Raw genomic sequence first — 285,485 nt, 5'->3', positions numbered from 1 at the left:
CCTGCCTGTTCTGTTCTGGCCTTTCAGGACTTCCCTTCATGTGAGCAGCATCCTGAGCCCCCTCTGCTGCTACCTCCTTCCCTCTAAGGACGCAACGATTATCTTTTCAGGCCTTGCAGCTTCCCTTAATGTGAGCAACATCCTGAGCCCCGCTCTGCTTCTCCCACCTAATCCTGTCTGAGGAGGCTGCGATGTCCTCTTCGGGCCTCACATAGCTTCCCTTCATGTGAGCAACATCCTGAGCCCATCTCTGCTTCTTCTCCTACTCCTGTCTGAGGAGGCTGTGATGTCCTGCTCTGGCCGTGCAAAACTTCCCTGGCATGTGAGCAGCATCCTGAGTCCTGCTCAGCTCCTGCTACTCTCTGAGGAGGCTGCGATGTCCTGTTCGGGCCTTGCAGAACTTCCCTTCATGTGAGCAGCATCTTGAGCCAGACACTGCTTCTCCCTCCGGCTCTCGAAGAGGGGTTGTAATGTCCTTTTAAGCCTTGCAGAACTTCCATCATGTTAGCAGTATCCTGAGCCCCGTTCTTCTTCTGCCCCTGGCTCCTCCCTGAGGAGGACGTGAGGTCCTATTCCAGCCTTGCAGAACTTCTCTGCGAGTTGAGCAACATCCTGAGCCCCGCTGTGCTCCTGCCTCCTGCCCTCTGTGGAGGCCGGGATGTCCTGTTCGGGCCTTGCAGAACTTCCCTGCATATGAGAAGCATCCTGAGCCCTGTTCTGATCCTGCGTCCTGCTCCTGCCCTCTGTGGAGGCCACGATGTCCTATTTGGGCCTTGCAGAACTTCCCTGCATATGAGCAGCATTCTGAGCCTTGCTGTACTCCTGCCTCCAGCTTCTTTCTGAGGAGGCCGCGATGTCCTGTTCGGGCCTTATAGAACATCCCTGCATGTGAGGAGCTGTTGAGGCCGCTCTGCTCCTGCGTCCTGCTTTTCTCTGGGAAGGTTGCGATATCCTGCTCGGGCCCTGCAGAACTTCCCTTCATGTAAGGAACATCCTGAGAGAGGCGCTGCTGCGCCTGTCTCCTGCTTCTCTGCGGAGGCCGTGATGTGCTGCTCTGGCCTTGCAAAAACTTCTCTACATATGAGCAGCATCCTGAGCCTTCTCTACTCCTGCTTTCTGCTCTCTGCAGAGGCGCCGGTGTTTTGTTCGGGCCTTGAAGAACTTCCCTGCCTGTGAGGAGCATCCTGAGCTCGCTCTACTCCTGCCTCCTGTTCTCTGCAGAGGCCGCGGTGTCCTGCTTCGGGCTTTGAAGAACTTCCCTGCCTTTGAGGAGCATCCTGAGCTCTGCTCTGCTTGCTGCCTCCTGACCTCTGAAGGGTGTTGATTGTCCTGTTCGGGCCTTGTAGAACTTCCTACATGTGAGGAGCATCCTCACCCAGGCGCTGCTGCTCCCTCTTCCTCTCTGAGGAGGCTGCTATGTCCTGTTCAGGCTTTGGAGAACTTCCCTGCATCTGAGGAGAATCCTTAGACTCGCTATGCTGCTGCCTTCCGCTACTCTCTGAGGAAGCCACAATGTCCTGTTCTGGCCTTGCAGAACTTCCCTGCGTGTGAGCAGCATTGCGCCCTGCTCTGCTTCTGCCTCCTATTCCTCTCTGCTGAGGCCGCAATGTCCATTTTGGGCTTTGCAGAACTTCCCTGCATATGAGTAGCTATCCTTAGCCCTGCTCTGCTCCTGCCTACTGCTCCCCTCTGAGGAGGCTGTGATGTCCTCTTTTGCCCTTGCAGAACATCCCTGCATATGCGGAATATTTGAGCCCTACTCTGCTTCCTGCGTCCTTCTCTTCTCTGAGGAGGCTGTCATGTGCTGCTCTGGCCTTGCAGAATTTCCCGGCTTGTGAGCAGCATCCTGATCCCCGCTCTGCTTCTCCCTCGTGCTCCTCCCTGAGGAATCTGCGATGTCCTGGTATCGGGCCTTGAAGAACTTCCCTGCCTGTGAGGAGCATCCTGAGCTCCGCTCTACTACTGCCTCCTGACCTCTAAGGAGGCTGCGGTGTTCCTGTTCGGGCCTTGAAGAACTTCCCTGCCTTGAGGAGCATCCTGAGCTCTGCTCTGCTGCTGCCTTCCTGACCTCTGAGGAGGATGTGATGTTCCTGTTCGGGCCTTGTAGAACACTCCTGCATGTGAGCAGCATCTTTGAGCCCCACTCTGCTTCTCCCTCCTACTCTCTGCGGAGCCTGTGATGTCCTGCTCTGGCTTTGCAGAACCTCTCTGCATGTGAGCAGCATCCTGAGCCCATCTTTCTGCTGCCTCCCGCTCCTCTCTGAGAAGGCCGAGTTGTCCTTTTTCGGGGCCCTGCAGAACTTCCCTGCATATGAGCAGCATTCTGAGCCCTCCTCTACTCCTGCCTCCTGCTCCTGTCTGAGGTTGCTGCGATTGTCCTGTTCGGGCTTTGTAGAACATCCCTGCATGTGAGGAGCTGTTGAGGCCGCTCTGCTCCTGCGTCCTGCTCCTCTCTGCGGAGGCTGTGATATCCTGCTCGGGCCATGCAGAACTTCCCTTCATGTAAGGAACATCCTGAGAGAGGCGCTGCTGCCGCCTGTCTCCTGCTTCTCTGCGGACCGCCGTGATGTACTGCTCTGGCCTTGCAAAACTTCTCTACAGATGAGCAGGCATCCTGAGCCCTGCTCTACTCCTGCCTCCTGTTCTCTGCAGAGGCCGCGGTGTCCTGTTCGGGGCTTGAAGATCTTCCCTGCCTGTGAAGAAGCATCCCTGAGCTCCGCTCTACTCCTGCCTCCTTACCTCTGAGGAGGCTGCGGTGTTTTGTTCGGGCCTTGAAGAACTTCTCTGCCTTGTAGGAGCATCCTGAGCTCTGCTCTGCTGCTGCCTTCTGACCTCTTGAGGAGGATGTGATGTCCTGTTCGGGCCTTGCAGAACATCCCTTCCTGTGAGCAGGCATCCTGGTTGCTGCTCTGCTGCTGCCTGTTTTGTTCTGGCCTTTCAGAACTTCCCTTCATGGGCAGCAGCATCCTGAGCCCCGCTCTGCTTCTTCCTCCTACTCCTGTCTGAGGAGGCTCTGATGTCCTACTCTGGCCGTGCAAATCTTCCCCGCATTGTGAGCCAGCATCCTGAGTCCTGCTCTGCTCCTGCTACTCTCTGAGGAGGCTGCGATGTCCTGTTCGGGTCTTGCAGAACTTCCTTCATGTGAGCAGCCATCTTGAGCCCAGACACTGCTTCTCCCTCCATCTCCCCGAGGAGGTCGCAATGTCCTTTTAAGCCTTGCAGAACTTCCATCATGTTTAGCAGTAAGCCTGAGCCCCGCTTTGCTTCTGCCCCCGGCTCCTCCCTGAGGAGGTCGTTGATGTCCTGTTCGGCCATGCAGAAACTTCCCTGCATATGAGCAGCATCCTGAGCTCCACTCTGCTGCTGCCTCCTTGCCCTCTGTGGAGGCCGGGATGTCCTATTCGGGCCTTGCAGAACTTCCCCTGCATATGAGCAGCATCCTGAGACCCTTCTCTTCTCCTGCCTCCTGCTCCTCTCTGAGGAGGCTGTAATATCCAGTTTCGAGACTTGGAGAAATTCCCTTCCTGTGAGAAGCATCCCTGAACCCCTCTCTGCCTGCTTCCTCCTGCTTCTCTGCAGAGGGTCGCGATGTCGTGTTCGGCCCTGGCAGAACACTCCTGCATGAGAGAAGCATCTTGAGCGCCACTCTGCTTCTCCCTCCTACTCTCTGCGGAGCCTGTGATGTCCTGCTCTGGCTTTGCAGAACCTCTCTGCATGTGAGCAGCATCCTGAGCCCATCTCTTCTGCTGCCTCCAGCTCCTCTCTTAGGAGGCCGCGATGTCCTGTTGGGCCTTGTAGAACATCCCTGCATGTGAGGAGCTGTTGAGGCCGCTCTGCTCCTGCGTCCTGCTTTTCTTCTGGGAAGGTTGCGTTATCCTGCTCGGTCCCTGTAGAACTTCCCTTCATGTAAGGAACATCCTGAGAGAGGCGCTGCTGCGCCTGTCTCCTGCTTCTCTGCGGAGGCCGTGATGTGCTGCTCTGGCCTTGCAAAACTTCTCTACATATGAGCAGCATCCTGAGCCCTGCTCTACTCCTGCTTCCTGCTCTCTGCAGAGGCCCGCGGTGTCCTGTTCGGGGCTTGAAGAACTTCCCCTGCCTGTGAGGAGCATCCTGAGCTCCGCTCTACTCCTGCCTCCTGACCTCTGAGGAGGGCTGCGGTGTTTTGTTTGGGCCTTGAAGAACTTCCCTGCCTTTGAGGAGCATCCTGAGCTCTGCTCTGCTGCTGCCTCCTGACCTCTGAAGAGGATGTGATGTCCTGTTCGGGCCTTGTAGAACTTCCCTACATGTGAGGAGCATCCTCACCCAGGCGCTGCTGCTCCCTCTTGCTCTCTGAGGAGGCTGCTTATGTCCTGTTCAGGCTTTGGAGAACTTCCCTGCATCTGAGGAGAATCCTTAGACTCGCTATGCTGCTGCCTTCCGCTACTCTCTGAGGAAGCCACAATGTCCTGTTCTGGCCTTGCAGAACTTCCCTGCGTGTGAGCAGCATTTGCGCCCTGCTCTGCTTCTGCCTCCTATTCCTCTCTGCTGAGGCCGCAATGTCCATTTTGGGCTTTGCAGAACTTCCCTGCATATGAGCAGTATCCTTAGCCCTGCTCTGCTCCTGCCTACTGCTCCCCTCTGAGGAGGCTGTGATGTCCTCTTTTGCCCTTGCAGAACATCCCTGCATGTGCGGAATATTTGAGCCCTACTCTGCTCCTGCGTCCTTCTCTTCTCTGAGGAGGCTGTCATGTGCTGCTCTGGCCTTGCAGAATTTCCCTGCTTGTGAGCAGCATCCTGATCCCCGCTCTGCTTCTCCCTCGTGCTCCTCCCTGAGGAATCTGCGATGTCCTGTTCGGGCCTTGAAGAACTTCCCTGCCTGTGAGGAGCATCCTGAGCTCCGCTCTACTACTGCCTCCTGACCTCTAAAGGAGGCTGCGGTGTCCTGTTTCGGGCCTTGAAGAACTTCCTGCCTTTGAGGAGCATCCTGAGCTCTGCTCTGCTGCTGCCTCCTGACCTCTGAGGAGGATGTGATGTCCTGTTCGGGCCTTACAGAACACTCCTGCATGTGAGCAGCATCTTGAGCCCCACTCTGCTTCTCCCTCCTACTCCTCTGCGGAGCCTGTGATGTCCTGCTCTGGCTTTGCAGAACCTCTCTGCATGTGAGCAGCATCCTGAGCCCATCTTTTCTGCTGCCTCCAGCTTCCTCTCTGAGAAGGCCGAGTTGTCCCTTTTCGGGCCCTGCCAGAACTTCCCTGCATATGAGCAGCATTCTGAGCCCTCCTCTACTCCTGCCTCCTGCTCCTGTCTGAGGTTGCTGCGATGTCCTGTTCGGGCTTTGTAGAACATCCCTGCATGTGAGGAGCTGTTGAGGCCGCTCTGCTCCTGCGTCCCTGCTTCCTCTCTGCGGAGGCTGTGATATCCTGCCTCGGGCCATGCAGAACTTCCCTTCATGTAAGGAACATCCTGAGAGAGGCGCTGGCTGCGCCTGTCTCCTGCTTCTCTGCGGACGCCGTGATGTACTGCTCTGGCCTTGCAAAACTTCTCTACAGATGAGCAGCATCCTGAGCCCTGCTCTACTCCTGCCTCCTGTTCTCTGCAGAGGCCGCGGTGTCCTGTTCGGGGCTTGAAAGAACTTCCCTGCCTGTGAAGAGCATCCTGAGCTCCGCTCTAACTCCTGCCTCCTTACCTCTGAGGAGGCTGCGGTGTTTTGTTCGGGCCTTGAAGAACTTCTCTGCCTTTGAGGAGCGTCCTGAGCTCTGCTCTGCTGCTGCTCCTGACCTCTGAGGAGGATGTGATGTCCTGTTCGGGCCTTGCAGAACATCCCTTCCTGTGAGCAGCATCCTGGTTGCTGCTCTGCTGCTGCCTGTTTTGTTCTGGCCTTTCAGAACTTCCCTTCATGGGAGCAGCATCCTGAGCCCCGCTCTGCTTCTTCCTCCTACTCCTGTCTGAGGAGGCTCTGATGTCCTACTCTGGCCGTGCAAATCTTTCCCGCATGTGAGCAGCATCCTGAGTCCTGCTCTGCTCCTGCTACTCTCTGAGGAGGCTGCGATGTCCTGTTCGGGTCTTGCAGAACTTCCCTTCATGTGAGCAGCATCTTGAGCAGACACTGCTTCTCCCTCCATCTCCCCGAGGAGGTCACAATGTCCTTTTAAGCCTTGCAGAACTTCCATCATGTTAGCAGTATCCTGAGCCCCGCTCTGCTTCTGACCCCGGCTCCTCCCTGAGGAGGCCGTGATGTCTTGTTCCGGCCATGCAGAACTTCCCTGCCTGTGAGCAACATCCTGAACCCCTCTCTGCTGCTGCCTCCTGCTTCTCTGCAGAGGCCCGCGATGTCGTGTTCGGCCCTTGCAGAACTTCCTGCATATGAGCAGCATCTTGAGCACCACACTTTTACTGCCTCCTGATCTCTGCGGAGGGCCGTGATTTCCTGTTCAGGCCTTGCAGAACTTCCCTGTGTCTGAAGAGAATCCTTAGATTCGCTATGCTACTCTCTGAGGAAGCCACAATGTCCTGTTCTGGCCTTTGAAAAAACTTCCCTGCATGTGAGCAGCATTGGCGCCCTGCTCTACTTCTGCTTTCTACTCCTCTCTGCTGAGGCTATAATGTCCTGTTCTGGTCTTGTAGAATTTCCCTGCATGTGAGCAGCATCCTGATTCCCGCTCTGCTACTGCATACTGATTCTCTCTGCGGAGACCGCGATGTCCATTTCAGGCCTTGCAGAATTTCTCTGCATGTGAGCAGCATCCTTAGCCCTGCTCTGCTCCTGCCTCCTACTCCCCTCTGAGGATACTGTGATATCCTCTTTGGGTCTTGCAGAACTTCACTGCATGTGAGCAGCATTTGCGCCCCTCTCTGCTCCAACATCCTGCTTCTCTGCGGAGGCCGTAATCTCCTGTTTGGACCTTGACAACCTTCCCTTCATGTGAGGAGCCTGCTGAGCCCCACTCTGTTTCTCCCTCCTGCTCCTCTCTGCGAAGGCTGTGATGTCCATTTCGGGCTTTGCAGAACTTCCCTGCATGGCAGCAGCATCCTGAGCCCTGCTCTGCTCCTGCCTCCTGCTCCCCTCTGAGGAGGCTGTGATGTCCACTTTTGCCCTTGCAGAACATCCCTGCATGTGCGGAGCATTTGAGCCCTGCTCTGCTCCTGCGTCCTTCTCTTCTCTGAGGAGGCTGTGATGTTCTGCTCTGGCCTTGCAGAATTTCCCGGCTTGTGAGAAGAATCCTGAGCCAGGCGCTGCTGCTTCCTGTCTCTTGCTTCTATGCAGAGGTCATGATGTACTGGTCGGGCCTCGCACAATTTCAATCATGTTAGCAGCATTCTGAGCTCCGCTCTGCTTCTCCCTCATGCTCCTCCCTGAGGAATCTGCGCTGTCCTGTTCGGGCCTTGCAGAACTTCCCGTCCTGTGAGCAGCATCCTGGTTGCTGCTCTGCTCCTGCCTGTTCTCTTCTGGCCTTTCAGAACTTCCCTGCATGTGAGCAGCATCCTGGTTTCTGGTCTGCTCCTGCCTGTTCTGTTCTGGCCTTTCAGAACTTCCCTGCATGTGAGCAGCATCCTGAGCCCCTCTCTACTGCTACCTCCTTCCCTCTAAGGACGCAACGATTATCTTTTCAGGCCTTGCATAGCTTCCCTTCATGTGAGCAACATCCTGAGCCCCACTCTACTTCTTCCTCCTTCTCCTGTCTGAGGAGGCTGTGATGTCCTGCTCTGGCCGTGCAAAACTTCCCTGCATGTGAGCAGCATCCTGAGTCCTGCTCTGCTCCTGCTACTCTCTGAGGAGGCTGCGATGTCCTGTTCGGGCCTTGCAGAACTTCCCTTCATGTGAGCAGCATCTTGAGCCAGACACTGCTTCTCCCTCCGGCTCTCGAAGGAGGTCGCAATGTCCTGTTAAGCCTTGCAGAACTTCCATCATGTTAGCAGTATCCTGAGCCCACTCTGCTTCTGCCCCCGGCTCCTCCCTGAGGAGGCCGTGATGTCCGGTTCCGGTCTTGCAGAACTTCCGTGCACATAAGCAACATCCTGACCCCGCTGCTCTGCTGCTGCCTCCTGCCCTCTGTAGAGGCCGCGATGTCCTATTTGGGCCTCGCAGAACTTCCCTGCATATGAGCAGCATCCTGAGCCCTGCTCTTCTCCTGCCTCCTGCTCCTGTCTGAGGAGGCTGCGATGTCCTGTTCGGGCCTTGAAGAACTTCCCTGCCTTTGAGGAGCATCCTGAGCTCCGCTCTACTACTGCCTCCTGGCCTCTGTGGAGGCTGCAGTGTCCTGTTCGGGCCTTGAAGACCTTCCCTGCCTTTGAGGAGCATCCTGAGCTCTGCTCTGCTGCTGCCTCCTGACCTCTCAGGAGGCTGCGGTGTACTGTTCGGGCCTTGAAGAACTTCTCTGCCTTTGAGGAGCATCCAGAGCCCTGTTCTGCTCCTGTGTCCTGCTCCTCTCTGAGGAGGATGTGATGTCCTGTTCGGGCCTTGCAGAACTTCCCTGCACATGAGCAACATCCTGAGCCCCCTCTTCTGTTGCCTCCTGTCCTCTGTGGAGGCCGGGATGTCCTATTCGGGCCTTGCAGAACTTCCCTGCATATGAGCAGCATCCTGAGCCCTTCTCTTCTCCTGCCTCCTGCTCCTCTCTGAGGAGGCTGTAATGTCCAGTTCAAGACTGCAGAACTTCCCTGCATGTGAGAAGCATCCTGAACCCCTCTCTGCTGCTTCCTCCTGCTTCTCTGCAGAGGCCGCGATGTCGTGTTGGCCCTGGCAGAACACTCCTGCATGAGAGCAGCATCTTGAGCCCCACTCTGCTTCTCCCTCCTACTCTCTGCGGAGCCTGTGATGTCCTGCTCTGGCTTTGCAGAACCTCTCTGCATGTGAGCAGCATCCTGAGCCCATCTCTTCTGCTGCCTCCAGCTCCTCTCTTAGGAGGCCGCGATGTCCTGTTCGGCCTTGTAGAACATCCCTGCATGTGAGGAGCTGTTGAGGCTGCTCTGCTCCTGCGTCCTGCTTTTTCTCTGGGAAGGTTGCGCTATCCTGCTCGGGCCCTGTAGAACTTCCCTTCATGTAAGGAACATCCTGAGAGAGGCGCTGCTGCGCCTGTCTGCTGCTTCTCTGCGGAGGCCGTGATGTCCTGCTTTGGCTTTGCAGAACCTCTCTGCATGTGAGCAGCATCCTGAGCCCATCTTTTCTGCTGCCTCCAGCTCTGCTCTGAGAAGGCCGAGTTGTCCTGTTCGGGCCTTGCAGAACTTCCCTGCATGTCAGCAGCATCCTGAGCCCTGCTCTATTCCTGCCTCCTGCTCCTGTTTGAGGAGGCTGTGATGTCCTGTTCGGGCCTTGAAGAACTTCCCTGCATTTGAGGAGCATCCTGAGCTCTGCTCTGCTGCTGCCTCCTGACCTCTGAGGAGGATGTGATGTCCTGTTCGGGCCTTGCAGAATTTCCCTTCCTGTGAGCAGCATCCTGGTTGCTGCTCTGCTCCTGCCTGTTCTGTTCTGGCCTTTCAGGACTTCCCTTCATGTGAGCAGCATCCTGAGCCCCTCTCTGCTGCTACCTCCTTCCCTCTAAGGACGCAACGATTATCTTTTCAGGCCTTGCATAGCTTCCCTTAATGTGAGCAACATCCTGAGCCCCGCTCTGCTTCTCCCACCTAATCCTGTCTGAGGAGGCTGCGATGTCCTCTTCGGGCCTCACATAGCTTCCCTTCATGTGAGCAACATCCTGAGCCCATCTCTGCTTCTTCCTCCTACTCCTGTCTGAGGAGGCTGTGATGTCCTGCTCTGGCCGTGCAAAACTTCCCTGCATGTGAGCAGCATCCTGAGTCCTGCTCTGCTCCTGCTACTCTCTGAGGAGGCTGCGATGTCCTGTTCGGGCCTTGCAGAACTTCCCTTCATGTGAGCAGCATCTTGAGCCAGACACTGCTTCTCCCTCCGGCTCTCGAAGGAGGTTGTAATGTCCTTTTAAGCCTTGCAGAACTTCCATCATGTTAGCAGTATCCTGAGCCCCGTTCTTCTTCTGCCCCTGGCTCCTCCCTGAGGAGGACGTGAGGTCCTATTCCAGCCTTGCAGAACTTCTCTGCGAGTGAGCAACATCCTGAGCCCCGCTGTGCTCCTGCCTCCTGCCCTCTGTGGAGGCCGGGATGTCCTGTTCGGGCCTTGCAGAACTTCCCTGCATATGAGAAGCATCCTGAGCCCTGTTCTGATCCTGCGTCCTGCTCCTGCCCTCTGTGGAGGCCACGATGTCCTATTTGGGCCTTGCAGAACTTCCCTGCATATGAGCAGCATTCTGAGCCTTGCTGTACTCCTGCCTCCAGCTTTCTTTCTGAGGAGGCCGCGATGTCCTGTTCGGGCCTTATAGAACATCCCTGCATGTGAGGAGCTGTTGAGGCCGCTCTGCTCCTGCGTCCTGCTTTTTCTCTGGGAAGGTTGCGATATCCTGCTCGGGCCCTGCAGAACTTCCCTTCATGTAAGGAACATCCTGAGAGAGGCGCTGCTGCGCCTGTCTCCTGCTTCTCTGCGGAGGCCGTGATGTGCTGCTCTGGCCTTGCAAAACTTCTCTACATATGAGCAGCATCCTGAGCCCTTCTCTACTCCTGCTTCCTGCTCTCTGCAGAGGCCGCGGTGTTTTGTTCGGGCCTTGAAGAACTTCCCTGCCTGTGAGGAGCATCCTGAGCTCCGCTCTACTCCTGCCTCCTGTTCTCTGCAGAGGCCGCGGTGTCCTGTTCGGGCTTTGAAGAACTTCCCTGCCTTTGAGGAGCATCCTGAGCTCTGCTCTGCTGCTGCCTCCTGACCTCTGAAGAGGATGTGATGTCCTGTTCGGGCCTTGTAGAACTTCCCTACATGTGAGGAGCATCCTCACCCAGGCGCTGCTGCTCCCTCTTCCTCTCTGAGGAGGCTGCTATGTCCTGTTCAGGCTTTGGAGAACTTCCCTGCATCTGAGGAGAATCCTTAGACTCGCTATGCTGCTGCCTTCCGCTACTCTCTGAGGAAGCCACAATGTCCTGTTCTGGCCTTGCAGAACTTCCCTGCGTGTGAGCAGCATTTGCGCCCTGCTCTGCTTCTGCCTCCTATTCCTCTCTGCTGAGGCCGCAATGTCCATTTTGGGCTTTGCAGAACTTCCCTGCATATGAGTAGTATCCTTAGCCCTGCTCTGCTCCTGCCTACTGCTCCCCTCTGAGGAGGCTGTGATGTCCTCTTTTGCCCTTGCAGAACATCCCTGCATATGCGGAATATTTGAGCCCTACTCTGCTCCTGCGTCCTTCTCTTCTCTGAGGAGGCTGTCATGTGCTGCTCTGGCCTTGCAGAATTTCCCGGCTTGTGAGCAGCATCCTGATCCCCGCTCTGCTTCTCCCTCGTGCTCCTCCCTGAGGAATCTGCGATGTCCTGTTCGGGCCTTGAAGAACTTCCCTGCCTGTGAGGAGCATCCTGAGCTCCGCTCTACTACTGCCTCCTGACCTCTAAGGAGGCTGCGGTGTCCTGTTCGGGCCTTGAAGAACTTCCCTGCCTTTGAGGAGCATCCTGAGCTCTGCTCTGCTGCTGCCTCCTGACCTCTGAGGAGGATGTGATGTCCTGTTCGGGCCTTGTAGAACACTCCTGCATGTGAGCAGCATCTTGAGCCCCACTCTGCTTCTCCCTCCTACTCTCTGCGGAGCCTGTGATGTCCTGCTCTGGCTTTGCAGAACCCTCTCTGCATGTGAGCAGCATCCTGAGCCCATCTTTTCTGCTGCCTCCCGCTCCTCTCTGAGAAGGCCGAGTTGTCCTTTTCGGGCCCTGCAGAACTTCCCTGCATATGAGCAGCATTCTGAGCCCTCCTCTACTCCTGCCTCCTGCTCCTGTCTGAGGTTGCTGCGATGTCCTGTTCGGGCTTTGTAGAAACATCCCTGCATGTGAGGAGCTGTTGAGGCCGCTCTGCTCCTGCGTCCTGCTCCTCTCTGCGGAGGCTGTGATATCCTGCTCGGGCCATGCAGAACTTCCCTTCATGTAAGGAACATCCTGAGAGAGGCGCTGCTGCGCCTGTCTCCTGCTTCTCTGCGGACGCCGTGATGTACTGCTCTGGCCTTGCAAAACTTCTCTACAGATGAGCAGCATCCTGAGCCCTGCTCTACTCCTGCCTCCTGTTCTCTGCAGAGGCCGCGGTGTCCTGTTCGGGGCTTGAAGATCTTCCCTGCCTGTGAAGAGCATCCTGAGCTCCGCTCTACTCCTGCCTCCTTACCTCTGAGGAGGCTGCGGTGTTTTGTTCGGGCCTTGAAGAACTTCTCTGCCTTTGAGGAGCATCCTGAGCTCTGCTCTGCTGCTGCCTCCTGACCTCTGAGGAGGATGTGATGTCCTGTTCGGGCCTTGCAGAACATCCCTTCCTGTGAGCAGCATCCTGGTTGCTGCTCTGCTGCTGCCTGTTTGTTCTGGCCTTTCAGAACTTCCCTTCATGGAGCAGCATCCTGAGCCCCGCTCTGCTTCTTCCTCCTACTCCTGTCTGAGGAGGCTCTGATGTCCTACTCTGGCCGTGCAAATCTTCCCCGCATGTGAGCAGCATCCTGAGTCCTGCTCTGCTCCTGCTACTCTCTGAGGAGGCTGCGATGTCCTGTTCGGGTCTTGCAGAACTTCCTTCATGTGAGCAGCATCTTGAGCCAGACACTGCTTCTCCCTCCATCTCCCCGAGGAGGTCGCAATGTCCTTTTAAGCCTTGCAGAACTTCCATCATGTTAGCAGTATCCTGAGCCCCGCTTTGCTTCTGCCCCCGGCTCCTCCCTGAGGAGGTCGTGATGTCCTGTTCCGGCCATGCAGAACTTCCCTGCATATGAGCAGCATCCTGAGCTCCACTCTGCTGCTGCCTCCTGCCCTCTGTGGAGGCCGGGATGTCCTATTTCGGGCCTTGCAGAACTTCCCTGCATATGAGCAGCATCCTGAGCCCTTCTCTTCTCCTGCCTCCTGCTCCTCTCTGAGGAGGCTGTAATATCCAGTTCGAGACTTGGAGAAATTCCCTTCCTGTGAGAAGCATCCTGAACCCCTCTCTGCTGCTTCCTCCTGCTTCTCTGCAGAGGTCGCGATGTCGTGTTCGGCCCTGGCAGAACACTCCTGCATGAGAGAAGCATCTTGAGCGCCACTCTGCTTCTCCCTCCTACTCTCTGCGGAGCCTGTGATGTCCTGCTCTGGCTTTGCAGAACCTCTCTGCATGTGAGCAGCATCCTGAGCCCATCTCTTCTGCTGCCTCCAGCTCCTCTCTTAGGAGGCCGCGATGTCCTGTTTGGGCCTTGTAGAACATCCCTGCATGTGAGGAGCTGTTGAGGCCGCTCTGCTCCTGCGTCCTGCTTTTCTCTGGGAAGGTTGCGTTATCCTGCTCGGTCCCTGTAGAAACTTCCCTTCATGTAAGGAACATCCTGAGAGAGGCGCTGCTGCGCCTGTCTCCTGCTTCTCTGCGGAGGCCGTGATGTGCTGCTCTGGCCTTGCAAAACTTCTCTACATATGAGCAGCATCCTGAGCCCTGCTCTACTCCTGCTTCCTGCTCTCTGCAGAGGCCGCGGTGTTCCTGTTCGGGCCTTGAAGAACTTCCCTGCCTGTGAGGAGCATCCTGAGCTCCGCTCTACTCCTGCCTCCTGACTCTGAGAGGCTGCGGTGTTTTGTTGGGCCTTTGAAGAACTTCCCTGCCTTTGAGGAGCATCCTGAGCTCTGCTCTGCTGCTGCCTCCTGACCTCTGAAGAGGATGTGATGTCCTGTTCGGGCCTTGTAGAACTTCCCTACATGTGAGGAGCATCCTCACCCAGGCGCTGCTGCTCCCTCTTCCTCTCTGAGGAGGCTGCTATGTCCTGTTCAGGCTTTGGAGAACTTCCCTGCATCTGAGGAGAATCCTTAGACTCGCTATGCTGCTGCCTTCCGCTACTCTCTGAGGAAGCCACAATGTCCTGTTCTGGCCTTGCAGAACTTCCCTGCGTGTGAGCAGCATTTGCGCCCTGCTCTGCTTCTGCCTCCTATTCCTCTCTGCTGAGGCCGCAATGTCCATTTTGGGCTTTGCAGAACTTCCCTGCATATGAGCAGTATCCTTAGCCCTGCTCTGCTCCTGCCTACTGCTCCCCTCTGAGGAGGCTGTGATGTCCTCTTTTGCCCTTGCAGAACATCCCTGCATGTGCGGAATATTTGAGCCCTACTCTGCTCCTGCGTCCTTCTCTTCTCTGAGGAGGCTGTCATGTGCTGCTCTGGCCTTGCAGAATTTCCCTGCTTGTGAGCAGCATCCTGATCCCCGCTCTGCTTCTCCCTCGTGCTCCTCCCTGAGGAATCTGCGATGTCCTGTTCGGGCCTTGAAGAACTTCCCTGCCTGTGAGGAGCATCCTGAGCTCCGCTCTACTACTGCCTCCTGACCTCTAAGGAGGCTGCGGTGTCCTGTTCGGGCCTTGAAGAACTTCCCTGCCTTTGAGGAGCATCCTGAGCTCTGCTCTGCTGCTGCCTCCTGACCTCTGAGGAGGATGTGATGTCCTGTTCGGGCCTTACAGAACACTCCTGCATGTGAGCAGCATCTTGAGCCCCACTCTGCTTCTCCCTCCTACTCTCTGCGGAGCCTGTGATGTCCTGCTCTGGCTTTGCAGAACCTCTCTGCATGTGAGCAGCATCCTGAGCCCATCTTTTCTGCTGCCTCCAGCTCCTCTCTGAGAAGGCCGAGTTGTCCTTTTCGGGCCCTGCAGAACTTCCCTGCATATGAGCAGCATTCTGAGCCCTCCTCTACTCCTGCCTCCTGCTCCTGTCTGAGGTTGCTGCGATGTCCTGTTCGGGCTTTGTAGAACATCCCTGCATGTGAGGAGCTGTTGAGGCCGCTCTGCTCCTGCGTCCTGCTCCTCTCTGCGGAGGCTGTGATATCCTGCTCGGGCCATGCAGAACTTCCCTTCATGTAAGGAACATCCTGAGAGAGGCGCTGCTGCGCCTGTCTCCTGCTTCTCTGCGGAGGCCGTGATGTACTGCTCTGGCCTTGCAAAACTTCTCTACAGATGAGCAGCATCCTGAGCCCTGCTCTACTCCTGCCTCCTGTTCTCTGCAGAGGCCGCGGTGTCCTGTTCGGGGCTTGAAGAACTTCCCTGCCTGTGAAGAGCATCCTGAGCTCCGCTCTACTCCTGCCTCCTTACCTCTGAGGAGGCTGCGGTGTTTTGTTCGGGCCTTGAAGAACTTCTCTGCCTTTGAGGAGCATCCTGAGCTCTGCTCTGCTGCTGCCTCCTGACCTCTGAGGAGGATGTGATGTCCTGTTCGGGCCTTGCAGAACATCCCTTCCTGTGAGCAGCATCCTGGTTGCTGCTCTGCTGCTGCCTGTTTTGTTCTGGCCTTTCAGAACTTCCCTTCATGGGAGCAGCATCCTGAGCCCCGCTCTGCTTCTTCCTCCTACTCCTGTCTGAGGAGGCTCTGATGTCCTACTCTGGCCGTGCAAATCTTCCCCGCATGTGAGCAGCATCCTGAGTCCTGCTCTGCTCCTGCTACTCTCTGAGGAGGCTGCGATGTCCTGTTCGGGTCTTGCAGAACTTCCCTTCATGTGAGCAGCATCTTGAGCCAGACACTGCTTCTCCCTCCATCTCCCCGAGGAGGTCGCAATGTCCTTTTAAGCCTTGCAGAACTTCCATCATGTTAGCAGTATCCTGAGCCCCGCTTTGCTTCTGCCCCCGGCTCCTCCCTGAGGAGGTCGTGATGTCCTGTTCCGGCCATGCAGAACTTCCCTGCATATGAGCAGCATCCTGAGCTCCACTCTGCTGCTGCCTCCTGCCCTCTGTGGAGGCCGGGATGTCCTATTCGGGCCTTGCAGAACTTCCCTGCATATGAGCAGCATCCTGAGCCCTTCTCTTCTCCTGCCTCCTGCTCCTCTCTGAGGAGGCTGTAATATCCAGTTCGAGACTTGGAGAAATTCCCTTCCTGTGAGAAGCATCCTGAACCCCTCTCTGCTGCTTCCTCCTGCTTCTCTGCAGAGGTCGCGATGTCGTGTTCGGCCCTGGCAGAACACTCCTGCATGAGAGAAGCATCTTGAGCGCCACTCTGCTTCTCCCTCCTACTCTCTGCGGAGCCTGTGATGTCCTGCTCTGGCTTTGCAGAACCTCTTTGCATGTGAGCAGCATCCTGAGCCCATCTCTTCTGCTGCCTCCAGCTCCTCTCTTAGGAGGCTGCGATGTCCTGTTCGGGCCTTGTAGAACATCCCTGCATGTGAGGAGCTGTTGAGGCCGCTCTGCTCCTGCGTCCTGCTTTTCTCTGGGAAGGTTGCGTTATCCTGCTCGGTCCCTGTAGAACTTCCTTTCATGTAAGGAACATCCTGAGAGATGCGCTGCTGCGCCTGTCTCCTGCTTCTCTGCGGACGCCGTGATGTGCTGCTCTGGCCTTGCAAAACTTCTCTACATATGAGCAGCATCCTGAGTCCTGCTCTACTCCTGCCTCCTTCTCTCTGCAGAGGCCGCGGTGTTTTGTTCGGGCCTTGAAGAACTTCCCTGCCTGTGGGGAGCATCCTGAGCTCCGCTCTACTACTGCCTCCTGACCTGTGAGGAGGCTGCGGTGTTTTGTTCGGGCCTTGAAGAACTTCCCTGCCTTTGAGGAGCATCCTGAGCTCTGCCCTGCTGCTGCCTCCTGACCTCTGAGGAGGATGTGATGTCCTGTTCGGGCCTTGCAGAACTTCCCGTCCTGTGAGCAGCATCCTGGTTGCTGCTCTGCTCCTGCCTGTTCTCTTCTGGCCTTTCAGAACTTCCCTGCATGTGAGCAGCATCCTGGTTTCTGGTCTGCTCCTGCCTGTTCTGTTCTGGCCTTTCAGAACTTCCCTGCATGTGAGCAGCATCCTGAGCCCCTCTCTACTGCTACCTCCTTCCCTCTAAGGACGCAACGATTATCTTTTCAGGCCTTGCATAGCTTCCCTTCATGTGAGCAACATCCTGAGCCCCACTCTACTTCTTCCTCCTTCTCCTGTCTGAGGAGGCTGTGATGTCCTGCTCTGGCCGTGCAAAACTTCCCTGCATGTGAGCAGCATCCTGAGTCCTGCTCTGCTCCTGCTACTCTCTGAGGAGGCTGCGATGTCCTGTTTGGGCCTTGCAGAACTTCCCTTCATGTGAGCAGCATCTTGAGCCAGACACTGCTTCTCCCTCCGGCTCTCGAAGGAGGTCGCAATGTCCTGTTAAGCCTTGCAGAACTTCCATCATGTTAGCAGTATCCTGAGCCCCACTCTGCTTCTGCCCCCGGCTCCTCCCTGAGGAGGCCGTGATGTCCGGTTCCGGTCTTGCAGAACTTCCGTGCACATAAGCAACATCCTGACCCCGCTGCTCTGCTGCTGCCTCCTGCCCTCTGTAGAGGCCGCGATGTCCTATTTGGGCCTCGCAGAACTTCCCTGCATATGAGCAGCATCCTGAGCCCTGCTCTTCTCCTGCCTCCTGCTCCTGTCTGAGGAGGCTGCGATGTCCTGTTCGGGCCTTGAAAAACTTCCCTGCCTTTGAGGAGCATCCTGAGCTCCGCTCTACTACTGCCTCCTGGCCTCTGTGGAGGCTGCAGTGTCCTGTTCGGGCCTTGAAGACCTTCCCTGCCTTTGAGGAGCATCCTGAGCTCTGCTCTGCTGCTGCCTCCTGACCTCTCAGGAGGCTGCGGTGTACTGTTCGGGCCTTGAAGAACTTCTCTGCCTTTGAGGAGCATCCAGAGCCCTGTTCTGCTCCTGTGTCCTGCTCCTCTCTGAGGAGGATGTGATGTCCTGTTCGGGCCTTGCAGAACTTCCCTGCACATGAGCAACATCCTGAGCCCCCTCTTCTGTTGCCTCCTGCCCTCTGTGGAGGCCGGGATGTCCTATTCGGGCCTTGCAGAACTTCCCTGCATATGGGCAGCATCCTGAGCCCTTCTCTTCTCCTGCCTCCTGCTCCTCTCTGAGGAGGCTGTAATGTCCAGTTCAAGACTTGCAGAACTTCCCTGCATGTGAGAAGCATCCTGAACCCCTCTCTGCTGCTTCCTCCTGCTTCTCTGCAGAGGCCGCGATGTCGTGTTCGGCCCTGGCAGAACACTCCTGCATGAGAGCAGCATCTTGAGCCCCACTCTGCTTCTCCCTCCTACTCTCTGCGGAGCCTGTGATGTCCTGCTCTGGCTTTGCAGAACCTCTCTGCATGTGAGCAGCATCCTGAGCCCATCTCTTCTGCTGCCTCCAGCTCCTCTCTTAGGAGGCCGCGATGTCCTGTTCGGGCCTTGTAGAACATCCCTGCATGTGAGGAGCTGTTGAGGCTGCTCTGCTCCTGCGTCCTGCTTTTCTCTGGGAAGGTTGCGCTATCCTGCTCGGGCCCTGTAGAACTTCCCTTCATGTAAGGAACATCCTGAGAGAGGCGCTGCTGCGCCTGTCTGCTGCTTCTCTGCGGAGGCCGTGATGTCCTGCTTTGGCTTTGCAGAACCTCTCTGCATGTGAGCAGCATCCTGAGCCCATCTTTTCTGCTGCCTCCAGCTCTGCTCTGAGAAGGCCGAGTTGTCCTGTTCGGGCCTTGCAGAACTTCCCTGCATGTCAGCAGCATCCTGAGCCCTGCTCTATTCCTGCCTCCTGCTCCTGTTTGAGGAGGCTGTGATGTCCTGTTCGGGCCTTGAAGAACTTCCCTGCATTTGAGGAGAATCCTGAGCTCTGCTCTGCTGCTGCCTCCTGACCTCTGAGGAGGATGTGATGTCCTGTTCGGGCCTTGCAGAATTTCCCTTCCTGTGAGCAGCATCCTGGTTGCTGCTCTGCTCCTGCCTGTTCTGTTCTGGCTTTTCAGGACTTCCCTTCATGTGAGCAGCATCCTGAGCCCCTCTCTGCTGCTACCTCCTTCCCTCTAAGGACGCAACGATTATCTTTTCAGGCCTTGCATAGCTTCCCTTAATGTGAGCAACATCCTGAGCCCCGCTCTGCTTCTCCCACCTAATCCTGTCTGAGGAGGCTGCGATGTCCTCTTCGGGCCTCACATAGCTTCCCTTCATGTGAGCAACATCCTGAGCCCATCTCTGCTTCTTCCTCCTACTCCTGTCTGAGGAGGCTGTGATGTCCTGCTCTGGCCGTGCAAAACTTCCCTGCATGTGAGCAGCATCCTGAGTCCTGCTCTGCTCCTGCTACTCTCTGAGGAGGCTGCGATGTCCTGTTCAGGCCTTGCAGAACTTCCCTTCATGTGAGCAGCATCTTGAGCCAGACACTGCTTCTCCCTCCGGCTCTCGAAGGAGGTTGCAATGTCCTTTTAAGCCTTGCAGAACTTCCATCATGTTAGCAGTATCCTGAGCCCCGTTCTTCTTCTGCCCCTGGCTCCTCCCTGAGGAGGACGTGAGGTCCTATTCCAGCCTTGCAGAACTTCTCTGCGAGTGAGCAACATCCTGAGCCCCGCTGTGCTGCTGCCTCCTGCCCTCTGTGGAGGCCGCGATGTCCTGTTCGGGCCTTGCAGAACTTCCCTGCATATGAGAAGCATCCTGAGCCCTGTTCTGATCCTGCGTCCTGCTCCTGCCCTCTGTGGAGGCCACGATGTCCTATTTGGGCCTTGCAGAACTTCCCTGCATATGAGCAGCATTCTGAGCCTTGCTGTACTCCTGCCTCCAGCTTCTTTCTGAGGAGGCCGCGATGTCCTGTTCGGGCCTTATAGAACATCCCTGCATGTGAGGAGCTGTTGAGGCCGCTCTGCTCCTGCGTCCTGCTTTTCTCTGGGAAGGTTGCGATATCCTGCTCGGGCCCTGCAGAACTTCCCTTCATGTAAGGAACATCCTGAGAGAGGCGCTGCTGCGCCTGTCTCCTGCTTCTCTGCGGAGGCCGTGATGTGCTGCTCTGGCCTTGAAAAACTTCTCTACATATGAGCAGCATCCTGAGCCCTTCTCTACTCCTGCTTCCTGCTCTCTGCAGAGGCCGCGGTGTTTTGTTCGGGCCTTGAAGAACTTCCCTGCCTGTGAGGAGCATCCTGAGCTCCGCTCTACTCCTGCCTCCTGTTCTCTGCAGAGGCCGCGGTGTCCTGTTCGGGCTTTGAAGAACTTCCCTGCCTTTGAGGAGCATCCTGAGCTCTGCTCTGCTGCTGCCTCCTGACCTCTGAAGAGGATGTGATGTCCTGTTCGGGCCTTGTAGAACTTCCCTACATGTGAGGAGCATCCTCACCCAGGCGCTGCTGCTCCCTCTTCCTCTCTGAGGAGGCTGCTATGTCCTGTTCAGGCTTTGGAGAACTTCCCTGCATCTGAGGAGAATCCTTAGACTCGCTATGCTGCTGCCTTCCGCTACTCTCTGAGGAAGCCACAATGTCCTGTTCTGGCCTTGCAGAACTTCCCTGCGTGTGAGCAGCATTTGCGCCCTGCTCTGCTTCTGCCTCCTATTCCTCTCTGCTGAGGCCGCAATGTCCATTTTGGGCTTTGCAGAACTTCCCTGCATATGAGTAGTATCCTTAGCCCTGCTCTGCTCCTGCCTACTGCTCCCCTCTGAGGAGGCTGTGATGTCCTCTTTTGCCTTTGCAGAACATCCCTGCATATGCGGAATATTTGAGCCCTACTCTGCTCCTGCGTCCTTCTCTTCTCTGAGGAGGCTGTCATGTGCTGCTCTGGCCTTGCAGAATTTCCCGGCTTGTGAGCAGCATCCTGATCCCCGCTCTGCTTCTCCCTCGTGCTCCTCCCTGAGGAATCTGCGATGTCCTGTTCGGGCCTTGAAGAACTTCCCTGCCTGTGAGGAGCATCCTGAGCTCCGCTCTACTACTGCCTCCTGACCTCTAAGGAGGCTGCGGTGTCCTGTTCGGGCCTTGAAGAACTTCCCTGCCTTTGAGGAGCATCCTGAGCTCTGCTCTGCTGCTGCCTCCTGACCTCTGAGGAGGATGTGATGTCCTGTTCGGGCCTTACAGAACACTCCTGCATGTGAGCAGCATCTTGAGCCCCACTCTGCTTCTCCCTCCTACTCTCTGCGGAGCCTGTGATGTCCTGCTCTGGCTTTGCAGAACCTCTCTGCATGTGAGCAGCATCCTGAGCCCATCTTTTCTGCTGCCTCCAGCTCCTCTCTGAGAAGGCCGAGTTGTCCTTTTCGGGCCCTGCAGAACTTCCCTGCATATGAGCAGCATTCTGAGCCCTCCTCTACTCCTGCCTCCTGCTCCTGTCTGAGGTTGCTGCGATGTCCTGTTCGGGCTTTGTAGAACATCCCTGCATGTGAGGAGCTGTTGAGGCCGCTCTGCTCCTGCGTCCTGCTCCTCTCTGCGGAGGCTGTGATATCCTGCTCGGGCCATGCAGAACTTCCCTTCATGTAAGGAACATCCTGAGAGAGGCGCTGCTGCGCCTGTCTCCTGCTTCTCTGCGGAGGCCGTGATGTACTGCTCTGGCCTTGCAAAACTTCTCTACAGATGAGCAGCATCCTGAGCCCTGCTCTACTCCTGCCTCCTGTTCTCTGCAGAGGCCGCGGTGTCCTGTTCGGGGCTTGAAGAACTTCCCTGCCTGTGAAGAGCATCCTGAGCTCCGCTCTACTCCTGCCTCCTTACCTCTGAGGAGGCTGCGGTGTTTTGTTCGGGCCTTGAAGAACTTCTCTGCCTTTGAGGAGCATCCTGAGCTCTGCTCTGCTGCTGCCTCCTGACCTCTGAGGAGGATGTGATGTCCTGTTCGGGCCTTGCAGAACATCCCTTCCTGTGAGCAGCATCCTGGTTGCTGCTCTGCTGCTGCCTGTTTTGTTCTGGCCTTTCAGAACTTCCCTTCATGGGAGCAGCATCCTGAGCCCCGCTCTGCTTCTTCCTCCTACTCCTGTCTGAGGAGGCTCTGATGTCCTACTCTGGCCGTGCAAATCTTCCCCGCATGTGAGCAGCATCCTGAGTCCTGCTCTGCTCCTGCTACTCTCTGAGGAGGCTGCGATGTCCTGTTCGGGTCTTGCAGAACTTCCCTTCATGTGAGCAGCATCTTGAGCCAGACACTGCTTCTCCCTCCATCTCCCCGAGGAGGTCGCAATGTCCTTTTAAGCCTTGCAGAACTTCCATCATGTTAGCAGTATCCTGAGCCCCGCTTTGCTTCTGCCCCCGGCTCCTCCCTGAGGAGGTCGTGATGTCCTGTTCCGGCCATGCAGAACTTCCCTGCATATGAGCAGCATCCTGAGCTCCACTCTGCTGCTGCCTCCTGCCCTCTGTGGAGGCCGGGATGTCCTATTCGGGCCTTGCAGAACTTCCCTGCATATGAGCAGCATCCTGAGCCCTTCTCTTCTCCTGCCTCCTGCTCCTCTCTGAGGAGGCTGTAATATCCAGTTCGAGACTTGGAGAAATTCCCTTCCTGTGAGAAGCATCCTGAACCCCTCTCTGCTGCTTCCTCCTGCTTCTCTGCAGAGGTCGCGATGTCGTGTTCGGCCCTGGCAGAACACTCCTGCATGAGAGAAGCATCTTGAGCGCCACTCTGCTTCTCCCTCCTACTCTCTGCGGAGCCTGTGATGTCCTGCTCTGGCTTTGCAGAACCTCTTTGCATGTGAGCAGCATCCTGAGCCCATCTCTTCTGCTGCCTCCAGCTCCTCTCTTAGGAGGCCGCGATGTCCTGTTCGGGCCTTGTAGAACATCCCTGCATGTGAGGAGCTGTTGAGGCCGCTCTGCTCCTGCGTCCTGCTTTTCTCTGGGAAGGTTGCGTTATCCTGCTCGGTCCCTGTAGAACTTCCTTTCATGTAAGGAACATCCTGAGAGATGCGCTGCTGCGCCTGTCTCCTGCTTCTCTGCGGACGCCGTGATGTGCTGCTCTGGCCTTGCAAAACTTCTCTACATATGAGCAGCATCCTGAGTCCTGCTCTACTCCTGCCTCCTTCTCTCTGCAGAGGCCGCGGTGTTTTGTTCGGGCCTTGAAGAACTTCCCTGCCTGTGGGGAGCATCCTGAGCTCCGCTCTACTACTGCCTCCTGACCTGTGAGGAGGCTGCGGTGTTTTGTTCGGGCCTTGAAGAACTTCCCTGCCTTTGAGGAGCATCCTGAGCTCTGCCCTGCTGCTGCCTCCTGACCTCTGAGGAGGATGTGATGTCCTGTTCGGGCCTTGCAGAACTTCCCGTCCTGTGAGCAGCATCCTGGTTGCTGCTCTGCTCCTGCCTGTTCTCTTCTGGCCTTTCAGAACTTCCCTGCATGTGAGCAGCATCCTGGTTTCTGGTCTGCTCCTGCCTGTTCTGTTCTGGCCTTTCAGAACTTCCCTGCATGTGAGCAGCATCCTGAGCCCCTCTCTACTGCTACCTCCTTCCCTCTAAGGACGCAACGATTATCTTTTCAGGCCTTGCATAGCTTCCCTTCATGTGAGCAACATCCTGAGCCCCACTCTACTTCTTCCTCCTTCTCCTGTCTGAGGAGGCTGTGATGTCCTGCTCTGGCCGTGCAAAACTTCCCTGCATGTGAGCAGCATCCTGAGTCCTGCTCTGCTCCTGCTACTCTCTGAGGAGGCTGCGATGTCCTGTTCAGGCCTTGCAGAACTTCCCTTCATGTGAGCAGCATCTTGAGCCAGACACTGCTTCTCCCTCCGGCTCTCGAAGGAGGTCGCAATGTCCTGTTAAGCCTTGCAGAACTTCCATCATGTTAGCAGTATCCTGAGCCCCACTCTGCTTCTGCCCCCGGCTCCTCCCTGAGGAGGCCGTGATGTCCGGTTCCGGTCTTGCAGAACTTCCGTGCACATAAGCAACATCCTGACCCCGCTGCTCTGCTGCTGCCTCCTGCCCTCTGTAGAGGCCGCGATGTCCTATTTGGGCCTCGCAGAACTTCCCTGCATATGAGCAGCATCCTGAGCCCTGCTCTTCTCCTGCCTCCTGCTCCTGTCTGAGGAGGCTGCGATGTCCTGTTCGGGCCTTGAAAAACTTCCCTGCCTTTGAGGAGCATCCTGAGCTCCGCTCTACTACTGCCTCCTGGCCTCTGTGGAGGCTGCAGTGTCCTGTTCGGGCCTTGAAGACCTTCCCTGCCTTTGAGGAGCATCCTGAGCTCTGCTCTGCTGCTGCCTCCTGACCTCTCAGGAGGCTGCGGTGTACTGTTCGGGCCTTGAAGAACTTCTCTGCCTTTGAGGAGCATCCAGAGCCCTGTTCTGCTCCTGTGTCCTGCTCCTCTCTGAGGAGGATGTGATGTCCTGTTCGGGCCTTGCAGAACTTCCCTGCACATGAGCAACATCCTGAGCCCCCCTCTTCTGCTGCCTCCTGCCCTCTGTGGAGGCCGGGATGTCCTATTCGGGCCTTGCAGAACTTCCCTGCATATGAGCAGCATCCTGAGCCCTTCTCTTCTCCTGCCTCCTGCTCCTCTCTGAGGAGGCTGTAATGTCCAGTTCAAGACTTGCAGAACTTCCCTGCATGTGAGAAGCATCCTGAACCCCTCTCTGCTGCTTCCTCCTGCTTCTCTGCAGAGGCCGCGATGTCGTGTTCGGCCCTGGCAGAACACTCCTGCATGAGAGCAGCATCTTGAGCCCCACTCTGCTTCTCCCTCCTACTCTCAGCGGAGCCTGTGATGTCCTGCTCTGGCTTTGCAGAACCTCTCTGCATGTGAGCAGCATCCTGAGCCCATCTCTTCTGCTGCCTCCAGCTCCTCTCTTAGGAGGCCGCGATGTCCTGTTCGGGCCTTGTAGAACATCCCTGCATGTGAGGAGCTGTTGAGGCTGCTCTGCTCCTGCGTCCTGCTTTTCTCTGGGAAGGTTGCGCTATCCTGCTCGGGCCCTGTAGAACTTCCCTTCATGTAAGGAACATCCTGAGAGAGGCGCTGCTGCGCCTGTCTGCTGCTTCTCTGCGGAGGCCGTGATGTCCTGCTTTGGCTTTGCAGAACCTCTCTGCATGTGAGCAGCATCCTGAGCCCATCTTTTCTGCTGCCTCCAGCTCTGCTCTGAGAAGGCCGAGTTGTCCTGTTCGGGCCTTGCAGAACTTCCCTGCATGTCAGCAGCATCCTGAGCCCTGCTCTATTCCTGCCTCCTGCTCCTGTTTGAGGAGGCTGTGATGTCCTGTTCGGGCCTTGAAGAACTTCCCTGCATTTGAGGAGCATCCTGAGCTCTGCTCTGCTGCTGCCTCCTGACCTCTGAGGAGGATGTGATGTCCTGTTCGGGCCTTGCAGAATTTCCCTTCCTGTGAGCAGCATCCTGGTTGCTGCTCTGCTCCTGCCTGTTCTGTTCTGGCCTTTCAGGACTTCCCTTCATGTGAGCAGCATCCTGAGCCCCTCTCTGCTGCTACCTCCTTCCCTCTAAGGACGCAACGATTATCTTTACAGGCCTTGCATAGCTTCCCTTAATGTGAGCAACATCCTGAGCCCCGCTCTGCTTCTCCCACCTAATCCTGTCTGAGGAGGCTGCGATGTCCTCTTCGGGCCTCACATAGCTTCCCTTCATGTGAGCAACATCCTGAGCCCATCTCTGCTTCTTCCTCCTACTCCTGTCTGAGGAGGCTGTGATGTCCTGCTCTGGCCGTGCAAAACTTCCCTGCATGTGAGCAGCATCCTGAGTCCTGCTCTGCTCCTGCTACTCTCTGAGGAGGCTGCGATGTCCTGTTCGGGCCTTGCAGAACTTCCCTTCATGTGAGCAGCATCTTGAGCCAGACACTGCTTCTCCCTCCGGCTCTCGAAGGAGGTTGCAATGTCCTTTTAAGCCTTGCAGAACTTCCATCATGTTAGCAGTATCCTGAGCCCCGTTCTTCTTCTGCCCCTGGCTCCTCCCTGAGGAGGACGTGAGGTCCTATTCCAGCCTTGCAGAACTTCTCTGCGAGTGAGCAACATCCTGAGCCCCGCTGTGCTGCTGCCTCCTGCCCTCTGTGGAGGCCACGATGTCCTGTTCGGGCCTTGCAGAACTTCCCTGCATATGAGAAGCATCCTGAGCCCTGTTCTGATCCTGCGTCCTGCTCCTGCCCTCTGTGGAGGCCACGATGTCCTATTTGGGCCTTGCAGAACTTCCCTGCATATGAGCAGCATTCTGAGCCCTGCTGTACTCCTGCCTCCAGCTTCTTTCTGAGGAGGCCGCGATGTCCTGTTCGGGCCTTATAAAACATCCCTGCATGTGAGGAGCTGTTGAGGCCGCTCTGCTCCTGCGTCCTGCTTTTCTCTGGGAAGGTTGCGATATCCTGCTCGGGCCCTGCAGAACTTCCCTTCATGTAAGGAACATCCTGAGAGAGGCGCTGCTGCGCCTGTCTCCTGCTTCTCTGCGGAGGCCGTGATGTGCTGCTCTGGCCTTGAAAAACTTCTCTACATATGAGCAGCATCCTGAGCCCTGCTCTACTCCTGCTTCCTGCTCTCTGCAGAGGCCGCGGTGTTTTGTTCGGGCCTTGAAGAACTTCCCTGCCTGTGAGGAGCATCCTGAGCTCCGCTCTACTCCTGCCTCCTGTTCTCTGCAGAGGCCGCGGTGTCCTGTTCGGGCTTTGAAGAACTTCCCTGCCTTTGAGGAGCATCCTGAGCTCTGCTCTGCTGCTGCCTCCTGACCTCTGAAGAGGATGTGATGTCCTGTTCGGGCCTTGTAGAACTTCCCTACATGTGAGGAGCATCCTCACCCAGGCGCTGCTGCTCCCTCTTCCTCTCTGAGGAGGCTGCTATGTCCTGTTCAGGCTTTGGAGAACTTCCCTGCATCTGAGGAGAATCCTTAGACTCGCTATGCTGCTGCCTTCCGCTACTCTCTGAGGAAGCCACAATGTCCTGTTCTGGCCTTGCAGAACTTCCCTGCGTGTGAGCAGCATTTGCGCCCTGCTCTGCTTCTGCCTCCTATTCCTCTCTGCTGAGGCCGCAATGTCCATTTTGGGCTTTGCAGAACTTCCCTGCATATGAGTAGTATCCTTAGCCCTGCTCTGCTCCTGCCTACTGCTCCCCTCTGAGGAGGCTGTGATGTCCTCTTTTGCCTTTGCAGAACATCCCTGCATATGCGGAATATTTGAGCCCTACTCTGCTCCTGCGTCCTTCTCTTCTCTGAGGAGGCTGTCATGTGCTGCTCTGGCCTTGCAGAATTTCCCGGCTTGTGAGCAGCATCCTGATCCCCGCTCTGCTTCTCCCTCGTGCTCCTCCCTGAGGAATCTGCGATGTCCTGTTCGGGCCTTGAAGAACTTCCCTGCCTGTGAGGAGCATCCTGAGCTCCGCTCTACTACTGCCTCCTGACCTCTAAGGAGGCTGCGGTGTCCTGTTCGGGCCTTGAAGAACTTCCCTGCCTTTGAGGAGCATCCTGAGCTCTGCTCTGCTGCTGCCTCCTGACCTCTGAGGAGGATGTGATGTCCTGTTCGGGCCTTACAGAACACTCCTGCATGTGAGCATCATCTTGAGCCCCACTCTGCTTCTCCCTCCTACTCTCTGCGGAGCCTGTGATGTCCTGCTCTGGCTTTGCAGAACCTCTCTGCATGTGAGCAGCATCCTGAGCCCATCTTTTCTGCTGCCTCCCGCTCCTCTCTGAGAAGGCCGAGTTGTCCTTTTCGGGCCCTGCAGAACTTCCCTGCATATGAGCAGCATTCTGAGCCCTCCTCTACTCCTGCCTCCTGCTCCTGTCTGAGGTTGCTGCGATGTCCTGTTCGGGCTTTGTAGAACATCCCTGCATGTGAGGAGCTGTTGAGGCCGCTCTGCTCCTGCGTCCTGCTCCTCTCTGCGGAGGCTGTGATATCCTGCTCGGGCCATGCAGAACTTCCCTTCATGTAAGGAACATCCTGAGAGAGGCGCTGCTGCGCCTGTCTCCTGCTTCTCTGCGGAGGCCGTGTTGTACTGCTCTGGCCTTGCAAAACTTCTCTACAGATGAGCAGCATCCTGAGCCCTGCTCTACTCCTGCCTCCTGTTCTCTGCAGAGGCCGCGGTGTCCTGTTCGGGGCTTGAAGAACTTCCCTGCCTGTGAAGAGCATCCTGAGCTCCGCTCTACTCCTGCCTCCTTACCTCTGAGGAGGCTGCGGTGTTTTGTTCGGGCCTTGAAGAACTTCTCTGCCTTTGAGGAGCATCCTGAGCTCTGCTCTGCTGCTGCCTCCTGACCTCTGAGGAGGATGTGATGTCCTGTTCGGGCCTTGCAGAACATCCCTTCCTGTGAGCAGCATCCTGGTTGCTGCTCTGCTGCTGCCTGTTTTGTTCTGGCCTTTCAGAACTTCCCTTCATGGGAGCAGCATCCTGAGCCCCGCTCTGCTTCTTCCTCCTACTCCTGTCTGAGGAGGCTCTGATGTCCTACTCTGGCCGTGCAAATCTTCCCCGCATGTGAGCAGCATCCTGAGTCCTGCTCTGCTCCTGCTACTCTCTGAGGAGGCTGCGATGTCCTGTTCGGGTCTTGCAGAACTTCCCTTCATGTGAGCAGCATCTTGAGCCAGACACTGCTTCTCCCTCCATCTCCCCGAGGAGGTCGCAATGTCCTTTTAAGCCTTGCAGAACTTCCATCATGTTAGCAGTATCCTGAGCCCCGCTTTGCTTCTGCCCCCGGCTCCTCCCTGAGGAGGTCGTGATGTCCTGTTCCGGCCATGCAGAACTTCCCTGCATATGAGCAGCATCCTGAGCTCCACTCTGCTGCTGCCTCCTGCCCTCTGTGGAGGCCGGGATGTCCTATTCGGGCCTTGCAGAACTTCCCTGCATATGAGCAGCATCCTGAGCCCTTCTCTTCTCCTGCCTCCTGCTCCTCTCTGAGGAGGCTGTAATATCCAGTTCGAGACTTGGAGAAATTCCCTTCCTGTGAGAAGCATCCTGAACCCCTCTCTGCTGCTTCCTCCTGCTTCTCTGCAGAGGTCGCGATGTCGTGTTCGGCCCTGGCAGAACACTCCTGCATGAGAGAAGCATCTTGAGCGCCACTCTGCTTCTCCCTCCTACTCTCTGCGGAGCCTGTGATGTCCTGCTCTGGCTTTGCAGAACCTCTCTGCATGTGAGCAGCATCCTGAGCCCATCTCTTCTGCTGCCTCCAGCTCCTCACTTAGGAGGCCGCGATGTCCTGTTCGGGCCTTGTAGAATATCGCTGCATGTGAGGAGCTGTTGAGGCCGCTCTGCTCCTGCGTCCTGCTTTTCTCTGGGAAGGTTGCGTTATCCTGCTCGGTCCCTGTAGAACTTCCTTTCATGTAAGGAACATCCTGAGAGATGCGCTGCTGCGCCTGTCTCCTGCTTCTCTGCGGACGCCGTGATGTGCTGCTCTGGCCTTGCAAAACTTCTCTACATATGAGCAGCATCCTGAGTCCTGCTCTACTCCTGCCTCCTTCTCTCTGCAGAGGCCGCGGTGTTTTGTTCGGGCCTTGAAGAACTTCCCTGCCTGTGGGGAGCATCCTGAGCTCCGCTCTACTACTGCCTCCTGACCTGTGAGGAGGCTGCGGTGTTTTGTTCGGGCCTTGAAGAACTTCCCTGCCTTTGAGGAGCATCCTGAGCTCTGCCCTGCTGCTGCCTCCTGACCTCTGAGGAGGATGTGATGTCCTTTTCGGGCCTTGCAGAACTTCCCGTCCTGTGAGCAGCATCCTGGTTGCTGCTCTGCTCCTGCCTGTTCTCTTCTGGCCTTTCAGAACTTCCCTGCATGTGAGCAGCATCCTGGTTTCTGGTCTGCTCCTGCCTGTTCTGTTCTGGCCTTTCAGGACTTCCCTGCATGTGAGCAGCATCCTGAGCCCCTCTCTACTGCTACCTCCTTCCCTCTAAGGACGCAACGATTATCTTTTCAGGCCTTGCATAGCTTCCCTTCATGTGAGCAACATCCTGAGCCCCACTCTACTTCTTTCTCCTTCTCCTGTCTGAGGAGGCTGTGATGTCCTGCTCTGGCCGTGCAAAACTTCCCTGCATGTGAGCAGCATCCTGAGTCCTGCTCTGCTCCTGCTACTCTCTGAGGAGGCTGCGATGTCCTGTTTGGGCCTTGCAGAACTTCCCTTCATGTGAGCAGCATCTTGAGCCAGACACTGCTTCTCCCTCTGGCTCTCGAAGGAGGTCGCAATGTCCTGTTAAGCCTTGCAGAACTTCCATCATGTTAGCAGTATCCTGAGCCCCACTCTGCTTCTGCCCCCGGCTCCTCCCTGAGGAGGCCGTGATGTCCGGTTCCGGCCTTGCAGAACTTCCGTGCACATAAGCAGCATCCTGACCCCGCTGCTCTGCTGCTGCCTCCTGCCCTCTGTAGAGGCCGCGATGTCCTATTTGGGCCTCGCAGAACTTCCCTGCATATGAGCAGCATCCTGAGCCCTGCTCTTCTCCTGCCTCCTGCTCCTGTCTGAGGAGGCTGCGATGTCCTGTTCGGGCCTTGAAGAACTTCCCTGCCTTTGAGGAGCATCCTGAGCTCCGCTCTACTACTGCCTCCTGGCCTCTGTGGAGGCTGCAGTGTCCAGTTCGGGCCTTGAAGACCTTCCCTGCCTTTGAGGAGCATCCTGAGCTCTGCTCTGCTGCTGCCTCCTGACCTCTCAGGAGGCTGCGGTGTACTGTTCGGGCCTTGAAGAACTTCTCTGCCTTTGAGGAGCATCCAGAGCCCTGTTCTGCTCCTGTGTCCTGCTCCTCTCTGAGGAGGATGTGATGTCCTGTTCGGGCCTTGCAGAACTTCCCTGCACATGAGCAACATCCTGAGCCCCCCTCTTCTGCTGCCTCCTGCCCTCTGTGGAGGCCGGGATGTCCTATTCGGGCCTTGCAGAACTTCCCTGCATATGAGCAGCATCCTGAGCCCTTCTCTTCTCCTGCCTCCTGCTCCTCTCTGAGGAGGCTGTAATGTCCAGTTCAAGACTTGCAGAACTTCCCTGCATGTGAGAAGCATCCTGAACCCCTCTCTGCTGCTTCCTCCTGCTTCTCTGCAGAGGCCGCGATGTCGTGTTCGGCCCTGGCAGAACACTCCTGCATGAGAGCAGCATCTTGAGCCCCACTCTGCTTCTCCCTCCTACTCTCTGCGGAGCCTGTGATGTCCTGCTCTGGCTTTGCAGAACCTCTCTGCATGTGAGCAGCATCCTGAGCCCATCTCTTCTGCTGCCTCCAGCTCCTCTCTTAGGAGGCCGCGATGTCCTGTTCGGGCCTTGTAGAACATCCCTGCATGTGAGGAGCTGTTGAGGCTGCTCTGCTCCTGCGTCCTGCTTTTCTCTGGGAAGGTTGCGCTATCCTGCTCGGGCCCTGTAGAACTTCCCTTCATGTAAGGAACATCCTGAGAGAGGCGCTGCTGCGCCTGTCTGCTGCTTCTCTGCGGAGGCCGTGATGTCCTGCTTTGGCTTTGCAGAACCTCTCTGCATGTGAGCAGCATCCTGAGCCCATCTTTTCTGCTGCCTCCAGCTCCTCTCTGAGAAGGCCAAGTTGTCCTGTTCGGGCCTTGCAGAACTTCCCTGCATGTCAGCAGCATCCTGAGCCCTGCTCTATTCCTGCCTCCTGCTCCTGTCTGAGGAGGCTGTGATGTCCTGTTCGGGCCTTGAAGAACTTCCCTGCATTTGAGGAGCATCCTGAGCTCTGCTCTGCTGCTGCCTCCTGACCTCTGAGGAGGATGTGATGTCCTGTTCGGGCCTTGCAGAATTTCCCTTCCTGTGAGCAGCATCCTGGTTGCTGCTCTGCTCCTGCCTGTTCTGTTCTGGCCTTTCAGGACTTCCCTTCATGTGAGCAGCATCCTGAGCCCCTCTCTGCTGCTACCTCCTTCCCTCTAAGGACGCAACGATTATCTTTTCAGGCCTTGCATAGCTTCCCTTAATGTGAGCAACATCCTGAGCCCCGCTCTGCTTCTCCCACCTAATCCTGTCTGAGGAGGCTGCGATGTCCTCTTCGGGCCTCACATAGCTTCCCTTCATGTGAGCAACATCCTGAGCCCATCTCTGCTTCTTCCTCCTACTCCTGTCTGAGGAGGCTGTGATGTCCTGCTCTGGCCGTGCAAAACTTCCCTGCATGTGAGCAGCATCCTGAGTCCTGCTCTGCTCCTGCTACTTTCTGAGGAGGCTGCGATGTCCTGTTCGGGCCTTGCAGAACTTCCCTTCATGTGAGCAGCATCTTTAGCCGGACACTGCTTCTCCCTCCGGCTCTCGAAGGAGGTTGCAATGTCCTTTTAAGCCTTGCAGAACTTCCATCATGTTAGCAGTATCCTGAGCCCCGTTCTTCTTCTGCCCCTGGCTCCTCCCTGAGGAGGACGTGAGGTCCTATTCCAGCCTTGCAGAACTTCTCTGCGAGTGAGCAACATCCTGAGCCCCGCTGTGCTGCTGCCTCCTGCCCTCTGTGGAGGCCACGATGTCCTGTTCGGGCCTTGCAGAACTTCCCTGCATATGAGAAGCATCCTGAGCCCTGTTCTGATCCTGCGTCCTGCTCCTGCCCTCTGTGGAGGCCACGATGTCCTATTTGGGCCTTGCAGAACTTCCCTGCATATGAGCAGCATTCTGAGCCCTGCTGTACTCCTGCCTCCAGCTTCTTTCTGAGGAGGCCGCGATGTCCTGTTCGGGCCTTATAAAACATCCCTGCATGTGAGGAGCTGTTGAGGCCGCTCTGCTCCTGCGTCCTGCTTTTCTCTGGGAAGGTTGCGATATCCTGCTCGGGCCCTGCAGAACTTCCCTTCATGTAAGGAACATCCTGAGAGAGGCGCTGCTGCGCCTGTCTCCTGCTTCTCTGCGGAGGCCGTGATGTGCTGCTCTGGCCTTGAAAAACTTCTCTACATATGAGCAGCATCCTGAGCCCTGCTCTACTCCTGCTTCCTGCTCTCTGCAGAGGCCGCGGTGTCCTGTTCGGGGCTTGAAGAACTTCCCTGCCTGTGAGGAGCATCCTGAGCTCCGCTCTACTCCTGCCTCCTGTTCTCTGCAGAGGCCGCGGTGTACTGTTCGGGCTTTGAAGAACTTCACTGCCTTTGAGTAGCATCCTGAGCTCTGCTCTGCTGCTGCCTCCTGACCTCTGAGGAGGATGTGATGTCCTGTTCGGGCCTTGCAGAACGTCCCTTCCTGTGAGCAGCATCCTGGTTGCTGCTCTGCTGCTGCCTGTTTTGTTCTGGCCTTTCAGAACTTCCCTTCATGGGAGCAGCATCCTGAGCCCCGCTCTGCTTCTTCCTCCTACTCCTGTCTGAGGAGGCTCTGATGTCCTACTCTGGCCGTGCAAATCTTCCCTGCATGTCAGCAGCATCCTGAGTCCTGCTCTGCTCCTGCTACTCTCTGAGGAGGCTGCGATGTCCTGTTCGGGACTTGCAGAACTTCCCTTCATGTGAGCAGCATCTTGAGCCAGACACTGCTTCTCCCTCCATCTCCCCGAGGAGGTCGCAATGTCCTTTTAAGCCTTGCAGAACTTCCATCATGTTAGCAGTATCCTGAGCCCCGCTTTGCTTCTGCCCCCGGCTCCTCCCTGAGGAGGTTGTGATGTCCTGTTCCGGCCATGCAGAACTTCCCTGCATATGAGCAGCATCCTGAGCTCCACTCTGCTGCTGCCTCCTGCCCTCTGTGGAGGCCGGGATGTCCTATTCGGGCCTTGCAGAACTTCCCTGCATATGAGCAGCATCCTGAGCCCTTCTCTTCTCCTGCCTCCTGCTCCTCTCTGAGGAGGCTGTAATATCCAGTTCGAGACTTGGAGAAATTCCCTTCCTGTGAGAAGCATCCTGAACCCCTCTCTGCTGCTTCCTCCTGCTTCTCTGCAGAGGTCGCGATGTCGTGTTCGGCCCTGGCAGAACACTCCTGCATGAGAGAAGCATCTTGAGCGCCACTCTGCTTCTCTCTCCTACTCTCTGCGGAGCCTGTGATGTCCTGCTCTGGCTTTGCAGAACCTCTCTGCATGTGAGCAGCATCCTGAGCCCATCTCTTCCACTGCCTCCAGCTCCTCTCTAAGGAGGCTGCGATGTCCTGTTCGGGCCTTCAAGAACTTCACTGCCTTTGAGGAGTATCCTGAGCTCTGGTCTGCTGCTTCCTCCTGACCTCTGAGGAGGATGTGATGTCCTGTTCAGACCTAGCAGAACTTCACTTCCTGTGAGCAGCATCCTTGTCGATGCTCTGCTCCTGCCTGCTCTGTTCTGGCCTTTCAGAACTTCCCTTCATGTGAGCAGCATCCTGAGCCCCTCTCTGCTGCTACCTCCTTCCCTCTAAGGACGCAACAATTATCTTTTCAGGCCTTGCATAGCTTCCCTTCATGTGAGCAACATCCTGAGCCCCACTCTGCTTCTCCCTTCTACTCCTGTCTGAGGAGGCTGCGATGTCCTGTTCGGGCGTCGCATAGATTCCCTTCATGTGAGCAACATCCTGAGCCCAAATCTGCTTCTCCCTCGTGCTCTCTGAGGAGGCTGTGATGTCCTGCTCTGGCCGTCCAAAACATCCCTGTATGTGAGCATCATCCTGAGCCCTGCTCTCCTCCTGCTAGTCTCTGAGGAGGCCACGATGTCCTATTCAGGCCTTGCAGAACTTCCCTGCTTATGAGCAGCATCCTGAGCCCTTCTCTTATACTGCCTCCTGCTCCTCTCTGAGGAGGCTGTAATGTCCAGTTCAAGACTTGCAGAACTTCCCTGCATGTGAGAAGCATCCTGAACCCTTCTCTGCTGCTTCCTCCTGCTTCTCTGCAGAGGCCGCGTTGTCGTGTTCGGTCCTTGCAGAACACTCCTGCATGTGAGCAGCATCTTGAGCGCCACTCTGCTTCTCCCTCCTACTCTCTGCGGAGCCTGTGATGTCCTGCTCTGGCTTTGCAGAACCTCTCTGCATGTGAGCAGCATCCTGAGCCCATCTTTTCTGCTGCCTCCAGCTCCTCTCTGAGAAGGCCGACTTGTCCTGTTCGGGCCTTGCAGAACTTCCCTGCATATGAGCAGCATCCTGAGCCCTGCTGTACTCCTGCCTCCTGCTCCTGTCTGAGGAGGCTGCGATGTCCTGTTCGGGCCTTGTAGAACATCCCTGCATGTGAGGAGCTGTTGAGGCCTCTCTGCTCTTGCGTCCTGCTTTTCTCTGGGAAGGTTGCGATATCCTGCTTGGGCCCTGCATAACTTCCCTTCATGTAAGGAACATCCTGAGAGAGGTGCTGCTGCGCCCTGTCTCCTGCTTCTCTGCGGAGGCCGTGATGTGCTGCTCTGGCCTTGCAAAACTTCTCTACATATGACCAGCATCCTGAGCCCTGCTCTACTCCTGCCTCCTGTTCTCTGCAGAGGCCGCGGTGTCCTGTTCGGGCCTTGAAGAACTTCCCTGCCTGAGGGGAGCATCCTGAGCTCCGCTCTACTACTGCCTCCTGACCTCTGAGAAGGCTAGAGTGTCCTGTTCGGGCCTTGAAGAACTTCCCTGCCTTTGAGGAGCATCCTGAGCTCTGCTCTGCTGCTGCCTCCTGACCTCTGAAGAGGATGTGATGTCCTGTTCGGGCCTTGCAGAATTTCCCTTCCTGTGAGCAGCATCCTGGTTGCTGCTCTGCTCCTGCCTATTCTCTTCTGGCCTTTCAGGACTTCCCTTCATGTGAGCAGCATCCTGAGCCCCTCTCTGCTGCTACCTCCTTCCCTCTAAGGACGCAACGATTATCTTTTCAGGCCTTGCATAGCTTCCCTTCATGTGAGCAACATCCTGAGCCCCGCTCTGCTTCTCCCTCCTAATCCTGTCTGAGGAGGCTGCGATGTCCTGTTCGGGCCTCACATAGCTTCCCTTCATGTGAGCAACATCCTGAGCCCATCTCTGCTTCTTCCTCCTACTCCTGTCTGAGGAGGTTGCGATGTCCTATTCGGGCCTCGCATACATTCCCTTCATGTGAGCAACATCCTGAGCCCATCTCTGCTTCTCCCTCGTGCTCTCTGAGGGGGCTGTGATGTCCTGCTCTGGCCGTGCCAAACTTCCCTGCATGTGAGCAGCATCCTGAGTCCTGCTCTGCTCCTGCTACTCTCTGAGGAGGCTGCGATGTCCTGTTCGGGCCTTGCAGAACTTCCCTTCATGTGAGCAGCATCTTGAGCCAGACACTGCTTCTCCCTCCGGCTCTCGAAGGAGATCGCAATGTCCTGTTAAGCCTTGCAGAACTTCCATCATGTTAGCAGTATCCTGAGCCCCGCTCTGCTTCTGCCCCCGGCTCCTCCCTGAGGAGGCCGTGATGTCCTGTTCCGGCCATGCAGAACTTCCCTGCACGTGAGCAACATCCTGAGCCCCGCTCTGCTGCTGCCTCCTGCCCTCTGTGGAGGCCGGGATGTCCTATTCGGGCCTTGCAGAACTTCCCTGCATATAAGCAGCATCCTGAGCCCTGCTGTACTCCTGCCTCCTGCTCCTGTCTGAGGAGGCCGCGATGTCCTGTTCGGGCCTTGTAGAACATCCCTGCATGTGAGGAGCTGTTGAGGCCGCTCTGCTCCTGCGTCCTGCTTTTCTCTGGGAAGGTTGCGCTATCCTGCTCGGGCCCTGCAGAACTTCCCTTCATGTAAGGAACATCCTGAGAGATGCGCTACTGCGCCTGTCTCTCCTGTCTGCGGAGGCCGTGATGTGCTGCTCTGGCCTCGCAAAACTTCTCTCCATATGAGCAGCATCCTGAGCCCTTCTCTACTCCTGCCTCCTGCTCTCTGCAGAGGCCGCGGTGTCCTGTTCGGGCCTTGAAGAACTTCCCTGCCTGTGAGGAGCATCCTGAGCTCTGCTCTACTCCTGCCTCCTGACCTCTGAGGAGGCTGCGGTGTTTTGTTCGGGCCTTGAAGAACTTCCCTGCCTTTGAGGAGCATCCTGAGCTCTGCTCTGCTGCTGCCTCCTGACCTCTGAGGAGGATGTGATGTCCTGTTCGGGCCTTGTAGAACTTCCCTACATGTTAGCAGCATCCTCACCCAGGCGCTGCTGCTCCATCTTCCTCTCTGAGGAGGCTGCTATGTCCTGTTCAGGCTTTGGAGAACTTCCCTGCATCTGAGGAGACTCCCTAGACTCGCTATGCTGCTGCCTTCCGCTACTCTTTGAAGAAGCCACAATGTCCTGTTCTGGCCTTGCAGAACTTCCCTGCGTGTGAGCAGCATTTGCACCCTGCTCTGCTTCTGCCTCCTATTCCTCTCTGCTGAGGCCGCAATGTCCATTTTGGGCTTTGCAGAACTTCCCTGCATATGAGCAGTATCCTTAGCCCTGCTCTGCTCCTGCCTACTGCTCCCCTCTGAGGAGGCTGTGATGTCCTCTTTTGCCCTTGCAGAACATCCCTGCATGTGCGGAATATTTGAGCCCTACTCTGCTCCTGCGTCCTTCTCTTCTCTGAGGAGGCTGTCATGTGCTGCTCTGGCCTTGCAGAATTTCCCTGCTTGTGAGCAGCATCCTGATCCCCTCTCTGCTTCTCCCTCGTGCTCCTCCCTGAGGAATCTGCGATGTCTTGTTCGGGCCTTGAAGAACTTCCCTGCCTGTGAGGAGCATCCTGAGCTCTGCTCTACTACTGCCTCCTGACCTCTAAGGAGGCTGCGGTGTCCTGTTCGGGCCTTGAAGAACTTCCCTGCCTTTGAGGAGCATCCTGAGCTCTGCTCTGCTGCTGCCTCCTGACCTCTGAGGAGGATGTGATGTCCTGTTCGGGCCTTGCAGAACACTCCTGCATGTGAGCAGCATCTTGAGCCCCACTCTGCTTCTCCCTCCTACTCTCTGCGTTGCCTGTGATGTCCTGCTCTGGCTTTGCAGAACCTCTCTGCATGTGAGCAGCATCCTGAGCCCCTCTCTTGTGCTGCCTCCAGCTCCTCTCTGAGAAGGCCGACTTGTCCTGTTCGGGCCTTGCAGAACTTCCCTGCATATGAGCAGCATTCTGAGCCCTCCTCTACTCCTGCCTCCTGCTCCTGTCTGAGGAGGCTGCGATGTCCTGTTCGGGCCTTGTAGAACATCCCTGCATGTGAGGAGCTGTTGAGGCCTCTCTGCTCTTGCGTCCTGCTTTTCTCTGGGAAGGTTGCGATATCCTGCTTGGGCCCTGCAGAACTTCCCTTCATGTAAGGAACATCCTGAGAGAGGCGCTGCTGCGCCTGTCTCCTGCTTCTCTGCGGAGGCCGTGATGTACTGCTCTGGCCTTGCAAAACTTCTCTACAGATGAGCAGCATCCTGAGCCCTGCTCTACTCCTGCCTCCTGTTCTCTGCGGAGGCCGCAGTGTCCTGTTCGGGCCTTGAAGAACTTCCCTGCCTGTGAGGAGCATCCTGAGCTCCGCTCTACTACTGCCTCCTTCCCTCTGAGGAGGCTACAGTGTCCTGTTCGGGCCTTGAAGAACTTCCCTGCCTTTGAGGAGCATCCTGAGCTCTGCTCTGCTGCTTCCTCCTGACCTCTGAGGAGGATGTGATGTCCTGTTCGGCCTTGCAGAACGTCCCTTCCTGTGAGCAGCATCCTGGTTCCTGCTCTGCTCCTGCCTGTTTTGTTCTGGCCTTTCAGAACTTCCCTTCATGTGAGCAGCATCCTGAGCCCCGCTCTGCTTCTTCCTCCTACTCCTGTCTGAGGAGGCTCTGATGTCCTACTCTGGCCGTGCAAATCTTCCCTGCATGTGAGCAGCATCCTGAGTCCTGCTCTGCTCCTGCTACTCTCTGAGGAGGCTGCGATGTACTGTTCGGGACTTGCAGAACTTCCCTTCATGTGAGCAGAATCTTGAGCCAGACACTGCTTCTCCCTCCATCTCCCCGAGGAGATCGCAATGTCCTTTTAAGCCTTGCAGAACTTCCATCATGTTAGCAGTATCCTGAGCCCCGCTTTGCTTCTGCCCCCGGCTCCTCCCTGAGGAGGACGTGATGTCCTGTTCCGGCCATGCAGAACTTCCCTGCATATGAGCAGCATCCTGAGCCCCGCTCTGCTTCTGCCTCCTGCCCTCTGTGGAGGCCGGGATGTCCTATTCGGGCCTTGCAGAACTTCCCTGCATATGAGCAGCATCCTGAGCCCTTCTCTTCTCTTGCCTCCTGCTCCTCTCTGAGGAGGCTGTAATATCCAGCTCGAGACTTGGAGAAATTCCCTTCCTGTGAGAAGCATCCTGAACCCCTCTCTACTGCTTCCTCCTACTTCTCTGCAGAGGCCGCGATGTCGTGTTTGGCCCTGGCAGAACACTCCTGCATGAGAGCAGCATCTTGAGCCCCACTCTGCTTCTCCCTCCTACTCTCTGCGGAGCCTGTGTTGTCCTGCTCTGGCTTTGCAGAACCTCTCTGCATGTGAGCAGCATCCTAAGCCCATCTCTTCCGCTGCCACCAGCTCCTCTCTTAGGAGGCCGCGATGTCCTGTTCGGGCCTTGTAGAACATCCCTGCATGTGAGGAGCTGTTGAGGCCGCTCTGCTCCTGCGTCCTGCTTTTCTCTGGGAAGGTTGCGCTATCCTGCTCGGTCCCTGTAGAACTTCCCTTCATGTAAGGAACATCCTGAGAGATGCGCTGCTGCGCCTGTCTCCTGCTTCTCTGCGGAGGCCGTGATGTGCTGCTCTGGCCTTGCAAAACTTCTCTACATATGAGCAGCATCCTGAGTCCTGCTCTACTCCAGCCTCCTGCTCTCTGCAGAGGCCGCGGTGTTTTGTTCGGGCCTTGAAGAACTTCCCTGCCTTTGAGGAGCATCATGAGCTCTGCTCTGCTGCTGCCTCCTGACCTCTGAGGAGGATGTGATGTCCTGTTCGGACCTAGCAGAACTTCACTTCCTGTGAGCAGCATCCTGCTCGCTGCTCTGCTCCTGCCTGTTCTGTTCTGGCCTTTCAGAACTCCCCTTCATGTGAGCAGCATCCTGAGCCAGACACTGCTTCTCCCTACGGCTCTCGAAGGAGGTCGCAATGTCCTGTTAAGCCTAACAGAACTTCCATCATGTTAGCAGTATCCTGAGCCCCGCTCTGCTTCTGCCCCTGCTCCTCCCTGAGGAGGCCATGATGTCCTGTTCCGGCCTTGCAGAACTTCCCTGCATATGAGCAGCATCCTGAGCCCTTCTCTTCTCCTGCCTCCTGCTCCTCTCTGAGGCCACGATGTCCTATTCGGGCCTTGCAGAACTTCCCTGCATATGAGCAATATTCTGAGCCCTCCTCTACTCCTGCCTCCTGCTCCTGTCTGAGGAGGCTGCGATGTCCTGTTCGGGCCTTGTAGAACATCCCTGCATGTGAGGAGCTGTTGAGGCCTCTCTGCTCCTGCGTCCTGCTCCTCTCTGGGGAGGCTGCGATATCCTGTTCGGGCCCTGCAGAACTTCCCTTCATGTAAGGAACATCCTGAGAGAGGTGCTGCTGCGCCTGTCTCCTGCTTCTCTGCGGAGGCCGTGATGTGCTGCTCTGGCCTTGCAAAACTTCTCTACATATGAGCAGCATCCTGAGTCCTGCTCTACTCCTGCCTCCTGTTCTCTGCAGAGGCCGCGGTGTCCTGTTCGGGCCTTGAAGAACTTCCCTGCCTGTGAGGAGCATCCTGAGCTCCGCTCTACTCCTGCCTCCTTACCTCTGAGGAGGCTGCGGTGTTTTGTTCGGGCCTTGAAGAACTTCCCTGCCTTTGAGGAGCATCCTGAGCTCTGCTCTGCTGCTGCCTCCTGACCTCTGAGGAGGATGTGATGTCGTGTTCGGGCCTTGCAGAACTTCTCTTCCTGTGAGCAGCATCCTGGTTGCTGCTCTGCTCCTGCCTGTTCTGCTCTGGCCTTTCAGAACTTCCCTGCATGTGAGCAGCATCCTGAGCCCCTCTCTGCTGCTACCTCCTTCATCTAAGGACGCAATGCTTTCCTTTTCAGGCCTTGCATAGCTTCCCTTCATGTGAGCAACATCCTGAGCCCAACTCTGCTTCTCCCTCGTGCTCTCTGAGGAGGCTGTGATGTCTTGCTCTGGCCGTGCAAAACATCCCTGCATGTGAGCATCACCCTGAGCCCTGCTCTCCTCCTGCTAGTCTCTGAGGAGGCCACGATGTCCTATTCAGGCCTTGCAGAACTTCCCTGCTTATGAGCAGCATCCTGAGCCCTTCTCTTATACTGCCTCCTGCTCCTCTCTGAGGAGGCTGTAATGTCCAGTTCAAGACTTGCAGAACTTCCCTGCATGTGAGAAGCATCCTGAACCCTTCTCTGCTGCTTCCTCCTGCTTCTCTGCAGAGGCCGCGTTGTCGTGTTCGGTCCTTGCAGAACACTCCTGCATGTGAGCAGCATCTTGAGCGCCACTCTGCTTCTCCCTCCTACTCTCTGCGGAGCCTGTGATGTCCTGCTCTGGCTTTGCAGAACCTCTCTGCATGTGAGCAGCATCCTGAGCCCATCTTTTCTGCTGCCTCCAGCTCCTCTCTGAGAAGGCCGACTTGTCCTGTTCGGGCCTTGCAGAACTTCCCTGCATATGAGCAGCATCCTGAGCCCTGCTGTACTCCTGCCTCCTGCTCCTGTCTGAGGAGGCTGCGATGTCCTGTTCGGGCCTTGTAGAACATCCCTGCATGTGAGGAGCTGTTGAGGCCTCTCTGCTCTTGCGTCCTGCTTTTCTCTGGGAAGGTTGCGATATCCTGCTTGGGCCCTGCAGAACTTCCCTTCATGTAAGGAACATCCTGAGAGAGGTGCTGCTGCGCCTGTCTCCTGCTTCTCTGCGGAGGCCGTGATGTGCTGCTCTGGCCTTGCAAAACTTCTCTACATATGACCAGCATCCTGAGCCCTGCTCTACTCCTGCCTCCTGTTCTCTGCAGAGGCCGCGGTGTCCTGTTCGGGGCTTGAAGAACTTCCCTGCCTGAGGGGAGCATCCTGAGCTCCGCTCTACTACTGCCTCCTGACCTCTGAGAAGGCTAGAGTGTCCTGTTCGGGCCTTGAAGAACTTCCCTGCCTTTGAGGAGCATCCTGAGCTCTGCTCTGCTGCTGCCTCCTGACCTCTGAAGAGGATGTGATGTCCTGTTCGGGCCTTGCAGAATTTCCCTTCCTGTGAGCAGCATCCTGGTTGCTGCTCTGCTCCTGCCTATTCTCTTCTGGCCTTTCAGGACTTCCCTTCATGTGAGCAGCATCCTGAGCCCCTCTCTGCTGCTACCTCCTTCCCTCTAAGGACGCAACGATTATCTTTTCAGGCCTTGCATAGCTTCCCTTCATGTGAGCAACATCCTGAGCCCCGCTCTGCTTCTCCCTCCTAATCCTGTCTGAGGAGGCTGCGATGTCCTGTTCGGGCCTCACATAGCTTCCCTTCATGTGAGCAACATCCTGAGCCCATCTCTGCTTCTTCCTCCTACTCCTGTCTGAGGAGGTTGCGATGTCCTATTCGGGCCTCGCATACATTCCCTTCATGTGAGCAACATCCTGAGCCCATCTCTGCTTCTCCCTCGTGCTCTCTGAGGGGGCTGTGATGTCCTGCTCTGGCCGTGCCAAACTTCCCTGCATGTGAGCAGCATCCTGAGTCCTGCTCTGCTCCTGCTACTCTCTGAGGAGGCTGCGATGTCCTGTTCGGGCCTTGCAGAACTTCCCTTCATGTGAGCAGCATCTTGAGCCAGACACTGCTTCTCCCTCCGGCTCTCGAAGGAGATCGCAATGTCCTGTTAAGCCTTGCAGAACTTCCATCATGTTAGCAGTATCCTGAGCCCCGCTCTGCTTCTGCCCCCGGCTCCTCCCTGAGGAGGCCGTGATGTCCTGTTCCGGCCATGCAGAACTTCCCTGCACGTGAGCAACATCCCTGAGCCCCCGCTCTGCTGCTGCCTCCTGCCCTCTGTGGAGGCCGGGATGTCCTATTCGGGCCCTTGCAGAACTTCCCTGCATATAAGCAGCATCCTGAGCCCTCCTGTACTCCTGCCTCCTGCTCCTGTCTGAGGAGGCCGCGATGTCCTGTTCGGGCCTTGTAGAACATCCCTGCATGTGAGGAGCTGTTGAGGCCGCTCTGCTCCTGCGTCCTGCTTTTCTCTGGGAAGGTTTGCGCTATCCTGCTCGGGCCCTGCAGAACTTCCCTTCATGTAAGGAACATCCTGAGAGATGCGCTACTGCGCCTGTCTCTCCTGTCTGCGGAGGCCGTGATGTGCTGCTCTGGCCTCGCAAAACTTCTCTCCATATGAGCAGCATCCTGAGCCCTTCTCTACTCCTGCCTCCTGCTCTCTGCAGAGGCCGCGGTGTCCTGTTCGGGCCTTGAAGAACTTCCCTGCCTGTGAGGAGCATCCTGAGCTCCGCTCTACTCCTGCCTCCTGACCTCTGAGGAGGCTGCGGTGTTTTGTTCGGGCCTTGAAGAACTTCCCTGCCTTTGAGGAGCATCCTGAGCTCTGCTCTGCTGCTGCCTCCTGACCTCTGAGGAGGATGTGATGTCCTGTTCGGGCCTTGTAGAACTTCCCTACATGTTAGCAGCATCCTCACCCAGGCGCTGCTGCTCCATCTTCCTCTCTGAGGAAGGCTGCTATGTCCTGTTCAGGCTTTGGAGAACTTCCTGCATCTGAGGAGACTCCCTAGACTCGCTATGCTGCTGCCTTCCGCTACTCTTTGAAGAAGCCACAATGTCCTGTTCTGGCCTTGCAGAACTTCCCTGCGTGTGAGCAGCATTTGCACCCTGCTCTGCTTCTGCTCCTATTCCTCTCTGCTGAGGCCGCAATGTCCATTTTGGGCTTTGCAGAACTTCCCTGCATATGAGCAGTATCCTTAGCCCTGCTCTGCTCCTGCCTACTGCTCCCCTCTGAGGAGGCTGTGATGTCCTCTTTTGCCCTTGCAGAACATCCCTGCATGTGCGGAATATTTGAGCCCTACTCTGCTCCTGCGTCCTTCTCTTCTCTGAGGAGGCTGTCATGTGCTGCTCTGGCCCTTGCAGAATTTCCCTGCTTGTGAGCAGCATCCTGATCCCCGCTCTGCTTCTCCCTCGTGCTCCTCCCTGAGGAATCTGCGATGTCTTGTTCGGGCCTTGAAGAACTTCCCTGCCTGTGAGGAGCATCCTGAGCTCCGCTCTACTACTGCCTCCTGACCTCTAAGGAGGCTGCGGTGTCCTGTTCGGGCCTTGAAGAACTTCCTGCCTTTGAGGAGCATCCTGAGCTCTGCTCTGCTGCTGCCTCCTGACCTCTGAGGAGGATGTGATGTCCTGTTCGGGCCTTGCAGAACACTCCTGCATGTGAGCAGCATCTTGAGCCCCACTCTGCTTCTCCCTCCTACTCTCTGCGTTGCCTGTGATGTCCTGCTCTGGCTTTGCAGAACCTCTCTGCATGTGAGCAGCATCCTGAGCCCCTCTCTTGTGCTGCCTCCAGCTCCTCTCTGAGAAGGCCGACTTGTCCTGTTCGGGCCTTGCAGAACTTCCCTGCATATGAGCAGCATTCTGAGCCCTCCTCTACTCCTGCCTCCTGCTCCTGTCTGAGGAGGCTGCGATGTCCTGTTCGGGCCTTGTAGAACATCCCTGCATGTGAGGAGCTGTTGAGGCCGCTCTGCTCCTGCGTCCTGCTTTTCTCTGGGAAGGTTGCGATATCCTGCTTGGGCCCTGCAGAACTTCCCTTCATGTAAGGAACATCCTGAGAGAGGCGCTGCTGCGCCTGTCTCCTGCTTCTCTGCGGAGGCCGTGATGTACTGCTCTGGCTTTGCAAAACTTCTCTACATATGAGCAGCATCCTGAGCCCTGCTCTACTCCTGCCTCCTGTTCTCTGCGGAGGCCGCAGTGTCCTGTTCGGGCCTTGAAGAACTTCCCTGCCTGTGAGGAGCATCCTGAGCTCCGCTCTACTACTGCCTCCTTCCCTCTGAGGAGGCTACAGTGTCCTGTTCGGGCCTTGAAGAACTTCCCTGCCTTTGAGGAGCATCCTGAGCTCTGCTCTGCTGCTGCCTCCTGACCTCTGAAGAGGATGTGATGTCCTGTTCGGGCCTTGCAGAACGTCCCTTCCTGTGAGCAGCATCCTGGTTGCTGCTCTGCTCCTGCCTATTCTCTTCTGGCCTTTCAGGACTTCCCTTCATGTGAGCAGCATCCTGAGCCCCTCTCTGCTGCTACCTCCTTCCCTCTAAGGACGCAACGATTATCTTTTCAGGCCTTGCATAGCTTCCCTTCATGTGAGCAACATCCTGAGCCCCGCTCTGCTTCTCCCTCCTAATCCTGTCTGAGGAGGCTGCGATGTCCTGTTCGGGCCTCACATAGCTTCCCTTCATGTGAGCAACATCCTGAGCCCATCTCTGCTTCTTCCTCCTACTCCTGTCTGAGGAGGTTGCGATGTCCTATTCGGGCCTCGCATACATTCCCTTCATGTGAGCAACATCCTGAGCCCATCTCTGCTTCTCCCTCGTGCTCTCTGAGGGGGCTGTGATGTCCTGCTCTGGCCGTGCCAAACTTCCCTGCATGTGAGCAGCATCCTGAGTCCTGCTCTGCTCCTGCTACTCTCTGAGGAGGCTGCGATGTCCTGTTCGGGCCTTGCAGAACTTCCCTTCATGTGAGCAGCATCTTGAGCCAGACACTGCTTCTCCCTCCGGCTCTCGAAGGAGATCGCAATGTCCTGTTAAGCCTTGCAGAACTTCCATCATGTTAGCAGTATCCTGAGCCCCGCTCTGCTTCTGCCCCCGGCTCCTCCCTGAGGAGGCCGTGATGTCCTGTTCCGGCCATGCAGAACTTCCCTGCACGTGAGCAACATCCTGAGCCCCGCTCTGCTGCTGCCTCCTGCCCTCTGTGGAGGCCGGGATGTCCTATTCGGGCCTTGCAGAACTTCCCTGCATATAAGCAGCATCCTGAGCCCTGCTGTACTCCTGCCTCCTGCTCCTGTCTGAGGAGGCCGCGATGTCCTGTTCGGGCCTTGTAGAACATCCCTGCATGTGAGGAGCTGTTGAGGCCGCTCTGCTCCTGCGTCCTGCTTTTCTCTGGGAAGGTTGCGCTATCCTGCTCGGGCCCTGCAGAACTTCCCTTCATGTAAGGAACATCCTGAGAGATGCGCTACTGCGCCTGTCTCTCCTGTCTGCGGAGGCCGTGATGTGCTGCTCTGGCCTCGCAAAACTTCTCTCCATATGAGCAGCATCCTGAGCCCTTCTCTACTCCTGCCTCCTGCTCTCTGCAGAGGCCGCGGTGTCCTGTTCGGGCCTTGAAGAACTTCCCTGCCTGTGAGGAGCATCCTGAGCTCCGCTCTACTCCTGCCTCCTGACCTCTGAGGAGGCTGCGGTGTTTTGTTCGGGCCTTGAAGAACTTCCCTGCCTTTGAGGAGCATCCTGAGCTCTGCTCTGCTGCTGCCTCCTGACCTCTGAGGAGGATGTGATGTCCTGTTCGGGCCTTGTAGAACTTCCCTACATGTTAGCAGCATCCTCACCCAGGCGCTGCTGCTCCATCTTCCTCTCTGAGGAGGCTGCTATGTCCTGTTCAGGCTTTGGAGAACTTCCCTGCATCTGAGGAGACTCCCTAGACTCGCTATGCTGCTGCCTTCCGCTACTCTTTGAAGAAGCCACAATGTCCTGTTCTGGCCTTGCAGAACTTCCCTGCGTGTGAGCAGCATTTGCACCCTGCTCTGCTTCTGCCTCCTATTCCTCTCTGCTGAGGCCGCAATGTCCATTTTGGGCTTTGCAGAACTTCCCTGCATATGAGCAGTATCCTTAGCCCTGCTCTGCTCCTGCCTACTGCTCCCCTCTGAGGAGGCTGTGATGTCCTCTTTTGCCCTTGCAGAACATCCCTGCATGTGCGGAATATTTGAGCCCTACTCTGCTCCTGCGTCCTTCTCTTCTCTGAGGAGGCTGTCATGTGCTGCTCTGGCCTTGCAGAATTTCCCTGCTTGTGAGCAGCATCCTGATCCCCGCTCTGCTTCTCCCTCGTGCTCCTCCCTGAGGAATCTGCGATGTCTTGTTCGGGCCTTGAAGAACTTCCCTGCCTGTGAGGAGCATCCTGAGCTCCGCTCTACTACTGCCTCCTGACCTCTAAGGAGGCTGCGGTGTCCTGTTCGGGCCTTGAAGAACTTCCCTGCCTTTGAGGAGCATCCTGAGCTCTGCTCTGCTGCTGCCTCCTGACCTCTGAGGAGGATGTGATGTCCTGTTCGGGCCTTGCAGAACACTCCTGCATGTGAGCAGCATCTTGAGCCCCACTCTGCTTCTCCCTCCTACTCTCTGCGTTGCCTGTGATGTCCTGCTCTGGCTTTGCAGAACCTCTCTGCATGTGAGCAGCATCCTGAGCCCCTCTCTTGTGCTGCCTCCAGCTCCTCTCTGAGAAGGCCGACTTGTCCTGTTCGGGCCTTGCAGAACTTCCCTGCATATGAGCAGCATTCTGAGCCCTCCTCTACTCCTGCCTCCTGCTCCTGTCTGAGGAGGCTGCGATGTCCTGTTCGGGGCCTTGTAGAACATCCCTGCATGTGAGGAGCTGTTGAGGCCTCTCTGCTCTTGCGTCCTGCTTTTCTCTGGGAAGGTTGCGATATCCTGCTTGGGCCCTGCAGAACTTCCCTTCATGTAAGGAACATCCTGAGAGAGGCGCTGCTGCGCCTGTCTCCTGCTTCTCTGCGGAGGCCGTGATGTACTGCTCTGGCTTTGCAAAACTTCTCTACATATGAGCAGCATCCTGAGCCCTGCTCTACTCCTGCCTCCTGTTCTCTGCGGAGGCCGCAGTGTCCTGTTCGGGCCTTGAAGAACTTCCCTGCCTGTGAGGAGCATCCTGAGCTCCGCTCTACTACTGCCTCCTTCCCTCTGAGGAGGCTACAGTGTCCTGTTCGGGCCTTGAAGAACTTCCCTGCCTTTGAGGAGCATCCTGAGCTCTGCTCTGCTGCTTCCTCCTGACCTCTGAGGAGGATGTGATGTCCTGTTCGGCCCTTGCAGAACGTCCCTTCCTGTGAGCAGCATCCTGGTTCCTGCTCTGCTCCTGCCTGTTTTGTTCTGGCCTTTCAGAACTTCCCTTCATGTGAGCAGCATCCTGAGCCCCGCTCTGCTTCTTCCTCCTACTCCTGTTTGAGGAGGCTCTGATGTCCTACTCTGGCCGTGCAAATCTTCCCTGCATGTGAGCAGCATCCTGAGTCCTGCTCTGCTCCTGCTACTCTCTGAGGAGGCTGCGATGTACTGTTCGGGACTTGCAGAACTTCCCTTCATGTGAGCAGAATCTTGAGCCAGACACTGCTTCTCCCTCCATCTCCCCGAGGAGATCGCAATGTCCTTTTAAGCCTTGCAGAACTTCCATCATGTTAGCAGTATCCTGAGCCCCGCTTTGCTTCTGCCCCCGGCTCCTCCCTGAGGAGGACGTGATGTCCTGTTCCGGCCATGCAGAACTTCCCTGCATATGAGCAGCATCCTGAGCCCTTCTCTTCTCTTGCCTCCTGCTCCTCTCTGAGGAGGCTGTAATATCCAGCTCGAGACTTGGAGAAATTCCCTTCCTGTGAGAAGCATCCTGAACCCCTCTCTACTGCTTCCTCCTACTTCTCTGCAGAGGCCGCGATGTCGTGTTTGGCCCTGGCAGAACACTCCTGCATGAGAGCAGCATCTTGAGCCCCACTCTGCTTCTCCCTCCTACTCTCTGCGGAGCCTGTGTTGTCCTGCTCTGGCTTTGCAGAACCTCTCTGCATGTGAGCAGCATCCTAAGCCCATCTCTTCTGCTGCCACCAGCTCCTCTCTTAGGAGGCCGCGATGTCCTGTTCGGGCCTTGTAGAACATCCCTGCATGTGAGGAGCTGTTGAGGCCGCTCTGCTCCTGCGTCCTGCTTTTCTCTGGGAAGGTTGCGATATCCTGCTTGGGCCCTGCAGAACTTCCCTTCATGTAAGGAACATCCTGAGAGAGGCGCTGCTGCGCCTGTCTCCTGCTTCTCTGCGGAGGCCGTGATGTACTGCTCTGGCTTTGCAAAACTTCTCTACATATGAGCAGCATCCTGAGCCCTGCTCTACTCCTGCCTCCTGTTCTCTGCGGAGGCCGCAGTGTCCTGTTCGGGCCTTGAAGAACTTCCCTGCCTTTGAGGAGCATCCTGAGCTCTGCTCTGCTGCTGCCTCCTGACCTCTGAAGAGGATGTGATGTCCTGTTCGGGCCTTGCAGAACGTCCCTTCCTGTGAGCAGCATCCTGGTTGCTGCTCTGCTCCTGCCTATTCTCTTCTGGCCTTTCAGGACTTCCCTTCATGTGAGCAGCATCCTGAGCCCCTCTCTGCTGCTACCTCCTTCCCTCTAAGGACGCAACGATTATCTTTTCAGGCCTTGCATAGCTTCCCTTCATGTGAGCAACATCCTGAGCCCCGCTCTGCTTCTCCCTCCTAATCCTGTCTGAGGAGGCTGCGATGTCCTGTTCGGGCCTCACATAGCTTCCCTTCATGTGAGCAACATCCTGAGCCCATCTCTGCTTCTTCCTCCTACTCCTGTCTGAGGAGGTTGCGATGTCCTATTCGGGCCTCGCATACATTCCCTTCATGTGAGCAACATCCTGGGCCCATCTCTGCTTCTCCCTCGTGCTCTCTGAGGGGGCTGTGATGTCCTGCTCTGGCCGTGCCAAACTTCCCTGCATGTGAGCAGCATCCTGAGTCCTGCTCTGCTCCTGCTACTCTCTGAGGAGGCTGCGATGTCCTGTTCGGGCCTTGCAGAACTTCCCTTCATGTGAGCAGCATCTTGAGCCAGACACTGCTTCTCCCTCCGGCTCTCGAAGGAGATCGCAATGTCCTGTTAAGCCTTGCAGAACTTCCATCATGTTAGCAGTATCCTGAGCCCCGCTCTGCTTCTGCCCCCGGCTCCTCCCTGAGGAGGCCGTGATGTCCTGTTCCGGCCATGCAGAACTTCCCTGCACGTGAGCAACATCCTGAGCCCCGCTCTGCTGCTGCCTCCTGCCCTCTGTGGAGGCCGGGATGTCCTATTCGGGCCTTGCAGAACTTCCCTGCATATAAGCAGCATCCTGAGCCCTGCTGTACTCCTGCCTCCTGCTCCTGTCTGAGGAGGCCGCGATGTCCTGTTCGGGCCTTGTAGAACATCCCTGCATGTGAGGAGCTGTTGAGGCCGCTCTGCTCCTGCGTCCTGCTTTTCTCTGGGAAGGTTGCGCTATCCTGCTCGGGCCCTGCAGAACTTCCCTTCATGTAAGGAACATCCTGAGAGATGCGCTACTGCGCCTGTCTCTCCTGTCTGCGGAGGCCGTGATGTGCTGCTCTGGCCTCGCAAAACTTCTCTCCATATGAGCAGCATCCTGAGCCCTTCTCTACTCCTGCCTCCTGCTCTCTGCAGAGGCCGCGGTGTCCTGTTCGGGCCTTGAAGAACTTCCCTGCCTGTGAGGAGCATCCTGAGCTCCGCTCTACTCCTGCCTCCTGACCTCTGAGGAGGCTGCGGTGTTTTGTTCGGGCCTTGAAGAACTTCCCTGCCTTTGAGGAGCATCCTGAGCTCTGCTCTGCTGCTGCCTCCTGACCTCTGAGGAGGATGTGATGTCCTGTTCGGGCCTTGTAGAACTTCCCTACATGTTAGCAGCATCCTCACCCAGGCGCTGCTGCTCCATCTTCCTCTCTGAGGAGGCTGCTATGTCCTGTTCAGGCTTTGGAGAACTTCCCTGCATCTGAGGAGACTCCCTAGACTCGCTATGCTGCTGCCTTCCGCTACTCTTTGAAGAAGCCACAATGTCCTGTTCTGGCCTTGCAGAACTTCCCTGCGTGTGAGCAGCATTTGCACCCTGCTCTGCTTCTGCCTCCTATTCCTCTCTGCTGAGGCCGCAATGTCCATTTTGGGCTTTGCAGAACTTCCCTGCATATGAGCAGTATCCTTAGCCCTGCTCTGCTCCTGCCTACTGCTCCCCTCTGAGGAGGCTGTGATGTCCTCTTTTGCCCTTGCAGAACATCCCTGCATGTGCGGAATATTTGAGCCCTACTCTGCTCCTGCGTCCTTCTCTTCCCTGAGGAGGCTGTGATGTGCTGCTCTGGCCTTGCAGAATTTCCCTGCTTTTTAGCAGCATCCTGATCCCCGCTCTGCTTCTCCCTCGTGCTCCTCCCTGAGGAATCTGCGATGTCTTGTTCGGGCCTTGAAGAACTTCCCTGCCTGTGAGGAGCATCCTGAGCTCCGCTCTACTACTGCCTCCTGACCTCTAAGGAGGCTGCGGTGTCCTGTTCGGGCCTTGAAGAACTTCCCTGCCTTTGAGGAGCATCCTGAGCTCTGCTCTGCTGCTGCCTCCTGACCTCTGAGGAGGATGTGATGTCCTGTTCGGGCCTTGCAGAACACTCCTGCATGTGAGCAGCATCTTGAGCCCCACTCTGCTTCTCCCTCCTACTCTCTGCGTTGCCTGTGATGTCCTGCTCTGGCTTTGCAGAACCTCTCTGCATGTGAGCAGCATCCTGAGCCCCTCTCTTCTGCTGCCTCCAGCTCCTCTCTGAGAAGGCCGAGTTGTCCTGTTCGGGCCTTGCAGAACTTCCCTGCATATGAGCAGCATTCTGAGCCCTCCTCTACTCCTGCCTCCTGCTCCTGTCTGAGGAGGCTGCGATGTCCTGTTCGGGCCTTGTAGAACATCCCTGCATGTGAGGAGCTGTTGAGGCCTCTCTGCTCTTGCGTCCTGCTTTTCTCTGGGAAGGTTGCGATATCCTGCTTGGGCCCTGCAGAACTTCCCTTCATGTAAGGAACATCCTGAGAGAGGCGCTGCTGCGCCTGTCTCCTGCTTCTCTGCGGAGGCCGTGATGTACTGCTCTGGCTTTGCAAAACTTCTCTACATATGAGCAGCATCCTGAGCCCTGCTCTACTCCTGCCTCCTGTTCTCTGCGGAGGCCGCGGTGTCCTGTTCGGGCCTTGAAGAACTTCCCTGCCTGTGAGGAGCATCCTGAGCTCCGCTCTACTACTGCCTCCTTCCCTCTGAGGAGGCTGCGGTGTCCTGTTCGGGCCTTGAAGAACTTCCCTGCCTTTGAGGAGCATCCTGAGCTCTGCTCTGCTGCTTCCTCCTGACCTCTGAGGAGGATGTGATGTCCTGTTCGGCCCTTGCAGAACGTCCCTTCCTGTGAGCAGCATCCTGGTTCCTGCTCTGCTCCTGCCTGTTTTGTTCTGGCCTTTCAGAACTTCCCTTCATGTGAGCAGCATCCTGAGCCCCGCTCTGCTTCTTCCTCCTACTCCTGTCTGAGGAGGCTCTGATGTCCTACTCTGGCCGTGCAAATCTTCCCCGCATGTGAGCAGCATCCTGAGTCCTGCTCTGCTCCTGCTACTCTCTGAGGAGGCTGCGATGTACTGTTCGGGACTTGCAGAACTTCCCTTCATGTGAGCAGAATCTTGAGCCAGACACTGCTTCTCCCTCCATCTCCCCGAGGAGATCGCAATGTCCTTTTAAGCCTTGCAGAACTTCCATCATGTTAGCAGTATCCTGAGCCCCGCTTTGCTTCTGCCCCCGGCTCCTCCCTGAGGAGGACGTGATGTCCTGTTCCGGCCATGCAGAACTTCCCTGCATATGAGCAGCATCCTGAGCCCTTCTCTTCTCTTGCCTCCTGCTCCTCTCTGAGGAGGCTGTAATATCCAGCTCGAGACTTGGAGAAATTCCCTTCCTGTGAGAAGCATCCTGAACCCCTCTCTACTGCTTCCTCCTACTTCTCTGCAGAGGCCGCGATGTCGTGTTTGGCCCTGGCAGAACACTCCTGCATGAGAGCAGCATCTTGAGCCCCACTCTGCTTCTCCCTCCTACTCTCTGCGGAGCCTGTGTTGTCCTGCTCTGGCTTTGCAGAACCTCTCTGCATGTGAGCAGCATCCTAAGCCCATCTCTTCTGCTGCCACCAGCTCCTCTCTTAGGAGGCCGCGATGTCCTGTTCGGGCCTTGTAGAACATCCCTGCATGTGAGGAGCTGTTGAGGCCGCTCTGCTCCTGCGTCCTGCTTTTCTGTAGGAAGGTTGCGCTATCCTGCTCGGTCCCTGTAGAACTTCCCTTCATGTAAGGAACATCCTGAGAGATGCGCTGCTGCGCCTGTCTCCTGCTTCTCTGCGGAGGCCGTGATGTGCTGCTCTGGCCTTGCAAAACTTCTCTACATATGAGCAGCATCCTGAGTCCTGCTCTACTCCTGCCTCCTGCTCTCTGCAGAGGCCGCGGTCTTTTGTTCGGGCCTTGAAGAACTTCCCTGCCTTTGAGGAGCATCATGAGCTCTGCTCTGCTGCTTCCTCCTGACCTCTGAGGAGGATGTGATGTCCTGTTCGGCCCTTGCAGAACGTCCCTTCCTGTGAGCAGCATCCTGGTTCCTGCTCTGCTCCTGCCTGTTTTGTTCTGGCCTTTCAGAACTTCCCTTCATGTGAGCAGCATCCTGAGCCCCGCTCTGCTTCTTCCTCCTACTCCTGTCTGAGGAGGCTCTGATGTCCTACTCTGGCCGTGCAAATCTTCCCTGCATGTGAGCAGCATCCTGAGTCCTGCTCTGCTCCTGCTACTCTCTGAGGAGGCTGCGATGTACTGTTCGGGACTTGCAGAACTTCCCTTCATGTGAGCAGAATCTTGAGCCAGACACTGCTTCTCCCTCCATCTCCCCGAGGAGATCGCAATGTCCTTTTAAGCCTTGCAGAACTTCCATCATGTTAGCAGTATCCTGAGCCCCGCTTTGCTTCTGCCCCCGGCTCCTCCCTGAGGAGGACGTGATGTCCTGTTCCGGCCATGCAGAACTTCCCTGCATATGAGCAGCATCCTGAGCCCTTCTCTTCTCTTGCCTCCTGCTCCTCTCTGAGGAGGCTGTAATATCCAGCTCGAGACTTGGAGAAATTCCCTTCCTGTGAGAAGCATCCTGAACCCCTCTCTACTGCTTCCTCCTACTTCTCTGCAGAGGCCGCGATGTCGTGTTTGGCCCTGGCAGAACACTCCTGCATGAGAGCAGCATCTTGAGCCCCACTCTGCTTCTCCCTCCTACTCTCTGCGGAGCCTGTGTTGTCCTGCTCTGGCTTTGCAGAACCTCTCTGCATGTGAGCAGCATCCTAAGCCCATCTCTTCTGCTGCCACCAGCTCCTCTCTTAGGAGGCCGCGATGTCCTGTTCGGGCCTTGTAGAACATCCCTGCATGTGAGGAGCTGTTGAGGCCGCTCTGCTCCTGCGTCCTGCTTTTCTGTAGGAAGGTTGCGCTATCCTGCTCGGTCCCTGTAGAACTTCCCTTCATGTAAGGAACATCCTGAGAGATGCGCTGCTGCGCCTGTCTCCTGCTTCTCTGCGGAGGCCGTGATGTGCTGCTCTGGCCTTGCAAAACTTCTCTACATATGAGCAGCATCCTGAGTCCTGCTCTACTCCTGCCTCCTGCTCTCTGCAGAGGCCGCGGTCTTTTGTTCGGGCCTTGAAGAACTTCCCTGCCTTTGAGGAGCATCATGAGCTCTGCTCTGCTGCTGCCTCCTGACCTCTGAGGAGGATGTGATGTCCTGTTCGGACCTAGCAGAACTTCACTTCCTGTGAGCAGCATCCTGCTCGCTGCTCTGCTCCTAACTGTTCTGTTCTGGCCTTTCAGAACTCCCCTTCATGTGAGCAGCATCCTGAGCCAGACACTGCTTCTCCCTACAGCTCTCGAAGGAGGTCGCAATGTCCTGTTAAGCCTAACAGAACTTCCATCATGTTAGCAGTATCCTGAGCCCCGCTCTGCTTCTGCCCCTGCTCCTCCCTGAGGAGGCCATGATGTCCTGTTCCGGCCTTGCAGAACTTCCCTGCATATGAGCAGCATCCTGAGCCCTTCTCTTCTCCTGCCTCCTGCTCCTCTCTGAGGCCACGATGTCCTATTCGGGCCTTGCAGAACTTCCCTGCATATGAGCAATATTCTGAGCCCTCCTCTACTCCTGCCTCCTGCTCCTGTCTGAGGAGGCTGCGATGTCCTGTTCGGGCCTTGTAGAACATCCCTGCATGTGAGGAGCTGTTGAGGCCTCTCTGCTCCTGCGTCCTGCTCCTCTCTGGGGAGGCTGCGATATCCTGTTCGGGCCCTGCAGAACTTCCCTTCATGTAAGGAACATCCTGAGAGAGGTGCTGCTGCGCCTGTCTCCTGCTTCTCTGCGGAGGCCGTGATGTGCTGCTCTGGCCTTGCAAAACTTCTCTACATATGAGCAGCATCCTGAGTCCTGCTCTACTCCTGCCTCCTGTTCTCTGCAGAGGCCGCGGTGTCCTGTTCGGGCCTTGAAGAACTTCCCTGCCTGTGAGGAGCATCCTGAGCTCCGCTCTACTCCTGCCTCCTTACCTCTGAGGAGGCTGCGGTGTTTTGTTCGGGCCTTGAAGAACTTCCCTGCCTGTGAGGAGCATCCTGAGCTCCGCTCTACTCCTGCCTCCTTACCTCTGAGGAGGCTGCGGTGTTTTGTTCGGGCCTTGAAGAACTTCCCTGCCTTTGAGGAGCATCCTGAGCTCTGCTCTGCTGCTGCCTCCTGACCTCTGAGGAGGATGTGATGTCGTGTTCGGGCCTTGCAGAACTTCTCTTCCTGTGAGCAGCATCCTGGTTGCTGCTCTGCTCCTGCCTGTTCTGCTCTGGCCTTTCAGAACTTCCCTGCATGTGAGCAGCATCCTGAGCCCCTCTCTGCTGCTACCTCCTTCATCTAAGGACGCAATGCTTTCCTTTTCAGGCCTTGCATAGCTTCCCTTCATGTGAGCAACATCCTGAGCCCAACTCTGCTTCTCCCTCGTGCTCTCTGAGGAGGCTGTGATGTCTTGCTCTGGCCGTGCAAAACATCCCTGCATGTGAGCATCACCCTGAGCCCTGCTCTCCTTCTGCTAGTCTCTGAGGAGGCCACGATGTCCTATTCAGGCCTTGCAGAACTTCCCTGCATGTGAGCAGTATCCTGAGCCCTTCTCTTCTCCTGCCTCCTGCTCCTCTCTGAGGAGTCTGTAATGTCCAGTTCGAGACTTGCAGAACTTCCCTGCATGTGAGAAGCATCCTGAACCCCTCTCTGCTGCTTCCTCCTGCTTCTCTGCAGAGGTCGCGATGTCGTGTTCGGCCCTGGCAGAACACTCCTGCATGAGAGCAGCATCTTGAGCGCCACTCTGCTTCTCCCTCCTACTCTCTGCGGAGCCTGTGATGTCCTGCTCTAGCTTTGCAGAACCTCTCTGCATGTGAGCAGCATCCTGAGCCCATCTTTTCTGCTGCCTCCAGCTCCTCTCTGAGAAGGCTGAGTTGTCCTGTTCGGGCCTTGCAGAACTTCCCTGCATATGAGAAGCATTCTGAGCTCTCCTCTGCTTCTCCCTCCTACTCCTGTCTGAGGAGGCTGCGATGTCCTGTTCGGGCCTTTCATAGATTCCCCTCACGTGAGCAACATCCTGACCCCATCTCTGCTCCTCCCTTGTGCTCTCTGAGGAGGCTGTGATGTCCTGCTCTGGCCGTGCCAAACTTCCCTGCATGTGAGCAGCATCCTGAGTCCTGCTCTGCTCCTGCTACTCTCTGAGGAGGCTGCGATGTCCTGTTCGGGCCTTGCAGAACTTCCCTTCATGTGAGCAGCATCTTGAGCCAGACACTGCTTCTCCCTCCGGCTCTCGATGGAGGTCACAATGTCCTGTTAAGCCTTGCAGAGCTTCCATCATGTTAGCAGTATCCTGAGCCCCGCTCTGCTTCTGCCCCCGGCTCCTCCCTGAGGAGGCCGTGATGTCCTGTTCCTGCCTTGCAGAACTTCCCTGCACGTGAGCAACATCCTGAGCCCCGCTCTGCTGCTGCCTCCTGCCCTCTGTGGAGGCCGCGATGTCCTATATGGGCCTTGCAGAAGTTCTCTGCATACGAGCAGCATCCTGTGCCCTTCTCTTCTCCTGCCTTCTGTTCCTCTCTGAGGAGGCGGCGATGTCCTGTTCGGCCCTTGCAGAACATCCCTGCATATGAGGAGCATCCTGAGCCCTATTCTGATCCTGCATCCTGCTCTTGCCCTCTGTGGAGGCCGCGATGTCCTGTTCCGGCCTTGCAGAACTTCCCTGCATATGAGCAGCATTCTGAGCCCTCCTGTACTCCTGCCTCCTTCTCCTTTCTGAGGAGGCTGCGATGTCCTCTTCGGGCCTTGTAGAACATCCCTGCATGTGAAGAGCTGTTGAGGCCGCTCTGCTCTTGCGTCCTGCTTTTCTCTGGGAAGGTTGCGCTATCCTCCTCGGGCCCTGCAGAACTTCCCTTCATGTAAGGAACATCCCGAGAGAGGCGCTGCTGCGCCTGTCTCCTGCTTCTCTGTGGAGGCCGTGATGTGCTGCTCTTGCCTTGCAAAACTTCTCTACATATGAGCAGCATCCTGAGCCCTGCTCTATTCCTGCTTCCTGCTCTCTGCAGAGGCCGCGGTGTCCTGTTCGGGCCTTGAAGAACTTCCCTGCCTGTGAGGAGCATCCTGAGCTCCGCTCTACTCTTGCCTCCTGGCCTCCGAGGAGGTTGCAGTGTCCTGTTCGGGCCTTGAAGAACTTCCCTGCCTTTGAGGAGCATCCTGAGCTCTGCTCTGCTGCTGCCTCCTGACCTCTGAAGAGGATGTGATGTCCTGTTCGGGCCTTGTAGAACTTCCCTACATGTGAGCAGCATCCTCACCCAGGCGCTGCTGCTCCCTCTTCCTCTCTGAGGAGGCTGCTATGTCCTGTTCAGGCTTTGGAGAACTTCCCTGCATCTGAGGAGAATCCTTAGACTCGCTATGCTGCTGCCTTCCGCTACTCTCTGAGGAAGCCACAATGTCCTGTTCTGGCCTTGCAGAACTTCCCTGCGTGTGAGCAACATTTGCGCCCTGCTCTGCTTCTGCCTCCTATTCCTCTCTGCTGAGGCCGCGATGTCCATTTCGGGCTTTGCAGAACTTCCCTGCATATGAGCAGCATCCTGAGCCCTGCTCTGCTCCTGCCTACTGCTCCCCTCTGAGGAGGCTGTGATGTCCTCTTTTGCCCTTGCAGAACATCCCTGCATGTGCGGAGCATTTGAGCCCTGCTCTGCTCCTGCGTCCTCCTCTTCTCTGAGAAGGCTGTGATGTTCTGCTCTGGCCTTGCAGAATTTCCCTACTTGTGAGCAGCATCCTGAGCCCCGCTCTGCTTCTCCCTCGTGCTCCTCCCTGAGGAATCTGCTATGTCCAGTTCGGGCCTTGAAGAACTTCCCTGCCTGTGAGGAGCATCCTGAGCTCCGCTCTACTACTGCCTCCTGACCTCTGAGGAGGCTGCGGTGTCCTGTTCGGGCCTTGAAGAACTTCCCTGCCTTTGAGGAGCATCCTGAGCTCTGCTCTGCTGCTGCCTCCTGACCTCTGAGGAGGATGTGATGTCCTGTTCGGGCCTTGCAGAACATCCCTTCCTGTGAGCAGCATCCTGGTTGCTGCTCTGCTGCTGCCTGTTTTGTTCTGGCCTTTCAGAACTTCCCTTCATGGGAGCAGCATCCTGAGCCCCGCTCTGCTTCTCACTCGTGCTCTCTGAGGAAGCTGTGATCTCCTGCTCTGGCCCTGCAAAACTTCCCTGCATGTGAGCAGCACCCTGGGCACTTCTCTTCTCCTGCCTCCTGCTCCTCTCTTACGAGGCTGTAATGTCCAGTTCAAGACTTGCAGAACTTCCCTGCCTGTGAGAAGCATCCTGAACCCCTCTCTGCTGCTTCCTCCTGCTTCTCTTCAGAGGCTACGATGTCGTGTTCGGTTCTTGCAGAACAATCCTGCATGTGAGCAGCATCTTGAGCCCCACTCTGCTTCTCCCTCCTACTCTCTGCGGAGCCTGTGATGTCCTGCTCTGGCTTTGCAGAACCTCTCTGCATGTGAGCAGCATCCTGAGCCCATCTCTTCTGCTGCCTCCAGCTCCTCTCTGAGAAGGCCAAGTTGTCCTGTTCGGGCCTTGCAGAACTTCCCTGCATATGAGCAGCATTCTGAGCCCTCCTCTACTCCTGCCTCCTGCTCCTGTCTGAGGAGGCTGCGATGTCCTGTTCAGGCCTTGTAGAACATCCCTGCATGTGAGGAGCTGTTGAGGCCTCTCTGCTCCTGCGTCCTGCTCCTCTCTGGGGAGGCTGCGATATCCTGTTCGGGCCCTGCAGAACTTCCCTTCATGTAAGGAACATCCTGAGAGAGGTGCTGCTGCGCCTGTCTCCTGCTTCTCTGCGGAGGCCGTGATGTGCTTCTCTGGCCTTGCAAAACTTCTCTACATATGAGCAGCATCCTGAGCCCTGCTCTACTCCTCCTCCTGCTCTTTGCAGACGCAGTGGTGTCCTGTTCGGACTTTGAAGAACTTCCCTGCCTGTGAGGAGCATCCTGAGCTCCGCTCTACTACTGCCTCCTGACCTCTGAGGAGGCTGCAGTGTCCTGTTCGGACCTTGAAGACCTTCCCTGCCTTTGAGGAGCATCCTGAGCTGTGCTCTGCTGCTTCCTCCTGACCTCTGAGGAGGATGTGATGGTCTGTTCGGGCCTTGCAGAACTTCCCTTCCTCTGAGCAGCATCCTGGTTGCTGCTCTGCTCCTGCCTGTTCTGTTCTGGCCTTTCAGAACTTCCCTGCATGGGAGCAGCATCCTGAGACCCTCTCTGCTGCTACCTCCTTCCCTCTAAGGACGCTACGATTTCCTTTTCTGGCCTTGCATAGCTTCCCTTCATGTGAGCAACATCCTGAGTCCCGCTCTGCTTCTCCCTCCTACTCCTGTCTGAGTAGCCTGCGATGTCTTTTTGGGCCTCTCATAGATTCCCTTCATGTGAGCAATACCCTGAGCCCATCTCTGCTTCTCCCTCTTGCTCTCTGAGGAGGCTGTGATGTCCTGCTCTGGCCGTGCCAAACTTCCCTGCATGTGAGCAGCATCATAAGTCCTGCTCTGCTCCTGCTACTCTCTGAGGAGGCTGCGATGTCCTGTTCGGGCCTTGCAGAACTTCCCTTCATGTGAGCAGCATCTTGAGCCAGACACTGCTTCTCCCTCCGGCTCTCGAAAGAGGTCGCAATGTCCTGTTAAGCCTTGCAGAACTTCCATCATGTTAGTAGTATCCTGAGCCCCGCTCTGCTTCTGCCTCCGGCTCCTCCCTGAGGATGCCGTAATGTCCTGTTCCGGCCATGCAGAACTTCCCCGCATATGAGCAGCATCCTGAGTCCCACTCTGCTGCTACCTCCTTCCCTCTAAGGACGCAATGATTTCCTTTTCGGGCCTTGCATAGCTTCCCTTCATGTGAGCAACATCCTGAGCCCATCTCTCCTTCTCACTCATGCTCTCTGAGGAAGCTGTGATCTCCTGCTCTGGCCGTGCAAAACTTCCCTGCATGTGAGCAGCACCCTGAGCCCTTCTCTTCTACTGCCTCCTGCTCCTCTCTGACGAGTCTGTAATGTCCAGTTCAAGACTTGCAGAACTTCCCTGCCTGTGAGAAGCATCCTGAACCCCTCTCTGCTGCTTCCTCCTGCTTCTCTACAGAGGCCGCGATGTCGTGTTCGGGTCTTGCAGAACACTCCTGCATGTGAGCAGCATCTTGAGCCCCACTCTGCTTCTCCCTCCTACTCTCTTTGGAGCCTGTGATGTCCTTCTCTAGCTTTGCAGAACCTCTCTGCATGTGAGCAGCATCCTGAGCCCATCTCTTCTGTTGCCTCCAGCTCCTTCTGAGAAGGCCGACTTGTCCTGTTCGGGCCTTGCAGAACTTCCCTGCATATGAGCAGCATTCTGAGCCCTCCTCTACTCCTGCCTCCTGCTCCTTTCTGAGGTGGCTGCGATATCCTGTTCGGGCCTTGTAGAACATCCCTGCATGTGAGGAGCTGTTGAGGCCGCTCTGCTCCTGCATTCTGCTTTTCTCTGGGAAGGTTGCGCTATCCTCCTCGGGCCCTGCAGAACTTCCCTTCATGTAAGGAACATCCTGAGAGAGGCGCTGCTGCGCCTGTCTGCTGCTTCTCTGTGGACGCCGTGATGTGCTGCTCTGGCCTTGCAAAACTTCTCTACATATGAGCAGCATCCTGAGCCCTGCTCTACTCCTGCCTCCTGTTCTCTGCAGAGGCCGCGGTGTCCTGTTCGGGCCTTGAAGAACTTCCCTGCCTGAGGGGAGCATCCTGAGCTCCGCTCTACTACTGCCACCTGACCTCTGAGGAGGCTGCAGTGTCCTGTTCGGGCCTTGGAGAACTTCCCTGCCTTTGAGGAGCATCCTGAGCTCTGCTCTGCTGCTGCCTCCTGACCTCTGAGGAGGATGTGATGTCCTGTTCAGGCCTTGCAGAATTTCCCTTCCTGTGAGCAGCATCCTGGTTGCTGCTCTGCTCCTGCCTGTTGTCTTCTGGCCTTTCAGAACTTCCCTTCATGTGAGCAACATCCTGAGCCCCACTCTGCTTCTCCCTCCTACTCCTGTCTGAGGAGGCTGCGATGTCCTGTTCGGGCCTTGCATAGGTTCCCCTCACGTGAGCAACATCCTGAGCCCATCTCTGCTCCTCCCTCGTGCTCTCTGAGGAGGCTGTGATATCCTGCTCTGGCCGTGCAAAACTTCCCTGCATGTGAGCAGCATCCTGAGTCCTGCTCTGCTCCTGCTACTCTCTGAGGAGGCTGCGATGTCCTCTTCGGGCCTTGCAGAACTTCCCTTCATGTGAGCAGCATCTTGAGCCAGACACTGCTTCTCCCTCCGGCTCTCGAAGGAGGTCACAATGTCCTGTTAAGCCTTGCAGAGCATCCATCATGTTAGCAGTATCCTGAGCCCCGCTCTGCTTCTGCCCCCGGCTCCTCCCTGAGGAGGCCGTGATGTCCTGTTCCTGCCTTGCAGAACTTCCCTGCGAGTGAGCAACATCCTGAGCCCCGCTCTACTGCTGCCTCCTGCCCTCTGTGGAGGCCGCGATGTCCTTTATGAGCCTTCAGAAGTTCCATGCATACGAGCAGCATCCTGAGCCCTTCTCTTCTCCTGCCTGCTGTTCCTTTCTGAGGAGGTTGCGATGTCCTGTTCGGCACTTGCATAACATCCCTGCATATGAGGAGCATCCTGAGCCCTGTTCTGATCCTGCGTCCTGCTCCTGCCCTCTGTGGGGGCCGCGATGTCCTATTTGGGCCTTGCAAATCTTCCCTGCATATGAGCAGCATTCTGAGCCCTGCTGTACTCCTGCCTCCTGCTTCTGTCTGATGAGGCTGCGATGTCCTCTTCGGGGCTTGTAGAACATCCCCGCATGTGAGGAGCTGTTGAGGCCGCTCTGCTCTTGCGTCCTGCTTTTCTCTGGGAAGGTTGCGCTATCCTCCTCGGGCCCTGCAGAACTTCCCTTCATGTAAGGAACATCCTGAGAGAGGCGCTGCTGCGCCTGTCTCCTGCTTCTCTGCGGAGGCCGTGATGTGCTGCTCTGGCCTTGCAAAACTTCTCTACATATGAGCAGCATCCTGAGCCCTGCTCTACTCCTGCATCCTGCTCTCTGCAGAGGCCGCGGTGTCCTATTCGGGCCTTAAGAACTTCCCTGCCTGTGAGGAGCATCCTGAGCTCTGCTCTGCTGCTGCCTCCTGACCTCTGAAGAGGATGTGATGTCCTGTTCGGGCCTTGTAGAACTTCCCTACATGTGAGCAGCATCCTCACCCAGGCGCTGCTGCTCCCTCTTCCTCTCTGAGGCGGCTGCTATGTCCTGTTCAGGCTTTGGAGAACTTCCCTGCATCTGAGGAGAATCCTTAGACTCGCTATGCTGCTGCCTTCCGCTACTCTCTGAGGAATCCACAATGTCCTGTTCTGGCCTTGCAGAACTTCCCTGCGTGTGAGCAGCATTTGCACCCTGCTCTGCTTCTGCCTCCTATTCCTCTCTGCTGAGGCCGCGATGTCCATTTCGGGCTTTGCAGAACTTCCCTGCATATGAGCAGCATCCTGAGCCCTGCTCTGCTCCTGCCTACTGCTCCCCTCTGAGGAGGCTGTGATGTCCTCTTTTGCCCTTGCAGAACATCCCTGCATGTGCGGAGCATTTGAGCCCTGCTCTGCTCCTGCGTCCTTCTCTTCTCTGAGGAGGCTGTGATTTTCTGCTCTGGCCTTGCAGAATTTCCCTGCTTGTGAGAAGCATCCTGATCCCCGCTCTGCTTCTCCCTCGTGCTCCTCCCTGAGGAATCTGCTATGTCCAGTTCTGGCCTTGAAGAACTTCCCTGCCTTTGAGGAGCATCCTGAGCTCTGCTCTGCTGCTGCCTCCTGACCTCTGAGGAGGATGTGATGTCCTGTTCGGGCCTTGAAGAACTTCCCTTCCTGTGAGCAGCATCCTGGTTGCTGCTCTGCTCCTGCCTGTTCTGTTCTGGCCTTTCAGAACTTCCCTGCATGTGAGCAGCATCCTGAGCCCCTCTCTGCTGCTACCTCCTTCCCTCTAAGGATGCAATGATTTCCTTTTCGGGCCTTGCATAGCTTCCCTTCATGTGAGCAACATCCTGAGCCCATCTCTCCTTCTCACTCGTGCTCTCTGAGGAAGCTTTGATCTCCTGCTCTGGCCGTGCAAAACTTCCCTGCATGTGAGCAGCATCCTGAGCCCTTCTCTTCTCCGGCCTCCTGCTCCTCTCTGACGAGGCTGTAATGTCCAGTTCGAGACTTGCAGAACTTCCCTGCCTGTGAGAAGCATCCTGAACCCCTCTCTGCTGCTTCCTCCTGCTTCTCTTCAGAGGCTACGATGTCGTGTACGGGTCTTGCAGAACACTCGTGCATGTGAGAAGCATCTTGAGCCCCACTCTGCTTCTCCCTCCTACTCTCTGCGGAGCCTGTGATGTCCTGCTCTGGCTTTGCAGAACCTCTCTGCATGTGAGCAGCATCCTGAGCCCATCTCTTCTGCTGCCTCCAGCTCCTCTCTGAGAAGGCCAAGTTGTCCTGTTCGGGCCTTGCAGAACTTCCCTACATATGAGCAGCATTCTGAGCCCTCCTCTACTCCTGCCTCCTGCTCTTTGCAGAGGCCGTGGTGTCCTGTTCGGGCTTTGAAGAACTTCCCTGCCTGTGAGGAGCATCCTGAGCTCCGCTCTACTCCTGCCTCCTGACCTCTGAGGAGGCTGCAGTGTCCTGTTCGGGCCTTGTAGAACATCCCTGCATGTGAGGAGCTGTTGAGGCCTCTCTGCTCCTGCGTCCTGCTCCTCTCTGGGGAGGCTGCGATATCCTGCTCGGGCCCTGCAGAACTTCCCTTCATGTAAGGAACATTCTTAGAGAGGTGCTGCTGCGCCTGTCTCCTGCTTCTCTGTGGAGGCAGTGATGTGCTGCTCTGGCCTTGCAAAACTTCTCTACAGATGAGCAGCATCCTGAGCCCTGCTCTACTCCTGCCTCCTGCTCTTTGAAGAGGCCGTGGTGTCCTGTTCGGGCTTTGAAGAACTTCCCTGCCTATGAGGAGCATCCTGAGCTCCGCTCTACTCCTGCCTCCTGACCTCTGAGGAGGCTGCAGTGTCCTGTTCGGACCTTGAAGACCTTCCCTGCCTTTGAGGAGCATCCTGAACTCTGCTCTGCTGCTGCCTCCTGACCTCTGAGGAGGATGTGATGTCCTGTTCGGGCCTTGCAGAACTTCCCTTCCTGTGAGCAGCATCCTGGTTGCTGCTCTGCTCCTGCCTGTTCTGTTCTGGCCTTTCAGAACTTCCCTGCATGGGAGCAGCATCCTGAGACCCTCTCTGCTGCTACCTCCTTCCCTCTAAGGACGCAACGATTATCTTTTCAGGCCTTGCATAGCTTCCCTTCATGTGAGCAACATCCTGAGCCCCGCTCTGCTTCTCCCTCCTACTCCTGTCTGAGTAGCCTGCGATGTCTTTTTGGGCCTCTCATAGATTCCCTTCATGTGAGCAATACCCTGAGCCCATCTCTGCTTCTCCCTCGTGCTCTCTGAGGAGGCTGTGATGTCCTGCTCTGGCCGTGCCAAACTTCCCTGCATGTGAGCAGCATCCTGAGTCCTGCTCTGCTCCTGCTACTCTCTGAGGAGGCTGCGATGTCCTGTTCGGGCCTTGCAGAACTTCCCTTCATGTGAGCAGCATCTTGAGCCAGACACTGCTTCTCCCTCCGGCTCTCAAATGAGGTCGCAATGTCCTGTTAAGCCTTGCAGAACTTCCATCATGTTAGCAATATCCTGAGCCCCGCTCTCTTTCTGCCCCGGGCTCCTCCCATTGGAGGCCGTGATGTCCTGTTCCGGCCTTGCAGAACTTCCCTGCACGTGAGCAACATCCTTAGCCCCACTCTGCTGATGCCTCCTGCCTTCTATGGAGGCCGCGATTTCTTATTTGGGCCTTTCAGAACATCCCTCCATTTGAGGAGCATCCTGAGCCCTGCTGTACTCCTGCCTCCTGCTTCTGTCTGAGGAGGCTGCGATATCCTGTTCGGGCCTTGTAGAACATCCCTGCATGTGAGGAGCTGTTGAGGCCGCTCTGCTCCTGCGTCCTGCTTTTCTCTGGGAAGGTTGCAATATCCTGCTCCGGCTCTGCAGAACTTCCGTTCATGAAAGGAACATCCTGAGAGAGGCGCTGCTGCGCCTGTCTCCTGCTTCTCGGCCGAGGCCTTGATGTGCTGCTTTGGCCTTGCAAAACTTCTCTACATATGAGCAGCATTCTGAGCCCTGCTCTACTCCTGCCTCCTGCTCTTTGCAGAGGCCGCGGTGTCCTGTTCGGGCCTTGAAGAACTTCCCTGCCTTTGAGGAGCATCCTGAGTTCTGCTCTGCTGCTGCCTCCTGACCTCTGAGGAGGATGTGATGTCCTGTTCGGGCCTTGCAGAACTTCCCTTCCTGTGAGCAGCATCCTGGTTGCTGCTCTGCTCCTGCCTGTTCTGTTCTGGTCTTTCAGAACTTCCCTGCATGGGAGCAGCATCCTGAGCCCCTCTCTGCTGCTACCTCCTTCCCTCTAAGGACGCTACGATTTCCTTTTCTGGCCTTGCATAGCTTCCCTTCATGTGAGCAACATCTTGAGCCCCGCTCTGCCTCTTCCTCTTACTCCTGTCTGAGGAGCCTGCGATGTCTTTTTGGGCCTCGCATAGATTCCCTTCATGTGAGCAATACCCTGAGCCCATCTCTGCTTCTCCCTCGTGCTCTCTGAGGAGGCTGTGATGTCCTGCTCTGGCCGTGCAAAACTTCCCTGCATGTGAGCAGCATTCTGAGTCCTGCTCTGCTCCTGCTACTCTCTGAGGAGGCTGCGATGTCCTGTTCGGGCCTTGCAGAACTTCCCTTCATGTGAGCAGCATCTTGAGCCAGACTCTGCTTCTCCCTCCGGCTCTCGAAGGAGGTCGCAATGTCCTGTTAAGCCTTGCAGAGCTTCCATCATGTTAGCAATATCCTGCGCCCTGCTCTGCTTCTGCCCCGGGCTCCTCCCTGAGGAGGCCGTGATGTCCTGTTCCGGCCTTGCAGAACTTCCCTGCACGTGAGCAACATCCTGAGCCCCGCTGTGCTGCTGCCTCCTGCCCTCTGTGGAGGCCGGGATGTCCTATTCGGGCCTTGCAGAACTTCCCTGCATATGAGCAGTATCCTGAGCCCTGCTCTTCTCCTGCCTCCTGCTCCTCTCTGAGGAGGCTGTTAAGTCCAGTTTGAGACTTTCAGAACTTCCCTTCCTGTGAGAAGCATCCTGTACCCCTCTCTGCTGCTTCCTCGTGCTTCTCTGCGGAGGCCGCAATGTCGTGTTCGGCCCTTGCGGAACACTCCTGCATGTGAGCAGCATCCTGAGCCCTTCTCTTCTCCTGCCTCCTGGTCCTCTCTGAGGAGGCTGTAATGTCCAGGTCGAGACTTGCAGAACTTCCCTGCCTGTGAGGAGCATCCTGAACCCTGCTAAGCTTCTGCCTCTGGCTCATCCCTGAGATCGTGATTTCCTGTTGAGGCCTTTAAGAACTTCCCTGTATGTGAGCAGCATCCTCATCCCAATCTGCTGCTTACTTGGGTTCTTTGAGTAGGGCGCGATGTCCTGTTCAGGCCTTTCAGAACTTCCCTGCTTGTGAGGAGTATCCTGAGACTTGCTATGCTGCTGCCTCCCGTTCCTCTCTGAGGAAGGCATGATGTCCTTTTCCAGCCTTACAGAACTTTCCTGAATGTGAGCAGCATTTTAACCCCGCTCTGCTCCTGCTTCCTGCTCGTCTCTGAGGAGGCCGCAATGTCCTGCTCGGGTCTGGCAGAATTTCCCTGCGTGAGAGCAGCATCCTGAGCCCCCCGCTCTGCTGTTCACTCCTGCCCTCTGAGGAGGCTGAGATGTCGTGTTTATGTCTTGTAGATCTTCCCTGCCTGTGATCAGTATCCTGAGCCAGGTGCTACTGCTAACTCCTGCCCTCTGAGGAGTCTGTGATGTCCTGTTTGGGCCTTGCAGAACTTCTATGCATGTGAAGGGAATCCTTAAATTCGCTCTGCTTCTACCTCCTCGTCCTCTCTGAAGAGGCCACAATGTCTTCTTCGGTCCTTACAGAACTTCCATACATGTGAGCAGCATCCTTAGCCCTGTTCTGTTCCTGCCTCATTCTCTTTGAGGAGGCTGTAATGTCCAGTTTGAGACTTGCAGAACTTCCCTGCCTGTGAGGAGCATCCTGAGCCTTGCTCTGCTGCTCCCTCCTTCTCTCTTAGGAGGTCGCTATGTCCTGTTTGGGCCTTGCAGAACTTCTGTCATGTTAGCAGCATCCTGAGCCCCGCTCTGCTCCTGCCTCATGCTTCACTCTGCGGAGGCTGTGATGTTCTGTTCAGGCCCTGCAGAACTTTCCTGCTTGTGATCAGCATCCTGAGTCCCGGTCTGCTGCTGCCTCCTGCTCTCTGAGGAGTGCTGAGCCTCTGTGCTGCCACTGAGATCCCACCTCGAGGATCCGTTCCGTATCCTCTCTAGAGTCCTGGCCATGATACCACTGATGTCCCGGCTGAGCAGGCTGACTGATACACGGAGCTGCCTTCTTTGTACAGCACATTGACCTCTTCTCATCTGTAGAGCTCAGTGTTGTAGTCATTGTAAAGTGGGGCTCCCGCTTTGTGGGGGACAGACAGCATTTCTGTAGGCCCACTCCATAATGCAGGGAAAGCAGAAGGAGTGCATGCACCCGCTCACGTCAGCAGGGTTGGTGAGGGTGTCCTGGCAGATGGGGCTGATCTCACCCTCGGAGGCATCTGGCAGCGTGGCCTGGGGCACTTTGCTGGTGCTGGCAGCAGCGGAAGAGGTGCCCTGGGCTGACTGGTCCTCCTGCGTTGCCTGGTCCTGGGCTGCCTGGTTCTCCTGGGCTGCCTGGTTCTCCTGGGCTGCCTGGTTCTCCTCTTGCTCCATCTCCTGCTACTAAGAGGAGGGACACAAAGGTCATCACCTACCCTGTAGACACAATCTGCAGGAAGCAGCAAAGCTGATGGAGGGAGACACTGAAGAGGTGCCATCTCTTCCTCCAGGACCTGCTTGTGCTGCTGCAAATGCCAGGTCCTGTCCAGAGCAGATGGGTGACACCAGGGCCATCCCTGTGTGCTCCTGCTTTAAGTCAGGGTGGTTGTTGTACAACTGAGTGCACTCTCAGCAAGTTCAGCTGGAGAAACCTGGTCTAGTGGGAGATATCGGTGCTCATGGCTGGGTGCTGAGACTGGGTTATCTTTAAGATCCCTCCAAACACAAGTTGTTTCATGCTTCTGTAATTCTATGTCTCTATTACTGACCTCTCCAAGTTGCACTGGCAGAAACTGCTGGAAAACATTTACCGTCTTCCCAATAAGAGCAGCAGAAGGCTGGGCGGTACAGCAGGTCAGTACCAGTGCCCTGGTTCCTGCTGGTGTGTCTGTCCGGAAGATCCTCTCTATTCCCTCTGCACCCTCGTGAGGGAGTTTGTGGGATGGGGGGTCCTTTGCCACTTCTCCTCTTGCAGATTGCTGTCCTCCTGGCACTAGGACAACACTGTGGCCTGTCAGGGCTGTCGTGTGCCTTAAATAGGATGATGTCAGGGGTGGGGGTCATTGTGACTCTGGTGACATCACAATGTTCTTGGTGACTTGAGGGTGGGTGGTGAAAGCCCCATTTGACAAGCATACTGTGTCTAGTGCTGGGCTCTAGAGGAGAGCTCCTGAGGAGAGGGGGAGGGAGAAGAGCTGGAAGGAACCTACAACCAGCATCTACTCCAGCTGCCCAAACACTTCAGAGCTGACAAAGAATCAAAGGAAATTGCATTGCTCTGAAGGCTACTTCTTCTTGTTTTCAAAGTTGTGGTGAAACCTCTTCCCTCCTCAGGGTGGGACAGCGACTGAACTCTCTGACACATGCAGCATGAGCAGGGGCTCCCTTGCAATAAACTCCCTAGGAGCAGAGAGGATCTTCCTCTCCTCCCATAGGCTCAGCTGCTCCCCATGGTAACTGCCACATCAATAGGCTGGCAGTTGCTGGTGGTGCCCGAGGCAGGTTTTGTCTATCCTGGTCCTCTCAAACCAGGACAGGGAGATGGTGTGGGAGGAGAACTGGGCAACCGAGGAGGACCTGGCAGCCCAGGAAGGCTCGGCAGCCGAAGAGAACTTGGCAGTCCATGACATGGCAGCCTAGGAGGACCCAGCAGCTCAAGGCACATCTTCCCCTGCTGCAAGCACCAGCCCCGTTTCTCAGGTTGTACCGCTGGATGCCTCCAAGTGTGAGATCTGTCCCGTCTGCTGGGACACCATCAGCGTGTCTGAGCAGGTGAGGGCACTGTTTCTGTTTTCAGTGCTTTCTCGAGCACTTGCTCCGCAGCCAAGCCAGTGTGCCCAAGCTGCTGGCAGCATCTTCACCCCACCTTCCCCAACCTGCATGCCCGCAACCATGATGTACAGGGCATCACACATGAGAAGGAGAGAGGGAGATCTCAGTCCTTCTTGGGATGTTCTCTTGGGCCCTGGCATGACCACTGAGCTGCCTTCAAGGTGACCTGTGACTTGCTAGAGACCCTGTCTTGAGCCATGGCATGGCCATTGGGCTTCCACTATGGGCACATAAAGGGAGGTACTCCACCCAACACATCAGACCATCAAGAGTCATGGGTCCAGGCTAAAGGGTGGAAATTGTAGAGCAGAAAACAGATCTGCAAGCTCCATGTGATTTTTTTTTTTTCACATGTGCAAGAAGAAACAAGCTAGAAGTGCTCTCTTTTGGTTTTGTGTGAGTATGAGGTCACTCTGGAAAAACCTGAGCCTGGCTTTGACTCAAAAAATCCTTAGAATTAAAGGCTCTCTGATGCACCAGCACCATAAACAGCTTATCTCTAGCATTTTATTTAGACTTACTTGTTTTGAAAGGCAGTGGTTATCAGCAACAGAAACAGAGCCATAGCCTGAAGACCTGTGACAGCAACCCAGGATCTTCTGCAAGGTCTCTGCATTAGAATGACCTCAGGAAAAAGGACAAGTTGTCCTTTTTTTCAGTCTGAGTCCAATTATGTTGTTCATCAAATAGCACACAAAGCAAAGGTCATGTGTCAGAACGTATGGAAATCTGCATTTGGTGTATCAGCCCACATCTCCTACCATTATTGAATTTCTTCCTTGGAAAGACTGATGGTGATTTCCGTGTAAGGAAGAATTTTGTGGAGTTTGTGTTTTTGTGTAATATGTACAAAAACTGGATGTTGTTGCTTATGCCACTATTCCTTTGACTTGTGCTGCTTGACACTATGAATTATTCAGATATCTCTGTGATATACAGAAGTGGTGTCAGCATTTTAGGACATGACTCTCCTTTCTCATATACTATAAAATCTCAGTGGCTTCAATGAGCCTCTAAAAGGCAAAACTAAGTCCTCAGCAGTGTTCTTACAGCCTTTCAAGGAGGAAATACACTTTACCTCTGAGTGAAGGGCCTAGCTTATAGTATAAAATGGGGCATTTTTATGTCTCATCAGTACAACTAAGGCAATGTATTCATTTGTAAATGTGAAATAAGAATGCAAAGAAGATGGTGGAGAGTGTAACATTGTCTGGCATCTCTATTGCAGAACTGCTCAGGTTTCGTCGACCTTGTGCTGCTAATATCAATGGCCTCATCTGCCTGAATAGCAAAGTGTCTCTTCTGTCGTCAGCGGTGCCAAGCAGAAACATGGAGCTGTACCATGGAAAATGAGGATGTACATGGAGTGGGGCAGCAGTGGGGGAGCACAGAAGAGCTGGAGGGGCTGCTACATCCCCTAGCGTATGGGGTGCTTGGGGCAACCTGCCATGTTTGAAAGCTGATTGGGCTACAGCCATTTGCCATGAAACTGAATGCTTCCTGGGAACAACACTGATAGTTTTCCATCCTTGCATTAATTTTTGTCCTGTTTTTACATCAATGATGACAAAGATAATTGAAGTGAAACTGGTCAAAGTTAATTGCCACACATGGAACTGCACTCTGCTTCACCTAAAATATCAGCAAAAGGGTGTTACGATTGTAAGGAAAGGACACCTACAGGCAACAAGAGGAAAAAATACACTGGTAATACAAATAAATTCTTGGATAAACCAATGTTTAAATCACCTCTGGCTTAAATAATGCCTAAATCCCAAGAGCTTCCTGGGCCTTGTGCCGTGAGTGCGTGCAGGGTGCTGCACACCCAGAAAAGACATTAATTAACCTGGGAGTGGTTGTTTTTGTCTTGCAAAACAACCTCTTGCAACAATCTCCAGGCTTTAGGTACCAAGTTATAGGTCCCAAATACAGAGAGAACCATCCTGTAAGCTCTACATGTAACTCAGGGCTGAATTTGGATGTTCCCTGATGTCACAGTAACTAAGGGATGCAGTTTAGTGACACCAAGACAAATGTAAAACCTTACCTTTCATTTCTTTCACATATTTGTTGCATCACGTGTGTTCATGACAGAGTATGTACAAAGTGCAAAGATGTTTCAAGCTATGTCTGTCCTTCTTCCCATGTTAGATAGGATGGTAAATATTTTTGGAAGGAATGTAAACCTTAATGCTTCTGGGAAGAAGCCAAGTGGTACCAGATGGCAGAGAGGAGGAAACTCACCCCATGGGCAGTTTTTTCACAGTATTCTCATAGGCATCTGGTATTTGCCACTGGAAGAGATAATACAGGGGACAGTGCTCTGATCCAGTCCACCTGTCTCCCTATTCATGTTACTAGCTTATTTCTTACCTATTCAGTAGAAGTTTTGTTAATTTTTTATTTCTTGACACACACTTGTATTCAAGGTCTCAGCAGCACTCCTCTTTGGGCCAATGACGGCAGTGGAGGTAATTCAGCTCACAGACACATGGCAGACCTGGTGATTCAAACATTGTACAAGGAGACTGGGATTTTTTCTTAATGCTTGAAAGAAATTGCTCTGATATTTTATGCAGCCTTCTGACAGCAGGATGAAGTTGGGTCCCCACCACACATTTAATTGGCAGTGACATTTTTGATATAGTTATTACGTATGAGTTTAGGAAGTGTCAATCACCTGCAGTTCCTAGATAGGAGTAGCATATGCCTATTGCTTCCTAGGATTCAGCTTCCAATCCTCTATCAACATACAGATTAGGCATGAGTGAAAAAACTCCAATGCAGTGCAAGAAATGGTTCGAAACTCCATTGAAAATGAGATTTTGGTGAACATTGGGTGAGGGAATTTTTATGGGCTTCTTGTACTTTACTCAAACATACCTATTACCAGTAAGACCAAAGATATGACCTGGTGTTGCTCTGATAGACTTGTAAGGGTGGCTTGATGGAGCAGATCAAAACCCAAGATGTGCACGTGGACCCTTGGGTGAATGCAGGACACTTCAGAACAGGACTGGTAAATAGCTATAGTTGAAAGGACACCTTGGGCACACATCTCCCATGCCTTGCTTCAAGGACCAGCTTCTACCTCCCCTAATCTCCAGTTTGCATGCTACTTTTTGTAACAGTGTTCTGAGGCTACTGCTTATGCCTATCAGAGGACCTGTTTTTCCAGCATGGCAAAACATTTGCTAGTAACAATTATAATTTTTCTTTGAATATCCTGAAGGTTTTCAAACAAGTTTGTGCATTTTAGAATTTTACTAGCATTTTCAGGGCACAAAATAAAAAGGCTTTGTGGACACAAGATGAAACCTTCCATTAATACATATACTTTCATAAAGAGAGTAAATGAACTGGATGGCCCAGTTACATTGCCAGAAACCACCATTATGGAGTGCTCCACAATCTTCTAAGAGACTGCTTTTTCCACATAGCTCACCTATGTGGGTAAAAAGAGGGATGAAGTCTTTTCAGGGCACGGTTCAGCTGATCTGGGAAAAGAAGCAACAATGATGAAAGGTAGTTAAAGATAGCTGTTACTTACAGCTGAAGATACTGCTTAATCAGGTTAGACATGAGGAGCCCATCTTGATAGCACAGATTAGGAGTGTCGCAGATTTTTGTTGATGCACAGCTTTTTTGCATAAAACAGAGTTCCCGCTGTTGCAGTCTGTATGGTGTATTTCAAAACATGAATGAAGGATTAGTCCTTGGTGCTGATTTATGAGAAAATACCAATGTGACAGAGGATTTGCAACCCATGTAAATGATTCACGGAATGCCTGTTTTACAAGATGTGTCCTCCGCATGTGTAAACTAGAGCCTGGCTTGGAACACAATGCAGTCGTGTGTACTTCCCAGGCTGCTTTGGAAAATTCAGATGCTAGGAGAGGCTCACTGGGATTCCTCCTGCCCCTGTGCCACACTTCATGCGTGGGCTTTGGGAGAGCCACCCCTCTTGTGTGTGGGGGGGGGAAGTACTAGCACAGACCTGAGCTGTGTAGTGTCTTCTGTAATACTAATGTAGCCCTGTAGAGGGAATGCTTTGGTAAGACTTCAATGATGCTCTGTATCGCTATGCTGTATCAGGAACAAATTTATTCTCTGTCATCTCCTGAGTTCAAGAGTTAACATCAAGAGCAACTTTACCCAGTAGTTTTGTGGGGTTTTTTTCCCTAAAATTCTTATAATGCAACAATTCACTTTAAAATTTCATTCCTGACTGAAGACAGTGGAAGTGTCCATTTGATTCAAAGAAAGGGACAGTCTTTGATGCTGTCTTATATGGGCATCAAAAGCATAAGATGACATGCATATTAAAAGTGCTTTTCACTGGCAGCTTGCAGAAGGTCCCATGGACAAACATAACAGAAGGAAACCATAGCATGTTGTTTACCAGCTTCTCCTACACTTCATTTAAAATCAGCATGGAAAAATCAATGCCTTCTGAACAACACAGGGAAACAGGTTTTGTTCACTAAATCTAAAAGACATAAACCCACCAAAAATACTCCAACATTATGCACTATGTTGATTTAAAATATGGCTTGCAGCGCTGACTTTGCTATGGATCATAAAACTGCACTGACCTCATCTTTTCCCTCTGAGATATCAACGCATTTCAGAAACCTAACTCAGCTTTGCTTTCAGATCCACTGTGCCCATGGATCATCTGGGACACAGGCTCATACCACCATGCTTCAGCCCTCTGCTGTAGCACTGCTGCCTTGCCATTCCAAGCTAAAGGAATATTCCTCTCCTGTGATGCAATGTCAGCCTTGAGGGGAAGATCAGGGAGCAGAACAGGCAACATGGTGTCCACCTCAAGTGTCACTCACTCAAACCTGCTGACTCCATCTCTCTCTCTTCATTGCTAATTGAGGAGTGTTGCAATGGGCATTTGTTAGGACCAGACACCATCTGGGCACCCAGAAACAAGCCACCTCCAGAGCATACAGGACTTCAGATGCCCAAGCACAGAAGGTCATCACGCTTCAATGGCCACCTGGGCACCAGAATGGCAGCAACCCCCTTGTGGATAGTGTCATGGTGAATCTGTACCCTTAACTTTTGCAAAAGCACAGATTTACACACCGAGTACTGAAAGCAAGTCTTAATCATCACACTGACTTCCTCTGTGGTTATTAATAATCTTCTCTCTTCCTCTGAGGAGCTCCCGTGTCTGCTAGGCTCAGTCTCTGCAAAAGCATCAACAAAGCTCAAGCTTTGCAATGCTTCACCTGGAAAAAAGGTATTTTCTTGGAAAAAAATGAAGCAAATATCAGTAACACCCAGCAATACACTGGGCTGCGCACCACTACGATGTAGCTGCACCTGTGTCTGTGGCTGACTTTACCAGCAAGGAACTATTGCTCTGCAGCGTCTTGCTCTTCTCCTTCCCAGAGCCACCAGCCAAGGATCTGCTTGTCAGATCACTGCTTGGGAGGGGTCTGGGAGAAGTGCTTTCCGCTTCCTATGGAGAAGGATGTGATTAAAGCCTTGTAAATAAAAGGCTTGGCTTGCAAAACGCCTGGGTGCCTTCAAGATATGATGCAGCCAAGGGCAGTGGCAGTGTGCTCCTTTACAGAGGATGCTACCTTCTGGTGGGCTGGCTCAGTGTGGTGAGAAGTAGGAGATGGGGCATAGCCTGATTGCACATTGCAATGGCTGTGACATGTCTGGGACCTGTCAGAGGGATCCCAGACCATAGGAGCAGTGATCTCTCAGCACAGACACCTGCTGTTTTCCAAGTCCTAAAGGCTGACAGGCTGTGACTGGGACTGCATGTTCTGGAGAGATGCCACCTAGGTGGGTTCCCAGGTGTTGCTGGTGTGTCCCAACACCAGCACATCTCTGGTGTTGCTCCTTGTCCCAGGTGGTCACTGCTTCACATGCTCAGAACACCCACCCCCAAATTAGAGCAATCAGGCCTCACTGCTGGCTTGCACAGCATGATTCCCCTCCTTTTCAGGGAACTGCCCTGGTGTGGGTATGGTCTAGGTGAAAACTGTCCTCTTCACATCTTCATGTCTGCGTGGGTTGCTACCGATCATCTGAAGATTCCACATGAAGGGAATTAATGTCAATGGTCTGTCGTAAGTTCCTCCTACCTTTTTGATAATAAAGGGATAAAAGTTACTTTGAGAAAAGGGCCAGCAGCAGCAGTGGTGGGGATGAACTGCACCAGGAGCAGGGAAGCCCTGCTATGCCATATTAGCAGGGAATAGGCAGTTGCCTTGGTTTGCCAAGGGTGTCTAGGTTTAGAAACCAAGGAGCAACAGACTCATGCAGGAAACCATCCAAGAAACTGCAGCTTTACTGACTGAGACTTAAAAAGATGACACCAAAAGGCAGAAGTTGCAATCCTCCATCCTTCTCCATTCTGATGTTTCCTCCATGCATAGGCCATCTGCTCTGCATCCCACACTCACATCAGAATTGATATTTCGTTATTGCAAGAGGGTTTCTTGTCCAGCTTTCCAGTGTGTTTCAGGAATATGAAGCTGCACTGGGCTAACCCTGGAGTCAAATTATTTACCCAGGCTTCCCAGGAACACAAAGCAGGTGATTCCCTGAGGCTTTTTTAAGATATCTATGCAGGAAATCACTGGCAGCACTGCTCTGTCCTGGAGTATCTTTCTTTTTTGCAATCCACACTGGCCGAAATCAGTCTACAGACAGACAGAGTAGGCCAAGAAAAAGCGCTTTAGACTAAAGGTCAGGGGATACGATGCAAGGATGTAGGAAATCTGCCTACTTGTTGCCTAGGAAATCCACTTCATGAACTTTCTGAACCCTCTACTGGGTTCTGCCTCGCGTGTACATCACTGCTGTCACTCCTGCTCCTAACAAAAAGGACCACCAGTTCCTGGACTGATTTTACTACAGAATAAGCGGTATCTTGCGGGCAGCTTCCTCCCTATTGACAGCGTGAGGCCGAGGTCTACAGGATATGCCGGGCCCAGAAGCAGGGACGTGGCCGGGATGCTGAAGCCGGCTTCTTCAACCTGCAGACTCCATCCGAGGCATGAAGGACCTGGGGACAAAGGCGGCCGCCCCAGGGAGCGGGCAGGCGGGCAGCCGTGCAGAGCGGAGCGCTGCCGTACCCTATGACAAAGCCTGTCGGCAGGGGGGCAGCAGCGTAGATCCTCCGGGAAACCCCTCTTCGTTCCCGGCCCGCGGTTCCGGGTCCCTCCCCGCGCCTGGCGGAGCGGGCCGGGGCCGCTCCGGCGCCGCTTCCCCGGGCTGCTCGGCGGGCGCGTCTTCCTGCCTGTCCAACCCCACCCTTCCCCGGGATGGTGCTCCCTCCGATAGCTTTTTTTTTTTCTTTTTTCTTTTTTTTTTTTTTAAAGAAAAAACAAAACAAAACAAAACAACAAACCCTCAAAAACACGAAAACCACCAACAAAAAAAGGCAAAAAAAAAGGGGGAGAAAGAGGGCATGGAAGACCCGGGGAGGCGGGTGGGTTGCAGCTGTGAGTTGGCGGCAGCGGGCAGGGTACGGCAGGGCGGGCGGAGGGAGGGAGCAGCCCCGTCCCTTTGTACCTGCTGCCGTTTGAAGGCGCCAGGCGGCCCCGCATTGGCTGTGGCGGCCGCGGCTCCGGTAACCCGAGCCGGCGGAGGGGCGCGGCGCACCGGGGCCCGGCCAGCGCCCAGCCCGGCAGCCAACGGGGCGGCGGGGGAGGGCGGCGCTCGGATCGGATCGGATCGGATCAGATCAGATCGGCCCGGCCCGACACCCCTCCGCCAGCAGCCGCCTCTGCTCGTCCGTGGCTCGGTTTGGCTGGGGCAGGGCCGCACCTCCCTGGCCGGCAGGAGGTGGGACCAACCCCGGCGCTGCCGCCCGCCTCCTTCCTCGCTCCCTCCTTCTCTCCCTCTCTCCCTCCCGAGGGCTGAGCCATTCCGGGAAGGCGCCGGCTCCCCCACCGCTCGTCGGCAGCGCTGCACCGGCATCGGCAGCCACCGCGCCGGGCTCGGCCCCACTTCGCCGCGGGCGAGCTACGGGTCTGCAGAGCGGGGCAGCGGCGGCGGGTGCGGGTGCGCGGTCTCCCGCGGCGGGGAGCGGCGGGAGCACAAGTGGACGGAGCGCCCGGGAACGGGGGGGACGGCCGCCGCGTAGTTGTTTCGCCCGCGGTAAGTTGGCCGATCCCCTGCGGAGGCTTCGTTTGGAGGGGGGCAGCGCTTGACTCCCGGCTGTCCCCAGCCCCCTTGGCGGGGGGACGCCGTTATTTTTTTTTATTTTTTTTTTTTTTATTTTCCTTTTGGATTGCTTTTTTTAATATTATTTTTTTATGATTTTCTTTATTATGGGGCATGTGAGGGAGCAGATCTTTCAGCCCGGCGTTGCTCTTCTTCCTTGTCCAACGCTTCGTGAAGAATTGTATTTCTTCCCCGAGATGCTGCAGTGAATCTTAGTCCCAGGAAATAAAGCGAACAAAATAATCCAAATAACCCCATCCATTTGTTACCGTGTGCGAGTGAACGCTGCCTAGTCACAGATGATGGCAAAAAATTCCTTGGAAGGGTCTAAAGAAGACCTGAGCAAAATTTCGGAAGAGGAGATGCTGAGGTGGAGCAAAGAAGAGCTGGTGAAAAGACTGAGGAAAGTGGAGAATGAAAAGATGAACTTAATGGTGGAACATGGCAACTTAATGAAGGACGTGAACCGGCGGCTGCAGCTCCACCTGCACGAGATCCGCGGGCTGAAGGAGGTGAACCAGAAGTTGCAGGACGACAACCAGGAGCTGAGGGAGCTTTGCTGCTTCTTGGACGACGACCGGCAGAAAGGCAAGAAGCTGTCGAGGGAATGGCAGCGCTTCGGGAGGCACACGGCCAGCGTGATGTGGAAAGAGGTGGGCATGTACCAGCAGAAGCTGAAGGACCTGGAGGCGAGGCAGGAGACTCTTCTGCGGGAGAACGTGGAGCTGAAGGAGATGGTGCTCATGCTGGACGAGGAGCGGAGCGGGGCCGGCTCCCGAAGCTCCATTGACAGTCAGGCCAGCCTGACTAACCTCAACGGCGGCTCGGCCACCAGGGACGTGGGGGACGGGAGCAGCACCTCCAGCACGGGCAGTGCGGGCAGCCCCGACCACCACCACCACCACCTCCACCACCACAAGGCGGGCGAGAGCAAGGCCGGGGCCATGCGGAGGTCTATGGATGACCTATCCGCACCCCTTCACCACAGGAGCATCCCTAACGGCCTCAACGGTGAGTCCCAGCCCCGCTGGCAGCAGGTGCCACCGGCCTTTCCCCTTCCCCACCTCCCCTCGGCAGGTCCTGTCCCCCTGGGCAATGGGGTGAGGTAGTCCTTGCCATCCCCACCCCTGCCCATCCCCGGTGCCCTGGTGAGGGTCCGTGTGCAGGGGTTTGGTAGTGCTCCTTGCCTGTGTTATCAGTGTCTGGGACTGAGCATTGGAGCCAGTTTTATCTGCAGGGTTGCTGTTTTGCTGTTGTGTCTTGTTTTGTTTATTTTTTTTTAACAATAAGCTGCCGGCGTTTTCAGGGTAAGCACTGGTTTTCCTTATTTCCCCCTCTCTCCCTTTTAATACTTTGCTTTACATATGGCTTGAGTGTTTGCTAGTCTGATAAAATTGATTTAGAGCTTGGATGAGATTTTGGAAGCACTTTCTGGTGAAAGTGCAGGTTTGTCCCACAGAGCATCACCTGTTATCTCCATAGGTGCTTGGGGCAGGCTGGCTCTGGCATGCTTAGCAGTTTTGGAGAGGTGCAACTTGGCTTCACCCCCCGTTGTCCTGCTCCACTTCAGAAACGGGAGGTTTGTGTGTAGAGGAGAGATTGCTCTCCAAGGGATGCTTTACTCACAATTTTGTTCAGTGTAGTCATTAAAGTTAGAAACAAGCTCCACTGGGAAATCGTGCCAAGACTCCTCTGGCAGTTTGTATTTCAGCAAAGTTTCTGCTGTTGTCTAATAGTCAAACAGCATTAAAATAATAATACTGGAATATCTTTAAAACTGAGAGGTTTTTCTCTCTCTTTTGAAACCAAGAAGACCAAATACTTGACTTGTAGAAGGTGTGGTTTGGCCATGAGGGTTCAACAGGAATTAAGCCAGCACCAATCTAATTAACTGTTGTATATGTGACTCCTTTTAATGTTCTTAGTCCTCTTTTCCAACCAAGGAGGACTGTTTTCTGGTGGGAGTACCCTTTCCCCTCCTCCAGAGAAGGGGCTGGAGCCAGAGGTTGGCCCTGACTGGTGTCAGCAGTGGATGTGATTTCCAGATGGCTCTGGGAGCTGAAGACTCAGATTTTGGTGGTACTGATAGGACCAGGGAGTGCTGATGCTTTTTTCCCTGTGATTTACGGAAAGTTCTTATGCTTCGAGAGATCTGAAAGCATACAGCACTGATCAACCCAGTCCTCCATTCACAGCTGGAGATGTTCTGGCCACCTCACCCAGTAGACAGGGATCGCTGGTCTCAAGGGTGATCCAGTCACCAGATGTTTCAGGGTACACAAGGCATCTAATATTTATTGTTTTTTCTCTCTCCTAGTGCTGTGTAAATCAGAAGTATCTGGTTTGTAAGTGTTCAGATAGCATCTGTTCCTGAAGTGACTGGACTTTATTTTCATAAAGCATTGATTACTTTGCACAGAGGCACAGAGACTACTTTGCAGATACTGAATGTGCCTCTACTGGTTTGGGACAGAAGGTCATTGCAGTTCTGTTTTGCAACCTCATCCCTCTTAGGTATGGACAGCTGACAAGGACAAAGTCAGTTGAATTTGTTCCTGTTAACCTAGGGTCCTTTAACATATGAGACACCATGACGACCTCAGAGCTATCCCTTCAGCTCCATGCTTGGAATGGGACTCAACTGTCCCAGAATAAAGAGGGAGGTCTCTGCTTTCAGAGCTCAGTCCTCATTGCCATCCTCAAGTGCTGTGTGCAGGACGGTGTCCAGCACCGGCATCTGAGGGGGACTGAGAGCTGAGTCTCATGTCCTGTACTATATAGGGTAAGTGTAGGGAGGGGTTGTAGAAGATCTGCACGTGTTCCCAAGCATCCCTCTACAACTTCTCTGATGCTCATGCGTAGACAGGATAAAGCATTTCCTTGTGGGACCAAAGGTTTTGTGACTTCTAGCTTTGGGGTGCCTGTGGACCTGCTCAGATTCATTTCTGAGAGTGGGACAGATATCATCAGCACTTTTAAAGCTAATAATCCTTGTAAAGATGCAAACAAGCCTGTTCTCTCCACTTAGGTAGTAAAGCTGTAAAGTGACTTGAGTAGTTGTCATTCTCAGATAGCATCGGTATTCAGAAAGGGCATTTCCCTGACTGAGCCTTTGGAAATGCCTCTCAATACATATGCAAATGCAAAGCTTATCAGGCCCCTTTTTTGACTGACAGCAAGAAGTCTGGGAGGAGGGCTTGCCTGGGACCAAGCTGCGGTTCTGTTAAGGCTGTGGGAATGTAGAAGAGCAGGGCCAGTGAACGTGAAACACAAACGCAGAAGTCAAATGGGCAGTGAAGCTGCCACGGAGCAGCCCTGGCATCGAACAGCCTTCCACGTCTCTTGGAGCCGTCTCAGCTTTCCATGCATGCACGTTAGATGTCAGCCTTATAGTACTCTCTTCGTGATGATTTTTCTTCCCCTGGGATAAAATGGAAGGGAAAAAGATGAGAAAGTGTGGCCTTTCATTTTTAGGTTGCAGACTTCGGGTCTGGTTTGCTGTTGTTTCATGTCGTTGAACAACTGGATTATTAGCTGGTGGATAAAGCACTGGTCAGCTCTGCAAATACCACAGTGAACAGCCCTGGTATGCTTTCTTACTGAGGGTGGTGGTGGTGGATCTGAAACACATGCAGAGCAGAATTTAGCATCTGTAGTAAGAACAGAGGAGAAGCCTTGGATGACTGCTGGGGCAAGACGTGGTGAGCTGTTTGCTCGGGTACATTTGCATACGGAAAAGCTGTAAAGTCCTGAAAGGTGCTGCCCTGGTAGTGGTATCACTGAGTCTTCATGTAATGCTCTGCTTTTTTAGGTCTTGATCGGGACTCATTCATTTGTTTAGTGCTTTTCTAAAGGAATCAAAAGTACGGTGGCTGTTAAATGCTCCTAGGAAAGTAGCTCTTTACTGAAATCTTGGTGAGCAAAGGTAGATTAAATATTTCTCATTTTTTCCTCATCAATCACTTGGAAGTGAATTGGTGAACAAGGGCTTAATTTATTTGCTTCAGTGCCCCATGTGATGAACTCTAGTTTTGTAAAGTTATTTCAGTATAGAAGGTACAAGTTTAAAGAACAGAAAAAACCTCAACACAACCTGTGATCCACCTTCCCTTCACTTTTCTGAAGCCTGTTTACTTGTATAAACTGTCTTGTTGGAAGCATATACCTAGAACATGATGATTAATTTTCTGCTCATGGAATATGAAGTAGTAAGTATAAGTGATAGCATAAAAATGGTTAATATTAGATGACACGTAATCCTCTGCAGTTCTGGTTTTCTGCTGAGAGCAAGAGGAAGTCTGCTTAGTCTAAAAGAGAGTGGTGTTTCTCTTCTCCATGTGTGAGCTGGGATTTGGGCTGTGGGGGGTCATCTCCAAACTACATGATGGGAACAGGGCAGTTGCATCCAGGTTGAGTGATATGACACAGTTACCATAAATCTACACACAGATCTAGGACAAAAATTGAGGCACATATGCTGTGTTGTGCTTGTGAGTGCTTTGGCTTTCTTCTGTATGCACGGTGGGAGTCTCTATGCATACATAACCTTTCTGTCTGTCCATTTTTAGGCAGCCCTGTTGGAACAATGGCCATTGGTACTGCCTTTTTCTTGGCAAAATAAAATTTCCAAGAAAAACAGAGTAAGAAAAAACCAAAACAGGAAGACAAAGTGGGTGATATTAATGGGACCTGGGGGAAAGAAAAAGCCTTCAGGTACCCCAGAATATGTTCCTGTACTGTGAGGTATGTATGAACATTGGGAGGAGTGACTGGGAGCTCCCTGAGGCCAGGCTTCCATGGGTTTTAGCCTTATCTTGATCTGACTGAGACAACTGTTCATTCATTTTAGAGCCTAGAGGCATACAGACTTCACTACCTGTGCCTGGGACATGCATGCAGGCAAAGCTTTCAGGCTTTAATTGTCATCCCCCACCACCAACAGAGTATTGTTAAAACTCCTTCAGCTTCCACTAAAGGTGTTTGCTCTGAGTTCACAAAATGGGCATTGACTTTATTCCAGTTGGGTAAAATACCAGTGCATTTCTTTTTCAGTGTGAAGAGTTATGTTTTGGTTTTATTTGATGGGGTTTTTTGTTTGTTTGTTTTTTAAGTTATTAAAATAATCAACACTGGAAAAGAGGTCAGAGAAGCTCAGAAGATGCCATGGATATGTCAAATAGCCTGTAGTAGGACATACATTAATCTATGGCCTCTTGGTTATTTGAACCAACAGAAGAATGGTCTCTCTGGGTGGGGGGGTGGGAAAATCTCTGCTTCTATTGATTACCACTTGTAAATGTCCACATATTTACCTAGGGGGTATGATATATTACAGTTAAAATGGTGGCAAAGAGGAGTGGCTGTTCCCTATGGGTTGGTATTGATCAGATGTGCAGCTACCGTGCACTTATTTCTCATCTTCTTCACACAGCCTTTAGGCCAAAGGCCTCTGTTTTTATTAGCATATATATAATCAACATATGTATTATTTACTAAGATGTATTAATGAGGCCTTTGAGATGAGAGGCAGAAGCAAAGGGTGAGGTTCATCTCATTTAATTTGAGATATATCCAATACAGACCTTAACATCTGTGTTCCCTTGGGCTTTCTTTATTGGGCATGTAGAGAAAGGCACTTTGGTGACATGATTTGTGTCACCTGTGACTGCTTTAGAGGGAGAAGAATCCTACTCTTAATTGTGCTCTTTCTCTCTGCTGGTGGGAAGGCAGCCTTGACCACTAGTTTGTATGCAACCGTCTCAAATCAGGTGAGATCAGTCCTATTCAAGGTGTAATGATGACCCTTGTCCCCTCTTCCGGTGCAGCTGTGCTATCCCTGGTGAAAGAAAGGAAATTGCCTTTTTCAGTAGATGTCAGATGTTATCCTGTTGTAGTCCCCACGCTGCATGGGCACAGCGATGGGGATAGAGAAAGCCCAGTTATCTGTGATGGAGACCCATCAGAGCTCAGTGGCCCCTGCCATGCTTAAGCAGAGGTTCAGCTACTTGACCAATAAATATTTTTCTTACGTAAAGAGCGCTTTTCATTTTCTGAGCATTACTCTGACTTTTTTTGATACTGCCATATTTAAGATGTCAGTATTTTTGCTGCTTTAGGCTGCTACACGTTCCTGCTGCATGTTCCTTGTGTTTCATCTGGGAAACCTGCCCTGGGCTGGTAAACTATATGTAAGACCTCTATAGAAACACCTTTTTCTTCCTTTTCTGTAAGTTCGATGAGTTCGGCTATTAGGTTTGTCAATGCTGAGGTCTCAGACAGTAAGGGTGCAGCTTCTTGTGACTGGCACTTGTTGGCTACTCATCCACAGGGCTTCTGTGCAGTGCTTCACTTGAGACACTTTGCCTGCTCTTTCATTCTTGCTGGGTCACTGCCTGCACCCCAGACTGCTCAGCTCCCAAACTTCAGGATAGTTGGTGTCCCTGAAAAAAAGGCTCAATGTACTTAGGCTAGGTATTAAAATTGGGACATATATTCTCCATAGTGCATTCTGATTTTTGTTTCTTTCAGTTTTCTATAGACATCTTGTTCTGAGCTGTCCCGCTGAAGGAAAAGACTTGTATTGATTAAAAGGCAATTTTCTATGGGCCGTTGATAGAATTAACCACTTACACTTGTCGAAAGCAATCAAAATAAGGGAAGTAAACTGTATTGGTTACATGTAAATGATTTGGTCCTCTGGAGACATTTCATCAAATAAAGCTGAAGATCGAATTAAATGGTCATCTAATAAAGTGGCAGTCATGGGAACCCAAAATGCAGCCTTGGCAGGTGTTGCTCTTAGGATGTGTGCAGAGCTGAGGGGCATGAATATTAACACAGAAGCATTGACTTAGAAAGCTTAAGAGGTAAAGCTTTTGTGGGGACAAGTCTGACCACATTCATATATCCTGGGTGATACAGGGAGGCTTTGGGCATTTAATCTGCTCCAGCATGTCTGGGGGCTTGCTTGCATCTCACACAGAGATTTCCCTGGCAGGATTTGCTGATGTTGTCCCCTCAGGCTGGCCCTATGGCATCTTTCTATAGTGGAGCTGCCCTTTGGAGCAGAAGGATGTACAATGGCTGATCTCACTTGTAGGTGAGATGGAGATGAGGTGCTGGCAAAAATATCTGCTGTAAATCACGAGTTGTGGAGTTAAGCATATGAAAAAATTTATAAGCGCATTTAGCGTACACTAAACGCTTGGCCCCGGGAGAGCTGAATTCCTTTCCATGTTCACAATCAGGCCTTAATGCATCCCCCTGCAACACAGTCAACATTGCTTGGATGGAAGAAGGAAGATTAGGGGGCTGCACAGCCAGTTTTACTGAGAATTAGCAGCAACTGGCTGGGTTTGCTTCTGCATTCTGTATTTTCAACCTGACTTTTTGTCTGCCAGCCAGAATTCATCCTGCCCTGTCGCCAAATGTCATCATACCCTCGTGGTTAACTCGCTTCAATTCATGAAACACTTGGCTGCCATAAATAGTTACGTGCAGAGGTTCCTCTGCACGCAGAGCGGGCAGAAATTTGCAGGCAGCGCTGCGAGGCACTCGCACACTAACATGTCCACCAAGAGAAAGTTGACCCACTTTTGCAAATAGATAACTCCTGGCAGAAAAAGTAACACTGTCTCAGAGAATCCTCTTCCCTTTGCCTAATGAATTGTGAAGCAAAAAGCAAGCCAGCTCCATCTTCTGAATTAACAGCGAGGTGAGCACAGTACTCCCCATTGAAATGCAAGTGTGTAAATCAGCCCTTGATTTGAGGAGGCTTAAAATGGCCACAATTCTTTTGAGGTTTTTGTTGTGGATTTTTTTTTTTTGTTGTTGGTTGGTTGTGGGGTTTTTTTTGGGTTTTTTTGGGGGGGTTTTTGTTTGTTTTTTGGTTTTTGGGTTTTTTATTGTTTGGGGGTTTTTTGTTATATATAATGAATGCTTTTGTTAGTGAATGAGGTGTGTGGAGTTCAGTACTCAGCTGCTCTTAGGCATTAGGAAACATCACCATGGCAATTGAAGGCTGCCTTACAGGTTATTTTGAACAATTTCTTAGTGACTCATGTCTGTCCGGAGACAATTTATGCCAGGTTACTTTGGACCCTGAGCATACAGGTATATGCGTACTCTTCCTTAAACTGCTTCTTGCCCCTCTCCCTTGTACTGACCTCTTACATCTCTGAGCAGTGGTGGTGCCAAATGTCCACCTTGTTCAGGGACTCACCTGCAGCATCTTTGTGAAAGATTGTCCTTGTAAAGTAGAGTGCAGGTTCTTTATCAGTTAGATTTGAGACTTGGGCACTTTCAGGACTGTGTCAGGTGCTGTCAGTATTGTGGCTGTGTCGTCTGACTTCGCACATGACTATAGACCCTCCATTTCTGGAGATCTTGTGGTGAAGTTGAAGCGTTCCTAAATTGGGGTGATTAGCTCATCGTCTGCATTGGCTTCTCCTACAGGTTTGCAGGATGGGATGTCTCCTCTCTTCCTGGGGTGGCTGTGTTGGTAGAGGGCTGGTAGAGGGGTCAAGGGGGGAATACCAGTGGTGAGTGCCAGGCTTATGGCATCTGGGCTTTGGCCAGCTGTGAGCTGCAGCCACAGGGGTGATACCTTAGCTGTCTGGTGCAGTTGTGTCAGCCCTGGCTGCTGGCAGAATTAGTTCTATCAAAGTGGGAGTGATACACTGAAAAGCCCTTCAGCTATTGCTCTGTCCCCCAGCTCCCTGCAGTGATGCTCAAGACTGTGTGTTTCTTCTCCCTCCCCCCCCTCCATTTCATCCCCCAACTCCCCTGCTGCTGGGGTTTCATTTGTATGCAGGCGGCCAAGGGCGTTTGAGTGCTTGTGGGAGATGGGGGGGTAAGTAGTGTGTAGAGCAAATGGATGGAGCAGGGCCCAGCTTGGGATGCAAGAGGAGATATTTTGCTGCTGGTTCAAACTATTTCCAGGGCAGTAGGATGCTATTTCCAGGGCTGCCCATGTCTGGGGGTGTGGCAGCTGTGTCTGAGCTGCCCTTGCTGCAGGAGAACTGTGGAAAGGAAAGGAGCAGGCAAAGTCACCACTCAAAGCTGAGCAGTAAAACTGAACCGTTATTTCAGAAAAGAAGAAAAACTAAGTCTTACAGTGTTTACAGTCCCCAAAGCTTAGTATTTCTATGGAAACCAATGCAGCAGGAAGCTTACTGTCAGTCTCTGATCTAGTGGGGTTGACAAGATTTTTGAAAATGTTTGTCCTTCCACACATCCTGGATCATCTGAAGACAAGTTGCTGTGTATTACAAATGCAAGTTTAAAACCTGTGTTCCAGGTTTCTAGCTCTCCATTAAGTGCTAAGCTATCTTGGGAGGGTTGGCATCCATCTTTCATCTGCAGTTTTTTACTTGCTAAGGTACATTTCATTCACTCAGTGACACTTATTGGTAATGTCTTGGCCACTTATAAATGCCACTCCTGTGACACAGTGCTCCTTGAAGGATGGCTGTGACTGTATCAGGCTGTGAACTGTTCAGTGGTGTGGTACATCTCAGGTGTCCAGTGAGGTTACTGTGGGGACACTGTTTGATTTGAGTGGAATTAAGGCTTGGACTCTTTACACTTGCTTTAGTTTTTGGTTCAAAGGAGATCCATGTCTTTAATATCCAACAATGGACATGATTGGACATGATCTGGCCTATTTAGGTAATAGTCCATTCAGTTATTTGTAGCCAGAGGACTACCCCTGGTTATATGTGTGAAACTATTTACCATTGTCATATTGATGTTTTCACTGTTTTCCCCTCATTTTGTTTGTTTGTTTGTTTTTGTTTTTGTTTTGTTTTCAGTGGGATTTCCCAGAATTAGCTCCAGGAGACTCTACATAAAAGTCCTCTGTTTTATACCAGAGTAGATGCTAACAGACTACCAATAATTAAAAATAACTAATTTTGGTTGATGCCAAATCTTTTTCTGCTCCTAACAAAGGTGTTAAGAAAAACCTTATTTTTCTTAAAAAAAACTTTGTTAAGAAAAATCTTATTTTTATGTACAATCTAAAAGCACTTTTGTGATGCACAGTATTCTTTTGTCTTCCTGGCTTCCTTTTCTTATCTCCCTGACCAGGGTTTGCAGTTTCATACTTACGTATTTCCCAGCTGCTGAATATAACTTTGATCTATGCTTTGGATCTGTGGAGCTTTTAATCCCTTTCCACTGAGTTAAAAGCTTGTTTGCTGTTGAATGTGATATGTAGCTATAGGTTATATGATCTTCAGCAGTGGCTCATGCATCTCACAAAGATGGCATATTCCGAAAACTCTGATAAAATATCCCCTTGTTCATTTTCCTTGTTGCAACTCAAACCCAGCATGGGAGTAAGTCAATTTTTCCACCCTGTGCAGACTGCTAATACACCTGTCCTTTTCTTTTACATACACCTATGTACTCCCTTGCTTTATTTCAATTATTCATTCATTTCTTTGTGATGTTTGGTTTTGAGGCTACAAACCAGCTAAGTATTTCAGCCAGTGCAGCAGCCTGTCTGTCTTCCAATTCTGATAACAGTTGTGATGTTTTCCCATTTCATCCCCTTAACTGCTTGTTACACCTCCTAAACCATGGGGATTGGTTTTAAAAGCTTGAATGTTTATTCCTCTTTGATGTCCTGAAGCACAATAACATATGCCTTGTTTGTGGAGATCTTCTCTTCTGGAATGCCTGCAGGTTCCCCCTCAGGAAAAATAATGATTTCTGCAGTTCTCAGTCCTCCAGGCCATGTGGATGTGATTGCATGTGTGTGACTGTATTCAACCATCTTCTGGAAAAAAAAACCAAAACAAACTTCTTTTTAAGTTTTTGGTGTAGCTGTTTGCTTTCTGCATTCCGAGTGGTTTAGTTGGAAGTCTTCCATGTTTGTCTCCCGGCCTTTTGTAACAAAATGCAGTTCTCTGTTTATGAGGTCTGTTAAAATTGTATTGTTTAAGGTGTAAGCTTCAAAATACAAAAGGATGCATGCTTTTGCAATTTTCAGCTCAACTGGGACTCAAATTTGGAGCACTTTCTCATTGTAACATGGCTTTCTGATGTAGTCTTACATATTATCTGTGGTTCTTGTTTCATACAACCAGGATAATATTATTTCCTATGTTTTGTCCAAGTTTCTTGTAATTCATTGGGTCATTTATAACATGCTCATACAGTGCTCATCAGAATTAGACCTGTGTCTCAAATGAGGCCTGTAGCCATTGCTATGATACCCATGATAACAAACAACACAGGCTGTAAGTTAGTAATGAGCTAACAGGGAAGGAGCAGCCTTTATAGTAACTTCATACATTTCTAATTCCAAGTTTTGGGAGTTGCTTCAAATTCTGTTTCAACTTTATTGGCATAAAAGCACTTACTTGTTTGGGTGCTTCTTTCTATACTGTATATACTTCTTGTGACTGCAGAATAATGAAATATGGACAGTCTACACCAACTGTCAAAACCAGAAAGTTGGCAAATAATAAATCTTCTTCTAAAGAAGTCAAGGAGCAAACTAAGATAAAGAGCTGTGCTTGCCTCTCCACAAAGAAACAAAGAAAGATTCTGCTGCTGTCACAGGAACAGGTTACCTTGATACCTTTTAGACTGGGAGCAGTATTTGTTGTTACTTCAGCTCAAGCCTCCTGCATTGCCTAGTTGAGTATCATGATATATGTGTGCATTTAAAATGCTGTTTATCGGGCAGCCTAGTGCAGTTTTGGCTGAGATGAAGAACTGCAACAGTGAGGTGTATGAGTCCCTGTTGTCATGTTGCTCTTGGTGTCACTGCAAAGCAGCAGCGTCTTTGCCATAACTGCTGAAGACACTTTTATGCTTTCCAATTAAATTCTTAACCTGATGCCTTGATTATTGTATTTCTGATGCTCATAGTTTGGTAACTCCTAACAAGCTGTGACTGAAAAGTCATCAAAGTCACTCCTGGGTGTGACCCCAGTGTTTCTTAACCACCTTGGACTTTTATTTCCATTTGCATAGTGGAATTAGAAGGGAGGATCTATTTGTCAGTGTATCACTGAATCATTAGGAGCGTGACAAGACTGCAGTAACTCTTCCTAGGCAATTATGTATGAAAGATTGTCAGCATGAGTAGTATGGGAAGTTAAAAGCCTTAATTTTCATTTGGAATTGAAACTGTAATGACTTTCCACTCCCACAGCTCATAAAGACTTTGTTTCAGGCTCAAGTTGACCAAGAAAAAGGGATGGGGTTCTTTTATTGCAGACTTTTTGTACAGGATTTTTATGAAAAAGCAGATTTATGAGTCATGCTCTTTGTATAAAAGATAATTATTGGAGTACAAACCTCAGAAAAGTGACATTTTATGACTTTGCTTCTAGCCACACAGTGCGAGCTTTTGCTTTCTCTTTTCAATTGGTTAAGTTAAACATCATCTCAGTTTGAAAGGACTAATTATATTTGTGTTTGTTGTTGGCATTATATACTAAAGATTTTCTATATGTAAAGCCAAGCAGCAGGGAGGGGGAGAGAAAGAATCAGCTGAAATGAATGCTATTTAATTATTTAAAATGATGGGTGTAGATCCTGAGATCCTGTGGGGTTAAGTGGATTGTTGTTTTCAGTCAGATACATCACTTGTAGCCTAGTAAGGAAGAGAAACTGGATCATGCAAATCCTTTAGGTAACCCTAGGAGCCTAAGTAAGTTCCGCTGGAAATTTGTTCTTTAAAAACACATTCCTTTAAACAGCAATGTTGTTTAATCCATGCTGAAATGTAAAGCTGTGAATTTATCCACTTATATTTGTTTTGTTGCTTTTTTTCCTGTAAGTAAAGGGAGCATTTTTTGGTGCATCTGATGCCAGGTGCAAGTGAGAGCTGAGGGTAGGTATGTACGTAGAGGTAGCATGTGCAGGTGACAGTCCTGTTTTGGCTGTGCAGCAGCAGGTGAAGGGTTTGCAAAATGGCAAACCATCTGAAGCATCTCCATTCTTGGGGATCCACCTGAGATTTGTGTGTTCTTTGAAGTATCTGAGGTGACTAGCTAATTTTCTTGTCCATGGAACTATGTACTTGAGAAAGTGGTGCTGCAGAGCTGTAGATGCCCTCCGTCTGTGACAGCATAGGTCTAACAAGCTCTCTGATCCTCTGCTTCCACAGCTGTGGAGGTGAGTCTGCTTGGAGTCCTGCAGGATGAGGAGTGGATCATGTGAACAGCAGCTGATGCAGTTTCTGGAGAGGCCTCAGTTTTTCCTTTCAGCCTATTGTAGTATCTTGGCCAGGTTAGGCAGAGAAGGCTTCCGATGGAAAATTTGCTGTTCTGTCCTTTCATTCTGCCTTATTTGGGTAAAAAATAGAGGGTTGTCCGTTTATTTTATTTTTTTTTGACAGTTCAAAGTGAAGCCAATGCAATATTTTTGAGAAAAGGTTGGAACTGGTCCTGTAAAAGGAATGTTATCCAACGGGTAAAACTCCCTCTGTTATGTTTAAGGATGGTGATCTTTGAATTTGACTTTTTCAGTTAGATTTTTTGTATTTGGGTTTAAACAAAAACTGTATCAAATGTGAAGGGACAGGGTTGTTTTGCCAAAAACAACATCTGTAGAGCTGGAGGGAAGTAATGGGCAGCATGGAGTGTGTGTCCTGGCATGGGGGTCACAGAGGTGCTGGCATCCTGGACATGCTGTAGGAGGACAGAAAGCAAGAGAGCAGCTGGGGAAGAACCTTCTGTCAGCCTCAGATGCAGCTCTCATGCAGCCCTTGTGCTGAGCTGGGGGTAAGATATCCTCATTTCACAAGGAGTAGGCAGGAAGTTGCCTGCCAAGCTCAAGATGGAGTTGGAGACCACTGCAAAGAGGTGCAGCAGCAGCCTGAAGGAGGAGATGGAGTAAATAAGTCCAAAGATGTGGTTTGGGAGCTAGTTGTTATTTTTAACAGCCGATTTCATTGAACTGGGGTGAACTCCCACCAGCACAGAATTGATGATGGTGCCTGGAGCTATAAAGATTGTATTTTGATCAGCAAGTCAAAAGCAAGTTTACCACTGTTTCTGAATACATTTTCAGAATTGCAAGCGAAGAAGATGCTAGAATAATAATGCACAAAAAAAGTTGCCTGAAGGAACCAGTTTCCTTGATAAATGCTGGAGGAGGTGTAGACCTGAACTTTGCACTCCTTCCTATCTCAGCTTTTTAAAAATGTGCAAACAGATCTAGTAGCTGAATTTTGAACCTGTTGAAATCTTGAGCAGACATAATGCAATATGGCAGGAAAACCAGTAATGATGGAGTTTGGAAAATAGAAATGATTCAGTTGCAGATGCGTGGGATAAATGTGGAAAAGAAGTGCCTGTGTGTCCTATGCTGTATATTGTTGACCCAGTTGGTTATTCAGTGATGAAGTCTGATCTCTGTGTTTCAAATGACAGATCTGGGTTCTGAAGTGCTTATGATTAGATTAAGACTGTGTAGTAAACCTTAATGGTGCATGAAAAGCTACTGCTGGATTTGCAGTAATACGTACTTTTCTGCCTTAGAACAGCATGAGTAATACTTTATGGTTGTATAACTCCTTCCAGACAAGGTGTCTAGGAGTGCTTTGTAAACGCTAATGAGTTTGGCCTTATGGCATATTTATAAGCCTGAGAAGTAGCATTATTTCGCTTTTTTTATGGTTTGGATATTGACTAGCCTAAGTATGCAAAGAGCAGGCAACAGAGCTTTTATCTTCTGACCCTCAGTCCTGTGCCAATCTGCTGGACCTGGTGGGCTTTCTAAGTGTGCCTGGGGCATGCTTACAAATTTACTGCAGATACAATCCAGCACAAAGGTTGTTTTTTGCAAACCTCTGGGTATACATTGTAAAATGAAAAGCACTGTAATTATTTAATGGTAATTTCTTACTCACCTTTTTGTTCTACAGCAACAGAGACTGAAGCTAATCCTCTACTGGAATGAAATAATTTTGGGCATTATGAGTATTGTTTCCTTGCCCAGAGCAAAGAGGCTAAGCTCATGTGAATGAAAACTCCTGTTATCTTTACATGGGAGTTGTAGGTGGGTAAGGAATGTGAGGTCAGCCAGGACTGGGAGCAGATAATTGCCTGTGTTAAAGGGCAGTGAGAGTGATGCCTCTGAAAAGTGTCCTGCAAAGTAGGTGGGATCAGACAGTGCGATGAGCACACACAGATTTTTTCCCTTCTAGCAGCTTCTTCAGATATTCATCCCAGAATGTTTTCTCTATTCATACAGATTTATATGGTGGGATGTTCTGCAATGTGAGCATTGTGTGGACAGCTGATAAATTTCCTAAATATTTTGTGTGTGAATTCAGTGTTTAGTGACAATATCTTGGGTTGTAGGGGAGAACTCCCTCTTCAGTTATAGGATGAGTATATACAAGCAGGCATTTCACATACTGTTTTCTCATTCCTAACCTGAAAAGCTGCTTCCAGATCTCAGTGAAAAATTAAGGACTGGAGGACAGTGAGGAACTCAGCTGTGAAGCTCTAAGTATGGAGGTGGTGATCTTTGTGATATAGGTATACATATACTAGGAGAGTTGGTTGTTAGGATGAGCAGCATTTGTGGTCTCAGGTATTGTCTCTTTGTCCAAGGTGTTAAAGCCAGAGAGTAAGGAGTTCCTTCCTGAAGCTGTTTTTGAGTTATGTGTTGGGAGGGATGGTGACTATAGCGCAAGTTCGATGGGAAGGATTTGAAACAGGAGAATATACCTGTATTTCTTACAGTATTTTTTATTAGAAAAGACTTGGGGACTTTCCTAGGAAGATTTACATGTGGTTGTTTATTATTTTCTTGGCACAATGGAAACTGCAATAATAAGCTATCTGGCACTTGAAAAAAGGTACAGATTTTCTTTTTTTTCTGCTTTGTTTACTCTCTTTATACATGTAGATCAAACTCATCTCAGGTTTTGAGGTGTTGCCACATTGAAGAAAGCCTTTTTTGAGGCTTTTTACATCCAATTAGCTGAGTTATTCCAAGGGTGGATATAGCTCACAGTCTTGTGCTATGCTGGTTATGACCATAAAGAGGGCTGTTTGATTTCTGTCATATGGAAAGATTTGAACTGGACGATAATGTACCTTACCCAAATGATTTTGGGTAATCAGTGTTCCCTTCTACCATGACATCCACAAACCCAGAGGTATGAGAGCTGTACAGTGCTGTGTGTGTGCCTGTGCTGAAATTGTGTTTGGGGTATTGCTGCACTTCAGACGTGTGTCTCACTGAATGAAATGGCATCAAAGCTGTTGGCTGCACTGTATGACTGGCCCCTGTATTCAGTCTGATTCTGGTCTATTAAACACTATATTGGCATGTGACCTTTTTACTGATCTGGCTACTTTCAGAATGTAACCTAGCCTGAGCTCTTCAGCATAGAACAAAAGCTTTCTGAAACACTGTTTGGTCATAGCTACAAATAACACACTGCAGGTGATTAGCAAGAGGTTTTGGCAAGTCATGCTGATACACAGGATATTTCAGTATGTGACGTGGCATTCTTGCAGAGCTGGGAGCTGGAGCATCCTATTGAGAAGCTCTTAGTTGACTGTGCAGTGCTTAATCTTTCTAATACAGCCCATAATGTGTAGTGAAAGATCTAGATAATGCAAGAAAACAGTGATTTATCTAGGATTAGCCTACATAAAACATTAACATTGAGCAGAAACTGGGCCAGGATACCATGCTTTTGTAAGTGGTGATGTTGAATTGTTACCCGATCCAAAGTCTTTGCCTCAAAAGTGCCTTTGTGTAGTTCCCTCAGTGAGGGGACTTTGGAACCTGAATTTTAGCTTAGTAGACCCTTTGGACCCCTGAACCTTGGCTTAGTATTGCAGTCCATGTCTATCAGTGTTCTTTGTGAAAAGAGGAAAGTCATAGTTTAAAAAAGAAAAAAAAAAAATCAACCCCAACCCCTTCAAACTTATGAAGTAAGCAGAGTGAAATTTATATCAGATGTGTAACAACTTCTCAGGTTGGCTAGTTATCAATTCCTGCATGAACAACAGGCTACCTGACTTGCTAGCAGTGCACAGGGCATTTTCCTGATGATTTATTGTGGTAGCAACTACAGAGTAATCCTTGATAAATAGATTTATACTGGTGACACTCTACTGAATGGGAGATTTATACTTGGCTAGTCCACTTCTGCTTATTACCATGTGATGTTCCATTGAATGCAATTATATGTCTGCCTTTACTTTTTAAAGGCTAGAAAGGTTTCACAATATTACTAACTTCTGCTCAGCAGAGCCTCACAAAGAGGCACTTTTTCCAAGGTGGTGGATGGGGTTTGCACGTTTTGACTGCTAGCAAGACTCATACTACTCTTTATGTTGAAAGTGTTTTAGAAGTTGAACCAGACTTTGCCATCTTCCTGAGATTTGACAAAGTTTGCTACTGCAGGACTGACCTGGTTTTATGGGCTGTTGGAAAGATCCTCATAACTCCTACAGGTGTTAAAGGATGTGTAGGTTCTTCCTCTTGATGAATTTAGTGTCATGTATTCTTTATATCAGCTGAAGAGCAGAATAAGAGTATTCTCTCTGACATTAGGAGGATGATTTTGTTTTTTTATCAGCTGGTAGTTTTCACTTAGTTTCTTTGTCACAGATTGTACTATTAACTGCCACTAACTGCTAGACTTTTAATCAGAAAACATAATTCAACTAAAATAATTTATTTCCCCCTGTGAAAATGTGATGTAAAATTTTCACAAAACAGTGGCTTAAAGCAATGGGATCTGCTAGGTGTTTTGTTTAATATATATATTTTGGGAGATACCCTGGCTGCACTGAGGCCTGTGGCAAAACTTCCCATGGCTTTGGAAGGACAAGGATTTCACATCTCATTTTCTGTTGACCTTTAACTTTTCCTTCCTGGCTAGTGCATATTACATCTTTAATGATTTGGTTTTGATGTGGCTTTACAAATCATGACCCTTTCTGTCCACGGTCAAGCCCTGTGTTGCTGCACCCTTGTGCTCTGAGGCCTCTCATTCATAAACATCTCTCCAAACACAGTTCTTTATCCCGTGTCCAGGGATGCGAGAGAATCCCAAACAATGGGGAGGCTGAGACAAAAGCAGCCATTGTAGAAGGGGCGCTGGGGCGGGAGTGTGGAGGGGCCTGGGAGCCTTGGCGGGCTGGGACCATTGTGCCTGTAATTGGATTTCTCCTGGATTTCTGCTGGTGGTGGCCAGCTGGTAGGAGTGGGACCTGTTGGGGCAGTAGCACCCACCGCAATAAACCCAACAGTGATTGGAGGAGGAGGAGGATGACCTTTAAAGCCTGTGTTGTTGAGAGAGACCTAATACGGTGCAAATGCACCAGGTTGCAACTTTATTAGTGATTAGACACAGAGATAAGCCTCAGCACATTGCCTAATCTGCAGAACCTAATTCCAGGCATTGAAGCCAGGGATGCTGATGCAGATCGAGTGCCCTGTCAGTCTGAGTGAACCAAAGCAATTGCAGACAATATGAGAGGGAGTTTCTGGTTAACCTGGGTCTAGGGCACATTCTGATCAGCCTCTGCTATGGGTGTGCTGGGAGAGGGAGGCAGGAACTGGAAGTGTGGAACTGAGGAAAGAGTCACACATTACTATGATCAAACACAGCTTAACTTCTGTGACAGCTGATCAAAAGATTATTCACAGTGAACAAGGTTTGGTCCTTCCTGTAAAAATAAAGTGAAGGCTACAGCCCAAAGCAACTTATCAAGTAGAGTCTGTAAAGAGCAAACAAACCCTCTGTATTTCCATTTTTCTCTCAGAAGTAGCTCTTGAGTGCCCTGGAACTATTCTTTCTCATCTTCTGCACATGGTTCCCTTTCCTGTGGTCCAGGATAAAATCTTAGATGGGTTTGGCCCATGGCAATTGATTAATGCTGGATGTTTTGGGCTGTGGCTGAATCCTACTCATGTGTCTGTGTGAATAGTGATGGAAAATGTTAGAGATTTCAAGCAAAGATAAATCACTGTAGGCCAAGGGTTAAGACTCTTCTTGACAGCACAGCAAGTAGGATGCTGTGGTATGTTCTGTTACTGGACTTCCTCCAAGGATTGCTCTTTGAGGAGCTTTGGCCTCACGGCATGGTGCAGAGCCCTGCTGCTTGATGCCATCCTTTAAACATAAAAGTAGGAGCCTCCAGTTGGATTGTATACAGATCTTCGTCAGTGTTCCAAATGTATGCATTGAAATGTTTGGCAGATTCACTCCACAAATCCAGACAAGCCCATGCAATCCTAGCTTTTAAATCCATGACTTGGAAATCTGTCTCCAAGAGCCACTGCAAAATTCCTTATTCTGGACTCTCTTGAGTGGTGTCTGCCTTGTCTTCAGACCCACCTACACACACACATATGATCTAAGAAACTAGCTTTCGAATAGCCATACTCTCTTAAATTTATTGTTCGGAGAAACTCTCTTTGGCCTTTATTTGGACACACTGGTATTAAACTAATCCCACCCACTCTCTGTAGTGACAGAGTGACCTAATTTTTATTTTATTATTTTTTTTAAGCTTGTAAAATGATATTGTTACAGTTACTGTATCCCACTGCCTTTGCCCCTTGGCTCCAGGCAAAACCTATTTGGGATTCCTGGTTCTCTTCTTTTAGCCCTTTGTGACTCTGTTGTGACTTGTATTTTGGAACACCTGGCTCTGTATTTGATAGTGAAAAGTGCTAAGAAGCTTCATTTGCTCCAACAGAAGTATTATTAGTGAGATAAAATTTATGCTCAAGAAGTGGCAGGCCACAGAAATTTCCTAGGAGAACCCAAAACCTTGTTCTTGTGATGTCAGAATCTCCAGTTTAAGAGGCAATTTGAAGATGTTAAAATCCCCAATGGTTCACTCAGAAGGGGGGAGTGACCTGGCTGAGGCTGAGTTTAGTTGAGACTTTGCTAGGTCCCAGGTCAGAGCCCACTGACCTGGGAGAGCATGTTACTGGGCTAGTGTATCAGTTCCCTGCAGCCTCACATTGTTTTCCTTTCTATTACCCAGCCAGGGTTTGTTGGCTGTCTTTTCCCTCTAGTGTTTTGGCGAAGAGCCACTGACTTTCTTTTCAAGTCCCCTCCTCTGGCTAAAAAACTTGTGAATTTGAAGAGGAAGTTTCTTTTGCCTTGAGCAAATCTGGGGCTGGACCTGAGTTGTTAAGGTCAAAATCTGTGGACAACAAACACTGATAGAAAGTGCATGTCTGGTGCCAGGTGGCATGTCCAAGGCCATTGAGACATCTTCCCTGCAGAGGTGAAATGTGTATTATTTTACCAGCCTTGTGTTTCATGCATTGACTTCACTTAAGGTAGGATTAAACTTGGTTCTGGGGGTTTCTGGAGGAGGTGAAGCAGGAGCTGTAGTGGGAAGAGATCTCTCAGTCCACATCTCCTATGTTTGTCTACAGTGAGTGATATATTTGAAGGTTTCCTGGACTGATGCAAATTTTGGCTTTGCACATCTATCTGCTGGCTTTGCTTTCCTCTTGTGCCTGGTGTAGCCAGAGCATGCCTTGCTCCAGAACTATGTTACTGCTGAAGTAGACACGTCCTGTGCCACACTCTTCTGCTGAAGCTGATTAGAGTAGGTTTTGCCCTAAAATCTTCGGAGAAGCCTGAAGCCTTCTGCAGCAGGAGATGGGAGCTCCCTGTTTGCTCTCTTGTCTTGGAAGGTGGTGGTGTGACTTCTTCCTACCCCGTTCCTTGATGTTTAGGACAGCACAAGCAATAGGTACTTGAAATAACTTGTAAATGCTTTATGAGAAAGTGTATGTTTCCCGGGAGGAGGTTTACTGAGCAGCGTGCTCTTCACCGCCTGCCAGCACCTCCTCCCAGCCGGCAGAATCCCTGTTCCCTGCTGCGCAGCCCCCTCCCCGCCCGCCCGCCCCATGGGGCTCCTGGGACGCGCCCTGGGGCCGGGGGAATACTTTGTTCGGTAATCTTCAGACAGCGTGGCCTTAGTTAAATAAATCCGTGCCTATGGGCAGCTTTCTCGGGCTCATTACAATACTAATTCGGTTGAATTCCTAATTAGAGACCAGTGGTTTTATGTGGGTATTGGAAGTCGGTGTGACTTTCCTAGGGTGGAGGAATCATCCACTGAAAGCTGCTTTGAGGGCAGAGGCTGAAATGAGATAGTAATTAAAAAAAAAGATACTTTTAAGATAAAAGAGCTATTTTAAATGTGCGCATAAAGCTAGTGTTTTACTCCAGCTCATTTTGGTTGACATTTTTTGTGCACCATCAGCAAGACACTGCTATTGATGAAGATACAAGGGCATATAAGGAATGATCATTTTCAAACCCAAGTCCAGTATTATTTCTTTGTTTTAGTTGGGAGGGCTGCTTCAGATAATTTGAATTAAGCTTAAATAAAGATGGCTTTCAAAGAGAGAGAGGGAGAATCTAAAGCAAGCCCTGACCCTTGATATCTGTGAAGAAATCCCCGCAATATCTCTATTTGACCACTCAGGGTTAGATGTGTCCAGCACAAGCAGAACTATGATTACAGCTCATGTATTCTAATTTTGTAAATTGGAAGAGGCAATCTGTCCACACTCTGTGCTGTGTCCTGGCTTAGGCCGATGATCTCTTCTATTTATATTGCCTCTTCTGTTTTGGAAGGGCTATATTGCAAGGGTTTAGTTCAGGAAGTGTTTGTGCATGTGTTTTTGTGTTGGTGTTGCACTCTATCATTGCTTTAATGGACCTCTGGAGGAATGTAATACAATAGTTAATGCTAGCTATGCTGTTAAATAATAGCTCTTTCTATTCCTTCTAGGAAGGAAGTGAAGAATAATTTATGTACAGGAAAACAGAGCAGGTATACGGAGAACAATAAAAATAGGTAAGCTGTGATTTCATTAAAGCAGCTGAGACAGTTCCTGTAGCAAAAACTCCCTTGGTCTTTAGTGATGCCTGCCGGTACCCTCCTGTGTGCCACCAGGAGTGGCGGCTCCATGGGGATGGGTGGCCAGCACCGGGAGTTTGGGCAGAAGAGAGGAAATGACAGGGAGTGGGTTGATGCCTGGGGGCTGTTCAGCCAATGCTGAGCACTGACAAACACCTGGGTCCAGCAGCCCAAGTGCGGTGTCCTTGCAGGTGAGCTGCAGAAGTCCCACACTTGTCAGGATTTTATGAGGGAGAGGGTGTTATCCTTTAATAAAAATTTTGGCCTGAGGGGCACTGCTGGAGCTTGCTTATACTGGGAATGGGCTATAAACTGTGACCTGCCTTTTGATTGTACCAGTGCACTTGTTCTTATCTAAATAGATTTGTGCATTACTGTAATTAATTAGATACTGGACACTCTCAACTTTTATTTGGATAACCTTCCTTTTGTATTAAAATGTAAACAAATACTGTTAGAGTAGATCAGGCTCCATCTGGGTTACGGGGCTGAGCAGGAGGCAGTGCTGTGGCTGTTGTGCTCCTGTGAGCTCCTCAAATAAACATAGACCTTCTCACGGGCTACTGGGAGAACTCCCCCACTGCTCTCTTTAAAAGTAACCTATAAATCAAAGCGTATCTCTCACTTTCCTCCCTTTGCATTCCACTTTTGAGCGACTTCTGCGATGTCCAGCCAAAATGTCATCTTTTGATGATTCCCTGCCTTAATTCAGAGAAGTGTATTATTTAAGTGTAAATACACTTGCATGAGAAGTAGTATCCTGTGTTTAAGCTGTTAGGGCACTGGTTATCTTGTCAGAGAAATCTCTTACCCCTTCTGTGGGCCTCACGTGAACCCCACCCCCAAAGTTTCAGCCCCTCTCTCCCCATTTTGCATGGGACCCCCCCCAAAGTTTTCAAGCAGGGAAGACATGAAAGCAAAGAATCCCAGCTTCATTCTTGTGAAGAAGCAGACCACCTACATCATGGGGCACCTGGGCACATAGGTCAGCAGATTATTTTGAGAAGGTGGATTACCTGTGATGGGGCCACAGTTTACATTCCTGTCCAGGGGGGATCAGGTGATGCTATATCTGCTACCTCTGGCTATGGCCCTGCTATCACTTTTCTACTAAAGTTCAGATGGTAATTTTAAACCATGGGAAAACATTTTTTCTCTTTGAAGAGCATTGTTAGTCACTTGAAGTCTCTTCCCTTGTTCTTTTGCTGAGTGCATCAGCCCTTGATCAGATTGCAGGGAGCCCACAGTTCCCCGGGTGGTGTGGGAAGGGGATCCCCACTGCAGGGATGGGTGTGTGGGGCAGAGGGGGCTGGCATCATTTTTCTTACGGTTTTGACTTGTGGGCATGCTGGTCTGTGTTTGTTAGAGCAAGAATGCAGCAGACACATTTGAATTAATCTCAGATCAAATGAACCAACCTTTCAGAGGAGGATTTTTTCAAATTCACAAATTACAGTTATGTCAAGAAAACACTAATTGCCTGCAATTTTGCTTCTACCCCTTCTCACCTCCCAGCCCGTCTGTGTTCCCTCACTGAGTAATATTCCACCTCTCTGGAGATGTAGTCCAATGCCTGCATGTATTTCAGTAGAAATGTCATTACAGTAAAAATGCTTATTTTGTTATGTACTGCTAGGTGTTATTGGCACAGGGGGGCAAATCTGCACTTTAACAGATCATTGGCTTAAAAAAGAAGTGGAAGTGATGCCTAGTATCTTAAGGTTGTTTGGTGGTTTGTTTTTTTTTTTTTTGAAGCTACCTCTGTTCTCCTAGGAACAATGCTAATTCACTCTAAAGTACTTGCATTTCAGTAGCACTGTCTTGTGGTTTTTGGGGTTTTTTTTCCCCCTCAGAGTACTGGGATGAGGGAGATCTGATAATGAAGTCCCGGGTGAAAAACCTTGATAACTTGAGCTGTTAGTGTAAAATGAAGAACAGTCCATATTGTGTTGCATTAAAAGATAAGGCTACAAAGGTGTGATGCGCTTTTTTTTTTTGTGGGTTTTTCTTTCCTCAGGGTAAGAGCTGTGTTTGGTCAGGACAAAGTCAGTGTGGAGAGAAGCCAGAATCATTGCTGTTGGAATTGCAGCCATGATGAATACATGCTACTTGGCCCCAGAGCCTTTTATAGAAGTTGGAAATTTGAGATACCACCTAAAACCTGACAAGTGAAGGAAGCAGCTCTTGAGATTAATGTAGTATTTTTTTTATGATTTCTGCCATTTTTCTGAGGTCTTGGAAACTGTTTCTACCAACCACTGCAGTCCCAGGGAGGGTAAGGAAATCCTCGCCAGCACTCTGGTGCATGGCAGGCGTGCTGCTTGCACTTGTACTAAAAACAAACTCAACCCCCCCCCAAACAAAACTAGAGCTTGTGCCACTTCAAACAGATGGCAGGGTTATGGGGAAGAGTATGTCGAGAATCTGACCCCGGGAGTGCAAAGCCAAAAGGGCAGGAGCAGCAGCAGGAGCAGGGTTACAGCTACCCCATTGTGGCAGCTTCCAAGCTGTTTATTCAGTTGCTGTTTAATTAAATGCTGGGGCAGTTGCAGGCACATTGTTATTTATTTATTGGTGCCTTTAGAAGCTCTTTTCTTAAGGAAAGTTTATGTTTCTGGAAGGGATGTGGCTTGGGTGTCAGTTGCCTTTCTGAATAATAACTTGTACCATTGCTTGCTCTTCAGGAGCCTGAGTCCCATTGTCTTTGGTGGGCTCACTAGGGTAAGAATCTCACAGCTACAAACCCAAGAGTAATGTTGTTAAGCTAGAATTCATTATTCTAGGATCATTTAGGTTGGGAAAGACTCTTAAGATCATTGACTTCAATCCAAGACTGCCAAGTTCACTGCTAGACTGTGTCCCAAAGCATCACATCTACGCATCTTCTAAATACTTACAGGAGTGGTGATTCAACCCTGGGCAGTCTGTTCCAGTGCCTGGCAACCCTTTTGGTGAAGAAATTTTAACTAATTTCCAGTCTAAACCTTCCTGGTGCAACTAAAGGCCATTTCCTCTCACCCTAGTTGTAAGCATCTCCTTCTAATGGAAGATAGATAACCAGAAGGTGCTCTTGCTTAGTGAGGGGATATCAGTTCATTTAGTTTGCTTTCCTCTGGTGCAGACCCAGGATTGCTGCGCACTCTTTGCTATTTGTGTCCCAGCTTTATTACCTCTGTTTCTGCTCCAGACAGACCAAAAGAACAATCCAGGTACATGTGTGATTCAGTTAGATCTCGGCTTAAATATTGAGGTGTTCCCCAAAATGTGATAAGCTGATAGATTATTTTTTTCAAAGACTTCTGCTGATCTATTGATACCAGAGAAATTGTTCGTTTGTTCGTTTTGTTCTGTGCACCAAGCCCTGACATCTTGATGATGTCCAAGACTTGGTATTTCCATGAGGTTTTCAGCAAGAATGTTAAATTAAAATTCAGTTACATTCTGCTGTCTTTAATGATACTCAGGTGGAAAGTACAGGCAGATAATGACATAATTTTCACGTGTATTTTTTTCTGAGAGAACAGTCTTCGTATATACTAGGATGCATGGCACAGAAGAGTCTTTCATTGAGAGTGCCTTAATTAATACAAATATTAACTACTCATACAAATTAGTCACATGGAAATGTCAAACACTTGTTATTGATTGCCTGTGAGTAATTTTTCTTGCTTGCATATGTGTGAATTAAGAGTATGTTTTGAAGTCATGAAGTATCCAAGGTCATAACTAAAAATAATGTGTACATAATTTGCCATCAAGAGTTAAAAGAAATTCTTGATCTCAGTTTCTTGCTGCATGGCATTCAAAGGAGAGAGAAGTGCTCTGAAGTGTTTGCATGGTGCTATGGGACCTTCCTGAGTGCTGGATTTTGTAGGTTAGGGCAGAATTTATCTTTTTCATTCTGAATTTCCTTGTTTGTGCAGTCTGTGGTGAAACCATCACTAGGTTCCCAGGTGAAGAGCCATGAATATGCCATTTTAAAAAGTCTGGGAGACAAAAAGGGGTCCTTCTGTGTGCTTTCCCTTTGTATTCACAAGTGTATTTATCCTATTGCAAGATGATCAGCAAAGAAATAGTTACCAGCCTTTGTATTTAAATAGCCCTTATATGGAAATAAGCTGCAGCAGTTTTCACTCTTTGAGGGCTGTGTTGGCTTGAACTTTTGTTTCCCATTAGCAGCATCAGTGTCATCCCAGCCAGAGGAGCCTGTCCTGCATCAGGCTGACACTGGCTTTCTGCCGCCAAGGGCAAAGCAGTCAGAGGAGGCTTCCTGGTCTCAGATTTCTCCAGTCTTAAACTGCTGGTGGGGATGCTTGGGAAAGTCCTTGTTGAGGTTGGTTGGGAAAGCTCTTGGGTAGCCAATCCTTGAAGCTATCTGGAATGAGTCTTGGTTTTTCTTCATTCAGGAATACCTCGGTCACAGCTTTTGCCATTCTAAGAGGTAGAAAGGGAGGTTTTCCTGTGGTAAAGGAGGTGGAAGGTGAAGCTTTTATATGAAGCCACAAGGCAAGTGCCAAGATTGTGCTTTAAGGCTTTGTGCAGCTGCTGCTGCTAACTGGTTCATGAAAGTGCTCCTGGAGCTATAGTTCTCTCAGAGCAGCCTTCTCATAAGCTTGCTCATGGGACTGTGGAAGCACCTGCAGGGAAAGCAAGCTTGCTCTGCTAGAGAACCTGTCCAACACAGAAATTCAGTCTGCAGCATCTGGACCTGCATAGCCCCAGATTGCTGCAAACTGAGATGACTTGACTCTTGCCTGAGATGGGTTTCCATGTCCCCTGTGGCCATTGAAGCTATGCTGGCATAGAGGTACAGGGACTGAATAGGTTCTGTCAGAGCTGGAAGCGATGTTTTGCATCCAGGCATCCTCCAGAGAAAAAGAATCCAAATTTGGTGTCTCCTTCAACATTTTTCATAACCATTTACACCTCTTCACTGTGATGGTGCCCCTTCTGATTTTATTCTTTTTATGGAAGAGATTGGGATGGGGTGAGGGAGGGGAGGAATGACAGTATGTGAGGATTTTGCCTGGTGTTTAAAGTATGTTCAGCTCACACACTGTTCAACAAAGCTGTGAGCCTGGTATGGATGAAAGCTGGCAAGAACAAGGGGTCTGGGACCCTTATTTTGGAGCAGAACTGCTCTCCAAAACAGCCTGGTTTGGGGAGAGGTACAACCTGGCTAGCTTCCTGCCCCCCGTCAGCCCTTTGCCTCCTCTGATGTTCAGTTCTGGACCCTGGGAAGAGGCCTGTGATTACTTTATTGCTGTTGTCTTGAGCAATGTTTTTAGACAATTTCTGCTTTGAGCAATAAAGAGCCTTAGTTCTGCTGCACTGAGGGTCTTGCAAGGCAGACATCAGAGCTAGAAAACCAGATACTTGAGTCAAATGATCCATCTGGGATACTTGATTCCTTGGTGCTAGGTAGGAAAGAAGAATTTCATCCAGTGTTTTCATTTCCGTATTCCTTCCCATATTATGGCCATGGATGAAAACAGAAATAAAAATGCTCAACACTTTCTCCCCTGTAATGAAGGAAATGAAAGGTGACCCCACTGGACTGTCTGCAACCTCCAAGCTTTTCAGAGATGGTCTGGCGGATGCCCCTACCAGCCAGGGTTCCTGCTTTGAGATATCTGACTTTTATCTAATCTCTGCTAAAACATCCTGTGTGATAAGGGGTGTTTTTATTTTGTCCATTCCTGCTCATGCTTTCTGGGAGGCCTTAAGTATTTCTTAAAAGCACAAAGCTCCTGTTTTAGGCAGGGCAGCAGTATGCTTGTTAGCTACGTGAGTTGAGTGCTCTGCATCTCCACTTTTTGTGCAGGACTGATCCTACTGGCAGCAGGCAATAAATGACATAGGTATTGTGTCATGAAGATAGAGGTGTTTAAATGGTCGTTTCTTGGAGATGGCAAGTCAGCTGTTGAGGTTACCCACAAAATGCACTGAAATCTTTAGTGACACTGCCCTGTTTTATCGTGCAGAAGTTGGTGTATATCAGTATGTCAGTCTCTGAATTTCCACCCAATGAGCTGGGATCGTGAGCTGATCGCTCTGCAGAGCTGCCAAAATGTGCCCATGACCTGCTCCAGGATGGACAGACGGATGGACTTCAGCACCTGCTAGGCTCTGAAGTTGTGCCTGTGGGGCCGAACTGGGGCTGATCCTGTGGCCTGAATGTTCCCCTGGCACCAAGCTGGCAAAACAGGTTCAAACAGGCTGCTGCTTCTGATGCTGCTGCTGCTACTGATGATGATGATCTGTGGAATGTCCCGACATGTCATAGCTCTGCATCATCTGCTGCTGGTGGCAAACAGGGCTGTTATCAGCAGTGCTTTCAAGTGCCTTGTCATGCTGCTGAAACAGATATGGTTTAAGTCACAGGTCTTGCCCAGTTTATGAAAAATTGGGTGCATTTAGTTACATTTTTAATTAAAAAAAATAAATTAAGTATTATTTCCTCAACAGGGTTAAACCCAAAAAAGCCCCTAATCCTCAGCCCTTACCTGTGATCCCTTTGATGCCTTTGGGTTTCTTCTTGTAGTGTGTTCCCTGCAGCACATTATAGTGGTTCCTCTCTGGAAGGAAAGCTGGGAGAGGATGCAGTGTTGGGAAGCAGGAGAAGCACATGGAGCTAAACCTGCTCTGTTCTTACGTGCTTGCCAGGTCTGGGAGGAGGAAGAACAGGAGCCTCCCAAGGTGTGTCTAGGTGTGCTGCCCCAGCAGTCTGTACCTGTCTATGTGAATTTGGGGCCTGCCTCTGGTGTTTGTTTGCTGTAACTCTTGCGGTTACTCCTGGCTCAGGAATAGTTTTAGTGGCAGGATCATGGCTTGTTCTTGGTGAGAAGAGTCAAAGGTGGGAAGACAGTGGTGGTGTATGTACTTGTATGCTAGCATGATGGCATTTGAGCAGGGAGAGAGGGGGCTGTTTCTTCCTGGGCTGTACAGCCTTTGCTAACCAAGTGCAATTTTTTTTGCAAGGCTTTTGGCAGAAAAGTGAAATTTTTGGAGCTGGCTAGCTTGATGGAAGAAGTTGTTCTTGGCAGGGTGGGACCAGGCCTTGCTGGTTTGTGGCTCCACTGAGCTGCCAAGGGATCAGGTCCCTAATTAAGCAGTATCGGCCATGCTCACAGTTTGCCTGGGCAATCTTCACCTAACTTGACTGAAGCCAAACAAGCAAACTGCTGGAGCAGGGGTCTGCTTTTTGGTGTAAAGGGAAGAATGGTTATATTGTGATTTTACTTGTTTAAATATGTATATTTAAAGTTAAAGTAAAGAATAAAACAGCAGCACAAGAGAAACAGCAAAGCAATGGAAATGTGGAGGAACAACATCAGCAAATGAGTCTAGAAGATAGGATAATGTAGACAGGATCAAAGAAAATCAATGCAAGGCAAAGGCATGGTCAGACATAGCGCCCCTTGAGCACAGGGGTGTGGACCCTCTCTGTCAGGTGGCTGTGACTGCCCTGCCTGGGGAGGCATTGTGGAACCTGTTCCCAGTCTTGAGTCCCCTTGCATCAGCAGGGATTTTGTCTAAGAACAGGACAGGCTGCTTGCTGAGTACTAAAAAAAGAGAGCAGCAATACAATTGCCATCTCTTCTGTAAAAGACTAGAGACTCTGATGGGTTTTTCTTTTTTTGCCTTAATTTGAAAAAAACATGGTGACAAGAAGCTTTTTCTGAAGCTTCTCGGTCTTTTCCAAGCCTACCACAGATTTCCTATTCCTCCTATTTGAAAAGATGTGGGAAGGTACTGTGCTCAGTAGCACAGTATGTACTTGAGCTTCTTATACAATAGCTAGTAAGATTGCTCTCAAAATGTAGTGAGTGATTATATGAGAATGTCTGCTAGCATCAGGCTTATGAATTGCTCTGGGATTTGAATGAACTTTATAGTTTTTTAGGTAATAGCTCTCCAAGCCTTAATAAACAGTATTTTATTCTCAGAACCAAGGAATGTCCAACTCCCTCATCCGAGGGCAGCATTTTAGCATATCGCATCCTTATATGTCTGTGACATTCTGCTTCGGTGCCTCCGCCCTGCCACAGGGTGAGAAGCTCCAGTGCAAAAGCCCCAAGGCCTTAAAGAAGAAGACGTCTCGTGTTATAAAACTATATTGCTTTCATACAAATGTGAAACCCAAAGCAGATGTTTCCTTCTTAGCAGCTATTTAGAACAAAATTTAATTTGATCAGGAAATAAATTTTTTCTTTCCTTTTTTTTTTTTTTTAAGTAGTTACTTTAGTTTTGCAGAAAGGAACCTCTCATAGTTTTGTGGGGTGAGTTTTCAGCTTGAGTTAAAGGTTTGCTGGGGCTACCAGAGGCTTTGGAGACCACAGTGGTTAGTGTATGCAATTCCAGCCGCCTCTGTGAGTGAGGGCTGACCTTGGGCTCCCTGCTTTTACAGTGCCTGGGATAATGGCGCTGTAAACACTTTGAGTTCTTAGGCACTTCCAGAGGAGGAATAACAATTAGGTGTTGTGTGCAAATTGAGGAAAGCATAGGCAGATCCCTGCTGTGTATGTGGGGAAGGTGGGATAGTCACAGCCTGAGATGGGGATGTTCTACCATGGTAGGTACCAGTGCAGGCACTTGGCATAATTAATCTCTGAGCAAAAAGAGGGAGGCAGCCGTGTCAAGGCTCCCAATGTTCCCTCTTTGTCCCTGCTTTAGCTGTGATGTATCCAGTCACTTGAGGATGAAAAACTTTTTTATTTTTGTGTCTGAACAGCAGCTCAGACAAGGCTTGTTGTCTGTGACTAGGCTTATAATGCAAATAACAGACACGTAATAACAATATTTAAGCACTAGATTAGTAGCGGGATTAGGGTTGAAGTATGTTTTGCTTTGTTTTTGTTTTCTTCAATATTTCCTGGGGTTTTGTTGTTAAGTGAGTGCTCATTGGCTCTACCTGACTGCTTTTCACACAGCGCTTATGGAGAGACAGTTTTGTGCATTAGTAACATCTTTTTATAGAGGTTTGTGAGATGAAACTGTACTTTCATGTCAGAAATAATCTGTTCAGTACTACTTGTTCTTTACCCGTAAGACTGTAAGGATGGCATAGAATGTGATTTGGAAGTTAAAACAGGCCAGAAGCTGTCCCTTGGTGGTGACCATTCATATTGTTTCTTACTCTTTGGGGTTGAAAGAGGGAGTCTGAAATTTTTCAATTCAGGAGATTATTTCTTTTGCTGAAGTCAGATTACTTGCCTTGCCCTAGAAGCAAGGTGACAGATCCGGAACTGGATTTGGAGAGGGGGCTAGGAAGGAGCTAAGGACCTGATGGTGTTCCCAGCCCTTGGCTGTGACCTCAGCCCTGGGCAGTGTGTCCCTGTAGGAAAAAGCTCTTTCTTCTCATTCCCTTCTTTTGGTGAGGAGGTTGGTCAAGAGGAGATGATCCTAATGATTTGGTCTGGGCTGGATGGCGGTGTCTCCCACTGAGGGGAAGGAGTGAGGAGGCTGATAGCTCATGTTTATGCAGTTTTAGTCCTTTTGAGCAGAAGGGGAAAAGCAGCAGTTGCAGGACGCTGGTTGTGACCTACCTGAAGCCACATTGAGCCTTTGCTGTGCTGCTTTTTGATGTTTTCATGCCCCACATTGTGGAAATGTGGAAATAACCTATGTTTGGGAGAGCAGGCCTGTGGCCAGTTCTCAGCAATGTCTGAGTGCCTCATACCTACTGAATTAAAATTGAGCTGGGTACCAAAATGCTCTTTTAGAATGAGTGCCATTGCTTTGGTGTTTTGGTGAATTATTTGCTATATTAGTCAGGTAAATTCAGAGTCTCAGGCATAAAGCAGGGGCTGATCATTGTGGCAGCAAAAACATTCTGCCTGCTCAAGAGCATTTTCATTTAGACACTGGGACACAATGTCACTGCATCTTGTACTGCCTGGCCCTTACCAATGTTTCTGTAATAACACTTTTGGGACTGCAACCAGCAATGCTGCATTTGCATTGATTCTTTTGCGATCAGTTTTCCGCTAACAATTTTCTGAAGTAGGGGATGTAGGAAACTGCAGATCTGACATTCCCAATCTTGGATCCTCTTGACCCTTTAAAAAATGGAACAAATGTTGTCTGATGCTTTAAAACATTTTCCCCCCGCAGGGTACTGTGAATGGGAAGCTGAGCATGTTTAGTTCTTGCAGAGCTGAGCTCTTAAATGCATAGTGCCTGTAGTTATATGTAATTCTTGTGAAGGAAAATGAGAGAAACATCTTAAATCTTTAAACCTTTCAAGGCCATCCTTTCCCTGTCATGCTGTGAGAAGTGTGTAACTCTGCAATACCATAAGAAATCCTACATCAATGTAGCCATGCCAAGATGCACTTCAAGATCAGAAGCCCTTTGGTACTGGGCATCAACCAGTGCCTGCCAGGTTCACTCGTGGGGGTCTTTCAAGGCTCCTGTGGGCTGTTGTAAGCATACCTGGCTTTTGAAACTATTGCACCAGTTTCAGAAAGCCACAGACTGATGCTGTGGTTGCTCCCGTCACACCATGTGGATCACAAGGATTATTAGTTTCAGGATTATTAGTTTCCGTATCAAAATATTTTTTTCTAAAATAACAGTGGATGGCACATATGTCTGACCAAATCTGCTTTGTGTTTTGGAATGAATATGGGTTGTGCTTTCACTTACTTAGGTTTGCTTTAACTAATGAGAAGCACAAGTAAATGTTGTTTGTTGCCTAGAGGGAGATCTTGAATGTGGATCATTAAGAAATGGGGTCAGATGAAGAATGGAAAATACCACTGTCCCCAAACTGGAACTTGCATACCCATGCACTGTGCAATGCCCTACAGAGCTCTAAATCTTCTGTCAATGCTCATATGATTGTGGTGGTCTGCAGTGCTGATAGCAGTGCCTAGCTTCAGGGTCTGTGCTATCCCTACATGTCACAACCACTGTGTTTCAAAAGGCTGGATTGTGTTTCCTCCTGGAGAGTTTGAGAGATTGCTCACAGTACATAATGATTTGAAAATGAGGTTGGTTTTGGTTTTTTTTTTTGTAAACCTTTGCGGCTCTTGCAAAGTGGGTATCTCCAGACTGGTTGGGGCAGGGGAAAGCTTCACTTGGCCTCTGGTTTGGGAAGATTGCCAGTCCACAAGGAGGTAAGGTGAAATTTTGAGGAGAAAAGAGGAAATAGAAGGTTTTTCTCCCACTTATTCTGAAAACCCACAGCTTGGCAAAATATACATTTTTCCAAAATTGTGAAGAAATATTGAATTAAGTAACGTAAGTTATGTGAAACAAAATCCAAAAGCATTAATTAGAATTCTGAACCATATGTTAGCTTGAATCCAGAGACCCACACAACTACATTTTCATATCTGATGTTGACACATTAAAATTCATCAGTTTGCAGCCAAAGTTGTCTTAGTTAGTTTAACTAATACCGTAACATTCCTGAGATGCATCATTACACCTCATCATGTAAATATACCAGGATGATTAGGGGAGAACTACTTGCTTCAAAGAATTAATACAGCTGAAAAACTTCTTACAGTGTAGAAGAATTAAAATAAGATGCTAAATCTTATGCCCCCTGTTAAAGCCAGAGCTTTGCTACTTTACACAGTACCTGGTTTCTGATGGTGTTTTCTAGTCAATGGACTGTTTAAACTTCTGTGCCACCACGGTGGTTGTGTGTGTGGGGCTGCAATGCAGGTTCTGAATGGGAACTTTAAGGAGGACTTTGTTCAGCTTGGTGGGATGAATTTGCACTTTAGCTCCAGAAACGTGTGTTCTTCAATGATCTGACCATTCCCATTCCTTGGAAGGGAGAAATGATGACCTCAGGGAGAGGGAGCTGGAAGGTAAGCCAATGTTTCAGATGAAATGCTGACTAAGGGCTCGCCTGCACTGTGGTGGGAAGCTAAGCCTGGCCCCCCTGTGTTGTCTTTAACTAGGAGCCTGGTTGGACCTTCCATGCTTGTGTTGGATCCTTGGCACAGGGAGTGAAAGGGGCTTCAGTTTCCTCTCACGTGTCAGTTTAACTGGAAACTGCTCTGAGGGGAATCTAAGGCAGATGCATGTCGCAAGAGAGCTGGGTTCAAAAGGTTAATACATTCTTGATGTCTGCTTAGGCACTGTTTTTTTTCCCCAATCTTAACGGTCATGTTTTGTGTCTTAGGTGTGTGTGCAATGTATGCATGTACCAGGAGACAGAATACAGCCCCTGTGGTTACAGCAACCAGGTTGCTGGCTTCAGTGGCTGACAACAAAAATGTTCATGGAGATAATCCCTCCATTTGTGGGTACAAGGTTGGGGCTCTATTGGTGACAAGCTGACCAAGGGACACCAGTTCAAGAGAGCAGTGGCTGCATTCCAGGGTTTTCTTCAGTTTACTGCCAGCTCTGATTTCATTTGGAAATCTTGTCCTTGTGACTAAGACCAGCAGCTCTGGACCTCTCCACTGTGTGAGAGCTAATGTGGAGAGCAGGTATGCTCTTGTGGTAGCTGATTTTGCTGGTAGGAGTTTGAGACCTGCCTTCTGCAGAGCAGCAGTCTGGGAGGATTTGGTTTAGCTTAAAATTGTGGATGTCACGAACAGGCCTCAAAGACGCCAATTGATTTGAAAATTGTGATATTGACTTGTGAACCCCTATTAGTAATGGAGTAAGTGGCAATAGGACATGAAAGAGTCTTCCAGGGGTCATCTATCCCAGCTGTTTGTAGTACAGCAAGACCAGCTCATATCTAAATACATGTTTGTATAGCCTGGTCTTGAAAACTTCCATAGATAGCAATTCCATAACCTCACCAGGCGTAAACTTTTAGTGGACCACTGTCATTCCCAACTTGGTCTTTTCCTGACCTCTAACCTTAATCTTCATCATTGCAATTTAGGTCTGGTTTTGCCTTGTCCGATCTGCTTGGGGAGAAGAGAACTGGTTATTCACTTCTTTCCAGCTACTAGTCATGTATTTCAGGGATAGTTACCGTGTCTATCCTCAGTCTTCGCTAGACTAAGCAACCCAGTTCCTTCAGTCATTCTTTGTAGGTCATGTTTGCTAGGCTGCAGAGAAGTCTTTTTCCCCAGTGGACTGTCAAATCAATCTGCTGCTTTTTTATGAAGCGTTATGCCCCAAACCAGCTGTGGCTGTGTGAGAGCCATGCTAAGCAGAGAGGGAGGAGTTGGTAGAGGCTGACTGCTGGTCACCAGGACCTCAGCGGGTCAGTCTCTATGGGGAATAACAAGCTCCTTGAGCAAGGCATCAACACTGGTGCACGTTTCTCCCTCGTAGAGGGAGAAACCTTCTCAGCAGACAGGCTGGTGCCTCTGGGATTTCCACAAGTCTGAGTGGGTTGTTGGAGCTCCAGTGGCATTTGCAAACTGGTCTGAGTTTGTTGGTGTTTCTGCAGGATCCCTGAAGTCTGGATGAGCAGGTCCTTCCTTGCTTTTGTAGTCCTGACTGCCATTTCTATTGTTACAATCTTTTGTATCTAGCAGTTGCATGGGAGGGGTCAGCTGCCGAGCATGCTGACAAAACTGGTTGCTCACCAGCCTGTCCCCACCCCCAATCTGCGGTAAGTTACTTGGTCCTCTGCAATGATCAGGAAGTCAAACCACCTCCTACCACGGTCACATGTATGGCAAGGACACCTCAGCAAACAAGCTCCCAAAACCATGGCCATCGGGTACCTTTCAGCCAAGCCACTGGCCAGTCAGTCCCGTGCAGAAGTAATACCACTGGCATTACCTGTGGCAAAGGAATGACTTAAAGCAGCCTTCAAGCCTTTTTCCCAAAGCTCAGAATCACACCCCTGTGTGTTTTTCTCTCTGCTCGTTGAAGGGTTCTGGTTCTGTGCTTGCCCTTCCCTGAACACGTGGGCCACGAGCCAGCCCTGGGAGTTGTGCAAGCCCTCAGCTTTGTGAGGCTGCCAGCCCCAGGGATGTCACAAGTGGACACAGGGCTGTTCTCGCAGCGGTTTAAGGCAATAATCCCAATTTCCCATTTCTTCAGGACTGGCAGCAGTTTTGAAGGATGGAAGATAATTACCCTGTGAAATAAAATTGATTTTCTACCAGGTCTTTTGTCTCTGTCAGGTAGTCTTAAAACTTGAGGGTTTTGGAGGGAGAATTTCATAACATATGACTGATCATACAACAATCCGTGGTGTGGATTCCACCTTGGAGTGTTTGTACAGAGATGGTGGACCTGTTGAATACAAATGTTTTTTGTGGGTTTTGGTGGTTTTTTTACTTCCTCAGTATTTGCTAAACATTTGGGTCCTGATGATCTACTGACTTGCTGTTTGGAGCTGCACAAGCCAACAAGCAAACCCTGCTGCAGGCACTGCTCGCTTCCCCTGCCACGCCACGGGTTAAACGATAACCCAGCCGGGACATTGCTTGGATGAAGCATCTCTTGGAGCTTGAAACCAGGGCTCTGCTCCATTACACGGGAAGATTTATGGCCTGCCGGATAAATTGGATTTAGCTGAGCTGAAGCTGTAATAAAATGGTTGTCTTGGATTGCAGTGTTTGTGAGGCTGTAGGGGTCAGGTGGGGCTCAGATACCTCCTGTAAGTGTGCACTTTACTTTTCTGTCCTCCTTCTCCTTTAAAACCTCACTAAAGCAGTGAGAAAAACAAAGCAGATAGGTTTGGAAAGGATCACTTCTGGCTGGCTGAATGCAGAAGGATGGGTAATTTTAAAACAACAGCATTATTTCTTTGAGGCTGAACTGACTCAGAACCTTTCTTTGCCTCTTTCTCCACCCGAAGGTTAGATTTTATTTTGTTGCAAATACAGCCTCAGTGGTCCAGTCTGAGAAAAAAAAATCCTTATTAAATGTTTTGGGGGGGGAATCCTCATGGAGTGTTAAAAACTCTGAGAAATGGACTGTACCTTAGTTTATATTTCTTTCTCTGCTCCTCCATTGTCTTGTCTTGAAGCACCTGTTACTTAAACCAGTGAAAAAGCATTAAGAGAATGCTGGAGGGAGAGAGAGAGAAAGATGAAACATCAACATGATCTCCCTTACTCTACCCAGTACCCTGCTTGGATGAATGCTTTGACCTATGATTGTTTATTTGTTAGTTTTGGGCAGAAGATGGAATGTTGTTGATGAAATGCTGGATGGAGGCAGACCAGAGCTGTGGAGAAAGGCAGGCCAACCATGCAGGCACAGCTGTTGATGCATTGGAAGCTTGCAATCAGATTCTTGCTGCCCCTATCCATGTAGGTCTGTCATTGGTTAGGATGGGTTCTGATATGTGCTTTGGGTTTAACCCATTGTAGTGCGCTTGTCCTGGCTGAGAAGGGTAGGCCACCACTGCATCTGTATGACAGCAAGGAGCTGGTCCTGTTTACTCCTGGTTTTCCTCAATGCACACGAAATGTAGAAAGCTTGTTGGACATGGTTTTATGCTCCAAAGTCCCTGGGAGGAGATGAGAGCCAGCCAGGTGCTGTGACATCCTTGGCATTAAGTGATCTTCTTCTATAAAAAAAGGAAGGAGGGAGAGAAGTGCACCAGGAAATCATAGAGAGAAGAGGTGACTCTTCCCCTCAGGAGCAAAGCAGCTCTCCTTCACTGTGCCTCAGAGCTCCACAGTATCTCCAGGAGCCTCCAGCCATGCAGACTAACATGAATTACATTAATGTAATGCTAATCCAAAGCTTAATTTTATGAAGGCTACAAAGTGAACTGGATTGGGGATGCAGGTCATCTTTCTCCCTACAACTAGCTTTCATTACAGTGATTTGGAGGGTGTGTCTGTACCTCCATGTGGAGCACAATCCAGGGACGGATGGGTGCCTGTGGGAATATGGAGGCTGTAGCGGTGGATCCGGGTGTAACGTTAACCTCCTCCGGGGAAAGTTGTACGTCAGGACTTGTTCTCTTGGCCACAGCTCTATCCTGCTCTACTTGCTTGAGATCTGCCTGGCACTGCTCTTGGTTCTCCCTGCCACACCTTCTTCAGGGAGCAGATAAAGCACTTTCAGGGGATGATGTAAGGTTTTCCACGTTTGAGTGCTACAATGATGATTTTAGGGCAACAAAGCAAAATTATATCCTACCTAATAATGAAGAGTGCTGCTTGGACAGATTTGACCATGTAGGTTCAGATCTTATGCAATGTGGAGAAGCAGTTATTGTTTGTGGAAAATGGAGTACACAGTGCAACAGCAAAACTGAGAACAGTTGTAAGGGTTCACAGGAGGTTTATTTACATTTTATATATGTATATATTTACAGAGTTAGTACTACTAGCAAATCAAGTAATAGCAATAGTGGTTGCAATCTGAAAGGAGCGTGTATGGACATTTTGTAGATACAGACATTTTCTGACATTGGGGACTACCGTCAGTAGAAATTCTGCTTGTTCCATTAAAAATAATGTTCATAATTGGTTGGTTCAGAGTTCACCAGTACAGATCATTGCCTTCCAAAAGCAGTGTTTTATGCTTTTCATTGGACATTGCTTACAGCATCACTGGACAGTGCAAGGAGAAAATGTGCTCATTAGCTATGAACTTAATTGACAGTGACATGGCTGGGTATTAATATTAGTCTTGCCGCAGGCTTTTCCTTTCCTTTTTTGTGTTTATAGTCATGCTAGTAGATACTGAGCATGTTATCCGTTTACTAAATTCCACAACAACACTGTCAATAAAAGGAATAGATTTCCCAGTGTCTTACTAAATGGAGATGCAGTGTCAGGGGTGCATCTCCTACAGACTTGCGAGCAAGACCAGCAAATACAGGAGGGCAAGGCTCAAAACACCAGCTCACCCTTGCTACCAGTGTGACCTTTTTTTTGATGGTATTTCTGTGTGCAGGAATCTATGTTTATGGTGGTTATGGTGGCTTAAGGAATTTAACTTGGCATTTGGTTTGCTGAGGGATGGTCGGATGACAAGAAGCTGACGCGGATTTCTTTGGGGTCCTGTCCCCAGGTACTTCTGGCTCCCTTCCCTTCTCCCTTATTGTGCTTGGGGGAAGAAATAAGTTAATTAGATGAAATGGAGGGGTCCGTTTTCACTGACAACAAGAGAAGCATGCTGGGAAATGTGAGGGAGTGTGGGGTTCTGATTGGCACGGAGGGAGGGGGTGGTTTGTATAAATAGAGGGATGTGCCTTTGTGCTTGAGACGTTTCTCCTGTGAGGCAAAGCAAAGATGCCAGGTCTGTTGCTGTCACGACTCATTCATCTCATTTTGGTACATAAGTTTTGGGTTTTTTTGGGTTTTTTTGGTTTTTGTTTTGTTTTGTTTTTTTGTTTGTTTGTTTTGTGGTGGTTTTTTTTTTTTGTTTTGGGTTTTTTTTTTGTTTGTTTTTGTTTTGTTTTGTTTTGGTTTTTTTGGTGAATAGGGCATGCTTCTTTTTTCCCAGCCTTTCCTTGTCCCTGCATGCTCTGTACGTACACCTGCCAGGCAGGGGAAGGTGCAGATGCCCATCGCAGGGTGGTTGGTGGCTGGACGCTCCCTGGCTCTGCGTGCTCTCCTGCTGCTTATGGCCAGGATGAACAGTTGTCAGAGCAGTTTGTCTCACAAGTCACTGCCATCTGTGCAGGGCCCCTTGTTTGATGAACAAAAGGATTTGGAGGGGCCGAGGGGATATGGCTTTAAGAAAAGCCCAGCTGAATGGGAGAAAGGATGCTGTCACCCGCTTCTAACTGCATGCGGGAGCATTGTTCCCTCCTGAAATGTTCAGAGGCACTTTTATTACCTGCAGCCGTGCCAGCGCTTGGCAGCATGACATTTATTTGGGGACAGGGCAATAGATTCAGTCATTCTGCCTGCTACTGATAGGTTTTGTTTTGTTTATATATATATTTCACAGGGTTCAATCTGGCAGTCTTGTCTCTTGGGTAATTAAGCTGAATTATTGAAGGCCCTGAAATTAACACTGCCATTTTAAATAATTAAAATAAAGTAAATCTCAGCCTGTTTCACAAGTTAGGTTATTTCCTGATTTTGAAGGTGTGTGTGAACTTGTTTGGAAGAATGTGAGCACTCAAGTAGCTTGGTTTTTAAATTTTGTTTAACAAAAAGATGGGGGAAAACCCTAGGTCTCTTGTAAGGTCTCTAAAACATCCAAGCCTTAAGAGAAGACAGAGTGGTAGGCAGGGGAAGTCATTGTGTGGTAGGCACTGCTGCCTACCTCTGTCTTTCCTGCCCACTGCTCTGGACACATAGAATAAGACTTAGTTGGAGAGAATCCTAGAGCAAGGAAAGAGTTTTACAGATAGATTATTTTCTTTTCCTTTTAATTGGAACACTGCCCTCAAGACTTCTACTGGCTCAATTATATAATGTGTTTAGATTTCATAAAAATTTTTCTTCAAACCTTTGAATTTCAGTTTTTGAATCAATATTGGTATTTCCTGCTTTCTGGGGATTTAGGAATATTCTTCGTTTGCTGTTTGGTTAATTTCAAGCAGTGTGGTTTGATAAACTCCAGTTTTAAGACTGAGTTTCTGGTCTTTGTTCCCTAACTTTGGGCCAGTTGCACCCAGCTCCACACGAATGAACACATTTTGTTTATTTGTCTTGTCAAGGGTTTAGAAGAATCTGGCTCTTACTTTTCTATACCAGGTTTTACTGTTTTTTTCAGAGTCAAGAGCTGCTAAGTGTGGGTAATGGCATCCATGTGCCCATGGAGCTGCAGTAAGGGAAGGGGATGCCACCGTGGGGGTGGTCAAATGAGGACTGAGATGCTCAAGTCCCACCACCTGCCAGGGATGACCATTTAATGGCAGTGAAGGAGCAATGGCCAGGAAAGGTCAGAGGGTGATTCAGGCTGGAAGGGACCCGCTGCTTAAATCAGGCTTGACCATGAGATCAGAGGAGGTTTCTCAGGGCACTGTTCTGTTGGGACTGGAAAACCTCTCTGGTCAGCCTGTTGTAATGCTGGACAGAAGGAATAAGGATGCTCCACAGGTCAGTAAGTCTGTTTTTGTCTTTGCTTTTGCATGTGGTAATGTATAAAGCCACAGAGAAGGTCACAGATGGGTTAGGAGAGCTGGAGAACAGGAGGAGTGGCTCTAGCACCAGTGAATTTAACTGGTTTGTTTGTGCACACTCAACGCTTTTATTGATAAACATATTGTTGTATTTCCTTGGCAGCACAGTCTGTTATGGCAACAACTGGCTCTGGGTTTGCAATCTGCAGGTAAAGGAGAGGAGGTGATGGAGAGCTCAGCACTGTCCAGGACAAGGGCTGGGTCTGAGGGGCTGTTATTTTTAGGGTGGAAAATACGCGCCATGAGTTCCAGTCACTGCGTGAGACTTTACTGCTTTTCTTTAAGTTTCCAGCTGCTGTGGGATGTGTGCCAAGGAAGGGCTTGAGAATGGCTTTGCCTTGCGAAATGTCAGCAGCTCTTAAGCTTCAGACTGGTCACCACATGAAAGAAAGGAGGTGCTGTGTGGTTAAGGTGCTGGATTGGGCCTTGTGGAACTGGGGGTTGGCCACAGACTTCTTGCATGACCGTAGGCAAGTCACTTAGCTTCTCTGTATCTCTGTTTCCATCTGTGAAATGGGGATAGCAAGGTTTCTGCTGTTCACCATGTCTGGCTGAACCATAAGCTTTCTGAGCACTGTTTGCTTTTCTGGGCATTGCAAAATATGGCTTTGGACTCTGCTGGGGTTTTTCCAGGTGCTGGTGTCACACCCAGCTCTAAGACTAACATGCTTAGGTAAAACATTGCTTTAAAAATAAAGAAGATTGCCTTTGGAGCCAGGAGGCCACATTTTCTAGGGATTGCCACCCACCAGTGAGTTTAAACAGTGCTGAGTGTCTTGGTATGGGGTATTCATTCAGCATGGTATGAGGGCATTACTGCTTCCATGGTCCTGTGGAAGGAGATCTTGATTGCTTACTTCTCTGTGGCTTTGCTGTTTGCATTTTGGGTTTGCAGAGCCTCTTCCCTTCCTACAGAAGCAGAAACATCTGCTTATCCCATCAGAGGTCCTGCCCAAGCTCAGGAGGAGAAGGGCTGGTAGGAGGCACTGGGGGTGGCTACATCACAGTCCCCATCTCCCAGGAGTTTGCAGGCCTCTGTCTTGCTCTATCTTCTACCTATTTTTCACTGCTGAGCTTTTCGGGAAAGTAAGAGGCATTCTCAAATAATGCTGTTGTTAAAGCACATATTTTAAAGATTTTTAACTTTTTCTACCCTCGGGCTCCCATTTCCTCTCATTCCCTCGCTGAGGAATGGGTGAAGTGTGAAGGGATCACTCAAGACATATGTGTTCCTGGGGAATATTCACCAAATCACTTGCAAAGGAATGTCTCAGCATTCAAATGCTAAGCTGGTATTTTGGAAAGCTCTGTCAAATTAACTTCTTGGCAAATCCATTTTCACATCTCTGAAACTGTGGGAAGGTTTTTTTTTAGTTGGAAAATCTGGTTTGGTCCCTTCCTAATTTTTGGGAAAGACTGATGGAAAGATTATGACCAACACTGGTTTTGCAAATGAGGTAAGGAAGCAAAATCAGTGTAGTAAAACCACAGGGTAACGTGTCATCTTGTGGCCTTTCTTCACTCATTAGGTGCCTGCAATTTAGTTGTAATGATGTATGAACTTTTTTCCAAGTAAATCTGGAATATGTTTTGCCAAATGAAAAAATTCTCAGTAATAACAGATCTCATGATATCTCCCTGCTGTTTGGAGCATGCAAATTATGGGTGAGTTTCTTCTGTGTTAAGTTTCCACAAGCCTAAACAAAATCCTTCAGGAGAAGCCAGTGGGAAAGACATTTTCCAAGACAGCAAGATTTTTTTTTTCCTTACACTTGCAAAGAGGTTTTTGGATTTTATTATGGTTTGTTTTGGGGTTTTTTTGTTTTTGTTTTTTGTTTTTCTTTTGTGTGTTTTGTTTTTTGTGTTGGTTGGCTTGTTCATGGTTTATTTATTTGTGTAAGGAGCATCAGCACTAGCTAAGATTCCTCCTCTTGGGAGCAAAGCCCGTGAAGTTTCCCATTAGCTGCATGGGCACATTGACCGGGCAAGGACTGATGGATTCATCCTGATGGGACTTGGCACTCCCAGCATTTTCGTATTGATGTCTTTGTACTGACTTCTTGATGCTGAGGAGATGAAAGCCTGGGTGACCACACAGGAGGGTGTGTGGACCTGTCCTGGGGGCAAGCAGAGGGGAGGGGGGTGGGGAGGCCTGGGGCACGGTGCTGATGTGCAGATTGGTGCTGCAGGAGCAGGTTTGGTGTCTCTCGGGCTGCCATGGCAAGGGAGAAACCTTGTGGGATCACACCTACCAGCACTGGAAAAGCCCGCCTGGCTCGGCCTGCCCATCTCCAGCCAATTCTTTCGAATTGGCCTTGGAATGTGCATTGTCTTCCCAGGCAGCTGCTTTTCCAAATTGGTGATCCCTGGATCTGTGTGATCCCTGCCACTGTTGTTGTTCTCTTGGTTTCCAAGTGCCGCATCCCATTGCAGGCTGGGAGCCAGGCACTAAGCATTTGCCCAGTATCTTTTTTCCAGGTAAACATTGCTTTAGATACTGAACCTGGATTATGCAATGTATGCAGTTCAGATAGGTGGGGACTTTTTTATTTGATTTTATTTTTTTATTTCTTTCTGCTGGTGGTAGAAAGGGAAGGTTGTTTTGCTAAGATACAAGTGAGATTTTCTCCAGTAACTTGATGCACAATATAACATCCCTTTCTCAAATGTGCTGTCCTTGGCAGCTGTGGACAGCTGGAGTTCTGCTCCTTGTGTGTAGCAGGAGGAGCTTTTCTTGTTTCTGAGTCTCAACAAGCTGCTGGTCTCTCCATTGCCTCGCACAAGAGTGAGCTCGCTCCGTGGGTGTGTGTCCCACCTTTATTGGCTCCCTGGTAATAGGGGGCCTGTCCTAACCAGGCACAGGTGGACTCACACCCACTCATTGGCAACTCGAGGCACCTGGTTTATCTTGTTTCTCTACACTTGTGGAAGAGGTAGTGGGTGAATAAGGCAAGGTTTTGGGGGATGCATCATTTTTGACTGGGGCTTTAAGCAATTCTTTGTTCTCCAGGGGAAAGGAAGAGGAGGGGTGGGCTCTGCACACACCTGGAGTGGCACATCAGGATGACCCAGGTGCTGGCTGTGCCTGTCCTCTCCAGCTGCTAGCCTGCCTGTGCTTCTAGGCCTGTGCTGCTCCCCTCTTGCCACTGCTTTTCATGTGCTCATCAGCTGAGGCACAGCTCCTGGCTGTTTCCTCTCCGTGTACTCCTCCATGCATGTCACCAGGGGTTTGCCTGGGTCGCTGGGGCTCTGACACTGGCTGCCAGCTGCCTGTGTCTGCAGAGCAGACGTCTTCCCCAGATGCTATCAAGGCTCTTAGTGCTAAAATTAGAGCGGCGGGGTTGTGAGTTCCCGATGGCAGCACAGGGATCACCGTGGGGCTGCCCGTTCCCTGCTGCAGGCAGAGCTGCCTGTATCCCGGAGGAGCTGCTCTGCCCTTAGAGCACAGCCAGGCAGCTGCATCACCTTTGGCCCTGGCTCTGCTGCCCTGGCAGCCCCCAGCACACCCCCCATCTGAACAAAATAAAACAGTGTGTGCTCTTGTGCAACAGATTGATCTACAGTTTGGGGGCCAAGAAGGACAAGGACGAAGAGTTATATTTTCTGGTTTATATCTGTGCTATCTTGCCCTTGGTGGTGTCCTTTGTGGGCAAAATCACAGACTAATATAATATGTGTGCATTGTTTTAATATTATTTATTGTAATTCACAAAAGGCTTTAACAAGTCAAGGATGATCCAATAACTGTGGTAAACTGTGATAAACTTTACAAGGGCTTTGCATAATGAGGTCCCCATGGCTCTTCCAAATCCATTGAGTAAGTGTGTGGTATCTTAACATGTAGCCATTCATTACATGCAAACATGAACGTATTTGAAAAATGTTTTGTTTTCATGTTATTGTCACTGAACCTGTGGTTCTGTCATCTTAATATTTGGGATCGTCTTAAAACTGAAGACAATGGCAGTAAAAGCAAAAAAGAAAAAACCCAACAAGTGAATCTTTACCCTTTGTCTACTATCTAAATTAAAAATAATTGTCAAGAACAAAAGTATTTGCACTTAATTATGCAGAGACTGACTTTTCTGGATGAGGAATTGTGAAAATGTGAAGAAAATTGAGTTCAAGGATGAACCCAACTTTCTGGGTGAACCCAACTACTGTAAAGTAGTGTCTGCCTTTTCCCTTTCTTCAGTCAAGCTGTATTAATCTGTCTGAAAGCTCACATTCCCAAGGGCCATCCAGTACTTGCTATACTGTGGCTGTAACCTGAAGGAAAGTGTGTTACTTGCGTTATGTTGGAGAAAAGCTAAAACTGTTTTTTTTTTTTACCTAACCAAAAACTTCACTGAAACAAGCAGTTAAAGGACCAGAAGATCCTAAGCCAAAGAGGCACTTCCATCCATTCCTATATCCTGGATGTGTCCATCTCTGCACCCTCACATTTGTCGAAGAGACCTCTTTACCCCTTTGTAAAGGCACACAGCTTATCTGGTAGCAACGAGAGATGGATATTCAAACTGCCCAAATTTATCCCTGCGGTCTTTTTAGTGACTCAAAGAGAATTGCACCAGAACTGAATTTGCTCCTGAATATTTGCAAATTAATTTGGGCTGGATCTGCTGTTAATTATACCAGATTTACTATTACAAGGGAGGAATGCTACAATATCCAAAACAAGCACAGTGAGTATGGCGTTCCCCTTAGATGTTTGCTACATTGATGCTGGTTGTGAGGTGGTGGTACTATATGTATGCATTCAAAATGCAGCAGTATCTAAGAACATATGACATCAGAAGGGACAGACCCTTGCAGCTAGTGAATGAGGACTTGTGCCGTAGTGAGTGCTGCCTGCTTGCCACTGCCTGCTTTCTCAAATGTTTACCTCTACATCCCTCTTTTCCCCAATTTCTAGCCTGAACTGCTTCAAATATAGTCTCTGTTCATATTTTCATCACTTGCAGCAGCTGAACATTTTGCTTTTTCTGCCATCTTGATGCCCAAGGCAAGCGCTGCCAAGTCCTCAAGGAACACAAATCTGTTGATGTGAATCCTAGAGTTCTGGTATAATTATGTCTCTTTCATCCTAATAACAATACCTAACCTCATGATATGGGCTACCAATGTCAAAAGCAGCCCTATAAAATGACTTGACCCTTCTGTTGCCACCTGGAAAGCTGTGCTGGAAGATGCCTTGTAGGAGGAAAGTCAAGGTCACCATTCCTGTCTGGTTGTTACATTTACATTATATTTGAAGCAGTCTTGGTTCACACAAAGGCAGTATAACTCTTCTGGTGTTTGCTGTGTCTCTGTGCCTTGCAGCACATTTATACCTGGGGGTGCTTTGTCTGGGCCATTTCAAAGACCAACTGGCACAGAGGAGCACGTGGGATCTTGCTGGGAATGTACTCCACTCTGCATCGAATGTTGTATTTGTGCTATCAAGGAGGATGTGCCCCTGCCCCCTTGGCTATGCTGGGCATGTGGGGAATGGCTAGGAGAAGACAACCAGACAGACGACCTGGTGCCTGAAGTTAGAGTCTTGGGGGAAGGTAAGGAAGGCTCTGCTTGTGGCTGTGCTGAAGGCTTGTGATGCACAGCTCTGTTCTAGTGGAGCATATGGATGTGTGGCTGGCTGTAGGTGCTGATTTTTTATTATTCCTCAGGTTACTGAGCTGTTCATCTAGGATGTAACTCTTTCTTCCCTCTGTGGGAAACTTCACTTACCTTTATTGATATATAGTTCATTTGTGGTTTTCCTCGCGATGGGAAGGCCCAGGGCAGTGGCTGGGGGGGGGGGGGGGGGGGGGGCTGTGTGGCATCACTGGACCCAGCAGTGCCAGCCCAGTACCAAAGTTTTGTCAGGTTGTGTGAGAAGTGCTGGATGTACTGTGTAGCTTATTGGCAAGACCAGATTTGTTGGCAGTACCGGATTTGTTAATGATGCAAAGGTTTGCTACCTGGGATGGTTGGGATGTTACCTGAACTGAACTACTGCTGCATTACAACACATTGCACTTTTCATTCCATTTAGCTGAATATCCTGAGCTACAGAGAGGAAAAAACAGTGGGGAGCCATTTAGCTCTGGTTCAGAGCTGAAGTGCTAGGCATGTGGTTTCATGAGCAGCTTCAACTGAGCTTGTGCTGGGTGGTTGCCAAGGGCTGGTGCTGTCTCCCCATGCCCAGCTGCATGTCCCCTCCAGCCTCATGCCAGCCTCAGCTGGGGATGCTGTGCATCACTGGGTCATCATGGGATGCCATGGGGTAGCATCACCCTTTTAGGCTACTGCCTGCAGTTGGATGGGCACAAATCTTTGGGTCTTATCCATTTTAAAGGGCAAGTTTTACATTATAATATAGACTTTCCAGCTCCTGGACTTTGGCTTCCTGCCTCCTCCGTGCTCCAGTCCTTGTTCTCCTGCTATCCCTTTTGCAGGATTTCCCAGATGTGGGATCTCTAGCCAGCCCTTTGTGGCCCTTTTATGCATTGAGTCCATAAGTAGAAGTGAGAATCTCTTTATTTTTGTGGTACCTCTTTAATGCCTTTTGCTTGAGGAAGCATTTGTTAAAAGGGTCTGATAGGGTTAGAGAAGATAAATTTGAGCCTATGGGCATGCTGTAGCTTGATGGACATGAAGCTCTATCTTTCTCTGCCTGTGCGAGAGACTTGCAGAGCTGTCACATCAAAGGCTGGCACTGGCTACTGCAGCACCATCAGCACTCTCTTTTCTCCTCCTTCTGGCAAGAAATTTGCTGGGAAACCATTTGTATTATTTAAGTAATGATGATTTATTCCTTGAGAGGTGGATATGTGTGCAATGTGGGATTGTGCTTGTCTGAAGTCTCAGCACTTAGCTTCTGTTTTCTGTGCCCAAGAACACAGCCTTCCCTAAAAAGATAAGAAGGAAAAATATTTTACAGGAATCCTTTTCATTCTCCATTTTTGAGAGTGAGCAATTCTGAAAATGAGCTGTCTAAAAATGCCCATCTCAGTGTTTATGAGACAAAACTGGGTGTTGGGTAGTTGTGAGGGAGAAACAGGCTCTAGAGGCCTTCGTCTCTTCAGGGACGTGCACTCTTGTGCTCTGGCACAAGTGCTCTTGTGCACTGGGGTGACAGCCAAATCTCCAGCATCTTCTTTGTTCCCTCCCTTGTGTGGAGGCAGGAGGGCTACACTCTGTCCCATGTGTGGGGTCTGATATAGGGACAAGGAACATCTTGGTGATTTGGGGGCTATCAAAGCTTGGTCTTGGATCTTCGTACCATTCAGGGCTGGAGGAGCCCTGGGCTCTGAGGGTGAAGGGTGGCTGGGCTTTTGTAACATACCCCCCTGTAGTCCCATCCTGTTTGCTGCAAGGGAGGCAGCAACTTGAAGCCTAGACACCTGGTGGTGGACATTGTCTGAATAGCTCCTTGGAAGGTCCTGGGCAGCTCTCTATGATGGAACATCCTGACAAAGCACCCCAAAATTAACTCACTCCATGCACATGCAGCTGGTTGGGTTCAACTCACCAGAAAAGGAAGCTTTTGCATCACTTGTCATTTTCAAGCACCATGTTATGACTAGTGTATGGCTCTGCTTTGACCTAAACTTCCTGCTGCTGGGTAGTTACAAAGCCTCTTGGAGACCTCTGAGAGATCTCTGTTGAATATTTCTTTTTTTTTTTTTTTTTTTTTAAATGATTTACCCAGTTTCAATCGTACTCTTTTCTCCCCATCACCTTTCAGGACAGCGCCTGTTTCCTTTCTTGAGAAACCATTAGGTTGCATGCTCCAAACCAAAACGTTAGCTCAGCTGTAACAGATGGATGGATATGGGTATTGTGTGGCAACTTAATGAATAATATCTATCACCTAATTTCCTGAAAGTTGGCATGTAATGAGGCTGGTGCCATGATTATTACCTCTCTAAATCATGGCTTGAAGATGATGACAATCCCTCCTGCTCCAAGGATACAGGACAGCCAGGCAGTGATGTACGTTTAATTGCTGTGTGAGAGAGGCAATGTGTTCAGGAGCATGCCATTGCCTCTAAATTATCTTCTGCAGCACAGCCACTAGAGAAGATTAGTGCAGATTGGAGGAGAGGGAGGGCCATGCCATGCCGTGAGGTGCTGTATATATGGGTGTGTTTATTCACTTGAGGCAGCCCGTGGCACTGGTGTAAGCTGGCCAGGGCAGGATGAATGTTTGGCTCCCAGGTTTGCCTTCTTAGTGGCTCACCATGGCCGAAGAAGCAGGGGATGAAAAGGGGATTGCTCAGAACTATGTAGAGGTGCTTCCTTTGTTTTTCTAATGAGTTTTTGTGATGTTAATTTCTGTGGACAGAGGACTGTAACGTCCCAAACAGTGGCCTTGGCTGGGGGGGTGAAAGCTGTCAAACCTTCTCCTGCTACAAAAACTGTTGTCTCTATTTTCTTCCTATCTCAGACCACAGCTGGCCATAAAGCAGAGCTGGTGCCCACACCAAGGGCTCTCAGTTTGCTCATGCAGCTGCTTCCTAGCCCAGGGAGGCAACCGTGCTTGCAGGGCCCTCCCAGACCATCTTTTTCTTCCTCCATTGATATCATAACTGCTCCTAGTAAATTACTTTGCTGGTCTTCTAAGGTGTCTTTCATCAGGTGCTGTGCTGTGGCAGTTGACAAGGATGTTGCTGTATTGTGGATGAATCAAATAGTTGAGCTGACCTTTGAAAAGCAACAGTCTGCCTGCACTGCTCCTTTCAGTTTGTGTTGTCCCCCCGCTTGAGTATTTCTTTGTGTTTGTTCAGTACTAAGAACAAACTTAAGTTTGTTCCACTTAATTTTGCCCTCATCTCCCTGTTGTGCTGGTCAGCATGGTTTCAAGCTGACTGAATGTGGGTGAGGCGGAGCAATGGGCATGCTGAAGCTCTGGTCCTCTCTCCTGTGATGGTTCTGAGCCATGTGGTGAGCATAGGTGACAATAACCTTAAAACTGTGACAGTGATTGCTTTGGGTCAGACCAAAGATCCCGCTGGCCTGATGTCCTGTCTCCAGCAGTGGACAGGGAAATTAAAACTAGGGCAATGTGACAGCCACATACAATGATGTGTTTTCTGCTTCCAGTTCCTGCAGTGCAGCTCCTAAACCAAGATACTTGCTTGGTTTTCCAGGAGATGGCTGTAGTACCAGCAATACTGTAATAGCCTGGGTAATGTTAGCAGCAGGCCAATTGCAAAGCCACATAGTGCTCTGAACCTTGTGGGATGGGACAGCCTGGCTGCATGTTGTAAGAGAACCAAGAAGGTGCTGGAAGAGGAGATGCATGATTCTGGCAGATTTCAACATGTGCAGGAGGGTGACATGCCCCAATTAGTCTCTTGGTCCTGTCTTACGTTGGCTCCCACAGCAGTGATCACTGGGACTCTCCTCTGGCCCTTGCCTGAAGGGCTCCCAGTTGGAGATGTGGTCATTTTCTGTAGAAGGATGGTGAGGGTGCTGGCAGTCTGCAGAAACAACAGAGCCAGAACGTACATGTGCAAATAGCTTGGTAAGATCTTCCATGGCTCTGCAAGCAGCCATGCTCAGGAACATGCTTGGGTTTGCTGTTCCCCAAGGGCATTCATAGCTTAAAGGTGGCTTGCAGCATTTCTGTGCTTTCCTCCCCCCAAGCAAGCAAACACTATCCTGCCATGCTCAGCCATGTCAGAAGATGTTCCCATACCTGCTGTCAGATATGGGAAAGATGCTGTCAGCTAAAGCAATGGTGGCACTGCCAATCAATTTCCCAAAGTCACATGGGCTTCTTCTGAGTAGTTCTGTACAGTGAATTTTCCACTGTTGGTCTGAGCCTGCACTGAGGTTTTTTGTCTCTAAGGATGCTGTAATTCTTATGCCATTAACACTTACATAAGCTGTCTCTGAGGGGGCTTTGCCCTGGTGTGGTACTTCTTTAGGGTCAGGTAAGAGCCACCCACAGAGCAAGGGGATGTGAAAAAAAACCCAAACAACAAAACAACAAAAATACCTCAGAACGCATCTGTAGTCAAGAGTTTTATTTGAACTTAACACATGCCATAGGAAAACCTGGGTTTTGGAGTTTTCATGTATTCTCTCTGGCTCTACAGATTAGAGGGGGACCGTGGGAAAGCTGCCAGGGCTTGGAGATCAATCCAGCCTTTTTAAATCCTTTCATCTGACTGGCAGCTTCATACAATTGAGTATTACCCAGTTTATTATTGTTGGTTGATTAAATTCTTGTTGGTCAACCCCAATAGTGCTGGGCAGGCTGTGAGTTCATGGGATGGAAATTGGCATTGCAAAGCATTTTCTAGAGAAAGGCAGGAGTGACCTGTCATTTAAAGCCACATTCAGAGGATGTTATGGGGGGAAAAGGACAAATCCCTCTGTGCAAGTAACTTCCCAGGAATTTCTTATATGCCTGCAGAGGCTAAACCTGTGGTAAGCAAGTGTGAGGGTCAGGTCCCTGCTGTTCTGGCAGCAAAGGTCAGCAGCCTTGGTGATCACCAAGTCCCTGCATTCAGAGGATGCAGCAGGTGTGGTGCGGGGTGGACCCAGCATGTATAACCAGGGTTAATGGGATGAAATTAGTTGAAGGAGGAAGTCATCAGGAAATATTTCTCAAGGTAAAAGCTATTAGGCTGTGGAAGTTTTACAAGGGAAAAAATGGATGTTTACTTACTTGGGTAATATTAAAATGAGAATGTAAGAAAAACTTACTTCTAAGCAGGCAGTGGTGGCTTGTCCTTGTGTGAGGCAGGGCTCTGGCAGGCCCTGAAATAGTACTCCCCAATTTTTGTCTTTTCTCTTTCTAAATACTTGCTTGGCTTGTTAAGAGGGAGGAGGACACAGGACAAAGGTCTCAAGAGTGGGAGAAATTGACTAAAAAATAATTTGGAAACCTGTGTGCTAGATGACCTGAAACATCTTTATACTTTTATGCATGACACTAACTTGCATGTCCATGTATTTTCCTACCACATCCTTGTGCCCAAAACAAAGCAACTCCCTTTATCTTTGAATGTTACGATTAATTTCCCATCTCCATGGAATGTGTGCCATGCGTGGGAACATGAGCCCACCTAGTTATTGAAAGGATACCTGTGTTTAGTAGTTACTTTACTTTTATGCATGTAAGGCAGATCTGTTTTGTGGAAGCAGCTAGGTCATTTGCTCTCTCTCTATTAGATCTCAGATAGTCCTGAGATGCAGATGCCGAGGAGCAGCAGGTGACCCTCTGCAGGGAGCAGACAGGGGATGCCTAGGGCTACATGTCATTGGGAAGGAAGTTGTTCATGTCAGGGTCCCTTTGTCCCAGCCCTTCTGTGATACCTGTAAGCAGAACTGGCTCTTGGATGTGACACTATGGAGTGAGCAGGGGTCTGGGCTTACTGCTGAGAGCCCACTCTTAAAGGCCAAAATGCAAAATTTGCATTTGGAAGCCAACCCTCCAGGTGCCTGCATGCCCCTGGAGTGACAAGACTGAGAGCCAGGGAAGTTTGTGTTAACTGGCCTTGTGGGGAGTGCTCAGCTGCCAGTCCAAAGGGCTTGAGTGAGAGCTAATAAACCTGTTAATAAATAACGGAACATCTGCTGTGTTGCATAGTTTTAGTTTCTGGATGTAAACTCAAGGAAACATGGTAAAGGTTTGCAAAGTCCTTCTGCAAAGCCATAGCAAGTACTGGCTTAGCTTGTGGGAGGAGGAAGTCTCTTCTGATCTTCTGGTCTCTAAATCATTGTGGGATTTATTTTATTATCCCCAGTGGCCAAATGCCTGGATTCTCCTTTGTTGCCCCAGGCAAGGTGATGGGCAGTTCCTTTCTTTGTTGCAGTCACTGTTTGGGGACTGGTTTTTGGGACTTCCTGCTACCTTCCCTCAAACTAGGGGTTGCTCAGCATCCCCTAGAAAGGGCTGGGTGCTGGCAAAGACCAGCTTTGTAAAGCATATCCTAGAACTCCTCCTAGCTGAGGGTGGTAGCATGGATGAGGGAGTCATATTTATCAGAGACATTTATTTGAGGACTGACTTGCCATTTCTAAATGATTTTTCCTATTTTTATTGCAGTAATGTTGTACCTACTTTGTCTCATTATTTTAGTCCAGCCCCAAGATAAATTGTAATCTGCTTCTCCATCTTCTTTCTACTCCCTATAGACCTGGTGCTGTTATGAAATGCTTAGGTATTGTCTAGCCTTTTTTTCCAGGCATTAATTATGCATTTACTGTGTTCATATTCTTAAGCCACACCACATGTCGCTCACTGTAGGTATCTGGAGTCTCAGCTCTTAGTTTTGGGATATAGCATAATTTTGGCTGGCCTACTGCTGGCTCTGACAAAGCACACACTGGTTCAGCATAGCCAACATGTTACACTTGACAGTCCTTCTCCTCTTCAATTTTCTTTCACAAACTCCCACGGTTGGGCAGTGAGTGCAGGTAGGAGAGGGCTGTGGGCCGGAGGTGGGGCATCTCTGCTTTTCCCTCCACTCTTGTGTAAGAACTCAGCTTCTGCACTGTTTGTGCAATTTGACGGCATAAAGGGTCTCCTCTGTGACCCAGTTTTTGGATATTTTAGTGAAAGCTGACAGGGTTTAATGCTGTCTTCCAGCTTCACACTGAAGGGTTATACAGTGACTTAACTGTGAACATATTGTTTAATTCATGGTGGTTTTTCTTGTCTGTTCTGTCCTTAAAGCTATTTGGGAAGAAACACACCTTCCTCCTGCAGTCACACTGCTGTTGGAATGCATTTATCAAAAGTGAGTTAAATTACTAGGCAATTGCAGCCCGTAATGTTTTCTGCTGTTGGGTGGAAAGGAGGAACCAGGCAGAAGAAGAGAGAAGAACCAACTCAGAAAGAGACCCAAATCAGAGGGAACTGGATGGAAGGGAACAGAGCTTTGCTTCCTGGAAGACTGGCTTGCTGGGACAGACCAGCACATTTAACCATCTCCTTTCAAAATACACATGTATCTAAAACCGTAATATGAGTTAACACTGGAACCTGCACAGGTGTCCATCCTAGCTGAAAGGAGCCTTTCAGGCTCCTTGTTTGGAGCTACAACTGCAGGAACTACAACTGCAGTTATTTTTGGCAAATAGGGCCTGGTGTGGGGTTTCTGCCTGCAGTGTAGATGGGCTCTGTATCCTCAGCCATAGAAATTTGTGTCTTTGACACAGACACACACAATCCCCAACTCCAGAAGAGCTTAGCTTGCAGGGATTTAGACATTCCCTGGTGATTGCCTTAAGCCATGGACTCACAGCTATTTTAGTCTTTCTCCCTTTTTTTCTCTGAGGGTCTGACCAGAAGTTTCGTTCTGAGCTAAAAATTGCATGAAATTGGATGTGCCTGTGTTAAAAATGCTCTTCTCTCTTGATAAATCAGTGCTTTCTAAAGAAAAACTGCTTTACTGACAAATTCTCATCCAGCACTTGTCCCAAGAAGCATGGCAAGAGTGAGTGACACCATGAAATTGTGCACCTTTCTTATCAGTTGAGCAAGAGCCCTCCCCTGCTAGCCCTGAGTGTGGGAATGAGGTTTGTGACCATCCTGCTCAGTAGGTAAACACCAGCCACCAGTGTATAAATGAGTTTTTGCTGGAAAAAGGCCAGCAATGTTTAACATCTTCGCTACCTTGCACTTTTTTAGGTTCATGGGAGGAGCTGGGGGCAGCCAGCGCTTGGGCTATGGAGCGGGTGTGGGGCAGCCTGGACCAGGGCTGGGGGGATAACAAATTCCTGGGCACACGGAGGCTGTTCAGCAAATGTTGGGCTCCAGTGGGCCCCTGGGTGGAAGGACTTTGATCTGACTCCAGCCTTTTCCCACCAAGGCATTGCTTTTGAAAGCATTCCTGCTCCCAGCCTTGCTTTGCATGGCAGACAAAGGCGAGGGGCATGGGGAAGGGGAGGGGGGCTGTTTACCCTCATCAGGAATGGTCGAGTGGCCTTAGTCAATAGAGCCTATTTTTCATTAACCTAATCATTAGTTTTTTCTCTCTGCCAATTATATTTTTCCTGTTGGTACTCAGAAGGGCATCATTTGCATCTATGAGATTTTTTTTAATAGGGAGGTCCCAGAACATGGGGGGAATATTTGAGGAGTGGAAAATGAATTTTTATTTCTCTCTGGATGTGGTAGAAGAGGATTTTTGAGTTTTAATTATCAAACAGCTTGGATTCCTGATGGTTGAGGACCTTGTTGGAAAGGCTGGTTTCCATTGTGTGGAGTGGATAATTATGCAGCCCTTTCCTAGGCTCACTGAATTTATTGTCCAGAAGAATCTTCCCAAGCAAAAGGGAGGAGCAGATTTACAACCCAAAAAGCATTTTCAAAGTCTACAAAACTTTCAACTTGATGTTTGTAAAGATAGACTTTTGCAAACATTTAAGATCTTCTTGTTTACCCTTTTAACAAACAAACAAAAAAAACCCCATCATCTTGTATGGTACTCTGCCTTTACCTCCACAGTTTGCTTAGGAAGTAGTTTTGTAAACTCAAGAGAGCCCTTCTGCAGCTAGACTGCTTTGTGCTATCAGTTTCTAAGCAGGATGCCTTTGGAGGTAGTGGGAATTTCTACATAAAACCTTCCAGCACATTTGTATGTACAATTTGAATATAAGATTTACAGCCATCTGAAACTTGGCAGTGCTTCTTACCTAGGAGGTAATGTTAATCTATCCATGAGAAAATGCTGAAGGATTCAAGAACAAGCCTAAAATTTCGAAGCAAAATTTACTCACAACTGTTCTGTTTCTCAAGGCTTTGCATTAGCCTGGTGTTTTTCCTGCAGGTTAGAAATTTGCCATAAAAATGTAAAAAGAGCAGCAAAGGTCTCCTGAAATACAGTGAAGCTTTTGCAACTGTAACAGTCACCCTTCCAAATCTTTCAGGGATGGGAAGAAATCTGCATGTGTTTGGGTGGGTTCAGACTTGGGGGGCAAATGTTTTGTGCAGTTTTGGTCAGTGTGATGAGTTCAAAGAGTAGAACGCTGGTTGCGGGTGCAGTATCTCTTTGGCAAGAGGTAGAGCAGCAATAGTGCAAAATGGAAACCAGGATGCAGATTCTGGGACACGATTGCACTCATATCTGTGGATTTGCCAGAGGTAACTAACAGGATGGTTGGGCTTGCAAATGTTTCAGATCATCCTGTTTTCCAGAGCTTTCTGGCTTTGACAGAGTGACAAAGGGGTCTTAAACCAACTTTTATTTACAACTCTTCAGTTTCTGTAATGCAAACCCAGGACTGTTTCACCTTCTGATAGCTACCTCCATATCTTGAAAGACTGTGTGGCTGTTTTGGGGAAGGAGCAGCTTTCTAGACTATCAGAATAGTTTAGAGAGACCTGGCCTTTATTTCCCACATGCTCAGTTTTCAGATTAGGACCTTTTTCCTTTCCTTGTGCTGCCCTAAGGCATTCCTCTGCTTGTCTGCATTCATTGAGCTCCTCTTTTTTAAGCTCTTGGCTAGAGACCATATGTTGTTACTACAGTCATTCTAAGCATTGTGTATGTTGGCCTTCAGTGCTTTAGGACTGAATTTCTGTGGAAAAGCTGGAAACAATAACTCTTAAATTTAAGAAAAAATTAAGTGAAAAAATCTACATATTTTCTCAGGTGGTGTTTGTACAGGATAGGCATGGAAAATGGAACTCAAAGGCTCTCAGGTCAGCCAACCCATCCCTTCACCCCAGCAGAGGTACAGCTCTACCTAAACTACCCCTGACAGATGATTAGATAAACTGCTCCTGAAAGCCATCATCAATGGCAGTTCCACCACCTCCTAAGGCAATTTCTTCTGCAAATCATTGATGTATTCTTTCCATTACTACATCTATGTTTGGTCTTTTCTTCTCCAGGTTCCTTCAAGCTCCCCTGCTACATTATGCTTTCCGTACTCTGTTCCTCCTTAGGAAAGGAATTTCTCTCCAGAATTCCTTCCAAGTAGTCTGTGTGAGTCTTGTAGTGTGATGCTTAAAACTGGACACAGATCCTTACTCAAGATCTTTAATAGAACCAATGAAGAAGGATTATTTCCCCTGTTTACATAAAGGACTCTCATTTCTGCATCATTATATGAACCCACACATTGATCTGTGCCCCGTTTACAAATTCCAGTAGCCCCCAAGATCCTTTTTCATACATCTGCTGTGTCTGAGGAATTGAAGGACTCTGCCACAGAAGTTCAAGTTAACCTCAGCAAAGGCTTTGAGCATAGCACTCTGTCTATGGGATGGGCTTGGCCTTTGGTTGATGTTGTGCAGACAGTGGCTACTGCAGCATCATCCAAAGTCAGGTGGGAAGGGTTGGGTTTTGGAGGTGGGAGGGAGGAATTAAGTAACTGGATTAGAACAGGTGGAAATGAGTACAGCCTGTTCCCTTGGTTTCAGGGATTTTTTTTCCTGGTGACTGTGGCCATTTGTGGAGGCTGCAGCCCTAGTCGAGGTGCCTCCAAAAGGGGGGGGTAGAGCAAAGCAGGCTACTCTTTTGGAAGCATCCACACCATCCTGAATGTTTTGAGTCATCTGTAGAGGATGGAAAGCCACTAATCGGCTTCAGGGCTTTTTTTGACCAGGTCACGTGACTGTGCTACCAAGATTAAAGCAGCACGAGGAAGGAAAAGAGGCTTAGACCGCTGAGGGTGCCTGGCAGGTCATTTTAACCTTTTCATAATCATTAAAGCTGCAGAATCCCATTAGCAGTGAGTGACTTGCAGCTCCACTCCCCAAATGAGCGCTTGGTGACACAACTGTTTGTTCACCTCTGTCTTCCTCCAAGGGGGAGTTCAGCACAACTGGCTCACAGGGTCCAAACTTCAAAGTGGAAGGGTCCAACCATTCCTTCCTGTGCATCAGTTAATCCATTGCACCAACAAGAAGCAAACCATCTATCAAAAGTCTATATCTAAAGTGGTAGATATTTCTCGCTGTATCTAAAATCAGTCTCTCATGGAAGGTCCTGTTTAGACCGTACTGTGATAGATCAGCCCTTGCCCATCTGTGGTCATAGTAAGAGAGGTAGGGGATAAGGAAGATTATGATGATCTAATTCTCACTGCTTTGGCACTGGTCAATGGGCTTTGGCTTTACTCTCCTGGAACCACTGACAGCAGAAGTTCCTGTACTGCTGCAGTGCAGCTCTGACACAGGAAGCAAAGCTTTTAGGATGGAGCTATGTTGATGAAGCAAAAAGCCTCTAGTTTATTGGTATTAATCATCTTTTCCTCTCTTGCAAGTTTTCATGAGCATAGCATTACAATCAGTGGTCAGACTCATCTTCCCCTGCTCCAGCCTCTGTGTCTTTTGTTGTCTTGCTTAGTATCAGCTAATAAGCACTGAGCGAGAAATGCTGGTTCCGTATTATCTGGAAGGGACAATCACTCTGATCCACATGTAATTTGAACATTCTCCTACTTTCTCTAGAATTGCCCTTTCTGCATACAATCAGTCCTTCAGTGGGTACCTCAGTGTGGTTGGACAGCAAATGGCATCTTAAAGAGGCCAAGGAAAATATGAATTCTTCCAGGTGTTGCTGAGCTGTGATGGGTGTTGCACCTGAAATATAGAGCACCCACTCCCTGGCTCCTTCGGACAGCGCAGGCTTTTGTGTGCCCAGAGCAAGAGCTCTGAAGTGGCTGTGAATGAGCATTCCTCTGTTACATGCACACCAGTCAAGACTGTCTAGCTATGTGTGTCTTGGACATTAATATTTCTATCACTATGTTTGCTTATTGCATCTAATTACAGTCTATCCACTCTTGCTTGAAAGCACAGTCTGAAGCTGAACCTAAAAAACCCTCACACTGATTGTTCCCAGAGTGATGCTTACAGTCGAGCATTAAAGCACAAGTTGTAAAACAAATGCAGTCTTTTCCTTAGTTATTTACTCTCACAATCCCTGGGTCATAGAAGGAAAGATTTCCTCAGGAAACCTGTTCAAACAGTAATGACTGGTAATCAGAGCTGAGCCAGTCTATCATGAAGGCAGCACTTCATCATGTGAGGGGAACATCTGAGCAGCCTGGGGAGCTGTGGGAATCCCTGGAGAATTGCAGCAGCCCTTCTGTCCATATCCACTCCCAGCAGCAGAAGAGCAGCTATGGGTTGTCCCCTCAGGAGAGGTGAAGCTGGTGTCAGACTGCAAGACTGGGAGGTGTTTTACCACCTTCCTGTTAAGCAGGTTTTACAGGCTGAGTTGGTTAGACATCCACAGATACAAGCCATCCTCAATGGTTCCTGCTGACAGACCCCACAAAGATTGTAATGTAAAGGTCATGGAAGCAAGGAAGAAGAAACCTGTTGCGTTTTCCCATGGGATGAGACAGCTCTGTCCCTGTTGCACTGCAGTACAGGGGCACACACGCTCCTCCTTCCCTATCAGGTGTTTCCTAGTGAAATCCTGATATCTTATCAGGAGCTCTTGAGCTGCTGTTGACAGTCATCATGGGCAGATGTTCTGCTGTGCATGGAGATGATGCCATGGATGGAAGTTGCAGTAGTGAGCTGTGAAAGCTGAAGTCAGGAGAGACCTTATCAGACTGATACAGACTGACTTGAGGCTGCTAAGCTCCCAGACAGGCCTAATGAGCTGGAACTGAGTCTGGAACGTGCAGTCTTGAAAAACTTCAGGGATCGAGAGCTTGTAGCTACAGGCTTGCTATGAAATGTTCATTAAATAGCTGCAGTGGCATATGTGCCATGCTGCCAGAGCAGTGCTTTGCCACAACACAGCCCTGTCACCTGTAGAAACCATGACCTATGAGAGTTAAAAAATATGTATTTGCTTGAGACCAGATTTTCTGTTATTTGTAATTGGACTGACAACACACTGCTCTGTTGTTTTGACTTGGCTTTGAATACTTATTCCATGCCAGAGCCATCACCTGCACCTCAGAAATGAGGCCTGACCCTACCAGTCTTATTCAGACAGATGTTATCATGGGTGGCTTTGTGTGTTCCGTATGGGCCTTTAATTTATTTAGCATTGTCTAAGGCAGTGCCCATTCAGTAAAGTGTTCTGTAACACCTCAGCTGTGGAAATACTCAAGATTTGGCCTTAGTTCTGTTTCTGTTAAGTGCTCTCCTGCCAGCTTGTTGAAGTTGGCTGACAGTGTGGAGGAAGCTGCTCCCTATGCAGCTTGGGGTGAATGTGCTGGTGAGGTGAGAGGTATAGCGTTCTGGTATGCTCTGCTTGCAGAATAACTTGCATAGCTACAAAAGACTAGAAGCTTCTTTCTGCCACAGACCTTGTCACTGCATATTCTCTTGCTATGTCCCAAAGAAGACCCAAAATAGTACCCAAGATCCTACTGAAGAGATGTGGGAGTTGTGGTCAGCAGAGCCTGGTAGTTTGAGCCTGTGAGAAGGAGGGTTTTAGGTCCATCAGGTTTTTCATCTCTCTGCTGGAATAACTCACTGCGCTTTTACCTGCCTTTTGTCTGCAGACCTCCCGTTCCATCCACTCACACACTTTCCCAGCTGCATTTATTGATATTTTCAGCAGGAACTAGCTGGGTTAGAGCCAGGCTGACAGGCCAGAGAGCTGCCTTTGTTCACTGGGGAACAAAGTGTCCCCTATGTCCCCTGGTGACAGGGTCCAAGTCTGTCAGACACCAGGAGCATCCTGCAGGTGCTGCAAGAAGTGACATCTGCCTGAGTCCAGGTGAGAGTCACTGCAGAGTGTGCCACAGTGAAACAAGGAGTATGGCCCGAAAGCCCTGATGATGCCATAGCAGAGGGAAGCACCTGCAATTCTAAAGTAACTCAGTGGTGGCTGTGCAGTGTTCCTGCCCACATTTAAGTGGGGCACACCAGTCCCAAACAGGACATTGGGTATAGGGTTGGTAAGAACAGCAAAATGGGTGCTGCCTAGGAGAAAGCAAGGGTGATGGGTTTGCCCACCTCTCTTAATAATTTCCTTTAATGACAATATTAAGAGATATGAGTTTCCTATGCTTCCTAGCTGCTCTGATAGAGGCCTGTTGCCTTAATAAATCAACTTCTTCACAAGATATAACTGCTGGCTCATTTTTCAGCCTTCTTGTCTGTGTCAAGAAGCAAAACCATCAGAGCAATACAAATTTGAAATATGGTGCTGAAGAGCAGAGGTGTGATAATGAAATTGCCGACAAACAGTGAAATGTTTTATTGAGCACAGGTGAAGGTCTTTTTATGATATGATCTTTGATGGAAGGGGAGGAAGTGAAAATGTCAGCATCCCATCACTCAAAGCAGAAGAAGGCAGCTGGTCACAAGGTATAAACCTGTCAGACTCCTTCCTGTATCTTTCCTCCTTGGGCTTGTATTTTGGAAAATCCCTTTAGGGTCATTGCTTTTTGTGAGTGGAGAAAGAGCCTTGTTTGCAGGACATTGACAAAATAGAGCTGTGCTTCACTATCTTAAATCACACTAAGTAAAAGTAGCTCCTGGAGAGAAAACGCAGCAGGAGGCAGCAGGTGCCAAGCCTTGCTGCTGGGGGTGTGGGACACCTTCATGGTGTGTGTGGGAATAGTGTTGGAGTGAGGCACTGTGGTTCTGATCCGCCAGCCAGCAGCCCAGCCGGACCCTGCATAAACCCCCTCTTTGTAGCAGACATCAAAAAGACAAATCTAACCCTGATGGGATTTTTTGGAGGAGGACTGAGGCACTTCTGTTGTCTCAAGTCTGCTCATGCCAGCTTTTTCCATATTGCCCAGGCTGGGTGTAAGGACTGTCCTGCTGTGACTCCATTCCCCTTGGAGGGGTCTCCAAAGCTTCCTTTTCTCATGGATACCTGAATTAACCTTTTCTTGCATTTATGCTCTGAACTGCCCTAAGTAAAGGACTTGTATTTTTTTCTTATATTCATTTAAAGTACTAAGACCTTATTATTAAAAGGTCTTAAATAGAAGTGTCTCAGTCCCAACATGTAGCTGCCATGCAAATCTCTGTTTTTCATACTCATAAGGAAATAAAAACGACTATTTTGCTACTGTCAAAATAAATGTATAATTCATTGTATTTACTCCTCTGACAGATTCTTCTGAAATCTCAGATGAGGTTGGGAAATTCTCCAATGTCTCCAAAAAGGTTTTATAATGATAGTTCTTGTGCTCTACAGGCTGAGAGATTGTTTTGATTGTTAAAATAGTTCCTAATACTGTTATTAAAAAGCTTCAGGAGCCATGCTGTTCCCTGCACTCTCAGAGTTAAAATAATGTGGAGTGATTTGTCTTGCCTCAATTTAGCTGTAATGAGTATTAAGTGTTTTATCTATGTGGCAAAAAGTTACTTGGTTAGATTACATCCAAGTTGAATTACATCCCATTCCAGATGGAGTATATTTTTAAAGCAGTAAATCTTGAGGAGGTTGGATAATAACAATAATGCTCCTTCCTGAGCTGGAATGTGACTCTTCTCTCTCTCAAGGAGATAATATGCGGAGCTACATCCAATTAGTTTTTCAAAGGCTTCGTAAAGGAACGGAACTTCAAGTTTTACAGCTCTGCAAACGATTTAGCTTGAAGCATTTACATTATACAAATAAGCTGATGGTGGTTATGCTTTTCATCTGTTCTGCTGTTGTGGGTAGCAGCCTGGCAGGGCACGACACTGTCTCTGTCCTAAGATTTCTCTTCTGTACCAAGTGTGATGCCTGCAACAGAAAGGATGTTGGGTGGGAGGTGAAATGTTTTGATGGGAAATACCTTCCTTGTGGTGTCATCTGGTCCACCAAGGCACCCATGGACTGTGCTTCTGGTGCTCATGACCCCAAGGAGTAACTGGAGGAGTATGTTGGCCCCACTTGCATCCCAAGTGAGGGCCAGAACATTATCCCAAAAAGCTTATCCTTGATCATGTAGTCTTGACCACCATCCTTGTCTGCTTATACTGTACCTTGCTTATACTGTACCTCCCTTTCACTGTGACACAGTTCTATGGAGCCAACCAGTGTGGCTGTCTAGCCAGGTAGGATGAGGGCTTGGGTCACCGTTGAGGTGCAGGCATGGGTGGACTCAAATTTGGTGGCCCAGGTAGGTGTAGTGGGGGTACACTCTGGCACCCAGGTCTGGAAGCTGCTTGTTCCATCAAGGAGAAGGCATTTGGGCTGGTTAAGGTAGAGCATTCCTCCCAGCTGGTGGCAACTTTTGACAAGGTGATGGAGACTGTTCATTTAATTTCTAATGAAGGGGATGAGAGGGTCCAAGATGTCAGTGATGCAGCTCTGCCACTCCTCTTGGTGGGTCAGTGGGGCCATCTTCACCCCATGGCTCTGGGGGAGGCATGGGAGAAGGGAAACTTACTGATAAGAGGAAGGTCAGAGGCAGAAAAATGTTGGGAATGTGTTTCTTGATCTGATGTGGGGGAGACCCAGCATGGGGTTTTGCTGCTCAGCCCGGCACTGTCAATGCCTGTTGTGAGAGTTCTGGAATTTTTTTAACCTGAGATCAAGATGCAAATGGCTCAACACAGGCATGTCGAGGAGAGAAAGGCAGTTCATCTCTGAAGGCACAGTGAGGATGGTGATGGCTCTAAGCACTGTTTCTCACCCTTTGCCTGAGATTGAGCATTTTCTTCTCGCAGCAGAAAGCTGTTGTTGCTCATTTGCTTTTTTTCCTCCTTTCTCTGTGTATTTTATGTTATTGAGGAGTGTTCTCTGACTGAGGTCAGACATCAGTCATGATTTGGAGTTAAACAGTGGTGTTTGAAGTATTCTAGCAAATCTCATAACAGGCTTTCAAGTCTGGAGCTAACTGTGGTGTGGATTGGCTCCTGGGGCTGTAGCATTTGCCTTCCCAAGAAATATCTTTTTTGCAAGGGACATAAAACTGGTGAGGAAATAATTTTCTCCCTGTTTCCTTTTCTTTGGTAGCCATGCTCTAGTTTTTCCATCAACGAGCCCATCCTTGTGGCCTGAACACAACTGTGTCACCATTCAACTGCTTAACTTTAATTTCCTGTAGCTGTTAACAGTGCTGGAACCCACCATGAACACAGGTTGAAGAGTTTGCTCCTGAGGTTCAGGATGTCAACCTCCACCTTGCATAACTTCCTACTGTGTTTGAATGCAGAGATGCTGCAGAGGACCTCCTTCAGTTTCTCTGTCCTTCATGGGCCTGAGATTGGAAAAAAGGGCTGATCTGCATCAGTAGTAGTTACCATAAGCTTTTTTTTTTTTTGGTTGCTGTTCTTTGCACATGAGGTGGAGTAATGGTCCACAATATAAACACTTCAAAGTGATAAGAGACTACAAAGGTGAGGGGGTGCAGTGTGTATTGCAGGCTCCCTGCTGCTTGGGAAACAGACTCGGACTTCTAAGGAGGAACAGGCTTAGCTGTGGTTACTGTGGAGCCTATGTCTGTTAGCAGAGATCATCTTTAGCATTATCTAGCATTTTTACACTTGTTTAGGCAAGCATTGCTGTCAGTGCAATTTATGCACACAGGGACTGTGCATGATCCAGAGTCATATCTCTGATTCCCAGGCAGGTCTGGTTTGAGCTTTTCCTTTGACACTGCTTTGAGTCCTTCCTTGGAGCTGCTTTGAATGCCCCAGTACTCTGAGATGAAAGCCAGAATCACTGTCATAGGATCACTGCATTCATTGTGCAGAGACACTCTGCTCTGCTGCTGTCCTGGCAACATATGGTGACTGTGAAGCTGGAGGGAAGGTAGGGAAGGGTGCTGTATCTGACCACATCTACTGATGGAGACTTTTGTATCCAGTACATAAGTGGAAATGGTGGAGCGTGGTAGCCAGGGGCACAAGAAAGGTCAGACCAAAGCACCCATGGCACTCTGTACTTTGTGTTTAAGAATCCCAAACTCTGCTCTCAGGTTCATTACTAATTCAGCAGGTTGTTCAAGCTGATGCTGAATTCTTGCTGACTTAGGCACTGATCATCTGCAGCATTATACTCACCACCTTTAGATATGCATGACTAAATTCACGACACTGTTAGCACGAGGCCTTTGCAAGGAAGGTGCAGTGGATTGGTCCTATAACCTATTTGGTTTGCCCTTTTCTCTAACCTGGAGACTCCTGTTACAGTGGGTTTGTTGTTGGGTGGAGATTGTGGTCCCAGCCACTGAAGGTGACATTGCTGTGAACCTTGCCTGGTACCACTTCAACTGTTCACTGAACTTACATTGCTTCCTAGGGTGTCTTCTTAACCTTTTTCATGAGCTCTTGGTTGCATTTCTTAGATTTGAACAAAGTGCAATCCAAACAAAATAGCGAACATGTTTCCTCTGAGAGTGTTTGTGCTTTAGATGGGCACTTGACTCTGATCTGTCCTGCTGTTCCTTTATGTGCTGTTTGGCACTTGTCTGTGCCAGCACTTTTTCAAGCATATTCCAATTTTTCTCTTGAATGGTCAAAGCACTCTCAGTGCTTAGCTGTAGCATGCATGCTAGCTCTTCTGCTAAACTGCCCCCGGAGTGGCCAAGAAACAGCATTTGGGCCGGTGCTGAGTCTGTTCAGCAGTAGCTGGCAGAGGCCAAGAGGAGCTGCTTAATACAGAGCCAGCCTGGGCCTCCCATGTATGCAGGGACTGATGTGTTTGTGTACGTGGGGCTGCAGCCAGTGGTGCCTGCTAACCATGGTGGGGCTGCTCTTGAAGGTGTTGGCAATGGCAACGTGCATGTCTGGCATTGGTGCAGTGGTGCCTGGTTCTTCCCCGATTCACGCCTGGCAGGAAGCTCTGTGGTTGAACAGAAGCTTTTGCAGTCAGGCTGTGATAAATGAAATTACATAGAATACTATGACATTTCACATTTGTGCAGAAAGCATTCAAGTTTTTTCATATGCTTAAGCTCCAAAGCTCTTTCTTTTTCTTCTGCTGTAACAACCCACAGCCTCTGCTACGAAAATTAGAAATGCAGCAGAAATTTTGCAAAAATCAGATGGATGGAGGGAACTATAACTGTTAAGCTATAATGAAAACAAAAAAAAGGTTTTCCCAGGTTCCTTTATTTATTTCCCTGGGAAATTTGCAAATATGTTGCTTCAAAGCATGCTTCAAAACAAAAACCAGATGTTTTGAAGAGCAGTAAACCACCCACAGAGCTTCTCAGCAGGTTATCTTTTATACCAGGTCACCCTATCTGCTGTTGCTGTCTTACTGCAATGGTAATCTGGCCATTACATTCCTTCAGATTAAATATTACCATTTTATGTGAGGTTATTCTGTATTTTATTGTCCTGGTATTTTTTCTGTTTAGCGTCTTGTGCTCCCACTAGAAAAAAAGCGGATGCCCTGGGTGGGCACGTGCTGTGTAAGTTGGGCTGTCTATAGCTGCAGCTCTGTGGCCTCTCTGTATACACTTCTTCCCCTTTAACACCACTGAGAGCTGTAGAAGTGACCTCCTTGTAGAGCTGTGCCAGCAGCTTGCTTCTGGGAGTTTTTAGTTGGTTTTGAAAGAAAAAGGTGCATGTGCAGAGAAGTGGTTGGTTTGAACCTAAGAGGAAACATCTTGTTCTGTTGTTAAGTTCTTGGTGAATTTTAGATAGATGTCAATGGCTTTTGATGCTCATAAATGACTTTTATAAAAATTGCAGAACATAGAATTTCAATTTACACTCCCCATCTGGTGGCACTGGTGTGAATTCACTGTTGCTGAGTTCCAGCCTTTTACCAAAAAAGCTTTTGGCAGAATCCTGTCTTCACCCTTAGCCTTTGGGCTTCCAGTCGTTAGCTCTTTCCTGAACTTGCCTTCCATGGAGGAAGGGAAACATATTTCTGTCTGACTGTATTTGTCTGTAAAACAAAAAGCTTAAATATATTTTTTCTCTTTTCCTAAAGATTCGTCTTCCAACTATATCAGGCAACTTGAAACAAAAGTGAAACTGCTGGAGGATGACAACAAGCTTCTTTCCCAGGTAGGTGTTTTTAATGTTTAATAGATACTAATGACGCTCTGTTCTCCTGTTTTCACATAACTTTGTCTAACTGCTCTCTTTGGTGCACAAAGGCTTTTGGTGGGCATCCTACCAGGGGATGAGAATAATTCCCCCCATTGATGGAAATTGGTCTCCTTATTAAAAAAAAAAAAAGAGAGAGAGAGGGGGGGGGGGAAAAAGATTAAACTCTCAAAATCTCTGTGAGTGTCTGTGTGTGTTTCTGAGATGCAGAACACCTTGACCCACTGCTGCTGCTGAGGATGCTGTGAGGCTGCAGTGCTGTCTGTGCTGTTGCTGTGGGATTTTGTGTTACTTTTATGTTGTCTCTTATCTTGTTAAAAGAGGAGACTGTAGTCAAAGGACAGCCCTGGGAGTAGTTTTGTGAAGTGCTCTCTCCGAGCTTTTCTTCAAGATCTTGCTTAAAACCAAACAGACCTCTCCTAAAATCGCACTTTTTGCATGCATCTTCGAAGTCTACTCCACGTGCCACTGGGCTTTTGAGTGCTCCTGTTCCTTACCTACCTATATATAGCAATACTAAGCATCAGGGACAAAACATTCTCTTTGCTGTGTCCCCTGTATCCCCTGTAAAACACAGGACTTAGTGTAAACTAGAGTAGCTTCACTGAATTCAGTGAAACACTGTCTTTGTAAACCATGGGAAGAGTTACTCTTTTATCTTATTCTTTGAATTCTTTCATTGTTGTATGTTGTACCTCTCTGGCATTTTAAAGGGTTTTTTTCATTAAGTGCTTCTTACTTCAAATGCTGAGTTTTACAGTTGTTCTGTTCCATATTCTTTCCAAGTATAAGGACTGGGAATAAAAAAACACTCCTAATTAATTTTTTTTATATACCTTTTTGCCAATTTACGTTGTGCTGTTCTTTGCATTTCACCAAGTCTAAAAATAGACTGCTCCAGGATCATGTGTTTTTAAAACATCCTTTTAAAAAGAACAAAACAGAAAAGGCTCTATGCTTACTGAAATGCCAATAAAATAATTATGTCAAACCTTTTTTTTACAGTTTTGACCTAACTGTGAGCTTTTTTTAAACATTATCCAAATTTTTCAATATACTCATTGGCATTGCTAGCCATGAAGCAAGAACTCAGAGGTCACCAAAAGGTAAAAAGCCCAAAAGGGTGCTCAACTTAACAGCTACCAAGTGGCTTCATACATTAATCAATTGCTAATTTAATTTTAATTCCCTCTGTCTTACTCCCAGCCCCATGTGTGAGCTGGTGGTGGTCGAAACCGCGAGACTATTTAATTGGAGCTATTGATGAGCTGCGCGTGGGCAGTTTGGGATGTGCATGGATTTGGAGACAGGCCTGATGTGCCCTTGGCCCAGCTTTGTCCTGCCACAGCCAGCCACATTACTCTGTCAGTGTTGCCTTTAGAGGTCAAAAAAAGAGGTGTTGGTAATTAGTTAGGTGGCAAATTACTCAGGTCTGAATAACTGTCTGGGCTTATTGCATTGGGAGGATGAAGCCCAGTTAGTCGTGGGGTGTATGAGCCTGAGGCAGCCCCATTCACCAGCCCCTCCTTTGTATGCTCTCCTGTGCATTTTCCTCCAAGATCACAACTATCCTCAGGTGTCCTCACCTTTCAGAATATGTCACCACAAACATTTAAATCCAAGAAGGAGGAAAATGATCTTAAAATACCTCTGTGCTCGAGGGAAGGCCAGACATCTCCCCTGGCAGCAGGAGGCACCTCTATGTGGTATCTTAATGGCCCTCCCAAAGCACCATGATCCAGCTTATTTTAGATCATGCTCAGAAAATACTTTTTGTAATCACAGTCAGGGAGACAGCTCTCCTTAGGGCAGCAGGGAAAGTGTTGAAGCTACCATGGTGAACTCCTTGGGAATGCTGAGCTGTATCACCTCCAAATCTGTCATGTTACACATGTAGAAGTAGATTTTTTTTTTCTTTTTCAATGAGGAAGATGAGGAAAATGTGCATAGGCACAAATTCACATGTATATGTACACATCGCTTCCAGCACCTTCCTGGAGAAGTATAAACCACTTACTGTATCCTTACTTGCTTCATTTGATTGGAAAGTGTTTAGCTGTTGCCATGCGGATCTCAGGATAAGACTGTAGTCTAAAAGGATCCTGGCAAACTTTCTCCTGTTTTTCAAGTTGCCAGGTGATCCTGGCCATTTGAACTCCACAATACCAAACTAGCCTGTCAACACCAAGTCACATTTTAACTCAGCTTGGCTTTCTCCCTTGGGAATATTGAGACTGCAATAATATTTGCAGCCTGGTGTCAAGAAGTTCTATGACCAGCGTGCTGAGGAGTAATGAAACCTGACGTCCCGAGTAACAAACAGTGCCTGTGCATTAAGGGATTAACAAATCAGTGGTGGTTAGGGAAGTCTTCCTGGCTTCCCTCCAAGTTCTAAACATAGGGCTGAAGTAGTGCTTCATCCAGAGAAACCTGAGAAGGCTGGTGCTGCAAATGATATTGCAGGCTTTAAGGGTGGATTTCTATTACAGTGGCTGCTGACACAATGCCCCTTTGCTTGCTGGTGCATCCTGGACAATATTTGTTGCTTTATCTTCTTCGGCATCGGGGCTGTGAAGTTTTGCTGAAAGATGGTGCCTTCAGACAGGGAATTGAGTTTGTGCAGGGGTCCCAAGCCAGCACTTTGTCTCCTACATCCCGAGATCTCTTTTCTTCATAAGCACTTTGGAAGAATGTGTTTATGTGGGAGAGATGAGAGCTCTCCAGCCCGTGCTGATGTGGCTGCTCTGTGCCACACATGTGACCTGCAGTGCAGTCAGGCTGGGACTCACCCTGCTCTTTTTTCTTGTGACTCATTTGAACAGATTAATGGAGAGAGCTTTTTCTCCCCTTGGGAGATCAAGAAATACCATTTTGCAAGCAACGCTTTGCAATTGAAGGATAGTAAATGGGGAAGTGAATGTTATTTATGATAACCACATACGGTTTTTTGGTTTTGACTTCTTTTGCTTACTTGGGCAAGAACTGTGTATTGTCAGTCAGGAAATTAAGCTTCTTCTGACATTGTAGCCCATCAATAATCATCTCTCTTGCCATTCTCATCTCTGAAGAGAAATTACTTCAGTTTTATACTTTTCTTTGACTCAGGTGTATAGTGTAATGTTTTGGTGGCATGTTCGTGTTAACTAGGACATCATGTTCTTGGATGGCATCAGTGTGCTGGCAGAACCCCTGGCAGTGATTCTGACAATGCAAAGCTGTTCTCCTGGTTTATATTGGTTGGGAAGATGCTGTAGCAAATGCCACTACCAGAAAAGACTCTTTGATGCCTGCTAGACAGTACTGGTAGGTGTTTGTGGTCTTATTTTTAAGAAACTGCATGCTTAGTCTGAGATAAAAGAAGGCTGCAGTGTACAGGTGGTAAAAAGGATAGTAAATAATTTTTGTAAACACTGCTATTAAAACAGAGCTGAGGTTTTTGAGCTAGGACATTCCATGGTAAGAGCATCTTATAGGCTGCCTTCATTCTTCTTAAGCAAATGTGAATTTGGCACAAATGTGCACTTAGCAGACAGTTTCAAGCACATTGTTCTGAAAATGAGGAAAAAACTGAACCCCAGGATTGAAAAGAGCCCGACAATCATTTGTACTGCAAAGAAGAAAAATATAAATGCTGTTCAGTGGAGAGCTTGTTCTCTTCCTGGAGAGCAGAGGATGGAGGAGTAAAAGAAATTGCCCACAGTGTGCTGGCTGGCCCCAGGAGAGTCAGAGTGCAATTTCCTCTGTTGTTTTATTATCAGTCACTTTTATGCCAAGTCTGCCACTAACATTTCCTGTTTGTGGCATATCCTGTTGGCCCTCAGAGTTGCTGTAGGCTCTTCACATTTGGGCCTTTCCTTGAAATATGGCTCTGGAGTTTGTTGTGAGGCCATGGCTTCTGCCAGAAGCATTGTAAATGCTCACCACGAGTGGAACAAATATACAAACCTGTCTCATTTCCCCAAAGTCTACCTACTGTTTCTGTGTGAGGAGGGTAAGTATAATTGTTTTAATTTCAGATCTCATGGGGGAAATTGGATTTTTTTTGTAACAGAGAGCAACTCAGACATGAAAGTTTTTCAGTGCATTTCGTCTCCATTTAAATTCAGAATACTGCAGGAGACATGCCCTAGGTTACTATATTATGCACTGTTTAAATGTTTAGCTGCATATTAATTTTAACTAACCAAAAAGGAGATGTATGTTTGGGGCCTCGTCCACATTTTCCTTTAAAATCAATGGGAATACTTTCTACAGGACTCCATGCGTTTTGGAGTACAGCTCATGCAGAACCAGATTTCCATGGCATCTTTTCTCATGAGATCTTTAATGAGACCGCCCTTCCAAACTTCAATTTAGGCCTCTAATTACATAGCACTGCTTATGTGCATAAAAGCAAAAAGTGTGTACTGAGTGCTCCAAATGTTGCTTCCTCAGCTGTGGCAGCAGAAGCTTAAAACATAGCATGCGAAACCAACCTGTGTCCAAGTGTGTTTCATTTAATCTCCTTTTATGAATTAAAATGGAAAGATTTATCTAGCTGGCAAATTAGTGGGCTTGAGATTTAAGTAAGGAATATATATTTATTAGTAAAATGTAGTTCTTTTTCCCACCAAGTAAGAAATACACAGTTTTACATCAGTTCAAAGATTTTTCAGACTTGCTTCCAAATTGCTTTCAAGCCCTTCAAGACAATGGAGTTCCTTCTGTTGACTTTGGGCATAAGGATCTTGGGCTGCTACCTATCAAAATAAATCTTCTGATATTCATCTCCCATTTGTGGGTAGAGGCATGTCTGAAAAACAGGATAAATAACAGAAATGAGCGTTTGCAACTTTTAATGAAAGATAGATAATGTACTGTGTATACTGGGCATTGTCACTTGTGCAAACAAGGGATTTTATGAGAATGTCCTCTGATATAAATAGAGTTCCCCAAAAACCTAGGGGAAAAGAAATACAAACCTAGGAAATATAATTCAAGAGGTTCTGAATACAGAAGTCAAATAACAGGTAGATAGAATTGTTTATTGAACCTTTGTAATTTGAGGTTATCTTGTAATTTCTTCCAACTCAACTCAAAATTTTTGAAGGACTGGAGCTAAATTTAGGAGAGAGACAAACACACAAAACTCTTTCATGCCCCATTTGCTTCTGCTGTGGGTAAGCAGCAACATTGGGTTTAATGAGGCTCAGTTTAACCTCCAGCTGTGAAATGTGGGATTAGTCATATCCTATGCTTAACCAGCTTTGTAATAATTTCACTAGATTCCATTTTTTCTTTTTATGAGGACAGGGTCAGGGAAAAAGCTCTTGATTGCAGTTAGAACAGGCCATGAAAAAGCAGCATTTTGTTTCTTTGTAACAAGTCCAAAAGGTTCAAAGTCAAATTCTCAGTTCTGGGCCTAAGTGAGGACTGAGAAATGTTTTGAGCCGAATCTAAGCAATTGCTGCAGAGGCTTAAAACCAGATTTTTTGCAATGTGTTCAGTGCCAAATTCAAGACAAATTCAGTGTCTGATATCTGAACACCACCTGGGGAAGCAAGGGAAGGATGTTAATCATTCATTGATTTTCAAAAAAAAAAAAAAAAAAATTTTACCCAAAACTGTAAGTTTGTGATCAAATTTTTTGTTTTTATTTTTCTTTTCATGAAGTCAGAAGTGCAAATCTCAATCTTTATAGGAGACTGTTAAAGAATATTCAGACTATCTCTTTAAAATTAAGACTGGCTTTCACTTACTCTGTTTGAATTCATCAGAGAGTTTTGAATGTCTGAATGGTCCTCCAGAAGTAAGGGGGTTGAGCACCTCACTCCTCCCACCCTGAGCACTGCTCAGAAGAGAGAAAACCAGCAGAGCCTTTGGCCAGCTTTGTCCCAGTGTTAGTTAAAGCCTGCAAGGGACCTTTTCTGAGTTATGAGAAGAGGATTCAGGTCTTCACTTTTCTTATGCCCAGCTTTGTGATTTTTGTGGGATGTGGGGAGTGCCTTGAAGGCAGAAAAAAAAAAAAAAAAAAAGAGGTTGTTCCAGGGGATGGTTCAATGAGTTTGTTTGTGTGCTTAATACTACATCTGCATCTATATCTACTTGCCTGGTGGAACTGGAGTGACATTCCTTAGCTTCTGTATTGACATCCCTAATGAAGAGAGTGATTTTGGTGCTAATGAGCCAAGGATGGGCTCCATTAATCTGAGACTCCTAAACTCAAGCTACAGACCAGATGTGGACTACACCAAATGCTAATGGTTATAGCTCTATTTGGCTTTGTTAACCATTGAGCTGCATTTCTGTTTGGGTTATAGGCTGTGATGCTTGAATCTCAGCTGTGCCAGCCCATATCCTCTCCTGAGCAAAGCCTGCCAGTTGTGTGATTATAATTATACACTGCAATTTGGTTTGAGCTGATTATCTGAATCTCCCATGAGTTATGGGCTTGATCTTTCTCTGCTGATCTGAAACAAGGAAAAAAATTATAGACAACCTTGAATATTAACAGTGTATTAACAGTGATACTACCTCAGTATCTACAAAGAATGGAGAGATTTGAAACTTGCACAGAGATGCCCCACTGAGATACTAATAAAAATATTTTTCCAAGAGTGGTTTTACATGTCAAAATCTGCTAATGTCTTCTGCCATTTATTGGGCCTTTCCCAAAGTGTTGGCTTCTCTAACAATGGAGAATTTCAGTTGTCACCATTGAGACCAGATGAAATCTGCTGCTTTGCCCCTCTAGCTTGTATGAATGCAACTCATGGTATGAAGGGAAAGTCAGAACCTAGGTAGAAGTGGAAATGCTTGTTCCTTCCTTGTGTTTGCCTGGGATCCAGGCATGGCACAACATCCCAATGCATACTTACAGCCCCCTGTGCTGCTGCTCTACTAGGGCTGCCTGAGCACCTCATTCTCAGCATCGCACCAATTCCAGTTCCACATGAACTGAAAATGGCTTTACTGATGAGACTGACTGAGGTTGTACTTGTGATCTGCTGGCTGAATACTGGAGAGGGGATTGGGAGAGTGGGTGTCTTGGCAGATCATAGTTCCCTAAAGCCTTTGTCGTCAATCTAAGGAATGATCCCAGGATGTTCTGGGTGCACATCAGGGCTATGAACCAGTGTAAAGGAATTTAATCTCTCCTGTTACTGAAAGCTCATATTATTACATGACATGGAAGATGTTAAATAGTTTTAATCTCATCCCTTTAATTTTTTTTCTTATTTGCAGCAATCTTTCAGAATCAAATACGTTGATTTTTGTATTGTACTCTCATGTGTGTAATTTCCAGCTTGCGTGATAAATCCTGTTGAAACTAATGGGACTCTTCATATATACTTAGGGTCAGATACGTGCTTTGCTGAGCTGAGTTTTGCTTCAATATGTTTTGTAGTGATAACTGCAATTACTGAAACTTAATTCAATTATTTGCTAGCTTCACACAGTGAAATTGCCCATCCCTTAGCCTCCTGATGCATGCATCCCTAAAACGTGGCTGAATGTGATAAGGGGGAAATATCTGTGGAAGGTAGTGTGGTAGGGGGTGTTTGCTGGGATACAAGGTTGCCTGAAAGGCACACCACGTGTGATACTGAGGTCAAGAAACCTGGGCCATTGCAGCATCTGGGTTTTCAGCATCTTCTTCACATTATTTTAGGTGTGTTTCTGCTTCATTTTAACTCAGAAAAAAATACTGCTGCTCTGTTGGACTTGCTGAGGGTATCTTGGGTGAGGTTGTTCTTAGAGAGTAGTGTGTTCTGATAAGTACCATTGAACCCTGTGCATGTAGTAAAATACCTGTAGTTGTGGAGTGGAGCTTAATTAAATGTTTATGGGGTCACCATGTTCTAAATTGGGATATTAAAACATTAATGTTTATGCATAAACTAATGAGTTCTGGAAAATTAATACGGGAAAAGAGGTTGAAGTTCAAATAACAATACTGTCTTGTCAAGTAAGATGAGCTTATTTTGGTCACCTGTGGCAAAGACAGAGGTTTTTTCCAAGATGACAAAATAACTTACAAATGTATAATGTTCTTCTGTTGCCTTTCTAGCTGTGTGACTGCAACACCTTGCCATGAAATTTCAGTAGGGTACAAAGAGCTAATACATCCACAAACAGCTTGTTGGATCTGGGGCCTGCCTTTTAGTTTTGCTGCTGGTTGTTTGGGTCTCTGATTGCTGGTTCTTTCACATGCTAATGTTGTCAATTACCATTTTTTAATAATCTGAATGTATTAAATATGCCCCTAATTATTTTTTATTTCCCTCCTGTACTTGTGCAAAAGACATTGGTTAGTAATATCTGAGTTTCCAAATCAAAGCAAATTTACCTACCTGAAGAGAATTGGTACATTTAGTTAAATTGCTGCAGGAAGTAAGAGGAAAAGATTTTGAGCTAAACCTTCCATTTAATTACCCAGTTGCAAACAATGGGTTTCTGAGTGTCAAAATTGAAGTGGTTTCAATTACAGGAACAATTATGGTCTAGAAAATTGTTGCTGGTAGGTTTAAGAATGTGTATTACAATGACAGGCAAGTAATTCAGGTAATGGGCAGTACAAGAGTCCATAAAGATGAAGGCAGCCTGACCCAGTGGACTGAAATAAAACCTTTCTCCTTTTTCTCTTCACAAATGCATAAAATCAAAAGCCAAGGTCTCAGCAGAGTTTTCTATCTAACATCTGACATTTATGGGATAAAACCAGAATATGAAGTAAGAATGACATTTTTTTTCATAAAGACTTCTTTTTCATTTAGAGAATTATCCACATAACAAACCCAAATCCTTATGGGCTTACATGGTCAGCATGGGTTGCCCTTGCCCTGTTGCTAAGGACCAGTTCACCCTGATATTTAAGTGGCAGCTAAGGGAAATCCTGTGCTTATAAAAGACTGGAGTATCCACTAACAAATGGGAATTGCTTGTCTCTCTGAGGGCTGGGTGATGATGGGGATATTAATTAAAAAAAAATATTCCGAGCTGGTGTCAATGAGGGTATCTTCTCCTGTGAATACTGAGTGTCACAGTATTCTTTTCCATCTAGTTGCATTTCATGTTAAGATACATAATTTCTTCTAATTCTATGTTGGATTGCAGGTAAAATATTAATAAATGTAAGTAGTGTGGTGTGTAATACGCTGTCTCCTGAACTTGGTGCCAGGTGGTCTGTATTATAGGAAAATGAAGCTGATTATTATAAAGCCTCTGAAATGTCAGTCCTCTGGGAAGTCTGCTGTCAGTGACTCACGTATGCTTGATTCTCCTCTTCATTCTGGACACATTTTTCCATCCCTTTATAAAGAGACCCCCCTGAGATAAACAAAAAGGGCCTTTGTGAGACTCTTGGCCTTCAAACTGATGCTAGGTTTTGGTTTTGTTTTTCTTTTTTTCTTTTTAAACAGCTTGTGGATCAGGAGAGAAGCTTTCACAATGTAGGAGGTTACAAATGAGTTGCAAAGAAGGGATGAGGGCAGCATCTCAGGTGCTCAGATATAGTCCTCAGGTGCCTCTAGGGCTGTCACTTCTGGCTCCTGCCATGCACCAGAAAAACATGGGTCTCTAGGAGCAATTCATCACATCTTCCATGGGTGCCTTGGGTGCACTGAAGCACAGGATACCTGTGTGTAGAAACCCAAATTGCTCTAAGGTGACCCCCACAGCCCATAGGGAGAAGGGAAATTGTGACTCTTTGTAAAGGCTTTAATATTTCTGCAGGGCTCGGAGTCAAACTGATCATTTATGGTTAATTTTTTTTCCTAACCTCTGTTCAGCCTTCAGCTGTTACGACTTATGTGAAAGGAATAAACAGTGTTTTCAATTACAAGCTACTTATGTAAGAGCCCTGTTTTGAATGCTAATTCATGAATTAGTGGAAGCTGACAGTGTCGCTTTTTAATTTTCCTTGGTCACTTCAACACATAATTCTAATTGAAATAATTCTGGGGTTGTGTTTTGGTTTTTTTTCTAATCTCTTTCATAACTGCTGAGAAATATCTGTCAAGTAATGCCTGTCTTTCTATATTTAATTTCTGTTTAAAATGGTTCATTTTGTTACATCAAAGTGCCTTGAGATTAAATCCTTGTCTTCTTTTCTTTCCCTTCCAGCAGAAGTAACACTGGAGGGTAACAGAAAAGATAATTTGTCTAACTTGTCTAAGTTTTCAACACTTTATCTTCACAGTTGGTTCAACATGGCCACTGAGCTGATCTGACTTTACTGGACAGAAATGGAAAGGAAAATAAATGTTTCTTCTTAGTACTCTGACCTTAAAATACCACAAACACCATCCATCTTCTTGTGTTATTTGTATTATTTTCAAATTGAATCACTCAGCACATCAGGTCAAAAAGTCAGAGGCCACAATTTATTCTCCCTGCTAGGAAGATGGAAAGCTTTGATGGGAACAAGTGTTAGCTGAATTTTTTTAAACATGCAATTTTAGGCTTTGGTAAGCTCCAAGATTTTGATTTCCATGTAAAATGTTTAAGATTATACATTTTTTTAAAATGGAAAATACTTGCCACATTCCCAGGTTAATAAAGAAATCACTTCTGTTTTCTGGACAGAGAGACTCATAGAATAATTTGGGTTGGAAGGGACCTCTAAAATTCACCTAGTCCAACCCCCCTGCAGTAAGCAGGGACATACTCATCTAGATCAGGCTGCTCAGAGCCTCATCAAGCCTCACCTTGAATATCTGTAGGGATGAGGCCTCAACTACCTCCCTGGGCAACCTGTTCCATTTGCCCGCTACCCTCGTGGTAAAGAACTTTTTCCTATAATCCAGCCTAAGTCTACTCTTCTCTAATTTAAAACCATTGCCACTCATCCTGTCACTACAGGTCCTTGCAAACATTCCATGTCAGCCCTCCTGTAGGTCCCCTTCAGATGCTGGAAGGTTGCTATTAGGTCTCCACAGATATAAGCTGGGTTTGCAGTCCATTTGTACTGGAAGTCTGATTTGTTAGCTCTATTTTTGTCACTGATATGAGTAGATAAAACTCCCTTCATTGCCAGGAGGGGCATGTCTAGGTCCATTTCTTTCATAACAGGGCTGACAAAGATCTTGGGCTTTGGTCCAAGAGCAGTATCTTCTGGGGTCCCTTGAAATTCTGCCTAGTTGAAAAATTTAGCAATAAATTTCATGTCATTATTTCCAGATAACAAAGAGTTATTGTGTTGGATGGACCCCTGTGGAGCTGTCAGTTTGGCAATGTGTAGCACCGGTTTGTGCTCAGGGCTTGAGGTCTGCAGGTGAAAGGTGTCCCCATGCTCATTGGGGTAAGGGGAGGCAACACAGTGGAGGGATGATGCTGAGTTAGACCTAGGGAAGCTTTTTTTTTTTTTTTTTTTTTTTTTTTTTTTTTTTTATTTGGATGTAACTAGTGTTTGGGAAAAAAAAATCACTGTAAAAGAGCTTCTCCAGAGTCAATTGGCTTCTCAATAGTCAATTGCTGGCCTTTTCTGGGGACAGATGTGTTTTATGTTACGCAAGTTGTAAATCTGGTGAGGTTGAGTAAAGACCTGAAGACCTGAATAGGAGTCTCCTCAGCTCTTTCTTGGTTTCCTTTCCTGTGTCCCTCCCTCTCTTTGCTCCTCAGCTTTGAAAACATTCCCAATAAAAGTTCAGTTGAAACAACACTCTTCCATGAAGTTTTAGTTCAGATTAAAATGATTTTGTTGATAAATTCCTTGACATTACAGAAATATGATTTTACCTGAAGCATAATTTATCATAGCCATGTTGCCCATTAATTGAGATAATCTCCAACAATGATGATGAACAGAGATGATCAGGGATTGTACTTTTAAAATGCCATTCTGACTAGGGAAGCAATTAGGGATCCACTTACATCTCAGTAATGAAAACTGGGTAAGGTAGTAAGAGATTTCATTTTGTGAGTGAACTGACAATGCAAATACCAGCATTTTTAATTTAGATTTAAGTGGAGTAATGCATCATTAGTCCTATTGCTTTTTAATGAGGGATTCACTTTCTTTTCCTGGTTAGCTCTAACACTGAAAGCGGAGCCTAGTGAATGTGTAAATGTTTAGGAAGGTTTGACAAATGTGTGCCACTGCTCCGCTTTAATTTAAAAAAGGAAGAAAAAGCATTTTTCCTTCAGTGGTGAAAAAATACATATTTGCTTTTAGCGCAAGGAAAATAAATAATGTGGAACTGTGATGCAGTAGGCTGTTGTAAAGAATAATTAGAGTAAGATACATTTTGAAACAAATTCTACAGAATGTAGAAGGAAAATGTCATGCTTGTGAAAGGGACTGCTTTTGTGGCTTACAGTGGTATGAAAAAGAGGTTCTTTGGCCATTTCCAACATGGATGTGTTATAAATAATGGCAGACAAAGATAATTTTTGTCCTACCAAACCCATCCCATGCCTCAAACGCCTCATTCCTCTTTTGAATAGATCTCTGTTCAGCGTTTTTATTTCTGAGATGTCTTTTCTTTTTTCTTTTCTTCTTTTTATTTTTTTCTCTTGTTTTTTTTATTTAATTAAGAGCTTGTTTTGATGTTCACTGAACTCAGAGGGAATCTTTCCATCAAATTGAATGCATTAGGTCAGATTCATTATCAGCAGTAGCTGTAACAACCTAACAATAGTTTTGCCACACACAAGTGTGCTGTCTTAATAGGATTTGCTTTAAAAAAAAGCAATAGAACTAATCCATTACAAACAATTTTCAGACAAGAGTTTTGACTGTATCTGTATATTTACCAACACAATTTCAACCAATTTAAACAAAATTGAAATTAATGCAGGCTCTTGCTCCAGGCAGGAGCATAGGACAGTTAAATTAAATCAATTTTTTGCATTTTTTGCCACAGCAGTATGGTACTGTGTGGTGACTAAACTTATGTCTAGTCACCTTATTACCTTTGAGGGATGAGACATTTTGACTTTATGTGAGGGCAAGCACTAGAAATGAAACATGTGCTATGTCTAATGTAGCCCAAACCATTCAGATTCTGGGCCAAGAGAACTAGTGTCTGGGAGGTGGACAAATGTCCACCAAATCTGTCTTTCTTATGCCTGTTCTACATTCCTGGGGCCCCATAAGCACGTGGCATCTTGCAAGTCTCAGTGCAGTTTGCAAATGTCTGTGCAATCTGGGGCCTCTAAACACTGGCATGGTGGTACACATCTTTCTGGAGCAGAGCCTTTGAGGGCATCTATGACCTCTGGGATCTCCAGCACAAAGCTTCAAGCTCATGTTTTCTCTGTGCTGTTTGTCCTTTTCCCTTGCCTGTGCAAGTGTCCATTCATCACAGATGTCAGGGAAGGGTGTGTAAGCTCCTGAACTGATAGATTAAAGGAGTGGATAGCAGAGCCTCAAGACCTCTCCAGGGGGTTGCTGTCCCCCCATGTACATGCAATAGTGAAGAGGTTGCACAGAGCAGGACAGTGGAAGCCAGGGTGAAATCCTTTCAAGATAACCACCAAGAGACCCCTACACATCACATGGCTGGGACACAATACCAGTAAACTAAGAGTCTTCTCATCATCTTCTTTTGTGACCTGCTAACCTTCCTATGAAAGTACATACCTTCCAGGCATGGTGGAGAAAACTCAGTTTTGCAGCAGTCACTTTCTAGCTTCAGAAGTAATCTCTTCCAGTTCTTTCTGTCTCTTGAGTCCCTATGGTGAAACGTGAAAGAAATATAGGCCATGATCTTCTCTGATGCCGCCTTGTAAATTCAAGGGAATCCCAGACATCCAGTATGCTGAAGTCACTCTGTATCACTTGCCTCCATGAGAGGCACAACAGTTCCCAGCAGATTGGGTGATACAGGACTGGCATCCTTTTCTCATGATGGCTTTCTTGAAAACTGCCTTTCTTTTCACAGCTTGTAAAAGGAAAGTTGATAGGGTGAGTGTGCCAGAATGGTTGTGAAAGCTCTGGGTTGCACTAGACATTTTAACCTGAGAAAACAACATTTTGAAATGAAACCAAAGCTAAGTGTGTCCTAAACCAAGAAAGTTTCTGACACTAATAGAAAATGATGTATCCTTTCTGTACGCACCAGTTCTTCTCTGCTAAATGGGAGCAAAAAAATGGAAATTAGCTTTCAATATTTCCAGAGATCTGTGCATGGCCACAGTCCTCAAAGTCTCAATTCGAGTCAGGACTTCAGGGTCACCAAAGGGTTTTTATTTACAGTTGAAGTGATTTATGGGTTTCCCTGTTAAATTTTATTGCACCAGTGGCTTTTCTTCAGTCCTTTTGAAATAGAAAACATAATTTATGCAGCAAATGCAAAGTCAAAAGTCTTAATGTAGCATAAAAATCTAAAAGGGTCATGATTTTATAGTTTTAAAATGGAAGACCATGCACTGCTTGAGATTCTTGAGAGTTTTTTGAAAGTTAATGAGGATGTTTTATCAGTAATAAAAAAAGATAATTTTCTCCCAGACCTTTGATTTTAGCTACTTGTGCATTGGCTTTTTTATGTGTATACCTTTTATAAATGAGAAACTTTTCTAATTCTAGGACCATCTAGTTGCAGAAGCACTGAGAGAACTAATAGCATGAGGCAGAAACTTTGTCCCAGGGAGATTAGTCAGTACTCTTGACACCCAGTGCTGCTTCTCCCTTTGAGCGCAGACTATTGATTGCATTGATCTGGTTTCTAGGGTCATATAGACTACCTTTATTTATTTGGCTTTGTTTACGACCTGTGGGTGAATGCAAATTTATAACCAAATAAGAAACTATTCATATCATACTTTTTGCTTCAGTGAATCATGTGAGCAGTGCTTACAAACTCTTACTGCTTTCCACATGTGGGTGATAGGAATAGCCTATGTTTTCAGAAGAGAAAACTAAAAAATGTCTCCTGTTGGATTTAATTTTCTGATTTTTATTTAATCTGAAGTCTTGAAAACAGTTTTTCATTTGCATCTTAACAAATGTTTTTAACAAACAAGTAGGAATTTAGGTAAAATGAAGATGCCTTCTTTTTGTATGACTTAGAGGTATAGACCTTGAGCAGTTCACCTCCAACTGCTTGCAAATGTTTTCTCCAGGTGTGGGCATGGAAAAAACATTACAATGTTTACTGTTACTGCTGTTGCAGGGATGAATAATGGGAACAGGTCATGGGACAGGAGGAGTCATGGGAAAAGCCGGTACAGCAGGAGGGACACAGCTTTCCGTCTTGTTAATACAGACTGTCCTGTTTTCTGTCATTGTCTTTGCAGCAGTCCAGCACGGGGGACCTGAGGACTCTGAGGAAGGGGCTGTCCCCATACCACTCTGAGTCACAGCTCTCGTCACTGCCGCAGTACCAAGACTCCCTGCAAAACGTAAGAGGTGTTTCCTTACTTCTAGAGACAGAGCTGCGCGTTGTCCTGAAAGTGGGTATGGCTGGAGGGGGCAAGTGAAAATTACAGGGGAGCTCTCCCAGCTAAGAATTCTCCCCAAAACCAGTAGTGCAACCATGCAGCTGAAACCTGCATGGGGAGGATGGGGAGCCCCCAGAAACACTGATCTTTGCCTGAGTTTGGATCATTAACTTCCCAGCTTAGCTTATTCAGTTAACTGATGGTCAGAGTTGTACATCTTTTAAAGGAAGGGTGAGTCTTATACCTGCAGCTTTTTCTTTGTAAATGCCCTGTATGCCTGCTGTCAAAAAGCTGGTTGTGGATAAGGCATAAGACGATTCTCCAAGTGTCTGATATGGCATGGTTGGGGTTACTTTAGTGATTAAGTTCTTAGAACTTTCATTGCAGGTTTTTCTATATTACAAATGAGGTTTATATTTCCTAACATTTTCCTGTGTTGCTTCTCCTCAAACATCAAAAGAATCCTGATTAAAGCCTCTTGCAAAAGATGGAGATCCTGTGGTGCTGTGCCGGGGCTCATGCACTGGTGTCAGGCATGGCTGGGGAGGCCGGGCCCTGCCAGATGATTATCTTCCAGATGTTTTCCTGACAGCCTGAAACACTACATTTGCTTGCTAACATTGTTTTCCAGATTGCAGCAAAAGTGTAGGTGCAGCCACTCACTGCTGAGTGAGGTGCAAATGTCCTGAGCTTGAGCAAGAGCCTGAAGGCAGCATAGCCAGGGGACCTCCCTGCTTCCTTCTATCTTCTGCTTCCAGTCAAGAGCTCTGGGCAGCTGTGGGTACCATAGGACCAGTTGTATGTTGGCTGCCTTCTTGGGCAGCCATTATGTAAATTTAGTGTGCCTCTTAGAGCTGTAAAAAAGGCTAATAAAGATTTAAGACACTTTCCATACAACTCCAGTGTGAAAACAGAGCTCCTTTCTATCCCTTCTGAACTGCAGGATGGATGGAGACTCTCCACCCCCCCAAAAAAGGGGAGAAAATAAGAAATTGAATGGAAGAATGTGGCTGAATATCCACCTTTCTAACTTCGTGCCCCATATATAAAATGAGGAGACTTTATAAGGAGGGCAGAGGTATAGGAGCCTGAAGTTGTTTGTCTGGCTGTCCTCTTACAGGTTTGGGGATTTTTCTTCACTTCCCTTGTGCTCAGACTTATGATTCCCACTTGTTTGCAGGTAGGAGATGGGCAGTTGGCCTGTGCTGGTTGCCCCGAGGAGTAGTACTACAGACAATTTTATGTTGGGTGTTATCTTGTGAGTCAGGCTGGGATAAGGCTGACACCTTTCTGCAGAGGAGCTGTGTCTGGGCTGTTAGGTGGCCAGAGACTTCTCTGTCTGACCATCAGCCCCACAGCTCCCTGGAGCTGCATGATCGTCTGCTGCCTCTAGGAACCCTGCTGGTCACTTGTCCCTTGTTTCTCTCCTTCTTTGAGGAGGTGGCATCTGGTGTTTATGAAGAGGTTCAGGGAATGTGAGACGCTTAACTTCATCTGTGACCCTAGCTGTTTTCTGCCTTCCTTGTGTGAAGATGATTTTAAAAACCCCAAACATCCCTGGGTCCAAATCCACATTGCCTGGGATACTTTTGTAGCCATTTATTTATTTATTCCTACAAAGATCCCTTTGGTTTGGGACTTGACATGTGACTCTTGCTGGAACAGTAACACTGAGGAGTGCTGGAGTGCACAGAGAAGATGATGGTCAGTGTGTCCTGAAAACTCTTCCAGCTCAGAGCTTTTCTGGACTTTAGAAGTACCAGGTGGGAGTTACCAGCTTTCAGTTTTGCTTTTTGGAATTGTCCAAGGAATCTGGATTGCCCAGTATGTGGTGTCACCTCTGGTTAGAGAGATAGAAATCACAATTTAGTTACACTGATAATTTTTAGGCAAGTAAGGTGGATTTGGGTTACTGCTGTTGTAGGGGAGGAGGAGCCCTATTGGTGCAGTGCTGTGAATCAGGACTGGGGGCTGTGCCTTCCAGCACGGAGAGACTTTTCTCCTAAGTACCCACTTTTCATCTCTCTGTGCCTCAGTATCTTTCAACATGGGGACTGCCCCATTCCATGCCATGGTTTTCAGACAATTACTAGGCTTTCTCCAACATTTATCAAATGGTGAGAGAAAACTGAGAGGTGGAGTGATCATGTCTAATATTGATGAGTTATGTTTCTGATGGGGAGAATGTATGGTGGAAAAGGAAATTCCCCATCCACACAGGCAGGGCTCTTTTTTTGTTACTAATAGTCGTATTTCAGCAATTCATTTTCTAAAAGGTAGAATCTCAGCTCCTGATTTCTGGAGCACTCTGGAGCACAGCTGAGGATGAATGTAGTGGTTGAGGCATGATCCATCTCTGTCACTTCTCTGTGCGCCCTTTGGCCTCTTCTTGGGTGCTCTGTCTGCCCATGTAGACACACATTCCCTGCAGACCTTTGCATTCCAGCTTGCTGCCCTATGGCTCTACCCCAGGCATGGGAAGGTGGCCTGAGGGCTGCTTATGTTCCTATGGTGGGAGATACTTAAGAAGCCGATAAACCATCTTGTCTGGAGGAGCCATTTATCCCCATTGGTATAAAACACCACTAAATGTGACCCAGCCTTTTATTAGCAGTCAGAGCTAGCCTGGCTGGCTTGAAATTAGAATTTACTAGCAGTGTCCATGTAATTTACAATAGAAATTGTGTCTTTGGTGGAAGTAACTGTAGAGGGTTGTAATGGAAATATTAACGTTAGGGTGGATGGAGTGTGCATGGAAAACACCTGTGTGTGAAAACACCAGCTGGAATGCTAGAGCAAGGGATGCAGGAATGGCCTGTGTTGATGACCAAAGACACAACTGGCAGCAAACAAATGGGTAAACACTGTGGGGTGTGTGGTTTATGTCAGAACCAGGGGGTCTTTGCTGTGATAAGGCCATAGCACAGATGGCTTCTCACTAGAAGACCTGTTCCTTGATAAGGGGAGCAAGGTTATGCTGTGATGTGCCATTGCTCTTCCTGTGGTTCCAAGAGGAAGGCTTAGATAAGGAGCCCAAAATGGGGGAAAGGAGACAACAGGCAGCAGCTTTTCTAGGTTTATGGGGGTTGAGTAAGCAAGATGCTGAGATAAAGACCAGCCTGTAATAACCACTGACTCCTAAAGCACGTGAGAAATGTGTGCAAAACCCAGTTCTTTTCTGTCAGTGAGGAGAGAAGCCAGAGCTGTCATTAGGACTTGCTAGTCGTGTCCCTTGTCCTGTGTTGCACATAGTGGCCCTGTGGATGTTAACCTTTTGGTGATTATGTGAGTGTAAGTTTGTAGGTGTGTGGGTGTGAGTGACATGTTAAGAGTAATCAGGTTTAGGTTAAAATAAATACCAGCTTCCCCTGGCTTCAGTTTTTGTACCAAGTTTGTACCGATAGTTTTCTGTCAGAGCCCTTGCTGAAGTGCAAGTGCCCTAGGTGGTGGCTTGAGGAAAGGACCTATTCTTATCCAGGGCCTGGAGCTGGGAGTCCCTGGGGAAATCTTCCACCAGGTAGGCTCTATGAGGTCTGAGCAAAGCTCCCTTTATTGAAAAGATAGTTATGATGGTGCCATTGCCCAGCCTTTATATATGTCTCTAGGGACTACAGTAAGTATCTCTGGGAAAAAAAGAGATTTCCGCCAGGGTATTCAAAGCTGTATCTCTCAGGACTTTGGTTTAGACTACACACCAGTATGGGAAAAGCCAATTCAATATTCCTCTCTAAATCTACTCAAAGCCAATGAGGTCCATAGGAAAATGCCAAGAAGCAGCACAAGTGTAGTAGAGAATCGAGAGGACCTCTGAGTCTCTGGCTTCCTGAGAAGCCTCTCATTTCATTTTGCTCCAGTGCTTTTGCTCCTGATTCATGCAGAATGCAAAGCCTGGGAGATGGCTCTGGCTGCAGCACTGGTTCCTTTGGCTCCTCTATTTGATTCCCACCACACTGTCACAACCAGCTGTGTTCGTAGCTCTGCCTTGTAGAGATACTTGTGAGAAGCGTATTTTGTTTTGCCAGATGGCACCCACGCTATTATAAAAACAAACCCAAATGTTTTTGCTCTGTAGGTGTAAAGAGAAGCCGTTAGATGGGGTGGGAAGGAATGATAAGAGAGTCCTTGGCTGACATGCTGGCTGCCTCCTGAGCCTGTGACAGTGGTAGCAAGGGGAGGTGTTGTGAGGACATATAGTAGCTAAACCCCAGTCCTAGTGACAGTCCTGTCTCTTCTGGCTGGAAACATTCTGGTCTCCGTCCTCTTTGATACAAGGGCTAACGCAAAAGTGAAAATATGATTTGGTATCTCTCCCTAAGCTCCCTACAGATAAAGGACCTAGCTGGCCCCTGTGACAGCCTGGCACAGGCAGGGAGATGTGGCTGTGGCTCAAACCTGGTCTCTGATCTCACTAGGGGACCCAGAGCAAGTCTGCTAGTCCCTCCCTCAGGCTGTGTGGGAGTAAATCTCTTCCTCTCAGGGAGAACTGGATCAGCTTCTTAAAGCCAACCTGATTTTAAAAATCAAGTTTGAAATGGCCAGAGACCTCTGTTTCCATTGTGGTTCCCAGGAGATGCATGCAGAAGAGCTAGGGGAGCTCTGTGGGCATTGATGCCCCTGCAGCCACCTGGAGCACTGGGGATCTCAGCATGGCCTGAGGTGTCCCTGCACAGCAGAGCCCCCAGCCCCTTGATGTGCTGCACAAAGCCCCCGAGGTGGGTTTCCCTAAGCTGCCCGGTACCTCTGGCATTCCTGGGACTGTTCTTTGCAGCTTCAGCACTGTATCATGGCCTCCCAAAATGCCTTCAGCCTCTTCTGTCACGCCCCCAGGCTCATCCTGTGCAGCTCCCCGATGGTCCCCCACCTTCTCCCACCCATGTGCTCCATCCCCACAGCTGTCAAATGGGCTGAGCACTGTCAGAGGACAGCCCCAAGTCTGCTTCTCACATTCCCCAACAGCTGTGATGGCCCCTATCCCTTTTAGGGCAGGGGTTACAATGATGGAGGAATGTGGCAGAAGGCAGCTCCTTCCCACCAGCAGAGCTAATGCTACCAGGATGCTATTGAGCAGACATGGAGTGAAATTTAAGGCAGCCTTTTTGCTGTTGCTGCAACAGCAGCTATGGAAGGGAAAGTAAAATTAAAGGTTTGACAGGATTTGCAGCCCTGGGAAGTGCTATTGTGAAGCCTCTGAGTGTATTACCAGCAGCTGAGACCAAACCAATCCATTTTTGAAGGCAGCTGCCCTTCATCAGCAGTTATTGTAGTGGCTGTGAGCAGTGGGTGTCTTTTTTCCCCATGGCAGCCAACTAACACAAAGTTTGTCAATGACAAAGTTTGGGGATTTGATGAGCAAAATTGGCACTGACAGCCCATATCCATAATCCACCATTACAGGTAGCCACAGGAGGGGAGTAAAATTCATCTGCTTTGAAGGTCTGCCGTAGGTTCTCATCCTTGCTTGTCATGTCCATTTGTGTGGAACTGGCAAGGGGTCAAGGGAGCATTGGGGGCACAGCAGACCCTCACTCTGCCCCAGACCTGGGAGATGTCTGCTTCATAAGCCATGGCCAGGGCAGCCAGGCTGAAATGGAGACCTGGAGGGGCAATACAAATGCATGCAGGTATCCTCCCCTCTTCTGCATGCATCCTCCACCATCCACCCACCCAGAGGGTTTCACCTCTCCCACCCCCAAATCAGATTTTCTTCAGAATCAGGAAAGTCTTGAAAATACTTACTGTTTCCTTATGAAATCAAACGTGCTTGACGTTCCTTTATCAGAAGAACTAGCACCTCTCCAAATTCCCACGCCGATAGTGCCCCTGTGAGTCCGTCTGAGTTAGTGCACTTTGTCCGCGGGGACAGCACAGGCATGCTCAGACTTCTTGTTTGCTTGTGTCAGGTATTTATGGGCTGAAACTGCTCTGAACAAGTCATGTTGGTAGTAACCTCACAGCTTGAGGGGGGAACTGAGGCTGTCGGTGGGGATTTTTAACAGCATGTCCCCATTCCATCTCTGTGGTGCTGTTACCAACCTAAAGAGTGACCACTCTCCTGTCCCCTTCCTCTGCCTGAGGAAGCTGACTCACTGGCTTTGCACCTGCTGAGGGCTTTTCCAGGTTGGAGCTTCGATCCACTGTGCTGAGAGAAGATGCCCTTCCTGTTTGTAGATGATATCGAGGTGCAAACAGTGGCCTGAGTTTGTTTATTCTGTCTGGGACAGTCCCTGAAATCCTCCCTTTTACTTTGGTGCCCCAGCACAGGCTGTACAGCCAGTGCTGTGCCGTGCCTGCTGGGGAGAAGAGCTAATCCTTTGTCAGGTGTCCTTCATGTTTATGTTCAGAAAGCAATGAAACAGTTAAATTCTTTATTCATCAAAAGGGTATGTAAGCCCTTTTTGTTACATACATAGATGCCCCTGAACTCAGCAGAGGTGGTGAAGATGTAGGAGGTGGTGGCTGAGCTATACAGATGGGAGCTGTCTGGCTCCAGTGGTTAAGTCATGGATTTGAATGTTTACATGACCAGCTGCTCTCTATGATTAAAGGCAGCAAATTAAGTAGTGCCAAAGGAGATTAGCAGCTGCAGTAAAGTCCCTTGATTTGATAGGGAATATGCTAATACAGAGTACTGATGGTTCCTGTGCTCACTCCCACCAGTAGCCAGGACCCATATCGTGTTGGGGAGCTGGTGTCTGCCTGTGGGATCTTCAACATGTTCTTTCTTTCTCCTGTTCCTGGTGGTTGGGTGTCAAGCACTCACAGCTGCAAGGAAGCCCACTTTGACTTAGGGAACATCAGGCTGCGCAGCCTTTTAAGTGCACAAGGTGAGAGCAAGTGTTTTTTTGGAGCTGGATGCTGGCAGGTTTTCTGCACAGTAGGAAGAAATAACAATAACCAATATCTTCAGTGCTTTGAATCATATGCCAGGCACACTGGGCACACGAGGGAGCTGGGTGCTCCCTGTCTCTGTTCAGGGTGTCCCTTGCTCTGGAACAAGAGGTCTGGCATTGCCTGCAGCAGGGAGGCAGGAATGCTCCTCTTTGCAGTGGTGTGGTTTGCAGAGCAGCTGGTGCTGGGCCCTTCTTTGTGCCTCTGGGAAATCTTCTTGCAGCCAAGGAGGAGCCCTGGGGCTGCTGCCAGGGGCCTTCAGGTGGCTTTGTCCCTGCGGGGCTGTGAGAGGAGCCAGACCCCTTCAGGAGCACCACGTGTGGTGGCAATGGCAGAGCTGCTGTGGGCATGAGAAGATGCAACAAGGAGGGGAAGGGTCTTCTAAGGATGGGAGGGAGATGAGTCAGCCTGGAGTCATGTCACGCTTCAGTGCTGCGCTGTGCCATCGCTTTGTTTCAGGCATTAACCCCTGCAGCTGCAAGGCAGCAGAGGACTGAAACACAGAAATGGTGAGGGGGTCTGATCTGCCATTTTGGGGCCCAGGGAATTTCTCAGGCTGCCAGTAACAGGGGTTATTTTTTTTTTCATGTGACCCACAGCCCCCGGGGGTTGCTGATCATTTTCCTGAGGGAAGGAAATTAATCTTTCTTTCTGGATGGGCCAGCTGTGTGCAGCCCGTTGCTTGCCCTCGGTGCTGCCTGTGCTATGTTTCCCATGGGGACACTGTCCTTTGGGGTTTCAGTTTGTTCCCTGCAAGGGTCTAGGGATGCTTCTTTCATGCCAGAGTGGCCCTGTGCTCTTGGTCCTTGGTTTTGCCACTGGTTTTCCCCATCTGCCCCCAGCACTGCCTCTGGCTGGAGCTCCTCCAGGCGCTTTCTAAACTTTGTAGCTACAAGCACCATTTGCAAAACCAAAGATTTCTGAGCCCCACTTCTGCCAGCATGTTCGGGCTGGGGTATGCAATCGGACATGGCATCTTTCCAAGTTACTGCTTGGCTCTGCCATACACTTTCCACTTTCCAGGGCTGCAGACATGTTTCTGCTTCCTGCTTGTCCCTTAGCAGGTCGTAATTACAAGGTGGTCTCTGCACCTTTATTTCTTTAAAACACCTGGATGGTGATGGGTGCTAAGGAAGGGCCCAGGTATGATTCAAATCTGGGCAAGCAGACTGAAAACAAAACCACTGTGAGATAAATAGCCGTGCCTAGGAATTTGATTGAGACTTGTCTGGCAGTGCCTGCCTGCAATGTAATTTTCCTTGTTCTGTCTCAGCAATAAAAACTTCAGTGTCTGCTGTGACTCCATCTACCTTTATGTTGTCTGAAGTGTATCACTACAAAAATTTGGTTTATTTAATTGGATTTGAATCCTAAATGTCTGCTTTTGGGTTTGGTTTGGTTTGGTTTTTTTAATACTAGACAAAAAAAAAAAAAAAGCAAGGAGAAGATATGAGGTTCAGAAGCATTAATGCTTGCATGCTCCATGTTGGTCTGAAGCATCCATCCTCAGTGCCTGGGACTGTAGGTTTTAGGTGAAGTAAAATCAGCATGACATGGTCCTCTGGGTTTTGCAACTTAGGCTGTATTCAGTCTTTCTGCAGATGAAGAATAACTCTCTTGGAGCTGAGGTGGGAAAGCATGTAATTAAAAGACAGAATATAATTGAGCAGAAAGAGATTGAAAACTGGTGGCACGACCAGGGTCTCATGTCTTTTGAGATCCCTGGAGGAATCAAGGAAAAATTGTTTATAACCATTTCTTTGTTCCTTTTTGAGATTTCTAGTCCAAAACCTCCAAAAGAGCAGACACCTGTTGTCTCCAGTTAGGTTCTTTTCTTCTTGGGTTCCAAAGCATCCCTACTGTTACTAAGAAATGTTCACATTTTGAGCCTTATTTTGCCTCTGTGGAGGTGTGTCATTATCAGGAGTTCCCACCGTGCCCTGGTACAGAGAGTTCTATTAATTTTGTTCCTCCAAACACATAGGAATGGAGTATTGATGGTGGTGCTTGTCAGCATCAGTGTGGGACCACATGGTGTGCAACCAGATAGAGTCAGCAAGGACTCATCAGGCAATTTGGTATTAAACACTGGCTGTGCCATCATGGCTTAATACAGAGGAGCAGATTTTCTCCAGCAGCAGCAAGTTGAGGCCTTTGCTCTTTAATTTTTGTGTCAGATTAAAAAGGATCGTTATCAGTACTTCTTGTCTTTGGATTTTTCTTTTTCACATCAGTACTTTTGCTCTGCTGATAGTCTTTGTGTTCTGGGCTGAGGCAGTGAATGGGCTAGTTTGATTTGGTTGGTTTTCTTCTTTGTGTTTGAGGCTGTCACCAGGTCAAACATTTTTTAAGAGAATTGGGGGATTTATCCCTTACGTGTAGCATATTGCTTCAAGGATGCTCTGACATCAGAGACTGTGGAGTTCCTCTCTTATTCTATTAGTGATACAGCTGGATTGTGAATCCCCTTACAGACCATAGATTGAACCACAAGCCATGAAGACTCAGAATTGGGTTTCTTGGGTTGATTTGTGGTTTGGGCATGTATGATGTGGGTCTGCCTGGACGAGAAGGCTGATGCTATGCGGGAACAGTAAGTGCTGAGAACTGCATTGGTCCCATCACAGACACTAACAAATTCCCAGAACTGATCTGCTTGAAATGGAGGAATAGGTGAAGGCTGAAAGAGAAATGTGTTCAGTGGTGCTTCAGTATTGCTGTCATGGATTCTCCACTGGGAGAGAGGCTGGATACATGATTACTTGACACTTGGCTCCCATGAGGGATGCAGAAGAGCCCTGCCAGGAGCCTCCTGGGACACTACAGTCCCGGAGCAATACTGGCAGCAAAATAGGGCTGGTTTTCCCAGGGAAGAACTCATCCACACCACAGTGATCTTGAATGCTCTGAACTGGCTGCAGTGGTTTGCAGAGCAGCAAAAGGACTAGAAAGCATTGAATGGATCACACAGAGCTCCAGAGCTTTTGATTCCCTGGGCTTTTGCTTCTTACAAACGTATCTTGGAGAAGGGTCTCTGACTTTCAGAGGTGCAGTGGCCAACAAACCCTGTGCATGGGGAAGATAAGATGCTTCCTCCAAGCACTTGAGATCTCTCATGTGTAAGATACCTAACCTAGACACCTCCACCCCCCTGGTAATCTCACTACTGGGCAGCTCTTTCTTTTAGCAGTGTAAATGTGGCTGTGGAGAAAACAGAAAGTGGTGTGAGATGTAATTCTACCCAGGTCACCATTTTAAACCACAACATACATGTACAGTTGTTTGTTTTTGAATTACAAGTTCAGAAAGTTAAACTAACTTTCAATCTCCTCTCTGCTGCTGTAAACCTGGAGGTACTGCAAAGCTAGTTGTGGCCAAAGAGAGTAAGAAACTTTGCATTTTGAAGTGAGTCAGCTTCCTGTAAACTGGAAACACAATCAAGATGGTGATTCTCAACAGCTTTGTTATAAATATAATGGCATCCTTTTTGGTGAATTCTGAACTCCCTTTTAGCTCAAAATTCATTTATTTAGTTATGCAATACTCCACATAACCACATGTCTGAGGATGAAGATTGAGCCATCTCTGAGCTACCAAATACTGTGAAGTCCTAGCAAGTGGAAAAGCCAGAGAGTGCATGTTCAACAAAATGAGACAGAGAGAGGAAATTGAGTGTGATGCCTGCCCCAGAACACACCAAATTGCTTTTTGCCTATATGGACAAATTCTACTTCTTAGGATGTAACCAGATTAACCTTTCTATTATTGTCTGTCAGGGTGCTGAGTCAGTTGTGTTCCAGTCGCTGTGAAAATGTCAGTGATAGGGAACCGGAAGGGGCATGGGTTTCTGCAGTGGTAAGAGGTTCTCAGAATAGCTGAGTTAGAGTGCTGGGATGCAGCTGTTTACCACAGTTCCAAAATTCTTACACAGTTCCCAGATACATCTATTTTAGGCATGAGGAATCTCCTCTCCTATCTCTGTGATTTCAGCTACTACCTTAACACTGACTTCCTGAGATTTTCCCTGCCCTCCTGCCCTTCTTCCAATCTCCTATCTCTGGTTCCCTCTCCCCCTACATTTCATCTCATCTGGTTTCCTGCTGGGCAATATTAACATCCTCCTCTTTCTTCCCATTCCTTCCCTTCTCTCCCACTGTTGGCAGTTTTCCAGCCCAGAAACCTTGGCTTTATCTCCAGTTCCTTCTATTTCCTCCCCTTCAGTTAATACCAGTGAACTCTGTCCATTTTCCTCTCCAGTTCTCCAAAGTCTGGCCATTCATCCTGCTGGGTATGTTGTAATTTCTTTCCTTGCTGACTACAAACCCCTCCTTTCTGGCCTCTTTCACATATTCCTCCATACAGGAAGCTGATATGAATTTGTCTGAAGGTGTTTTGTGAACCATACTGAAATCAGTGTGGACAAAGCACCTATTCCCCCCCTTATAATACTCCCAGCTCTGTGTCTGGAAAGAACCTTCTCTAGGGGTGCAACTGCACAAAGAGCACTGAGTGTAATGGTAAATATTAAGCCATCCATAGCAGTGGGAAGTGCTTCCTGGTACTTCCATGTGTGTGTATTTACCTGATTCATCAAAGAGTGGGGATGTTGATGAGATACTTAACTTGCTCTCCTACTTCCTTCATGTGCATGTGTGGCCTTCTTTAGCAGCAAGCAGTCTTATGTGGTTGGGAGATCTCTGTGGCTTGAGGCAAAGCAGGTCTGCATCATGGTCATTTGGAACACTCTTCCATATAAGTATCTATTACACAGTGATCTGGATAGGCTGTTAGGCTGGATATTAGGAAACATTTTTTCTCTGAAAGGGTTGTCAGACATTTTTAGTAGTCTACCCAGGGCAGTGGTGGAGTCACCAACCCTGAAGGTAATTAAATGGCGTGTGGACAGGGTTTAGTGGTGATCTTATAGTGTTGGTCAAAGGTTGGACTGGATGATGTTGAAGGTCTCTTCCAACCAAGGACATTCTGTGATTCTGTGATCTGCCGTTGCTGACTGTTGCACTCATCAATTTGGGCATCTGTTTCAGCTGAGTGGGATATCTGGCTTCCAAGCTAAGGATCAAGGATCATGTCTGATTTAGTAATTGAGTAATCTTATACTGAGACTGTAACTGCAAGGTTTGGGTCTACCTCCTTTGTCGCATCCCTCATTCTTTAACATGATTTTTCTTTTCTTAAGTCAAATTTTCTACCTGTGTCCAGGTGGAGCTCAGCTGATTGTCCTTGCTGAATTTCAACCACTGGTCTGAGAAGGATGATGACCCCTTGAACAGTTTTTGTTTGACACAATATATTCAGTGCAGCACCATGCATGCAAGGTTACTTTTATCATGTCAGAGTGGTGATTGGTGAAATATGATCAAACACTTTAGAAAACATTTCTCTCTAATCACGCTGGTTTAATTTATATTCTGTAATAATTTTGAGAATGATTATGATCATGGAAATGCTTTGTAGCTCATTAGTGACTTAAGTTCTGTGAAGGGAAGCTGCCACTGCCTGTCTGTCATACAGGAGCCTCATTAGCTACTCCAGATCGATCAGAAAACTACTTAAAATCTTGCTTAAAATTTTGCTTAAAATCCGTAAAAGTAGGATCCAGCAGAATTCTCTTCACTTGTATCACTCTCAACTCAGAGGAAATACTGGATGTCAGACCTTTGCTTGGTATTTTCTGTGGTACTTCTAAAGGGGACTGTGGGGAAGATCCATATTAGGTCCAGTTCATGGCCACAAAGTCCTGAAGATTCTTCTTTCAGTTGTTAGGACCCTGGTCATTTATAGAAAGAAGGCAGTTTTCATGCTGAAGCCAGAGGAATTATGCACATATTGATGTCTTTGACCTATGTGGGAGGCTGATTCTGGAAGGACTGTTGCATTTACCAGCCTTGTGAGAAATTTGTAACCCATTTTGCAGTCTTAAGTAGCATCTATAGACTGGCTGGACCCAGTCTCTGGTGCTCCCACCCCAGCCTCTGTCTTTTCTGTGTGCTTTTATGGATGGGGTGGCTGAGGACATGTCCCCAGGTGGCCACAGATCCAGCAAGCTGTAGCCCTTTGCCAACATATTGAAAACCATGCCCAGCCAGTGAGTGTCTCTTGATCTCTGTGCTTTGGCAGTCTGTTAAATCTCCTTGGAGAATTACTGTGAAGTTACTAAGTCTAATTTTCACTTTTCTGAGATGCCTGCCTCTCAGAAGGAAGTTTTTGGATCACCAGCAACACAATTTGTGAAGGCCTCTATTATGAGTAAAGGGCTGTTTGTCATGACATGGGTTCAGCACAGTTCAGTGGCCTGGGCATGAGAAACTCCATGTTTTTCATGGTTTTTTGGGGAGGGGGTTTGCTTAATGGCTTAGCCCATCTTTTTCTTCCATGTATGCACATGAACACTTTCATTAGTAAAAAGGCCCCCACAATTTAAAACATTTGGAAGAACAAGAGGTGGTGAAGTGCCCTGCCACCGGTCCTCCTTTCTGGCACAAGTAGCTTGTTGGCCTTGGCTTAGGAGGCAAAGTGATGAGAGGAAGCATAAAACATGCTGTGTTTTTAAACACAGGAAAGATGAGAATGGACTGCCCCGTGTGCTGTGTGTGAAGGCATTCCTGTGATGGTGCTACATGCCGCTCTGCCATCCTAATTTGCTTTCAGAGGCCCTCAGTATAATCATTCTTTGTGTTTCCTAAAGGACGTGAAGACTAAATATGAGTTTTGTCAATGGTTTCATTGTTGATTTCTCCCACTGCTACAAAGCTGTCCAAAAATATTAGGGACAGGCAGGGTGCATCTTACTGAATAAAGATATTGTGTCTCTCATAATCCAAGTTGGATGCTTTTAAAAAAAGAAAGCTCCATAAAAAGTGCTTACAAGGCTGTTTGGACAGTAGAAATCTTTTGTAAAATATAATTTCGGCATCTTTCCCAATGGGATCCTTCATGCAAGAAGACTGGCCAGCATTTTGGAAACAAACCCAGCCAACATTAGCTTTGGACATCTGCTTGTTTTAAGGTTGCCTTCACAATTTTCTCTGTAGCTGGAGATTGGTACTTGATGTCTATGTAAAAATGTTGCCAGAAAAGCAATGAAGTTATGCCAACTGTTTCTTTAATGAAAGCAGCTTCTTAGAAATGACCGCTTTATGCTGAAAAATCATCTTGTTTGCATTGCTCCCTTGGCTAGAAGGATGAGAACTTTTTGATCCTGCCTTTGTACAAAGCTATCTTAAGTGAGCAAAAAATGTTTCTTGAATCAATTTAGCTTTAAACCACAGTGATCTCCTGCCTGAATACATCTAGCCTGAGTGATAGTAGGCTTAAATGGCATTAAATCAAGTGACTTGTGAGGAAGAGGTACTGATGTCTTTTGTCTCTGCAGGTGGCTGAAGAGGATTGAATTTGGGAGAAGCTAGTGCTCAATTTTTCTGGATGTTCTCTTTCTCCTTGCTTAAATCACCCAAAGGAAATTAATGCAATAATAATAATAATAATTAATAATAATTAACCTTATCTTTTTTCAACAGGGTCCATCTCGCATGACAGCAGATCTTGCATCTTCTCCTGCAGCAGGATATGTCCCTGTTGGTCAGAAACCAGAGGCTGTTGTGCATGCTATGAAGGTAAGGATGTGCCATGATGTGGTACAGTGTGCTGTGGGGCAGCAGAGACCTGTCTGGCAGAATTGCAAGTTTGCTCTTCTCATGGCAACACAACAGATAGAAAGTTAGTACTTTGTACTAATCCGTTTTTACTTGCATGTTGTCATCCTATCCCTCATGTAGTTCAGTCTACTGCTGTTGGCCTTTTCTTCCCAAACTGTGGCATTTATACCTTTCTGCTCCTGCTCTTCATTTCATTTGGTGAGGTGGTTGTGAGGGACAATATTAAGCACAGTTGATAGTGGTTTTAAGTTACAAAATCAAATAATTATACATTGATTATGAACACATTTTTTTGGAAATTAAGTTTCTATTTGATGTAAGGGTTATGGCAGAGAGTCTCTTAGGAAGTGCAAGCAACAAATGATGTTAAGATGTGGTTTGTTAAGCTTATGGAAAAGTTTGGGAAACTAATGAGGAAGATTCTTGGAAACTGGAAATTAAGTTTGAGAGGTGTGGTGCAAAGGTGCATGTAAAGGAATTGAAGTCAGATGACTGGTTGTTTGCACATATTATTATTAGTAGTAGTACTGTTATTAATATCATAATCTTCATTATTAATCCTCTACTTCAGAGCTTTTTTGGTCATTAGGAAGGGCTGTAAAAATTCTCTTCTGCACTTTGACATTTTGGCTGGTGGGGTGCATTCGTCTTCAAATCCTTGGCAAGTGCCATGGCTGGATTTAGGAAGCAGGTGCCCTAGCAGACATCTCATGGGATGTAAGTGATCTCATGTGATGTATCCTGCCCACACATGTAGGGTTAAAAATACTCTCACATTTGAAGTTAGGAGGAAATTTTCCTGCAGGTTGGTGTGGCAGGGAGAGATGAGAAGCTATTTGTTTTTCCATCTTGTGGCCCATTTCCAAGGATCAGATGGAAATTGAAAAGACTGAGGAAACTGGTTGTTTCAATTTCTCCTCCTCCCTTCTTGTGACATAGTGAAATTGTGGCTGTTGGTCTCCAGCTGAGAATCTTAAACTGGATAGAAGAAAATGTTTCATGACAACAACATGCTGGAGCATATGGAGTGGGTCTTATCTACACCCTGCAGGACTGGGCAGCTTTTCCCTGCATATGGGAATCCTGATGCAGTTACCAGCATAGATCCTCACTGCCTGTGATACAGCTCATGACCTTTCCTTTAGGAGAAGAGAGTAGCCTAAAATACCACATCAGGTATCTGAAAAAGCCCTTCTTAGTTGTGTAAAGAAGTCCTTACAGCTGTAACAGGCTAGGTTCTTACCTCAAAGAAGGGCAAGGATAGATGAAAGTTGACTTCACTTGTGGACTGCTTGAGTGCAAGTCTGCCCAAGCAAAGGTCACAGAGGGGCTGTGCACCAGCTATGTGGCTGAAGCATTGCCTGTCATGTAACATAAGTTTGTTCATCAGGGCATTTAGGTATTTTCTTTATTTTTGCTTCTGAAATAGTTTTTGTTTATTTGTGCCTATGAAATAAGGAGTGAGATGACAGGTTGGCACTGCTAACAGCTGTTTTTGCTAACGAGAATAAAAGGTACATATGCTACAGCTCAGTATCTCACTTAACATCAAAGCACTTTTCTTAGGAACTGAGCAAACCTGCTAAAGACATGGGGAGGTGAGGAAGAGACAAGTGCAAGAGAACAATGCTTAGCCTATAACCCGCCTCCCCTGCAGCAGCAGCCAGGATCTCCCATGTGTGCAGAGCCATCAGGCAGTCACTCCCACTGCTGTTGGTTAAGGCAGGTTTTGGACAACACTAGGGAAAAGTCCTATCAAGGGATACAGACTGCTCCCTTGATGAAGAACTGTGCTGTGTTCAGCAGTGCTTTTTCCTTCTGACTTAAAATTAAAGAAAACAGTGAGCCTTGCACCCTTCAAAAAGCATCCTTCCATCTCAGAGTGCTTCCTGGGACAGAAACTCTTGCTGCAACTTTCAGCTCCCTTTCCAAAGCCTTACTGCAGTCATCACAACTCTTCAGTGGGGTTTTTTGTTTGTTTTTTAAGTATGCATCATGTGGTCTTGCTGGGCCAGTACAGCAATGCAGCGGGGAGGTGGATGAGATGGACTGGATGAATTTGAGGTGATACTGCCTTGGTCATAGACGTCAGTGCAGTCGTGAAAGAGAACTAAATATACCCGAGGTGTTCCTCACAGTTTATGTATCAGCAGGAAGAAAGCCAGACAAGCCAGCTTGCTCATCAAGAGCACAGTGCAGGTTGGTTTCAGGAGGTGACATCTCCAGGCAGAAGAGCAGCATTACCCTGTCCAGCCCCATTCCCCAGTGTGGGGAATCATCCCATGCCTGAGCAGAGCCACCTGGGCCAGCTGGCATTTCACTCAGGGAGAGCACATCGTGCTGGTGTGTCTGCAAAGAGCCAAGTGCTGTCAGTGCAGTTTGATGAGGAGCAAAAAGGCCAGGATGACATGAGACACCTTGAGCCTGGGGCACACTTTACTGTCTTCTGTAGGTTGAGATGTGGCAGAAATCATGGGGGGGATATACCTTATTTTCTTTGATCGACAGTCCTTGAACTTCAGCTGAGCCACAGACTATTTGTGTGAAAGCATGTCCATAAACACCAGTGCTGTAATTGGAGGAACATTAATGTGGTTCTTCTAAAGAGCTGAGGTGGTGCCTGGCAACATCTGAGAATGTCTGGGGCTAGATCAGCACAAAGAGGCCTTCCTGTGTTTTTTTTAGGAGTTTTGCTTTTCGAAGTGTAGTTTTTCCAGCATGCCTTTTGAGAATAAGCTGTTAAATGCCTTTTTTTCTTACCCCAGATGCTAACTCATCTTTACTGAGTGCCTACCCAGACATCAGGTGGGCCTGGGGAGCAAGATGGTTTACAGGGTAAATAGAGTCCCAAATCATTCAGAAATTAAATAGAGCCATAGCTTCTGTCTGATTTGCTTTTAGCCCCAGCTCTGCCTGGTTTACATTGTTAAAAGAAATTTCCACTGAAAGAAAGGGGCTGCTCCGCCCATCCACACCTCCTGGAATGTTGGGTTTTGTTGTTGCTTTTTGGGGGGTTTTTCAGTTTAAGTGAAAGTCATGGAAAACTGGTTTAGTTTTGTCTGCTGAGACTTTTGTGCCTGCAACATTGATGGTTGGTGAAAGCAGAGGCTGGAGCTGATGTGATCTTTATCTAAATCATGGTTGTCCTTGACACCTGCCAGTGCTCAGCTGCCAGCCTGGCAGCCCTGGTGCTCTGCACAGGGATGTGATCCTGGAGGCCTCTGCCTTTGCAGCTGAGCATTGCAGCCACGCTGACTCCAGCTGAGTGAGTTCGATGTGGAAGTCCAGCTGGATCAATAATTAATTCCCTCCTGTTTAGCAAAAACTAGATGCTCTCTTTGTCAGCATCTACATGCTTTTTGCATCCCTCTTGCCCTTTGTCTACTCTTAGAAAGGATGTGGATAATTCTTATCTGTGCAAGGATTGGTCCCAGCTATGTTGGTTAAAGTAGCTGGTGCATTTTAGAACTAGGTTAAGGGCCTTAGGAGAATGACCTATTTTTGTTCATAACACAGTTTGAGTACAGCACGATTGCTGTGCTGAGGCAGACCTAGGGATAGTCTATCCTGGTATCCCCTCTTGTGGAGCATCCAGTGCTGGATACCTCAGCAAAAGGTGAAACCCATCCTTGCATTGGGTCTGGCTTGGTTCTTCCCTGGGAGATATAGCAGTATTTATGCACACAAATACACCTGCTGCTGGAGCCAACAGAGATTAAAGATAATCTCAGGGAGTTGATGTGATTATCTCCATCTTCAGAGGGCATCTGTGGCACAAGGAGAGGGTGACCCAGATCCACCATGGCACTGGGCACACAGTAGGGACAGCACCTTCAGAGAGGGCTGCAGTTAGAACAAAGGGTCCTGGGAAGCAATACTTGTAAAATTTCCCCACTTCATTGCCATCCCCTCTGCAGCCTGGCTGCATCCAGCTCGGACAAGGGGTGGGCAAGAGCTGGGATTGGAACCATATTGGGATCTTTGAGTCAGTCCCAGGGCTGTGTTCTAACAGGCTGCCTCTTGCTCACTGTCATCATGGGCCTCCAAGGGGCTCCCTTGAAAAACTAAATCAATTAATAACAATTTTCAGCCAAAAGGTGAGTTAAATTGGCCATGTCTAAGATCTGAAAACTTGTGGCTGATTAAGGACCCACACATTTAAGCTGCACAGTGGGTAATACTCTGCTTTTCAGTGACACACACACCCTGGTTTGCCTCTTCCCTGATGAGCATGGATGTGGTGGGGCAGAGGCACAGCATCGCTTGGGATGGGGGAGGATGGAGGTGCTCAGCTTGGTGTTGTGTTTGTCTTTGCAGAGCTCTGCCTCTGAAGGCTTTGTGAATCCTGCCAGTTTAAATACTGGTTATCAAGGTTGTTAGGGGCACTTAATTATTTGAGGAATGTAATGCTTGTTATATTGTTTTTTGTAGGTTCTTGAGGTCCATGAAAATTTGGACAGGCAAATGCAAGACAACTATGAAGAAGACCTGAGTGAAAAGGAGAAGGCGATCGTTCGAGAAATGTGCAATGTAATAACTCCATTCAGCAACTCCATGGGGGTTTTTTGTGTCCTTTTTTTAGAAGCACAGAGGAGCAGGGCTCTACTCTGTACAAGCCACACCAAACATGATGGGAGATCCGCTGGAATAAGTGGAGGCTCTGCTGACCTCTGCTTTGGGTATCAGTAACCTGAGTTCACTGCAGTGAGCACCCTTTGCTGGCAGATGCTTCCCATTCTGCTGCCTTCAGGAATGCAGAGCAGCTAATACAAATGACCAAGAGCTGTGTGTGACTGATTTGAAGAGTCCTGTTAGGAGCTGATTCCATGTCTTTAAGGACATGGTTTGGGCTGAGCAGCAAGCAGTTGCTCTCATTAAAAATGTACAGCTTGAGTTACCATAAGGTAACTTCAGAGGGAGAATATTCATGTCTGAAGCTATGGGATGTCATCATAACTTTGGGGTGCTTTTAGCACTGCCAACAGGGTGGGCAACCACACTGCTTCCTGAGCCTGCCATGTCCTATATGGTGAGCATTCACACAAAGATGTTCTATGTGGTGTCTGCTGCTCTGGCACTGCCTCCAGCTTCAAGGCCCTTTGGCTTTGAACAAAGAGTTTGGGATTTCTGTTCGAACATGGCTCAAGCTGCATGTTGTCTGCAGTCAGTGATTTGCTGTTTGACAGCACCAGCAGTGCCCACAGCAGGGAGGATGCTTATGAAGCCATTTCTTTTAGAAGTCCACACTGGGGGTCAGCACAAGTGGCATCATTTAGTCCCTCACAGCAGCAGAGAGGAGCCTAACCCTCCATTTAAATTCTGAAAACCACCTCAGCTCTAAAAAGAGAGTGTAAAGAACACAAGCGCTTCTTGCAGAACTAGATCATTGCAAGCATGGCTAGGGCTGAAGCACTGCACTTTGGTTGCTGGATCATTGCAAGAAAAGCAAAGAGCAGAGTAAATGTGGGCCTACCTTTTAGGGTCTTTTGTTTTGTCTGCTTAAGACCACATTCCCTTACAGACACGCAGGGCAAAAGGTAAAATGCTGTAACTTCATCCTCCCAAATGGATTAATTTCTGTTTGTGTATCATTGGCTTTTTTTAAATATTAAATATTTTAAATATTTTAATATTAAATTTAATATTAAATTTAAATATTAAATTTAAATATTAAATATTAAGGCAGCTATGAAGTGTTTTGAAGTGTTATTTTTTATCTTATTTAAAAAAAAAATAGCCTCTTACCCCAGTGGCCCTAGAGTTATAAAAATGTATGGTTTTTTGGAAAAAACCTTCTATAGATACGGTTTTAATCATTAGCTTTTTCATTACCTTTTCTGTTCATGTAACATCATTTCTGTAAGCTTGTCAGGGTTGACCTGCCATTGAACTTAACTTCTGAACCTAGTACATTTGTTTTATACTATTACCCCAGGCAAAAATGGTTCTAATTTCAAGAGAGTCTAATTAGAAAAATGCATCAATGTTTTTCCTTTAGAAAATGGTGCAGAGTTGCCATCCGGTGGTTCTGCGGAGAATTACATCCCAACTCTGGAAAATGGCTCATTTTGACTTCTAAAACATTTCAACTCATCAGAGGCTTTGTTTGGTGGTGGTTTTTTTTTTTAATTCCTGTCTTTTTCCCACTCACCCCTCTATTTTTTTTCTTACAGGTTGTCTGGCGAAAGCTGGGTGATGCTGCAAGCTCCAAACCTTCCATCAGGCAGCATCTTTCAGGAAACCAGTTCAAGGGTCCCTTGTAGGAACACCATCTGGATGCTGGAAGTGATTGATTCTGTGAAGACTCAAGAGGCAGAGCTCAGCATTCCTGGCTGCCTGCTCTTTGGGAGTTGGGGTTGAGTTTTTTTCAGGGTTTCCTTTTTCCTTCTGCCCATCCCCATCCCCCAGTTTGTTTTTTGGTTTGGTTTGGGTTTTGTTTTTTTTTTTTTTGTAACAATAGTGTAAATATGGCAGCTAACGGCCTGATTTCCAGGCTGTGGTGCTCTGGAACTACTGTTCAATGGGTAACCATCTAATAATGCCAGACTTGCATCATTTGTATTGTAGTTCAAACCTGCTTTGTTGTAATGATCTGTTTGTAGAATTACCTAACTTGAGAGAATTTTTACGAGGAACAAGAAGAAACCTTACCCCACGGAGAAGTCAGTTTGTATCGCTCCAATCCACCCGCTTGTCAATGATTCATAGCCAGGTTAGTGGCTCCAGGCAGCACTTTCCAAGAAAAGTACAATTTGAATAAATTGGCTTAACTGCCTGCAGAGCTCCTGAGCTGCAAACCCCTTTCTTTTTTGGAGAAGAATGACATGCAACTGTTTTCACAAGGTGCTGAGTACAGCATTGAGTGGCGAGCTAAAAACACTGGCACCACTCTGTACAGTGCAGAGTGGTGCTCCTCACGCAAGTGTAGAGAAAGGCTTTAGAGACACTCTATCAGCTGTTAGTGAACAAAAGATGTAAAATATCTGCAGTTGTAATATGAATTACGTCACTTAGCCACACACCATATGGGAAGGAACACTTTTCCTGTAAAGCTTTTACTACAAAATAATTCAGCAGCAAGCGCTCATGGCCTTCACAGGATCTTCAAGAGCAGCTCATCTATCACACATGGAAGATTTGGCTATTTTTTTTCTAAATGGTCTTGCTGGATCCCTCACCTATACTGATTCCTGTGTAAGGTAACCAAACAACCTTGCAGAGCTGAATAAAAACTCCATAAACACGGGCTGTTGGGTGAGACTAATTCTTGCCATTCAAGCTTTTTGTTAATGAACCATAAAAAGTGGGTTTTTCCATCTTCTAATGGTTGTACATAAAACAGTGGGACTTACCTACATTTGATATTGTGGAGTAGCTGCTTGTATAGTTGTAAGAATTTGACCCCCCCTTCTTATCCAGGTTGTCACAGCAGCTGACCCTGTATTTAACTAGATGTCCAAGGAAGTGGGGCTTGGTTATTAAAATAATAGGTGTTAAAATAATTCTAAAGACAGCCATGTGAAAAGATCAAAGCCTCCTCTTCAAATTTGCATCAATTCTAGTGGTATTTCAAAGACTTAATGACCTCAAACACCATCACTTTCTTTTTATTCTCTTTAAGAATTAGTCAGAGCTGCAGATATCTGAGTTAGCTGGACAGGTTCTTCCTTTTTAATTAATTTGCTCTACCAGTTGAGTTCTTAACTTGGGGTATTGTATTAACATGGAGCACCAATACAATGCTAAGGAGCCCACGTGGCAAGTTACAGAAGGTAATTGGTGCCGTAATATACAATAACCTAGCTGCCTGGGTAAAGAATTTGGATTGTCAGCTCTGGAATCAGTGAAAAAACAAAGGAATACAATGAAAACACACAGTAACCAGTAAAAGTAAGCACCACTTCATTATTCATTTCAGAAATAATGTACTCAAAACAAGTTTGGAAAGAAAACAACCCACCACTAGAACGCCCTTCCAAACACACACTCTCACTCAGACACCAGTAGTTTATTTTTAACTAATGCTCTGAGAGCTGAGCTTGCTAACTCCAAGTAATAATATTTACATTCAGGGTGTCTGCAAAAATCCATTCCATAGTCTGACTGTCTCATTTAAAATACGGCATCTGTAGAGGACTCCAGATTTCCTTCTCTTTGCTTTTTGTTTTGGCTCTTTTTCTTGTCACCACTCATTACTTCTCTTCCTTCTGTACAAGTTCTACCTTGTGATTTTCAGACCGGGAAAGGAGATGTAAAGCAGAGGCATCATTCTTCCTTATGATATAATGTTGAACAGGAGGTTACTTTAATCTATCTGCTTGAAAGCCCATTTTAATTTCAGTGGCATCAAGCATCACTGGATCAAGCAGAGAATTTAAGCATATTTGGAACAAGGTTAATTTATGTCTATGAATTTTAATGAAAATAATGCAAACATTGCCAGCACTTGTAGAGTTAATGGTGTCGATGTTGCTTGCTATTTTAGGAGTATATTATACTAGCAGGTCCTTCAACAAGACAAGTGCTATATTCATCAGATTATTAGTCTCACCAGCTATGTAATTCTCATTCAAATATTCCTTGCTATCAAAACTCTCAAAATCTATTCAATGACTTCAAGGAAAGCTTGGTTTTTTCTACCTGCAGATCTCACCACCAGGGGAGAGAGAGTGCTGCAAATCCTGAAGAAACAGCTTACAGGGTAGCCAGCAGTTCATTTTAACAGTCTTGATACAATTAAGGTATATTCTGTTTCTTTAGGATTCTCTTATTTGGCAGCATGAGTCTTCCATGTAGGACCAATGCATCACTAATATTGCAGGGTGGCAGTGCTGTACACTGGGGTGTTCTTTTTACGGGGTTTTTAGGTTCGCTACTCTTCATACTTAGCTCCATTTTATCTATAAAGTGGCTTCCTGGGGTAAAATGATGCTCAATGACTTTACAGGATGACTTGGGTTCTGAATTTCCAGTTTTCTCAAAAGGCTTTTTACATGCATATTTAAATTTACTTACCTATGAGCTAAATCTTCAGTGAAAACCACCTGAGGAGCTTTGTACATTAAGTTGGAGGGCAACAGCTCTTGAAATAGCGGCCATTAAACTCATATATTTGGGGCACCAGTCCACGTTAATTTCCTCAAGATAGAAGCCCTGGGTTCTGCTATCCTCTGGCAAAGAAAGCATCCACTGCTTACAAATGGACTTTGCCTGCTTAAGAAAGTAAAATCACATCCTTGACTTTAGTTGGAGTGACTGAAGTGAACAGCATTTCCACAGAAGTTTCTGAAATGCCATGGTGTAACCAGCTGCAGTTGGCTTTTGCACCTTGATAAGACTGCTTAGCACAACCTTGTTTAAGAATGGCACATTTTTATCCAAATATTAGATATTAAAATAAATCAGTGTTAAAGTGACCTTTTATCTTTTTAGAAACTGTGGGGGAAGAGTACTACTGATCTTTTTCAAAGTGCATGACTGTAAAGTGATAAAATTGTATATTTTTCATAATGTGGGGAAAGTCTATTTGTGCTGCTTTAGAAATCAGTTTAAAGTTTGATTTCTGTTACACCTGTGATCTTACAGCCCTGCTATATTTTCTGTATGATTTACAAAGAACTGGAGAACTTAGCACCTGCTGTTGTGTATATAGCAAAATTCTTTAGACCTTAGCACGCGTTTTTACCTATTATTGAACCACTCTAGCTTTTTTGGGGAGGGAAAGTAATAGTACAGATTTTTTAATAATGTGTGTAAAACATTAATTTGAAATATTTTAGTAAAAATGAAGTAAGAGATTGATTGTGATAGTGTATACTTCTAGTTAAATAAAAAACATTCTTTTTAAATAAACTGATGAATAATATTTGGAAGATCACTACTGAAATGTCTCGCAGTAAGCATTATGGTAATGGATTCTGAACTAATGAAAAGCCTGGAAACCCACTAAATTCAGAACCAATTTTATTTGGGTAGATGTGAACTAAGTAGTCCCATTTATAACCAGGATGTACATCACAGCAGGTTGTTACATTCAGACTTTCACACTTAGAAAATATATATATTATGTACAGGAATTTGCAAATAGGTGTAAACATACAATACTTTAGATACCAGTACATTCCAAAAAAAAAATACCAGCAACGCAAACACCTCAAAATGATTCCAGTGAGCTAGCATTCAGAATCTCTCTTAAATAAAGTAGCTTTTATGCTTGACATTGTGTTGTTTTAATTATTACTAAAAATGAAGTTTCTTACTATAGATCAAATTGCATGGTATCTGTCTATTTTGATAACTCAAAAATAGGCACTGATTTCTAGAAGGAAAATTTCTTGTCTCTGATATAATTGAGCCAATATGGCTGGTTTTGCTAGTATAAAGTAATCCAGTGCTGGAATAACTCAAGACAATTTAAACTTAAGTCAAATGTATAAAGTTAGGATACTGCAAAGCTGATTAAAATCTAGAAGCCTATATAACTCACCATAAACAATACTGCAAACAGATCAGCTAAATTTTAATTTCATTGCCTCATTTCTTCATCTAAATTATACATATTACCCTCCTCTTCATCTTCATAAAGTAGATTTTGGCTAGCTACTCCTGCCTAGTCAACATAAAGGGATAACGTGCAAATTACCTCATGCTATCTCATCCACGTAGCACGTCCAAGTCCTGCTACAGGTGGCATACCAGGTGGTGGGATTGGAGGTGGCACAGGTGGCTGTCCACCTGGGGGAACAGTAGGTGGGGGGTAACTAGCTGGTGGCATTCCCAGCCCTGGAGGTGGATGAGGTGGTACTGCATGAGTTGGAGGCAGTCTTGGAGGTGGGAAATTAGGGTTGTATGTGGGTGGAGGAGGATATCCAGGAGTAGGGGGTGGAATATTGGGTGGGGGGAATGAAGCAGGGGGTGGAGGTGGAACTGGTGGTGGAGGGTTGGGAGGATAGACATGAGGATGATAAGGTAGGTGAGTTGGTGGTCCATAGGCTGGTGGTAAGGGTCCATAAGTTGGTCCTTCTGTTTTCATCATTGACTGAAGACTTTGATAACCCTCCCCTGACATGTAAGAATTTGTAGTAGACATCCCTGTAATATAACTGGTGGGGGGTGGGGGTGGGGGACGATGCGGCAGAGGTGGAGGTTGATGTACTGGGGCGGGATGAGCAGGGGGAGGAATCTGGACCTTTGGCATATCTACTGAGTCCACAGTAGTAGATTGCTCTGCTTCTCCCAGTGAGACTGCAGTCGTCAATGGAGGTTTGCGGTCTGGAAAAAAAAATTTATTCCTTTGAAGACAGTGGCAACAGCAGTTTCTGAATACTTTGTTTTTCTCCCAGTTAACATATCAAAAGAGTATTCAATTCTCTAAGTCTTTGAATACCATATGGTACCCAGCTAGATCTTTTAACAACACTACAAAATAACTAAGCTGCGTAACAAAGCTCCAAGTTCAGCTTTTTCCATTCTAAAAGTTAAATATATCTTTCATTCTTCTTATTAGTTTATCATTTAAATGTTGTTCTACAGTCAACAGAAATTAGGGGACTGGATGGACAGAATCACAACTGGCAAATAAAAAGTCATGGGACCCAAGATACCAAAAATCTTTTGACCAGTGCTTTATCTTCTTTATTCTAAGCCTCCATTCCATGTCTTACATACTCCAAGAGGCGGCCTGGGATTAGCCTCTATACTTCCCTTGCCTCTCATGGTGGGAAATATTTGAGAATACAGGCCAGAGTTTCAAGTCTTTAATATTCCATTCTAAACCTGTTTACCAAATGAAAGACAAAAGAAAACTTAAGGGGCAAGTAAGAAAGTGCAATAGATTGCTTGGGATGTGAAAACTGATACACTGATTACTTTCAGGGAACTCAGTACCTGACAGTCAGTCCCAGACAGGGAAAGTTTGAAAAGCATCAGTATTTTACAGAATTATACTTGGCCATTTCTGGGAAGAACATCCTTTAAATCGTTTTCTCTCTTTGTAAGAATTTTTTTTTTCTTAATGCAGGCAGTATAAATTGAGGAATACCACAAGAAGAATACTGATCTAATGGCAACACCAGTATGGTCATACAATCAGTATTAAAATGCCCAATAAAAAAGTGTCATCTTGACAAAAACCTTGCTTGTATCTATAAACAGTTAAAGCATTGTTCAGTACAAAAGGTTACTGAGGGCAGTCATTTCCAGTGGCATGAAACAATTAAACGGGCAACACTAAACAGAATTTGGGATAAATTCACCTTTTACTACTTCTGTTCATTTGGTCAAGAAGCATTCTTTGTTTTCATCCAATTTTTCCTCAGAGCACCGAAAGACAAAAGCTGGCCTCTAAAAACTGTTCTTAAAATGCTTTGATGCTTATACAATGATTTGCTTGTATAAACAAGTTCTGAGAGGAAAATCATAGATAACAAAGGAAACAGATTTGTTACCTGCCTAAATAGGATTTACCCTATCTATGCTGTCATAGTTTTAACAGCAAAATTGTCCCCTAGGACAGCTATGTAATTAGGTCATACAAGGAGGGTATGCTAGATGTAGTACTTTTGATTTCAATGACTTCTAGCTCCTGAATTATAGCAGAAGCTAATTTTGCTCATTTTCAAAATTATTTTGAAAGCAAGATGTGCATTCAAGATAGAACAACTGATGGAATAGTGAATGTGATATTTAGAAAAATGCCTTCATTCTTAATTAGTTTGACAAATGGGGAAAAAACAGTCCTATTATATACCAGCACTGTTTCTCTTATAATTCCCTGTTAGAAGTTGTCATCTTACAGTTACATTATGGACAGTGTTCTATAAAGTATGTCATATTTATGGGTCACTGGAAGAACACTTAATGCATTAAGGCCCTGGAAGAACATTTTTTACAATGGTACAATTTATTCTGTAAATGTTAAGCACATGTGCAGTGTTAAAAGTTCTGCGGCAGATGAAAGTTCTCTTTTGGGACTCAGAAAGAAAGCATCCCCCTTACTGTTTAGAAGTTACAGACCTGCAGAATTTCTATACTAAAAATGTAAGACAGAGGACTTCTATTGGTTGGAAGCTACTGTAGTAATACAAGATAGCATCTACCATCCTTTTGGAAAGGGAAGTCCCTTTTTCCCTGCTAGCAACAACAATTAGTTAAGAGTTTTCTAGGCCTTTACAAGTCACAGCTTTGTTTTGCCTTTGTCTGCCTAGTATAGTCTTGTTTCCATCATAACATCTTTGGATCTGTCTGGAAAGCCTGTGCTACTAAGATGAAATTTCTTTTGGAGCTTATCTGCCTGGTGCTTTTACTTGCCAAGCTGATTAATCAAGGCAACGACCCCTGCCCCCACAGCAGGACCACCACCTGAAAAGCAAAGCAACTAACTGCAAGGGTAAATGTGTCCAAGAAAATAATAACTTACCTGGAGGTGGATGTGCAGGAGGTATTGGTGGGTGTGAAGTTTCAATTTTAGGTATTTTAGATGGTGGTGGTGGCTCTAAAAAACATTTGTTAATTTCTAATTGGTTAATGCTCTGCAATATTTTCCAAATTCCAACTCTGATCTCATTCTAATGATTATAATTTCCCACTATGCATGGTTGAAATCCTATACACTAGCCACGTTTAATGAAGAAAACTAAAATCAAGACCTCTGCTTAAAGCAGCATCAAGTATGCCACACGTCTTCCTAAAGAACACATTCCAACAAAGTCAAGTGATTTTATAACTAGAGACAAATTGTACAGAGACCAGTATGCAAGTTGAGATGAGCACATGTACATTTTTCTAGCACATAAATTGTGAATGTTTATATCTCAGAAAAAGTGTAACTGCTCTGCTAGGGGAGCATGTGCCAGAAATCAAACAAAATGGCAACTGAGCAGAAGAGAAGAAGACGACACAGCTCTCTGGAATCTATGTGTAGAGAGGAAGTGCCAGACTCACTTAGGTTATAGAAGCACATCCTGGCTATTCTGATATATATTGCTCCACAACAGCAGAATTAAGAACTCAAAACAAATAAAAATAATTGGGATGTGATCACTGCAGTGAACTATTTCTTAAGCTGGACTATATATTGATTCAAAATGCCTTTTATTGGCAGCCATGCCAAAATCCATTGACAAATGTCACTGATTACCAACAGACTTATTATTAGTGCAGTTATTTAATGCCATGGTACCTGCAGTCACTTCAATGTCCCAAAGCTTGTAGAACTACTTCAAATGATGCATGGAGTTATAAACTGAGAGTTGAGCAGTTTATCAAGACTTCTGCTAGTAGATTGTATTAAAGGACTCTTGGGGCACAGCTATACTCTATTTTTACAAGATCTGCAGTTAAGAATGTTTAAAAATATTTACAGAATATATTTAAAGACCCATTATTAGGGTCAAGATAGGGTAGAACTGCCAAGCCTGTAAGCAAACTAAGCGCATGTCAAATGGCTTACTCTGGTCCAGACAGTAAAATGAAACAGTATGAATTCAATATTAATAATATCTACCTGCTGCCTTTGTTTCTTCTTTTGGAGATACAGCCTGCTAAAAAAAAAAAAAAAAGGAAATAAGACCACAGCAAAATACAAAGTATTTTATAATGGCAACAAGTAAGTAAAATAGGAAACAACTCACAGCCTGGTGAAGAGCTTTTGTACACATCTGACTAAACCAGAACCAGTTTCCAACTCTGAACCAGTTTCCTCCTCTTTCCCCTAAGTGGAGGTGGGGCAAACCCTTCATTTATTCCTGTATTTTCATCAGGTGGCTCATAATCTCCAATGTCTTTCAATCTCTTTATACAAATGCAACACCAATACTGAACAAAGTCGAATCACACTGGAAAATCCCAGCTTAAATGGCAGAAGGAAAAGACTGAAAAAATAGCAACTATTTTAGATACAGCATTTCCTGCTGTTCTCACTGTTGAGTGTTACATCTCCTTTAATTTATTTCTCATCCACTGCACATATGTCATGGTCCAGTACACTGTTCACTGAGCTGAAAGCAACAGACTTGGCCTGTTCCTCATTCTGCTTTGACCTATCATTCAATCTTTGCCAAAATCACTTCAGGCCTTAATGCTTTATTTACCAGGACATGAGGACAGTAAGAGTGTTGCTCACTGTAAAACATTTCAGAAGCCTTCAGATGAAAAGCATTGTAAAAAAGCCAAATGTTATGCCACAAATTTATGCACACTGAGCAATACCCACAAAACCTCACATTATCCTTCCAATCATAAGTTTTTGTTAGGTTGTCACTGTTGAGTTTGTTTTGGTTTGGTGTTTTTTGGTTTTTTGTTGTTTTTGTTTATTTATTGTCCTTTTTTTTAAAGAATAGCAGATGAGATGTTAAGAAAAATCTGTCCAGCTTACTTAGTCCAACTGAGACAGCTAGTTCGCAGTGCTTGAGAAAAGCAATGAGAAATTTTCTCATTTGAGAAAATTTCAGAAAACTGAAATTTTAAGTACTCTAAGCTCAATTAGAAATGGATTTAAAATTAACAATAAAAGTCTGAGGGATACAGTAAGTACATAGCTTCTCTGTCTTTCTAATGAAACTTAACTGCTTGTCTGTAAAACTGCAAGCAAACATCCGATCTGCCTTCACTCTCAAACACACACAAACTCCATTCACTCATTCTGAGAAGTCACTTGGTCACTTCCAGTAGCAAGGAATTCAGTTACTGTGCAGCATTTGACATGAAGCAATGTTCAGAAAATCTCAGGGTATACCCAGATACACTCTGAGGTATATCATTAAAACCAAACAAGCAACTGCAGCCAAACAGCTCACGTGACAGAAAATCAAAGCAGTTTAAACTGTATTTATGCTAAAGAAAAAAGAAATCAAGAAGCAAAAACTCAACACCTGTAAGAATTTAAAACACTTCAACAATGGCAGCTGCTAAAATTAAGAAAGATGGGTTTTTTTGGCCCTTCTACTGCTTTTTAGTTTCTATTACTACAGTCATGACATGTCAGGATGAAACATTACAGATTTACTAAGCATGCTGTTTTTTATTTAATACTTTTGTATTAAGCTCAATCTATACAATCCACAATGAAACTGTTATCTTAATGCTGTTTATATGTGCATTAGAAGTCTTCCCACTAACAGTTTTTAGTTTAATCAAGCTAAATATACTATTTACACGTAATGATTCACCAGTGTATTTTCAGTGAAATCAACTGAACATCCACATGCTCTTCAGCACCAGAAATGCAGAGGATGTGCAGATGCTTTAAACATCTGGTATGGGTCTGTAAGTCATGGGCAAATGCCTCAGCTGCTTCAAAGTATCTTGGCTCACTAGAAGGTATGGAGTTCATGTATAAATGGAAAATCCAGCCTCCAAGAACAAAGTGTATTTATGTTCTGTACAAATAAGAGGAGAAGTCATGCTAACCCCTATTTATAGAAGGAGGTAAACATTTTTAAGTAAGATTTATGGTACATCTAACTGAAGAACATTTTAGAAGAGCCAAGTAAATCTTTCACACTCTACACATCTTGCTCTCCTAGACTGCTTTCTGGAGAAAGAATGATTTTAGATAATCACATTTTCTTTTCTCAAATTCATGCTCTGTGTTCAGTTCTACAAAACTCCTCCAGAGTTACTCTTTGGTTTATATGTGTTCTGGATGCCTACGGTGTACCAGAACTTACCTTTTAATCTGTAATATTCACTTCCTTCATTATTTTGTAGTGGACAGTAGACCTCAAGCTCTTATTTTCAAGAGAAGATAAGTTGCCCCGAGGGCTTGACAGGAGGCAATTGTAAAAGAACAAATCAGTAGTACTATAAAGGTAGAGCCTTTAACTGAATGAAGAAACATTCGTAACAACTTATAATCAGGTGAACACATAGAAAAATTTGTCTGCCATGCAAAATTAACCACCAGGCTCATTCTTACAGCAAGCCTGCTTCACACTGCAGCCTTTATATCAAATGGACATCAGATCAGTCTGAAAAAAAATGTGAGTGAAATTTCAAAGTTAAACTTACTGCCGGTCTTTTCATTTGTCTAGGAGGACTTGACTGCGGAGAAGGCTTTTTAGATTGCTGTGCTTGTGTTTGTTGCTGCTGTTGCGGTTGTTGCTGTGCTGCCTGTTGGGCCTCTTTTTGCTGCTGAGCCTGTGACTGCTCTGAACTCTGAGACTGCTGTGACTGCTGTACCGTGGGTGCCTGGGGTGTAGATTGAAGAGATGGTGGCTGCTGCAACTGGTGAGGAGTATGATGAGGCATTTGTTGTTTTCCTTGTGAGTATAGATCCAGGATCTGATGACAGATGTCTTTAAAAAAAAACAAACAAGAGTACACAAAAGATTAGATAACCTGAAATGCATAAATGCATGCTTGTACATTAATATATTCAATAATCAACTAAGCTTTTTACTGGATTCCAACTTTAGAAACATTCATTATAAATATTGCTCATTGTTACAATGACCACAGATTTAAATTTTTTTTCAATTTATATTTGCATTTCTGAGTTTTTTTCTGACTATGCTAAACAGTATGTAGATGTATATGCACATCTTCCAGAAGAAGAACAAAGTGTCTTGGTATTAATTTATGGTATGTTACTATTGTGTATTTGGAAAACTAGAGTATTTGGAGTACAAAGCAAATTAAGGAAGATTATATTTAAAAATATATACATATAGTTAGGCTGTCAAAAGAGCTTCAGGCAACTAAGAAGCTGGATCTAAATTCTTCATCTGACATGTTAGGAACTACAGTTCTGTCAGAAAACATGTAGGACCAACTGTTAATCAGATGTAAAACCAGTACTCAAGGAAAACCAAAGCTTTTCTAGAAAAAGTTAAATGAGTTCTTTCAGTGAGCATTCCCTGATGCAGAAGCAGAAACCAGAGAGACTCCCATTCTATGATGCTTTTTGGCAGAGATTCCGCACAAATCTATCTGAAACTGAGGCAACTCTAAAGAAGCCACGATACAGAGAGCAAGGAGCCATTTAAGAAATCACTGGAACCGTAAAGTATTCACCTAAAAGTTCTAAAAGCAACAAAAAATTTAAACTTCCTGAACAGCAACACTTACTATTTCATTTAGAAATTCCTTAGAGCCAAACAACAGATTGGGACAAACACCAATTTTTAAAGAAGGTTTCTAAACAATTTATGGATCTAGAAGTATGCTTAGCCAGACATTTGTAACAGTGAAAATGCCAATAAAGAATAATTAGTGGCCACATAACCACAATTTACTTAACATGAGTCAAGAGAGGTCCTGCTTTACTTTATGAACTTCTTGGGGTTTTCTCAGGAAGACATGTGGCAGGTATGTATGAACAATATATTCACATAGAGGGAATAGTACCAAGATATTTATATTGATGTAAAAGATCTGCAATTCATTCCCTATCAGAATTCACTTATACACACCTATAAAATCATTCATCACCCATTATCTCTTTCTTGGTCATGATACACCATAAAACATGATAGCAACCCTAGCAAATTAGGTTAAAGGGTTGTCAACCACCAATAAGAAAACCACTCAAAACCAGGCTCCATTAGTTCCAGTGTTTGTAGAGCTGCTTATTTAAAATAGGCTGAAGGGAATCATTACATAAATAAAAAAAATCATCACGACAGTTTAGCAGTAATTAACTGCTTTATAAACTAGGCAAGCATTAAAGCAAATATTGACGAGAAGATAAATCATGATAACAAAAGGTGCTTGCAGAATAAGCCCGTCTTGAAAGTTGAATTAAAAACCTGGTTAAGGCATAGCACATGTGCCCTGAGTTACACACCCCACACACAAATTTTTTGACTAAAACCCCAACAGAAATAAATTTGCATTTGCCAACGACCTAGATCACTCAGTTAAAGGAAGTTCTCTTTCTTTGCAGCAAGTGTTTTTCATACCTTCCAGAACATCAACAGGAACATCTTGGACAAACTGCTCCCACCATCGTCTGTACATTGGCTTTGATGTCCATTCCTGTATCTCAAACTTACACAAACGGCCTGCTAAGTACATCACTGCAACTGCTATGATCTCAGGTTCCCACTGCAGGGACAGTGTAGTGCAGAGACTGGAATATAAAAAAAAACAACAAAAAACAAACCAAAACAAAACACAACCCTGAAGATAATTCTGATTGTCAAAGTAAAACATTTGGAACATACAACAGCTACTATTAACAAGGTATAAAATCCCACATGTCAACATTTTAATGAAGAACGTTGTCAAACAAATGAGTTTCCAAGGCTAAACTGTTTCTGCATTACTACTGCATTACTACTGTCATGAAACAAGGTATTTTTACACAGATAATACAGAGGGCATTTGCTTACAGAAGCACTGCATAGGAACATCAAGTTTGGAGTTTTAACATAGCAACCGAACCCTATATGGGTGTGGAAGAGGAAGGAAAAGACAGCATTATATAGGCACCTACATTCCACTCTAGTCTCACCTACAGTGTTAACTACAGTGTTGTTCTTTGTTGCTACAGAGGATGATAACCACTCCTGGATTTTAGAGTTTCCAAATGTTTTTCAATAAAACCAAAATAACTATTAAAGAAAACCCATAGAACAGCCAACATGAATTTGTAAAACATTTTGTCAAGGACAATGCAAGTTTTAGATCAAGCTGTAAAAGGTTCCCTCTTGAACAGCCTTTCTAAAAGCTAATACTAAACTACTGGTATTATTAACTGAGCAAATTCGTGTCATAATAAAAGTTGCTGTTTCATTAGATTAATTTTCAGTTACAGATTTTTTTTTCTTTCTTAGATTCTGTAACATTGGATCTACTTAAAATATTTTAGATCAAGCTAGCCAGTTAAGTTTCTCCAAACTGACTGATGATTTCATAATTACAACCTTAAGTGCATCAAAACAGAAGTCTGGACAGTGGATTAAATCCACTTTCTCACCAGTGGGCTATACATAACTGAAGGCCAATGGGATAACACTGGAAGAATCAGGTCAGCAGCAAACAGTAAAAAAGACATGAACTAGCTCTTAAAAAAATTATTTCTTATCATTACTCTCATGAAATCTCCTTGGGGAATATACGTGGCTGAACCCCCTATTCTAAAGGCCTGTAGTGCAAAGAACAAGAGTTATTTATACAAGTACAATTCTAATATGGTGCCTCTTACACACAAGGCAGCTTTTCAAGAACAAAGATATTGTTCGAATCAATCACTCCAACTTCATACTCCTGTTTTCCTGAAGTGTATTTTAATTATTAGATCTCTTGCATTATTAAACACAATCTAATTCCAAGTACAGTACTGCTCATAGTTTGAGAGATACGTAGCACGTTTTCTCTGACAAATTCAACAATGACAGTCAAGACAGTAAAATCACCACGTGCAAGATGGACGACAGCAGCTAAAGTAAAAATCTCTTGACATCCAAGTCCATTTGAGCAAATAAGCAGCTTTTGCTCAAATTGCCTTAGAAAATTTAGGTGAAAGCTACAGAATTTGCACTCCCATCAGGCTACTTAGAATTAGGCATACGAATAAAAATGCACTTTCTTTTTAAATGGTGTCATACTACTACAGGTATGACAGAAGTAAAGTGCTTGGCATTTCTCAAAATTCAGGCCACATAGACATTTTCTTAAGGGTTTGCTAAAGAAAAATTACAGTAAAAATTACATTTAACTATCCTTGGTGAATTAACTTGTCCAGCTCTGTAGAATTCTCCTTAAGAAGACTAGAGGATATCAAGTTGCTTTGTTTTCCAGTACCATACTACAAATGAAAAATGCTTCTACATAGAAACACCTGTTAATTGATGTGGTCCTTGTACTATAAAACCATTATTCAAGAAATTGTAAATTTAGTGCTAAAAACTGTGTTTATTCCTCAATTTAATGGCTAGTTTACTATTACCAGAATATCACTTTAAATAAAAAAAAAAAACCATGATAGAATTGTGAAGTGATTTCTTTTCTCAAAATGTGCAAATGTGCCACGTGTATCAGATTGGACAAGATGCCAGCTTTGATCCTGGAGAACTATAATTTGGTTTGGACCTCTCAAAAAGTTATCTTTATTTTTTTAATTAAAATTAATCATAACCATTAAATCATCGCCACAAAACTGCAGGACTTAATGGTCTACCTAAAGTAAGCTACAGTAACTATTTTGGTTTTAAGAGGTATCTTACCTGTCATTGACAAACGTCCACGCCATTTGAACCAGCTTCTGAATTTTATTTTTGTCTCCTAAAAACAATCAGGAAAGTTTTGAAAACTAAAGTTATTAAGAAAGACAAACAGTTTGAAATAGAACACTCTTGCATTGCTAATATAAATTAAGTTCTGAAAATAAATAAAAAGTATTACTTGCTCACCCTGTAATATTTTACCTTTGAGTTGTTTAGCATACTTGAGAAGAAATTGGTATGGATGTTCCACTTGCAAATCAAACTTTATTGTCTGTAGTAAGATTCTTTCAAGGACCATCACTTCTTCCTAGAGAACATAACAAGGTGCCCCACAATTTTACTCCTTTCGCTCACAAATATAGTATGCTGGTATAAAGCATGACTACAGAGCATCTCCAGGCAAACATGTTTGGTTTTGCTTGATTAGGGTTTGTCTCCAAGAACAGAAATCCTTTCAGCTTAACACATTATTAATACCCTGATACTTTTTCTTCACATTTATTTGAGGCAGGAAAGAGGATGTGATGTCTAAAATACCTTTTCCTCCACAGAAAGATTCTCCAAAGAACTGAACCAGATATACAGCATGAAAGTGTCAAATATCCAAAAATCACACAAAAAAGAGAAGCTCTCATCATATTTCTCTCCCAAGTTTCATATCCTTCTGCTATTTATAATATGCAAATTAAGAGAGAAGCAAAGTTTTGCTAAGTCAAATACTCTAAACACAGAACTCCTCAATACAATCTTATTTAGGATTAGCTATTAATTGCTTCCTAAGGTGACAACAAGACTGTTAAATATGACTGTCTTGAAGTCTCCTCTAGCTATGACTGGAATAACTCGGATTCATTTTAACTTACAAAATAACATCAGAATTTACATAAAATCAAATGTTAACTTTTTTTTTTAAACAATTATCCTGGCAAGCTCCCAAGCTCTTGTATTAGCAAGAATAATATTTTACCTATTTTAATAGTTACCTATCACCTTACCCCAAAAGGATTATAAATGCATGTCGACCGTGTTAATTTAACCTAGAACAACTGAAAATCAGCCAGTGCTCTAATGAATGTATGTCACTTTACTGAAGTACACTAGGATTAAACAAATTTAAACAGGAGTATTCTTACCTTTGGATCATCTCCAAACTGTCCAAACTGCACATCATTTAGTAAGCTACGAGCTGTTTTAATTATATCTTTACATTTCTTAGGTGTTTCTTCAACTTTTCCTGCCAGAAAGAGACAGCAGGCTCCTGTCACCTAAAAAAGAAAGTGCAAGAACTTGTCTGCATGTATGCAAAGAACACAGCATAGATCTGTAGAAAGGCACTGGCAGTTTCTATTAGTAGTTCTGCAGAAGTTCCCCAGGAAAGACTTAATAAGCATATTAATTGCTGGTTTTTTATAGTGTTAAACTTTTATCTTTTCATAGGAAAAATACATAATTTGGAGGACTGCCCGTTTTATACAACTGTATTTCAAGGTCAGCCACTCAAAGCAGGATGTGTCCTTTTGCAGCACTGACTGTCAAGCAATTTTAAGATAGTACTACACCCTTTTCTTTTTTTTTAAGCCAATACAGAAGTGCTATATAATATCAATGAGACACTGCAATGCCAATGTAATATGCTCTTAAGTAAGAACAGAAGCAAGCAAAACCAGTGTATTTTAAATGGTAATGATTAAAATCATCATACAGAGAGGTGGACACCATGTGACTTATCACAATTTCAAATAGTCTATGTCTAGTGCAATCAGTGTATTAAGTTATGAATATTGTAAATACTTACATATCTTGGGAATTGTTTGAAGGAATGAAACATATAAAACCGATGGAAATAAATTATTCCAGTAGCTAGAGTATCATAATGTCTGTGGTACAGAATAAGGACTTTCAACCAGGGCATAAAATAAATTTAAACAAAACATGCATAAACAAAGATTCATTCAGCTGTATCAAGTACCCCAAGTAATCATCTGTTCAGTGACAAGTTGGAAAATACTGTAAGTAAACCAGGAGCTTTAGGAAAAACAGGCCACTAACCCCCTTAAAGCTGTGTAAATAGTGTAATTCAGCCCAGATGCAGCTGATAACTACAGCAAAGTCCCGATCATGTTTAGAGCAGGAACCATGCAAGGTCATCCTTGTGTTAAACCATACCTACTTCAAAAAAGGCCAAAACCAGCCACAGGTACATGAAGGAACAGAACAATTATCACTTCACATTAAAGTGCTGCTGTGGAGAGAAGTTACTAATTATTTACACCTACAATGCAAATAAAATCTGAACATGTTCTCCACTCTTTATGGAGAAGAGTAAAATTTCATCTTCACTATGTTTAATTAAGCATGTAACTAAGGAGATTAAACAAACCATAGAAGTAGAGGAATCAAAAAATTTAAGCAGCAGCCTTTAGGAGAAGACTCTCTCATAGAGGACAGTGGAGACAACTTTATATATACTTGCAAATCCCAATATATATAGTTGTAAATCCAAACTTAAAAACACCAGCACACAAAAAAATCCCTGAAGAGTGGGAAGGCAGAGGTAAGAAGCTTCAGATGCAAAATATGTTAAAAAGTGAATGCAAAATTCAGAATTTGATAAATTAAATAGATTCATGTAGTAAGAGACCAAGTCTGATAACTGCCAAAAGTTAATCTTAATTGGCAAGCCTGTATCACCTTCTCTACTGTCACAGGGGTTCACCTAAAACCTTGTTTACCCAAAGAACGGACTAAAAAGGCAAGCAAGCTCAAACAGACTTTTGATTAATGATTAAGAAACATTTGAACGGCTAACAAAGCACATAACGCCATTTCTCATATATTTTATTTTGAAAATCCCCATTCATAAAGACATTTCATACCAACAGGAATTGAAAGGATACAGCCCTAAACGTGTTCCCACATCGAATATGAATCTGGCCCCCTCCCTGCGGTATCGTGCCTCAGTAGCGGGATCGAGCCCTTCCAGCTGCGATGGGGTATGTGCCAAGTCTTTCTTATCCCAGTACCAACATGGCTTTGTATGGTCCAGGTTTGCCAAGTTCACAGAAGGGCTGGAATTTTCTTTGTTCTCCTTCATTTATTAAATCAGAATTGCTCTTACTTTTTAAGTTTTCAAAAAGGAAGTCTTCAGATAGTCGCTTCAGAACCTTCAAGAAAAGAAATGGGGATTTTTATTATAAATGGAGGGAACTTCCCCCCTGCCCCAATTCAAAGATGAGTAAAGGGGAATAACATTTAACACTGCTCATTTGAAGCATCTTTTTTCCACGCTCAAAGACAAGTAATATCTAACCTTGCCCTTATCTTCCCCACACACTGCAAATTAAATTAAAAGAAAAAGACATATTTGCTATTAGCTGTTTAATAAAGAAACTTCAAGAATGAACTATCAACATCTGCAACATTTTAGAAGAACAACTTTCACCTACTTGGTCCAACAAAATAAGGGAAAACTATTCAGTGACTTAAAGGCAAGATATGGATAGTTGGGAAGATGGGAGGGGGTGGGGGAAAGATCAAATTGCTATTCATAACTAGGAAACATGTTCATTAGGCAACTGAAATATGCCACTGGTCTCTCAAATATCCCTGGATGGTAAGAGAGCAGCAACCACTTGGCAAAACCGTTAGAAGTCTGTACATCTACTACTTGAAGAAAAAAGGTACCAGATGCAGCACTCTTTCACATACCAAGATTAAAACAAGTGATTTGAGGCTGTAAGTAAGGTTTTCCCCAAAACAGCTGATTACACTCCAGGAGTGTGCTATTATCCTGCACTGACCAGCACTTGGCATATGTATATTTACATCACAGAGCTCTGCAGGTAACTTTCTGGTGTTTGAGTTAAGGTCAGTCATGTCACGTCTCAGTTTAAAGAGAGAACTTAATAGGCTGTTCCGCTGTGTATTTCTTTCAGACACAAAACTACTCTTACTGTAATTCAATAAACTACAGATACTATGTGCAAATTGCTGCAGTGACCTGCAAAGGTTTGCCTAACAAACGGTGATTAGTGTATGATGCAATATATTTGCTCGAAGCATAACAGTCAGAGAAAGATCCAAACTTAAAACACTTAAAATTAAGCTGTTAATTTTCCAGATGTTTCCCTTCTGAAAACAGAAACCTGCTCACATGAAGTGCCAGTTAATTGATGCCTGCAATCAGCTTCTCACTCACCTTGGCACAGCTTCTCCTTTTCAGAAAAAAAAAAAGGAAACCATCTTTGTTCCACGTTGATTTTGGAAGAACCTTCACAACTACTGGTACCATTGACAGACGAGTCCAAATTGTCACAAATAAGCGAGGAGCTCCTTAAAAGTCTTTCCAGGGGCAACAAAACAGCGCTGTGCCACAACCACACATTCCCTTAGTAAATTAGTATTTACTAAGAAAGTATATATTTTTAGAATTACTACAGCTCTTCAACACGTTATTTTGCTTCCTAAAGCTCTAGCCAGTTTAAAACTTAATTAACGTCAAAATCTCCTGAAGCGAGGATACCTGCTTCTTTAAGCAGCCACAGAGTTTTTGATCAATGAATAGAAACCATTAACCTGAAAATACCCTAAACGCACCACACCTCAAGCATCCCAATCCAAAGCATAACGACCGAAAACAATAATAGAATAATTTCTTCTGCCTTTTTTTCATGCCCCATACTTACGGAGGACATTTCAGCAGCTCGATCCCGTCTTTTTTTACATCCCGCCTTACACGAACCACCCGACTGAGCGCCCAGCTCCTCCCAATCCCGGCCCGCCCGCCCTCCGCAGACGAAGCTGCCGGTGCCCGGGGAGGCGCTCGCTCCCCGCCCGGCCTCCCAGCTCGCTCGCTTCCCCGCTCCCCCAGACGCCGGCTCTGGCGGGCGGGTGGCCTAGGAGGCCCCCTCCACCAGAGCCCCGCGGCCCCACGCAGGCGCGGGCGCACTCACAGGACACACGCGGGAGAGGGAACCCCAGTGGGGCGCGGAGCCTCTAACGACAGCGGAGCCTCCGCGCTCTGCGCGCCGCCATCTTGGGAACCAGGCCAGGCTGCTCGCTACGTCATCACGTCGGCGTCTCACGGGTCTCGCCCCTCCCGCCCAGCGGCCAATGGGGAGTGCCAAGCCCCGTCCCCCGGCCAATCCCCGGGCCTCCGCCGCCTGCCAAGTGGGGGAAGTAGGAGGACGACGTGGTCCCGCAGCCTGGGAATGGACCAATCGGAAAGCCGGAGGGAGAAGATTGCACGGCGGGAAAGCCAGTAGGAAGCCTCAGGCATGGATGGTCCCTCCCCTCCGCCAATGGGGGAGCGGCCACGCCCTTTTTTAAGATCGGTAGCGAAGAGGAAGGGGTGGGTGCTGGGGATTGGCCGCTAGGAGCGCTGGGGGGCGGAGCCTTCCGGCTGGATGCCTTTGGACCAATGGCGGCAGCAGGGAGAAGGAGGGGGCGGGGCTGTGCCGGGAGTGCGGGGCTGAGGCGAGCTTGGCCGCTGCCTCCCCACCCGCGGGCAGCGGCGTCTGGTGTGAGGGTCGGGGGCTCCGTGCCGCTCCCAGCAGGCGAGGCAGGAGCTGCCGCCGCGCGGGAGGTAAGGCGGGGCCTTGCCCGAGGGCCCCTCTCCCGCCTGAGCTGCCAGCCCCTCCGTCAGGTCTCCCCCCCGCGACCCGGGGGGGGCCCGGGCCCTTCTTCTTAATCCTCCCGGGGGCCTCGCCCCTCCGCGGCCGGCCCCGCCGCCTCCCTTCTTCCCGGATACCGCCTCCTCCCACCGCCTCCGGGCTCGCCCCGCGGGTCCGGGCCACTCCGCCCCCTCCTTTCCCCTGCGGCCTCCCCCTGCTCCCGCCGGGCCGGGCTGGGCCGCCGTTACCCCTCGCGCGGGGCACCCACGCGCCGCGCTCCTCCGCGTGTGCTGCTGCCCCCGCCCGGTCCGGCCCGGCCATTCCTCGGAGCTGCAGCCCGGGGGCAGAGGGGCCCGGCGCTCGCTCGCCCTGTTGTTTCGCTCTCCTTCGTCGGAGGCGGATGGCGTGCGCTGCTTGGGCCGCCACCGGCTCGGTCTGCTGCTCCGCCGGAGGCGGGTCGGTCTCGTTTCCACCCGCTCTGCGCGGGTTGAGGGCGAACGAGGCGCTGACATTCGCGTCTTCACGCTCCTTGGCCTTGTCCTATTCCGCCCCGTCCCCGAGAGGCTGATCAGAAATCAGAGTAAAACAAATGGCTTCAGACTGCTTTCCCTGTGATGTAATTCCTTTTTCTGTGTGTGACACATTTTGGATACTCCCTACTCCTACTTCCTCGGCTATCCAAAGAGCCTCCCGTCCCTCCCGCTCTTGGGGTCTGGCTCAGGAGCGATCTGCTGGTATGTGGCTCCTGAGAGTCTCTGGCAGGAAAAGAGTGCTCTGGTTTCTTTCTATTTATCACTTAGACTGCAACCTACTTTAGTAAAGGGATTCAACCTTTGGAGGAAAAAGAGAAGGATCTTAATTGAGGGCAGAAATAATTTAAACTGTCTACAGGGGTGTTACTCCTGACACAGCGAGGTGTTTCAGGCTCCTCCTGTTACTACAGCAGCTGCTGAGATGGAACTTCTCGTGAACCTTTCCTCATCTTTCTTCCAACCCAACAACACTTGCTTAGAGTTGCTTAAGCTGACGCTATGCCCTGCACTTGCCTTCAATTCTTAGCAACTTCCTAATTTTTTAATTTAAAGTGCAGCATTCAGGTTTTAACCCAAAAGCAATATTTAGCTGTCATGGCAAGCCCAGTTCTTTTTGGAAGTTGTCCCTCACAGCTTAGTTCAAGGCTGGTCTCCCAAGCTTTGCTATCTGTTGCTTTGGAGAGACTTGTCCTTGGACCCTTGCTTCTGAGATAAAGTTGAAAGCAAATTGCCTTTCTCCTTTCTAAGAGCACGTGAGCACTCATCTTTTCAGGTGATGGATTTGTTCTATGGGTATTACTACTAAAGTTATCTTAATGCCTCTGCTATGGTTTATTGTAAGCTTGTGACTAAAAAGTGAAACATAATACTTTGTAGGTGAGTAAACAGCTGTAGCATTCTCATTCATGTCCAGTTTTTGGTTCTTGATATAAAATAGTAAACCAGTGTACAGCTTGTTGGAGCACAGAGGCCAGGGTGTTTCCAGATATTTTTGCTCAGTTAGGTAATTTAATACGTTAGATGTTCAAGCATGCCAGCTTGTGCTTTAATAGGGCTTTCAGTTAAGTTTAGCAAGCTGAATTGACGTTTATGTTGAAGCGCAGTTGAAAATACTTCCATGACATGGTGTGCCTAGAAATAGACTTCGAATCTATGGCGAAGAAAGACCACAAACCCTGAAATAATTTGTAATCTGTATGTTACTGTTCCCAGATAGAGATGGCTTGGTCTGTACTCTGAAGTCAGATCTGAGTCATGAAATAAATTTCTAATTTAAATTTTGTAGATAATTTTAAACTAAATCACAAATGCCTTTCTGCATGGTAAAATGTCCATCTTAATGATATTTTTATTGTAATAAATGTAACTATTTTAGGTATGTGTGTAGTGTACACTACTGTGTGTAGTGTAACATATTTTATCATAGTGATGGTGATTATTCAGCTAAACTTAAGTATTGAGTAGTTTTCAGCAAATGAGTGTTTTAGTGGTTTATCTTTGATAGAATGTGGCACTTCCAGGGTGCTGGAGATCTTGGGAGATCTGTATCTTTGCTACCAGAATGTCATTATTCAGTGGTTGTTAGATGAGACATCACGAGACCCGTGGTTTAAGAATCAAGGGGAGGTTCGAGGCCTCCGCTCTTGTGTTAGCTCTGTGCTGATGACACTAAATCAACCAGTGTGACTTGCTTAATTTTCAATTAAGAATTATATTTTATAAAGTGAGATTAATATTTTCTGAAGAAGCAAAATATTTGCAAACATGCAAATAAAACCAGTACATTAGGTTTTTTCGTTAGTATATTAGGTTCAAAAGGAATTTGTAGGTAAAAAAAAAAAAGCCTGTGGGAGTCTTCAGGAGGAGCTAAAAACTCAACCAAACAAATGAAATTACAGAAATAAGTTGACAGAGTGGTAGCATTTAACAGTCTGTTTATTGTTTCTTTTCTGCAAAGTGTATATATTTTTGTTCTGGCCAAAGGGTTGTCTGAGGAGTTGGTTTAAAGGAGAGGCAAGGGGGCTATTAATCATTAAAAAAAATTGTTTCCTGTGGGGCAGCTAGTAAACTATTTTCTCAAGAAGATCAGATAAGTGTTTATAGTAAGAAACATTTCTCCTGACTAAGAAAGCTTTAATGGAAGGCAGGGGGACATGGGAACAATCCTCAAGTTTATTAATATAATAGTTCAGAATTAGCAAGCTAATAATTATGAAATACAAATACTTGGATGTAAGTTTTTTGTTATTTTTAGCATTTTGTGTTACTTTCAAACTAATAATTTCTTACTAGAAGCTTGTATTTAATTTATAACACAGTCCTGTATTTAATGTATAACTAGGTTCAGCTGCAATGAGGGTGGGGAATAAATGTTGTGTTGTACTTTCTTGTTTGTTTGTTCATTTAAGTAGATCTAGCAGTATCTTGAGCATCCCAAGTCAGAATATGGTCAAGATGTTTTCTCTGTTTCTAATTATAAGACTAAATGTCTTTGGAAGCTGCTTCCCAAAGATTAACTAAATTTGTCAGAGTTGTTGGATTTTATAAGTGCATCAAATAAATATTTAGCTGGTTTTAGTAATTTCTTTTGATATTATTTTATGGAGTGGCTCCTTCCCAGTATCACAGTAATATTTACATACCATCATTCTTTCTTTAACCTAAAACCAAAACAGGATTAATAAAATTTGTTCCCTGCAGGCTAGTTGTGTACAGTATGTGCAGCAGTGGTTTGGCCTTCCTGGCCAGATGCTTTAAGTTTATGCTAATGCTGGCAAACTTGTGATGGTATAGCTTTTTATAGCAAACAGGGGATTATTAATTTAATTCTGACCATCTTTCTCCAGCTATCTTATTAGAGACACTTCAGCTTTGTGGGCCTGTTTTTGGATGTTTAATAATCTTTTAACCAAGACTACTAAGTACAAAATACGAAACAAGACCTCTCAAATCTATATAAAGTGCACTAAGAGTTTGTCATCGTGACATCGCCCCATTAGTGTTGTCTGGCTTTAGTCATGTATTTGTGTTGTAGTAATTAAAAGGCAAGTTCAGGGCCCAAAAGTGTTTTAACATTGCTTTGCATTCTTGCCCTTCTGCTGTAACCTTCTTTGGTTCCTTTTTCTGTTTTTAGCTACCCTGCCCTACATTGGCTCTTTCCTGCATCTCCTCCACCATTATTCCATTTGTGCCATCTATCCCTGTCTATCCTTTACCACTTCTCATACTGTTCAGCAAGTCTGCTAATGCTTTTTCTTTTTTTGAAGTAAGAAATACTTAGAACCACAGTCTTGCATTTCAGTTCTGGGATCTGTGACCCAGCTAGAGCAGCAGACCTGTCAGCTGCAGGAAGGACTCCACCAGCCTGGGCTGAAGCATGCTGAGGTGTGAATTTCTGTGCTTGAGATCAGCTTTATCTCCAGTGAGTTCATGCAGAGGTGTTACGTGCTCTGAAGCTGGCCACATCTAAGTGCTACATAAGGTAGACATTAAGCAACAGACATGTTTCTGAGACTGTAGCTGGAGAAGAGGCTGTTTCCCTCCTCACTCCAACCGCCCTTGAGGTAGCTGAAGAGATCTCTAATGTCTCCTCTCAGCCTCCTCTTCTCCAGACTAAACACCCCCAGCTCCCTCAGCTGCTCCTCACAGGGCTTGTGCTCCAGGTCCTGAATGAGCTTTGTTGCCCTTCTCTGGACATGCTCCAGCACTTCTGTGTCCCTCTTATAGTGAGGTGCCCAAAACTGAACACAGTACTCAAGATGAAGCCTCACCAGAGCCAAGTACAGAGGGATGATCACCTCCCTATTCCTGCTGGCCACAGTGTTCCTAATACAAGCCAGGATGCCATTGGCTTTCTTGGACACTTGCACATACTGTTGACTCATATTAAGTTGACTATCAACCAAACCCCCCAGGTCCCTTTCCAACTTACAGCTTTCTAACCACACTTCCCCAAGCCTGTAGTTTACCATGGGGTTGTTATGACCCAGGTGTAAGACCTAGCATTTGGCCTTGTTAGACCAGGTACAATTAACCTTGGCCCATTAGTCCAGCCTGTCCAGGTCCCACTGTAAGGCTTCCTTACCCTGCAGCAGATTGACACAGCCACCTCATTTGGTGTCATCTGCAAATTTACTGAGGGTACACTCAATCCCCTCATCTAGATCATTAATGAAGATACTAAAGAGGCCCCAGCACTGAACCCTGGGGGACACCACTCGTGACTGGTCACCAGCCGGATTTTGTTCCATTTACTATCACTCTTTCCAGCCAATTTTTTATCCAATACAGGGTGTATTAGATACAGCCAAGTGCTATAAGTTTCTGAAGAAGAATGCTGTCAGAGACAGTGTCAAAAGCTTTACTAAAATCCAGATAGACAATGTCCCCAGCTCTTCCCTTATCCACTGGGCGACTCATCTTGTACGAGATCAGGATAGACAGGACTTACCTTTTGTAGGACCATGCCCTGATCACCTGGTTGTGTTGTATGTACCCTGTGATGGTACTCAGGGTGACCTGCTCCATAACCTTTCCCGGCACCAAGGTCAAACTGACAGGTCTATAGTTCCCCAGATCATCCCTTCTGCCCTTCTTGTAGATGGGCATTACATTTGCCAGTTTCCAATCTACTGGGACATCCCCAGTTTGCCAGGACTGTTGATAAATAATGGAGAGTGGCTTGGTGAGCGCTTCTGCCAGCTCCTTCAGTACCCTCAGGTGGATCCCATCTGGTCCCATAGACCTGTGCACAACAGGGCACTGATCAGTTTCTCCTGGACTATGGGGGCCTCATTCTGCTCCCCATCTTGGTCTCCCAGTTCAGGGAGCTGTACCCTCAGGGAGCAATTGGCATTGACAAAGACTGAGGCAAAATGAGCACTCAGTTAGGCCTTTTCCATGTCTTCAGTCACAAGTTTCCCTCCCAGGTCAAGTAGAGGGGGGAGATTCTCCCTAGCTATTTTGTTGCTATTTATTTATAGAAACACTATTATCTTTAATGATACTGGCCAGATTTAATTCAAGCTGAGCTTTGGCCTCTCTAATTTTCTTCCTACATATATTTGCAGTAACTTTATAATCTTCCCAGGTTTCCTGCCCTTTCTTCCATAGCCGATAGACTTTCCTTTTTTTCCTCAGTTCTGTGCAAAGCTCCTTGTTCAGCCAGGCTGGTCTTGTACCACGCCAGCTCGTTTTAAGATGCACAGGTACACTTTGTTCCTGTGTCTTAAGGATTTCCCTCTTGAGGATTGTCCAGCCTTCCTGGACTCCTTTGTCCTTGAGGACTGTATCCCAGGGGATACCACCAAGCAATCTCCTAAACTTACCAAAGTTTGCCCTCCAGAAGTCCAGGGAGGAGGTTCTATTGACCTCCTTCCTTACTTCCTCCTGGGTCACCTGACCATGCTTCCACCTCCTCTGTTTCTTTGTGTTTTGTCATTTTATTCATTCATTCATTCAGGCCTCCTGCCACCTCTGCTTAACATCCTGCATACTGGAATAGAACATTCCTGCGCTTGGAGGAGGTGATCTTTGAAAGTCCCACCTGTTTACAGCTCTTGAAAATGAGGGAGTAGTAGCAAAATAACTTTCTTTACGTCCTTCAGTTTCCAATTGCATGCTCTTAGAAGAGATGAAGTAGTAGGACACCAGAGCATATTTTGTGAAACCAAGAACAGATGCCCAGTGTGGTGAATACTGACTTACCCTTTATCCTTATCCTTTTTTTTTTTTTTTTTTAATACAAGATACTTTGTTCTGAAAACTTTCACTTAAATGCATAAGTGTTCTGTTTAGGCATATGAATGTGTTTGTTATATTTTTAATACCAGTCCAGGCAACATTTCAGTGTTTGTCAAAATGTTTCTGGTTTAGTGCTTTGACAGGCACTACACCTTACTTTGTTTTTAAAATTACTTTTCCAGACTTTTGCTGGGATGTAATGAATTGTTGCCAGTACGCTCTTCCATTGACTGTTGATGGATTGGGGTAGAGGTTGAAATAAACATTCACAAAGTTGGGCTTCTTAATTCTTCAAGACCAGTGATCAAATGTTTAGATCTTCCAGTCTGCAGATGCCATGTACCTATTTTCAGGCTAAAATATTAAGTTCTACCAATTGAAAAGCATTTATTTAATACACCTACATATTTTTTTTTATTGAATGTGTTACTAGGGAGTAGCTACTGTGTGTATCTAAAAGCCGGTGACCCACTTGTCCTGTGTTCAGGGATTTTTACATACACTGAGCTTTCAAAATAGGCTCACAGCCTTCTGAGTCAATGCTCTGTGGCAGCCTGTTGTTTTGTGAGCTTTCAGATGACATGGTTAGAGCTGCTAGGATTCAGGAACTTGTTGGGATGTACACATTTCACCAATCTTTCTGTGGTACTCCACTGCTGACCTGTGTAAGCAGCAGCAGCACTTTTATAACTCCTACTGCTCAGTGTGGAGGATAATCTGCCTGGGTGGGTATGTCTTAATGTTTGAAGGCTGTTGTATATGTATGTATGATCTCACAACTGGATAATCTTTTCTTTGGAAGCTGCCTTCTCCAAATAAAGTGGGTCTGAGCAGCAACCTAATCTATGTATGGATGACTTTCTTCAGGAACTTTGTGTGCTGGAGTAGTATTTTTAGACATAGAGAGTAGCTAGGGTTGGCTAGTAAAGAAAAAATAATGGCTGTCTACTTTGGATGACCAGCAGCAATGCTTAGTCTACTACTTTGCTGAGCAGAGTTGCATTGACAGCATATTAATATAATAACTCTTCCTAAAATAGAGAAGCATCCATTCCCTCTGGAGTATGCTGCACCTGATTCTGTCAGTCAGAAGCAAGTAAAATGGGTGTTGTCAGACCAAATTGAGAGGCGTTGTGTGCTGATGCAGTGAAGAAGCTGATATAACTGTAAAGCTTAGAGTTGTGGAAAATGACTATTGGGGTTTTGTGTGGTTGTCAGATCTAGATTGGTATCTGTTCTCCTCCCCTTTTTGTAAAAGTCAGCATTCAAGCAGTTGTTTCTCACTTTGTTCCCAGCTGATGCTTGGGAATAATAGTGAGCTCTATAAGAGTTCATGAAATTACAATTTTTGCATTTCTCAATGCTGTATTAAAAAAAACAGAATTCCTGTTTTGAGACAATGACAAACAATGTTCTGATTTCCTTTTGTCACTGTAGGATGCCTGGCTTGTACAGCCTGTTTCTCTGGCTTATTTAATCTTTGAATCCATGCCCAAATATAAAAAAACTGTCCCATTGCACTTTGAGTTTGGGCATTTAGAAGACTAAAATGAAATGACAGCCTGATATGGTTTATTTTGTAGTGTCTTGTAGCTGGTCTTTGCAAGTGATTTGGAGGTATAGTGCAGAGTTTCATGTAATGATAATAACAGCCAAAAACTTTGCAGTCTCTAGTGAATGGAGGTCATCATCTTAAAGGAACAGTGTATGCCTACTCTGAAGGTGGGAAGTTAGTGTAGTGATGCAGCTTTGATTTGTTTTATCAGGGGTTTACTATTGTGCTCAAAGAAAGCAAAAAATCTATGCAACTTTGAGTAAGATTTTACCTTTTGTAAGGATACTTAATATTTTCTAGAAAACACTCAGAAATGCCAGATCAGGTTAATAACAAAAAGCTGGTCTGAGTACATTTCTGCAGACTTTCACCGTGACAGTATGTGACAGTTTGGCCTAAGGACATGGGCAGTCTAGTTTTGGAAAGCACTGCTGTTCCCAGAATGCATTTTTCTTTGGTGAAGAGACATTTACCACTACCACCTGCAGCAAGATGTCAGGAGAGGCTTCTCTGTGATAATACTCATGGTGTTCATATTACTTTCTGTCCTTTGTGTTCCATAAGGAAGAGCTGAGTGGAAGTCATTTCCATCTAGAAATTTGCAGACTAGTAGATAGTAGTACTACCTGTGGAAATGGGAAGCTCAGCTAGGGAAGAACTGGGAAGCAGAGTATTAACAGTATCAGCCACCCATGTCAGGATTCATGCTGCTGCTTGTTCCTTTGTTCTTGAGCTTATATTGCATAGGAACAAATTTTCAATCTGGGATGATGGATAGAATTTATATCTTGCAAGTGTTTCAGTTGTGGCTTTGGTGGCTATTGCAATGTACAGTTCATGGTCCTTTACTGCAGAAGAAGAGATGGCAGTGTTCCTGGTGAAACAAGCAGGGCTCTAGCTGTGGCAGCAGGTTTTAAAGCTGCTTCTAGAGCTGTGTCTTCTTCATATAGCACAGAAAGCCATGCATGTTTAAGATGAGATTGAAAGGTACTGTGTCTCCAGTGGCCTGGGACTGCTGGAAGTCCAAACCACTGAGTTTGAGGAAAATGAGAGAGCCCCCAGGAAAACAGGATGCAGGTAGTTAGGAATAAGAACATTGAAGTCTTGGTTTGGAAGAGTCAGAGCTGAAATATCTGAGCTTTGTAGAGGGACTGCAGAAATGGTTGTAGCTCCTTAACACTTGGGAATATTGCTTCTAGGGTCTGGTCAGTCCTGCTCTTGGTTTTGACACATGGTCTGCTTTGCAGTTAGACATATATGTTAATGACATTGTTAGTGGTTTGCATGGAAGTAAGGCAGGGTAGAAAATCTGATTTTCAGCACATATGTTAACAGTGCATTACTACATTTCAGGCAGTAATCTTGTGAAAAGATCCTGTGCAGTCTTTCTCCCTTAAAACTGAAGAAGGCTTTTTTCAGATTTGGGGTACTCATCCTGGATGTGTTCTGGTACATGAGAGTGCAATGCATTTGCTCTGTAATGGATTTGCTAAAATGCTCAAAATATTTCTGCTTTAGTTTGTTTTGACACTTGCAAATCTGCAAAATAAATGATCTACCAAGTAACTCTACCATAGTTATTCAGAATTGGGAGGATTAAGATTTCTGAGAAGCTGATGACAGTTTACAGTACCTTGTGGTTTGTATACATTTTGGTTATTATTTTATCAAACATTTCAAAACTCAAGGGTGAAGACAAGTAATACTTACTATTGCTGCATCTTTTTTGTACCTGACAGCCTAGTAAATGCCTGTGTTATAAGCTATCTTATTTCAAACTTCTGCAATGTCAGTAGTTTGAGTAAATATGAAGGAGACTCTGGGGGCTCCAGTTGCCAAGTATGAGTGCCAAATATTAAAAAGGGGCTTGAGGGAACCTGCTCCTTCACTTTCAAAGTCTAGAATGAAAAGATCAAAAGACTGCTAATATTTCCCCTGAAACTCCTAGCCTTGCTTTTGACAACAGTCACATTTTAACCACCAGATGGGAAGTGGACTTAAGGCCAAGTGGGTTTCTAATGTTTTCCAAGTGTTACTAAGCCCTCAATTACATCATTTATCAGGCATTCACCTCTTAATTATTTTTTTTTACAATGCACATAGCACTTAAATGTTGTAAGAAGTTACTTTCTAAACTCTCAAAATAGTATTCTTTCATGATGTAGAAATGCTAAGTGTTTGGTATGCTATGGGTGCCTTCAAGGACGCTCAAATTACAGTATCTTGAAGTGTTAATCAAAACTGGGCTTGAGGGCTGGGATCTATTCAGTGCTGTTTCCTCAACAAAAAAGTTCCTAATCATTAGCACCTGCTACAAGGCAGGTCTGTAATAATTTTATTGAGAAAGATTTTTTTTTTTCTTTGAGCTATTAAGAGAAAACTCTGGTGGTGCTCTTTGTATCGCTTGCATTGCAGTAAAGCTGTGCACTGCTACGACTTAAATGATAATAACCATTGTACTACACTATGATAGAAGTAAGCACAGTTTTCCTCAGACTTCACATTGCTCCATATGTAATGAATAATAGTAATGCTATTCATTACTTCCAAGAATGACCAGTGATTTTATTTTATTTTGTATTTTATATATATATATATATATATATATATATATGTAGTGCTAGTTGATATCTCTCTACACCCAGATCAGGAATGCAGGCAGATGTGCTATCTAGATGTGAAAAAGTGCAGCATACTCTCATGGAGGTGGAGTGCCATTCGAAACTTCTTTTTTCCTCCCTGCTACCATGAACTCAATCCTTTTTCAAAATGACCTATCTGGTGTCTTTCAGGATTGTACAAGATGCATGCTACCATTTCACAGCATGCACGTTACTGGTGTAGATACTGCCACATGTCCTAGAAAGCTTAAGAAAAGGCAGGTAAATGCCCACTGCAGTTCTTCATACTGCTACCTTTTCCTTGTTCACACTTGTTTGTACTGTGGTTTCTGGCTCCAGCTGGGAAGTTGTGGCATTAGTTATGCACTCAGTAGACACCTCTGAGCTGTTTGTGTGTGCTTTGTTTTCTTGTGGTATGACAGTGATCATAGGCACTGCTGGTCGGGGTGAAGTGCCAGCAGCACCATTGGGTACACTTTTAGGGAGTTAATTTGCTGCAGACAGAAGCTTGATGGAACAGCTGTGCTTCACTTTTAGCTAGAGAAAAATACAGCAGTTATTTTAAAGCTGCTTAGATTCTCTTCTGTAAAGACAGAGTATTCCAGAAAACAACGCAAAACTGTAGCTGAATTCAGATATCTATAACTTCAAGCACAGTTTAATTGTGCACACTGGGTAGTGCAGTTCAGTGGCTAAATACAGGTCCTTAAGTATTTTTGTGGTTTTTGTTTTCTGGTTCCAGTAGTGGTACTGAAACATTGAGCCAATTTAAGTTATTACAAGACATGAATGTATAATGAAACTTATTTTGAGGCCAAGAATCAGGTGTGCTGCCACGTAGCATAGCACAGGTCTTATAGCTTGTAGAAACCAGTTCTGTGCTGTGGATATTGTAATTCCTTCCTTCTTTTTGTTAGAGAGATTTGCAACATATTTTGTCTCCACCTTAGTATGTCAAGGACTGTGTGGGCCAGAAGTCTTTTGGAATTAAAGGGAATTAGAGTCTCTGGTGTACAGTTAATATCTGTATCACCTAGCTACCTGAAGGAGAACCTTCCACCTGTTGATCAGTTACATTAAAAGGTCCCAGAAACTGTGGAGACTGCTTTTATAGGTTCTGGTGCTTGTGCCATGGTTGGAGATGTGGGTTTCAGTATGATGCTCCTATGTCATTATCTGATTGGGAAGGAGCAGCCTCGCAGGCAACAGTAAATCATATTGAAGTTGCAATATGTATAGAAAGCAGAGGGTTGGCAAAGGTGTTAAGACAGAAAATAAACAAAACTCATAGAAGTTTTCAGTGCATAGAAATAATTGTGGGCCCAATTGCTACTAGGCTGCTTGAGGGCATTCCACTTAGGTGGAATTATTGTTGCAATTAAACAGTAGTCCTTGGCTTTAAGTATCTTTAGTTTTAAATCTCTTCCTTGGAGACAGTCCAGTTAATTGGAATGTATGTTATTGCCTAGTTTTGTATTATTTATGCCATTGACTATAATGCAATTTAAAAAGGACTTTAAAAAAATCAATTACAGTGATACCCAGGAAATTTTTTTGCTTTCCAGTCAGACTCAGTTTTTTCTGCTCTGGCTGTTATGTGAGAGACAGTAATATATAATGACATTGATCCAATATATATCCATTTTTTTCTGTACGTCCTAGAGAATGTATGTTTCTCATATTACAACCAAACTTTTTTTTTTTTTCACCAGAATCACATGGAGAAATGGATTAATTTCCTACTAGTTGTTTTTCCACCCCTTTAAAGAGGTGCTGTCTCCCTTTTGATGGTTAAAAATATGATTCTTAGTGACTAAGAAGCTTTTGCTGTGAGGGCTGATCCATGTGAAATGTACGTTTTGGGCTACAACAGACATGTTGAAATGATGTGTGCTTTGATACCATCACCCTGAAGTTTTTAGTTGCATTCAAGGCACTCAAAATTTCAAAGCACATCAACTGTCCTGAATAGGGACTAAACTTCTACTCTTAGTTCTCTTTGTGGCAGTGTAATGAGTGCATACTGTTCTGCTGCATCTCTATTAACATAATATTGATGAATTTTAATTCTTACTCATGCCTTCATAGTCATCAGCAATGACTGATTTTCTTGCTGTTGTCACTTAGTCTGTCTCTAAGCAAAATACTGAAAATGGTGATAAAAGTTCTTAGTTCTTGGTCACCTCTTTGATACCAAGGTATACATAAAGTAGTTTTAGTGACTATGCTGTCACAGACAGGGAAGTACTAGGGGATGTGTTAAGTCTTTTTTTAATCAAGACCTGGGAAGAGTACTTTATGGAGTCTTGAACTTGGCAAGCAGACAATAGAAAAGAAGGAAAGAGTGGTAAGCAGGACCTCATAAGATGAACTGTAAGAAAAGTGCAGTGTGTAACCAATATATGTTTGTGCCAGCATCTCTCTCTCTCTGTACAATGTGTGCTTATGTGGGCTGCTGGTGCAGAAAGCATTCTTGACTTGATCAGATGAAAAACATTAACATGGCAGTTCTTGTATTTTATATGAGACAGTTCATAGTTTCTTAACTAGCCGGATGAATGTGCAGGCATTTGAGAGCAGAAGAACCTAGGGCATTTTATGTTGAACTGTGCGTTGAACTGTTTTAGAGTTCAGTATTTTGCCACAAGGAGCAGTGTATCAAATCTAGCTCTTAAAGAAGTATTATAGGTTATGGCTAAGGTTATAAGAAACATAATTATGTTGTATTTGAAGTGGAATACAGTTCTAAGTTGGAACAGCATGGGCTTTTCTATCATTAAGCATATTGGTGTTTTCTGTAGGTTATTTTTGTCAGCATTGTAATCATTATTATGGCAATACTTTAGGTCTTTTTAAAAAGGCCACTTTGTGTTAAGAACTGTGTAATCACAGGAGTTCCCACTTCCAATAGAGTTTACAACTTAAGTAGAAGAACAGAAACATGCTACACTGCAATGGTACTGTTTTTCATAGAGCTTTTGTGGTAAGTTTATAGAGGAAATGAAGAAATGGAATAAATAGGAAAGAGGAGTAGTGAGAGACAAGAAGTAATAGCAAGAAGAGAAGGTGGAGTACAGAGAAGGTGAGAAATCAAGAGCTGGGAGGAAAGGCATTGAATCAGTGACTAATTAGTCATTTATTTAGTGGGAGAATCTAGATTAATACTTTAGGAGTGATGAGAGTGTTAATGTGGTTTCCAAGTGACATGATGTAGGTGGTTTTCACAAGCAAACATTGTGTTCATTGTAAATGTATAAGCTGAATTTTTTTAAAGATCACAGATCTCTTCCTCCACCCACTCTGTTCCTACACTTCTTGATTTTATGCTATAAAACGTATTTATCTTTTTACCCATGGTCATAGGATTCAGTTTTAGGAGAAAAAAAACCTTTATCAGTGGAAGCAAAGATCACATCCCCCGTAAGCCTAGTCATATCAAGTGTAAGATTGTGTTCTCCTACGTACAGTTTACAGAACTCCTGTCCATTGCCTGTAAGCATTAAGAATGTCCCTGAAGACCTTGGCTGCTCAACATATGTTGATACAAGATGATGATACATTTTCCACTCTGAGGTAGAGGGGAAAGTGACTTAGTCTGAGGAAATCAAACTGGAAAAAAATTGCAAGCCTGGTTTGTATGCATCCTACTCATCTGTCCTCCCTCTTGATAACAGCCAAGGAACATATCCCACAACCACCTACTATGCTCACCTCTCTGTGCTCTTTGCATGGCTTGAGAATTCCCCTAGTTTTCTCCTTGTCTGCCCTTGTCGACCCATATCTGTCCTTTTAATCCTGATTCTAAATCTGCACCCCTCACCTTCTGTGCTAGTATATGCCAAGATGATGCGTGGGGTGGGAACTGTTAGGTAATGGGAACATAATGTAATTAGCATCTGCAAGGTTCTGAATTGAAGAAGCTACAATGTTAAGATACTGCCTTGGAAATAGACTGAGTCCTTGAAGCAAAGTTAAACTTGAATGGATAAGTCTTGCCATGGGAATCGCTAACTTGGTTGTTACTGTAAAAGGCCAGTGAATTTTTGAGTAGCTGGTTTACTACTCTGTAAATTAAAAAGTTATAGCTGAAACAAATAAAGCTCAGAGGGGCATGTCAATTCTGTCTTCTAGTCAGTTCTTAACAGCTTCATCCATCAACTTGTTGGACATATTCAGTCAAATCTGATAGAGTGGTAGAACTCGAACATAAGTTGGCCCACTGGCTGTATAGAGAACAGTTGATCTGCTTGGCCTATTTGTTGCTCACCATGGTAGGGTCATGTGGAGAGGGAAGCAAAAGCAATTTGGAGTCCTAGAGGAGATGAGGAGGGTAACTGGGCACTGCAGGGATTCTAAGACCACTGGCAAAGATGCAGATAAGAAAGGGAGATGTAAACTGAAAATAAATCAGACTTTTCACATTCCAAATCAGGCAGAATAAATTGTTTTGTATTAACATAGTTAAATACTTAAAAATTAATATGGTCCTTGCCTAGCACAATGATTAGATTCACAGTTTTCTAATGCAGGTTGCAAGGTTGTATTTCTACGCAATGAGTGAGAGGTAGGTATCTTTATAGTGCCTTATGATAGACTTTTTTCTATCAAACTTAACTGCAGCTCTACATAATGCTGCAGTGAACTCCTTGGCAGTCATGTGAATGTGAAAAGCTGGGGGTATTTGTAAATGATTAAACTAATTTTTCTTAAAGATTGTTTGGAAAGATCTATATTTTATCATCTAAGCTTGGAAATACTTCCCTAAGGAAATGGTATGGTGTGATGATACCAAGTTCTTCAATACCATAAATATTAGCTTTCTTGAATAAATTCTTAAGCATTTTTAAAAAACAAACCATAAAACACCCCCCCACAAAATCCAGACAAAACCAAACACATGCTCTTTAGTACTTTTGAAATTTTTGTATAGACTTTCTCATGGATATCTTCTAAAAGATAACAGGTGAACAGGTAAACAAGCTGTAAGTCGAGGGGGGGAATATTTTATAGCTCTTGTTATTTGTATATGATGCAGAAATAGGTTCAAAGTCTGACACAACATAACTGCACTTTGATAGCGGTATTAGAGGGGAGAGATGGATCATTTACACCCCTCAGTGCCAGTTTTGGCATGATTGTGTTTTCTAAGCCAGCTCAGACACTATATTTGGAAATGCAGTTGTGTTGTTTGCTACCAAGCTTATTCATCATGGCTGTCAGTATATTCTCTCTTTGTGGAATGTTTTCAGGAATTTTCAACAACATGTACTTGAAAGGAAACATGGCATAGTGCTTACAAAAAATATTAATCAGAAGACAACCAGAAAGGCAAACATAAAAAAAAATTTAAAAAATTTAAAAAAATTTAAAAAAAAATTAAAAAATTAAAACATTTAAAAAACCTAAAAAAAATTTTAAAAAAAGTTTAAAAAAAGGCAAGCCAAACAACTTTTCCATTGAAATGCGTATTGCTGTTGCTTCAGAGATTTATGAAGTCTGCAGTGCATCTCAGTCCTGAGGACCATTTTTTTTTTTTTTAGTTTGTTTCTCTTTGAATATCATGCAAGTGTATTTTATATTGCTGCTTCTATTGTCATGCATATTCTGGCAAACAGCCTGCTGTGCTGAGAAGCAGGGCCATATTGTATTTTTTTCTAAACAGTTACTTATTATTCTTATTAATTTCAAATTTTAAAATACCCTTTTTTCTGAAGTTACAAATTTTTTTAATTTCAGTTGAATTGAAATCTAACTCTAAAATCTGTTTCATGAAGTGTAATTTTGATAATGTAATTTTAATTACAAAAAGTTGTCTCTCAAAGGAATCACACTTTCTCCATTTCTTGTTATCACTGTGACTCCTCACTTGCTGGTTAAGTATGGCAGAGAGCATTGCCAAGTGTTTTATTAAATTTTGTAAAAAAGTTCATAATCTATATTATATGTTATATAAAATATATTATGTCACTTCTTTTTTATATGGAGCTGCTCCAATAGGTTGGTATTAGGAATATGTATTCTGGACAATCATGTATGTCAGCAATTCCATTCAAATTACAGCTTTTGCTAAACAATCTCTCTTTCAGACTCATTAGATTTTTAAATAGTTCTATATGTTTCATGTTACTGAGAAGTGAATGCAGACATGTAATACAGGACGTAGAAACCTATTTTTCTGATTTGGAATGAGATTAAAAAGCACAATTCTGATTAAGATAGATGATTCCTTAAAAGGAAATACTTCCATAACAAGACAACTCAAGATACTTATGAGAGACTTGCTGATTTAATCATGCATGCAGAGTATTTTCTCTATAGAAATTCTGATGATGAAGAAGCAATAGTTTAGACAAGATATATGTGTCAAGGAGAGAGCAAAGATACAGAACTTACTTCATCTTCATATACTAGTAGCATCCTACTGAAAAAATGCATTTCTGATTACAGTGCCATCAATCTAATGGTTTGTGTTCACTGAACTTTATTTTTCCTATATTAACTTTGCTGCTTAATAACTTAGCAGTAGGAGCTGAGGGAGATCTTGTACTAGCGTTGAATTTCTTACTTGCATAAAGCTGATTTCAGCTATAGATTGTATTTTGCCTCTAAAGGAATAGTCATCTACGATCGTAAAGCAATACTCAGCGATCAAATTTTTCTTTTTGTCATTCTTGGGAAGTTGATGTTCACATACTCTAAAATCAGCTTTATCTTAAGACATAACTCTTGGCAATGCTTTTACTGCAAAAATAGGTTCTCACTACTAACAAGTTTCATACGGGGAGAAATTCAAAAGTAGTGCTCTAACCCTGTACCATATTCATACTGCTTCATGTATTGATGTAGCATTGTAATGGATACACAGTTGTCTCTGGGTTGTTTCTTCTCATAAAATCTACTGATGGATGTTTATATTGCAAGCAGATTCTTCCTCTTAAGAGAGCGTAAAAGGAAAAAAAAAGCTCACAGTATTTTGGTAGTTTTAAATACAGACCATTTACTTAGGCTGCTTTTCCTCCATTTATTAGTTAATAAACATATTTTGTTTTTACAAATGAGAAACCAGAATCCTTAAAAATTTTAATTATTCAACTTACCTTAATATTTATGAGCATCTTGATTAATATAAACTGTATGTCATTAATTTATAAGTGCTAATATGGAATACACTGTGCGAGTACTTTTTTTCTTTGATTCTGAAGATGTAGGGGATCGTGTTTAGAATATAGAAAACAGATTTTTTGAACCAAGCACTGTTCATGCTTCAAAGATTTTTAACTCTGTCCCCAGACCTGCTGTTGGATCCATTACAGACCTATCTGACTTGAATTCTTTCAAGAGCAGAAGGGTTTTAAGTTAATAACGGGATTGCATACGGGAGAGGAGAACAGTTATGTGAATGGATGATGTGCAAATGAAGTCTTTGTCAAGGTGGCCTCCTGCACCAAGAAGTCTTTTTACATTTATGAGAGCATTACTAAAAACAACAAGAAAAACAAAGCAAAAACAACCAACCAAACAAAAAACAAAACAAAAAACCCAAACAAACAAAAAACCCAAACCAAAACAAACCAGAAAAACCCGAAATTGTGCATAATGGGAGGATCATGAAAATAAACTTTGCTAAATACTTTTTTTGTTGGTACTGTTCTTCTACAGCTTTGTCTTGCACTTTATTATGGCAGGTTGGCAATTTATTGGTCTTTTTTCCAAAGTCTACTACTGTAAATTCAACATGGATCTCCTGAGCTTTACTCCCTGCTTCATAAATTAGCTGAAAAATATTATCAAGTATTGTATCAGATGCAATTGGTTGTAGTAAAGCAGTGTCTTTCAAGACGATAGGCAGTGTTAATTTACAAACTTCAAAGGGTGTGACCAGCCTCTGATTATGTGGAATCTGGGGCATCTCTCCTCACTAGCCTGCCTGTTCATGATAGCAGCTGTATTGAGAAAGCTATGCAATTCAAGGGGAACTGATAAAAAGTAAGCAGCACAGATGGGTTATTTGAGCCTTTCATATCTGCTAGAAAGAGAACTAAAATTGAGGATGGACGGGGTGGCTGTGTCCCAGGACTTTATTCTCTGTGTACTCAGTGGTAGTCTTGTTTCTTTGCGCTGGCAGATGAAAGAATTCGGTTTCCCACTACAAGTTTTTTAATGTATAACATTTGTTTTTAAAATACCTTCTCTATATAGTTATGGATTGCAAAGTTTCAGCTTTGATCAATGTGGAGAAGCAAGTTTTCAGCTGCTGGTCAATATTTTCCTGTATTAATACCAGCTGCCAAATAAAATTTTTTGGTAGAGTTTAGGAAAAAAACATTTCATTTTGGGTTAGCTAGCTACACTGAACAAGGATAAAAGGATCCCTTTTATATGGAGAGAGCACTCAAAACTTCGGGATTCCAAAGTACTATTTCTATATAGTGACTTTGAACATTTTTATGGACTTTATTGTGCAGTGCATGATAACTTAAAGCTGCTGTTGCTGAGGTGGTATGAATGATGTAGGCAGTTGAAGTCTTTCGTATGTTCGAAGAGTGTGTCTGACTCCCCTCTCACCATGAAATAACTGGACATAGTTTTTTCTATACTGTATGGAAAGGTGTTATGTACCATATAGACTATGTAGGCTGCACATACAGAGATGAAAGCATCAGTTGATGATGGTCTGTTACCATTAGTTGTGGCAACTAGAAGTTTTCCTTAACTAGTTCTCTTGAACTACAAGAAGATCAATATGAATGAAGATATGAGTATGATATTTTGATTTTATTTTGAAGTGGAATACATAATTTTCTATTTATTTTGAGTTACTATTTTAGTACAGTCACAAATATTAATTCATCTGTTGTCTGCAGTGTATCTGATAAGGTAAATTAACCAGCTTTTGTATAGCATGGATATTTGGTATCCATGTTCACAGCTAATGAATTTGCAAATTTTCTACATGTTTGCAGTTTGTTGGGTTTTGGTTTTGTTTTTCTCTCTCAGATTTTATTTTCTAATTACCCTGAGATAATTAATATGCATCTATATGAAGTATTGCTTTAGATTGAACTGTGCATGTCTTACATTCAAAGCCATGCAATAAGAGAATATCTTGTCCATTCATTATTAATCTTTTATTTCTTAGTAATTTGTGACAATGTGCTTCTTCATCTGTTTCAGTTGGAAGATGGGGAAGAAGAGCCGAGTAAAAACTCAGAAGTCAGGTACAGGAGCTACAGCAACAGTATCTCCAAAGGAAATGTTGAATCTAATTAGTGAGTTACTGCAAAGTAAGTTTTTTTTTTAATGCCTCCCTGGGAAAAGGGATAGTGTGTGGACCACTTAAAAATGTTCTCATGTTGAAGCCAGTGAATTTTATTCATTGTGTGTGGCTAAGATTGCTATTTCAGCCTGCTTAAGATAGTATAGTATATACTTCATAGTATCTAACTCTGTTAGTATATACCATTATTGGCTTGTTTAATTGTGTCTGCATTGGATATAGCATATTTTTGGCAGCCTATGGATTTACATCTCAACACACGCATAAATACTGGATGAGATTAGATTTTAAAAATACTAGTCTAGAAAACTTCAATTTTAAGTTTTGTAAAAAATGTTTTTCTTGTAAAACTTAAGAGTTGCACTGTTTATAACTTGAACAATATTTTGAGCTGCTTCTAGAGTAGAGAAATTAACTATGAAAAGCAGCAATACAACTCAGTTCAACAGTAGTGATGTTTTTGTCACTTAAGTAAAATTTGTTGTTGTTTAAAAGTGCTTAGTTCTTGTGTATTTATCAAAAGTTTGTTTCACTTGTTGAGGAACTGGGAACTCATCCATTCTTTCTAGTGAATATGAAAAGCAGAGTGTAAGTCTGTATGACAATGCTAAAATACTGTTCACACTTTAGTCATTAGTAACTGTGCTAAGCTACATTGCTTGTTGAAACACATGTCCAGATTTTCATATCCTGGACACATCTAAATGTTGTCTTAGAAAAATCAGAGTTTCTCTTCAGTGTTACTCTCAGAGAGCAAACAAGGAGTTGGCAGAGCAGTTCTATGCTTATATTACAATTGGCCTCTGCTTTGCTTCAAAAAAATAAAGCATAGATCTCATTTTCTAAGCAAAACAAGTATCAGCTGTTCTTTTTGTCAAGCTTCCATATTTACTTAACACAAAGATTTTTCAAATCAATTGAGCACGGTAATCTTCAGCTGTCCACTTGGATTTATGCAGCTTAGATCAAGAAATCCACGTGCTGGCATTTGAAATATTGTCAGAGACACTGTGGATATAATCAAAGCTGAAGCTTGGCTAAGAATTCCTTTACTTGCCCTCCAGTAAACATGCATCTGTGAAAACCAAATTGACTAGGCAGGTCAAATGTGTGTACCAACAAATTTCTGAATTACTTAAGGTAAGGTCCTTTTGTTACAGCAAGAATGATGGCAGGCAGGCTAATGTAAACAGAATGGTTTGCTTGTATTATTGAAAACACTTTTTTTGTCTTATCTGAGAGATGTTATACCTAGTGGTCTGGTTGCTTACCTTTTTTAATTCCTGGCTTTTAAAAAGGCTTTTAAAAAAGGATGTTTCTTAAATCTGAAAAAATATTAAAAGAAAAGAAAAAAACAGGAACTTGAGTCAAGTTATACTGTGAAAATTTTTAAAGTATCTATTGATGGGACGCTTATAATGGAGATTATAGTATTTACCATGTCAAGATGTTTGAAAGACAAGTAGTACTAAGGTTCAGTTAAAGTTCCTGGGAAACCATGACCTTTTCCATAATGTTAGAAAAATAATATGTACACTTTATTAAGAAAAATGTTTTTATTTGCGGCTTTTTTTTCCAGAATGCAGCAGTCCTACCCCAGGTCCTGGTAAGGAATGGGAAGAATATGTACAAATTCGTTCACTTGTTGAGAAAATTCGCAAAAAGCAAAAAGGTAAATGTGAAAGGCTTTAGAAGAAGGGTGGCTCATAGTATTGATTTGCCTAAGGAACTGTCTGTTGACAAGGAATATTTTTGTTGTTGTTGTGTAAATATTATGCAATCCTATTATTTTTAGGATAAAAAAACCTTAATTCTCTGACATGTAGCTCCCTTTAACAATTTCAGGTGTTTCTGAAGTGTTCTGGTGGGCATTAATCATTTTAATACATATAATTCTGAGTGACTAACTTGTGATAATTATGTTACATTAGTAAAAAAAAGACCTTGAGATTGTAATGAGATACCTATCTGAAGGGCTATAAGCAAAAATCCTTCGTGAAAGTCTTTTTGATTCCTGATTGCATAGTCCGCTTTTCTGTCTCTACATCTGAACAATTTGAATTGATGTTATAAGTATTTTATTATAGCCTGAACAATTTACTGGACATGGAGAGTTTCAGCAATTCAACATCATGATATTAAACTATGTTAAAATAATATTTAAACATGAAAAAATAAGTCCATCAGCTAATAAATCTTTCTACTATGAATCAAGAACAAAATTAAAATAAATTCTAACGGTACCACAGATAATATGGAGTTTTATTGCTAATTTTCCTGTTTAAATTATGCTTGTTTTTTCAATTAGAAAAGTGTTTTCTAGTATGTTCTGCAAGAACTCACTGTTGTTGCTACTTTATTTTCATATTAACTTTGTTTATATCTGGAGGTATGCTTCTAAAAACTTTTTTTGCGTAATTATAGAAAAGAATTACTTTTTTTATGAGTGTATTTTAATAGCAGAGGAATAACTCTCTCATACTTCCATGGTGATGACAAAAAAAACCAGACTGCATTTAAAATGAAGCTTGTGTTTCATGTACTCGCTTGAAGAAGCAAAGACTGTACTTTGAGGCTTGAAATATTCTTTTCATCTGTTTTTAATCATTTTGACTAATACATAATAATCTTAGCTCATGAAAGGATGTTTCAACCTGTGAACATCAGTTAATAGCAGAGGGCGTATGGAAGCATAAGTGATAGTGTTTGATTGCATCCTGTAGCTCTGTAGAGGTGAACTTTCTGTTTTGCTATCCCATAACTTCTGTAAATGTGTTGCATGAGTCCTGTTTTTTCTGATGTAAACCAAAGGTTATGTTGAAACAAAATTCAGGTTAACAAGAACTGAGTTATCATTAGGGTTATGCTGTTCACCATATCTTTCTTCTTTGCCAGAAAGATTGAAACATTCATCAGAGAAAATGCTGATAACGCTTAGTCAGTCATAAAATAGCCTGAATGTTTCAGGGGCATTTGGAAACTTTTAACGTGAGCTGACACTGGAGTTTGGGTTGAAAAGAACACAGAGGCAAAGTAGTATAAAAGGAGCTGGCTTAGTGTAGCTGGGAACTATAATGCATAGGTTCAAATCAGATGATAGAAAAGGGGAAAGCTTAGGAAATAAATGAGACTTGTGATTTCACTGGTGGACCACGTGCCGATGCAGAAGCAAAGTGTAAAAATCTGGATGAGCTCTGTGATATCAGGAGGATGATCAGTCCTTAGTTATTTTAGTCAGTCCATATGCTGCAGGAAAAGCTAACTGCCTTGCATGTGAGAGGAGCTTAAGATCTGCTTACCATTGTTTCCAGTCCTGAATTAATGAAATTGCAACTTGCCTCTCAGATTCCTCCTTGTGTTTCTATCACGTTGTGGTGATTGCATTTATCAATCACCATTAATCTGTAAAATATTTTCACTCTTGTTTATTTAAAAGAGAAAGAGGAGGGGAGTTTCATATTTCATCATAGCTCTGTTTAGGTGGTTATGTTTTTAAGGTCACAGGTAAGCCAATTTGGCAGAATTTTTAAGTTGTTGAAAATTGGGTATGATATTAATACTATTAGCATTTAACAAAGACAAGTTCTGACTCAACTGCTTCATAGTAGAGCTGCTGTGGGATAGCAGATAGATTTTTACATATGCTTTTCTACTGGACTTATTTATCTTTCTTATCCTCTTATTTCTGTTGTTTTGTTTTTAATAAATTGTGTATATAGGTTTGTCTGTTGTCTTTGATGGAAAAAGAGATGACTATTTCCCTGAACTGATTAAGTGGGCAACTGAAAATGGAGCTTCCACAGAGGGTTTTGAAATAGCTAACTTTGAAGAGGAGGGGTTTGGTTTGAAAGCAACAAGAGAGATAAAGGTGAGCAAGTGCACATTTGACTAATATTGGAAATTCATGTTTGGAATGTAGTTGTGGAGATCTGAAATACCACATTGCCTTTCTTCTTTTTACTGCTTATGAAACTGCTGTTCTGAAATATTCTCAACTCTGTGTACCTGCAAAATAAAATTATTGATAGAATCGGGTATTCTTTTTGGTGACTATTGGATACTATCGTGAATTTTTTTTTTTTTTTTAATCTGTATTGCCTATGCTGTTTCCCTAATCATTAGAGTATTCTCCTCATTGATATATCCCTCTCTTCCAAGTTTTCTTACTATTTAGTCTTCTTTTAAAGCACTGGTCCTTTTTGCTCAGACAGAGGCATTTACATTACTTTCTAGTGGAAAAAAAGTTTTAAAAAATTACCTGACAATTGCAAAGAATATCTTTTCATCCTCAGGTAATGAGTATAGATGCACACAGTTGGCTAACTATTAATAGGCAAGCATTTAATATTGCCTCTACCTGTTCCCATTTTACAAATGGTAAACAGTTTTAAAGAACAATTATCTGTTCTAGAAAGAATCTTACAAAAGGAGCATATTGTATTAATATTAGGGTTTTAGTAGCACATAGATAATAAGGCTAGCAGTCCTATGGCTAGAACACTGACTTGTTCTAAAATAACAATAGGCACTGTGAGAAAACCTCTACTGTGAGAAAAAATACTTGATCACATAATTAATATCAGTATAATGTATCTGGTAGCTTTGAGGTTGTGTGGGCAGTCTACTTCTTAGCAGTTCCAAACTGAAGCACTTTATTTTGTAATTTAAGTGTGTGTTTTAAGCTTTGTGTAATACAGATTGGAACATTTGTTTATCACAAAATGAAACATAGCATGGTTGTTTAATTTGCAGTGGCAGAGAAGGAAGAATTCAGAATAATTTTTATTTAAAATAAATATAGCAACTTGTAATTTAAAGAAAATGCATATTTGAAGAAACTTGCCATATCATATAAGTGCTAAATGCTGACACTCTGTGCATCTTTTCCTTTCTGTAGGCTGAAGAGTTGTTTCTGTGGGTTCCTAGAAAACTGTTGATGACAGTTGAATCAGCTAAAAATTCAGTATTAGGTAAGAACTTCCTTAAGTTCTTAAACAAGAAGTTGATATGTATGGGATCAGACAGTGGGAGACTTCTTTTTTAGCTGATCTCCTTTGTTGCAGGACTTGCTTATCATGCCAACCATGAGGTTTGGAATACCTAGAACCTTAAAGTGTCAGCGGAAAGAATTGAACATTCCTCTTTCTTCCTAGCTGAGCACACCACTAGATATCTGCCAGAAATGTCTTATTTTGAATACGTATCATGTAGGTTGTATATAACATTTGGAGAGAAAATGTTCTGAGGCTACTGTTCTAGTGTCTTCGTGCCTTCCATCATGCAGTTGTACATGAGGCATTTAGTGTGTCAGCTAACTTGCAGCATAATACAGTGTGGGCAGCTAAATATTTTAGAAACCTAAAAAGCTTTTTTTGGTTGTTGAAAATTCTTATGTATTATCTCAGCATGTTCATTTAAAGTAAATTAAGGATCGTTTTTCCATGGACAATTGATTTAGTGCCTCTCCTTTCTGCATTAATTCAGGATCTCTGTATTCTCAAGATAGAATTCTTCAAGCCATGGGCAATATAACATTGGCATTCCATCTTCTTTGTGAGCGAGCCAACCCCAACTCTTTCTGGCTACCCTATATCCAGACACTTCCCAGTGAATATGACACACCTCTCTATTTTGAAGAAGATGAAGTGCAGTACCTTCAGTCAACTCAGGCCATACATGATGTTTTTAGCCAATATAAAAATACAGCTCGACAGTATGCCTATTTCTACAAAGTTATTCAGGTAAGCATCTTAAATGTAGTATATAATATATGTTCTCATTATGATTATTGAGGAAGGTGTGAAAACAGGGATACTAAATAATAAAGCAAGTGCATTGCTTTGAAAGGATTGATTCATTAAAGCAATTTCCTGCTGTTTTTGAACTGCTGTTAAAATTTCCCATTTCAGTAGGATTATGAATACATAAGAATGAATTTAGTTCGTTGAAAGGGGTGATTACTGACCTTTGTTTGGCACTGGATGGGGCTTCATCTTGAATACCATACAATTTTGGTCCTGCCAGTACAAGAGTTGTGTTGACAAACTGGAATTAAGATCAGAGGATGGCTATTAATATATCATTTGCTTCAGCCCTTTACCCATACAAGGACAGACTGAGGGAGATGCATTTTTTTATTCTGGGGAAAAGGAGATAAGAGATGGTCCTGCTGTTTTTTACAACTTGCTACTGATAGCCAGACTCCAGAAGTTTGTCTGTGGGAAGTTGGGCTAGGTGACGTGCAGAGATATCCCATCTATGCCTCTTTGGAAAATGAATAATTTGCAGTAAATAAAGTAAAATTATAATTGTTAATTGACATATAATAAAACTATTGCATATGTTGTATTTCCAGTGACCATGGATTAACTGTTGTTTTCTATTCTATTTAAGATAATTATTTTGATTGCTTTCAAATACAAAGATAAATCCATCTGGTAAGAATTGAGAATGGAGAGGCTTGAGATGGTTGAACTTTTCATCATGTTCTGAAGTAATGATTTAAATTTAGTTTCTAGGATAGAACTGTTCTGACTGATGTTTAGACATAATAGATGTTGTAAGTGAATGGTGATATGTTCTTGTCAAGATAGTGCGCAATGTCAGAACATCCAAAGCTGTTTTTATGTACTGAAGGTTCACAGTTGTGTAATGTAGAGATTTGTTTTTTTTTCTGCCATATGAGTAGTCAGAACACAAAGTAATTCTATTATCCTTTAACATTATCCAAGTTCCTAAACTTTTAATTAAATGTTTTTAAATTAAGAAAAGTTCAGGGTTTTTTCGTAGCTGTTTGGTGTTTGAAAATCTTAATATGTTTCAAGCACAGTGACAAGTTACCAAGTATAAGGGACAGAGGGATACATTTTGAAATCAAAAGCGATTGAAAATAATGAGTGAAAACCAAATAAAATGCACTCCTTTTTAGACAAGGAGTAGGATAGCAGGTTTTAATATCAGGTGACACAATTCAGGAAATTATAGTTTAGCCAGCTTGGTTTTCCTGCCTTGTGCAATTCTATGCTGCCAGTCCGTAATTGACCTATCAGCTTTTCACTTTTTTTTTCTTAAAGTAGACTGCCTGAGCAAACAGAACTCCTTTATTTTATTTCTTTAGAATATCTTTTTATCCCTAATTAGGTCTGCGGCTTTTTAAGTGTTAATAGCAGAATATTGTGTAACATTATCCAATTCTTCCAACTGCTGTTCATGTTCTTATATTAATTAATCAGCTGAAGTATCACTATAACTAGTTCCATTATTTTCATTGATACTAGTCATACACTAGTAGTATTATGTGAGAGGTTAAGTAGTCCACAATATTAATTAAAAAAAATTAAATGCAGTTTTACAGAGAAGTGAGATCTGGAATAACACCCGGGATTTTGACTGCCATGCATCCAGTATTTCAGAGCTGCTTCTCAAGGATTGATGGATACATGTAGACTTGTATCAAAATGATGCAAATACAACTGAAGAATGTATATAAAATTCAGTGGTGCAACATAAGTTGAAGTGTGAGATATTTGTTTATATGAGAAGCAGACTAAATTTTTAACATAACATTTTTTGTTTATGAAATCAGGATGGCAGATACATGCTATTTCTGTTGCTGTCTTTTAAAGCTAATCAAGGAACATTTTTATAGCACTTAAGCTAATGTGGTCAGAGTAATGTCTCAGTAAGAAATAATTTATATTCTGCATCAAAGTCTATGATGTTGACTATTCAGAGTAAGAAAAACTACAATTTAAGCAAAAAAAATTCGTACTGAGATGACTGCAGGGACTGTCTTTAGAACTGCATGATGGTGATGTGCTGTGCATGGTACCAAACCTTTAATACTATGCACTGTTATATCTTCTGTTTTGCATTTTCACTTCTATGAAAACTGATATGACAACTCATGGAGGAAGACTTCTCAGTCTTATATTTTTGAGACTGATTCAGTTTGGTTTCATTCGCAGCAGTGGGAAACTGTTCACCCTGTGAAATAGTGTTTAAATGATCATAGGAAAAAAAACACACACCCTCTTTATTCCCTAAGGTAAAGTACAATTTTTCATTATTAAGAAAAACTGAAATGAATTTTAGTATCATCTTGCATGAACTCATATAATTTTCTGAACAGTTGATCCACAAAATACTAATGCTAAGGGCAATTCAGGACCATATAGAAAAGGGAAGAAAAGATGAGGAGAGAAGAATTCATCATATAAATGAAAAAAAGCAAAGCAAAACTGCTTCTAAATAATGACAGTGTCCTCTGCAAGTCTTATGAAAGTGTAGGTTAGATTTTTGTATACCATTAATGCATTTAGTACTACTACATAAGTGCTTTAATGAAAGCTGTCTTATGCAACCAATATTTCAATATTGCTTTAGGTAGGCAAACTAGTATTTTTTAAAAATTTGAAAATATGCTTCTTGTAATACAAAAATCTCACCATTTTGTTTACCTTCCTGACTAGCTATTCTACTGCAGAAAGTAAAGCTAGTAACATCTTGAAATGAAAAATGTTCTGTTGATATTTTGTGACACAAAAAAAGGGAATATTTTGTGCTAGCAAAATGTTTTAACTCCTTTGCAGGACTTCTAGTGTGCAAAATGTTTCTCATGGCCATGGAAGTAAAAGGGTTAACAAGTAATTTCTTCAGATGCTTAATTTTATTTAGTATTGTTAGACTGTTATTAAAATAATTTGGCTTCTGATAGGTGTGCAGTTTTAAACATTTTGACAAGTGCTGGTCCCTTTTATTTCCCTAGGTTCTCCATAAGGGTGGCTTTCTCATAACACTGCAGTCCTCACTTTCTTCAAGTGCTTAGTCTGGTTACACATGAAGAATGGGCAGATTTATGCATTTCACAGCTGTTGCAAACTAAATTGTAGTCTGGTTTGATAAGCAGAAACAGGTGGGATGTTGAGTAGACAAAAATATACTCTCAAGCATGTTAGCCAGGCTGTATAAACCACACAGACACCTTTCTAAACACATGTAATTTGATAACTAAAAAATACTTACAAGTTCTTACAGATGTACTTTAAAGGTGAATTTGGCTTTTGCATTGCTATCAAAATACAGCAAATTTTTTAAAAAGTAGTTTCATTGCAGCAAACTTGTAGTTTGCAGGATCTTTTAGTAGTTTGTCCCAGAGAGGTTTTGTAAACTGCAGGGTTCTCTTTTTTCCTGTAAGGTATGCGTATGACTTCCATTAATATTTACGGTCACTGCATACCTACTGAAGGGTGAACAGAGCCCAAATATTAATGGCTTAATGTTAGGGGCTTTTTGTACACTGAAATGTGGTATAATAGGCACAAGAGGGAGCCATATAGTTTGCAGACGTTCACAGCAAGATAATATTCCTAAAGAAAACAACCAGGATAGTTGAACCTTTTTTAAAAGAGTATGCAGTGGTCTTTTTGTTTGGCTTTTCAGTTGGCATTTGTTTATCTGTTGTCTTTTGCAGTGAAGGTTTTGTAAATCAAAACAAGACATTGAGACAAAGGGTGCTCCTAGAAAAGGTAGAAATGCCTGAAGTCAATTTACATTTTGCCCTCTGAAGCAGTCTTGTATCTTTTCCCCAGATATATTAAAGGCTGGTATTAGCTGCCTTACTGAAAGGCAATTTTATGATAATTAAACGAACTCTCAAAGTTTTTTATGTGATAGGTCTGAAACTAGCAGAGCCTGTGAGCTTGTCATAGCTTTTGGTGTAGTAGCCAGCTGCAGGCATTTAGCGGCACTCTGTGTAAGTAGTATCTGTATGTAGCTGCCTCTCAAGCTCTGGAAAAGGGATCTGTTTTGTAGGATTGTCCCAGATGGCACTTTGGCATTGATTTAGATAGCGGTTTTAGCCTGCAGGCTTGGGACCACTGTGGAACTGCAGATTTTTCTGAGGGGCACAAGCAAGCTACCTGTAAACAAAAAAAAAACAAAACAAAACAAAAAACAAACAACATGGGTGACATTGTAGGGTGCATCTGCTAATAGTATGCCTGATTGAGGGGGAAGGAAGGCACTGGATAAGACCTTGACAGAAATAGCCTCATGTTTGCAGAGGTTGGTCCTCATGGAGGACATCAGACACCCTGCTCTCTGTTAAAGGGACAACACAGCACACTGAGCTAGGCATCAATGACTTCCTGACCCAAGCAGTAGGGGAGTCAGTGAGGAGATGCTACTCACATTCGTGGACCTTGTACTTACAAACAAGGTAGGATTTGTGGGGGATGTGAAGGTCAAAGACAGCCTTGGCTGCAATGACCATGAAATGGTGTAGTTAAGGATTGTGAGAGCAGAGCAAAAAGGCAATTCACAATGCTGAACAGAAGGAGAGAAGTAGTAGCCTCTTCACAAATCTATTTGGAAGAGTCCCATGGGATAAGCCTCTGGAGGGATGAGGGACCTACAAAAGAAACCATAGTTAATATTCAAGGATTACATCCTCCAAGTTCAAAACCAGTTTGTCCCAATGAGCAAGAAGTAAGGTAAAAATACCAAGAAGCCTGTATGGATGAACAAGGTGCTTCTGGCAAAACTCAGACACAAAAAGGAAGCTTACAGAAAGCTACATACAGAAAGAAGCAGGGACAGGTACCCTGGGGGGAACACAGAGATACTGTTCCATCATCCAGGAAGGCTGTTTGGAAAGCTAAAGCCCAGCAAGAATTGAACCTAGCCAGGTATGTCAAAGGCAATCAGAAGTGCTTCTGTAAGTACATAGATGACAAAAGTAAGAATAGGAAAAATGTGGGCCTGGTGCTGAATGAGATGGGACCTGGTGATGCAGGACATGGAAAAAGCTGTGGTTCCAAATGCCTTCTTTCCTTCAGTCTTTACTGATGGGATGTACCCACAAATGCTGAGGTAGCTGGCTTATGTTACTGTGAGGTGACTTGGTGATCTTTGAACAATCCTGATAACCAGAGGAGAAAAACAAATCCTTCCTGCCCTCAGGAAGGGCAGGAAAGAGGACCAAGGAAACCATAAGCCTCTCTGCCCTACCTCGATCCCTGGAAAGGTGCTATGTGGTGGGACTTTGGCTGGAGAAATGGACTGACAGTTGATAAAGTTCAACATAAGTTGACAGCTAAGAAGTCCTTCACCTGGGTGGAATAATCCCATGAATATGTTAGGGGCCAAGATGAGCATGAGCCAGCAATGTGCCTTTGCAGCAAAACCAGCTCCTGGCATCCTGGGCTACAATAGGAGTGTTGCCAGCAGGTTGAAGGAAGGATCGCCTCCTACTTAGCACTGGTGAGAGCACACACAGGGTACTGTGTCCAGCTCTGGGCTGTCCAGTACGAGGGATCATTAAATAAGAATTTTAGAATTAATCCAAATGGAGAAAGCCAAGGCACCTATTTTAACATTTTAGCAAGTAAATTTATTATTCTTTGACTTGTTTTTTTGTTACTTTGCTGAGCTAGTGAGCAAATTACTTGCAAATGGTTTCTTTGTTTTCTACCCTGCTACTGTTACTCAAGAAAGAAAGAAAGAAAAAAGCTAAAGCTGCCTCATAAATCACACCTTTTTTTCTTTTTAATTAATAGAATCTATTTTGTTGAAGTAATTAATACTTTTAGATAGGATCTGTAGTCTGGTTTATACCCGGTGTTCCACAGGAACATTCTTATGTCAGTTTTCTGACTAGTGTTTATTGACTTCTGGACAGTGCTTGTGAAAGTGTTATTGTAGTTCCATTGTGTATATAAACCTTGCATTAATCTATCAAAAAATGTTTTGATCTGTTTGTACTATTGGACAGAGAATGTAATTTCCTAGAGGCTGTAATCTCTTTTGATCAGATACTAAATTTGATTTATTATTCATATAAAATTTGACTAATTGATTTAGCGTGAATGTAATTCTAAAATCCACTTAATAGCTGTTGGGCATTGGAATATCTGTTGGAATATCATTTTAGTTAGGATGTTTTAACACATTAAGTTCAAAATCTCAAAATAATATTGTATCATCTTTAAAATCTAGTATCACATTGGACTTTTCAATATTGAGTATATTAGGTGAGATTTCACATCTCTAGCTTATTTTTGACACCAGGTTTTGAAGCTGTGATGATACTTTCAGCACAAGTTATGCTGCTTTTACATTACTTTCCTGTACTGTTTTTAATCTATCCTATTCCAATAAGCATATGATTTTCAAGTTCAATGTGAAGTAGAACGTCTGCTCTCTCTGTGCTTGACTGGAATGTAATACTGTTTAACTTTCATGTGCTAAATAATGTTTGAGCTGAGTGCAGACAAATATACTTTTAAAAGACTCTAAACTATTCAAATGTTTGAAAGCTGTTTATTATTTTTAAGTTGATATAATGTACAATATTTTAATGCTTCTAAGGAGTTCAACTAATGCAGTCAAAAGCAAGTGTATTTGGAAACAGAATCCAGTTTTGGTCATGTAGCAGGTAGGTCCTCAAAGTTCTCAGTTTACTCTGCTACTTGATTTATACTTATTTGCATTCATTTTTTCAGAAATGATATTGTCAGTGACACTTTGAAAAATGGATGGAAGGAAGATGGGACACTTGTAAATCCTGTAAAATCTTTCCCTTTTGTTTACTTACCTATTAGATATATCACCTTAAGGAGAGATTTTGAATTCCAGTGAGTGGGCAGTTACAAATGTAAGGTAGTGTTGCTATTTAGATTTGTTTTGTCTGAATTTCAGTGCCTGACTGGTTCTGCTTGATCAATAATAAATCAATGGACACTTAATAATGGAATATAGTTATGTCTTCCTGTGTTTTTCCTCTCTGTGAGGGCCAAAATATTGTATTAATCTCTTCTGCTGGCAGCAAGCTGAAGACTGACTGTATACTTGTACTGTACCACTTAGTGTATCTACCGTAAGGTGGTTTAGACTTTGGAAACCTGTGCCAAATTCCTGATTTTTGTGTCACTTCTGGTATATCCCGCCCCTGGCTATGTTGATAATAACAGCAGATCCTGGGGCTTTGTTGGGCAGTTCCTATAGCTGCCCCTCTCCATCACAGAAGCACCTACATGCTTTGCTGGGTTGCATCTGTCCATCTCACACAAATTAAGTGCTCAAGTCCTTGCGTGGGTAGGAGATCTGCTGCCTTGTTCCCCCGTTCCTTCCTTGCCTTCCACAGGAACATGGGGACAGCTCTGGGCTTTGAGCCAGCCAGACACAGGAGGAGGTGTTTGGCTGTTCGGGCAGCATTTGCTCCTCAAACAGCTGTTGCCTATCTCCTCCAAGGAAAAGGTGGCAGGCCATATGGAGGCATCCTGTGGTCCAGATTCAGCTGATGGCCGCCAGTTGGACTGTGCTGGCCTAGATTGAAATGCAGGCACGTCCCACTTGGTGTCTGCTATATCTTACAGTCAGAATACTTAAAGTTGGAGGAGGATAAACAGGATAAACCCACATCTTTTATTCTGAATATAGATGTTCTGTTTCTTCGGACACTGCATGTTAAGACTTCCTAATCAGTAGGTTTTAATTTGTTTATATTCTGAGTGGTTTGGATTCTGTTACAGTAGCCTGAATGCCTTCTTTCCTCTAGAGAAAGAGACATATACTTCAAAGCGTATGTACCAGTGCAAAACAAAATTTGTTTCTGCATAGTTTAAATCACATTTGGGAGGAATAATAACATTCTCTTGTTAGCATTATGGGGTTTTAAGGCATTTTTTTGGAAGATGGGGTTTTCAACCACTCTCCTGGTTGAGAATGCAGATAAGCATCTGTTTTTACAGCCAGTAGAGAGGAGAGGGGTTTTTGTTTGCTTTTCTGTTAGTTGCTTTTATTTTTATTTTTTTACTGAGTTATACTTTCTGGGGCAGTTGAGTTTATCCCCAGAGATGTTGTCTGTGTCTTTTGTGGAAGTGAGTGCCTCAGCAGACATCAGGAGATCATCATGCACTTACAAGTATACTTTCTCATATAAAGTTTGTACTTATTGTGCAGATTTAATATTTTTCCTGATGTAACAGCACTTACAAATGTTCCATAAATTTAAAATATGATAACAAGCTGAGTTTTCTTAGAATGGAATACTCAAAGGATGTATTTTTTAAGCACTGCAAAATTATACAGGGGACATATCTTTGTTAAAATTAGTAATTTAACTAAATTACAAAGTGGATTATCCTCTTCAGTCAGACCCAGTGCTAATACTCCACACAGTAGGAGGCTGATATGTTGCTAAGTAAACCAAAGTTTATTTTCTTGTACTGTTGTTTGAATGCAAGTTGAGGAGGAAGTGATAAGTTTTTTACTTTTGGGTGCATGTGCACTATAGTTCCAGTACATCTGATTCTGGGGTTTATCATGCCTGGTATGCCATGCCACTTGTGCAGCATAGTACCTCGCTTATAAGATCATTATCCAGGCTTCCACCTTAGTGGCTCCTGTTACGATTTTTCTGTAAACTTGAGTAGTTTATTCACAGGCAACAAAACTTTGGCCATATTGCATAATGTTAATGCTTCTTATAAAACTCTTTGGATGTGGAATGGTTGTGAGTAGGAAATACTGTCCCTTTACTTTTAAAGCAGTTCACTTTGTGTTTTCCATCACAGCATTTTGTGTGTGGCTTGTGATTCACTGAATTAATAGTACAGTTCTGTGGTGAATTTGTGCATTAGCATAATGCACATGAGTTGCACTAACCAAACTGAGCAAGGTAAATGTTATGCCTTAGGAGGAGCCGAAAGAGTAGGCAATGTGTCATAGTGTGCAGGCATAGACCTTTTTACAAGGAAACTCTTTACTGTAGCTATATTACTGTACCTGTGTGAATGAAGTACTGGAGGCTGAACTTTTCAATCTAAGGCTCAACATGAGCAGTAAACTCCTATTTTATGAGATATACCAAAGAAGACCTAGTGTGTCTTTGTACTATGTAAATGGTAACAGGAGGAACTGGGGAGGCTCTTTCATTGCAAAACACATCCAGTCTCAGGCTAGCTTGCTCTTCAAGTTCATCCCTTCATGGGGTTGCATTCAGCTCTAAGTGACTTTGTGAGAGGTCAGGAAAAGGTATAGAAAACTTGGTCACTAGTTTAAATTTCATATCTGAGTGCCTTCTTTTCTGGGAAAGATTGGTATTTTAGAATTCTGTACGTTAAGTATTCTGCAAATGGAATGATCAAGACATAGATGCTAAAAAATACATTACTGTCTTGCCTCAGTTTAATAAAGGAGATGCCATGTGATTGCAGGCAGGGTGCTTATCTGCAGTCAGTGCAGAATTATTTCTGTGTACTGTCAGCCAAATGGTAGCGTCCACTTTGCATGTGAAGTTGGTTGTCAGTCCTTCAGACTGTTGATATAGTAGTTGATGTCCTGGCTTGAGTTTTCTGTTATGCTGCTGCTGTCTCATTAAGTAAGAACAATTTTTGCAGGTAGAAGGTACAGAAAAAGGGAGTGTGCAGTTAAAATCCATTGTACCAGAAGGAGTCATTCCACTCTGCTTCCGCTACATGAATCCCCTAATAGTCTGGAACACTGCTTTCTTGTGTATATTGTCAGAAAGTAAATAAAAATTGCTGACATAAAGAATAAACAAGATTGTTATTCAGATTTAATAAGTTTCAATCCTGTGGTACCTTTTTAATTTCATTCTGTTAGCTTTAGAAAGTAGGATGATCTTTCTTCCACTAGACAAGTCACATAACAGCACAGGTTTGTGGATGTATTTACTAGTACTTAATCAGTTGGGCTATTTGAAAATTCCAGAGCATGCCTCTGTAGTTATAAACTGTTATTATAAAATAATAAAAGAATATCTGGTTTTGTCTCCAGTACAGTGAACTGCCTTTCTCTTGCTAGATTAGGCAGCAGTATGTCCAATGGAAGAAGCATATTCTTGTTTCCCTGTAGATCACTAGGATCCTCCATTCTGAATTCCTTATTTTACTTAGCTTTAGGGCAGTTAAAGCCTCAGCAGCTCCACAGAGAGGAGTTTCTCTTCAAGGCTGCTGCTTCAAACGATTTCCAGAGCTGGGAAAGGGACAGTTACCAGCAAATGCTGACAGATCTTCCTGCTTCTGGCCGTGAAAGTGTGTGTGTGTGCAGTGTGTTTCTGTGTTTCTACACCTACACATTGGCCTGAAACCATCAAGTAGCATCCAATAAGGCTCATAACAAAATCTCCCCGTGTTAATGAGTACATTGGAAAGAAGGGAGAATCTGCAAAGAAGAGGAGGAAAAAAATTGTTTGGTCAAAAGGAACGAACCCTTGGGCTTTATGTTCAAAGGAATGAAAGTTAACAAGGTGGAAGCTTTAACTGTTTTTTGTTTCAACTGTTTCAAGTACTCTTCAGGGTTTGAGAGATGGAGTGACAGCCTCAGTATAATCTCAATACTTGGTCTGATGCTTTTCTGAGACATAAATGGATCTATCTCTACTTTTACTGTACACAAGACATTTTTGAGAATATTGAAATCTGATTTAGTAATAGAGGCAGTGATTGCCCACAACTTTGCCGTGTACTTGCGAGTATTTGAAATATTCTTCAAAGAAATTAACCATCTCTGTATCTATAAACTCAGGAAACTTACAAACAAGATTTTTTAATTTTTGTTTTCAGTTATTTATTACAGTGTAGTAGTAGATGACACCAATGGTCAGCTTATCTCAGCTGAGAGGTGGTGTCTATTTCTTTAAAAAAAGCCCCACCACTAACGTTGATAACATTCAAAGAGTCAATCAGTTTTTTTCATACTTGGAGTATACAAGGGCTAATGGTACAAAGGAATACACTGGCCAATAAGACTTCATACCAAAATACAACAATTCTTTTCAAGACATCTAGTAGCATAGCTATGAACACAAATTTAACTATTTAACTATGTAAAGTTTTGTACGCTGATTTCAACTTTGACTTAGATATTTTATTGCATGGTACAGCAATAGGACTTGTACTTCGCATCACTTGGTAAACAAGCAAATATTAAGCTAATTTTAATGGAAATTCCTTGCAAGATTTGGGGCTCTGATAAACAAGCTTTGCCATTTTGTGATTGAATGGAGGAAGAGGTTACTGCCTATAATAACTTGGCCACTCTTTTATGGTAGGTTGACACCCTTGTAGGATGGGTAACAGAAGGGAAGGTTATGATGGCTTCAGGTGGAAAAGCACACATCTTTTCTACACTGAAGCCTTCATATTGTCCAATTGAAAACAAGCAGCATGTAGTTATGTAGTTTATAAGACTTTAGAATACTTATCTTGTGATGTCTGTCCAAAAATATGATAAATATTATGCAGAAATTATTAGTGCAAAGGTCCCTATGTGGGTATCAGGAGACTGAATATGAGACACAAACCACTGGATATGTGCTTCCCAGAAAGAGAAAAATGTCTGAAAGTGTTTTTTCCCTTTTCCCCCCCACCCTCTTTTTTCATTGCCATACTGAATAACTGGCTTCTAGTCTGATAGTGTTTTAGGTGACTAGAATAACAGTCTGTCTCTTTCCACAGTGGCTGCAGACAATCTGGCAGCAGTCACTGTTACTTTTTAATATTTCTGGTTATTTTGAGATATTCTCCAAATGTCTCAAAGAAGGTTTGGAACGCTGAAGGGGAAGAAGCTTTTTTTTTTTTTTTTTTTTTTTTTTAGGAATAGCAGCAGCACCAGGAGAAAATGAAATGAAATTCAGCATGCTACTATTTGTTTTTGCAGTGGTCATCACCCTGATTGCCAGCTCTGACAATATTTTCACAGAAAGGGTAACTAAATAGATGATATTTGTTCTTTATAATAACTCTTTGTTATAATGTCAGGACCTGCATCCAAACTGATATATTCACATTTTCATGTTCCCATTTTTTATTTAAAGCTTCCCTTCCTAAGTTTCTGAAACTGCTTCATACGGACTTGGTAAGTTAAAAGCAGGGTTTCTGTAGTGGATATTGTCACAGTTCAAAGCTAATATGTAGAGACCTAGCTGTTTGAACCTATAGAAGTTAGATCTGATTTTTAAAATTTTTACGTATTAAGTGTTTGTTTAGTTTAAATATATCTGTATCTTTTCTGATCAGCCTGAGCACTTTGCATGCTATGTAGCAGTCATCTTCTATACTTTATTAAATATCTGTCAATTATAAATATCAAGGTTTTACATTAATGTCAAGATAGTACATCAAAAATTCATGGAATATGTGACTTTTTTCAAGGGTATTTAATACTTAATGCATTTGTGTCATTTTTCTTTCTAGATATATTGACAGGTTTTATTAAGTGTTTGTTAGGGAGATTTCATTTTACCAAGGGACTATAAAGAGAAGCTGCATACTAAATCAATTTTTTAATCAGAATAGTGTTCTTTTGTGTGTCTTCAGATTCTTGTAATCTATAGGGTTTTTAAGTTACATAGTAAAATAATCCAAAGTCAGAAATCTAACGATCCAACATGCTGATGTAACTGAACATTTAGAAAGCTACTGGAATATTGGACCACAGAATCTTACAAATAGGGAGGTTATGAACCCTGGGATTTTATTCTGCCTTCTGCCTTTTAGGACCATATATTTTTGTGCTTTATTGCAATTTACTGTTGTTTTTTTGTGAACTATGTCTGGATGGTATCAATGTAAGGGCAGTCCCCAAGTTTCACAGGTTTATGAATGGGGAGGGTGACCAAGTGCTTGGTGGCCTCCAGGATCCTTTGCTCCGTGTGTTGTGTTCAAGCTGCCTCATAACAGGCGGACTGCTTGTGTCAGGTGAACTGTTAACCTCACGGCAATCAGCCAATCTAATACAGATTTTTATCAGAGAGGACAACGGCACCATAAATCTTGCTTCCTTATAGGTATTTGCTCCAAGCTGGGGCTGACTGTATTAGTTGGCACTCCCTGTGTAAAGTGCGAGTAGGATGTGTTGCGATTACTCTGTAAAAACCACTTGCAAGGTGTTAAGACCTTTGCAGCCTCTGTAATGTTTTTGTACTGCCAGTGCCTTGATTGCAAAATTATTTATTCCGTTGAAACTTCTTGCTTAGGAAGAGGGAGGAGGGCATAAAGGAAGAAAGACCCCGGGTCTTTCCCCTGCCATCAAATTACAGTCGAGGCAGAGCAGCTCATTCGCGCACCCTCAGGTGCCTTCACCAGCGCCGGACGTTCCTGCTGTGTAGGGATCATGCCCAGTACCGGGAGCCGCCTTTCGGTTTTGCCTTCCGCGACTGCCGGGCCGGAGCCGGGATGGGGGCAGGCAGCATCGCGCGGCGGCACCGGCAGGGGGCAGTGCCGGACCGTGCGGGCAGTGCGCGGCGGGGGGGTGCGGGGGTCCCCGGGGGAGGCTGCGGGGTGCGGTAGCGGCTGCTCCCAGACCAGAGCTGCGCAGCGAAATGTCGGCCCTGCGCAACCACTCGTAAGGGAACGGGTGCGCATGGGGTAACAGTTTTAATGCGGAAATATCGTTAGCGTGAAACCGATAGGATTATGGGTCCCGCTCTCCCTGCTGACTTCCCCTGTTTCGTTTTATCAGGCTACTGTGAAACAGATTAATAGTGCTAGCAATAAAAAGTCGAAATTGAATTGCCGTGGTGGCATACTGTAGGGTGGTGCTTTTTAGGAATTATTGTTTCCACTTGAAGCTCCCAATGCATTTCTGGAGTTGAGTCTGGACTGCTCTACTCAGTAGTAAAGATTTATTGGTTTTGGTTTAGTACCAAATGTTTATGAGAAGAAAAAGCTCTGTGAAATGTGTTTTTATAATTAAACTCGAGGAAATTTGTTCTGCAATGACCATATCATCCACATGACTGAAAATTATGCAGAAATGTAGAGCACTTCAAAAACAGCAACAACAACAAAGTGAGAGAAGGATTAGCAGTCACGGGAATGGTTCACTTCTGTCCTGTTTCAGAGTAAGTCCGTCCAAAGGGTTAACTAGAGGGGCTGAGTGAGAACGGACACCTGGGACCTAACACCCAATTGGCAGTCTTTTGTAATATATAATTTGCCTAAAATTGCACACTGAGCACAAGCTTTTGTTTTGTAATTGATTTACGGTTTGAGCCACTTTTACCTCATCCCCTACTGTCCTGCACACAGTGCCAGCAAGTACATTACAGTGAGAAATGATAAATTACCATGCACTTGTGATGCTAATGCATCAAGAGTAAAAAACTGCATACTACATGGAGCTTCATGCATTAGGAGTGTCGCGAAGATAGAGCTATGCAAAAAAATCATTTGTATCTTCTGAAATAACCATTTGATCATTTGCTTCCATTTGTCTTTGAGACCTAATTGAACTTCAAGATTACATTTATGCTACTGTGGCTTTCCGTTTGTGAACTGGGACAATGTTCTAAAGAAAGTGTGCAGGTCTGGGCTTAAAGCTACCTGTATTTTTTAAACTTTTAGTAACTTAATTGATCAGAAAAGTAACAGGTATTATAGATTCTTAAGGCTTTTAAAAAATCTGAATATTGTGCTTATTGATAACAACTACACTAAGTGTTCTCAAATGGCATTACTCCACTTTGATATGGCAGTATGTGGAGATGGTTTAATGTAGGTACTATCTAATATATGTTTGTCCCCCAAATTTTTAAATATTTTACCCTTTTTTTCGAAGGTGTAGTACATCTTGTATTGAATAAAACCTTTACAGGAAGCGAGGAAGAACTGACAAGCCTTGTATGTATAATTTGTACTTGCATTTGTGGAATACCTTACTGATACCTCAGATGAAAGGAAAAATGTGGAAGCTGGTGAAACGTAATGTGTTTGTTGTCTGATTTTTTTCCCCCCACCTTGCACTAAGTGCTGGGATTTGGTTTGGTACTCAGTCCACCTTAAATTTTTTATTTTTGTATGATATCTGTGGGTTCCAGTCTTGAAATATGAAGAAACAGATTTATGGCGGCTGCTGGGCACAACAAATTAAGTTGACAGTGATGTATGAGAGCATAATAGCATGATGATCCCTCTGTAGCGCGGCTGGACGCCTCCTGCTTCATTTGGCTCTTGTTAGGATCTGTTAGGCAGCTAAATAATGAAATTCTGCTGACTGATTTCTGATTTCTCTTTTCTTTCTCTTTGCACCTTTTTCTGAAACTTGCATTTCCCAGACCCATCCTAATGCCAGCAAACTGCCCTTAAAGGATTCTTTCACTTATGATGACTACAGGTTGGTCTGTCTTTTAATTACCTCTTTTTTAATTATTATTTTATTTTTCCTTTTAATATAGTGAACTGTGGGACCCTGAAAATACTTCATTGGTGGCAAACTCCTGCTGTTACTGAAATGCTAAATGTAGAATTTCATACTAATACCTTTAATGAAGAAGAAAGTAAAATAAATATGCAGATTTTAATTCTTACAAAGTAATAGTCATTATGAGTTAATTGTACGCCAACTGGCGTACATAGTCCAAGATTAGAAAGGTAATTCATTGTTTCTTAAGAAAATAATTCAGTTGATGTTGCCAGGAGATTTGGGGGTTGAGGATTGGAGATTTTTATTTATTCTTCTTTAAAGTTTCTTGTTTTATACAAGGCTTTACTGGCACATAATAGTAAAAACTAATATTTGCAGTGGCTGCTGAACAGGAGGGATGGATAACTTAAGCTGTGGCAGAAGTGCCACTTGGAGGTGCTATAGGGGGTGACATAATTAAGATAAAAATAAGAATAATTAAGATAATAAGAACTTTAATTCTGTTAAGTGATTAAAATAGAATGAATAAAAGGCATTCATGGAGTCTTATAGGGACCTTTTTTTTTTTTTTTTTTTTTTTTTTGCCTAGTTGTATTGCTGGGTAAGTCTATGAAAGTGAGATTTCCAAAGCATACCTCCTTCACTTCTGGGGTCACAGAGAAACACGCTAACTTACATGTGTAGTGGTCTAAAATTATGCAGATAAAGTGCAACAATTAAAAATAAATGTATTGCTATTATGTTTCAAAAATATTTGTATACCAGAATGGTCTGCCATTTTAACTTGCTTTTTAGAAATTAAGTAGTTTTCAATTTGATGGTATCTTTCTAAACAATCTGTAGTCCTTCTGGAAAGAAATCCTTCTGAAAGTCTAAATCTACAGACTGAGTATTAAGCAAGTATTAAGTATATGCTGGTAGTGGAGTCAGTGGGAGTTAAAATTATTTTTACTTTCTTCCGGTGTTGTTTTTTTTTCCACCCTCAAAAACCCCACAATAAATATATGTATTAAGGCCAGAACATAGTGAAACTAAGATTATTCTTTCCCTCTGGCATTTAATATCAATTTTTGTCTGAAACTTAATTTTAGAAAATACTGAAATGTTAAGCTTTTCTGAAAATTCTTATGTTTGAATAAGCAGCTGGCTTTTCCTTTGCTTAACCTGAGACAGAAGGTTTTTGAAAAATGCTTACGTGCTGAGCTATGATTCTGTAAATTGTGTTAAACTTCGTTCTTTTTGCCTGGGTATCTTTTTGATCTACTGGGGCTTTTTTTTCCTCATTAAAAATTTAGCAATACTAGTCTAAGCCAAAAAGTTTGCAAACTGAAGGTAGATCCTTACCAAAATATCATGGACATATCAGATGATGACATAAGTTTCCAGTTAATGCAGTACATAAGTTTTTTTAGGGAGCAATAGAGGGAAAATGCTCCTGGATCTTACAAGAGTTTGGACATAGATGAGAGCTACTGCTGCCAACCAGTAGCTGTGAGCTGCTCTGAGGTCTGCAGGATCAGCTGACTCTAGGTTTGGGATGTGTGGCAAGAGGTATGTTAGCAGTGAAGTGCTGGAGAAGCAGAATGTGACACGGGAGTGGGTTGTGGTTGAGGTAAAGGAAAATATGAAGGTTCTTTTGCAAATAGTGCAGAAGAGGGGTGGGATTGCAATCTGGATTTGAGAATTGGTACATGCACACGTTGTGGAAACGTAGGAGTTATTGGTCCTCCTGCAAGTATTGTTGCCTTCTACTATTAATTATAGTCATTGTGATCATTGAGAAAGCTAAGTTTGGAAACTTCCAGCCTAAATGTTTGCTTCGTGTTGGACTGCAACCAATCACTTATTGATGTTTTGAACACTTACCATCAGATGTTTCTGATTTTTGTAGATGGGCAGTCTCCTCTGTTATGACACGGCAGAACCAGATACCAACAGAAGATGGTTCCAGAGTTACATTGGCTCTAATACCTTTATGGGACATGTGTAATCATACTAATGGACTGGTAAGGATTTCTTCAGTGTTGCTGGAAGATCTTAAGTATTAAGCTATTAAGCCTTTCAGCTGCTGTAAAACATTTTAATAACACATTTTATTATGCTTCTTTACAGAGGTATTTTCCCAAGTGACCCTAAAAACCTAATATCTCTAAGAAAGTTATGTCAGTTTCTTAAATGTCTTATTGTAGTTTTTCAGAGAACTTTCTTCATCTACAGAAAAATTGAGGTGATTGCATACCCAGATACAGTTATGTCTCATATACGTATAATGTGCTTTTAAAAGTTACATTATACTTTTTTCTCCAGCAAAGTTTGAATATTCTTCTGACAGAGTTTTGTTTCTGACAGGCTGAAAAAGATTCACAAAACTGGACAGATTTGTTGTAAGAATAGGAAGGCAGACAGTGATGGAGGTTGCCTCTTGTGGCTACCACTAGGGAAAATGGTTAGAAATTTGCAACTAAGAAATACTGCCTACTGTCCTAACCATGCCCAAAGAGCCTTGTTATGGAGACAGCAACAACAAGAACAAAGCCTAGTTCAACAAAAACAGTACATCTGTTACTACATCAAAGAAACAAAATGCAAAAATCCTACTTTAGGGCATATTAAACATTTAAAGGGTGACATGTATATAGAAAGTCAGACCTGCTGACATTTTGGCTTACTTGAACTAGTTCAGAAGATGAGGTCTTGATTTTATTAGCAGTCTAGTTAATGTTGAAGTGAGGAAATGGAAACCCGTAAGAGGATGGTTTATCACTGTTATTTAGCGAGTCTCATTATGCCTCAAAATTCATACCATCTAATTGTGTTTCCAATGGATAATATTATTTATTGTAAACAGTGAATATGACCATAGTATTCAAGTAGTAGATTTCTTTTGTGGGAACGTTGACCTGAGTGTTAGACATCAGCATGAATTAGTGTTGTTCGTATAAAAAAACCTGGTTTAGACAAACAAATTGTAAAGCAAGTTGCTTTTCACTGGATATTTGGCTAATCTATTGTTACTGAGACTGTACCAAATACACCAAGGTAGGCTAAGCTACAGAGTTGCAAGTGTTTGGGCTTATTTATTTACTTGTTTCCCCCTTTATAAGGTTATTACATGTTCTTGCTTTTCACTATTTGTTATGCAATCTCAAAACTTTGATTTAGCAATAAGGGTTGTATGAGAGTCTCCAGTGTAAAGAAAATTGCTTAACATTCAGAAATGTATATTTTTGTAACATAAGTCTTAGCTGTATCAGTACTTCCTGTACCCTTCTCCTGCTGGGCATCTGTTTCAGATGCTTTTGTAGAAACTTGTCTGTATTCATTAGACAGCTCTTAATGAATGCCTTCGAAGTAGGGATTAGAAGAAAGAGGAAGAGAATTAAGGTTCTAGGAGGAAAAAAAGAAGTAGCATATATTAAAAGAGCAGCTAGTTATGTTGTTTTAATGATTCAAACTCCTATTTAAATTGATAAGGTAATTTTTTATTTCTATTATGCTCTTTAACAATGGGTTTGATATGGAGCCAACCTCTAGAGCCAAACCCACTATTGCAGTAGTGTGTCAGGGTCAGATGCGTTGTTTTGTGGTGAAGTGTATCCTAAAGGGTGGCGGCAGGGGGAGGAGTGATAGGGTGCTGATAAGTATTTTATGCATGTATGCAGATTCTACTCTTTTATTTCATATTTCTACAGAAACTAGATGGTTGTAGAAGGATAGACAGCTGTAATATTGACAACAGACTGAATACTAAACCTATTTCTGCTGTGTGATGATTTCCTTTTACTTTTAGAAATACAGAAAAAAACCTTCCGGATAATTAAGATGTCTGTATTGTAGTTTATATCATTGTAGAGTTAGGTGAGGGTGAATTCTGCTCTAATCATAGCACATCCCTTTAAAATACATCATTGGAAATGTTCTTCATTACAGAAGGAACAAAACTGCATGTGCCCCAGTCTAGTCTATTCCAAACACAGTGCTGAAGTCAATCAGCTGCTATAGATCCATGTTTTTGCTTTATTCCATGGGGCCCCTTTCTATGAGCTGGATAATAAAATGCTCTTTGGGTTTTATCTGGAGCTGGGTCCACCAAGCTTTTTCTTGCTTCTGACACTGTTAATTAGATCAACTTGCCTCTAAGAACTGTATCAAAATGGTTGTCCTCATGCATTTCTCATTGTTATTCTTTAGTGGTATTGTATTTTGACAGTCAGAGGTTGATTACCAGTTTTGCTCAAGCTTTGAATAAGCTACATTCTGCTTGTTGGGCTGGGTCTACCCTTAATCACTGACCAAGCAGACGATTGCATGCTTTATGGACAACTTGAAATTCATGTATCAGAGTGCTTCAGAAGTAAAACGGAAGGGATGCAATTTGTCAGCTATCATGTGGGAAGAGAAGTAAACACACTGTTAATTCTCTTACATGGCTGCTATTAAAAGAAAGAGGAAATAAGACCCTAGCACTCCATTATGCTTTATAGAAAAGTCTTTCAGAAGTGCTGCTGGTTTTGTTGTAGTTTTGTTTGGTTTTGTGGGTTTTTTTAAAATAAAAGTAAAAAAGAAAAAAATTCCTAAAATAAGCAGTACTCATGCTTAAACTGACAGAATCTTTCTCTCAGCATACTGAAATTTCTGCAGTCCTTGAAAGCCTCCTGTTCCCCACAGCCATTTCAAGAAACTGGAATGCAGTTTTCATATTTTGAAGTATTTCATTGAGTTTACAAACTAAGAAAATTTCAGGACAGGTCAAGTGCTGTCAAGAGTTCCCTTTTTTGAGTAGAAGTTGCATTTTTTCCCCAAAATGACTGTATTTGAACTGGGAAGGTACATTTGTCACAGAAAAGGGAAATCCTCTGGCACTTGTAACTTCCAATTTAGTTTTAGATGAACTTCCAAATGAGAGACCTTAACTAAAAATTGTATTCAAGAACGTGCTGTTTGTCACTTTAAAGGAGTATTACATTTTTAGGGTAGCTTTACTTGTTAGGGCGACCACTTTTACGGTTTTGTAATTTTTTTTTTTTTTTTTTTTTTGAGAAATACAGGTTTGTTAAGAGAATTTACCCTCTTCCATTGCCTGCTACCGTAAAAAAAATCCTTTTAGCATTTTAAGAATATTACTTAACTTTAGATAAAGGGATTATTTGAAAGTAAGTTATAATTCTCTGAAGATTATATGCCCTAAAGATCCATAGTTATCTAATCCTTTTTCATTGAGAGATCAAAAATGTGCTTGCAGTTGAAGGATAAAGCATAGGCATATAGAGCTGTCAGTGCCCTGCTCCCTTGGGCCTCTTGGGAGCGACTGAAAACTCCAGAACTCTGTAGCAAGATGCCAGCTTTAACACGAAACTGTCTGTGGTCAGTAGAGGGCACTTCCCTCAGAGCCTTCTGTTCACGTAAGTTATTTCTTCTCTTTGGTTTCTTTAATTAAGAGATTTTTTTTAAAAGAGATCGCTCAAGAATTGCTACCAGCTATATTGTATAGTGAAGAGAAAGAAATTTATACAATTGCCATTTTAAATGTCTGTTTCTAATAGGGCAGTGTTTTGTCAGTGGTGGGGGAGATAGCTATAAAATACTAAGGGTGCTTTTGTTATTCTTTTCCTTGGGTAGATCACAACTGGCTACAACTTAGAAGATGACCGATGTGAATGTGTAGCACTTCAAGATTTCAAGGCTGGAGAACAGGTAGAGTGACCATTAGAAACCTTGTGAACCAAGTGAATATTGGTAACTCCCCACATAATTTCAGTAGCAGAATGGTGTGGATTAAGCGCTGCTACATTTGAATTTTATCATGTGGAGTTAAGTTTGTGTGAAAATACTGCCAAATATAATAAGCATGCTTTTTCAGAATAAAGTATTTTCTATTGCTTGGTAGACCCCACCTTTAGGAGAGTTTTGATTCCTCATATTATAGAGACCTAGTTGAATCACTGGTAAATACTGCTTGACGGTGGGAGGGCTCTGCAGGGGTATCATGGAAGGATGGATCAGTGGGCTGAGGCCAATTGTATAAGGTTCCACAAGGCTCAGTGCTGGTCCCAATTGCACCTGGATTGCAACAACCCCGTGCAATGCTGCAGGCTTAGGGAACAGTGGCTGGAAAACTGCACAGAAGAAAAGGATGTGTGTGTATTGATTGACAGCACACCAGCAGTGTGCCCAGGTAGCCAAAAAGGCCAACAGCATCCTGGCTTGTATCAGAAATAGTGTGGCTAGAAGGAATAGGGAAGTGATTTTTCCCCTGCACTCAGCACTGCTGAGGCTGCTGAGGCTGCATCTTGAATACTGTGTTCAATTTTGGGCCTCTCACTACAAGGACTTCGAGGTGCTGGAGTGTGTCCAGAGAAAAGCAATAAAGCTGTTGAAGGGTCTACAGCACAAGACTTACAAGGAGCATCTGAGCGATTGTTCAGTATGGAGAACAGGAGGCAGATGGGAGGGAGAACTTCTTGCTCTCTACAACTACCTGAAAGGAAGTTATAGTGAAGTGGGTGTTGGTCTCTTCTCCTGAGTAACAAGTGATAGGATGAGAGGAAATGGCCTCAAGTTGCACCAGAGTGGGTTTAGATTGGATATTAGGAAAAATCACTTCACCAAAAGGGCTGGCAGACACTTGAACAGGCTTTCCAGGGAAGTGGTTCTGTCACTATTCCTGGAGTTATTTAAAAATCATGTAGATGGGGTGCTTAGGGACATGGTTTAGTGGTGGACTTGATAGTGGTAGGTTGATGGTTGGACTTGATGATCTTAAAGGTCTTCTCCAACTAAAAAGATTCTGTGATTCTATGATTTTGCCAGTCTTAGACTTGATAATATTTTGGTATTCATTTTTCTTATGTATTGTTAACTTCTTTTTAGACAAAGATGTGTCTGAAAATTTTTTTAAGTGCTTCTTTCCCGAGGTATATTTATCCTCATTGCTATTCTGGGATTTAAAGCAATTGTATATTTTTTGTGTTGCTCTTAGAATTTGTTATGGTAGTCAAATATTTGCCATTTTTTTCCAGTACCAGTGTGATGGTCTACAGTTTTTTGATAAGTGATCCAATTTATAATTTTTCACAGCTGGCAGTGGTTGTGTCATGTAGCTGTTCTGACTTCTCTCTCCATTTCAGTTGTAGATGCTTCCTCCATTTCAGTTTTATTTTAGTAGTTTTACTTTATGTTATTTATCAGATTTTTTTTTAATTTCTGTGCAAAATTTAACTGTTATCAACACAATTAAAGCACTTTAATTATATAATGCTTCAGTATTTTAACGTACTGTACAGTTTATTTCTTACCATCTAAGCAGGAAGACTGTATAATCCTTGCTTTTACTACTAAAATGTGTGAGGCAGCAGAACTCCACAAAATCTATCAAACATTGGCCTTGAATAAAGCAACTTTCTCATTCTGCGTAATTGGCTTTTTTGTAAAACAGTCTCAGTGTAAGAGCATACTATATGATTTACACATGGTACGTGAATTTCAGTAGATTAGGAGATGTGTTACAGTACAGTATTTGTAAAACTTGAGGCTTACCATCTCTTGCCCTAACCCTTGCCTTAACAAACCTAGGCAGGTCTTTTGTTCATTGCAGAAGTGTGTTACATATAATTTTTAGTATACTTTAACATAACACCTAGGCATTTAGTGCTTAGGATAAATAGTTCTAATCTAAAATTGAAAACAAAGTAAGTAAATGGCATCGTTAGTGTTGCTGAGCTTTTAAAAGAACACTGTGCCTTTCTCTGTCAGCTAGAGAGCAGTGGATGCTTACAGGTATCCAGAGGTTTGCTGTAATCTAAGGTTAAGAAGTGAGTTCTGTAACTGTTGAAACTTCTTTTCTGATTGACAATTCCATTATCAAACAAAAGCTGAATATACCCTCTTGATGCAGAAGACAATTGATTCTCTGTCCTCTTGTCCCATGTACTTCATGCAGCCTAGTCCTGGATGAAACACTTTTTACATGTTGTATTTAGGAACTTCTTTTTTAATGTGAATTAAAGTGATTTCACATTTTAATGTGAATTAAAGTGCTTTAGAGAAAGATTTCAGAATATATCACACAAATAAATATTGACTAAACACAGATAAGATCTCTCTGTGTGGTACACTTTGGTATATCCGTGCCTTCAGGTAACATTAAAACAAAGGTAAAATTGATCCATCAACAGTGTGGGTTACTCTTTTGAGTAAACATACAAGGAGCAAAATTCTCCCAGAAACACTTTCTTTTAATGAGTCCTTGTCTCAGATTGTTTAGCTTTTAAAAAGCATAGGATCTTTGAAAGTATATTTCCACATACTGATATTTTATGACAGCGTGAGAAAAAAAAGCATTTTTACTTTAAAATAGAGTAAGAACCTCTTCTCTCCTTTTAGTGTCTCTGTTACATGGATATGTTTACATTTACCTCTAGAGTATAATGCTGCAGTATATACAGCATTTGAATCCATACCAGAAAACAAAGCATGTTTCTTTATAGAACCAAATATATCTTGTACTCAGAATAGTAACTCTTTCAGGAAATAACTTTCAAATTATGTCAGTTTTGTGAGCTTATCTTAAGCTTTTTTCCTGTCCCTTCACTTCTCTTTTCATCCTTCTAGATTTACATTTTTTATGGCACTCGGTCAAACGCTGAATTTGTGATCCACAGTGGTTTTTTCTTTGATAATAATTCACATGACAGAGTGAAAATAAAGCTTGGCGTGAGTAAAAGTGACAGGCTGTATGCTATGAAGGCAGAGGTCTTAGCTCGTGCTGGTATCCCCACGTAAGTAAAACACAATTCCATGGGTTTTTGAAAACGGTTCCAAAGTATATAGTGTCCAGTAGAACATATATAAAGCTGTGCTGTGATAGTTTTTCTAGACTCTCCTGTTTGTATAGCAAATTAAAATTATTGTAATTCTATTTACAGAAGTTCTCTGAGCTATATTATCACCTAATTTGGACCATATATGAGCAAAAATGCCCTTGAACCATTTGAACAAAGACAGAGCAAGGATTAATTTGAAGCAATCTGTGGTTTTTCTTTCTTTCTTATCCCTCGCAGACGTACTACAATACTCAGAATGTGAACCACAGCATTTTCCTTTAGACTTTACAGTCCAGAGGGTACTGTTAGGAACAGCAGATGTGAAATGTTGCATTTTCATGAATTTATTATGAAAGTCATATAAAAATAATTGTAAGTGTAAAATTGTAGAGGTAATTGGTTTTTTTCAGTTACAGGTTAGGAAAGCTTTTCTTCAGTTTGAACTAGTATTACCTAATTTTTTTAAAAGTTACTATTGTAACAGTGCAGTTGTTATATACTTTAAGGTCTTTGTTCAAATAAGGTATGACAGTAGAACTTGCATTTACTGTTGCTGTTTGTTTCTTCTATTAGTTCTAGTGTTTTTGCCTTGCACTCGACAGAGCCTCCAATCTCTGCCCAGCTTTTGGCTTTCCTTCGAGTGTTTTGCATGAGTGAAGGTAAGATAATTTATAAAGATAACCTAATCTATGTTTGTTTTGGAGTTGTTTGTTTGTTTTTTAATGCAGGAATGTGATAGACATTTATGTAAAACATGAAGGTAGAAGATAGGAAAATTTGAGGAGTTGAGGTTAAAAAGAGATCTCTTAAGCTAGTGAGAAAGTCAATCTTCAGCCTCATTGTCTGAGAGAAAATTTCAGTAACATAGGCGTTTCTGGAACTCCTAAAGCATGAGGTGATGCGGTTGGGGTTTTTTTGGGGTTTTTTTTTTAATGTCACAAGGTGTTGTGAATGAGTGAGCTGTGGAGCCTGATGTTTTGTTCTTAGGGTGAAAAACAGTTCACATAACGTGATCACATGAGACCTAGGAGCTTACGTGCTTAAAATAATTCACATTAGTCAGCACTGCCAGAATCATTCTATTTAGGTATGGAATTGGAATATCCTGTACTGTAGGAGAAATATGGAAGAGACATTTCAAAGTTGATCATTTTCAATATTTTGACAATTCGTAATCTAAAACCAATTTACGTATTTGCAAGCTGTCTTTGTAGTGTTTCTCTTATGTTAGGGTGTTTAACAGGGAAAGTATATGTACAATTAGTGAATATTCATCTATTTGTGCATGTGAAATTTCAGATTAAACATTTGTAATAGCTGCTTGCTGATTAGATGTCATTTTTGAGGTCACAGATGTGGCAGTTTTTCATGACAGAACAGTTAGGCATGCTGTGTGGGTGATGTGGATTTTAATACCAGTATGAGTACTGAAGTTGTTATGTTTTGGCATGTGCTCTATTTGATTTCTTTAATAAAAAACAACTTACCTTATTAATTGTCATGCCTTCACTACATCCTGTCATTCATCTTTTAAAACTTTTAAGAAATTAGAATGAAATAGAATAGTTCAGTTGGAAGAGATTTACAGTGAGCATCTAGTTCAGCTGCCTGACCACTTGAGCAAAGCAAATTCAAGTAAAGACAAATTTAGGATGCCTGAGAGGGGATGAATTTTGTCTCAGAGAAGAAAATATACCTAGTAAACATTTTAGTGGCACTGTTCTGATATATGATTGTGCTCACATTATTCATATCTCTTAAATACTGTATAAGAAAGCTGTTTATTGAGAAACTACATGCAAGTGCTTTGTAAAGATTGTACTAGCTGCTTTCCAGGAGTGAAATTTCTTAAATAAGAGATGAATGAAATTTATGTGATGCTAAGGAGCTAATTAAACATTTTCTACTCTGTGGGCACATTCTCTGCCTTGTTCCTTTTATTATAAAAAAATTCCACTGAATACTTTAAAGATTTACTGCCTTTTGTTTTTCAAGTATTATATTTCAAGTATATGCAAAACATTCCATCTCACTGTCACAGAGCTATTCTGTGTATGGCAGGCTATGATATATAAATTATTTTTATTTCAGAGTGAAGCAGAAGGTCCACTTTCTGCTAATCTAAAGATTTCCAGTTGCCTCTTTGAGGAGAATCCTAGAAATAACCAGCATATCTGATAATTCTTATTTGAGGAGAGTTGGGGTTTTTTTGTTAGCTGCTCAAAGCTATAAATCTTTCAGCAGTTAACTGACAAAATAAATTATGAGATTGTTTTTAACAGATTGTTTTTATACTTATTGCAGAAGAGCTAAAGGAACACTTGATAGGGGAGCATGCCATTGACAAAATCTTCACTTTGGGGAACTCTGAGTTTCCCATTAGCTGGGACAATGAAGTTAAACTTTGGACATTCCTAGAAGCCAGAGCATCCCTTCTTTTAAAAACCTATAAAACAACTGTGGAGGTAAAATTATCCTTGCATCTAATGTAAATGTCTAAAATATTTTGCGTTATGATTGTACAAAAATATTTTGTCCCCCATCTTGTCTTTACAAACTTCGGTCTGAATGTTAGTATATAATTCATTCTGTACATTTTAAAGTGTAGAAAAGGATTTGTATTATCTAAGGAAAATCAAATCAGATTGCAAAAAGAAAATTTTGTTAATGTAATTTTGTTAATGTGGTTTTTTGTTTCATTCTCCAAATAGAGACTACCTGCTTTTTCTCTGCAAGTAAAATGAGTTTCAACTAGTTGTCCATTAGTTGCATTCCCCAGACTGAAAAGAAATGTGCTGCAGTAGCGAGGGTATAAATGAACCTGCATGTTTCATATATTTGTGAAGTGTCCTGACTTTGCTTGTTATGCAGGCTGATCTAAGTGGAGAATTTTTGGCCTCTTTATGAATTCTTGACAAATTTCACTGGAACTCCACGCAGTCTCTCTTATTTATGTATGTCCATTCGGCACAGCCTGAAGAACCTAGCCTCACTTGCTCTTAAAGTTGAGGGATTTCTTTTTTGTTACTGTGTTGGTCATTACTAACAAACTTGCTCTTTCTTTTCTAACAGGATGATAAGTCCTTCTTGGAGACCCATGACCTTACTTCACATGCGATAATGGCCATCAAATTGCGCTTAGGTGAAAAAGAAATCCTGGAGAAAGCAGTAAAGAGTGCAGCTGCTAGCCGAGAGTATTATACCAAACAAATGGCAGATGGAGCTCCGCTTCCTAAGTATGAAGAGAGCAATATTGCCTTGTTGGAGAACACTGTGACAGACTCTAGACTCCCTATTGTCTTGAGAAACCTAGAAGATGTGGAAGAGCAGGGGAACTTAAAGATTGATGAAGCTATTGATGCTGAAGTCACAGAGAATGGGTTTGTAAACAGTGAAAACTCTCTATTTAATGGGATCAAGTCAGAAAGTGAAAATCTAAATAAAGAGAAAAGCAACAGAGAGACTGAAGATACCAAAGAATCTTCTTCAGAAAGTACTGATGAGGTTAAAGAATAGTCCCAAAAAATTTCTTTCTTGTGAAATTAGCTGAAGTTTATGAACAGTGCATATATGTCAGTGTGTTTCTTTGTTAACATTTCTCTTCCTGCAGAGAAAAATGTTTTTGCTGCTTTATATAAAAATGAATTTTTAAGTTATTTAAAAGATTTAGCATCCCTTTTCAATTAAGATTGCCATCTTGCTTTCAGGCAAAAACTGGGGAAAGAGGTGCCTTTGGAAGATTTTGCAGCCCTTTGTTGAACCAAATGTATTTTCTTCCTGGGGAAGAATTAAGCTCTTCTATCTGCTGTGCTTTTGTTGTTCTGTCACTCTGACTACCGAAATTAAAAGCTTGCTCTGCCTCCTGCCAAGAAAAGCAGAAGGCAGGACTGACTCGGTATTCAGCATGAAGGTGGGAGAGCAGTACAGCAGAAAACTGGATAAGAGGATCAGAAACTTGGGAGACTGGAGGAAAACCTGTTTAAAATCAGGTATACCAGTCCAGAAAAAGGTAAGGTGGCAACCTTATGTTTGGTAGTTTTAAATGTTGGTGAGAATCCAAATTGTCTACACTTTAAGTGATCTCTGAAGATTTCAGTTTACTTTGTCTTCTGTTTACTGTATAAAAGTATCTCATCTTTCTTCTTTAGTCACTTAGGCTGCTACAATACAACATTCACCAACTTTTAAAGGCTGACTTCTTTTTATTTCCAGGCAGTACCTTTTAGTTTCAAGGTTGACAGTGCTACTTTGAAAGCAGATAGGCCAAATCACAGCTTTAAACTGTACTGTTCAAAGTGAGGTTGTCTCCCAGCTTCTTCAGATTTTCACAACTAGCTAGAGATTTTCAAAGCTCCACTTCTGACTAAACAATTATTAAAAGGATAATATCATTCATATTCCTGTCTGCTACTCCTTCATTTCTGTGTTGCTGGATATAACATTGAATGTGACATGCTTACCTGATCTTTCTCAGCTTCACCTTTTGGTTAAGGTGTTAATTAATGCTGTTTTCCTAAAGGAAATGGCAGGCAGGCTAATGTAATTTTGGCCCCAGCCCAGGCCATAACTAAGTCTGCAGTACACTTTGCCATTTAAATTGTGTCTTTTTCTGATGCACATTTCTTGGGATACCTCCACAAATTAAGCAGGTCTAAAGTGTCCAGCAGTTTTGGTCGCCCTCATACTCTGTGTTTGAACTTCTAGGTGGAAAAAATCCTAGTACAGTGCAATATCAGAGCAAAGGTAATTTCAAGGCTTGACTTCGAAATTACCTGGGTCCTGGAAGAGAGGAGGAATATTTTTATTTTGTGGGTGAATGGAGAGGAGTATAACGTGATTTACTTCTGTTCTCAATATTCAGGACCTTATCTTTTACCTTTCTGTCCTTAAGTTTAAGGTAATGAATAGAATGGGCAAGCTTGGACAATTGTTTAAAGCGCAATAGATGTTGCAACCTTCTCATCCAAGATCAGCTGCAGTAAAATGTCTTTTGGCATATTCATAGTTTTATTAGATTTTGCTTCTTTTATACTGCAATCTGGAAGATGTGTTTTTGCTTAAATCTCTGGTGCAATACACACAGTAAGTAGAGACTTTCAGGTTGTCATAGCAGTTTTGGTGTTCAGCTAGTATCTGTGCGGGGAAAATAGAAAATAGTTTTTTTAAAAATATTTCACTAAGAATGGCACGTTGCCATTGCACCTTGGATATTGCTTCACCACTAACAAAATGCTGGACCAGTATTTTTGTAACTATATCCTGCCTTTGGTAGAATGTTATGAATTGTTGTCTTGACAGTTTAAATGTCATACAGATCTCATTACATTTTATTTTTATTAGGACCAATATTCCATTTCTGTTTCTGCCACTTAAATTGCATAACGTTGTACTAGATACTATCATGCAATTCTGAAATTCAACTTCCCTGGAAATTATAACTGTAATTCAGAATTTAAATACTTTGATTCAATCTGATACACTGTATTTTGTTCCAGTATTTGCTGATACCTATGGTTTAGCGAAGTCTGTGGTCACCACAGGACAGAATGTGTGGGTTTTCTTGAATAAAATATAGTTCTACCAAGTCTTCCCTAGTGAATGTATTATACAAACAAAACCTCCACCTGCTGCTGACTGCTGTATCTTTTCTGGTCTGTGGGGAGAGGAATAACTGTCCAGGTGTACGGGTAAAGATTAAAGGAGAAATAGCTGGCAAAAAAAAAAAACAAACAATAGAAAGGGAAAGTGGTCTGTTTAGCACACCATCAAATTTTTACTCTTCATATGTTAGTGTTCCTTAGAAAAATACCTTGCACACAATAAAAAGAGTGAGTAATCTCCTTTTATAATTTGCATTTTTCATCCATGCACGTAATGGTTGTTCAGAAGAACTAACCTAAAACTTAAGCTTTTGAAAACTGAGGTGGAAACAAACAAAAAAAAAATTGGCACTGATGAGCCCTTATTACCATCTGTCATGAAAACAGACCTTTCAAAGCATTTTAAAGTTAACTTTCTTCGTAATGTTTGGTTAAGAGGCTGTTCACACTAATCCCAGGCTAAATGCCAAATCTTGCTTCTGTTTAGCTAGCTATCTGATGTATTCCTGTAAGAAAGACATCTCTTGGATTTCTCGGACTGTTCTCCAAAAACAAAAGGGGGGGAAAAAAGCCCCTTTGAATTTTTCGTGAACCTACCTAGTGATGAATTGTTTCCCTGGCAACCTGTAACTTTGGCTCTATAGTGCAGGATGATGTCCACATAGCCCTGTTGGTACAGTCAAACATACAAAATTGAACAATAACCTCTACTCTGAAAAAAATGCTTGTTAAGTGTATAAACTTGGCCTTAGTTTAAGTGGTGTCATGACTACACAAGAGCTGAGATCCTTATGGCTGAGGAGGTATGATGGTATAGGATCTTGGCTGAAATAAGTTCTTTTAGCATCTCAGCTAAAATTAGTATTCCTTCCTTTGGACATAATTAAAGGGCAGCTCATGTAGAAAATCTATGTCGCCCAAAGAAGCTGCATTCTTGAGGCTAATTTGCCTTTAGAGGGGAATGCTGATCATGGAGTCATGAAACTTTCATGTTTCAAAGGTACACTGGAATACTTAGGTTGCACAAAATCTTATTTACTTCAGATGTTTAGAATCTGTATTTAATATTTGCTGCTGCCACTTCTACCACCCTTACTTTATAGAAAGGCATGTTAAGTAATTATGAATCGTAATTTGATGTTTTTCAGTCTGACACAATAAAGATGCTCCTAAAATCCACTGTTCTTTTCTGATTTTATGGACTGGCAGTCAGTCCTTGATATTTCTTGTACTCCGTACCAAACAGGACTGTGCAGAAAATCAGCCAAATTTATCTGATGAAGCAGCACTCATTCCTTTTTCTCCAGAAAATTTTACACTGATCCATATTCAAGTCAGATATGACCACATGATTCTCACATAATTACCATCTATATTTAATAGTTTATAACATACTTCCTTCTTTGAGTGCACTGCAAAGTACAGCACGTAAATTGGTGACTCATGGTTAGAAGAGCTTCCTTACCATTTCTCGGTTTCTGCATCTATTTCCTAACAAATGCCACAAGTTTGGAAACCATGTGGAGGATTTTTCAGTTAAATAAATCTCAATCCATCTTTAAAATAAAAAGCTACAAATGGTCTAGGATTCTTTTGGGTATTTTGTCTTCTTGGAGTCACTGGTGTGTTTGGCATTATTTCAAAACTGAATGAATGACTGCTCTAGAATTAGTGTAAATGACATGAAATTGACCTTTAGTAAAACAAATGAAAACTATAATAATTTGTTTAGTGAAAAAAAAAATTGCCATATGCTGAAGTGCTTGTCCTGTGGTTGCAAACAAAAATCAAAACACCCTTGGGTTGTTTTTTTGGTGGTTTTTTTGGTTTTTTTAATTTTATTTTTTTTTCTCCTTTTGCTACCAAAAAGGAGTATGGGATGTACTAGTACTTATATTCCTGGATTAGCAGTAACAGGCTTTGAAATATGCTTGAGTTAGCTGCTTTTTTGTAGTGTCATGCATCAGGAGGGATAGGGTACTCATTTACTTCTAACAAATTGTGATTTTTTTTTTTTGCCTTGTACAGTCTTTAGTCATTAATAATTATCCTTATTTTCAATGTACCCTGACATCAAACTTTACTTAACAATTAAATAATTTCAAGTTAGCCCACAGTGTTTTCATTGCCTAGTCCCATTGCAGAGTTGGTACTGGAATGGTTGGAAACCAGAAGGCATTTGAACTCTACCATTGCCTCTCAAACTAGGAAGCCTTAACAAGTAGATTTGGTGCCATTTTTCACCATGAAAGGTTAGGCTAGACGAGGGGCAAGGGGTGGGGGGGTGTGGAAAGAATGAGTTGTTCCTGAGTGGAAAATAAAAGCTGGACCACCTGAACACTAGTAAAGTTTCCTTCAGAGGCAGGGGTTGCTCTGATAAAGAATAAGTCCTTCAGAAATTATTTCAGTGAGTGTTCAAGAAAAGAGTATATCCAAGTAGTAGTGTAATTACTGCAGATCTTTAAGCAAGCCATATATTTCACAATTGGAACAGGTGAAAATATATGAATCACAAACTGTTATGTGTAAAACTGGCAGTGAGGTACAGCTGGAAGTGGCTGCTTGCCTTGCTGTCAGTGCTAGGGACAATCTGAGGGAAGTCTGGCTCAGAGGCGCTGTAGATCTGCATCTTCTTTCTCTGCTGTTGTGGGGGAACTCATCTCTGAGGGGTAAGGAAAGGCTCTATCAACCCAGCATGGAAGGACTGGACAAAGCCACAAAGTATGATATGAAAAGAGAAGGTAGGGTTGTATTCAGGGCACTCGGTCTGAAGAATAATGTGTCCAGACTTGAAAACCCTTGTCCAAACAATATTTTTGTGTGTAGTACTATGTGATGTAAAGTTGACCAAGCACAGAAGAGGCTTTTGAACCTGAGTGTTCCATCTGCCTGGTGATTCCTTCTGTTGACTGTGCTCTGAACTCCTTTTATTTCCATTCTGACATATTGTTCAAAGATATATACATACTATATATATATATATATGTATATATACTATATATATACTATTTTCTTAACTTCCCAATTCAGAGAAACTAAATAATTTTACAATTAAATCCAGTTCAGATGTGGCAAAATATGTAATGCTGACCACTGCAACTTGTGCCTCGGAGCAGCTTAACATGAACTGGAGTGAAACAGATCAGTAGCCCTTTGGGACTTGGCTTTGCTTCTTCAGAAAGGTGCTTAAAATCTGCATGAGGATAGGGAATAAAATCTTGCGTGAGTGAGGAATGTTGATTTTCCAACTGAATCACCATCACTTATACACAGATTCAGATATCAGCATAATTAGATAATTGAACTTAAACACTCTAGGATTTTATTTAATATTAAATGTATATCTTGTTCTTGAAAACTGGGTCAACTGGACAGCTCTGGGCACACGTCATTTGTCCTCCAGATAGAATCAACAGGGGCAAACCCCAAATTTCCCTGTTGCATCCTGCTGTTCTTCCTCTGCATAGCAAGTCCAACAGTAGCTTAATTCCAGTGTGGTGCCTTGTGTCACTGAGGGATGTTACCAGCCAGGTAACCTCTTGCTTTGCACCTGGCTGGGGCCACCTGCCCATTCCTCTCATGGCTATCCAGAGGAGAAATACTTGCTGTCCTCCCGGTCAATTCATCAATGTTTGACACAGTGGCATGGAAGCTATGCTGCTGACTTGGTTCTGTGCAAACAGAGTATTTTTTTTCTTTTTTTCTAGTTGTGAATGCTGTTTGATTTAATTATTCCGCAGATTGTTGTGATATTTACAGCAGTTGTCTGTTTCACCTCTGTAAGGCTGAAATTTGGGAACTGTGTAGATGCCTTGCATTCAGCCATTGCTTTATGCTATGGGTTAAGACAAATTCCCTTTGCTTTATTCCATGCTGGTTCACCACTTTCTGTGCTGTTAGTAACTCAGCCAAGGCTCCTAAATTCAGTGCTAATGAGTGGAGTTGTATACAGATTTGTGGTGCAAAGGTATGAAGTATTAAAAGTGAATCTCAATACTGAAGCGGCATGCACAAACCATTGCCTATGAACTGCAAGGGAACTTTTAGATTAACTTGAATATCTGTGAGAAAGCCCCACTGCCTTGCAGCAATTAATTCAAGTGGTTGGATGCTAGGAATGGTTTATTATAATTGCTCACAGGTAGTAATTTATTAGGGTAGCTGTTTCTTTTGGCATATGTCAAGAAGGTCAGAGTTTAGACTTTTTTGGACATTAACCTCGTCTTTTGAAACTCTGAAGTTCCACTTTTTGGTCATTAATTTAATACATGCTGAGACTGTGACAATTAACCCACTTAATAAAGGTCAAGTTTCAATTTTTTCCAATTTCTGGAACACTTAACTTTATTCCTTCTTGAAAATGGGCAGATACAGAATGATAAATAGTTATTAAATGAGAACGAAGATGTAGTTCTGCTGTCAAGATACTATTGAACAGTTAATAACAAAAAGACCAGGACTGCTATGGGTTTGAAGAAATAGCATAAAATGGACTATGAGAAAGGCATAGATCACAGTATACTGTTTAAAAAAAAATTCCACTAACAACACCATTAACTTACTCTACCTTAGCTTCTTATTATGAAAATTCATAATTCGTCCCTTCAGTTTTTTTCGTACACGTGATCTTTCCCCTAGCTCGAAAGCAGCATCTAACAACAGCTGAAAGGCATAAACAAACAAAATGAATGGTGTTGGTGTTTTCAGATGACTAAAACCTAGTTATACTGCATTTTAATAATACCTGGGTTTCCATGAGACACAAGATTATGTAAAAATTAACTCTTGGTTCTATGCAGTGGCAGCAGTACCTAAAGGATATATTGATACGTTCGGTCTCTTAAGCCATCACTTAAAACTTGCAACATAAGTATGCTATTATTTTTTAAACCTCTGAAAAGTACCCATCAAAAAGCATACATATTAATTTTAAATTGTGTCTTCCATTGCAGAAGTGTTTCCAGATGAATCAGAAGTAGTAATCTATGCTAATGAAATCATTGCACCTTTAGTGCTATGTCAGTGCTGAGTAATCTTTGGGAACCTATTTTTCACATTTTTGCATAGTTTTTAGGTATCAAATACGACTGTGAGTCCTTCTGAAATATTAGTGCAGTAGTTTTACAGGTTACATAAACACTTTTATGCAGGGATGATACAAACTTTTCAAAGAATAAGCTGTGTATTAATAATAATAGTGTTTCCTGCATATTTTTTCATGAAGTAGTACAAATACTACTGCCCAGATCTTGAAAATGGAGATAATGTCACAAATTCTCCATTCTGTTTTGTTGAAGCTGCAGCTCTGAGCATCTGAACAGGCTCACTTCAAGGACAGGAGTATGAAGTACATGGCACTACTAGCATGTGCATTAATGTAATCACACAACATTCATATTCTAACATTATTACTCAAGAATAGATGAAGGTAATTCCCTGCTAGGGGGAGAGGAAAAAAAAAAAAAAGGTGTGGATTTGAGTTTAAAACATTGCAATACATTTTGACATTTTGGCACTGATGTGGCTTATTTTTCATGGGATAAGTTTAACTGCTGCTTTAAAAACTTTCATGTTGTTCCCAGAGGCTTTTACACACACATGAGGTACTCTCTGACTCTTTTCCCCATGAAAGGAGTTATTAGCCTGTGCTAATGCTGTCTAAATGCTCACTAGTTAGTAGCAGTACTTGTGGGACACATGATTTATAGCCACTTGATTCAAAAGATTTTCAGCTAAAGCTATGTAATAATTTCAAATGATCAAATATCATTTGGTATGAGAGGCAAATATGCAGCACAGTGATAGTTATCAAGCTTACTCTCAGCAAAGTATATTAATCTTCAGATTTTACTTTTGGGAACAGTAATATTATCTGACAGAACAGTGCAGTCATCTTAAACTGAGTTTCTGAAATGAGCAGGATTTTTTTCTCAGTGAAATGGGGTTCAACAGGTAGAACTTAAGCCTAAAAATTATGTGCTTCAGGGACATCATGGTTCTGCATCACAAGAAATTAGCTAGACTTTCCTCTTCTTCCACTTTCTTAATAAAGTTATTTTTGTTGTCCATATTGGACAGCTATACAAAAATAGACAAGTTTATATCTTGGCAAGATTAAATGAGAAGTATGTGTCTTTTTTCATATCCTTGAATATCAAAACAAGACAAGCCTATTTAGGAACAAGGGGTTTATTGCTTAACATACATTTGCATCATGCAGTGAAGACATTCACTTGCATGGCACGTTTTCTCCCAATGGTTTCCAAATGCCTTGCAGCTCTCAGAGAGCTGAATTTTGTCAGTACTTTACCGAGATGAAGAAGGGGCTACAATAGGGTGGTAGAGCCTGAATTTGTGGCTCAGGTGCCTTTGTCAAATATTTTCAAAATCATGTGAAAAAGTTTTGTGAACAAACTACAAGATTGTTTCTAGAAAAAGAAAGAAAAGATGTGCCTGATACTTGTTTAGAGCAAGTGTTTATTAAAAGAAGCTGTTCATCTTCAGGAATAGAAGACCATTAAGCATTGGGATTTTATTTATCCCTAGCCATGGACTGGGGGAAGAAAGCAATGTCCTAAGTCTATCCCAAGGACAGGCTAGCATTCACAGGTGTAATTACACTTGTTCTGATCAAGGTGTCTTCTTGTATGGCAAATACAAATAAAGTGTTAGCATGGGAAGCACTGCGTAACACGTAATGGTCACCCTGTTTCCAGATACACAAAGTGATGAAAGGTGCTATAGGGAAAGGCATAGCTGGGTCATATAGTGACAAAACGTTCTCTCGGGAATGTGTTGGTCTACACTGCAAATATCTGCAGGAAAGGGTGAGATTTGGCATGTCTTCCTCATGTAGCATACTTCTTGAAAGATTGGATCTGTTAAAGCATCACTGTTTTGCTGTTTCAAGGCTGATTTTTCAAAGAAACAAAACATGGTCAGTGACATGATCTCTCTGCATTTCCCTACATGCTGCTTTTTTCTTAAGTTATTTAAGCCCGAATCATAAAGAATTCGTTGCTCAGCTTCAAATTTGATAATATTTTTAGAAATTTCTGAGTCCCATAAGAACAGAAACAGCCAGGTAGGGCTCTGCTTTTAGGGGCAGATGCACTTCATAAACTCGTAGGCTGTTAGCCTAAAAACCATGTGGAGATAGCCCCAATCACAGTTCATGGTTAACTGAATGCCAGAAGAAAACCGTAAACACTTAAATTTGGGTTAGAAATTACCTTTTATTTAAGATTGTAAGCTGGTACAATTTAAATTCAACACAGATCTTAGAAATATTGAAGCAGAAGATTCAAAGTGAGCAATATCCTAATAACTTTTTGTCCTTTGCTGCAAATGGTCAGGATTGAATTTTCCGGCAAACTAAAGAACAAACATGGATCTGAATTGGAAAGTTGCTTTTTGGTCCAGTCGCAGTTCCATTCATCCTTCTCTAAATAGGAGAGTCAGGGACAGTCTGAAGGACAGGGAACTTTAAACTAACCCAAAAAACATATTTGACCACTGACACTTCCTGCTGTAGCAAACAAAACAAGAAACCCATGGCTCAGGAGGACTTTGAAACAGCAAAGCATTGGTCTTAATGCTTCCGATTTCTGTTAAAGGAAATAGACAAAATTAAGAAGCAAATTAGCCCACAGCCCTAAGATTACAAGCAGAGTCAAACTGTGGGGGGAAGGTGGAAACATCCCATGGGCAGGTAATTATGCAGCTGTCTAAGGAGTAAGGTTTTTGCATTGCATTTGATGCTTTTTCTATGCATGACAGTATGGAAGTTCAGTGGTCTGAGCTGGATTTCCTACATTCCTCGAAAGACCAGTCAGAGGGAGTCTTTGATAACAGATTCATTAGTTCAGCAATATGGAGCTTGAGGAAGTGTGCATAAGTTTCTGTCCTGTTTTATTTTCTTTGGCAACCTTTTTTTGAAGATCAGAGCACACTTACAATTTTTATAGAACTCCTAAATCATTAAACTTACTGCATATGCTTATAAAAGGCTTTTGTAGTCTGCTTCAGCTTTTTAATATGCTGAGTTTATATCAGGTAAACTGGAATAAATGCAGGCTCCCGACTCCCACCTGATTCTCCATATCCCTATGAATGCTTGCTGACAAATTGACATAACTCTCTGCCACTTGAAAGAGCCACTTTTCACCTTTCTAACCTTTTTGGTCTAGTTACAAGTCAAAATGGAGCACATAAGTGATATACCAACATCAGTAAATGCTGATATGGCTGACCATCATCTTCAACCTTTACAGACTCCTGGAGAATACAGCTGCTTTGGTCAGCTGGCATTTGGCCTTTAAGACTTCACCAGTTACTGGTATGAAGGAAGAAATCATGCAAAGAACAGGTGCCACTGAGGTGATTGAGAAAACTGGGAAGAAACAACACTGATAGAGCAATAGCAATGAGTTAATTGAAAATGTAACATCAAACACAGAAATTTTAAGCTTAGGAAGCCTAAAAATCTGAAGTGTGTCTATTTTCCTGTTTGTTTATATTTGTTTGTGGGTTTTTTTTTAAGGGAAGATTTCTTATTTGGAAGATCTCTAAAGATATCCATGCCCTTTCTGGTAAAGGGATAAATATGGTGCTTACTGAGATGAGATTTTATTTTGTTCCGTTCCAAACCAAGTAAGTGTCCTATGGAGATCACAGGAAGTCTGTATAGTGATTTACCTCCACAGGTATCAAGCCAGCCAAGGGACAAAGGAATAATAGTCCTCATGTGAAGTCAGTGGTTACCAAAATGCAGTATGTTGGCACTCTAAGTGCCAATTTTTTACTTTGTAAAGCATACTGCAATATTCTGGAGCAAGTGATTCATGCTGTGGTGCAGCATTTCTACCTTTGCTGTCCCTCTGTCTTCTTTCATTGACATGCAGAGAAAACAACAGCATTGCTAATCTTTTAAAAAAGTTGCAGTATTCTCCATCCCCTTCAGCAGAGTTTCAGGCATTGTACGACTTCAGTCTGGTTCAGATGAGCCATAGAAGAAGATTATTTTATTACTAAATATAAGAACTGTGAAAGGACTCAGTGTTAGCTGAATATCAGGCCAGAACCTTAGACATTTGGATTACCACTTCAGGCCACAGCAAGGAACAGCTGACTAGATGTGTATCCAGAAGTGTCTCAACATCAAACATGAATGAGCCAAGGTTACAGAATAGGTGCATCAGTGATTTCAGCACAAGCAGTGTCACGCTGACCATTTCCCATGCTCTCTGAAGGGTCTGGGGAAAAAAAACCTAACTCACAAACAGTTCTGTTGTGTTTCTGGATGAATGTCATCAGGCAGTAGCTGGTGCCACATTCAGAGCACTATTTCTTAATTCTCCTTCACTTCATACTTATCTCACTTTAGAGAGTGTGAATTTTTTCAGTTCATTATGTTCTGAACTGTTATTTAATTGAAGCCCCTAATGTTCAGTCAGTACACATTGCACACAGTCATTTAAAATATTCCAGCAGTGCACATTTTTTATAAGTGTTTCAATTGAAAGTGATCAAGGTTTGAGGCTTCCAGCCTATAAAGGCTTCTGCTGTGGAAATGGGAAGTGCTGCTCTCAATAATTTCAAACTGCTTCTTAAGCAGGCCCTCTGTTCTGACTGTCTTAAACCTCAGCATAATTTCTCAGCATGGAGTATGCCCAGAACCTTCACTAAATGTCTTGCACAGAAAGAAGCAAGTTGCAGGAGGTGACAGAGCCCACTACCCACAGAGGGTGGTAGGAAGCCTTCCCTCTAAACAGGGGGACTGGTTGGGAGATTTTTGTTCCCTCTACCCTATCTTGTCCAGAGGTACTGGAACAGAGTGACTGCCCTTTTTTTTCTACATGGTGTGTGTCATGCAGCTTTGTCCTCAGGTCCATGGGATCTTGTGTGCAGCTGAGACACAAGCACAGAGCATCTCTCTAAATTAATTTCTCCTAGCAGAGCACTCTCAAACTCTAGTGTTGTGGGGAGGATAGCACCCATAAGCTGGGAAGAACCATGGCATCAGGAGCTCAGCTGACAGCCAGCTGCAGCTACACTGCCCCAAAGTGAAGCCATGTCAAAAAGAAGCTACCACCCACGGATTCGGCACAGCAGTGCAGCTATTTGAAGTTTAATCTGTTTGTATTTTGGACATGGCTGCAACCTGTGACAACACAGACTGGAAGTTTATTTTTCTTCCCTTTTCTATACCTTGTGCATTGACAATAAAAGGAACTGTACCAGGGGATAGTTTTCTTTAGTCTTTTCAGATCTGATTCAGCACAGCAAAGGAAAGACTCTACTTGTGAGGAAGAAAATGAAGCTTACCACCTCCCTTCTTCTGCTGCTTAGAGCAAAATTGTACTTGGGGATTACAAACTCTCTGTTGTGTTGTGGCAAGCTAGTGATGCTGGAAGACAACACAGTGTAGTGCACAGAGAAAAGTCTCCGTCACTCTTCAGCATTCAAATTTAAAGCTGAAGATGAGTCAAAGATTCCAGTTTTATTGAAAATGCTTGGTAATCTTTAGTAATGACCTAGACTAACTAAAGAACAAGTGCTTGTTAAAGGTCACTTATCTGGGCAAAGAAAAGAGTTCCTTTTCCAAGTGCTGTCATCCTCTACGTTAATTAATATCAACTGGGTATGCTTCAAGTATTGTAGCATGGCAAGACTGGACTTCCAGTGACATTTTAAATGAAAAAATGTAAATCATCCCTCATGACTGCTGTAATCGAGGTGTTCATTAGCTAACCCTGCACTGCAGTGGAACACCTCTAGAAACAAGCTGAACCCTGTGAATCTTGGATAATTTTGTAGGAATGAGGAGTCTTGCAGACGTAATCCAGTAAATTGCTATCAGGTAGATGCATGTCTGAAGATGCATGATCCAGGTAGCCAAACAGACAATTTAAAAAATTGATGAAGCACAAGGGGGCAGGATCCACACTACTGATGCTTAATAGATATATAGGAGATGTAGCTCTGGAATCTGCAGAATTGGGAAACCACTTCCATGAAGATCCTTATCCCAAACCTTTAAAGAGATTCATAGAATCATCATAGAATCAGTGGATCATAGATCATAGAATGATAGAATGGCTAGGACTGGAAGGGACCTTAAAGATCATTTAATTCCAACTCCCCTGCATGGGCAGGGACAGCTTCCACTAGAACAGGTTGCTCAAGGCCCCATCCAACTTGGCCTTGGATGCTTCCAGGGAGGGGGCAGCCACAACTTCCCAGGACAACCTGTTCCAGTATCTCACCACCCTCAAACCCTCAAAGGATTTATTCCTAATGTCTAATCTAAATCTCCCCTCTTTGAGTTTTAAACCATTTCCCCTTGTCCTCTCACTACACACCTGTGTAAAAAGCCATACACCAGCTTTCTTGTAGACCCTCTTCAGATATTACAAGGTTTATATAAGGTCACCTCAGAGCCTCCTCTTCTCTAGGCTGAACAACCCCAACTTCCTCAGCCTGTCTGCACAGGGGAGGTGCTCCAGCCCTCTGATTTATACCTTAAGGCTTGAGGGGTTCACTGTATCACTGACTCTGACCTCAATTGCATTCACTTACCTGGTACATGTCTATAATGTGCCTTTGGCTAAGACAAGGCATCCAATGTAGATACAAAGATAGGAAAAAATGGTGATTCCAGTGCTATTCTTGGCAGCTTGTTTTCAACTTTTGATCACTCTCTCTTTTAAAAAAATTTTCCTATTGCTTCAGGTCCTAATGGTAGATTTTGTACTGCTTTGTTTTGCTAGATGCAAAAGTCCTCTTTCTGGTCCCTGGAAATTTCCCTCTGTGACTACACCTGTATGGAATAATCAAGTTTACCTCCCAGGCTTCTTCTTTTGATGATAGGCAAAGGAAGTCTCTCATTGTAAGCTGTTTCCTCCAGCCTGAGAGTCATTTTGGGGTGCCCCTTTGTGTTCCTCTAATTTTTCAGCACTCTTTGAAGATTCTTTTGCTGGAGTATATGCTGGTACTTGTAACGCTAAGGCTGTTTATGGTGGTATTTATGTTTTAATTGCCAATTTTCCTGTTCTAATGTCAAAGTGTTTCAGTAGTCCTCTTTGTCCTAGTGCTTCATTGAAGCTTCCATTGAGTTCCTTGCCCATTGTTTGAATCAATGCAATCAATGATACAATTTCCACAGTTCACTGATAGAGCCTGTATTCTGATTTCTATATATCTGGCTTTGAATTCAGGTACATTAAAAAGTTCTCAGGTTTCATGATCCCCTCTTTAAGGGGACAAGTTGGACCAGAATGTTGAAGCTCCATGATTATCTTTACTTATCATGCCTGAAATTGTTATGTCTTCTTCAATTCTTTTTTTTCAGGTGAATTTGGTTATTTCTGTAAGTCCAGTGTTGGGTATTTTTTAGTCTTTCTAAATTCATGTGCTGCATGCCATGTTCTGACAAGAAGCTCTATAGTCAAGTATAATGTCTTGAGGAATATTTTTACTTACATAGATAAAAATAGGGCCATGTTCTCCAGTACATTTTTTTGGAACAGAGATTGCTAAATTCCATACTTTTCACATTTAGTCATAATTTTAGAAAAACAACAGTACAGAACTTCTTGCAAAGTTTGTGAAGTTCAGCTCCAAATTTCGTTTTCCCAATAGCAGATTGAATCAAAACTTGTCTCTCCAGGTGCTTCATGTTTTACTTTTGACAATGACAATACAGCATAGGTGTTCATGGCTCTTTTTAAATAAGTTCATGTTCAGCAGTTAGTTGGTACAGCCATTCAGTAAGGAAGAACATGGATCATCTGCACTCAGCAATTCTTGAGGAAGGCATCTTCTGCAAATGGCCTGAAAAAAGTGTCTCTGCTCAGCGAGGCTGTGTCAGGACAGAGACATTCACAAGCTGTGTCAGAGCTCTGTGGTTCCTTGCCAGCAACTGTGTAAGGCTTCACAATGGTCAATGATGGAATCATAGAAGAGCAGATTGGAAGGGACCTCAAGGATCACCTGGTCCAACCTTTCCTGGCAGAGGCACAGTCTGGACAAAATGGCCCAGCACCCCGTCCAGCTGAATCTTGAAAGTGTCCAGTACTGCGGAATCCACCACTTCTCTTGGGGATTATTCCCCTAGCTGATTATTCTTGTTGTGAAAATTTTTCCACTTGTGTCCAATTGGAATCTCCCCAGGAGTAACTTGCACCCAGTAGCCCTCATCTTTTCCATGTGACTCCTTGTGAAAAGGGAGCCTCCATCTTCTTCATAGCTGCCCTTCAAGTACTGGAACATGGCAATAAGGTCTCCCCTAAGTCTTCTTTTCTCAATGCCAAGCAAACCCAGTCTTCTCAGCCTTTTCTCATACATCAGGCTTCCCAGCCCTTTTTGAACAATTTGACTCTCCAAGACAACTTGTACCTTCAAACTGAATTACAAGTTGCAAAATGTTTGCAGGTTTCAAACATGCTCATATGAAGGACTGATGGGTGGCAGTCTTTTGGTGACAGATGAAGGATAAGTCAGATCTTATTTTAACAGCTGGGACCTTCTGGAAGAGCATTTACTACAAGCCACCAATTACACTGCTGTCACAGATCCTGTAGTCTTTGTCCTTCACATATATTCTTCACACAAAATCCAAACACAAAACCAAAAACATAAGAGATTTAAAAATATGAATTATTTCCTGGCCTTAACACCCATGTGATTCATATTTTGGAGTGCACATATGGATGTCAGCTTGTAACAGCCTCTTGTGGTATTGAAAATGCATACTAGTAAGTTTTTCAAACAGCTGTGAAAGAAAAATGTAACACTAATTATTTGTATTCTACCCATTGATGCTGGAGGCCACGGGCAGATTGGTGACCCATCACATAGCCTAATAGCCTGTCATTGTTTCATGTGAATATTGCATTTTACTTTTCTAAATTCTAATGACAAGTCAGCTAGTGAGAGGTGTAAAGATCTGGAAGAAGATTTCTAAATGAAGGATAACAACTCTGATTAGTATATTTGCCTCATTAGTATCCAATAGCCCTGGTTCATGCTATGAACAAAATGAGCTAATAATCTTCATTTCACCATGAGGCTGTATTTGTACTCAGAAACTTGCAGTAAAAATCCCAATGAGAGAGTCATCTAGATTTAAGCAAATGTCTTGGAAGAAGTTTGAACCTTATTTGCTCCAGGATCAAGTAGAATCATTATTGGCACTCTGAGATGAAAATTGCTCCCTAGTTTCCTCCAAAGCCTAAACCAAGTGAATAAATATTTTATTTTTTTTTAAATCCAAATAACTTTTTTCATTTTAACTTGAGTCCACTGTAGCTACCTTCTATCTGAATCATAGAAGCCTTATTATTTAGTTACTTTGGGATACCTACACTAATTCCTGAGACAGGTGGCATGCTTACTGTACTGAGGATTGGCAGAAACCTCTGTGTTAGGAAGTCTGGTTCCCTGAAGCTACTGGTTTTCATACTTAACTATAATCCCATTCATAAACTCATAAAATTACTTCTGAAAACCAGTTATGTTTCTTGGTCCCACTACCCATACTTAGGAGATGCTTCCTGAGTCCCTGCTGATGTTGATGTGAAGAAATAGATTCTTCTGCCATTTAAAACAGGGTTCTACTCCAAAACACCAAGAATGGTTAGAGAGATACTGCAGTCTTACACGCAACTCATTAAGGCTGAGTTTTTATAAGGCTGTTTTTATAGCAAAAAGACAAAACACAGTAAAAATGCAGTGAATGAAAGCATGTATCAGCATACTTTTGTTATATGTGCAACTAAAGAAGAAATATTAAAAAGCACTGTAAACTGGAGCATACTTTCACTGTCTTCATTTAAAATCCTTGTGCTTTAATGCTGCTTCAAGCATCCACACTTGATTTGTGTGGAGAGTCAAACTCAAATACACATTTTTACAAAGAGCATCAAGCTTGCATACTCCTCTAGCAGAGACGTGTAAAATCCACTTGAAAGCTGTATAATATGGACATTCCTGATTTTTTTCTTTTAATGTGCAAATTTAACTAAACCTTTTTCATAATACAGCAGTGGGGAGTTTTAACATCAGTAAATGCTTGAGATATCTAGGAACCAAGTTACTTGGGGTCGTTGAGCAAAGCTTAAACAACAGCTTGCAGTGGCTCAGCTGATGAACTGACAGCAGTGTGTGAAGGTGGTGCTGCCCAGCAGTAGGATGCACATGTAGAGTCATGTCCCAGCACTGCCCTACTCTGTGACCTTGAGAAGGGTCCTGTGTTTTTCTGTGCCTGCTTCTCTGCCTATGTAAAGATCAGCATTTTGAGCTAAGTGCTTTGAGAGTAATATATACTGTCCCAAAATCCTCCGGAAGAACCAAACTAATTTGGTCACCTAATCTGGGGGTAGAACAGCACTGGGAATACTGGGAAAGGAAGTCATCACATCTCTGCAGTTTCTTCTCCATGTGACCAGTGAGTTTAGGCTACAGTGCTATTTCATGAAATGAGTAAGAAATGAGCCTGTTGAAGTATACCCTGAACTCCCTCCCACATTAAAACGGGCAACAAAGTTTGTAGCCAGGTGTAAATCATGGTACCATATACCATGGTGCCACATACCATGACGAATTACATCATCACTGATAAAATACCACAATGGTACTTCATGCAGAGAACACACTATGGAGCTACATTTCAGGAATGTCATCTACTGCCACTGCCACTGTCCTGAAGAGCCCTGTACCTCTTTGACTTTTTTTGCAAAATCCAGAGGCATAAATATTGGAAAAAGTGGTTGTGGGCAGATTTACTTCTGAGGAACCATTCAGTACTTCACCAGCAAGACCCAACTGAGGGCATGCAAACAAAAGTGGCACTTTTAATCTCAACACTTGCATTTATCTGAAAATAATTAGCTGAAGGGAAAATAAAATGCCTTCTATCCTTGCAAGGCTGGGAGGAAAGGAAAGTGCATCTAAGATTGCTCCAAATGAAACAGCAAGGCTCAGAGGAACCACAGACTTCTGCTTGTATGTTGCCTTCCGTACTCCCGAGACAAGTTTATGAAGGAATAGAGTGTCTTTAATCATTTAATTTGGTTAATTTAAAACTACATATGCATAATTTATTTACAGAGAGGTAAAAACCTCTAATTCCTGGACTTATTATTGTAATGCACAGTATTAGAGTGATTTTTTTTTTTACTATTGCAATCTGCACACTGTCTGAGAGTGTTAGTGTTCTACACATCATGCTTGAGAAACTGCATTTGAGGGGGTTTGAGACTTCAATTCACATATGCCATCCTCCATAAATTATGTACATAACTTCCATTTATATATAAAGGCGTTGAAGAAATTGTAATACAAATTAATTTACAGGGTTTTCATTTTCAGCAATTGTTTTATGTCCCTGGTCTTTGAGAGGAAAAAAAAAAGGTTTTCTATTTCTCACTCCACGCTTTAAGGGGGATTTGGTTTTGGTGATACTGCAATAAGGCCTTATATTAGAAGCATTTAACTTATTCACAGCAAAATCCAGGGAACTTGACTTGGTGAAACTGTCTCCAAATACAGTTTATGCAAATTTTTCATGTAAGTGAGACATCTTTTCTAATTCCAGTTTACAGGAATTTAATTGCCAGGTTTATACCTTTCTGAGGATATCTGTCTTTTCTTAAGAACTTCATGGATGGATAAAGAATTCACTGTGGTCCAGGTCTTTTACAAAGCTTGACAACTAATTCTGACATTTTTGATGTGTAAAATGTGAGACCTGGAAGATCTGGTTGAGGGAAAGAGAGTCTACTGATTCCAGAGATGCTTCATTCCCAGGTAGCTTTAAATCATATTCCAGCATGACCCAGAAGGTATCTCCAATGAAAGTACCAGCCCACCCATTTTTAAATAGATTAATTTTCCCTCATTCTTTTTCTGACCTCGTCTATACTTTGAGCAGACATCTTCACTGAAGGCATTGTGTGTCCACCATAATGCCTCTCATCACTAATTCACAGTCCCTTGGCGTGTATGAAAGCTTAAGTTATTTCCTGCAGCATGCATTAACTTGCACATGTCTACGCTGAATTTCATCTTCCATCATGCTGTCTGGTCAAGTCTTTCTGGAACATGTTATAGCTCCCCGTAGTCTTGAGTAACCTACAAAATTCTATGTCATCTGGACATTTTGCTAATTCACTATTTACATACCTACTCCCAGGTCACTAAGAAACATCTCTTACTACAAACTTTGGGCTGGCAGGCATAAATTCTTAATATGTACTGAAGCCATGAGCCAATCTACAGCTATTTTTTAGTTTGATTTATTTGAAGTAGATTTTAATGGGTTATCAGTAGCTATTGAAGGTAATGAAATCTGCAGTAGTGTTACAGGTTTTGCTTTCTTGAGATGGATTGGAGACAGTGGGGCTCACGTTCTGCTCCCCTGGACTAGAAGACAGCTCTTTCCTACACCTGTGTGGGATATGAGCCTCTTCTCTTCATTGTGTTTTTCCTGGGCAGGGGGGATAACAACTCCCAAAAGTTGTCATGGGACTAGTCATGGTGCAGAAGTGTATGTTTCTATTCTAGGGAACTGGGCTGGCCTGTTCCCTTCCTGCTTGGATGTGGTAGACACAAGAGGAAGAGACAGGTGCTGACAGAGGCAATCCAGAACATGCACAGAGGTAGCCAAGAGCATGCACAGGGGCAGAGAGAAGGGCTGCAAGCTGTTGTTGAGCCTCCCACCAAATTTATCTCCTCTATCTCTGCTTGTGCAGTGAGGCAGTTAACTTGTGCCCAGTTCTGGAGCCCCCAACACAGGAAGAACATGGAGATCTTGGAGTGAGTCCAGAGGAGGGCCACATATATGATCAGAGGGCTGGAGCACCTCTCCTATGAAGACAAGCTGAGAGAGTTGGGGCTGTTCAACCTAGAGAGGAGAAGGCTCTGTGGAAACCTAATAGCAACCTTCCAGTACATGCAGTACAGGAAAGCTGGGGAGAAGTGTGTGTGATAAGACAGTGTTAATGGTCCCTGTCCATGCAGCGGGGTTGGAAAGAAATTATCTTTATGGTCTCTTCCAAACCAAATCATTCTAGGATTCTATGGTTCTATGACTTGCCCCTCAGTGTGGCTCCCTATGTTCCACACTGGAAATGCTAAAGCACATATGGTTATGTGCCTCTTTTTCCCAAAACTAAGATTCTTGGGACTCATGTACCATGCTAATCATGACACATCAGTGTCTAACAGCGTCTTGTGGGAAGAAAGAATGAGATGTCCTCTCTTTCAATGTGGGACGCACCTTGAAAGATCCATTTCACCCACCTGGGTCCTCACTCGCTATAGTAGAAACTTTGTATTTTACTTTGAAAATACTTTCTGTTTCTTCCTAAACTCTATTGTCAATAGTTTTAGTCAAGAAGGGGGGTGCTTTGGGCTATTGGTTTCTTTGAATGGGACCTAGGGGATCTGAGCAATGTAGGTGATTTAGGAGATAATGTAAGATTTTTTAATTTTAAGAAGTAGAGTTTACATGGGACACACCTCCTTGTTCTCTGTCCCTTACACACAATTTCACATGATCCAAAATGTTTCAGGGTCATGAGTGCTACTGGCAAAGCTACCACTGCACTGAAAATGCTACCATCAATATCTGCTGTGATGTCAAGCAGCAGCAAAGGGAAAACGGGCTTAACAAAAATAGTGAATTGTTGCCACTTGCAATGATGCTTTGTTGACAGCAATAGGATGGCATATATTTCTCAGAGGTATTTGTCGTTCCAAGATATATGCAGGCTGATTTGGATTATGGTTGGCACACTTATAATGTTATCATTGCCATCAGAAGAAAAGAGACTTTTAATTACAAGCACAATAACACTATCAAGCTGAAGCAAATCCTGTGCTTAATCCTGTGCTACTGTTCTGGGATTTTACCTGGTTCAAATTCTCATCTTCAGCTCTTTCCTCATGTAATTACCTGCTCTGCTATATGTTTTTGGTAGAATATTTTTGGAAAAAAAAATTAAAATTGTGGAGGACAGAGAAGTATTTGACTTTCAGACTGAGCTTGATAAAATACTGTTCTGCTCACAAGCCCTGCCAGAATGTGGGAGGAAGACCACAGAGCTGCACAGGTGTCTTTGCAAACCATCACTCATCCATACCAAAGCAAGGGACTCGTGTCCTCCCAGCTACTGGCTCAGGCCTCTGGTCCTGCTGGAAAAACCATCAGCATATCCTCCCCATGCCCCCCACATGCAGTGCCAGCATTGCACCAGGTGGGGAAGAAGAGAAAGTCCCTGATTCCAACTTGTCAGCCCTACTGTATGGAGCAGCACTTCAAACTTCTTCCTCTGGTGCTCAGCCCTTCACTCCTGGGCTGCATTGATTCCCAGCGCTTTGGCAGGCAGATAATGAGCTCTGACACCCCTGGGCGGGGGCCGTGCCGCAGGTGTTGTGAAGGCATCTGCTTCCCCCACATCGTGTTCAATCACCTGGTTCCCAGCCTGGAGGCCCTGGACAGCTCTGCCTTTGATTAGATCTCCTGTGTCATCCCGCACTTCATCACCCTTTCCACCCTCCTCCCTGTCCTCCAGCCTTTCCTCTCCCCTCCCACCCTCAGCCACCCCCCCTGCTGCCTTGCTGCCCCTCCAGCCATCCCCTCTCACATGTCTGCATTCCTCCCCGCCTGCCCTGTTTGCCATGCCTTTTTGTGGACATACCGGGGCAGTCAGTCACCTACAGCTCCACAGGGTGTTGAGCCCCAGCCATTTCCCTCCTGCTCTGTTTGAGGTGGCTTGTAACCCCCTTGAGCTCTGAAGCAGCCTCAGAGAGCTGCATTTCAGCAGTACATAGCCCAAGAGGATTTTGCTTCAGGGTTAGGGGTGGCAGGAAGTCAGGCTGGAGGCTGCCTTGTTAAAAAGGGGCAGGCTGGTGTCTGCTATGGAGGGGATGAGGTGGTGGGAAGGGCAGAAAGAGGCAGGATCCCCAAGAAGCAGGGTGCTCTCAAAGCTTAAGGCTGGTTGGGAGCTGTGGTTTCAGGTGCGAGATCAACCATAAAACAAAGTGCCTCCAGCACTGCCCTGTCAGGGCATGGAAATGTGGCCAGCCCCTGCTCAGGGGTAACAGAAAGTCCTTTTTCTTCCCATGGCACCCAGGCCAGGCCCGCCTCTATTTGCTTTGCAGAAGGCTGCAGGGCCTGGAGGGAGCACATGCCTGAGGGAACTCAGCCATGGAGGAAGCACAGCCATGGAGGAAGCACATCCCTGAGGAAGCACAGCCATAGAGGAAGCACAGCCATGGAGGAAGTACAGCCACCGGGGCTGTGGGATCCCCTCATCAGGGTTCTGTTCATCCCTTCTGCCCCACAGAGCTGGCACGACCCAGCTGGCCAGGCAGCATGGTGAGTGACTGCCTGGAGCTGGGGCTTTCATGACACTTGGGTTTTGTTAGAGGAGGAGGAGTTTCTCTCCTGACATTTTCACAGCTCAGTGAGGAACAGGAGGGATTGATGACTTGGAGCACAGCAAAGACAAAGAGGTGATCCTGCCCTACTGGGCTTTGATAAACCCAGGCAACCAGCCACCACTTGTTCTTACAACCCCTCACTCCCACGTATGCACAAGAAACACTATTACAGGGCTTTTTCAACATTAATGCATGCTTATTATCTGACATGCCTTTGTTTTCTATTAAAAATCTTGTTTCTAAACCTCTCCTTAAAACTCACCATGTAGAGTCATGTACATACTTATTTTTCTGTCAAAGAAATCAGATATGTAACATTCGAAGAGGAAAGAAAAGTAACATTTTAAACTATTTTTTTTTCTTTTCATCATTTGCTTTTACCAAATTGCTCTTCCTCTATTATTTTCACAGACACTGTGCTCAGTTTCACTATCCTGCAGAGGTCTGTTGAGGTGTGAATGGGCAAGTCTTTTGCTAGCAAAACCCTCCTAATTTTTTCTCAGAAGCACAGCGTTTGCACCTCACAAATCTGACACTGGTACTCAGGTGCAGATTTGTAAAGATATTTTGGCATCTTCCTCCCAGCAAGTCATTCAGAGATTTGGCTTTTCCAGTACAATTGTTTGCTCTTTTATTGGTTGAATTTTCCTCCTCTTGGAGGAATGGGAAATCTGAATTGACTTCTCAGGGAGAAAAATCCCAGGAGCACAAGGCAAATCCTTTACAAGTATTTGTTAATTAACTCTTGCAGGTGCCAATCAGGAAAAGTGGGCACTTCAACCCATTTTCTCTCCACAAATTTTGAGATAAAGCAACTGTCTCAGAATATGAAAACCCTCATCTAATTCATGGTGACAGGTACCTGGTCAGAGACAGCAACATGCAGATGAGTTGAAGAAAATGTGGCACAATGGCTTCCCAAGAGCATTTCTTAGTTCCCAGCACCTTAAAGCTTTTCCATCACTAACACAGTAATTTGGGCACAGTAACATAGACTTTTCCACAATCACTTCTACATCTCACTGTAACTTTACAAAATTATCAAATTATAGAGATGCAGAAAGTTCACCCTTTCTGTCCTGTATTCAGAATACTGCATAACATTGTTGTGCAAGTTAGACCCTCAGTGAAAATAATTGTGTTTGCTGCTGTCTTGCCTAGGGGGCCACAGAGAGCAGGAGATAATTTCTGGATAAGGACATAGTGAGAGTCCCCACACTGACAAGTCAGTTATATAAATGGAGAAAGAGCCCAGAGAGAGCAGGGACACAAAAGGGAGTGAACGAACACAGGAGCTGCAAGTATTGGGTCAGTGGTGATCTTGGCTTCAGAATGTCCTGCTCTCACTTCAGACCAGTCATATGAAGAGATTTCGTGGGAGGTGGAAGTCTGCTGGATGCCCAAACCATGGCTGAGACTGGAGATCAGCATCTATTTGTATTCAAAGGGAATATCAGGCCTGAGATACTCTGCTTGCTGTGTCCTGTAGGATGCTGCATCTGAACAGCACAATTCCTGCCAAGCACCTCTGAGAGAACCTAAGACATTATGATTCCTAAACATCCACCAAATCCCAGCAAGCTGCTGAAATGCAATTGAAATAGCAGAATTCTGATGTGGTCAATTAACCCCCTGCTACCTCAAACTGTGATATCTGTGTATAAATAAAATAAAAGGTAATAGTGCCGATCTGTTGGCATATCAGGAGGGAAGCAGTGATACCATGTTATGGTGTCTGCTGAATAATTTATTTGGCGCTGTGATCAGAACTAGGTTTAGCCTCTGCCCTGTTCTAGGTCATCACAAGTATATACCCTATGCCCTCACTCAAAGCATTTAAGCAGCCATGCCAAAGACAGGATCTTTGCATGACTGCCTCTAGATCCCAACACATACCCATGTAGCCCCTATAATGGACAAGCACATGTATTATTAAGCAGCAGAAAGCATTTGTACAAGGCTGACGGCACACATGACTTATTTACACTGACCTAAAATAGCAGCACTTTAAGTGATACAAACACAGAAGACTTTAAAGTGCTCCATGGAGATTTGTGAATACAGAACCCTTTGGCTAATCCTGAAACAATGTTTTCGTAAAAAGCCTGCTCATTCCCTTTTATGCACCTGCCATTACTTTCCTTACCTAGCAGTGTTTTCCTTCATTTTTTCCCTATATACTGGGTTATTAGCAGCTCTGTTAATAACAGTCCTCCCTTGCTGGCAGATGCAGCATTTCAGAGCTGATAGTTCCTAAGGGTTTAGAAGTATTCTCCTGCAAGCTTGCGGGGTGAAATGTTCATGGGGTTTTCCCCTCTTTTATCTGGGTTTCCTCATGGAAAGTGGGTTTAAATGGCCTTGCTTTAGCTATGCCCACTGGCACAAGTTGTCCCCACCATCAGCTGGTCTCTGTTTAGGGATAGGGATAGATATCAAGTGTCCCTTGGGAAGTGTGTGCCCTGATGAGGAGGGAGGTCACTGCCAGGGCAACTGAGAAAGGATCCTGGAGGTATGCCAAAAGCGTGGGGTGAGAGGCAAGAACCAGTAAAACATTAAAATGTATGTGTGTATGTGTGGGGGGAGGGACCTTAAAGATTATTTAACAAAAAAAAAAAAAAAAAAAAAAAAAAAAAAAAAACCAAAAAAAAAAAAGCCCCTCAAAGTCTGACTTATATGAAATTTAATTTAATTTATTTTTACACCAGCAGCTGTCAGTTCAAAGAACAAAAACAAAGTAGCCATCTGTGCTTAATTTCATAAATCTACTGTAGATTGTCACATGATAGTGGAACTTGGACAAAAATGTGTCATGTGATTTGGTCAGGTCCCTTTAAAGTCATGCTTTCATATACAGTCTGATTTAGCTGCAGATATGGGCATGAGGCCCGACTATGCAGGCAGCAACCTGACATGAACTGAGTGAGGTCAACCTGACAAAAATCCTGATTTCTAGGACTTGTAACATCTTCCCCTCTTTTTGTGGCAAAAGTGTTTCGTTTGTTCTTTTTAAATTATGTTTCCAGCATTTGAGCAAAACTATGAGCCTGTTTGATAGCAACAACACCAGCAACACAAAATGTAACATGAAATACCTCCTCTTCCATGTGGGCTGCCATGACATTGAAAAGCAGGGTGCCAGAGAGCTGCAGTGGAGCGAGGGTGGTTGCAGCAGAGCCAAGCCAGTCTCACCTCTCATCGGAAGCCACTCCCTGGCTCTTCAGCTGGGAAGAAATGAGTTTTCTTTAAACCTCCACAAATCACAAGTGAATCAGAAATGTAAAGAAATGAAATTTTTTTTAGCCAGTCAAGAGTCAGGGCTAATAGGGAAAATCAGAGTGTGTTTGCTCTCCAAATTTATATTACTAAGAAAGTGCAAGGGAGAGAGATCAGAGGGGGTGTAATTAAAATACAGATCAAAAGTCGCCATTTTCAATTTGCCATGTGAAAAAAAATAACAATCAGCTTGTCATATTCTCGTTTAATACCAGATGGTTGAGCATGAGTAATAGATCTCTGGCTGACAGAAATCTGCAAACTCTTTTCTTTGGAGAGTTTTTAACTTAAGCAATCCGACCATATCAAATAGTCAATGATGCTCTCCAGGTGAATGTATTTGTTTAGTATTTGCGTGCATGTATTCGTCTGTGCGTGCTGGAGCATACGTGTGTGTGTGTGGTGGAAACAAGAGCAGGGCCTCAGAGAAAGTAAAATTAATTCTTAGGAGGTAATTTTAGCTGCCTAACACTTACAGTCTTACTCTCACACTCCCAGATATCAGAGTTTCCCGAGGTTTTAACACTTTTAACACTTTCCACCTTCTCAGGAATAATTAAGTGATGACCACACCTATGCTGAAAGAAAAAGGACACAGCTCCTTTATCTAATGCAACTACACAAGCATAAATAAAGTTGCCCCTCTCCTATTGAGCCCCACAGATCAATTGCTGTCTCAAAGCGCTGCCATCCCCCACTGCCCTGCCCTGCAGCCTTCACTGGAGACAGCTTACCCTCTGACTAACTCCAGCAAAAGTTTTTCCATGATCACATTATCTCTCTGTTTTGTGATTGTTAGTGCTGTGTTATAGTAACTCTGACTGGATCTGGTTTTAGACCACCACTGAGACAGTACAAAAGCAGAGTTAACAAGATGCTTTTTTCCCTCTACACGGGATTTAGTCTTCCAGTATGCAACGTGAGATAGTGCCTGGACACGGGCAGGTGGGAAGGTTCAGACCTAACTGTACCAAACTGGGCTTGTGGAGACACCATTGGCAGCATCAGCTTTGTTAGTCTTATGGAGCCAAACCTTTATGTAGCCATGTGCATGACTTGATCCTGAGTACAAAGACACATCCAGTTGCTACCTTACTGGATGTCAGCCATTTGAGAGGCTTGATATCAGCACAGCCAAATGACTGGGAGCCCCAAAAGGTCGATGTAATGCAGGAAACATTTAAGCCTGCCAGCAACATGTGGAATTTCAAAGAAATTCTGCATGTGTGCAGAGGCAGTAGCCATTTTCCTCTTGCCTGCTCCAGCCTGTCACGGAAGTGAACGCGCGCTGATCTTTCTTGGAGACCTTGCACTTTATTTTAATTCTCCTCAACCCCCCCTCTTCTCATTGCTGTTTTCCCTTAATCTAAAAGAAGTCATTTTGAATGAAAGTAGATGATCTGGTCCTTGTGTATGGAAAAACAGCAATTACTGGCAAAGAGCAACAGTCTTTGTGGTAGGAGTGTGGTAGCTTTATTCTCCTACAAGTTTGGGCTGGACTGCTACTTAGAGTAATAGACGTTAATGCCAGAAAAAAAGCTTGTGAGGCTTTTTGGCCTACTCTTTTTGCCAGCAAGGGATTTTTCCCTACGGGATATTGTAACTGAGCTTTAATTAAAAAAATTAGAAGGCATTAAAGCAGCACAAAGTAATAGCCTCCTTCGGTGTACCTCACATTACCAACCAACCTGTTAGTAGTCGCAGACCTTCCTCATTCAACCTACTGACACATCTGTGTTCTTGGCAGATCCGGATCTCACAACACTGTGTTGTTCAGGGATACCTAGAAGTGGTATAGCTACATTAGCACAATAAATTATCATGGGTAGAGCACTATGCTAATAAGTCTGGATTGCTTCTCATCCTCAAGCTAGTTCTTTTAGAGCTCACTCGCTTAGCACTATAACGTGCAGTGCAGATACCAGTCTTTTGGAATGATGCTGATATTCTGGGGGGCTCAGAAAGTCCATGGACAGTGGGAAGAGTGGAAAAGCTGAAAAACTAGGGTTCTCCCCACTCAAGAATGTAATTTATTCAAAGTAGTGTTTTCTTTTCCTATGACAAGGCTCCTGGCATGAAGTCATGGTGCTACCGAGATTTGTAGAAGGTTTGCCACCAGCTATAGCAGTTCTAAAACTTTATCTCCTGTTTATTTTTCCAGGCAGAGTAAAAGTGCTTTTCCAGCGATAATAGACTAATCTCTCAAAACTGTTTTCTTCTTAAATTACATTTTCCTTATATGCTTTTCATGTTTTTAACTAGTATCAGCATAAATTACTGCCTGAATTTTTTTGGCAATTGCCATCTTATCACACCAGCCTCATTTTTCAGTTTTATTTTTTCAGGAGTTCATTTCCCATCTTATCTTTTTCTCTTCGTTTGACAGGACTGTTAGAGGCACACGTAAGCTCTTGCTTTGTTGGTCCTGGGCTTTAACAATTGTCTTAAGGAGCCTCTAATGCTCCTGTCATTCCTGTTACTACCTTTGTCAACTTTCTTTTCCACACAGCAGACTTCAGTTGTGCCTAGAGACAAGGTCTGCAGCATCTGCTCACAAAAGAAATGGAAAGACAATCTTCTGCTCATGAAAACTGACTAAGTAATGGAACCATGGCTATGGCATTCACATGGAGTTTTTGTATGGCCCTTGAGTCCATTCTTCTCCAGTCTGGTAGGATTTACTGAGAGCAAGGTAACAGAACCCTCAGCTGCAGATGCTGGCAGTGATTTCTGCCAGCTTCCAGGCTGGCTTCTCTTTGAGACCTGTGCACTTTCTATCTAACAGACCATGTCTTTTGTACTGTCTGTCTAGAGGTAAGGTCCTTTTGTAGAACTGATGATGAGCCTCTTTCAGCAATCTGCTTACACTGCCTTCATTAGGATGACACATCCAGCCACCAATACTCCAAAAGATACTTAACATGGGACAGAACTGGAAGAAGCTTCAATATGGATTTTGCCCATCCAATGGCCATTTTATCTCTCAGAACCTCATGACCAAGGTCAGAGACTTGGGCAGAGTTGCTATTTGCAGAGCCTGTCATCAGAACAAAGGAAGTCTTTAAGCTGGTTTTACCACCTTATCAAACCTCTGTGGGTGAGGCAGGAGAGAACAAACCCGTTTTCAGGACCACAGAGGTATACAAATCTGAGGGTAAGCAGATATACATATAGGTGTCTGATGACTTGTCTGATACACCTGATTAGTGAGAAAGGACGCTTTTGAGGTTAAGACACTGGGTAGGATTCAGGAAATCTGGATTCAGTTCCCAGCCCCACCATACATTGCCTGTGGCATCTTGAGTGAGTCTGCTCACTTGTACCTCAGCCCTCTGTGTGTAAAAAGGGGATACAGTGCTTTCTAGCTCCAAGCCTTTCCTTCAGACGGACAGAACAAGTGCACCTCTGCCCCCCCCAACCTACATGGGCTCTCATCTCACTCAGAGTATGAGTATACCCTATCAGTATACATATACAATATCAGTATACCATCAGAGTATGAATCACAATGCTCAAGGCAAGAGAACAATGTATACTTAATACATGTATGTAGAAACAACAAACAGTTTAGAAGTATCAGTGAAGTACCAGAAGTTGAACACTTCTGGGAACAGTTATAGTCTTACCAATGTCTCTGTCAGCCCCAAACTGTGAACCAAAGTTTCAATTAGGCTGTGACCGGTTCACTGTTCACTGGGCAACCAAATATTTAAACACTTCCATTTTCCTTCCGTAGAGCCAATGCATATCTAGGTCCTGGCTGCAAGAATGACAGAATTTAAGCAAAAACAGAGATTGACAAAACCACCTGGACAATGCAGAGGTAGAGGGCAACAACATTATTTCACTTTTTTCACATGTCGTATCAATAACATTTATGACATGAGTCATGGAGATGTCAATCATATGAGTCATACGATATATATTGTTAGATGGGCCTAAGGAGATGGAACTGAATACTGAAGTTCAGTGTGGTAATTTGTCCATCATCCTGTTAGATTCAAATTCTCTCCTTGCTTTTTGAATTCCAAATAAAACCAGCCTGTCACTCAGGCCTCCACATTCTACAGTAACCAAAAATAAACAATGCTATTATTTGCCATAGCAGTAACATTAATGAGTGAGAAACTTCAGAGATGTCCCATTATGTGCTTTTTTTGGTTGATTTGGTGGTCTTCTTATCCTTTTAATCCCTCCTAGCTTATTAGTCAGAGACCCTCCTTTGAGGTTCCAGCTTGCAATGTCTTGCTTTAAGGCTGTGGTAAGGCAATCTCTCTCTCTCTCTCTCTCATCTCTTTTCTTGGCAAAGTCTTGTGGCAGCAGGCTTTGTAGGCAGGCTGCTTTCATTACATAACCTTTTCCTCTTGATAGGGCATCTGTAGTACCGGAGGGAGGAGGATGCCTGATGCAGACAGGTTTCATCCTCCCACCCTATTTTCATGTCCATGCATTTTCTTCTCTTTAAGAAGACTCTAATACTTCCCCTTGCTGCTTAAAGTAGGTGGAAGAACAGCCAGTCTTCCCTATCCTTGGCAAAATGCTTCTCAGGCGCTGTTACTTACTGTGGAGCTGATCACTGCTGCAGTGACCCAGAAGGAGGAGCAATGCTCCATCTAGGTTTCGTGGGCAAGTGTGTGACCCATCAGAAATCCACTGAGAGCACCAATAAGTAACAGCCACCACTAAAAATTAGGTACCTTGAACTGAGCTAGGAGTCAGTTATACAAAGGATATTTATGCCCAGTGTTCAGTTGTCACTGAGATTGCCTTGCTCAGAGCTTCTTCAAGGAGAGCACTGGAGTGGATTTCTTGGGGAGGTCATGGAGTCTGTATCCTCAGAGATTTTGAGGACCAGTAACATGAGCACCTACCAGGGATGCTTGATGTATAGCTGATACTACAGTGGTGCAGGAAAGGGCTAAGGATCACCTTCTGGCATACTCTGAACATGCTTAGTAAGAGTGGGAAATTCCTTAAGGTCTTCTGGGAACCAATTCTTTCAAAACTCATAGACATCTGAGCCTATCTCCTCTGGAACAGTGATTTAAACTTGAGTCTCACATCCTGGGGGAATATTTCTATTCTTTGGCCTCACAGAAAAAGGTGGGAGAGTAAAGTTTCGTTTCTAATGAATGCAGGTATTTAATTAGCTACAAAAAGGTAAATCAGGTTCAGCAGAAGGTATTAAGAAAGTTTTTTTCCCCAAATATCTGAGGGTGGAGATGAGGCCACTCTCCTCAATGGGAGACCAAGGTTCAAATTTCTGCTTTCTAATCAAATGTGTGGGTGAAGAGAAAGGAGGAAGATTTGAAAACAGATTTCCTACCTCTTATGTGGCTAAGGGAAAAGTATGGGAGAGATGACTTAGTTTTTTTAGGTTTGCACAAAGGCAATAGGTGCCACCTTCTCTCCCAGTTGTAGGTGTGTAACTGCCCCTGCTTAATTGCCTCACATAAATACTTTGTACCATAAGGTCTCTTGCAGACATTTCTTATCTATCAGCTTGGGTGGTTTCTTCTTCTCCTCTCCAGCTTCTCTAATCCCATCCTGTGGTATCAGGCTTACTCTCTCCCATACGCCAACCCTGGCACCCTGGGTTGCCCTGGTTGTGTCACTAACCTGGGGCTGAAGATTCCAGTATGCACTGGGGCAGGTGGAAGTTAGATATTACTACAGAGTGGTTTCCTCTTTTGGTGTGAAATCTCCTTTTACCACAACTATGAGCATGTTGAGCAGCGAGGAAAGCAGTACTACTGGCTGAAGCACGCAGACAATTAATCAAGCCTTGTGATCCTATGACACTGAGTTCTTTGTCTCAGATCTTCTGTAAGGAGTTCCCTTTGGCTAAAATTGTGTGCTTTAGGTCTTTGTGCTATTAAACTCAGCCTACTTTATACTTTGTGCTGTGTGTATGGGACTTGAAGAGACCTGGTGAGATTTAATGCCTGTACTCCCACTGGCGCATGACTCTGGTTTCATAGATCACAAAGTTTTTCAGTTACTAATCAGGAAGAGATAAATATATTTCTTGAAGTTTTTTTCTTCTTAATTAGCAAGTTAGTTTTGTATGGGATCATTC

The 285,485-nt window shown here is 45.0% G+C and overlaps 3 protein-coding genes across 8 annotated transcripts; 2 read left to right on the top strand and 1 right to left on the bottom strand.

Annotated features, from left to right (window-relative positions):
- Positions 1–76,735: 76,735 nt before the first annotated feature.
- CCDC85C (coiled-coil domain containing 85C) lies at positions 76,736–181,162 on the top strand. Of its 3 annotated transcripts, none has more exons than XM_030451719.1 (7): positions 76,736–76,823; positions 77,011–77,900; positions 143,540–143,616; positions 158,878–158,982; positions 173,448–173,543; positions 178,017–178,115; positions 179,759–181,162. In XM_030451719.1, exons 2-7 carry the CDS (start codon positions 77,189–77,191, stop codon positions 179,846–179,848), a joined length of 1,179 nt encoding a protein of 392 aa, XP_030307579.1. In that variant the 5' UTR covers positions 76,736–76,823; positions 77,011–77,188; the 3' UTR covers positions 179,849–181,162. The 3 variants fall into 3 exon arrangements, with proteins under 3 accessions (XP_030307579.1, XP_030307580.1, XP_030307581.1); XM_030451720.1 differs by having other exon boundaries at positions 76,738–76,823; positions 77,018–77,900; XM_030451721.1 differs by lacking the exon at positions 158,878–158,982 and having other exon boundaries at positions 76,741–77,900.
- Positions 181,163–183,531: 2,369 nt separating this feature from the next.
- On the bottom strand, positions 183,532–199,824 carry CCNK (cyclin K). Of its 3 annotated transcripts, none has more exons than XM_030451716.1 (11): positions 199,705–199,824; positions 197,650–197,916; positions 196,548–196,629; positions 195,886–196,017; positions 194,939–195,059; positions 194,753–194,810; positions 192,485–192,654; positions 190,593–190,879; positions 188,089–188,122; positions 187,003–187,077; positions 183,532–184,856 (listed from the first exon to the last, which is right to left on the bottom strand). In XM_030451716.1, exons 2-11 carry the CDS (start codon positions 197,844–197,846, stop codon positions 184,234–184,236), a joined length of 1,779 nt encoding a protein of 592 aa, XP_030307576.1. In that variant the 5' UTR covers positions 197,847–197,916; positions 199,705–199,824; the 3' UTR covers positions 183,532–184,233. The 3 variants fall into 3 exon arrangements, with proteins under 3 accessions (XP_030307576.1, XP_030307577.1, XP_030307578.1); XM_030451717.1 differs by having other exon boundaries at positions 188,089–188,125; positions 194,954–195,059; XM_030451718.1 differs by having other exon boundaries at positions 194,954–195,059.
- Positions 199,825–200,047: 223 nt separating this feature from the next.
- On the top strand, positions 200,048–255,924 carry SETD3 (SET domain containing 3, actin histidine methyltransferase). Of its 2 annotated transcripts, none has more exons than XM_030452149.1 (13): positions 200,048–200,102; positions 219,990–220,099; positions 221,672–221,764; positions 223,812–223,960; positions 224,990–225,062; positions 225,577–225,833; positions 241,175–241,233; positions 243,155–243,269; positions 246,883–246,957; positions 249,874–250,040; positions 250,659–250,744; positions 252,390–252,550; positions 253,158–255,924. In XM_030452149.1, exons 1-13 carry the CDS (start codon positions 200,053–200,055, stop codon positions 253,599–253,601), a joined length of 1,839 nt encoding a protein of 612 aa, XP_030308009.1. In that variant the 5' UTR covers positions 200,048–200,052; the 3' UTR covers positions 253,602–255,924. The 2 variants fall into 2 exon arrangements, with proteins under 2 accessions (XP_030308009.1, XP_030308010.1); XM_030452150.1 differs by lacking the exon at positions 200,048–200,102 and adding an exon at positions 200,126–200,336.
- The last annotated feature ends 29,561 nt before the right edge of the window (positions 255,925–285,485 follow it).

The sequence above is a fragment of the Calypte anna genome, chromosome 5A (assembly GCF_003957555.1).
Source record: "Calypte anna isolate BGI_N300 chromosome 5A, bCalAnn1_v1.p, whole genome shotgun sequence".
Lineage (NCBI taxonomy): Eukaryota > Metazoa > Chordata > Aves > Apodiformes > Trochilidae > Calypte > Calypte anna.
This window is presented reverse-complemented; position numbering and strand designations above follow the sequence as displayed.

Excerpts from the sequence above, each read along its gene's own strand:
- CCDC85C (XM_030451719.1), top strand. The coding sequence starts at position 77,189 with ATGATGGCAAAAAATTCCTTGGAAGGGTCTAAAGAAGACCTGAGCAAA. Across the intron at positions 143,617-158,877 it reads ACAACAAGCTTCTTTCCCAG|CAGTCCAGCACGGGGGACCT; the intron begins GTAGGTGTTTTT and ends TTGTCTTTGCAG. Across the intron at positions 158,983-173,447 it reads ACCAAGACTCCCTGCAAAAC|GGTCCATCTCGCATGACAGC; the intron begins GTAAGAGGTGTT and ends TTTTTTCAACAG.
- CCNK (XM_030451716.1), bottom strand. The coding sequence starts at position 197,846 with ATGAAGGAGAACAAAGAAAATTCCAGCCCTTCTGTGAACTTGGCAAAC. Across the intron at positions 194,811-194,938 it reads CAAAGGTAAAATATTACAGG|GAGACAAAAATAAAATTCAG; the intron begins GTGAGCAAGTAA and ends GATTGTTTTTAG. Across the intron at positions 187,078-188,088 it reads AGAAGAAACAAAGGCAGCAG|AGCCACCACCACCATCTAAA; the intron begins GTAGATATTATT and ends AATGTTTTTTAG.
- SETD3 (XM_030452149.1), top strand. The coding sequence starts at position 200,053 with ATGGGGGAGCGGCCACGCCCTTTTTTAAGATCGGTAGCGAAGAGGAAG. Across the intron at positions 225,834-241,174 it reads ATTTCTACAAAGTTATTCAG|ACCCATCCTAATGCCAGCAA; the intron begins GTAAGCATCTTA and ends TGCATTTCCCAG. Across the intron at positions 250,745-252,389 it reads AGTGTTTTGCATGAGTGAAG|AAGAGCTAAAGGAACACTTG; the intron begins GTAAGATAATTT and ends TACTTATTGCAG.